General features: G+C 40.3%; 1 protein-coding gene and 1 long non-coding RNA gene across 5 annotated transcripts; both read left to right on the top strand.

Annotated features, from left to right (window-relative positions):
• The first annotated feature begins 57,038 nt into the window (after window positions 1-57,038).
• LOC130179910 (leucine-rich repeat and fibronectin type-III domain-containing protein 2) lies at window positions 57,039-210,690 on the top strand. 4 transcript variants are annotated; one of them, XM_056393051.1, is made up of 6 exons: window positions 57,040-57,719; window positions 122,729-122,851; window positions 147,328-147,460; window positions 164,589-164,676; window positions 201,763-203,159; window positions 206,692-210,690. In XM_056393051.1, exons 5-6 carry the CDS (start codon window positions 201,784-201,786, stop codon window positions 207,680-207,682), a joined length of 2,367 nt encoding a protein of 788 aa, XP_056249026.1. In that variant the 5' UTR covers window positions 57,040-57,719; window positions 122,729-122,851; window positions 147,328-147,460; window positions 164,589-164,676; window positions 201,763-201,783; the 3' UTR covers window positions 207,683-210,690. The 4 variants fall into 4 exon arrangements, 3 of the variants coding, with proteins under 3 accessions (XP_056249026.1, XP_056249028.1, XP_056249027.1); XM_056393052.1 differs by lacking the exon at window positions 57,040-57,719 and adding an exon at window positions 71,169-73,381; XR_008829343.1 differs by lacking the exons at window positions 201,763-203,159; window positions 206,692-210,690 and adding an exon at window positions 185,412-186,090 and having other exon boundaries at window positions 57,039-57,719.
• Window positions 210,691-217,298: 6,608 nt separating this feature from the next.
• LOC130180503 (uncharacterized) lies at window positions 217,299-219,201 on the top strand. The gene is made up of 3 exons (XR_008829415.1): window positions 217,299-217,483; window positions 217,740-217,859; window positions 219,151-219,201. It is a non-coding gene; the product is annotated as an uncharacterized LOC130180503 (long non-coding RNA).
• The last annotated feature ends 69,157 nt before the right edge of the window (window positions 219,202-288,358 follow it).

Here is a 288,358-nt window from a genome sequence, read left to right as displayed (position 1 = left end):
GCAGCTTGTCAGGTTCACCTGTGTTAGACAAACCACCCCTGCTGTGACAGACAGAGAGCTTTAAATTGAGGGCAATACCTCACTTTGCACATCCCCAGGAAGCAGGTATGCCATCTTTCATTGTGGAATGTAGCATGTGGATGGCTAGATGCTTGCACGCACACAGATAGTAAATGTGTTGAGGATGTGTTTGAATTATTCCGAGGTGCATGTGCCTGTGTTTTTTTGTTTACGCGTTTGAATGCTAGACACGTACAGAGAATAATACAGGTGATTAGCAGCTTTTTATAAACACATCCTTATCCTGTTCTATCAAAGCAATCAACGCTGAAGGGAAAATAATGAATTTATTCAAAATATAATTTTTATTATTGAAATAATAAATATGTAATAATGGGCCTTGTAATAGAATATAAAATTCAAAACTTAAAAGGATGATTCCGTCATTTGTGATGCAGGTTATTATAGTACCATAATACAGGTTACCATAGTTACGTTTTGTTGTCAGGCAACATCTAGTGGCTGTAGTAAGTATGAAAGTAGCAAAGGGAAAAGTGTGGTGACGTAGGAGGAGGTTTGGGTGGGTGGATGGGTCGACAAAACAGGAATATGACACAGGAGAGCAGTGTTTCCATGTGAAAGTAGCAGTTAATGTTGTTTCTATTATCCATGACCATTCAAATTTATAATTGTAACCATGACAACAAAGACTAGTCTAATTTTGAGGATGAAACCGGATGTTGCCTTTAGCACCACCATCAAGCCAAACCTCCACTTGAACACATAGTAACAAAATGTCCAAATGACCAAAATCACCATAAGATGAACAGTTTCCATTTTGGACACTTTTTACGAGCTGTCCTCCACTGCTATCATTGGGCTGAAATGTCAAATTTCCGAGATCTCATAATCCAAAATTCAGATTGCCATTAAATTTACTGAACACATTTATGCTCCTAAGGGGATAAACCCATGTGTTTTCAATGCAGCCATTGAGACGAAAATAACATTTTTCTAATAAAATCCCCAGGGAAAGCAAAATCACCAGTACCCATGTTAAAAGGATTTTTATACAGCCCCAAGTCATTAGTAGAGCTCTTATTCATATTCACTGACATGTTGGTTTTACCTAATCATGAGTTAATATCAGTAAATTAATTCCTTGAAATAGAGCAAATTTTTCTATGCTGCATATTGGGGTGTCCATGGTCGATTACTTGTGATTGCTTTTGACGTAGTACACTGCCTTTATTTCAGTGCCTTCCAATCTATTCAGTCAAAAAATATTCTTCCCACTTTTATGGCAGACGCATTTATATAGAAGCCAGTGAATGGTTTTGACAGGAGATGGTCATGCCCATCAAGATAAGCAGGGGCTGTCTCGCCTGCTATCATAACTGTCCTTTTTGGTTTTTACATCACCTGTCTTCAACAGCTCCTGCTGAAATTAAGGAGAATTAATATTGCAGAGAAAGTAATTACCTGCACACACCCACATTGTCTTTAATTACTCCATGGAATTTGGATGGAAATTAGTGAATATGAAATTACATAATGTGAAATGATTTTTATTTGAGCCTCATGAATCCATCAGGAGCAGACATAACACTGTAGATTAATAAACACTGCACAGTGTTCTATGTGGTTTGTGGATGAAATGTTTAAACTAAGCCTTTCAATGTGTCAGTGTATGATGGTACAGTAGTTGCTATGGTTGCTATGGGCTCCTAGATAGATTTACATTTTTGCTTTGAGATATGATTAATGCATGAACACTGACACTGGACACCTGAGTTAAAATGTAATGTCTATTTTACACTTAACATGGCAGCCACACAAGCTTTGAGGAAATGGAAAGAAGTACAGTTATTCAGTGGTCATTTGCAAATCAGTCTAACCATAGCAGGAAAAGTAACCCTTGCCTAGTTTGACCCTCATTACCTAATTGGCTCCTCATTACCATAGTCACTGTCATGGTTAGTTAGTTTAGGATTTGTGTCTTTATGGCATCATCAACAGAAGCTTAGTGGTAAATTTAAGTATCGCTATGTCATATTGATAACATTATTACATTGTTATGTGTCCTGGCAACAACCAAGGCTGGAGGCTTTATGCTTTTGGGTTTATGTCCATCCCATTCTTGTAAATGCGGTATCTCAAGGGAAGTTCTGCAAACTTGTCCACAAATGTCCACTTGGAGTCAAGGATTAACTGATTAGATTTTGGTGGGAAAAGGTTCAAGGTCACAGTGATCTTAGGCTTTTGTAAATGCAATATATCAGAAACCCCTGGAGAGAATTTAATTACATCTGGCACAATATTTCAGGAAGGGGAGATTGTGACCATTTTTCCTGCAACTTGGCCGAGGCATGTGGTTCTACTTAAATCCTACATAAGTGCTTTCACCAAAGTCATTAGGATACATCATCTGGGAACCATGAGTGTATGTATACAATTGTCTGCAAAACCGTCTTGATATTTCATAGGAAAAGTGAAAAGTTAGACCAGACAGTGGCACTATAGGAAAAGTCAATCACCAGCACCATTAGGATCCATCATTTGGACACCGTGAACATCTGTACCAAACATCACAGCAATCCATGCAGTATTTCAGTCTGGACCAAAGTGGTGGATCGACCGGCCAACGTTGGTTATGCTCCCCCCTTTAATTGTTGAGATCTGGGAATGAGGTGACATTGCTACAACAAAGTCCAACTGGGCAGATTAAGTAGACTCAATCCTACCAAAGCTACCAAAGCTAACACATTCTGACACTTTACCTGCACATTCTCTCTGAAAAATAAAAGGTCATATTAGAAATGAACTGAAAATTATCATCATAAAGACAAATACCATCATGCCATACCAAACACCAAACTATAATAACTCACAGGTAGGTTCGATAAAACATGAAATGAAAATGTTGTAAAGAAGGCTAAAACACTATAAATTGTTGGGAGGCTTGCAGGGAAGTAAACTATAATTACCACTTGCAAAGATTCATCACAACCTATGACACCTGACTGGAGGACAAATGATTTGCTGTGAACACCTGAACTGCAGTGCTTTGCTGTATTAGTTGGTCACTGTGGTAAATGGCTCACAGCACACTGGCTCTCTCTCCTCATCCAAATTGCATTTTCTGTTTTTTTTTTGTTTGGCTTTTGAAATGTCATGAACATCAGCCATGCTGGTTTGTGTTGCTAACCTTGAAATAGAACCAAGCTTGTACAAACACAGGAAAGCAGTTTGAGGCAAAACATTAAATCATGCCAAAGTTATCTGGGATCCAAGATGTGGACCCAAAGGTCTGTTATGGGGGTCATTTCAATATTGTGTGTCCTCAAAACTTTTAGCAGAGTCCAATTTGGACTTTTTATGTTTATCAGAAACCTGGTTGAAACAAACATCACCACAAGGGGTTTATGTGGTATCAGGGTATAATATTTTGATGAAAAGTAGAAATGAAAAAAAGTTTTATCATCAAATTGACCTTCAGTTTCCGTGCAAGTCAGATCGAGAGTATCTTATAGGAATGATTACCTTTTCCCCACAGATGTCTTTTGTTGTTGTGGGGATTTATTAACCGCCATCTTGTGATGGAAGTGTTTATGATAATTTTAAATGTTAAAGGAACAGAAAGACTTTGGTAAAAGAGGTGATCATTTTAGGGGATTTTAACCTATAGAGCCCATATTTTACACTTTTTTCTTTTCTTTTTTCTGGTCTTTTATTTGAATTGTTGATCCATAAGAAAATATATTTGTGGTTTTAACAACCAAAAACCATCTCAATGTAGTTTTGCATCAACTCTCTCAGGAGCTCTAGTAACAGCACGTCTGTGAGCCAATCAGAAGAGAGGAGGCTCTGAGCTTCTCTTTTAATTGGCTGACTGTTTACTGAGTGATCCAAGAATAACAGATTTCAGGTAAACACATAAAGCAACCAAATCCTGCAGGGATGGACGATGGGTCCAGGGGGGCAGGACTTGGGGCATGGCTGAGAGCTGTGACTGTATAGTTGTGACATCACAAAGTTACAGAAGCAACCTGCCCTGAGGACATAGTGCTGCTCAGAGGGTGTATTATAACCTCTTGTCTTGTCAACACAACGATGGCCGAGGGCTTTTGTCAAGCAAAAAAATCACCACCACCAGCTCCCGGCAAGAAACTGTGTTTGGCAACAGAGAAAACTTACAAATAGCTCCTTCAACTGTTTTTTTGTTTTGACCAGTTGAAGACCTGGCAACATCATTTGGATCAAGAGATGCTGTAACTAAACCATCATATTTGTTGTAGTTGGTGTAGTTGGGTGAAATTTTATAGACAAAATATTTTGGACAATAGCCACTAGCTTGTTGCATGAGTGTAATTAATCCTGACACTGCCCTCATCTTAAACTCTGAACAGTCTCTGGATACTTGAACATTTCAATTGCACCTGAGACACACAATGTTCCCAACACTCCAGCTGCTGGAGTAAATTTTTCAAAACCTGTGTCTTCATGTCTCTTCAAATCAACATGTTCCTCCCTGTCTAACACCTCCATGCATTTCCCAAAGGGCATTTTGGGGATTTATGCTTGAAAATGAAAGCATACAACATTTGAAAGGTTTATGGTGTCAGTCTCTCAGTGAGTGAAACTCCTCTGATTCGGTACAGGCAAGACTGTAAAGACTTCTTTTTCTGTTTTTTTTTTTTTTTTTTTTGAAACAGTTCAAAGTGAGTGCCAGAGTCCCAAAAAAGTTTTCTCATTTTTGCAGTTTTGTAGCTGCGAATAATAGTGTCTACAGAAGAGATAACAAAATGTATACCAAGGTCAAAAGACTGCGGCTTTTAATATTTCGTAATCTTCATGTCATCCTCTACAGTATCTACTAAATTTACTGCAAAGAGCAGTCAGTCTTACAACCAGCACAAACGCTCATGTCATTCTCTCAGGCTTTTCTGCTGCAACTTTGGACATTTGCTAACACAAGAAAAATAGACTTTTATTTGTTGTGGAAAAGTCATGCAATTTTTTTCAACTGCGATAACAGCGTGAGCTTTGTAATGGAAATGAGGCCAAAAAAAACACAGCAAGGCAGTTATTCATCTTCAAAGTTTCTGTTCGTAAGTCAGTGTCCTTGTCCTTTTCTGGAAATAGAGGATTTAAATGCATGGAAAGCTTAGATCTGCAATTACTTTTGTATTCTCTTACCATACCTTTGGGGGCATCATGAGACGCTTCGCAGCAGTGTGAGACACAGTGAACACTGAAATATTTAGAAAATGATTACTTTGCTTTTCTTTAGATTCCACTTTCTGGTTTTCCCATGTGAAAGCAGGATGGGTTTACTAAGACAGGTTTGATCAACAATAAAAATCATTACATGGGTAGAGAGTATGCAAAAAATTCACTTATGCCAAAACTCAGATTTTATGTGTTGACAGTTGACTGCTGACAGATATTAAACTGAAGTCATTAACATCCCTTTATTCCCTGCATTAATTTAGGGATGTGGATGTGGTGGCAGTGATATTCCAGTTTCATATTTGTATGACTCCATCAATAAGTCTTTAATCTGGTACACTACTGGATGCAGTCTCTCACTGAGACCAACTCCAGCAGGTCCGATGGGCAGCTGTGGGTCAGGACGTAGACTGGGTTATCCGATGTTCACAGGGCTGGTGGGTCGATAGGATCCTCTTGTTGACGTGTTGAAGTGATCTTGAGCAAGTTGCTCCTAATGGGGAGATGAGGGCTTTATATGGCAGCTGTGCCACCATTGCTGTGTGAGTGTGTGTGTGTGTGAATGAGAGGGAAAGTGATTTGTCCGCTAAGCTAGAAAAGACCATTAAATCAATATATTATGTCCAAACACTTCCGGCTGTGTTACCCACACGCATAAGTCCTCAGCTGCAGATTTAAAGGACACAACATGTTGTCAGTGATCAGGTAGTGTAGTGTTAGGGAGACCAGTTTGGTTTCAAGAGATGACTTGAATTCAGCAGCAATTTCAGAAAAGATAAAACAATGAAGTTCAATATAACACTTGTATATCAGTGTTAAACTGATAGAGTCTATGAAATAGGAAAATTAAAAAACCATTGGAAATGCAAGGCAGAGTGAAGGTGGTTTCTACTCATATCTTCCAGAATTAGTATCCTATAGAACCTCCCACTCACACCAACATAATCTTAGCTTTTAACCACATCGTTTGGTCTTCGCAGTGAATCATCCTGGCCATGTTGTCATCACATGGCCCAAGTGAGAAATCTCGGTCCATGTGATAATATATTTATTTATGGGGTAGAGATCATAACCTCTGTTTCTCTTCAAGGACAGTCTTGAACCGGGAAACGGTCACAGCATTGATTGGGGTTAAAGTCATAAAGCAGGAAACCAATAGAAAGCCTGTTTGTGCTGAAGGAGTATTAATTCACCTGAGGAAGGAGACCACCTTACGCCTCTGATGCACCAAATCATATGACACGGCAGCCCCATGAACGACAAAACACGGCCTGCAGAAAGAGAAAGGAGACGTTTTAATTTAATGAGGCCTTCAAGCTGTTTAATGTGACACATCTGTCCCTAGCCTCAGATAAAACAGTAAAACATGTGGAGGTAACAAACATAGTGTCACTGCCAATTCATAATTAATCTGGACAAACACACCTGTTGCGGGGCTCCATAAAATATCAATAATGGAGCTGCCGCATCCAGCACTAAATCATGTTTACCAAGCTGAAATTGTTTATATCACCAGCTGTAATGGCTGCTGAATATAAATACCCCATTTCATCCTCACTTGGAATAAATTCTCTAGATTTTATTATGAATATCAAATGAACAGATACTCAGTCCTTCACATTTTTATCATGTCATTATGCTCTCACTCTTATCACAGGTGGCAAACACCCCTTTAAGTTTAGACCTGCAGCTCTCTAATGGCCACCCATGGGAGGGCTTGTGATCTCTCCAGAGAGAGATTACAAACTGTTAGTGCCACATCTTGACTCGTCAGAAAACAGCGAGAAGCTCTGCGATGAAGGGGTCAGCAAAAGGTCTTCTCAGTGATCTGCAATTGTCAACGGAGCCAATTTTGATATCTTTATTTTATATTTATTCAGCTTTATGGAAAAATTGATGGCAAAGCAAGAAATTGCTGTGAGCACAATAATGATGAACGCAATACCAAGTACCATCTTGTTCTGTGTATTTAATAGTTTCTAACCCTACGGCCCATTTACTGACCGACCCACTGTTCACCAAGAAGTAGTTACAGCACATAACTCACCTTAAAGAGTTTGTAGCTTTTGCATTTATCATACATGGATTGAATAAACAAGATACCTGCTTTTATGTGAGCTTCAGAGGGGTGTATTTCTGAACTTTGGAGACAGCCAGGCTAGCTCTTTCCCCTTTTCCAGTCTTTTATGCTAAGCTAGGCTACTTGCCTTCTGGTTGGAGCTCAGCACTATGCTAAATGGAGGAATGCTATGGATGTAGTTTTGGCAAGAAGACAAATGAGAGGAGCAAAATATCCAACAATTTCTGTAACACTAACACTGTGCTAACACCCTTGTTACATCCCTGCACACATCATCGGGGTTGATGTAGAAAATGATTGAGTGACGGTTTGGCCAAAGAGTTCCCTTGGCCCTGGTCTAACAAATGTTTTATGCTAACAAAAGGCTGTTAGACTCCTCATGAGGGTTTTACCCTTTCTAAATGAAAATGAATGAGAGGCAGTGTCTCTGCTCAGCTCGCCACATTTATTCTAGCTGTACCTGTAGCATGCATACATTCATTTTCAAAAACACAAGCAAAATAATTAGAAATGTGGTCAAGCAAACAAAACCGTACAGAGATAATGGAAGACAACTTCCTGTCTGCAGACAGATATGTCTGCGTAGTAACTGTCCGCGTGTGCTCACCTTCTTGTCAGGTGATGTATGCCATTAATGATGTCAATCAATCAATCAAACTTTATTTGCATTAAAATTTGAATTAATTATTTATTTTATTCCTCTTAAAACTACCCTGTATAGGTTTTATATACACCTAATCATTTTAATTGTTTTATCTGTTTTTATTGTCTTTGAACCCTAAGTTATTCATTGTGAGAGCACAGTGAGAGAGAGGCAAGACGGTCAGGGAGAGAGAGAGGGGGAATGACATGCAACGAAGGGCCGCGAGACTCGAACCCATGGCCGCTGCGGTTAGGACTAAGACTGTGGCACACGTCCTACCGCCCCGCCATTGAAACTTTGTCGATTTTATTGCTTCCTTTGTCAATCACTTTGTGACATGGATTTTGAAAATTATTATTATCTTATATTTTATAAGATTATATCTTATATTTGTGAGTTGAGGGAAGAAAGGGAAAGTAATGGGCCAAAAGAGTGATATAATTAAAAGATAAAATAACATTACATGTGTTATGCCTCACAGATAAGATAGATAGAAACCATAGAAATGAAACCATATTTACAATGAGGTTTACTGGTATTTAGCTGATTATAGTCAGGTTGAACTGAACTGTACATCATATCCACAGTGGATATACCTCCTGATCGGTTTCTGCTCTCTTGACATTTGCCTGAATATGACGAGCTTGTGATACAATGTAACACAAAGGCATGGAGACCCTCTCTCCATGCATCAGCACCCAAGAGGATAGTGGCTTCTAACTTTTTTTTTTCTTCCTCGTGTGGTCTGTCACCATCAATGTCTTGTCTCCTCCTGTGCGTGTAATACAATTCAAACTGCAGTTTGTCTGGAAAAAGCCAGCCACCATTACCACCACTAGACACTGTATGCAGTTTTGTTAACATCAAGGGCATGCATACACCCGCAGGCTGTGTCTTGAGCACTGCTGATTTTGCCTGAGGTTCATCAACAGGAAGGGAAAGGCGTTTGTCATGTTATGTGTGCAATTGAAATTCCTCAAATGTTGGAGGGATTTTCTCCGATGCTCCTCTCAGCTCAGTCCTGCAGGAGTCATCTCTCCTGAGACACTGGGCTGATTTCTCCACTTTGATTTAGGAATACATTACCAGTTTGCTGTGGATCATAACTTAAACACAGGGTCACTGATTTCCCAGTCATAGTCACTCCTCGTCACATAAGCCCTTTTTCCACTGGTCAAAACAGCTGTTAAGACCCACTAACGTCAGGCTTTTGTCAGCAACGTGAAAGGCTAAAATTAACATTCACACCTGGGTCAAATGAGTCTGCAGTAGATGCTGATGTAAAAACATGTGGGTGAACAAACTAATTTTGCACCCCTGCTGTGACGTCTTTCAGAGCTCAAACGCTGTTGACATACCTGTCACCTGTCCAGCACGGTGCTGTTACATCAGAAACACCATGGCTACACTGTGCTCGAGGATGGAAGAGTGAGCTGCAGCCCCGAAATAAGTTTTTAAAAACACACAATGACCAATTGAAGCGTCGCACACGGTGGCTGACGACGGTAACACAATGCTCAACGTTGTGGCTGCAGCTCTGTCTCTCTACAAAGGGTTTCCAGGTTGCTGAAATGTTGGATTCCTCTTATTTATTAATTAATTTCAGAATCATTTTTGACAGCAAGTGTCACCGTCTCCACATGCAGCTGCTAGCATGGTTAAAATATAGTATATATATTTTTTTCTGTATCATATTCAGATTCAGCCTACACATAGACAACTATAGTGGAAGGTGTCAGTTTCATGTTATGTTGCTTGTATGATGTCAATATGACTATCAACAGGTCTCTTCTCTGTCTGTTTCTGCAGAGAGAGACGTGCGTTCCATCCGGAAAAACAGGACGAATCTTTAGATCACGCCACGCAGGCGCGACGCGTGAGACACAGCCAGTGTGTGTCCGCTCTAATCTGTAAATCATCATGTCCGCAGCCACCACGCTCACACCACGCACCCAGTGTGTTCCTAGTGACAGCTCACTCTCTCTCTTTTTGTCTGTGTGTGTGTGTGTGTCCTCTGTAACTGCATGTGGTGACATCACTCCTTGCAGTTTGTGTATGTCCTCAGTCTGAACAGGCAAGTGGATAAAGGTGTTAATCATCATTTTTTTAGCAGGTGTAGCCACGTTTAAAAAAACCTTCTACCTGCTAATTTTGGTGTAAAAATACAGACACTTGGTCAGGACCCCTTTGCACTTTTTAACACAGTGGGTTAGTCCCTTTAGTGTCTTTTTTTCAGCATGCAGAGTGCGCTACAGTATCCTGCAAATAACGATTCCATACGACTGAACTGCAACACCAAATACGTTTAGTAAGAAACTGGATCATATTCAGAGGCAACATATTTTTGGAATGAATGAAGTGCTACATTTATGAACAACAGTGCAGGTAGTTGTGGCAGGCGTACACAGCAGAGAGTGGGGGTCACATCCAGACTGTTGTCTGTGGCTAAGACTGTGTTCTGGTTTAATGCAGAAAAAGTTCACTGTGACTTCAGTCATAATGTGGTCTTGCCCCATATACATCAGAGTGAATTTGAAGTCTATCAGACTACCCCGCACATTGAAAAATGACATTAAAGGGGCACCCGGTGCGTTATAAAGTGATGCTAAAGGGCCCTGACCCAGTGTCCCTATGTGACGACTGGGGAGTAAGACTGCCCTCTGATTTCAGGTTGTCTGCAGCCTGCTGTGCTTGGTCAGTGTCATCGACAATGTACATAGTGTGACGGGTCACCGGCTTCTCAGCCTGTCAGAGGGAAAAGAGCGTGGGATAAATATGCTGGCCTCTCCCCAAGTCTCTCACCTGATGAAATGCTCCATCATACAGAGAGAATAGAGTAAATGGACTCCACCAGCTCTGGGACAGGATTTATTACAACAATTTGGGTCAGAGACTTGGACAGCACCAAAAAAAAACTAATGGTGAAGTAGAAATGTGCAGCAGGCAGTGAGGCACTAATAATATTAAAATATTATAAGTGATCCATTGAAAATGTCCCTAATAGCTAACTCATGTTCCGATGCTCTTACACTGCAGCTTTGGCTAATATTTCACCTTCCTTTCACTAATGAGATTATACTACAAAAGCAGGAAGTGGCCAACGGAGGTGAATGCCTTTGATCTGTTGCTTGGACAAAACCTTCAGCGGCTGAAGTGACAGCACTAATGAATTAGACTCCGCCACTTGAACACATGTACAAATCTGTGTGGCTATCTGGTTTCTCTGAGTATATACCTCAGATTTGCTATATTTTTATTCGATCACTCAGATAGTCAGCCAGCCAATCAGTCACCCAATCAGGAGAGAGACTCAGAGCCTCTCCTCTGATTGGCTCACCAAACCTGTTGCTAGAGCTCCAGAGAGAAGCCTGAGAGAGGAGAACTACTAAGTACATCTGTTACAGCTTCATGGACAGTGTTAAGGGTGAAATAGCACAAGCAAACAATGTTGAAGCATGTTGCTCCATAGCAGTCCATGGTCATGCATTTTAATGTGCAATTAAAGATATAATCAGTTAAAGGCCCCCTGTTTTTCACCACTAGCAGTGCTATGGAACATTGATGTTACAAGTGGGTCCCCATTGTGCATGTCTCATACACAAGCACTCAAGTGAAGTGATTCACATATAGTATATTCACATAATATCAGTCAAAAGTTTGGACACACCTTAATGGGAAAGTGTGTCCAGGTGTTTGACATAGCACCAGTTTCAAGCCATTCTGCTAAATGACAGCAGCAGTCTGCGCAGCAATGTCCCAGCAGAGGGGAGGTAGAAGAAGACAGGAGTCAAACATGGATGTAAACAATTTAAATGATAAAAATGGCTTTCAACTTCCAATGAACTGTGTTGATCACATCTATGTTTCTTGTGCATTGGTCTGGCGGAAGAATATGACATTTATTATTGGCTTGCTTGTTTTTCCCACTGATGACCACAACACCAGATACCTGAATCGCTGAAACAAAGATGTAGGTATTAATTCAGTCATTTTGCCTATACAACACAGGAACATGATGTTTCTACTGGAACAATGACAATATATAAAATAACAATAATATTACAAAGTGCCTATACCAACTCTACAATTGAATTTGAACTCTGTGGCTCTGGTCTACTTCCACTTCAGTTAGTAGAGCTGGCAAGCAGTTTGACTGCAGCAGTAGTTGATGAATGGTTCAAATTATCCAACACATCAGAATATTTTCTCTTCTGTTTTTTTTTTTTTTGGACATAGTAATTATAACAAATGAAGTCCAGACAGAGTCAGATTCTTTGCTATTCTTCTGCATATGGAGAACAATTAATTCCTAGTGAAGGGTCCAATTCGAAGACAAACGACTCGACTTTACTTTCCTGTACACATAACGCTAATCTTTGCCAAAGAATTAATGTGATGCAAAGAGCTGCTGACTGCAGGATATTTATCTCTGCAGCACAATGTTGAACATAATTTGATTTTGCTCGCTACTTCATGCTATTGTTTCTAATAAAATGTGATCTTATCTGACAGTAAACAAACAGTGCCATGCTGGCAACATATCCATATCACAGTGATCTAAGCCATTTACTCTTTGTCAGTGTACATCATGAAAATCTGGTTATGTGCAAATAATGTTATCTGTCATGCTATTGCAGAAGTAAACTCCAGTGTAATTAATATTGATCTAAAAATCCACAGACATTATAGGATTATAACATCCAGTTTTATGAGAGGAAGGCAGCGTTGATGAACAACTCAACATGTATAGACCTAATAATATGCTTGTCTACAGTATGTTCCTGTTTTACATGAGTAAACCAGCCATATTACTGACAAATGTTAAAGACAAATGGATTCTGGGAAATCGATCCTGAAGTTTTCACATATGAATCAGTGAGCTAACCATATTAGGCAATATTTGTACCTCATAAAGACACCATAAATACTTCTGGCACTGTAGAAAATGCCCACTGTACATACAGTAGAGTGAAAAAGGACATGTGACCATGCCTTAACCATGCTAGCAATGTGGCTCAGTAATTGCTCAGCCATACTTTAGCATATTGACATTCTTAATAAAGCATTTAGCTCAAATTATGAAAATCGAGCCCGATCTCACAATTCAGAGTCAAGCCTAAGCCTAACATTTCCTTTGTCCAACAAATTTTCCACCTATTTTCTTTTGTTTTTTGTGTGTGAAATGAGAATTACTACAGTGGCCCTGACAGCACAACACACTGCAACTTAAAGGGATGGTTTGACGTGGTGTTGTGTTAGGCACATGAATAGTCGGCACATTACCTGCATTAGATCCTGGGCAGCAGGATCCTAGTTAGATCTGACCGGGGGCAATCTAGCAGAGCATTCATTTCTTCACAGGTGTTTTATTGCTGTGCCGACGTGCTGCAGTAAGTGTTTTGTCTCATTTCCGGTTGCTGGAGTTTCTGTTATTTGTTTGATACATTTGGAAGAGAGGAAACGTCTTGGTTGAGCCTGGTGTAGAAATAATTTGTAGGGAAGATGCTTTGGCATCCCGGCGTAATCAAAACCTGTGGTGCATTTGCATCTGTTGGGGAAAAGGTTCTGTAGTGCTGTTTGCCCCAGAGCCGAGGTGCCATTTAATAGAAGAGTGTACACTCATCCGAAAAAGAAAATTCAGATTTTGTCTTAAGGAAAAATGCTTTTTACTTGATTGTATGCAATCTTAATCTGTCTTATTTTATTTTTTTTTTAATTATCAATTATTATTATTAAATGTATTTCCCTGCATCTATGAAGCCTTGCGCATTGCCTTCTGTCTGATTACATACATGAGCCCTGTCTCAGAACACACATGTGGTATGCTGTCAAAGAATGCATGACAAGCACACAGAGAGGGTTGGTAAAAACTTAATGGCTACTGATGTGGCGACCCACATAGATTTCCCTCGGTACTTCGGATGGCCAGTCTGACTATGGAACAATCTATATTGCCATCGCTCATGCTCCTGTGACAATAGCCTATTTATTTTTATGTTAACAGCACATTGTGCTATTGAATTTTGAGATTATTCTCTATTAAACATTGAAGTTTATAGTGTTTTGGCATTGCTGGCTGAGTGGCGCTATCCATGGTACTGAAAGCGGGATTTGATTCTGGCCTGTTATATTTGCATTTCACGTTTTATTGTGTATGATCGCATCCCCCATGTGTCAGCATGAGAAAAGGACAAGACATTCTGGACTTGTATTATATATCACTTCATCACAGTTTATTAACATGTATATTGAAACACTTGAGGATAAGGGCTACAGAGAATCATACACTTATTACTTGGAGTTATTTTTCTTGTTAACATCCCCAGCCACTTTTGACAGATGATAAATAATTTGTTATGTCTCTAATGAACACTTGTGATTCAGGTGATTGGGAAGGCTTTCTCAGTGCAGTGGAGGAGATCACGATGTCCTTGTTTTTCATCCAGATGTCAGAAGCCTAATGGAACATCCATCAGGACTTCACCTGGTCATTCATACTCTGTCTGTGCTGCTGTTGCTTCTCTCTCTTCTGTCAAGTTCTCTTCCTTTCATAGTTCCTTGTCTTAGATGGACATGTGAGGGCTTCTTTCAAAAACGAGTTGCTTCTTTGAAGAATTTGACACCGCTTAGCTTTTACTTCTTTCATCCTTGCCAGTGATATGAAGTAAAACTCAAAGAATCTTGGGGTTTATTAATGCATTCTGATCTAATTACTGAGATCTGTTGTATAAAATATAAAGTGTCCAGAGTCTCAGCTGGAGTGCTGTGGGACATTACTGTATCACATTCCAGTAGCAGAATGAAAGAAGAAAAATGTTTGAAGGTATCACCTTTTATAATGTATATTATTTTTCTCCTGCTTCTAGATATGTAGTCTACTAAATACATTTTTGTTGTTCAGTGATACATTTCTTACAGGATTTCCTCCTGTAAGAAATCCTGTTGTGTTTAAACAGAAATGATTCAGTTTTTGCCTTGAGTGATGTGCGGTCCATGTTAATTTACCCCAAACAGTGAAAAGAGAGCTGGAGTTCTCACATCACATCCAGGATACTTTCCTTCCCACATGCTTCTGCAATCTCTTATTCATCATTTCTTTCATCGGTCTTTCTGAAAAAATGAGATGGGTCCTGGAGTTTACTTTCCATATTCTAAGAAGAAAGTGAAATCTTGAAACCTTCCCTTGTTAAAGGCCAATAAAAACCAGAAATACTCAAACTAAGTATTAACAATGTAAGATTGTTTTTTCAAAAAACTGCCATATCAAGACATACAAACAGCCACATGCCACACCGTGGTTGTTTTTACTTATTAGTGTTATTGAAAATGGCAAAAGCATTTTGAATTAATCTTTCTTACATCTGAAACAAAGGAACAGAATTTGGGACCAGAGTCACTTTTGTTCTCTATGTATAAGCTACACACGTTACGCTACCATGTTAGCTATAGATGTGCCTTTGTGCAGCTCACCCTCTACCTCCAGTTATTTCCCTCTAGTTCTCGCTCGTACATTTATTAATGAAAATCCAAAAAGCCCAAGGATTATTGTTTGCTCAAGTTTAAACATTTTAAACACACGGACGTATCTTCTCCTCAGTTTGCGCTGTTGACTACAAAGGTTAGCCAGTTTTCTAATGTTTGCCTGCCCAACTAAAAATTTTACAAAACAGTTATACAGCTGTCGACTGTAACATGTAGCTAGTTAGCAAACATAAGTGCCTTCCCAACTCGATACATTGCATTTATAATGGTTTGAAGGGTAACAGGCACAAGGAAAAGCATCCAAAAGAAAGCCAAACGCACATTATCCATTATATGAAACAAAGTATCTCAGTGCATGGCCCACATCCACATCAGTATGAAAGCAGCAGTTATTGTACAGACTGTCCTCCTGTGAAATATGAGCCCATAAGTCATCTCTGCAGCAACTTATTATGACCCACACTTATGTTTTGTTGCTAGGCGACATCTCGTGACCGTAGTAATTATGACAGGAGTGAAGGGAAAAGTGCGGTGACAAAAAGTAAAGAGCGACAAAGTGGGGATTTGTAAGAAGTCGGGGTGTGACACAGGAGAGGAGTGTTCGATTCCCCATGTGAAAGTAGCAGTTAATGTTGTTTCTTTTATCCCCGACTGTTTGACAAACTTAACCACTTTGTTATAATTGTAACCATGACAACAAAGATTGTCTAATCTTTTAGCAAGTGCCTATTTTATCCCAAACTACTACTGCCTGCTGCTGTAGGGACACTATTTCAGGAGACACTCTTATGGGTCTTATCAGAGTTGAGAAAGTGACCCGTTTGATTGTTCAGGCTGCAGGACTCGTCGTTATTCTAGTAGCACAACAGTCAATTTAAAACCAACAACTTGATGAATTGTACTCGCTGGAGAGCTTTACCTTTCACATTACATTTGTCATTATCTGAAGAAACTTGGCTTCATTGGAACTGACAGTTAGGAAAATTAAAATTCTCACTCTACAACCTTACCATATAATTAATTGATATATCAATTGTTTTTTTTTTTTTACTGTATAAAACGTCCAAACAGATGTGCCAGAAGTATCAGCAAAGTGTGTGCCACACAATCTGATGTACTGCTCTAATGATAGTTCATAGATGTGTTTCTAACTGATGCTGCGATTCAGCAGAATGTGATGTCAGAGTGAAGTACGTCCCAGAGCTGTTAATTCATGCTCCATCTTCCCCCAATTCCTCGTCTGTCAGCATCCCTCTCTGATTCCTCACCTACACTTTTAATTGAATGTCAGTCAGAATGAAGAGGAAGTGTTCAGGGGACGTAATGGTGTGGTACAGTGGGGTGGAGGCAGATGTGGGTGTAGGGGGAATCAGGTTTTCACTCCGGCCTTCTAATCAAGGAGTGATTTACACCTGGGAGCCCAGGTGAAAGCAATTAATCTGCCGGTGGGAGAGAGACAAAAACAAAAAAACAGTAGTTTGGATTCAAACGAGTGAAACATTACTGTATGGAATCCACACACTGTGTGATATATAATAACATAATGTACTAACAGCAGTCTTGATGTTTCACAGACCTTTCGCCAAAACATTTTGACAGGTCACAATAGGAAAAGCAAAAGTGTAAATCATAAAAGGAGTGATGGCTGCATTCCACTTAGCTGCTTCAGTTTCAGGGTCCCGGTGCTGTTCATGCTGGCTCACTGTATCACAGTCATGACTTACTTGAAAGCTTGAATAAAACTGAGCAGTCTTTCATTTTATTAATTAGATCTTAGAAAAGATAACATTAAATATTACATCGATTTTGATAGTGACGAATGAGGTGACGGATCCAATCAAATAGGTGCCGGTCCCACTCTGAGAGCTCCCGCATGCTGTTTGGCAGGAGCCGGCACAAATTAAGGTCTGGATAGGGGCAAATTTTGCACTGAAGTTGAAACTATTCCCACTCACACAATTATGTTCATGTAAATTTGCACCCACCTGGGTGAATTTGTGTCTACTCGCACCTTTTTATTGACTCTGAATGCAATCACGCCACCACTGAAACATGCTTCCTGTTCTGTCTGAGCAGTGCAATAGTTAGTGAAGTTACATTGATGGATCAATATGCAAGTAACATTTTAATGTTGGAGGTGGAGCTTCTTTTAAGCACCTGATATACAGTTAGGTGGGTTTATCCGATCTCTGCCTACCTTGGGACACAGTCCTTTCAAAAACCTTGAGCGTTGTGGAATTACTAATGGGTTAGGGAAGAAGAAATTACAAGTTTTTTGGGGGGCTTTTCTCTATTTTTATTTATTTTTGTGAAATAAGGGATTTTTAGCTCTTCAGGCCTTGAACAATTATTAATTATTTATTTAATTATTTTTATGGGATAAGTTTAGAGGAAAAATGCCACTTTGGCTGAATTGCTAACAACTCATAGACAACATGAAATGTGACAAGGAGCCCCAGTTAAACCCTGGTTTTTTGTTTAGTAGTCCGAAGCCTGACAGGTTAGGAACAGCTTTGATCTTTAATAATACATTGTACATACTGTACTACATTATATTTTCTTTTACATTGTTTTTCATGAAACATGTCATTTTCCAAAGTAGGTTCCTTTAGCTGTCAGATGAATGCAGTGAAGCAACACGAACAGGAAGAAAGATTTTTTCCTGTTTAAGAGTATAAAGTAGCAGAAAATAGAAATAGCCTACTCAAAGTTCAAGTAACTCACAATTGCACTTCAGTACAGCACTTGAATAGCCAATGAATTCATTTCTTAAAACAGCATTTTGCTGTGTGGGAGTTAAAAAAGATTTTCAAATCCTTGTGAAAGTATTGGTGTCATGATTTTATTAGAGAAATGTCCACATCAAATGTCCTGAAAAATGTGTTGTGCTGTTTGAAGACTAAATAAAACCAAACATTGTAGCATTTACCATCTATTTTTGTCTTCACAAATGAACTCTTAATTCTGACTCATAAATATAAATAATGCGTGTAGATGGAAATTAACTTTGTTGTCCAGATACAGCAAATTAATGTACGCACTAAACTCTTAGGGCAGCATTTATCTTTGTTTCAAGAACCATTAAAAAGCATTCGAGCATTTTCATACAGTGCTTCTTATCTGTGGAATGAATTCTGCTCTGTGGTTAATAAGACCAGCCCTAGTGAGACATTTAAATCCAGTCTTAAAACACTTTTTCTTACTCACAGTTGATCTGTTTAATGCAAATGTTTGCAACTGCCAAAAGCACAGTAGCCAAATAAACACAAACTGTATGCATCAATCAGAGTTGAAGCTAAAACATAGGTTCCCTTGACTTTTATTAGGTGTCGCCTTGACAACCACTTACTGCGCCAAGGACCTGGAACATTTTTCCCTCAGTATTGTTTACTGTTTCCTCATCCCCACATCCTGGCTCATCAGGGATCTTATAGGCAGTCCTGGAGTTGTCTCATCACCACACATGGCACTTGGCAGAGGAGCCAAGCGCTCTTGGAATAAATTGGTCTCTTTTCTGACTGGGATGCTGGTTGGTGATTTAAGTGTGCTCTCCAACTCTAGTGCCTCAGTCATTTAACTTTTCGGCCCGTGTGCAAGCACCAAGTCACCTCCCCATGCAGAAGTCTATCTGACACGGTGAACCAGTGTAATGACTCAAGGTTAAGAGGAGTGCTTGAGGAACCCCTCAAAGACACACTAATGTGGCTTGGTGACGTTGCTTCCAGTGATCATGTTTTGTGATTTTCCATGAGACCATCAACTGCTGTCTGCTAACTCTCCTACCTGTTGCTGCTTCTTAGTCAGCCTCTTACTCTTAGCACTAGCATAGCCTCATCAGTAGGTGGTGCGGGGTTTATTCATGTTCGCTGGTGTGGTAAGGCTTGTACGTGTAAGCAACCGGGTGTGTGGCCTATTGGTAGTCCGGTTAGCCTGCGTGGTAGAGCAGGCTGTCCACTGATCGCAGGCTTGGCAGTTCAACACACCTAAACACTGAACCCCAAGTTGCTCTGAATGGCAGTGCAAAGCGCCTTCCATGGCGCCTCCACCGCCATTGGTGTGTGTGAGAATGGATGAATGAGTCGCAAAAAATTGTAAAGCAATTTGTAAACTGTTAGGGTAAAAAGGTGCTTTTTAAAACGATTTACACTAGTAATAGCGTGGTCTCTACATCACTTGCAATGTTAGATTAGCATTGGCAGCTACCTAGAGACCCCAGTGATGCTATTTTATCCAGAAATATAGATGGGGTTTAAGTTAGGTTTGACAATAGGGTCTCGCCCATGATGTGATTCTCCAGCATAATGTGGATATGATTGACTAATGTCAAACATGGCTTAAAAAAAACATTTCTTTTTAACATTAAATGAAGCGTCCCCACCTGAGTATACCAATGCCCATGTTGCTTGGCCTACTAATCAAGTTGTCTTAATCCCCAAGTCTATTTTCAATTTAATCTTCAAACTCGACATTACTTTCAACTCTTGTGGGGCTTTTGTATTAAAACCATCTCTGTCAGATAGAAATTGTTTTGTATTATACACATATGTACAATAGAATCCGACCATTCCCCCTTGTGGTACTCTGCAGACTAACTGGCCCTTATTCACAAGTTGTAGAAGAATTTAGAGGATTTATCTCAGATCTTGTTTTTCATTCTGATGAGATTCTAATTACAGGTGACTTCAATATTGACTTAATTAAAGCCTCTGATCATTTAAATAAGGCCTTTCTGGCACTTATTGACACTTTTGGTTTCACCCAGTTTGTCTATGGGATAGTGTTTTCTGATCTGACTGTCTCCACATTACATCTATTATGAACATGGGTGTAGGAAGCATTGGAAATGTGGGTTTTTAACAACGTAAATGTAATTTCCTCAATTCTGGTGCCTTTTAACATGTGGTTTAATACTTGTATCTGACTATACTATCATAAGGAAAATTATGGGTACATTTTGAGGAAGTCATTGGCCCCGGATCACACATTAGAAGATATTAAAAAAGCTAAAAGTAAAGTCATTTACTTGATGACTGATTCAGAGCCATCTTTATCCACTCATTGTTTATTTAAACTTGAGGATCTTTTTATTCTTGCATGCAGTTGCAATTTGGGTTAAATTAATTTCTTTAATCTTATCAAATTAATGAGTAAAGCAGAGAGGACAACTGTAGTCAAAGTGCCCCCAAGGATTCTCCAATAAACTACATTCATCTTCCAATCATTTTTACTATAATGAAGAATCTCCAGGACCTGAGGCCTGTGTCTCAGAGCTGGAGTGTTATCAGAGCTGTGTAATGGATGTAGTGACATCAGAGTTGTGTTATTAGACCGATACAGATAGTATCATATAGGGGTTTTGGTTTACATAAAGGTTACCGAGTGGAACATGTGGTCCTGAGCTCTCACTTCTACACTCCACTCCATCCTAACGTAACAAAAAATAGATTATGCTGTTATGAATCTTGGTGGCTTTGTTTACACACATTTTTACACACACAACACGGCTACCAGGATGCATTCCACATAAATATTCAGGGCAACATGTCATGACAAAAGGCGTGAATATAATAACCATCTGCCATGAGAAGCAACAGTCTCGAATTCATAAGTGGCAAAGGTTTGAGGAATGTGTGAGAGCAAATCCATCAAGGTAGCTGGATAACATCGTAATAGCTTTGTGGAACAGGATCCTGATGTATACTTTTTGGCTAAAATATAAAATACATATTTGCTGACATTTCAAATAGCAAATAAGGACATATTATGGCTATTTTTAGTGTTCATCATTTTATTATTGGTGTCTACTAAAATAGATTTACATGCTTCATAGATTTAGATCATATCTGCTACTGTGTGCTTCATGCTGGACTCTGCTAAGCTCCCTAAGCATTTCAAGTTGACTCTGATAGCATCTTTGCTGTTGTGTACTTGATGCTGGACTCTGAGTGGTTGCTAACATCTCTGCTACTGTGTGCTTCATGCTGGACTGTGAGTACCTGCTAACATCTCTGCTACTGTGCGCTTCATGCTGGACTGTGAGTAGTTGCTAGTAGTTGCGGGCGTCACATCTCAGAGGAGCCCGATGCAGCCATTTCCTCCAGACTAAGCAATCAAAATCACAGAACATTTTTGCAGCTCCATTGCAGGTCAGCCCTCAAAGACAAGACAAAATCAAGATCAACTGTAGATTCTTTCCTGTTGTTGAAGATGTCTCATGTAGACCTATAAAGTCTTCATGAAGGACAAGATCATGACCCACGTAACAGTCTCTTGCTCAACTCCCGACACATCCTGGGTCCCATCAATAGCAATGCTGAACCTCAGTGTGGGCAGCCCATGTAGAGTATTTGCAATTATCCTAATGATGGAGTTGGACATGATATTCAAAATATCATTCTGAATTTCAGTGCTTGTGTAATTGTTTGAGGGCTTAAGCCATCTCTTCAGCACATCATCATCTTCTGATCTGAGCTGCAGAAGCTGCCTCAGATTGTCTTCATCACTGTCATGGCCATGCAGAGCTTGACCCTGGTGAACCGATCAACTTATTTTGAGCAGGCATGACCTTGCGTCTCTTTGCTGCCGCTTCCTGGCTGTGGATAGCCGTGTTTTAATACTTCTTTGTTGGTGTATGCGTGTTGGCGTTTGTGTGTTTGACTCAGCTGGTGGGTGGAAAATTGCTCTTTTCCAGTTTCTAGAACCAGTTGACACACAGGCTTGATCCATATTTTTTTGCAACCGTGCCACTCTGTCTTTTGAAGGCTTCTATGCAATAAAAAACAAACGCGCCATTTGCACTGGGAGAATAAAGAAGCTATGGATAGTATCTGAACGTCTTTTCCTGAAATCTTTGTTTTACTTGGAGGTTGCTGGTATGGAAGGACTCTTGCGTCAGGCTGATTTGGCTTGTTATATATCTCAGCCTGGCTCTCCCTCTCTTCAATGTCTAATCTTGCCTCTGCTTCCCAGATACAGAGGTGGCAAATTGAATATGCCTGTCATTCTTTATATATTAAAGATCCCCATCTGTAAGATTTTTTGGCACTTTTTAAAACATAAAATCATCACAATGTATCATGTGCTGACACTGTGTTTGAGAGCACCGGTTACTTGACACTCTCTTGTTTATCTCAGCCTATTTCTTCTTTGTTGCTCTCGTGCCCTCTGTACAAGCTAGGAAGCAGGTTCATGATGACATGTTGATTAAAGAAATTCAGTGATTAGTAACTAGGAAAAAAAATGCAAAGGTGTTGTCCGTGATTTGAGGGTGCATTGTGGATTTATAGTTGGAAAGTGGTTCACCTAGGAACGGTCTGACATCGAGTTATGAAATTTCCAAATAAATGATGCTCTCCTGTCTATGTTGGTCAGGTGGTGCACCTTGACTGAAGTGTTTCCTATTCAACATCCCAGCTGATTTCCATAAAATTCAGAGAAGACAGTCTGCACAGTTTATTCTAAACTGTCAAATCACTTTCATCACTCACCTCAGTAAGTGGAGCTCTCTGCACTGTCCCTGCTCTCTGCCCCTGCCTCACTCTCAAGCGGCTAGATGTGAAGGGAGGTGGAGGAGTGATAATTATTTATTGAGCAGTGTATGCTCTTTATAATCATAAAAAGAAGGTAAAAACAGTGAAGAAGTAAGCACGGAATATAGCTGTAACACTACATAGCAATAATTGATAAAAGATAGGGTTTGTGTTCATTTAGTATCACAATACTCCAGAATTGACGAGTGTCTACTAGGACAGGACGATTACTAATTTCATTCAGACGCCATTCACTTCTTATTATGCACAAGTGAACCTATGCATGTGAGCTGAGCTGTCATTTCGGAATTAATTATCTCGAGTGACAGAAATCAGCACTGCCTTCATGGCAACTGCAAACTATTTTGTGACCTAGTTTATACATGGGCCAGCAGCAAGGCTTTTACTTGTCAAAACTGGGGAAACCCCTGGCCATTACAAGGTACTCGGCTGAAGTTTACCGATTACTACCAGTGATGACTAACTTATGCTCATTTGGACTGGGCAAACATATTAAACCAAGAGGCCGTCATCCAAAAATAGACCATCTTTTCACTATTTTGCTAATGGTAATCTTAACATTAGCATTAGTATGTTTGTCTCGCCCTGTCTGTAACAATAAATGCAATCCTAGATTCCCTGCTCATGATTTTTTTATGACTTTTTCTGCAATAAAATAGATTAGATACAAAATTCTCCCGCTTTTTCTGCAGAACCATTTGTTGTTGACTTTAAAACTGACAATTTCCCTGCTAGACCCTCTACCAACAAGACTTTCCAAACATCTGTGGCCAGTTTTGGAAGCTACAATCCACATCTGGCATTATCCCAATTAGCTTTAAAAGCCCTATGGTGAAACCTTTACTTGAGAAACTACTCCATAATCCAAGTTCTCTTCATAATTACTGAACAGTTTTCCAACCTTCCACTCTTTTCCAAAGTACCAGACAGAGAGTTGTGCATCAGCAGTTTTCAGCCCACATACGTATCAAACAGTTATCTTTGTGAATCTTTTCTATCTTCAGGGCCTGTCAATGCACTGAAACTGCATCTGCTACACTGGTAAATGATCTTCTGCTCTCTATGGATTCCACCTCCGTGCTTCTCTTACTTGATCTCAGTGCAGCCTTTGATATCATAGATCATTGCGTACTCCTAGACGGACTGGATAACCAATATGGTGTCTCTGGCCTGGTCCTCATGTGGTTAAAATCTTACCAACCTGAAAGAACACAGTTTGTTTCCTACAATAATACTCAATACTACTCAGTATTTTCTGATGTATAATGTGGAGTATCTTAGGGTTGTGTCTTCCTGTCAAAGCTGAGGACCCTTCCTAAATTGTACCCTGATTCTCTGCTGTGAAAAGCCGAATATCAATGAATTTTCTTGCTTCTAAATTCTGATAAAACTGAGGTGCTGGCCAACATAGACACCAGTTTGAACAAAGTCTGACAGCCAAAAACCTTAGTTTTACATTTGATCCTACCCTCTCTTTTGATCAGCACATTAAAAACATCATCAAGAGCCTTTTTAAACTCATGTAACAGCTCAAATTTGGTCTAATCCATACCTTTGTGTCATCCAGACTTGATTACTAGTGATGTGATGATTAGTAGCTGCAGCTAGAATTTTAACTACATCAAGGAAATCTTACCACATGACACCAACTTTAGCTTCCCTCCATTGGCCACTCCCTGTCCATGTCAGACATACAACCATAATGACATGCAAAATCATAAATGGTCAGACTCCTTACCATGTGTGTTCTCTTTAAACCTTATATTCCGTCCCGAGCTCTCCACTCTCAGAGTGCAGGGCTCCTGTCGGTCCTCAGAAGTCAGCAGGCTGCAGGCCTTTTTCCCATCATGCTCTCTTCCTCTGAAACAACCTGCTGACATCAGACTGTCTTACTCTGTTGAGAGCTTCAAATCCAAACTTAAAACTCATCTCTATGCCTTTACTTTCAGTTAGGGGCTTATTCTTTGATCACCTCAGGCCTGGTACCGTTACCATTCTCCCGCTGACAGGACGTACGGTGTAGTCCATGTTGTACTGCTGACAAGATTACTGTAAACTTTCTGATAACCGCTGTTTGTTTATTCCCTCGAGCACATGAGCATCCTGACTGTGCGCCTCTCCCTCTGTATTTCTGTTGCCTCCTAGATGTGTGAATGAGGCGTCTGGGCTGCCTCTTATTTGTTTGTGTAGTCTGTCCTCATTCCCGGTCTTCTCGTCGGAGAGGAGCTCCTGTGGCTTAGGTTATATCTGTTGGAAGCACCTGCTTGAATTCCTCCCCAGATCAGATTCTTCATTTATGTTTAGGGTCTATAATTTTCATGTTCATACTGTAAATCTACTTTATTGCTGTATTCCAGAGGTCACTAATAAGCGGACCGCGGTCTGGATCCCTGACCCTGATGCTGTCATATCCTGAAAGTAGGGATGCGCCAATTGATCGGCTGATTTTCATAAAAAAACACATGATGCTCCTAGTCACCGATCACTTGTTGTTAATACTTTGGTGTCTGCGCCCGAGTGAAGCACTCTGTCCTGTATAGTCCCGCCTCCCACCTTGGTCGATGCGTCGGTGCGAGGCAGGCCACCGAGACAAAACAACAATGCCTGCTGTGTGGAACTTATACAAAGTGTTTGAGACTGATATAACATGCGTCATCTGCAATACCTGCCCAAAAATGATCTATCGGCCGTAGATTGGCCCATCCCACTCACAGCTGATCGGTCTCAGCGGCAGCCTTTACGGCACTGGTCACATGACGCTACGCAGCTAATAATTGCGACTTCAGCCAGTCAGTGACACACGTGACACAAACACTCTTGAGACGAGACAAGAAAGAGTGGGAGAGATGAGTGAAAAAAGTCGGGGAGTGGGATATACGAGGGAAAGAAAGAAAAACTGAGGTGGAAGCTGTTCAGTTGTTAAAATGTGTTGAGATTGTTTAATTATAAAAATGAGACTGTTAAGATGTGAAATGCAGTTAACGAAAGAGAAGAAAAAGGTAAATTCAAGCTACATTCTTTAGGCCTGTTTCATTTCGTTTGTAAAATTTGGTATTTTATTTCAAAAGGTCCTTTGCTTGAGGTAATGTTACCCAATTAGACCTCTTTGAATTTTAATTGAGTTCCCCTGCTGTATCTAACATCTATTGCTTGTCTGTCTGTCCTGGAAGAGGGATCCCTCCTCCATCCCTCCTTTGCTCTTCCTGAGGTTTCTCCCATTTTCTTTTGTTGCGTTTTCCTCGTACACGTCAAGGGTCAAAGGACCGAGGGGGTGTCATAATGCTGTAGAGATCATTGGGATATATAAATAAAATTTGACTTGACTTGGGTGAGATGATGGGTCAAAGCTTCAGATATCAGGTTGGAGCATTAAATGAAGGGGGGGTGCATCCCGGAGTTTTTTATATTTCAAGTGCAATTCAAAATGTAGGATGAGCTTTTGATGAAGCTTCAAATGGGCTAAAAGGGGCAAAGCAAGAATTTCTACAGTGTTTATAATGTAGTGAACCTGCATGATTCCGCAAAGGAACTGATCAGGCACAGATGAGTAAAAGCCATTTTCATATGAATCTCGGAAAAGCGGCAAATAATTTACATTGTCAGGTCAAAACATTAGCGCGGCCACATGCTGCTGGTTGAGTGCAAAATGAATCTGTCAGTTCATATATGCATGAGGAAGGGAACAGGACTGTGAAAAGAATCTTACACATCAAAACAAAGTTAATGGAAAACGTTCATGCAAACAGAGATGGTACATCTCATTCAGGACTCCTGGCCCCTTCTTTACGCTGTGATGTCAGTTTGTGCAGAGTCTCTGACTCATGGCCAAACGACCCTGAAGCTCTGAATTTAGAGCACGGTCACAGAGGAGAACCCTGAGCAAAATGTATTACAAAATGTACAAATGTGTTAAGTTATCCTGACGCCACTGTGAACTTTTACTTTTTTTTTTTTTAATACCTTCGAGGCCAGTTCACATGAGAGTGCTGTGAACGCTCCACGAGATGTACGTTGTAATGACCCTGCTTATGACTACACTCCTGCACTTGGAGTAGCAAATCACAGCCGCACCTGATGTAGAGATAATATGCAGAGTACCGTGTCTGTTGATGTTTGTGCCTTGAGCCGCGATCACTTTGCATTCTTGGTCTTGACTGCAAATTTTCAACAACCTTTCCTTATTGTTGTTACTTGACAGTTAGTCTACCATGCCTCTCATCCAGTCGTGAGCGGTACAACAGTCTGCACAGTCGGTTATTTTTAGAACATCAGTAGCGCACAGGTAACCTTTAAATCTACAGAGCAGCCGGAGTGTATCTGAACACAGAGGAGACTGTTAGTGTTGGTGCTGATTCATATTTTCTCACTTCATTAGCTTTTTATTTTAAATTAAATTTTTCTAACAGCATACATTAGTGTGTTAATGAATTTGAAACTCTGGCCACAGCAGAGGTGCTTTTTCGCAGCCTGTATTCCTATTTCAGTTTTTTCTTTATGTTCGGTGTTACTGGAAACAGAAACATAGAGAGTGAATTCAGAACATTTAGTCGTTGCCATATCACCTGAATTCAACTACAACTTACCCAGAATTTAAAAGTAAATAGTTTTAAAATCAGGTTTTCTCAGCAGCCTTACTGTGAGGCCCTGCCCACTTATAGTTTTTGTCATTTTAGTTGTGATTGAAATGTATCACCGACTACTGGACTGATGAGAGAAATTAACATTCCCCATGGCTGTAATGGTATGGCTATAATTAGGCAACTATAATAAGTGGTTTGGAATTGCAGTTGTTGTTATAAACAAAATAAAAACAATATATTAGAGTAAATATGGGATGTTGGTTGGGACAGTGTTGTTTTGTAAGACCACTGGTACTTGACAGTGGTTGTGTGCTTGGGTCACCGTTTTGCCATCTGCTGCTCGTGCCTGAATATTGTGCCCTTTAATCTTGCAATGTAAAAATTCAATTTGCCAATTGGAGTCTGGTATGAGAATTTGAAGGACTTCTTCTTGTGCCAGACCAATGAATTCACAGGCAGGTTTCGAGCAAAAGTTCCCATTTCAAATTTCATTAAGAAATGTGAAAAAAAATCATCATCTGAGGAGATGCTGGCCCGGACTACAGATTTCATGTGGATAAAATTATATTAGCAATGAAGTGTATATTTATCTGGCTGTTGCTCAGGTCTGTTCGCCGGCCTAATGCACCAAACACTAATCTGTGTTTTTAATTTCTTCGTACACACAGCACTTGACACCTTTTGCAAAAGTTACTTTCCGTTTAATAGTGTGACACATTAATCAGCCACACTGTATGAATATTCATTTCCTCTAAATGCGTTAAAATAAGATCCGATGATTGCTTGTTGATAAGCCCTCGCTCATTACAGGTTCTGAGGGTATACCAACACTCAAAGCAATTTGTCACTCACCAAAACTAAACTGAGCGAGAGAACACTTGACAATGCTTCAGTTTGACTTCTGTCGACATGCAAACTCTTTTATTTTCAATGACTCAGAACCTGTTCCAGCAGATGTGCGCCTTCACTGTCTCCCTGACTGTGACACGTTGAATGCTGACACACTTTTATGCACAATAATGAACTTTTCTCCTCCGCAGTGACCACAAATAGCGCAGTGCCTTGGCGGAAAAGCTGAATGACACGTTAGATTAAAGCAGATTCAGCGGCTGCATCCATCCTCCCTGCAATAACTTTAAGTTACTGAGACGAGAGACTTGTGTTCACTCACGACGGGAAAAGTTTCGAACGACAACGATACGCGGCTCTCACTCATGGCTGTTCTATTGTTTTGCATCTTTGTCCTTTTGTTTGTGTTGCTACTTTCAACCTCTATCTTTTCTGTTTCCAATGTTCAAGAATAGACCCCCTATATGTGGCTTCCAAGTTTAGCTCTGCCAGACTCATTTGAAAGTCAAATGTTCGCCTTCACTTTTCCCACTACATTTCAAGCGTGGCACAGTGGCTGAAAACACTTAATCAAGCCTCTGCCACAGTGCAGCAATCAGAGATAACAGGGCAGGAATATGGGTCATCCCATGCTCTGCACTGAGTTTACCAAGCGCCGGCAGATGCACACTAATGAGGGAGACCCCACCTTCCCTGTTGTTGTCGACACTATATTTCTGCCAGTCGTCTCGGCTGGGGTCATCACAGCACATCATTGAAAGAATGAGGAGGAGAGTCTGTTGCAGGAAAAGATAGAATATTTCATGTTTGGTTTCTTCATGTCAGAAGATTACATCATTGGACAACATTTATAGAGAATCTTCTTTTACATACACATCATGCCAAAGCAGACAAGGAATTGTATTTTGTATAATATTAGACTTGTTGTGGTTTGGGTTTTTCTGTGTTTAGTTTTTGCCCCTGTTTGACTTCTCTCTATCCCCTTCCTGCAGTGAGTGCCAAGAGGCGGGGCGATCTCCGGGAGCGCTCTTCCACCGGCACACCTGCAGCTCGTTCGGCCCAATCAGCACCCTACATAAAACACACTCCCCTTGTCCCCAGTGCCGGATTATTCCCCTTGCTTATGCTTGGCCCTCGCGCTCCCGTTGAGCTCCTGCCACGCGAAGTCCTTTTGGTGAATTCTTTCTAGTTCTAGTGAGTTTTTGGTGCATTATAATGATGATGTAGGATTTTAGTCATTGCAGGTCTGGATCTTCAGTTATCAGAGGCAATATTAGGCAGATCAGCTCCCATCCAATCTGCGATGTCCCGTGTCTGCGAATAACTTTTTAAAGTTAAACTGCTTTATTTGGTGTTTCTACTGGTTTTAATCTGCTGGTACATTTGTTTCGGAGAGGAAGACACCTCTGTGAATAATTTGGCTGTTGGTTAAAACCTCCTGAACATCTGGTTCAGAAGTTATCAGACAATCGAAATAAAGGTTAGCAGGCTCAGCTCCCGACCCTTACCTGACGAAACCACTGGCTCTGTATGTTTTAGAGAGGAGACCTCTGTGGATCGGATCATTCGAAATGTTTAAATTTTTGGCCTCTAAGTGGGAGTGGGAGCAATCTTCGGTGTCCACCGACTTCTGAGGGAAATATCTGTCTCTTCAGTGGCTAAATGTTCCACTTCTAATGTTGTAATTTAGTTTTTTACCTGGGAAGCAGGTGCCTGCTGCAGCTGGAGATGACTTTGATGAGAGTGGTGAGAGTGAACCAAAACAGTAAACTTGTGGGTCACAGGAAAAAAAAAAAAAGTAAGGATGATGAAAGGCTCCATAAATCTGGGGGGAAATGCAGAGTCGGATAATCCTCTGTGGGTTCTTCACACATACACTAACCCTATTTAACTTTTTTAATACAAAAAAAAAAAAAAAAGACCCTTGAGTGTTGAAGGCTTCGATTTGGCAAAACTCTTTAGAGAAGTTACTGTCACAAATTCAGCATTAATGTCAGACACAAACCCTTTTCATTCCTTTAAAATGACACAGTGTGACAATACAGCATTAGCTTGGAAATAAACCCAGTGCTTTGTGGCAAATGGACTCCTGACCAGGGCTTTGCTTTGTCGTATCTCCTGCCTGGATCATACAGGGTCAGAACCATAGAGCCTTGTTATTTTTGATAGACTAGGGCTGATTGTACCAGGCCAATATATAGACCTGAGTTGATATTATGTACATTAAAGCACAAATACTTTATAAACCAAATTTAAGCTGAATTCATATATTTGCTTTCTTCTTTCTCAAATCTGAACCCAAGTAGAGTGATCAGTGATGTCATCAGTGATATGATCAATTTGCTTGGAGCATGGGGAAGTTTTTCACAGTTACAGACTGGAGGTGGGACTTTTTGAAAGACTAGGACACTAGGACGCAGAGAGGGTCTGATGATAACATGTTATTGGTTGCATTGTGGGAAATGTAGGATCCAGTGTTCTTGGAGCTTGACCCATAGTGATATTTGAATTTGACCCTTTTTTTGTGTTTTGCAAGTCACTTTTGTGGCAATGCAATACTAAAACACTGCAGTATCCCTTAAATGTTGAATAGTGAACATGATTATTGTTTAAACTGGAGTTGGAAAGTCTTAAAACTTCTGGAAACTGGACGAATTATACTGAATGGACTTTTACAGATTCAGAAAGGGGTCTTTAGCTCTACCAAGAACAATGGACTCCAACACAAACCGCTGCCACCCAGTGCATCCTGTGAGTTTTCGAGAGCTGCTCTAGGAAGACTGCGTCTCTGTTGAAGCACACCTTCCCTCCGAGCTTCTCTCCGTGCTTGTTAAACACCATGGGATATCCATTAGGATGTGTAGGCCTGTAGAGATGCTTTGAATCCACATTCAAAGTCTACATGAGCAAAAATATCTGCCTCAGGAAAAGCGACGGGCTCTGTCCCCTGCTTTGTCTTTGAGGGCATGTCCCAGGGGGCGGCTGTGCTCCAAGGGAAGCAGACAAGTAATGGACAAAAAAGCAGTTTGCTACATCTGCTCCATTGTGAATGTGAAAAGCCCTGACGTGTGTCATCTTTGACAGCGGTTGGGTTCTTTATTTTCTTATCACTTGACATTTTCCTGATCCAATTTCTCCGATTTTTTTTTTTTTTTTTTTTTTTGTCATATAACACATGATCCAATCATCCAAAGGCTTTGGGAAATGTAAGAACATACTTTCAACTAAAAACAAAACACATTCCCTTTCTCATTTGTGTCGCTAGAACATAAGAAGTCACGTGTAAAGTTCTTGAGAAACACATTAGTGTTGTGGGTGTTTAATTGCAGCCTTTGGAGCAAAAAGGTGAACCATTTCTATATTTATCTGTGCTGTTATGCAGTATGGTCATTGCAATCATGTGCTTTCTTCTGCAATTTTCCTTCCTGGTGGAGAGAGATTAAGTATTATTCTATACAATCATTTACATATTCATTTACATTTACAAACCAAATCCTGAATGCAACAGAAAATGAGTAAATTCAATGAAAGGACAATCAACATAAAAATAGTCAATAAAAACACTGAAAGTGAAGTGGAGTAGGAAAAAAAAAACTGTTAGAGCCATATCTACGACTGGCAAGAGTGTTAAGTGTGACAGAAGCACAATAAAGTACAAATACCCATGAAAGGTGGATGGTGAGTTGGGGAAAGAGGGGAAGGGAAACAGGATTACCTGGGGCCAGGGCTTTACTTGAGTTTCCAGCTAAGTATCTGTAGGGATTAGACAATTATTTGCAGATGTTTGCACTAAATGTTCAAATACCTCTTTTGCTGGTTCGGAAGTCCAGTAGATGGTTGGTTACTGAATCCCATTCCAGCATGAAATAAAGAGTTTAAAAGTTTTTTTGGGCATTGTTGTTCCTGCAGACGTTGGATCAGAATGTGCACAATTCATATGTGGAAAATCGATCAGGTCATTGGGGAAAGAAGACCTTGCTTTTGTCTGCTTTCTTACTGTTTAAGGGAGTTTTTTGGTATTTCCTGGTATTGTTGAACTCCACTGACAAGACCAAGATCTTTGCATCATGATATGATCCTGGTTCCACGTCACTAAATCACTGCCCACATTTCTGTTTTGTTCAGTGATTCAAATAGATCTGGAGTTGAATCCATTGATTACATTTTCATTTAAATCAATGTTGCTGGTCAAGCCAAAAAAGTTTTCTAGCTTCCAGGTTTTCTTCCAGATTGTGCGGCTCATTTAACAAATTCATTGGTGATTCTTCCACTGGCCCTCCTTGTGTGGTCCCACCCAGTCTGTAGACTTTACATTGGGATGATGTCACACACATAAAAATAGCTTTTCTAGGCTCTGGGAAAATGTTTTTTTATAATGGGGGTGTATGGGAGAAATTATTTTTAGACCACAGGAAATTGCTGTTGCAGTACTGCAGCTAGCCACTGGGATAAATTGGCTGTGTCCCAATTTAGGGGCTGCATCCTTCAGAGGCTGCATTTGAAGGCCGGTTATGTCACAACGGTGAACCTAGGCCCCCTATTTCGAAGGCTCCTCTAAATTCACCTGGGAAATGCAGTCTCCTTTTCCTGGGCAACGAAGTCTCCAACGGGTGCATCCTTTGTGGCCCATCCTATCCCAAGATTCATTGCGTGCCAATTATGAAAATAATACGCAAACAACTGACACCAGAGAGCCCAAGGATTATACCTTCAAAAGTAAGTATTGGGGTACAGCTCAGTTCAACAGCTAACGGCACAGCTGTTAAAACCAAGGACCTAAAAAAAAAAAATAATGTTCAAGGTTGCTAGGCGACAGGAGCTTCGCGATGTAACAGTGAGGATGGGCACAGCTGGTGACGCGAAATGAAAATCTTGAATAGGCCAGACTGTTTCATTTCAGTTCGGCCTTCGCGGTGTACCACGGCTATGAATGGCCATACCTTCATGGACCGCATCATTGGGGCACAGCTCTAAAGTTGCACTGCATCATGAAAATGTATTAGTAATATTTTATATTTATTTCAGTCAGTGACATTATTTCTTTGAATAGGACTTGGTACAGCTGTAACATCAATATGAGGCCTGGAGGATGCTTGTGTTATTGGTCAGTTAGACCATTCAGTTGACCCACTCATCATAGTGTGTGTCCCATTATTATTATTTTCTTTCCATTCAGTGATAAAAGTTAAGTGCAGCAGCTCACAAGAGCGCAGCTGTCCACAGGCCAAACCTGGCTCCACCATCACACTCTGATTGAGATGAACAGAGGGAAAACCTCCAGTGGTGCAGCCAGTGGATAATTTACCTGTTGAAGGTAAGTTGGCTGATTTGTGTTGCACCTGTTTTGGCTGTGTGGGAATTGCCACAATTGTTGGCGGACCTGTGCTGCAGGGTTGCAGAAACTGGTGCTTGGTGACATCATGGTAGTTTCAGTATTAAATACAAAAGGAGGAACTGTATAGCTTAAAACTAGATAGGTATATCTAATTACTTGGCAGCACAGTGTATTAAGCCATTTAGTATCAAAAACACTGCAGCTTATTGGTCTTTATGTTTTAAAATTTTATTGGAGGGGGTTCCTACCTAGCTCCAGACAGCTCTGGATATGTAGAGCAGTGGTTCTCAAACTTTTCAGGCTCAGGGCACCCTATACATCATTTTTTCATCCACAGCACCCCTAAATTACATTCTTACCTTTTACTCTCAGCACCTTATATTTATGCCATCTGTTACTACTTCAACGTTTAGCTAGTACATAAAACTATTTTTATCATTATAATTGTTATTACTATAATAATTGTTACTAAGGTTATTGTTATTATAAGATGATGGTGACCACAACATTCAAATGAATTTTGATTGTTTTTTAATTCAGTAAATCAGATACATTTACTTTAATTCAAGAAATTCCATATTTCATATAACATATTTTTGTATTTCATCAAATCTAAACATACTTCATGGGCAAATTTTAAACACGACTTTTGGAAGACTATGTAGGCCTGCGATATGAACCAAAAATAACAAGTATAGGCCTTCAACAAAACGTGTTACAAAGAACTTTTTACAATGACTGGTGTCCGCACAGCCAGCTGGTTAATTTAATGGGACACATGCCTGCCTCTGACTACAAAGTGTCTTAATACGAGGGGGGGTTGTGGACAGTGCAACGCGGAGGTCCTGTTGTACTGACAGCCTTTGCCTCAGCTTATTCTTGATGTACGTGAGAGAGGAGAAAGCCAGTTTGCAGAAGTAAGGGGGTGGGGAATTGAGTGTGTGGCTTTTCAGCTTTGGCAACTAACTCAGCCACTAAAAAACGAGCCTCTTGTGCTTTGTCAGACACACGCACAGTTGAAAGCATACGTTCACTCTCTGTCTCATTTTGTGATTTCAATCTCTTAAAATATTCAGTGTCTTTGGACTTGTGTCCCGGATGCTTTGTTTCAAAGTGCCTTGCTAATTTGCTTGGTACCATCGCTGCATTAGCCAACTTCTCCCTGCAGATCAGGCATACCGGTGTGGGGCACATAGCAGCACCACTGCAGTTGAAACCATACTTGCGGTAGCAATCGTTGCAAACCCTCAGTTTTGGCCGTTTCGCTGCTCCTGACATGTCGGGCACGGCCTCCGATGTCAGTTGCTGAATGGGTGTAACGTTATTTGAAACCTATCCATATTACCCTCTCATCTGGCTAGCCTCCGACATCTGCTGACAGGTAACGTTAGGAAGAGCGCGTTTGCTGTTAACGTAAGCCTACGTTACCCCTCGACCGAAACGCGGTAGTTCCCATCAATTTTTGTCCGATATATGCAAGGAAAACTTGAGCGAATATCTGTTGCGGTTAGAACTGATTGAAAATAATATTTTACTTGGCGGTTAAACTGATGTAAAATCTTTTTGTAAGTGACACTGGTAAATTCCTAAGTATTCCATGGCACCCCTGGAATGGCGTCAGAGCACCCTAGGTGCGAAGGCACCCACTTTGATAGACCCTGATGTAGAGGTATGATGTATCCATACTAAGTCATAGATTGTTAAATAATTTTTGAAAGGTTATTTAGTGATTTTCTCATCAGCATGGGTTGAAAATGGGAAAGGTTGACACAGTTGAGATGGCCTCGTGAGAAACTCTCCCAAACAGGCAAGCACATTACCGTGTACATCATTACATGTAATGCAGACAGTATTTGTGAGAAAAGGGGTTTTATTTTTGCCTCTTGTCTGTAAAAGGTTGAGATTTGCATATAAATTGACCATTTTATTTCTCCCACTGCAGCCCTTGCAGCTTTTATTTAATTTGTGGTCATGTTAATGAGTTCCTCTAGTGTGCCACAATGTGGGACTACTTATACAGTGTATTTGAATGCATATTGTCTATTTAGGCAATGGCCTCATTACTGCTACTGTCTTACCCAAACTTACGTAAAACCTGGAGGTTTTGTATGTTGTCTGATTTTTGTATGAGGAGATTTGAACAGTACAATTTATGTTCTCCAAACAGCTGGCCATAAACAATTGCTCCAAATGGATTTGCTTGTTGATGTTTTATGTAAATCAAAGTAGATGTTTGTTCAGTGCAGGGTGCAAAGAATGCAGCTATCACAAAAGCAACAATTTTACTGAACTGCTTTATTCTGTAATAATGCAAACATCAGATCTGTGCAATGTCCTGATGTGTAGAGGACTGAAACTGCCAAAAGTAAATAAATAAATGATTTAATTATGCCATGAAATGCACTAAAAAGAACATTAAATAAAATTAAAATGTGACATAAACTGATGTCTGTTTTAATTAGCTTCTGTATCTATTTACCTTTGTATTAATTCCCGTATTTATTATATTTCCCATTTAAATTTCCATTTTATTTATTTATTAGTTTATCTGTCCATTTATTATTTTCCATCTGCATCCCCCCATCTATTTATTTCCTGCAAATGTATTTATTTCTGTATTTTTACATTTCTTTACACATACCTGCTTCATTATGCAAATGACTGGGCTCTTAGTCTAAGTCTGTCACTGGGTCAACTGTTCACCTATTGGTTGATGGATGTCAACTGTGGCTAGGCTCACAACAGACTGTGGCACTTTATCTGAAAATAATACTGTCAATCAGGACGACCTCTGCTTGTACTCAGTAATTTGGACCCTAGTCTGTCTGGGCCAGGGTCTTTCTGCTTTTGAAAAGACAGCGCCCTTCTTTATGAACAGAGCAGACCTAGGATGCCAATATAGCACCGATGTGGTTTGTCAAGGGTGAATTAAAAGTTCAGAACTACTGTAAACCTGCTCGTTATCACACTTCACTGAGGTACCTGTGGCCGTGTAGCAAGCTGTGTTGAGCTAAACAGCTATGGTAATTTCTGATGCTATTTCAAGTTTAGTGTCTTGTACTAATGTTAATTTAAAAATCTGAAAATCTTACATGACCATAAACTCATCCTTTCTCCCCATAGCCAAAGTGCAACCATGGTGAACCATCTCCATCTGTCTTTCCCCTCATTTCTGTAATCCCCCTACTGTTGACTGACATTAAATTAAAAAAAAAAGACTTCCCCCAGATGTGGTTCTTTTGGCTTCATCAGGTCCTGATCGTCAGCACAGTGTGGCGGTTGAGTGTGAAGCAATGGAGATGAGAGTAAGCACCCCTAAATCTAAGGCCAGAAAAAGGTGAACTACTTCACTTGTAATGTGTGAGCGAGTCACTTCCCCAAGAGATGGAGTTCAAGTGTCTTGGGGGTCTCATTAACGAGTGATGACAAGATGGATTGTGAGAACAAATTGATTAATTAGGGGAGTAAGGGCGCAATCAACCAAATTGTTTGTTGGATGGTCAAACATCAGAATTGGGGGTTGGGCTGAAACTGGCAATCTGACTTTCACACCTATTTCATACAGGGATTCATCAGATGTGTGAAGGGGAGAAAAGTAACAGGTCTGAACCTCTCATTAAAACTCTCCTTTTGGCATCCTTTTCACAGCTAGTATGGTTTCTGCTGCTTCATGTGTGCACAAACGAATGCAAGGTCATGGATGTCTGAAAAGTTTGAGTCGTTATGCTCATATTTGAGCGATTCGTCGCCTCTGGAACCTATCCGATGGCTGGGTTTTCAATCCAACATTTTTGGCTCCCAACATGGTTAGACAGCAGGTTACACAAACTTGTTATTTTTGAGCATATTCCTGCTTTGATGCGGTCACTGTACTAGACTGTTGCGGTGAAGAGGAAGCCAAGTTGAAAATTTGGTGCTCTTGGTTTACTGGTTAGTCTAAGTTCTAACCCTCACCTGTGTTTAAAGGCTTTTAGTAGAGCCCGGAAGCACGACATTACAGATAAAAGCATCTGGAATGAGTTTTCCTTCACAGGATAGAAAGCCTTAAAGACAGGATTAGGGGCTGAAACTCTTGAAGTAGAACCACCGCTCATTTGCATCGAAAGGAGCCATTTGAGGTCATTCAAGCATCTCATTAAGATGCCTTCCAGGCGCCTACCTGTGGAAGTATTCCTGCTATTCCCAATTTGGCGGAGACCCCTGGGCAGACCCAGGACACAGTCGAGAGATTACATACCTCATCTGACATGGTTGTGCCTAAAGTGTTGAGGAAGGCATCTGGGTTACCTCAACCCTGAGCCAGACCACTGGTGGAACATGCAATGTATATAGTAAGCAAAGCTAAATTAACTCAAACTAAAGAAGGAAAAGCTGTTGTCCTAGGAAACAGTGCTCTGTAATACTGTGTTATTTTTCTGTGTTATCTTTATACCAGTTACTGTCGGAGAGAAAGAATCTTATTTGTTCAAACCCAACACAGAGACAGACATCACAGGCTGATGAGCGTAGACAAAAGATGGCACTATCCAACAGAGACATAGAGATGATTTTTCTGCCAATCCTCTCATGAAACACTGGATGTGGTGACTAATGGAACAGAACTCAATGCAGCCTTGTAAACCTTTGATCCCAGTCTGAGAATCTACAATCAAAGGACAAATGAGGCTGTGCTCTCCCACACTGGACACTTCTATCAAATCCTCTGACCTGATTCACTGCATTATAGAAAGAAAAAACAAAACAAAACAAAAAAAAAAAAAAACACCCTGAAGTGTCTTTGCATTCAAGGCACGCCTCTTTGTTTTCTATGGTCACACTAAGAGCAGGGGCATAACAGAATGAGTTGTTTCTGCTCTTGGAAGTCCTCTCAAAGCAATTATGTAGCTTACAATGTTTGAATAATGAGCAATCCATAATTTACTCTCGATATAAACACTCACAACCTTGAATGAAAGTAAAGGCCCCTGAGAAAATGGAACAAACTGAGCCAGTGCATTGACAGTGGTTTGGCAAGAATTTCCTGTTGGGGCTTGTGCAATTAATTTTTTGGTTTGCTGTCACGGTCTTCCTCTCAGCTTAGTGAAAAGTAAAAGACCCTCTCTGATAAGTATAATTACACTGTATCTGTATTTATTCATGCTGTTGACATTAATCATGAAGCACTCAGGATCAGAAGCAGTACACTGGTCAAACGCAAAGGCAGGTTTTGGATCCTGAAGAAAAGTGGCCAGTACACATCATTAATCAGGTCATAAAACACTGAGAGGGAGGTCATCATGGTCGTCATCAGTTCAAATGTTCTTACAGAAAAGCAAATATTTTACAAAATTTACTCAAAACTCTAGCGTAATTCATTTCTAAAGGAAACCAAGTATGATAGAAAGAAAAGTTACTGATTCAAAAATAGTTAGTGCATTAACTCACAACATCAGCCCTCCTTATCTACCCACTTCTTTCTCTTGAGCTACCTCTCTTGATTATTAGAAGCCCTAGAAAGAGTTTCAAAGAGTTGAAGTGGCGGCCCGACCCAGAGTATCAACAGGTGGCTCAGGCTTTTATCAACTTTTATCGACATATCAACAATTTATCTGGATTGAGGGTCTAAATCAAGGGAGTTGTCTGCTGTATGAATGGTAAAGGCCCCTGAGGAAACTTTGCAATTTGTGATATGGGGGCATATAAAAAAAAAACTATTCCTCTTTAGACATGTTTTAAGTGATGTAAAATGTATCTTCTATGATTAAAATTTGTTTAACATGATTTTCCCACATAGAAAGTGAAAAAAAAGAAAATTTAGGCTGAAGCTCATCTACTCTTACTTCCTCATTGAGAATTGTTGATCAGGCGGGGCCACCACCTGCTTGCTCCAGGTGAGACATGTTTGAGCCTCGGTCAGACCCAGACTCAGATGAGGAGTCTGTTGAGACCAGAATCAGAGACTAGCAGTTTATTTATCTGTAGAAACAGTGAGCATAGTTAGCATTCTGTATTTGTTCATGTTGTTTGTTAGCTTGTAACTGGCAGTGGCTGACACAGTGTTAGTGGTTGTACTAATGTAACCTCTCACTCTCTGTGCTGACAAGGTTTCAGGTTTATTTAGCCCTGCCCCCCATCCCTACAAGTTGACAGGATTGGTTCCTTAGGTTTGTGACATATAAAACCCTGGCTGTCTGAATCTGCTTTTATGAGACTGTCATTGGTTCACTGCAGTTCCAGGTGGAAATACTCAGTCATGGCTTTGACTGTGTATTTCGCTCATGATATATCTTATATTATATAAAAACACCAAATTGATGTTAACAAGGTTAAAAACTTGATTTTCACCAGAGGGCGTCTTTAAATAATCAAAAACATCACCTTTCTGGTGTGTAGGTGTAAGTGTGTTGACCTGCCTTGTTTTAATTCCATTAACTAATCATTTTTCCATTTAGCTAAGACAAAGATTGTGTATAAATGATGAGTTTGTAGTGGATGTGAAGTCAGTATAGTCATATACATGAAGTATTCACAGGGTCTCTCTGTGTCTTCCCAGCGAAACAATGCAGAACACAATGCGGAGAATATACAGCTAAAAACAAAGAGCATTCCCAGGAAAGTGCAGAAATATTTACAATATTATTTATTATATATATGTTATAATATTAACAGCACTTGAAAGAATGGTAAAATAAGAAATATATCACAAAAAATAGTTCACATGGTCCCTTCAAAATAAAAGTCTATGTTTAATTCACATAGGAGATGTATATTGTCTTGTTCATGACAGCACAACATACACACTACTACACGTGCAAAAAAACCATACAGCTCAATTTTTTATTATTTTATATCCACTAGAAGCGTTATATCTTTCATAGTAAAACACTTTTTGCATGTTTTTTTTTCCATGTTTCACTGTGAAAGTGGGAACATTAAGCAATTTGGATGTGTTTGTATTATGTTTAGGAACTGATGGTGCTCTGGTCATGATTGCTCCTGAGAAGAAGAGATTCTCAAAGCTTCAAAGAACCACTAAAGAAAGACAGAAATCGAAATGAAATATATTTGCAAGTGCAGCCATTAAAATGAATAAAATAACCCCACAGACAGTGAAAAATACAAATACTACATAGCACTAAAACTGGTGTTAATTTAACTCCCAGGGGATCTTGGAAATCCTTGAAACTTTGTGGAAACAAACACAATGTTGCTGTTGCGGTTTGTGGAAATGGTTGGATGACTTTGCTTAAATTTCTTTCATCAAAAAATAAGACCCAAATCTTTCTGTCTACCTCAGCTTTCTAATTCTTTGTGTCTGTGGTTATTACAATTTTGTAGTGTGTTATTATATATTTTAGTATGTTAATTTACACACTATTTGCACACAAGAAATGTACATTAAAAAACTTTTACTCAAAATTTGTTTTTACTTTTAATAAAGCGATGACATGTGTTTTAGACCAGCCTAAAGCTCTCTACAGATATCCTACTGCATACTGTAGTAATGCCATGTACATATTTCTACGTGTGTTCTATGTGATACAACTAATCTACTAACAATGTGTATATTCTAAGGTTGTGGAAATCCAGTCAAACAGATTCAAATTGAAAGCAACCATAGGCTGCAAACTTAAAACATTAAATTCTTTAACATTGAAGTCTAAATGACAAACTGAAGATTTTTTCATCCACTCTTGGCAGCACCCTGCAGCTCAGACTTCTGCTTTCAGCAATATAATATAACAGAAAGGGCTTTATACCTGTTGACAACAAATGGAGGCACATGTATAGGGTATATTTATTAACATATTGATGTGAATATGTTTTTCTCAAGAATATTTCCTTTTTTTACACACACTATACATCTGTGTCTTTTGGTAGATAATACTGGGGGAAAAAAAGATCAGAGAAAACACCAGAGTGATGACCAGAAATGATAAAATAAACAAAAACATATCTGCAGAATTCACTTCCTTGGCAGTCTCAGAATCAGCACCTTGGACAGCGATCATGAACTAGAAAACAGACTTGGTGTAGACGTTATAGTCTATATCAGGGTTTACAGTCATTGGAATTTAAAATCCATATGTTTTTTTGAGCTGTCATAGGCCAAACAGAGCCAAATTTATCCATACCAAATGTAATGGTGATGCCAGTTGTGATTGGGATTCTTGTACCCAGTATCTAGTGGGGTAAAAATGAAATATAGCATATTGTAAATGGGCCTATATAGAAGAAGGTGACTGACCAATCAGTGCCATTTCTTAGTTGCTCATACAGTTAACAAAATAAAAAACTAATCAGCCACGCTAATACATCCATAGTTCAGTGTCAGTTTGGATTAAAATGGTGCACTGACCGTTGATGTTACCATCCATGGACAATGCATGCTAAAAATAAAAGTCATGCATTATCTGAGAGAAATGGTTAATGCAGATGTAAAAGTAAACAATGCTCAAGTTTGCAAACTCATTTGTGCCGTAATATATATTTTTTTAACAGAATTCGGGATAAGGAGATAAGATATCTCTCAGTGGAACAGCTTGAATAGAGACATCTAAGTGAAAAGTGACAGAAGCAGATGGAGCTCAAAGAAACATCTCTGAAGTGTCCGGCCTTGCAGCAGATAAGCAAATGGATGTTTCATGTCAAAGCCGTATGTGTCAAAAGAGTTGTCAGAAGAATTTGGGGGTCACAGATTTTTGATTTAATGGTACTGAGGATCAGGGTTATTTGTCTCACACTTGACAAAGCTCATACAGAGAAACAGAAAGCACTGTACAACTCTTTCTCCAGGAGTTCTTCTCATGATGATTAATCTGTTCTTGATGTGTGGCGTGTTTACTTAGCACATCGTTAGCTAACCAACCAGGCAAACACAGAATCTTTTTTAGTCATAGTCATCATGAGGATGGCAAACGATCACACCACAAAGTGACATTCGGTCAACTGTGCGAAATAGAGGCACAGGGCTACTGTGGAAGGGCTACTGTGGAAGTGCTGTACTGGCGAGTTAACTGACTCGCTAACCAGCCGGGATTAATGCTAGTCAGTCACAGTCAATTATTAGTGAACTGTGCAAATTCACGTGTGAAAGTTTCCTGAAGTTGAACCCTCTGCACATTTGTGCAGATTAATTTTGCCTCCTGATCATTGTGATTCCATTGGAATAAATGGATTTTCCTGCAAAGTTTATATTTTGTAAATACTTTTTCTTTTTGACAAATTTAGTTTTGCCTAATCATGTAGTCTATTCTGAAATAATGCATCAGCACGTTGCATAGCCTATATGTATTGTGTATTCTCTATTGAAGTTGTGCTGGTTTCAGGGAGCAGCAGGAATCTGCCTGTAGGAACAAAGCCTGTTTGTGTGTGTATGATGATCACACAACATTGGCTTTGTAGCATTATGTTACAGGTTATTCTGTGTTCCAGTGATTATAAGATTCAGCTGTGTAGCTATCGGGCTAGATTCCTCATTAATTCACTTCCCTGATCCCCGATCCTCTTCTGCTGGGAATGTTTTGACAAGATACAAATCTCCGAGGTAAAGACAAAGGCTGTGAGGTATTGATTCCAGGAATGATTGACATGCAGTAATTATGGTAATTATTGTGGTCGTAAAGAATAAAACCGACGTATTCAATTGATTCAGCTGATGCACCATAAACATCTGTGTCACTGCAGCACAAGCAGAACTTTGTGTGTTGTGCATTTCATGTTTTTAAAAAATGACAACCAACATTACTGCAGTGATTATTCACACTAATTTAAACAATATTTAATTCCTACTGTACATATGTAGCAGATTTTAAAATCAGATCAATAACAAATGCAGCAGAAATGACAGCTGCCTCTGGGTGTACTCTCTGCCCCAGCTATAAGAGTAAAAAAGCCTGAGTTTGTCTATTACACAACATATGTGTAACCTCTTCTCAAATGTATTTTCTTCAAATACAATGTTGTTTTATTCTCTCTGTTGTTTCTACCTGTCAGGCTGTGTGCACTCGATACATCTTAGCCACATCATTCAGTCATCCGTCTGATGTTTGTCTGTTGGATACTGTCTTTCAGCGCTCTTGTGACCAGTGAAAAGGCAGAAGTTGTGATGCTTGAAGGTGAACCGTTTGACAGGGTTGTGCATGACATGAAGATTGCAGCAGAATCGATGCGTTTAATCATTTAATAATGATGAAAATATTCAGGGGAACACCAGCAATTTCACATTTCAAATTTAGTTTAATAGTAATGGAGAGAAATAATTATTCTGTAGAAAAACTGTTGCATTGAGTTTTCACAGGCTTCATGTAATGAAAATGACCCCTGATACAGACAGTAAGGACCTGAAGCTGAATGAAAAATAATACAATCTAATTCAAAGATGAGATCGTTCATCGTTGTGGCTCCAGCATGAACTTGTTGAGTATGTGTTGGTCAAGGTAGACAACTCCCCACCCTGCTGTTTCTTTTCTTTTTCCTCTCCGCTGTCGCCAAGTGCTGCTCATTGTGGGAACTGTCGGGTTTTTCTACATAATATTGTAAAGTTGAATAGAAATTGAATTGAATTGAAAATACAACAAAATGATATCTCAGGTGAGATTTGAAATCACGTTCACCCTAGACATGTCGGCAGTCTATCACAGACGAACAGCCGTACACACTCACATTCACACCTCTGGGACATTTAGAGTCGTCAATGAACCTGTGTGCACAACGTGTGCGTATGAATGAGAATTGCGAGATAGAGAACAAGTGCTCATATTAGTTTGGTCTTCTGACAAAAAAAAAAGTCCATTGATAAAACCAAACCCACGGCCTTGGCTTGGAGATAGGTGCTGTCTGTAAGACGACATACTTATTCTGAGCAGGTTTTAAATGGAAAAGTCCGAAAATGAGGTATGCTCATCCGTTAATGTGGAGGGCTTTTTGCTCCTGATTATGTCATCAGGATTGTTTCTGCTTTAACTTGGAGACGTGACATATTTTGAGTAAGGCATTTTGGTTGATCAGGTGGAGTTAGAAATGTATTGATAGTATGAGTATGTGCTGTAAATGAAATACATCTGAATGATGGACTAGTCCCTCTCATGTCCCCACCCGCAATAATGTGATCATCATTGACTTCAAATGTTCCTCTCCAGTCACTACACATTAAGCAAGCTTATTTGTTGCTTTTTTTTTTCTTCTGTAAAGCAGCTTATCCACAGTGTGAATGGGTAATTAAATTTGTGGTAATTATCTATTGATCGGCAGCTTAAATGTTATCGTATATGGGGGGTTCAATCACTAGGGTTTGTCAGTCACTCTCACTGTTTAAGAGGAGGAGGAAAAGGTGAGGAGGGGGGGAGGAAATGGGAAAAAAAACAAGTAACTGCTGCAATTATTTGTATACATATTTATACTATATATACAGTATAAACATATAGTGGAGAATTTAAAAAGCCAAATGTTTTTCGACAGGAGTTGTTTGAGCACAAGACAATGTAAAAATAAAGCATTCAATTCTTTTATGAAAGCTTTTCTGTATTTTGTTCATATTAACAATGGATCAAATGACTACTGTATATGTAATGTGAAAGGGGTCACTGACACTGATGAACCCACAAAGACTCTGCAGCTGCCTTCAGCTCTGTGGAGCGTTTTTTTTTTTTCTTTTTCCACAGCTCATTATTTTGGTTTTATGAGCCACAACTTTACTGTTTTCATTCAGTCTCATCGCTCTTATCAACTCTGTTTTCCAGCTTGAGCAGCCAGCTGTTTTTAAGCGGCTCTGACAATCCCACCAAACCTTATCTACCCAGCACCAAAAAAAAAAAAAAAAAAAACAGACAGACAGAGTCAACAAACAGCTCCTGACAAGATATTTTTCTCAGGAGTTGGAAGAGACCAAAACGGAGCTAAAAGTAGAGTGTATATTGGACCGGTGGCCAGAAAATTGACTTTAAGTGAGTGCTGCTGTTTCTCTGTGTGTGCTTGGTTTTTGCCAACTTAATAATGTGACTATATGTCGGTGTTATCGCTGTGATAATCTTGCTACCAGTAATAATATGTCAGTGTTGTGTTAACAGCTTGTTCCGTTGTTCGCAAGCAGCTTAACTCATGACCTTTTTCTAGCTTTAAACATTTTGTCCCTATACCCAGTCTCCCCCACCCTTAACCAGGTAGCATATGTCCTGGGCAAAAACGCTGTTATCTTCCACTCTTTCATACCAATTCATACCCATATCATTTAAAAGTGACTGCGTTCTTTCCCTAAAACCGAACCACACCTAACCCAGTTTTACATCTCTGAATCACAAATCAACAATGAAGTCTGAATAAACAGCATTTCAGTTTGATCATCTAACTAAACTAAGCCTTAGCCATAATAAATGCAGGTAAGCAACAGTTTCATTCATATGGAACACTTTGGCAGGCAATGATAAACAGCACCTGTCTTCCAATTCAGAGGCTGCATTTGAAGGCCGATTGCATCACAGCGGCGCAACCAGGCTGTCCCATTTGGGTAGATCCCTTACTGGACACAGGTCATATAAATAATATGGCAGCAAACAACGGCTACAGAGAGCGTGAGGACTAGACTTTAAACTGTGTTGGGTTTCAGCTCAGTTGAACAGCTAACAGTACAACTGTTAAAACCCCCGAGGTGCGGCGCTTTGTGACGCAACGATAAGGGCGGGCACAGCTGGTGAGGCAAAGCGTACATTTTGGTTTGGCGTTCACCCTCTATGGCGGCGACAAAGGCCACGCCTTCGTTGACCACGTACTCCAAAGCTCCTGAATTGGGACACGGCTTTTGTGTTGTGTCATTTAGTTTTTAGGAGCAGTTGGCTGACAGCCAGGTGATGTGACATGTAGCATAATTGGCAGGTGTTAAAAGAGACCCACATATTACCTTATCTGTGGAACACATGTGTGTTGATGAAGCGCTTCGCTGGGTTTCCAAATTACATCAGCATTACAATAATGAGCTTCCTCTCTCCTGCACCACAGCTGTTTATCTGCCATTACATTTCCCACATGCCCCTATACCATATTTCATATACAAGGATGTACAGTATTAGCCACTCACAGCACAGCCATTGCACAATGCCCTGTCAGCATTCAGACCTGAGGAGGTAATTGCCAACCGTAAGAAGCAAATGAAATTTGCCCAAAAGATGCTGAAAACATTCTATTGTACTTCCCTGCAAATCAGGAGTGCTATTGAAAATCTGCTTATGTCGACAAATGTCTAAGTGATAATCTGACAGCAGCTTGAAAAGTAGCTTTCACGGAGGCTGCAGAAAAAAGGAATATAATTGTAGAAACTTTTCTTTCACATAATCTCTCCGAGCTATGCCTTAAGGAGTACAGTTAACTCTGGTGCTCTGTCTCAACATTCTTACACCCAATGATCCACTATGAAACATATTCATAAAGCGATATTCCTTTATATTCAAGCTAGGTAATATGTTTATGCTGAACATTCAAAAACCCATTCGCGAGCAAAGCATAATGCTCGGTTTAGATTATATAAGCTTGTGTGGTTGGGGAACGGGTCGAGGTCAAACTGTAGCGTTTCTTTCTGCAACACTGACATGTACGCCACAAGAAGAAAATAAAATACTCATTAAAAAAAAAATGCATCGTCTTCAGCAACAGAGATAATTACACTGAACTCTTTTTCTGCAGCCTCCAGGAATTATGAAGCATTTTGAAGATCAAACATACTGTATTGTGCCGTTAGGTCAGGAGCAATGTTTGTGTCTAAAGCCACGGCGCACTTGATCAGAAGAGCTATATACATTACATGTACCGGTAGACAGTGTTTCTGAGGAAACAAAAGGTAGAAACCACACCAGAATGACTGAGTGCTAATGAGAAAATCAAGGGAGGCCTGTGCCAACTTTCAGCTTCTTTTGTTGTTTTATGTGCTTGTAGCAGTTCATTACCAAGTGAAGCCAGATGCAAACAGTGTATATAGCTCCTGTACATTTGGCTGAATCAAGTGTTAATATTGGATGACTGCCAGGAGTGGCAAATTTGCATTCATTTTGCGACCATGTTAATTATCTGTGGTTCCTTTGTGAGATATTGTGAGTGTCAGAAATCCCTGATATGTCTTCTGTGTGTTTAACCTGTGCTACATCCACACGCCTCATTTTGTCATTGAAAGAGCTAGCATTGTGTTTTATTATGTTAGCTTTAGCACTGCTACTAGCTGCCATTTCTTACTGGAAATCTGTGTGATGTCTGTCAACGTCTGACATCTATTGGAAATGGTTTCAGGTGTGAGGAGGAGTGTTACATAAAAATAAGTTATTTCATTCGTTTACAGCAAAGAGCTTTATTTAGCTTTATGTGAAAGACTCAAAATGTATTTACTGATAAATTTATCAGTTGCATTCATTGTTGAAGAACTTGCAGTGAAATGTAAAATCTGGTTGCTCCTGATAGTGAGTAGCAAAAGTGGTGACTCCAGGTAAAAACAACTACCCTGTAGTGATTTCCCTTATTAAATGATACCAATCACAAAGGAGAACATTTAGAAATAAATAGAGAGACGAACAGAGATGATATCAGGATCTCAGGACTTCAGAATAACCAAACTCAAACTGAAAACCCCTGGATATACTTCAGCGACCTTTATTGTTTCTTCACAGTCTAATCTGCATGCCACACTGGGTCTCTGGCTGTTGCTTCAAAGCACTTGAACACATTTTCCCCTGGGGATGAAGTGGTCACTGATCAGTAAATAAATCAACTGTCATGAGAAGACGGATGTCTCTCTGTCTCCCCAGGGTGGCATGTGGACTGATTGACTGATTTAGGCACCGACTGTCATCTGGTCGGTTAATTCATCATTTTGAGACAATGACACTGACTGCATTGCTTCAATAATTGCTCATATGGCTGAAAGAGAATGTGTGAGACGTTTATCGGCAGCATGAGATAATAAAACTGGTAATTTGAGTTCAGTCTTTTAGAGAGAAAATGGAGTGGATCTTGCCTTGACCTGAAAGTGGGAATAGTCTAGACGTGTAGGTGCAAAACTGACGTATTATTACACATGGATTATTCGATTACAGGGTGTCATCCAAGAAACTGGTTAGTGGAGGTGGTAAGAGCGTCAAAGCCAGTGTGACAGGTTACAATTTGATTCAGCTGAAATTAGGTTATTTCTTATCTTTTTTTTTCTTTTCTTTTTTTTTTTTGGTTTCATGTGAACTATCTGGACAAATGCTTGATGAATTGCCATGAAGTCTGGTTCACGTTCAAGTTAAAGTTAGGTTTATGAGCAAATACCTGTTAAACTAATGACATTCCCATCAGCCTCAGCAGAGCTAAAACGCAAATGTTAACATGCTCACATGCTATACTGCAATGGAGACAAAAACAAGCTTTATACTTGCTAAACATCAGCTTTAGGCTATCATTGTGATTGTGTTAGCATACTGATGTTAGCATTTAGCTCAAAGCTCCACTGTGCCAAAGTACTGTAATTAGGCTCCATTTTTTTGTTATTTTGGCTTATAAGCCATTCTGAATTCTCAAAAAATCTTTGCATCCCCATTTGGGGTGGGGGGGGTGTTCCTTATTTCTTCACATAGAAGGTGGCAACCCTACTTACAATATACCAATAATACATACAGTGTGTATGTTTAATGTAACATTTACCTAACAGTTCACTTCAGTCAAAGAAGTTAATACTTCTTGCACTAACTGCTGATCACTGAAAAGAGAATGTATTGTGATTGATCAGTCAACCACCACCTCAACTATCAGACACATCCTGATGCATCTCATTTCATTATCAGTGTAGTGATCTTAGCTGATGGTAGTTCAAACAGCTCTAACTCACTCGTTAAATATGTGACCATTGCTGTGTGATGTAGTACCACTGCTCATTTTCCCTCAAGCTTATCATTAATAGCCTAAAATTACATTTCATAAAAGTTTAATAATTTCTTTAGATGTTAGTGTGGAGGTATAAAACTCTGCGGGGAATTAGAAAGTGTATTTTTACTTTAATTCTCTCAATTTGAAAAGAGAATCACTTCAAATCATCTATTTGTAGTTTATTTGATGTCAGTTTAAGAGCAAAATCATTAAAGGAAAGAAATGCCTTTGTTCTGTACATGAGGAGACATCAGAGGGTCAGTGGATGAAATGACAGTACATGCGAACAAACGTGTGATGTACAAAGTGTAATGTTTTACATCTCTAATGCTACATTTTTACAAATAGATAACAATTACATAATCTTCCTGTCACTCATGGCCTCGTGATCATGGTTAAAGTGAACAACGTCAATCAACCGATTTTACACGCTTCATGAAAGCTCATCTGACTGATTGTGCGAATAACACGATTAGCTGTGGTGACCAGAAAATTAGTCATGACTTTAATTCATTTATTTATTTATTTTTCTATTTCTATAACCATATTTTTAAGTGGTGTATTCAGTTACACCGTCCCCACAGAGGCCAGTATGTCAGCAGGTCACAGACAGTGATACCCTGACAGCCAATTGACTCCGTGCTTCAAGACATGAGATCAATAGTAACGGAGTGACAAACTAAACTCTATCCACTTCACCTCTGATGGATTGCAACAGAGTAACGAAGAGGTCAGGGCCGCGCACCTTCACCATAATGTTGTCAGGATGCCGTTAAAACATGGAGGACAAAGACTGTGAAGGGAATGCTCCGTTTTTCTACTGACAAGCTGTTGGAACTGAGATACGACTTGTCAAGTGTTTTGCCGTGGCGACTGACAACATGAGGAATACCTCAAATGTTTTCCTGTAGAGGTTAGAAGAAAGCTGCAGATGAGGTTTTATATGTTTCCATATACAGTATATATATATATATATATATATATATATATATATATATATATATATGTGTGTGTGTGTGTGTGTGTGTCATCTAATTGGACTTAACATTGCACATTGCTGTCCACCTTCACTTTTCCACGATTTATTGGTTATTCGTGTCACCTCTAATTTTCGTATACTTCATACACTTCATTTCCTTTTCCATAGCATAGTCCGTATTTTATTTCAAAATGCCATATACCATTTCACAACTATCATAATTGTGTGTAAATAGATTTTGCTCTATTTTTATTCCTATTTTTCTATGTTGCAAAAGTCAGCACACATTCGTTGTATGCTTGCATACTTGGCTAATAAAAACAGATTCTCTGGAATTCTGTTCCGTTTGAACTGTCTATTAAAGTGACTTGTACTAAGTGATGTAAAAAGTTACAATGCAGGCACTTTGCTGTTCTTATCCACTGCAAAACCCCAAAAGTTCAAGGGTGGGAAAGGTCAGTGTCTGTGAATCCCCTACTTATGTGTACCTGAACTGAATGTGCATGGGAAATTAATTCACTATGAGAAAGGGGATATAGAGAGGTAATAAAGGGAATGACTAAGTCTTATAGCAAAGTGCACATTTTCAATAGATCTAAAACAGAACAGTTCAAGTAGTTGTGGTTGTAGCCTGTCAGTGAATACTGAAAGATATTTTATGATTTAAAAGACAAAGCCAGTTATAACACACTACATATTATAACCATCAAATATAAAATGAATAAATTCTTATAAATGGTTCAAATCTACAGAATTTTGCAAATGAAGCCACTGAACCTTACCATCACCCTCTGTTACTCTATACTTTCCTCACCATGAACCACTCCCATGAGAACACCATCAACAATGGATAAGTTTATCTCTTTATACTTTGTGACTTTCCTACCCTGTCTGTGGCACTCAGCCCCAAGCCCATTAGTTCCTACTGATGACATGAATCTTTAAAAATGGGTCACAAATATCTATGAGCATGACGTACATTTTCTGACCGCCACTTCCATCAATACAACAACATAACCATGTCACACTCTCCGTTCTGTTTCCCTGTACTAATGATTTTCAGTTGGTTCCATGTTGCAGTTCTGTTGTTCGGCTTTGAGCTATTTCTTACACTTCCTGCTCGTGCAGGTTTTCTCTGAGTCGCTGGAAGTCTTTTCTTGTGAAACAGCTGTGCAGAAAAACAATAGGTAGACATACGATAAACAAAACATGTTTGGTTGCCATTGTGACAATGCACAGTTACAGTGTGGTAAGCCCCATGGGTCCATTCTCATGTCGTAAAGTTCTCTGGCACCGTGCCTCTCTCTCTCTCTCTCTCTCTCTCTCTCTCTTTGTAGAGAGAGAGAGAGAGATGTATACAGCCATGAGGAACCCTATATTTTGTATGACTCAAATAGACCTACTTTATTAATAAATACCTTTGTTTACACTTTGTGTACACTCAGTGAAATGTCAGCTCAGTAATGCACGTGACCACGCTACCTCGAAAAAGCACTGCAATGAATAGGCTATTCATTTTGTTTTCATATCATTGTTGCAATCTTTTGGACTAATTTGGTAATTGCTTGACAGCAGTAGGCCTTTTATGCCGCGTACGCTGTTTGGAAAAGTTTGAAAGATAGGCGTATTGGATGGGCTATTCAGCTTTGAAAGTTGTGTTTGGACTTGAATACAATTAGTTTCCGACTGAGGGGTGGGTGAGTAAATACTGCATTTTTCTTCCATTTGGATCTTTCAAGTTAACATGAGAATTCACATTTAGAAACGATTAGATTTGGTGTTCTTGTCTTTCTGAAACGGGTCGGGATATGCGCCACAGCCGTCACCCATCTGGCTTGTAGCCTACAGCTAACCCCCGAACACATTTCAGGCAAAGAAGTTTCCCTTGCTTTAAGCCCTGCATTTTGGGACACTATTATTCCTTATATAGATCAGTGATTTACCATGTGTCCAACATAGTTTCTCCAATAATGTTTGGAGATAACACATTTTAAATGTTGTGGTTGCAAGCCTCACACAGTTATCCAATAGGATTCTTGGTGGAGGAGTGCACTCCCTGAAGAAATTCTAACTGGATCATTTTCTCTCTCTGATCATAAAAGAAACTCAAACCATGATCACAGTTACCATGTAGCATGTATTTGTAACACAGGGAACTTTTAATTTCCTAAAACAACAATGTATTATAGTTTTGTTTTGTTTTTGTTTTTTTTCCCCAAATATTACTCAAACAGGTGCATTTTTGGGGACTATTTTCAGCGGTGGATTAATCCATATTTGAACCATTTGGGGGACTTTATAGCACCAAGAGAGTGTAGGTATGTGAGATTTGGTCACAATCAATTGCAGTGACTGTTTATCATAATGAAGGAACATGTTACCCAGTGCGACAGTGTGGCTCACTAATGTGTTCTTGGATAACTATGGTGCACAGGAATAAGACATATTAGGCTGCACACACAATACTTATTAGTTGGGCAATTTCATTGTTGGTTTTATTCTTTTCATGATATTAAATCAAATCAAATCAAGTTTATTTATAAAGCACATTTACAGCAACCAGGGTTGACCAAAGTGCTGTACAATAAAACTCAACAACAAACACACAACAAATAAATAGCTCAAATGTGATGCGTTAACTATCTCATGGTCTGAGACAGACATGGAACAGTTTGAATTAAAAACACAAGGGATAAAAGTGAAAGATAAAAACCTTAGCGACACTCAAAAGCCAACGAAAACATGTGGGTTTTTAAGATTAGACTTAAAGATGTCCTCAGAGGCGGAACACTTAATTAAAAGAGCTAAACTGTTCCAAAGTTTTGGGTGCAGCTACCGCAAAAGCCCGCTCACCCTTTCCACTTAGCCTATTGGTTGACAATATGGAAAATAAAAATAATCCAGTCTTAAACTTCTAAAGTAGTGGTGTACATGTAGCATGGTTGCTTATTCTGAAGTCCATCACAATAGTGTTCCAATCTGGTGCACACAGAGGCCGAGCTCTCGGGACAACTAGTGCTTTAAAGAGTGTATGGAAGTGTCTCAGTGTCTCTGAAGGACTTCCATCTGAGCTGTTGGACTTTTCCATCTCGCCTCCATTCATATCCCACTCAACCTACAGAAAACTGTAATCACTGCTGTCAGTGCTGCCCACTTACTGATACTGCATCTCGTTATCCCTTATTCTTATTTTCAAGCATTTGTTGCCATGGCTTTGTCATGTTTGCTGTTGAGTACTTACAGTATGAGAAAAATTATTATCTATTATCTGTTGTATCTTGTTCCTCTGTCCTTTAACATTTTTCTCCAGGATGTGATTATGTTTATTTTAATCATCTGTCTGCCTGTGCAATAGTATTATAATAGTAATATAAATAGTATTTTGACACTTTGGTCATTAAACGTGCTTTAACTAAATGAAGCAGCCCCTTGCTGTCACTTCCATCTACACAGGGGCACTTAGAGCCTGCTTACAGCACTTTTACTGTAATTTAAAATTGACTAAAAGCCTTGATTGGAATCATAAATACAATGATATCTTCACAGCTCAAATGCCATGCCATTAAAAGTGCCAACAGTACAGCAACAACACCTTTGTGTCAAAGTGAAATAATAGTGGTTTATTAGCCTTTTCACCAGTCTCATGAAGCATCATTAAATAAGCGCAAAATTGTGTTCCTACAAACAGCTGTAGTGTTTACACATCACATAACACGTCGGTAATATTCCCCTCAGAGATATTTGAACTAATTGAAATGAGATATTTCAGCCCCCTGAATGCTGCTTTAAGGGGATTTGAAAAGAAGATCCAAACACGGATCACTGGCACAGTGGGCAAGAGATGCACATCATTCATGTCTCCCACTGTCTGCATCGATAACAAACAGAGGAAAAGAAAAGAAAAGGAAGAAGAGGGGAAGGGAGGGACTTTCAGCTGAGAGCCAAACCTCAGCTTTGGAGGTGCTGACTCTCATGCCGGCCGCTTCACACCCAGCTGCAGGCCGCCCCAGTGGGTGCTGAAGATCACGATCTGATGAAGCCAACACAACTCCATTGTCTGCAAATAGCAGAAAGGCGATTTTCTCAGGTCCCTAATTTGGCTGCGCAACAATCTTGTCCCCTGGAAATTATGTTTCTATTTTAGTTATTGATTCTGATGATTGTGTTTTGAATTTTAATAGAAACATAATTTGTCAGACACAGGTTTTTCAAAGTAAAAGTAATGCTACGTTTTTGTGCCACACCCAAGTGACAGAGAGGAGGTCAATCATAAAGAGCAGAACTCCTCACATGTAGCCTGTTGGTTGTGGAAAATATAAAAATGTAGTTCCTAGAGGAAGGGGTTAAATGCCGGGCAAGTATCAGCAAAGTTACAGTAAAGAAAAAATAGTTTGACAAAGTCTAGGTCCGTCCAATATAATTTTCCAAAGCTTTCTAATGACCTGTACAGTCCTCCTCAACAGACTGCTTTTCTGCAGTCAACAGTAAAACTTAAACTTAATTTAGAATATTTTATCAAAGGATGAACTTTCAAACAGTTTTATGAGAGGAGAATATGTGAAAAGACCACACATCACAACACATTAGTCATACTCATAATACTGTTGGGTTACCGGAAAACTAGTTACTAGTCTTCCAGGCAAAAAGTAACAACTGAATATTTAAATTAATGTTCTGCTGTTACAAATCCAAATTATATGTCTGTGCTTGATAACCTCATGCCATTCAAAGTTAACCTGACCGTGACTATGACAGTGCAGTTCTTTATTTGCTTGTGAGAAGCAGCAGCTGATCTTTGTTTGCTTAATCAAGAATATTTAGCTTAAAGGCACAAAAAAGTCAAACATAAGTTTCCGTTTGAGTTTCTGTCCCTTTCCCCACTGGTTTGCAGTGGATGTGCTCCACTGGTAAAAAGGTGATTTCATTTACAACATTTGAATCAAAATGTGATGATGCATGGGCTTGTTGAATCCACTTGTAAAAATGAACCACTGGAATAATTCACGTGTAGCTGTTTGAAATAAAGTTCTTTAACATGATCATTTGAGAATGACAGACAACATCACTTTGGTGACTATAGCTGTGTTCGCTACTAATATGTCTGTATCACTGCATGTGGTCTGAATATGATGATTAACTAACTAATGTGGAAATAATAATGAGGTAATGATGCATCTCAGGGTGGTAACACCTCAGCGTGCTGCACAACTTTAATTGAGAGGAAATAAAAATAAATAAAACTGAGCTCTTTAAAGGCTCAGTCAGAGTCAACCATGAGAACAGTTCATTGAGAATGTGCAGCCAGAACGTCTGTAATTAATTCATTCCTTTTAGGTGGTGAGGTAATGCATCCTCCAAACATCCTCCATGTTTTTCTTCACATTTTATGCGTTCATTTTAACTATGAAATTATATTTTCGGTCAATTTTATCTTCCCACATGATTGTCTTAATATTTTCAAAGCTCTCTCCTCAGGGCCAGATTATGATTCTCGTGCAGCAAATTAAAAATTTGATTTAAATAAACGTAAAGAAGAAGCAGCAGCTTTACCCCTATTAGCAACAAAATGTACTCAGTGAGTCAAAACTAAAGGTAGCCTACTCAAATATCATTATATTATATCATATATTTTACTAACTAATCTCGTTTTCTGCAGTGTCTAAACTCTTACTCTGAAAATGAACTAGTATAGCTGATGAATAAATCCAGTGAAACAGGAAGTACATCACCCTCTGAATGTAATTAAGTATAAAGTACCATAAAACGGTACTTACAACAGTAAAACACTGTTTAACAGTCTGTACTTAAGTCACTTCATGACTTACATACTCCTCAATTCAATCACTAAGGAACTACTTAACTGTTCATTAATCATCAGTTACTTCCTGATTTGTTCTTTCTTCACTGGCTTTGCAGGAGCTGTGTCCCTCCCCGTTAAATGTTACAAACATGGAAGTGAACTCTGGTGATTTCTGAAGGTCGAACACGATGCAAGCAGCAGTTTGAGCACTGAACAAAACAACAACAACAACAACAACAACAACAACAACATCAACAACAACAACAACAACAACAACAGCTTCTGCTCAGCCTGCTGCGGGAAACAACGCACTACAATTTCAAAGGACTGACAAACAATAAAATAGCGAGATTGCCCACAGCCCTGATAGGCTACTTTGTTGCTGTGAACGCTTAACACCCCTAAGCACACACTAATCCGTGGTCGGTCCTTAAGCTCCTGCAGACAACATTGCGCGCGCGCGCACGCACACACACACATAAACACACACGCACATACGGACCGTGCCAAAGTGGCTTTTTTTGCGCATAATCATCGCTACAATCTCGCTCGTGTGTCCGTTCGCGTAAAAGTTGCTGTGGTTGTGGCTGACCTGGCGGCATCTGCCCCCCCCCCCCCCCTCCCTTCTGCCTCTCCTCCCGGTGGGCTGCGTGATACTCCACGGAGTTTGTGCCATCTAGGGTTATCCGCCGCTCCATTGCAGTCAGTCTAGCGCAGAGACTTCGCACCGAGTGTCTCCATCTGCGTACTCCTGGACAAACAAATAACTAATTATTGGAAACAGCAAAAAACTTTCTTTCGGATTTACTATTTCACCTTTTTTTTTTTTTTTTTTTGCATACTTCTTCGATGAGCGATTAGGAGCCAAAGGGATGAAAACCACTACAAGGACATATTGTGTTTTCACTGACAAGTAACTATAGGCTTTACTGCACCGCGGGAAGAACATAGAAAAGCGCCTGTTCCACTCTCTAAAAAACCCGCCTGGAAATATATAGAGGAGCCCACACGCCAGCGAGCTAGTTATTTTTACTTGAAGAGGGGAAGCTACAGATATGCTGTAAAGCTCATCGTTGCAGCTTGGCTCCCGGCAAAAAAAAAGAGCAGGTTTCCAGAGCATCTGCTGGTGGGGGGAAAAAAAATTGTCCAGAAGAAAGAAGTGCGGGAGGAGAAGCGATATGCGGCTGGGTAGGCAGCTGGTTTTGCAGTTCGTCCCCTGGAATTAGTGGATGAATGGGAAGGGAGCGGCTGTAGCCTTGAACCAGGGAACAGAATATACTGTATCGAGCCTGTGGTGGCACACAATGGATACTCGTCCGTCTCTGAAGGTAAGAAATAACCTCAATTGTCTGATGCATGCAGGAGTTGTGACTGCCACGCAGTTAGTAGTTTATTATGTTGCTTTTTCATGCATAACCTATGTGTAGGTTGTGTGGGTTACAGTTCACCTTCTATTTGGGTTTGCAGCAAATTCTAATGCACCGATTTTCGATTTTAATGCCAAATATTGTCTCTGAGGTTTAACACTAAAGCTCTGGATCTGAATCACCTATAATAGAAGGCAGTGTGTTAATGGGCTGAGGGGTGGCTCGCACTCCTGGACAATTACAGGTGCAGAAAGTAACCTGTGTAGTGGACCTTGTCACTTGCGACTGTTTATTTGATTCACTTCTATTTTCTTTTTTTTTTTTTTTTTTACTGTTATATATGCGGGAAAGATCCTGCATGCGTTGCGCGGACATCCAGAAAGCTGAAAGGGTGGATAGTTGTGTCCAACGCATACTAATCCTGGGTGTGTATAAACGTGCGCGTTTTTGTTGGTCTGCCAATGTGTGCGTGGTTTTCTGTGTGTGAGAGTGTGAAAGACACAGAGAGAGATTGGAGAGGAGAGGAGGGGAGGGAGGAGAGATTAGCCTACTCTTTCCAAAATGTTCCCTTGTGATTACAGTTCGGATAAGACGTTTATTAAACTCCCTTTAAGTTGCACGGGTGGACTGCTGTGTGTGCGCGCGTGTGTTTGTGTGAGAGAGAGAGAGAGAATTATATCGCATGTCCCCTATGTGCTGATTGTTTCATCACGTCCTGAGAAAATATAGACTAGGTTTGTGTGTGTTTGTGTGTGTGCGTGTGTGTGCGTGTGTATGTGCGCGTGTTTGGTTAAGGAATCGATGGCCGCCATGAGGCACCATGGGCAGCCGTGTAACGCCACCACCCACTGTAATCATCACCCTCTTGTGGATTACAAGTGGTATCATGGCACTTGCGGGATCTTAATAAGAAACCGGAGCGTGGAGGTAGGAAGTAGCGCTCAGTCAGTGAAGACAGTTCAGCACCAGGGACAGCGCGCGCAAGTATTAAACTGCAGTAGGAGGGAACATTTTCACTCCCACAGTGGAGCTTTAATCGGCATTTGCATGGCTGTTATTCTAAAAATCACACTGTGAAGGATTTGGCTCTAGAATACAGAGAGTAGAGCAAAAGCCCTGTAGTTTACTAAAGAGATTCAACAGTGTTTTTTTTCTATGGGAACAAAATCATACTGACGCAAAAGGATTCACTCTACAGTAAATCCAAGCCTTATGTTGCTGTAGCCACTGCCATTTATTTCAGTCGGCCTCACTGTCCAGCTCTACAATGACAGGGTCTGGACACACCACAAATAGCTAATTTTATTTCCCATTAGTTTTCATTATTTGAATGATTTGCTTCCAAAACAACAAGAATACACAGACTTTCTAATTATTTGAAATCTATACTTTCTTAAAGCTGCTCAGTGTGTGAAAGGGTTCATTGGAGTAATCACCTGAATGTGCAGCTCCCCTCAGCTTTAAACAGCTTCATTGCATGTTTCTGCCCATTGTTTAACTTCTGATCCAGCTGGCAGCTGCTTCCAGTTAAAAACTTCTAAAAGCCACTGTACACGTCCTGTTCAGCAGCAATCAGCAGACAGACAGTTAGAGAGGAGCTGGTGAAACAGGAGTTGGTTGAGACCAAAAACAGATTTAAAAGAGTGAATATTGGACTTGACTATGTCAGTGATGTGTTCATAAGTTGTTAGTACTGCCCCCAAGTGGCCAACAAACAAACAAGCAAACAAACAAACAAACAAACAAAAAAACAGCTATCGCAGCTTTAAAGACTCTGAAAACTTGGCTTTTAAATTTTTCTGTGTAATATTAAAGATAGTGTCAGGGGGCGTACAGTGACACGTGATCCCTCTCTCTTTATCTCTGCCCTTGTTTCCTGTCTCCCTTTAGTCTGTCAACCATCAAATAAAGGCAATAAATAAAAAAATACTTTAAGAAAATGACTCGATACACAACAACAAAGTTAAAAACATATAATGAGTTCAACAGTTAAATCTCAGCTAATCTGCTTCAACAGTGTGGGTATGGTTTGATCAGATTTGATTAACAGTGACCAAACAACCCAGCAATTGTCCTCGGATTCTGATTTAAATCTCGCTAAATCCTGATTGGTGCATAGAAGCATGTGACATCACTTTTTTTTTAACAGAACCCCACCTACTTTAAAGGAGTGAGAGGAGCACAGAGAAAGACACAAATACAATTTCACAGTTAAACAGGATTTAAAGGGTCACTGTGATTTTACAAGTTAAGTCCAGGTTACTCAGTTTACATGAGGAGTGCTACTCAGACTGTGCAAACAGTGGTAAATGTTGTCTGTAGGTCTGGAAGGAGCTTTCTAAGTCCCAGAAAATAACTCTGATCATGTCATCAGGGGCATGATGATGTCATTAGGGTAAGGTTAGCTTGGACTGGAAGACTTCAACCTGTAAATAACAGGTCTGTTTTACAAAGGATTGCTTTGAGTTTAAAAGATTTACCCTGCAGGGAAGGTCTAATGAAAAATGCTGCATTATGGGAAACCTAGTATCTTTCTGTCCCTTTCAATGAGACAATCATGCTATTCCAGCCAAGAGAACAACATGAGCAGGAACTGTTCAAATCACTTAAATTCCATTTGTATTCATTGTCATTCAGGTCTTTAGTTTCTCATTGCTAACAGTCACAGCAGAGTTGTCAATAGCTCTCATCAGATGTTGATATCACAAGCAGTTATTGTCCATCAATGCGTGATGCCAAAATAACATTGGAGGGTTAATGCCGTCTGTCGAGACTGCTCAGTGAAATTGATAGACCTGCTTTGACAGATGAGATAACCTGCAATCGCAGGCAAACGCAATTTACGGGTTTGGCAGATGGATGCTGAGGATGCACTCAGAAGTAGGCCAGTTTTACCTCGGGGAGAAGCTCGACGTGCACAGAAGGCTCCCAGGGAATTTTCGAAAGTTCTTGTTTTGCGAGGGAAATTATGTGAGAGAGGTGGGAGGAATGGGAGGACTGTTTTATTCAACTCCACACAGAAATAATAGAAAAGGGATCAATTCCTGTTCAGTTCTGCCTCACATAGAAATAGCTCAGATGGAAGGCAATTGTAGTTCAAAAATTAACTGGAAAATAACTTGGGATTTAGCCGCAACCTCTCTGTGGTGCCTCTGCGAAACTCTCATCTCCAAGTATGCTGCGTGACGTGAAAAAAAAACCACTAGCGGTTGGTTGCGTTCCAGAAAAATCTCCCTTATGACTTCATTCACTCACCTTCAGCATCAGAACGAGCCGGGCACACTGAAACACACAGCAGATAAACAAGTGAATTCAAAACAGAAGCAAGGAGGAGCCAACATGTCAGATGCGTTTGATCTGTTGTAACGCGGTATAACACTTCTTGTGAATGGAGCGCAGCTGCAGGGAATTTTCATGTGCTTCTTCACCTCCAATTGCCGTGCATTGGAGGGAGGCATTTCCCTAATGAATTTAATCATTGCTCCCTGTTGTCATTGAGTTGGTCTTTTGTTTGCATTCATGCACGGTGACTACGGCCCAGCTGCTGGAGTACAGCAAATGTGCAGAGCGAGTCTGACACTCGAGGCTGCATGCATTTCGAGATATCAGCTGCTAGGGTGGAGCTCCAAGCTTTGGATGAATGGACGTCATGTTAAGGACGGTTTTGTTAAGTCATAGAGAACTGTAGCTCAAAGGAAATCTGTTTTTTCTTTGGCTTTTTCTTTAAATCAGTGCAGAAAAATAGAACATATACCCCTAGAGCAATTCCCACCCTGTGAATAGATGTCCTTTGAGGATTTGAAGCTCAAAAAAGAGGATGATACATTTAGTAATGACAAACATCTCCATGTTTTTTCACGGTGCACAATATATGAAAACAATTCAACAAATCTCTTTTTTGCTTCTTTAGCCCATATTCTACACAGTTGTTACTCATGTTCTATTTGTCTTTAGATCGTACTTATCTATCTCCGGACTTTGATTTTTACTTATTAATATATGGCACTGCAGGTGGTGCATTCATGTGGAAGTTGTGATATCTGAGAGTACTTCTGATGTAGCATTTCTTTTCACATGTGTTTTCCCTATTAGTATGTATTTTGGTACGTGGTGCTGGACATACTGATGTTATGGATTTATTTGATTCCTGGATTGTTAGACTGCGTTTAAGCGGGAGAGGAACCATGGGAGGATGAAGCCTCAATGACTTTGGGGATCACCACTACAGATAATTAAGCAAATGTTAGCAAAACTAAAATTGTGAACAAGGAAAGCATTATATATGCTAAACATCAGCATGGATTATTTTTACAACAGGACATGAAGTTGACCACAATTACCAAAAACACAAAAAAAACATGCTCATAATTATATAACTTTCCATTGACCTGCGTGGCGCTGCCTTGCTTGGGCATTGTCAGTAGCTTTATACCACAAGAGTGGCTCAACTTGTGTCCCTTTAAGACATTTCTATTCTCCATGCACCTTGAAAGTAGGTTAGGTTGTGCCAGAAATCTCTCCTCTGGAACAGTGGGTGGTAAAAAGTTAGAAACACAGCACTGTAGAGTGATAATAAACCAACTTATTACAGCAATTACCTTAAAATATTGACATTCTGATGAGTTTTTGAACTGTACTTCATTCATATTTAATTCAGCTACCATGAGCGCTCGTCATTTGAAAATAACTACCCAAAGTTATATATACTCTCTCTGGTCTTTTGCCTTTGGGTTGCAGCTTAACGTTTTTCAAAGAAGCATTTTGGCTGGTGTTCGTTAACCTGCCTCCGCTGTCTCCTGCTTCAGATGGTAGTCCTAGCAGGGAGCACTTGACTCCAGGGTATGTCAAAGTGAGCGGCAGACTGCGAGGGCAGGGCCATTGTGGAGCTCTAGAGAGCGCCTTGGGGGAGTTTACATTGGCGACAGCTCCTTTCCTTTTTGAAACACTAGTCGGAACATTAAGATGTCACTGCTGACTGACCAATATGAGCGTGGAGGCGCAGACAGGAGCAGCTACACATGTGAAACTCGAAACCAGCTGGTGCAATAATTAGCCTGTATGGCCGACAGTGTGTCTGAATCATGACTCAAACTCTTGCTACTGCCACAAAGTACTTTAAGTACATTAGGAAAAATTATACTCTGAGTTAGATTACAAAGGCTAAATTCACCTTATTCCCCCCTTTATGCTTCATGTTCTCTCCTTTGTTTGATTTCGGAATTCAATAGGCCTTTGAGCGCTGAGAGCTGGCGTTCTAATTTCACTATGACCCTGCTCTCCTCTCCCACACGAATTCATTGTTGTTGTTTTTGCTGCACTTTTGAAAACAGTGGCATTTAATGGCGAGATCATTCATCATAGTCAGCAGTTCCAGCCCACTCAGCCCTACTGTATTTCAACAAACTTTTACAATTTAAAAGCCTCAGAGTCTGAGGCTCTCTCTGCTCACAGAGCATTCAGTACAGCTGAGAGACTGAGGGGAAAAGGGCAGTGATTTTAAGAGTTTTATGCTGGACAAAAATATACCGTATGACAAATATCACTGAAAATCCCTGAGATGACTGTTCTATTCACAAAGATGGCACCGCCTGTCTGAATATGTTCCTGAAATGGATAAATAAAATTTCTTAAAGACATTATACTCTGATGCTGTGAGTCCTGGCCTCTTGCATAGTGCAGTGCTCTCCGGATCACACACCCTAGTTGGCTTTGACCTGGCCTTCTGACAACAGACTCATGGTGTGATGTACCCTCGCCTGCTACAGTAATTTACAGCTCACAGCCTCTGAGGAGAAAGGTGACATATCTTCATGTCTGCCAACATGCTAACTAGCAGCCACTAGCTCAGATACAGGACACAGTTTTGACTAATTAGTGTAGTGATTGTGTTGTTGGTTTTCTCACATGGCTAACTTTAAAACAGTTCCACAGCTTGATAAAATAATCCCTCCTCAAGTTCTGCTGAGGCTCAGTAGCTGCTATGATCCCACCCACCATCAGGGCTTCTCGTCCATGTTGGCTTCATTACAAACTAAAGAATAACTCAACACGAAAGCAGTGTTTCACGTCAGCGTCACTGATGGGCGTGGTCAGGAATGTGCACTGTTGTAACTGTGACCGCACCCACCAGTGATGTCATCGTATACGGACACACCCTGGAGCACACTTGTGCATCACTGTAGCAAAGTGAGAAGTTAAAACACTGGATTTCGAACAGGCTTTCAGTCATGAAAGTGATCTTCATCAGACACACGAGGGCCGGTGTTTCTCTACACAGTATCACCTTTTAAGTTGATATGTCCAACGTGTTAGCAAACAGCTGCTTATCTTTGTATCCAGCAGTAACATGATCATTCATTTAGAGTCGTGTTTGTGTATAAATTAGTATAGTATGGTATAAATCAAATATCCACTCTGTTCTCGCTCTCTTTTTGGGTTTTCTCTAACTCCTTACACCAGCTAGTCTCTAACTGAGTCATAGTGTGCGGTGCCGAGCAGGTAGCGTACTGTTGCTGCAAAGTTTAAACCAAGGGGAGCTGCAGATTCAGGTGATAATTATCTTTAGCTTCCCACTGTCACATTGTTTTCACACTGAAATATGGCACACTGTCATTATAAAGATATTAATTATATCTTTAGTTTAATATAGAATACTTTATTAATCCCAGAGGGAAATGTCAGTGTTAGAGCAGCCTGTTCACATAAAACACTAAAGCAAATTGTACAAAATATGATAAAAAGCCCCAAATAATGAAATGAAAATAGTATAATAAGCATGGGGAGAATAGTGCCTATTTACCTTTAACTCTAATATGTACTGAGTATACAATACAATGATAGTGAAAAGGAAAATGGTATCATGTACATACCCACTGCTGCACAGACACAGAGCTACTGTAGATGACATTGAACTGTCTCCAGGTGCCTTTGGGTTGCAACTACATGAAGTGGGAACGCTTCATATAGTTAAAGTTAGGGGTGGGTGAGCTGATGTATTTATGAGTTATATGTTATATGTAAATGTTTTGATTAGAAAGTTAAGTCACCGCCGACCAACTGTTCCCTGGCTCATCCTGCCTCGTGTTTCCGTGCCAGCAGGCGGGTCTCTCGTCCTGCGGCCAGGCTGTAATCCACTGTGTTGGACTGCAGCTGGTGATGGTGGCTCTTGTTCTGTTCAGGTGAAGAACTTGTACATGTGCCACTACGCCAAGCTCACTGAGGCTGCAGAGCAGAACAGGGATTGCCGTCACCAGCTGCAGTTAGCAAACTAGCTGTTACATTAACAGTTAACAATGGGCTGGTTAGCAGCAATTGAACTTTTAAAATTAAATATCTACATATAGCACGTTCTAATGACGTGAACTATGAACGTAAGATTGTCGACAATATGAAATCGTCAGCTCGCCCACCCCTAGTTCCATTACTTCATATACTGCAGCCATTTATCCAACAAATTCACACAGTTACTTAAACATCCACATTTACACTATTTTCATGCCTTGCATTAATATGACAACAATACAGCAAACACATACTAACACAAATTGTTTCCCATTACCAACCCGCACTTTTTTTTTTGCGCAACTGTGATGTAAGAAAACAAAGCCATCGCTTAAGTTATCACTGAGAGCACTGACAGCAGCTCTGTTAGAGCGGCTCCTCGTACTCGCTGATGTGCGGCGGGTCCCAAGGTTAGCAACAAAAACTGTTTAGCTCCAGAGATCTAAAACGGAGAGCTCCTTGTGCCACTGTGGAATGATAACATTCAGGCTCTGCTGGGGATGTCGCAACTGTGAAGCAGCTGTAATTTAGAGAGGGCTGGAAAAGCTTATCTTCCTAAGCCCCTGAGCCAAATAAAAAGTAGTAGGGGGGAAAAAAAAAACAAAAAACACAAGACAGAAGCAATGAGTCACTGTCGTCGGCAAACAGGGGTAAAACTGTCTAGATGAAGGTTCTGTGGTCAAAAAGAGATCAGCCCCCACTTATTATTCATGAAATTTTATGTTAAGACAGTGAGATTCACCCAAACTGGATCCAAAAGGTCAATTGCCACTACACATAGGTGACTGTCTGTTCTGCTGCAGGGGTTGCTGCAGCGGGAAATGAAAAAGGTGGACAAGAAATGAGATATTCCGCTTGTCTTGCTGTGACAAAGCTGTTTGGCTCACTGGATGTTAAGTCAAGTCAAACCCCCGGCTGGTGTTCTGGAAAGCAGCATAGATAGCATGTCTATGGCATACGCAAGGAGACATTTTGGTGCAGGATCGGCATCACTATCAACAGGTAAAATTCGCACTGGTACAACTTTAAATGTTCATTATAATTGGCCCTCAGGATTTCAGTCTCAGAGTTGTACATGCTCTGTTATAAATTACAGTCATTAGGAAGAAAATGTCCCAATTCTGCTTTAAAGTTGAAGTTCCCTCTCAGCGGCATCTCTGATAAATTGATAGCAGGTCTTTTAATCTCACTGTGCTCCTTTCGGGTCCTCCCTGATGATTGCTCTGTTGATGGGTTCTTTGCAAAGCACTGTCCTTGTCTCAAAGCAGCCAGTTTACATCTCTCATTCAGCATGCCCACAGTATGCACACAGTACTCCCTTGATGCTGCTTTTGAACATCAACCTTTCCTTTTGCTTGTTTATTACATATTCAAGTGAGGAAATTATACAGTGAAATGTTTTCAACAGTATGAATCTCAGTAGTTGTTAAAACACAAATAGGCTACCAAAACCCTCATGTGTTCCAGAAAATTTGATGTTTATACTTAGACAAACTAGCAGCAGGGGTCTATGGCAGTGCTGATATTTTGCAACATCACTTCACTCAAGAGAAACTACAGAAGCGCAGTGACTACGGCAGTGCCCTTCTGGCTGGCCTCCCTTACCGGACACTGAAACCCTTACAGATGGTCCAGAATGCGGCAGGCTCTTCGATCAGCCATCAGCGGCACATGACACTCCGCTGCTCATCGACCTCCACTGGCCCATGGCCGCCTGAATCAAAATCAAGTCACTAACGCTTTCCTTCAGAGTGACTTCTGTGTCTGCACCCATCTACTCCTTCTCAGCTGCTGCGTTATTCCTAGGAATGTCGTCTGGTATTGCCGTCCCTGCACACGAGTCAACCTCAGTCCAGACTGTTCTCGTCTGCGCTACCAAAGCTACCAAATGCTACCAGAGAGCAGGGGCATCCCTCTCTATCTTCAAGAATCTCTTGAAGATTCATCTTTTCAGAGCACCTCCTCTCCTCACACATCTAACACCCCAACATGCCTCACTAGCACTTACTACGCACTTTCTGTGCACTTCCTTATCTGACCTCCTTGCACTTATTGAATGGATGTAGTCCTCAGTACTTACAACAAGGTCTCCTACTGCACTGAAGCTTTAGTATTGCCCCTAATGTAAATTGACAAAAGTTAGGTGGATTGACATTCCTGGATTGATTTATTGCAACTGTAAAAGAAATTGTAACTTTTTCTTATTCCCAGAGGTTAAACTGTAGCTTTCACACAAAAATAAACTGCCATACAAATATTCATGCTCACAACGAGGTCAACCCTCAAACACATTTGCTGGACACCACTCTGGCCCATTCCTACATTTACTTCACGTCAAAAGCAAAGGCTACTTTGGACCCTTGACCTTGAATTTTCATCTAAAAATGTAGTTTTCTGTTCAGCTGGTTTTAGAGTCTCGCTGAACCGATAGTGTGGCTGTAGAATAATTGAGCTCTATTGTTGTGATTCCACCATCAGCTGAGTTAGCACTCGTTTTCGTGACCTTCAATTTGCTGCCCGTGTCTGGCTGGTAATTTCATATCCAACACGTAGCAGTGGGAGTCTTTTGGCAGTGGCAGGTTTTTTAGTAAGCAGCGTGTTCACACTACAAAAATGACAGAATAAAGTATACTCAGAATGCTAAGTAGGGTTGATGTTTGAGTGTGCTGAGCTGCTGATGGACACCGTTCTCCTATAGTAAAATAAAAATAAATTGCGGCTAGTGGTGAAAGTTGCAGTCTAGAAATGACCACTTGACTGCTAAAAATGGACATGTATGTCGGTACTTTTGTATACTAAGTACTTAAACAGCTACTATGATGAATATATACGTTGTAGAAACTAGTTTGTAGTTTGGATTTGGGACACAGCTACTGTCTGGATCTTAGAAACTGTACCAGGGAAAGACGTCGCCGAAGCAATTTTCCATCAATTATAATATCATGACACCATTTATTAGGGGAGATACAGCAGAATTAAGACTGAAATAGAGTTTGGATTGATGCTGTGCTCTTATTATTTATTTTGTATTGTCATTAATTAACTGAAAAAAACACCATCTGTCTTTGGCTGCAGACTTGTGGTGCTGTGTGTGTACATGACAACAATACAATTTCCTGGAGAAGCTCTCTTTCTGTTTCTAGCTATTGTTGTCATGCTTCACTGTGATCGGCTCAGCTGTTTCGCAGCAATGAGACCAGTGATGTGATTAGTATTTATTAATCACTACACCCTGTGAGCCATATCTCACAGCGTGCGTCTGTATATACTGAAAGGTATATATATATATATATATATATATATATATGCAGGTGCCAAAGATGTACCTTTTTGCTCTGGTTGTTGTCCTTGTACCATTAAAGTTATTTGGTATGGGATATCTGAGGCATAGTTATGAATCGTTTAAGTGGTGTTGTGATGAAAAACTACAAAATCTATGCAGATGACTATTTCACCCTTGTCCCTTTAGTATGGGGCAGACACAATAAAGGTCCCATATTTTCTAAGTGAGATTTCCATGTGTTATTAGGTCTAGGTTCTATAGTAATACTGTGAAAGTATCAAAGCGCTCAGTCCACAGAGAATCGCATGCAGCCTGTATTCAAAACTCAGCCCTAAAACAAGCCATAGGGAATTCTGTAACTTTGTGATGTCACTGCCCTCTGCCATGCCCCGAGCCCCTCCCACCTGGACCTACCATCCAACCTTGCAGGATTTGGTTTCTCTGAGTGTTCAGCTGAAATCTGCTATATTTTTATTCGATCACTCAGGAAACAGCTAATCAGAGGAGAGACTCAGAGCCTCCTCTCCTCTGATTGGCTCATGACCTGTTTTTACTAGAGCTCCAGAGAGAAGCCTGAGAGAGGAGATGTAAAACATTATTTAAAACCTGGTGCTTAAAACCACAAATAAATCTTCTTATGGATCAGCACTTCAAATTTCAAATTTTTATTTAGGAAGGTCACAACAACAAAAATCTGAACAGCAGGGGAAGGAATAGGAGCCTGTTCAGCATTGGTGTGCTTTCAAAATAAGACACCTAGCATAGTAGTTTCTAACTGATAAATGACCCAAGGAATTACCACAGTACATTCTCTCCAAAAGACTCAGTAAAGTGTGGAAATGAATGTGCTGAGCCTTTGGGTTGTGGAATATGTGAATTATTGTTTTGCCCTGGTAAATTGTGTTTCATTTAGTCCTGTTTCCAAACAGCTATAATACAAAATTTGTGTTGACAAAAGTCTAAGACTGAACAGATCCCAGTCCGACATTAGTCCATATTGTTGTTGTAGCATAAATACAGTCATTTAGTTGGCACCCTTCTTTTTAGAAGTAACGAAGATGTGTTGCACTGCATGGCTCGTATTCTGCGTGATTACATGAGGTGGTGTAATTGTGCTGTAATTAGTAATTTGTAATAAGCTCCTGGCAAGCACATCCTGGTATGCAGGGGAAAACTGCCAAAAGTGGGAAAATTAGGTGAGAGTTTAAAAATGTAGCACTGTGGGCCTCTGATGATCATTTTGTGCATCTGCAAATTCGAACACAGAACAGCAGGTTTCGCAGACCCTGTAAAAAAATTCAACTCGCAGCAGAAATCATTCAGTGCCAGAGCTGAATATGTGATAGCGAGTGCCTACTGTGTCCCTGCTAATCCCATCTGATGAAGCGGCAGTTGTGATCTGTCTCAGCCACTATGCACAGTACGCAGTGATCACTGTTTTGAGATGTTGAGTTTTGCTCCCAACAGAACATGTGTGCCAGGAAAAAAAAAAAAAAAAAACAATATCTTAGTATTATGTTTTTTTCATTTTTGCTGGTGAAGTGAACACAAAAAAAAAGACGCACAGCCTCAGGCATTGAGCCCGTATAATCCCGCAGCAGGCTATCCTTTTGATGTCAACAGTGGCAACAAAGCCTCAATTTGTAGCTTGTATGAAGTGGGTGCAAAGAAATAAATAGAGACTCTGACACACACACACTGATGGAGAAGATAATGCAAACGAGTGGTTTTAACAAATACTCGTCTTATGAATATTTCACGATGACGAGTTTGAACGCTTCTTTTTATGCAACAAATTAAGTTCTCAGCAGCACGTTGAAGCACTGACATGTTGTGGTAACACAGAGGCCGTATCTGCTCTTCTGAGAGTCTGCAAACTCTCTGGTGCTAAGTGCTCTTCAGTGTTGTGTAGTGCACGTCTTAAAGGTGAGTAAGAAAGTTAGGGAAGTTTATATGGTACTTTCTAAAACACACAGTGACAGACCAAACTAAACCAGACCAAAACATAAGACAGGGATGAGGGTCTGTAAAAAGGCTTGCTTATAATGATGGGTTTTTAAAGTGAGTTCAGCAAATCTGATGGGAGGGAAAACAGCGGGCACGATCACCTTTTGTTTTGCAGTTAGAGCAGGGGGATGGATAAAAGGCCGAGATCTGAGGATTAGAGTGGTGTAGTGTTGAACGCGCGGATCAGAGGTGTAACTGGAGGCGGGATTACACAGAGCCTCATATATAATCAACAGGATGTTGTAGTTTACTCTAAATTTTACAGGAAGCTGATGGAGGGATGCAAGAACAGAGGTAATGTGGGACAGAAGGCTTTTGAGCAGCGTTACGTGCCACTCTTTGACATGAATATAGAAAACAACCAGGACAAAACAATGGCAAAACAAAAAGCTCAGCCTGAGAGGCAGCAAGACGAGCAATCCCCAATGTAGAAGCCTCTCCCTTCTGATGCTGCCATCAGAGCTTTTAAGCACTTCATTTTCAGACCAGGGCTGCGGTCGAAAGGTCAAAAAAAAGTATCCCCTTTCCTAACCACTTTTCCTTGACTTTGATGGAAAACATCTTGAGGTCAAGGAAAGATTGAAGGAGAATTCATAAGGATTGAAATGTTGAAATAATATAACATGAAAGGAAAATACAAGTAGATAATATTTAAATAAAAGTAAGGAAGGGGTCAGACTCAATTATGTTCAGACATTTACAGTCTGACAGTTTAAGTATATAGTGTCTCCTGGCAGAAGCGCCTTTGACCTTTTATTTCTAACTATTAACTATAACTATTTCAATAGTCACAAGCATAAAATAGTTGCACTGTTGTTTCTACATTTATGTCTGTCAGGGTTAATCTACAACTGTGTGTCGCTTTAAACAAGGAATTGTGACATTATCGCCTTTCCTTTATCAAAGGACGGTCCAGTGTATCCTATGCTAAAGGAGATAAAATAGGAAGGAATCAAAGCTCTTTTCCTCAGCTCTTATCATGGCTGCCACAGATACTTCTGGGTCATTTCACTCGATTAGGAACCTTTCTAAGCAAAAAAAAGACTTTTTAACCACAGCCCAGGTGAACCTCATGGAGAAGCACCTGGGCGAAGCTGCAGGGAAGACAGGAGAGGAAAAGGGACTAACAAAACACCAGGAACACAAATAGCCACAGCAAGAGCTTGACTGAGGCATGTGTAGAAGGAACCACAATAATCTAGAGGGGAGAAATTGTAAATTAAGAGTTAGAGATCCGCTGAAAACAGTACTGAATGACCTTAGTTACATGATGGTCGAAAGTCATATAGTGATCAAAGGTAATGCTGAGATTCCTAGCGGTAGATTTGATATTTCAGTGTAATGGTCCAATAAACGAATCAACTGCAGCGGCAAAGTTATCAGGTCCAATTAAAAGGATATCTGTTTAGTCAAGGTTTAAATGAAGGAAATGAAGAGACATCTAATCTGCGCTAAGCAATCATGGAGGTGTATCATCTGTGTATCATTGGTATAACAGTGAAGTGTCTTAAAGGCGGTTCAGCAAATGACACATATCATGAGAAGTGGACCGGTTCAAGGACCGATCCCTGAGGGACTCCACACAGCAGGGGGACACATGATTGTTGATACAAATATTAAAATATCCATAAGTCAAATAAAAATGAAACCAGCTTAAAGCTAGAGATGCATCAATCACTGACAGTCGATTGGAAAAGGCCGGTTTTCAGCGTGATCAGCCATGAGATAGCAGTTTATAATAGAGGGCTGGGAACTAAGATAGGAACGAGGAATTTTCAGAATTTTGGGGGAACTGTATCACAGGGACTGGAGGAGGGACACATGTGCTTCTGTGCTTAAATGGATCCAGAGCAAGAGAGGAGCAAATTCAGACAGTAAAATAGGACAGCTGAGTGGGGCGGACAGTAAAACAGTCAGGGGAAAATTGGATCTCAGACCATCAATCATGCCAAAAAAAAAAAAAAAAGTTTTCACAGTCATTAGAAGATGAGACAGTAACAGCAGGAAGACAGCTCTCGCATAGTTGGTTTGATAGTCTGGTTCAGTTTAAACAACAGCTCCTTCATATCGAGGTGGTGAACTTCAAGTTTACATTTCTTTTTTCCATCTATGTTCGGCCTTCACATACACCCTTTCTTTATTGTCTGATGTTGCTATTGATCCAAGGGGTTGCATTGATATCTGACGCAATCCTAGAAGTGTATAGAGCGGGGGATGATATTTGATGATGATATTTCTGTGTTATTCTAGTAGGTTGTAAGGGTGCATTAAAGGTTTATCATCTTTGTTGCACCCTTACAACCTACTAATATTTAGTAGTAGTAGTATATAGTAGCAGTAGTAGTACTTTAGCATTTGGCACTTAGCATCTCTCTCCTATGACATTGTCAATTGAACCAAAACCAGAGATATCATCTTTTTTATACCACATGTTTTTCTTCCTGTCTAAACATGGCACTTACATTATACACACAATGCAACTTCACTGCCAACAGTTGAGCTGGAGATTTTGGGGGTAGAATGCTATTAGTGGTTAATGTAGCTTTGTAGCTATGTAGCCTTAACCAGAGATTAGGAGCGGGCTGCAGAACTCTGGTAAACTTACTTCTTTCTAGCACAACATCCATAGATTCTTTTACTTTTCAGACTTGCAATCTTCAGCCCCAACCCACGCTGACTCAAGTGACATCTCTTGAGCACATTTTTTCAAACTTCACACAGATCTATCTGGAGACACTAAAGGTTTCATACAACTTTTTTCACATATGCAATAACACTCCCCAACGCCTGGTAACAGGCTTTGATGTGTAAGATTTACATACTTTTCCCAGAACACCAGAAAACGTACAATGATCTGTATCTATGTATGTTCTCACTGTGGCTCCTGTTTGCATGGTGGAGATTAGCAGAGAACTGTAAACCACATATTTATTTATAGGATTATGTTTTTCAGATTTGCCTTCACCTCCCTGGTTCACACACCCAGGAAAGATTATATCAGCTCACAGCAGCAGTGGGACGCTCTTACCAAACGTGCAGAGAAAGATCTCTCGTGAGTTTTACACAGAATTATACTATAACTCTTATAATATTTTCTGAAAAGGTTGAATAACATTGTGTCAAACTTACACTCTGGCCATTACTGGTGAAATCATCTTGCACTTGGTATTACAGTCCCTCAACTCTCCAATTCAGCTAATTTCAAATGCAAAGGAAAAAAAAAACCTGGTAACCCTTTAATTTACAGGCCGTTAATTTTGTAGTAATTATGTGGTAATGTGAAGGAAGTGCCAAGAAATAAGTCAGGTAAAATCAGTATAATGACAAGTTGTAGTAGAATAATTACAAGGAATTACTGTAAAATATGGGTTATTACTGAGTAAAATTGAAGCAGAATAAAGAAGGTTGGTCTGTAATTATTCGGGTATTAATTGCTATAGTAATTAGTATAGCCCACATACAAGGTAAGACAGAAGGGTCGTTTCTGTATAGGCTACCATTAACATTGATATCCTGACATCACATGCTGACGATTAAAATATGACATATGTCTTGACAATGCAATAAGGAATATTAAGGAATAGGGAAATTAAAGGTCCCCTATTTTACCCTTTTTCTGTGTTTTATTTGAAGTGTTGATCCATGAGAAGATATATTTGTGGTTTTAAGAACCAAAAACCTTCTCAATGTAGTTTTACATCTCCTCTCTCAGGCTTCTCTCTGGAGCTCTAGTAACAACAGGTCAGTGACCAGTGACCAAATAAAATTATAGCAGATTTCAGGTAAACACTCAGACAAAACCAAATCCTGCAAGGTTGGATGGTGGGTCCAGGTGGGCGGGGCTTGTGGCATGGCTGAGGGCGCTGACTGCTTTGTCGTGACATCACAAAGTTACAGAAGTCCTGATGGCTGGTTTTAAGGCTCAGTGTCTGAATATAGGCTGTGTTCATTTCTCTGCGAACTGAGCGTGTTGTTACTTTCAGAGTATTAATATAGAGCCTAGACCTGCTTTATTATCAAACAACACATGGAAAACTACCTCTACAATATAGGACCTTTAATGGGTTACCAAAAACACTCTGTATGTAATGAAAGGTCTTTTTCCTTGTACTCTCTCACTCTGTCATTTTCCTTTGAGGAATTAAAAACAACCACTGAGGTACCATTTAGCTGCATTTAAATTTGGGAAATGAGAATGACACAGTAAAAATAAAAATTTTGACACTCATACAAAGGATTCATTGTTTGAGAATGATTGTAAGTACGCTGACTCAGCTTCTACACACACACACACACCCGAACAAGAAGGGAGAGAATGTCAGATTTAGAATAAGAGAAGCGACAAAGTGGTCATTATTTGTAAGTTAATGGTTTGTGTGGTTGAGAGCATCCATCATACAGCTCATTTAGAATAACTGTTTCATCATACTTCCATTTGATATGATTTTTCCAAATGGCCTAGAGCACCACATTTCATTGAGCTCTCCTCCATCAAATAACCCTGTGAACTTACCAGGATCTAATCAGTGAACAATACCAGCCGGACCCGTGCTGAGATCTGCTTTGTCCACATGATTCAGCATCAGTGAAAGGCAAATTATCCTAGAAATTGTTGCTCCATTCTTCCGCTTGAATAAATTGTTCGTTCTCTTGCTAGCAACAATATCTGTCTCGCTGACAGAGGCTGCAGCACACTGGCAAAACAAAAAAAAATGTGTCACTCAATGTTCCTCTCCCATCTATCATGCAGCTCATTTCAGGGGAACAATTTTTCGCCTGCATGCTCTGTTCTGCATGGTGCTGCATATGGTGCGGCCCCGTGGCGTCGACTGCTCCTTGCAAACAAGGCACCCGCTGATCTCAGTCAAGCGCCAGTCCCAGTCTGTGTAGTCAGGCTGTCATCCACCAGTGACATTGAAGAGTGTGCACAACTGATAGTGGGAGCATAAGCAAAAAAAAAAAGAAAAGAAAATAAGAATATTGGGTAATCAATTATAGCTCCTCTGTAGTCCCCCCAGCAGCATTTCTTTTGTTGGTTTGTACATTGTCAAATAGAAACAATAAGACAGTAAGAGTTTTACTGAGAAAAGCGAAAGGAACAGACCTTATTCCTGTCACCTGAAGTAGGCACAGCCATTAGCAACAGCTGTGCACCTAATAGAGGTAAATCAGAACTTAAAGGGCAGCGCCAAAGATTTTAGTAGCTGCATGGTTAGTACTACTCAGCCTTTAAAAACAGTATCAGTGTATAATGTTTTCTTATCTCTGGAGGAGCCTTTTTCAAGTCTGAGAAAATACCGATAATGATGTCATCAGGGTTATTTATCTCAGCCTAGGGCTCTGAGACTTCACAAGAGTAATCAGCAGTCACAGCAGATGAAAAGCAGCATCTCTTTGTTTGAAGGTTTCAACTTTGTTGTGGTCAGAGGTGTGCTCTGTTGTGCTCATTGATGTCACTGTGTACCGACACACCTTGGAGTACACTGCTGCATCACTGGGGAAGTGAGAACCCCAGGAGGTGAGCACAGTGAGATTATTAGATGGTATTAACATATTCTGCAACAGAACGTTTGCATTGCCAAATGGGCGTGTGAAGTTTGAAAGACATCGGCAGGAAGGATCTGACACGGAGTTTGACCCAAGGTTGTAAACATGAGGATATATCACCTTCTGCTGCTTCAACCTTGACTATTATTTAAGAGGGTTATCTCTTAGAACCTCAACTTTATTAAAGTTCGACATTTAATCACTTCGCCGTCCAATTAAATCCCCTGAAATTTTCCTCTTTTGATTCTCATTGTAGCAATGTAGTCTTACATGAATACAAAACATTTCTGACAAACCTAGAGCAGTTTCAGTTTCTTCAACTGACAGTCTTCTGTCTGTGCTCTTCTCACTGCTTTGAAGTGGATATGGGTCAGATTGAATTAGGTGATGTCACCTGCCCGGGTGCACCAATCAGAGTTTAGCTTCACTGGAATCAGGATCTGACAGCTGCTGGCTTGGTTGCTTATGTTGCCTTCTGTCAAATCAGAACAACTCACATCCACACAGCCTTGATAAAAGAGTTTTTGAGTGATAAGTTCTTAAGTGTTTTTTTAACATTCGGTGACTCTTTGAAAATTCTTGGTTTTATGGCAGATTATCGGGAAAACACTTTCTACTAGTTTGCATTCATGAGGAATGTATTACTACTGTGGCAGCAAAATATGCAACAGTCATCATCCCTGAAGATGTGTTTGGATTATTCCTTGGAACTCACACTTTACATATCAAATGTGCAGTAGAGGATATCTAAAAATCACTTATAGTCTTCAACCATTACCTGACAATGACACACTCCAGTAATAATGCAGAATCCTGTACTTACCTGTGTCAGTGTTGTTAATCTTGACTTGGGTCTTGAGGAGTAGCAGTTATTTACTGATAAACAGCCCTTTTTCTGTCCAATACTTACCCTATTCAAATGTTGCTCGTAATATGTTTTATGATGACCTTGATGAAGGTCACAAGCCGAAACGCGTCGGTCTAACAACAAAGTTGTTCTGTAAAGAGTTTTGGCCTCAAATAGCCTGAAGTGCACATGTATTGCATCGCTATGTTCACGGATATAGTGATAACTTCTCACTCTCTCTCTCCGTCTCTCTTTGTCTCCCTCTCTCTCTCTCTCTCTCGGTCACTACGCACACAACCTTAGTTTCTGCTGCGATTAGTGGCTGTAATTAATGACGTTGACACTGAAAATGCATCAACATCAATATGCAGGGCTGCACACACACACACACACACACACACACACACACACACAGAGAGTGAACAGCAGATTAGAGAGCCTGTGGTGGGCACAAAACCAGGTGAAGTAAAGATAAAAAGTAAAAGGCCAGTAAGTACTTTATCAAACCACCTATTCAGCAAGCATTTAGAAAATCGATATTTTTAACTGTTTCGTCCGCTGTCTTCCAGCATGCCTTACACAACCACAGCACGCCGGTTAAGCGGATAAGACAGTAACAAAGGACAGTAACAGCGGATTGTTACGAGTAAGCTAAAACGAAAGCTGCATGAGGTCTAAGTGATTCTCTTAGTTTGGCACGAATCTTAAAATGTGGAAAATTGCTGTAAACTCTTGTAATTTAATCATCTTGATAATAAAATGATGAATAATAAATGGGCCTAATGAATAATAATAATAAAAAAAACTATTCTTTATTAATAATAGATGACCAGTAATAGTATGAGCTGGACCAATAAGGATATGGATAAGGTAAAGATAAAATCCTAACGACACCCATCCCTACAGCCGGTTTTGGGAGGATGAGCACATCGCAGTTCAAATCCCTTCGCCATGAGTCTTGTTTAACCAGTGTTATTTTGTGCTTATTATGTTTTATGGCGACAGTGTGATCAGTCGCAACCGTGAAGAATTACTTCATGTGTAAGTGTTGTCTGTTCATTAGTAGACGGAGCTTTTTAATATCTGTTGTCCTTGTAGCTGATAATAAATACTCCACAAAGCCATAAAGTCATCTGCTGCTGCCTGAGAACATCCACTGAATAAGTGTTTGAGAAAATGTTTAGACTAGAATCTGGGCTTAATCTTCATTGAAGGAAGGTGCCAATGTGTCAATTTGATTTTTTTGGAGGAAAGTTAATTGATTGATTAAAAAATAGTCTCTAGCGGCAGCTCTACACAACCTACATACTGAGCTCTTCCTGGAAGGAGCTGTGCTGCTTGTGTAACAGCTGTCTCAAACTTGCTCGGAGATGATAAATCACAGTGTAATTTGCTTGTTTACTTGCTGGCTCTTAACACTCAGGAAGAGAACGGTAGAATCTATGCAGCTAGTCTTCCATCAGAGATCCCAGGATTATCCTCAATGCACGAGTGCAAAATCAAAAAAAAAAAAATGCTGCTCCCCTCTCTGCTTGACCAGCTCCAGCCTTTGTCAACAGGACACGGTCACGCCCGCGACAATGACAGAAACAATAGTTACAACGGCTGATAGTCAGGCTAGCCTTCAGAGACAATACCCTTCTGCTGCAAAAGGCCAGTAAATTACGTGATGAATGCAGGAACAGGCATCAGATCCTTTATGGGACAGAAAACTGCTCTGAGATCAGATATAAGGAGAGATATCACTTCCACTTCGGTAATGTTCTAATTGATGTCTATTTTTAGCTTTAACTGGGTAAGCACTGCTTCCCTTGCATGTCCTGACGGCACGCCACTGATGTGTCTTGAACTACAAAGCAAGCAAAGAATGACTTATCACAGAAATTGCAACCACAGAAACTATGAGGACAGTGTAACGATAAAACATGAAATACAAAGTAAAACAAACACATAAAAAATAAGATGTAAATTAAAAATGTAAAATTTGAATTCTCAAACACTTGCTGATGAAGTTGGAGAAGTGAGCTTGTGACCATAAAGTTGCAGATTAACCACAGCTGTTCAGTGGCCAGCAGGTCAGACTGTAGTTATACTGTGCAGCTTCCAGATCTGAATGTATGTAATGTCTGTGTGAACTTGATCACTGTGGTTGCCCCTCAGTGAAACAAGCTTGAATAAATAAAGGTTAAAAAAAAAACTCTAACCAGAGCTTTCTGAAACATAGAGAGAGAAAATAAAATGGTAATACACAAGTAAAGTACATGCACTTATATAAATGTACTGACTGTTCACCGCTGCCTGAATCATATTTCCAGGCGAAGTCGTTGCTGGAGAAAATTACAGCCTATATCACTTTTACGGAACGCTTCAGTGGGGTGATAAAATCATTATAAGAGCTTTTCTCAAAGGCCGGTGTTTTACAGAAGCCACAACAAAGCCACAAGGCCACATGTCTCAGACTCAGAGAGTATCACGGATGACAGTGACATGTTTGAAGATTTCTCGCAGTAAAGCTGTAGACGTTGCTTTCATGGCCGTGGCCACCGCCACCGCTTCGTCCTCCGTGTCTCCGGGCCTGGACGAGATCGCATAGAGAGAGCTGTTATTGACTAACAAACATTACAGAGTGCCAGCTCTGCCCGGACTCTGGCCACAAACACACACAGCATCTTTGTGCCCGGACCTGAATTGATAGCTGTGGTAGTTTGGTTTCTGACAAGGCTGATGTCCAGCGATCTCAATGGTCCCCTTCTTTCACCGACTCTCCCCCAGCGGCTGCTCTGACACCCTTTAACGTGCTTAATGCCCCTGGCATTTATGAATGGTTAGAATGACCTTTTAGATGGCGTCGCAAGTGTTTCATTATGTTTATTCAGTAGCTGAAAATGTTTTGTTGGGGGGGGGGGGGTGTATAAAAGGCAATTTAAAGGTTACAGTTCCATTCTAAACAAATATGAGCTTCACTGTTGAAGTGATATTTTTTACAGCTGTTGAAGGGGCAAGAGACACCTTATATTTGAATGAAGAATTACCACCCTAGTGCTGGATGTGAAACTTTATTATCATTTATTACTGTGAACATTATACAGCATCAGCCGACAGATGTTACATCACCAGGCAGACATATTTCCTCTCAATGAGTCTGAGGTGTTTTGTGCAAACATCGTCTTGCGGTGTCAACTTAGAGATAAGAAATCAGGCCTTGCACAGTCTTTATAATGGCTCCGATGATCGCTGTTTTTTCTCATGTTCAAGCGAACAGGTCCAGCTGTGCCGGAGAAACAAAGAGACGCCACAGATCTCCTGCAATCTCAAATGAGTAGTCAGATTGTGATTAGAAGTCAAATGAGTTTTCACGGGGGCAGAATTAGCTCAATTACCTGCATTAATGGAACTTACTGGCGATGGTGGAGATGGAGAGGAGATGGATTAAAGATGGCCTTTGGCAGAAGCACAGCAAATTATCACTTTCAAGGGTAGAGCCCAAAGCGTGGATCACTTTGTCCTGTTTGGATAGATGGGGAGAGGAAAAAAAAGTGTTTGCATTAGATTGAGTGTGCAAAAGCTTCTACCAATAATAATATAATAATAAAAGGCTGCATCTCTGATTTTTTATGGCTGGTGATGGGAACCTTCAATAAAGCAGCAGGAGAATGATCACAGTGTTCTTGGAGGTATATATGGTAGTTAATCCGGGCGATAGCCATGTAGCTTGGTCCTAGCCCATTAAGGCCTTTGTATATAAGGAAGAGGACCTTCAAATCTATTCTAAATGTAACAAGAAATCAGTGCAGAGCAGCTAAAACTTGACTAATGTACTTTCTCTTCTAGGTTCTGGCAGAATTTTGAATGAACTGAAGTGGGTTTTTTAGGAGGCCAGTAATAAGTGCATCACTGTAATCGAGTCTTCTTGAAATGAAGGCATCTTTTTGATTTATAAATGGTCGTGCGTTAGATACTTTTCTAAAGTGTAAAAATGTTTTTGTCACATTGTTGATGTTGGTATGGAAGCTTTAAGATCTGAGTCAGCAAGACTTCAGACCTCAGATTAGTTCATTTGCCCAGGTTATGAACAGTACTTTCAGGATTTCATTTTTTTCCCCGTTTAACTTAAAGAAATTATTGTTCATCCGTTTATTTATTGCTGGTAAACAAGTGGTAATGGAGTTTATAGTTGCAGCATTGTTAGGTGCAGGATAGATGACCAGTTGGGTGTCATCAGCGTAACTATGGAGACATAGATTGTGCTCTCTGATGATGTCACCAAGTGGCAGATGCCATGATCTCCAAGACTGACATAAAACTTTCATGCTTTGATGTTTTGAAACAGTTTAACACAGAGTCAGAGAGACTGAACATCTTTTCAACATGACTGATGAGGACGTTGTGGTGAATCGTATCAAATACTGTGCTTAGGTCTAAGGGGACAAGAATTGAGACCTTATTTTCATCATAGATTAGTCTGAGGTCACTGATTATTTTAGTCAGAGCAGTTTCAGTGCTGCAGTCTGTTCTGAAATGTGGTTTTCTTCAAGAAAGGAGTTCTTTTCACTGAAACTATCTCTTCAAGTATCTGAACGGTTTGTTTCGGCCTATAGCTGGTCAGAGCATTACGGTCACGGTTGGGTTTCTTTAATGAGGGTTTTAAAACAGCGGTTTTTGAAAACTCGAGAAGAGGCCAGTTTGAAAAGATATATTTATAAAGTTTATAAAGTTCAGGACTTGACTTGAAACACTGTCGAACACTTAAAAAATGCTGAAGCTATAGGGTCAATACATGAGGTGTAGGAGCTACACTCAGTGACCAAGTCCTGCCTTAGTTCAGTTTTATAAAACAACATGCACATGACAAATTTGTTCAAAACCAACAGTTTGTCTGTATTAATAACCTTCTTAACCATCAATGAATATGTCAGTTTTGGCTGTCACAATTATATGTGAGGTTCTTTGAGTAATATTAAGTATACCACAGATGTAACACCCTCATACATGTGAGATAAATTAGTCAGATGTTCAGCTGAAACTAGTGGAACGTTAAATGAAATAAAATTTAAACTCACTGCCTCTGCTTTACCTCAACAACATGCAACAGCATTGTTTTATCTGATTCTGCTCAAGTATTATTCATTATATATTTGATTAAAACTATGTAGACTACAAATTAAGGCCTGGAGTTTATCTCTTTTAGAAAATATTACAATTGAATAGTTATATTAGTAAAAAAATCACAATTATATTTACCTTCAATAGTTCAGCTCCACTGTCAGGCTCCATTCATTAACGTTAGCCAGCACACACAAAACTGATCTGTTTTTTTTCCTCCTGTTCATTCTCTACTGTGACATGTCAGAATGTGCCCATTGAAAAAAGACCTCTTTGGGTTAGTGTGGCATGAGTAGTTTGATTGTAACCCACCAAACCCACTTATGTTTAAGGATCACTCTGTGGTCATTTGGACTTTTCTGCTGCTTTAGAAGATTTCAGCAAAAAAAAAAAAAAAGATTCAGGCAGCTGGACAATAGCTGTGAAACATGTCAGTGGTTCTAGAAATTTGTATTGTCAGAGCTCTTGGTAAAGCTGTTGTCAGGGAACCTGGGGTTTACAGGGGCATCCAAGTTCAGCGTATACCTTATAATCAACACCGTTTCCTGACATTTATGTTAGAAGAAGTGAAACAACACTTTCTGAGACTTGGTCAAAATCTGAAATGAATCTGTGTGAATATTATGTGGATGTTCCCTTAAACTGAAATCACTACCAAATTCAATAAACTCTTAGTTTTTGGAGTGATTATCACATCTTTCACTTGTTTTTTTTGTTTCATGCCAAGAATTCATTTCTTTGAATGGACTGACAAAATGTCTCCTACTCGTTGGATGTTGGTGCGTTGGAATGGAGAGAGATCAAAACCGTACAAGGCCAAATCTCTTCAAAAAGCTTTTGTCAAATTAAATCCTTTTAAATGTAGTAGAACTGTAATTTCAGTAAAAATACATTTTTCACAAGGATAAATTCCCTTTACCCAGAAACTCGTGTCAGATCTGTTAATTGGTGGAGGCAGGGCAAACCTGTATCAGTTTCTATGTCAAGCTGGAGACAGAGAGATGAACTGACCCACCACAAAACCTAATGCGACCTCATGTGTATGATGAAGTGGTTAATTATAAAATGTGGGAAGTTAGAGGAAATGGAGAAGATTCATAACTCTGTAATGGCAGTTATGCAGCAATATCTCTCTGAAGTTCAACTCCAGCCACCATGAACCAGACCAAATAAGGCTGTAGCAGAAAAACCCCTGAGTGTACTGAACTGAATCAGGGTTTGTTTTGTTGCTTATGAGGATAATATTTCATTAGTAAGAGGAAAGAGTCACATAGTCTGGATTTAAATAACACAGACCAGATCAATACGACTGGATAATGAAAATATTTCTTTGGCTAATGTCTGTAAAAATTAGAAGTTAAAGGATAAAGACCGCAGTTGAAAACAGATAATCATAACTCACCCACTTCTACTAGATTGTATTAATTTAGTTTAAAAATAGGGCAATGCCTGACCATATTAGCAACTTTCTGTTTGTTGTCTATGCAATTTTCACCAGCATTTCTCAGCCAAGATAATATAAAAATAGCTGCATCGACCCAACTCTAACTTTCCTAATGCCGTGTCTACTACCGCAGCAGCTCTGTCACAGATGAAGTTTCACGCATCAACAGTTTCAATTAAAAGACTCCAGAGATTGTGTCTCTACACTGTGCACCAGATGCACCAAACTTTCTTATCCAATCAAATCTGAATGATGAATCCCACCTGATTGTAAATTGGAGGCACATGGCTCATTGTTTGTTATTAGAATAGGCAGGACCCCCTAAACACTAGGAGGGGAGGTGATGTGCCGTGTGAAAATACTCTGACACGTTGCCAAGAATTGGTTAGATGCCACCAAAGAAAGGTAGTAAGGAGAAGAATTTCAGCTGTAATGAAATCGAAATACTGATTTTCCAGAGTGTCAGTACAGCCGTCACAGGAAATACAAAAACCCACGGATGCATGGTAACTGAAATTAAAAGAAAATGGTTTGACATCAAAATGGAACATGGTTGTCATTGCCCAGGCAATGACAACATGACGAGCGATGACAACTGCAGGGGGACCGGAGGAGGTGACGGTCTCACAGGTAGACCAAAGAATTCAAGAAATAATTGGAGCTGCGGAACTGACAGGTGTCCGTTTAGACTCTCCGCTTGACGGCGATGCTGTGTCACGAGCATCAGATTCTGAAGCCCCCCGACGCAGCGATGCACTGCCGGGCACCTCAGGGACCCCACCCCGCATCAGTGATGCACTGACACACAAACCGGTTGTTGGAGGCACATTTTTGGATGTTCATGATGATCCAACAAGGGTTTTTCAGTCTTAATTGGAAACAATAGACCAACAGTATTCCTTTAGCCCACAAGTTTAATAATCCAATCATTATAATTACTCTAACCTATAATAATAATAATAATATAAATAAGAGGACATTTGATTGTGTATTGCTTCCTGTATGAAGCCAATTATCAGAACACTGTGTCCAATATGCACCATGTGTCAGGAGAACAAGGCTGGAGTTCTGCCAGGTCACTCCAAGAACCATGGTGACCCCGCCCGTATCGGTATGTTAGATACTGATTCCACTGCTATTTATAACCGACTGCTACTTTATGGATTCATTTTATTGCACTACAAGCAGACATTATTTGCTCTGCTCATCATACAATCACTGCTGAATTAAAGGTAAGTAGCGTTAGGGTAAATGAACCCCATCTAAACAGTGGTCATTTTCATCCAGTCCTTACATACCATTTATTCAAGAGAATACTAAGTGGTGAAGAAAAACCTATATCAAAAAAACAAAAAAAAAAATAGCTTTATAGTGAGTTCTAAGATCACACACAGATTGACACACATAGTTGTACCTGGTCTAGTTCACAGCAGAAACTGTCATACTAAGACCTGCTTATGGATACAAGTGAATACCCGACGTGAAATACTGTATGTTCAAACTGCAGCGCAGAGGTGGAGGACCTGACTCAAGTCAGACTTAAGTCACAAATTTGGGGACTTGACACTTGGTTGACCAACACTGATAAAAGACGTGACTTGACTGAGACTTGGTATTCATGACTCAAGGACTAGACTTTTATTTATTACACGTGTGCATCTTTCTAGATATTTCTTTAGATAAGTTACATTTTTGTCTTTGTCCCATGGTTGGATGATTTCTAGTGCAATGCCCGCAAACTAGCTATCATGGTGAGGGGCAGAGTCCAAAAATACTAAAATTTGGATTGCAGGAGGAAAGCAAAGCAGAGCACAATGTAGGTTCCACATAGTGCCATTCTAGTTATTACTATTACACTATATCTCTCAATAGAGCACAGACATAGACCGAGGTCAAACAATCCTACCCATTAAAGAAAGTGAAAAAAAAATTCAGTCTTCAATCTTCAATTTGCACCAAAAGTACTTTTTGCTGACAAATAAACAAACACAGGTGAAAACATAACCTCCCTGACCAGGGCGATAATAATAAGACTGCAGTTACAGATCTGGACTCTTCCACAAAATGTCAAATATCAGTAAGATTCAGGTGTAAGCAGTTGCAGCAGTTTTTTTCATTAAAGTTTAAAGTAAAATGAAACTTTTCACGACTCTGTCTCTGTGACTTGCTCGATTCTCACCACAGTAACTTGGGACTTGGGTTGTGAAAGGCACATGTGTGACTCACCCCCCCCCCCCAACCCCCCCCCCCCCCCCCCCCCCGCTGCAGTAGTAGTAGCGAAAATGCATTCAAAGTAATCTGTGCCACTTCTGATTAACAGTCAAAGTAAACACATCCCCTGCAAACCACCCCTCTTTAAATGTCAGTCAGCCTGGCCCCACTGCTTCTGAGAGTGCTGCTGTGTGTGAATGCTGTGCAGAGCAGCATGGGAGAACATTGATTTTTCTTTTCTTTTTTTTTTTTTTTCCCTTGGATAACAAGGCTTGACCGACTTGGGTGCTTGCCTGAGTTCGATTGCTTCCTCTCTCTGCTGGTTGTCTGCGCAGATCTCAGATCCTTGCTTCAAAATCCCAAACGTCTTCATGCAGCTGTGGATGTCTTCAGGGAGAGAGAGACGCCCGAACAGGCTTTTTGACTGACGTCGTCCAGTGCAACTCTTCAGACATTTCGATTTAATAACAAAGTGTCTGATGTTCAATCAGGCAGACTGGATGAAAGAGTCAAAAACCCAGAGACACATTTCTGATGTAATCAGCAGGAGCTTTGATTGGTTAAATTCAGCCTTTTTACAACCAAACTGGGTTTTGGATGTTTTTGACAGGAAAGTAGCGGCAGCAGGAGCAGGGAATATTTAATTCCAGCATCATCTCAAAAGAGGAAATGACATGCAGTTATGCTGGAGCTGGATCATACATTCATTGGATTTTCTACTCTGAAACAAAAATTAGAAAATGGAAATTACATTTTCATTCAATTTTGTTAACGAAATTGAATTTTGCGTTGTTTTTTTTTTTTTTTTTTATACATTCGGGTCAGTTTACTTGTCATGAAGACGATTACTCAGCCTGTGGAGACTGTTGCACGTCGTCTTTTGTGGCTCCACGAGGGGAAAATATCCCTGATGATGGCATTTTGACTGAAAACTAGAGAATAGAAAATATCACATGCCATCTGGCACTCATCAGTTGAGACTGACAAAAGGAAAAACAAATTGCACTACTTACCTCAGGTTCTGTTCATTCATTATGATTAATACCGTTGCTTGACTTTTTTCCGTTCCTGAGGCAAAGGATGAAAAATGAATATTGCTGTTGGGTCTGAGCTCTATTAGTAACTGGAAATCATTAGTACTCGGCCTCACACGGGCGGCACCATTATGTTAACAGTACTCTACCTCATGAGCTGGACACCAAATGTGTTAGATTTCGGTTGTTTATCAATTTATTGGCTATCACAAATTAAGGAAATATTAATATTAAAAATATTAATATTAAATAATATCTTTAAAATGAATTAAAGTTCACGGGGCACCAGCCTAAACTAATAGGCAAAATAGCCAATATGGTTTTAGTCTCAATTTATTACCATTAATCTGGAACTCTGATTAACCATTAGCTTACTAACTATAACCAAATTACCAAATCAATAGTAAGTTACAGTTGAAGGATTGGAATTCTACCGAGTAGAGGTTGGCAATATTCACGCTTGTGCAACATTAAACACACCAGTAGTTATACTTAAAAAGGCATTTATTTACAATGGAGCAGAGTAAAGTACAATGTCTAATCTAGCATATACAGGTGTGTGTGTGTGTGTGTGTGTGTGTGTGTGTGTGTGTGTGTGTGTGTGTGTGTGTGTGTGTGTGTGTGTATGTGTGTGTGTGTCTGTGGGGACACAGACAAAGGCAAGATGGCCGACTCAAAGTGGTCACTGTGACCACATGACCTGAACAAAGAAGACTACAAAGATGGCGGTAAACAAAGAAACTACTAAAATGGCCGCTGAGACCACCTAGTGTGTGTGAGAGGGGAGGTGTGAGTTTCTTTGTTAGCCTAGCTCATGTAATCTAAAGGTACCAGGTTAGAGGGGGAAGGTTAGCTTCATGCAGGTTCTAGGACTGAGACGTACTGCTATGTGTGTGACATACGAGTACTCGATTAACTGTATGACTGACCACAACCTAAGCAAACATTACAACCACAAGACATCAATCAACAAGTACATTAACAAGTTAAGACTTCTGCTGATTAGCTATGCGGTGCTATGCTGTGCTGGGAGAGGTAAGGCCCAGTCCGTTAACGTTACCCGATCCTTGGAACAAGCAAAGAGGTCCTTTCCAGTGGTTTGTAAAATCCAGTGAGTTTGGGGGGTTTCCTGGTGGAATAAAGTCCTGTCTGGCTGTGTTGCTTGCTGGTATCTCCTTTGTTCTCCTCACAGAGTTAGCTGTTCCATGCTAACTCTGCTACGACTCCTGTTGCTTGGAAAATCAGCTGGCCTTGTGTTGTAGCCGCTGATTCTGAAGAGGATTTGGTTCACTCACAGTTAATCCGAAGCAGGTCGCTGTTGTGGAGGAGAAGAGTGTTTGCAGGCTGCTGGTTGCAGGCCGGCGAGAGAGAGCTAGTTTCTCAGGTAGCAGAGCTGACCTGGGCTGGGGCCTTGTTGCCCTTTGAAGAACCGAGAGGAGAGGGCTGGAGCTGCTCTCCAGAGCAAGCCAAGAAGGGAAGAGAGCGAGAAGGGGTCTAGAAGACTGGTTTTGTTTGTGACACCTTAGGGGGTCACATGTCACACGCTGGCCCACACTGGCTGGCCAGTGGGGTCCGTGGGGGGGAAGGGTCATCCCCAGGTGTGAACCGTGAGGAACTGTGGGGTGTGAATTCCTTTGTCCAGTGGAGCAAAGAAACATTTGGTCTATTGAATGACTGAGTCCCAACAGTCCCCCCTTTGTTGTCAGGATGCCACCTGACGTGTCATCCTGAGAGCATAATGTATAGTCCATTTGTCAGTTCATTCAACGGGTAACATCCGGGCATTTGTCAGCACTATCTATCTTGGCTAAGCAAGAACAATCAGGTTACAAAGCAGAGTTCAGATAATAACCACAATGATCGAATAGTGTAAAACAACTAACATGTTTCCTAGTTACTCATGGTGTTAGTGAGGACAGGAAAGTCAGTGATGTTAGTTTGTTAAGGTGAGATATAGAGGGTGGCACCTAGAATGACAAGATTTGGAGTGTCTGGGTGAGTGTGCCATGTATATGCAGTGTCCTAAACTTGTATCTGATTTGATTCAGAATTTAGTTTGCTGCTGCTGCTGCTGACAAACCCATTGTGTCCATCTGGAAGAGTGTAGGGTACCCTGAGCCTACTTACTGTCAGTACTCAGTGCGGCGAACTCTGGAGCGCCGGAGCTTTAAGTTTTCCTTAACTTGTGGCACAAAGCTGTAGCACTTTGAGTAGCTGAAGGAAGAACATTCAGAGGCATTGTCACTGTCTGAGTTAACGTGGTCAGAGATGACGTGGTCATTGTCTGATCCATGTGTTGACTGGTCCTGTGTCTGAGCCAGAATTTCTGCGTAAGGCCGTCTCCTGCTCCTATTGTGGGAGTGCCTATCTCTACGCACTTGGTGGGCGTGGCGGTTACGCTCAGCACCCATATGTGGCCTTTTATCACCCCCCTTCGATCTGTTCTGAGGGTGATCTTTTGAGGTTACATGTCTGTGTGACGCTAAGGTGTTTGAGTTGCTAGGCTCAGTTGTTTTCCCCCTTGCCTTGGAATTGACCATGGTTTCCCAAGCCATTTTTGTCATTTTCTTTATTTCCTGCATGGTGGGCTTACCTTGATGCGTCATCAGTGTAACATGAGTGCGTACACAGGGATGGAGGTTTCGTAGGAACAAAGACTTGAAGGTGGAGTTCTCCTCTAAGCCTGGTGTGTTCCTACCCTGAAAATATGCATGCCTCAAACGTTGGTAAAAGTCATTGGGATGTTCATGGCGGGAGTGTTTGATTTGAGAAGCTGCAACCAAAGATTCTATCTCATCTGCAGCAGGAGAGAATTCTTCTGTCAGTGCTTGACAGAGCTCTTTGTAGTCATCTCTGACACTGGGAGGCAGTGATTGCATAAACTTGTGGACTGCTTTTGAGCTGGTCTTCCACACAAGTTTAGTTTTCTCCCTTTGGGTTGCATGGGGCAAATCAATTAAGTTTTGATCTAACTCCCTAAAGTAGTTTTCAATATGTTGATCAGAGTTGTCTGGATCAAAATGTTCAATGTCCTTTGCTATGAACTCAAGCACTTCGAGGCGGGGGCACTGTGAGGTTCCTACTGATGAAGGCGAGACTAAGCTAGCTGGACTAGAGGAAGGAGCTGAACAGCGGTCATCACTCTCATGGAGGTGCAGAGAGGAGGCTGAACAGTCCGGAAAAGTTTTGGTCCTTCTGTTGGAGGGGTGAGCACAGGTGAAACTGTTATGCATCAGTGGCTGATGGGAACATGAATATCCTCTACCGGATAAACTACCTGTCTCTTCATTGTCAGTTTCAGGAAGATGGGAAGTCAGGTGGGTGTAACCTCTGTCTCTCAGTGGAGGTTGAGGAGCTGACTTCATTTCCCAGGACTTAGGGTCAGTTGGGAATTTGTCCCATCCTCTGAGTGGAGGCGGAGTTAACCTGTCATTAAGGGAAGAGTGTGAAGCAGAGAAACCAGAATCACAAGCACTGACCGATCGTGGTGGAGCAAAGCATTCTGATTTAACCCTTAACAATTCTTCCTTGTGTGAACAGAGGTCTACCTCTGCTGCATGCAGGTCTCCTAAGTAGCGCATGGCTTTCTTGTTAGCTTCCTTAACTTCCTGGAGGAGAAAAGCATTTTGAGCTCTAAGCGATTTTACCTCCTCCTCTAGGGCTGCTTGGCTCTGAAGTGAAATGCTGGTTTGCCTGTGGAAGTTCAACAGTACACATCTTAACAATGGGCCTTTGGATGCAGTCTGAGCATCACCTTTGTCACTGAGTAGCAAGTCTATTTCTTTACTGCACTCACTGGAATTTAACTTGCTGATAAATTCTAGGTAGCCCGGCTTCAGGCTCTGTGCTAGGGAAGAAATAAACTGCTCTACACAGGAGTTCTCCATTGTTGTGTCTGGGAAAGAGGGAGGTTAAACAAGTTTTTCACAAAACAAGAAGGCAATATAGTTGGCTGCGGTGTTGCGCTGGCAGACACCTTGTAGTGTAGTTTGGTAGTACACTAGCCTAACTAAACAATGCAGTGGCCTACACTATGGGGGGTAGCTTCCTGCGGAGGAGGGGCAGCTACACTAGTGGGCATAAAGATTAAGGACAGTAAAGGCAAGTGCAGGTTTACTGTCTGCTTAAGAAATGTTTCAAAAAGCAATGACTGAGATGCAAGGCAGTAACAGTCCAAAGATTATCTCTTCAAGTTGACTCAGGCTGTAATGCAAGGCAGTAACAGCTAGGTGCAGAACTTGGGTTTCACAGGGCTGGTAGCACGCTGTGGCTCTATCTCAGGCTCTATTTCTTACTCAGGCTGAAATGCTTGGCAGTAACAGCCAGGTATAAGCTCTCTGTGTTACACAGGGCTGTCGGCACACAGTGTTTAATGTTAAAGGGAGCAGCAATTCTGACAGCTTTACTAGATAGCATTGAACACGTGGTATTCAAATGCTGAACTGAGGTTCTTACATTTCCTACAGAATAAACTCAACTGGAATTGTTAGCAACAATAGCAGGCTCTTGATACTAAGGCTTATGTGTTAGCTATTAATAACTGGAGGACGTCTAATATTACTTCAGGTAAAATTAGTAAACCAATTCTCACCACAGTGCACTTGTTTGTAAGTACACCTGGACGTTTACTCCTGTGGTGGACTAAAAAAAATTTTCCAACCTTTGCGGTTTTGGCCAAATTATGAATTTAATATTGCACAATTATGAATATTTGCCAGCAGTACTCGGCCTCACACGGGCGCACCATTATGTTGGGTCTGAGCTCTATTAGTAACTGGAAATCATTAGTACTCGGCCTCACACGGGCGGCACCATTATGTTAACAGTACTCTACCTCATGAGCTGGACACCAAATGTGTTAGATTTCGGTTGTTTATCAATTTATTGGCTATCACAAATTAAGGAAATATTAATATTAAAAATATTAATATTAAATAATATCTTTAAAATGAATTAAAGTTCACGGGGCACCAGCCTAAACTAATAGGCAAAATAGCCAATATGGTTTTAGTCTCAATTTATTACCATTAATCTGGAACTCTGATTAACCATTAGCTTACTAACTATAACCAAATTACCAAATCAATAGTAAGTTACAGTTGAAGGATTGGAATTCTACCGAGTAGAGGTTGGCAATATTCACGCTTGTGCAACATTAAACACACCAGTAGTTATACTTAAAAAGGCATTTATTTACAATGGAGCAGAGTAAAGTACAATGTCTAATCTAGCATATACAGGTGTGTGTGTGTGTGTGTGTGTGTGTGTGTGTGTGTGTGTGTGTGTGTGTGTGTGTGTGTGTGTGTGTGTGTGTGTGTATGTGTGTGTGTGTCTGTGGGGACACAGACAAAGGCAAGATGGCCGACTCAAAGTGGTCACTGTGACCACATGACCTGAACAAAGAAGACTACAAAGATGGCGGTAAACAAAGAAACTACTAAAATGGCCGCTGAGACCACCTAGTGTGTGTGAGAGGGGAGGTGTGAGTTTCTTTGTTAGCCTAGCTCATGTAATCTAAAGGTACCAGGTTAGAGGGGGAAGGTTAGCTTCATGCAGGTTCTAGGACTGAGACGTACTGCTATGTGTGTGACATACGAGTACTCGATTAACTGTATGACTGACCACAACCTAAGCAAACATTACAACCACAAGACATCAATCAACAAGTACATTAACAAGTTAAGACTTCTGCTGATTAGCTATGCGGTGCTATGCTGTGCTGGGAGAGGTAAGGCCCAGTCCGTTAACGTTACCCGATCCTTGGAACAAGCAAAGAGGTCCTTTCCAGTGGTTTGTAAAATCCAGTGAGTTTGGGGGGTTTCCTGGTGGAATAAAGTCCTGTCTGGCTGTGTTGCTTGCTGGTATCTCCTTTGTTCTCCTCACAGAGTTAGCTGTTCCATGCTAACTCTGCTACGACTCCTGTTGCTTGGAAAATCAGCTGGCCTTGTGTTGTAGCCGCTGATTCTGAAGAGGATTTGGTTCACTCACAGTTAATCCGAAGCAGGTCGCTGTTGTGGAGGAGAAGAGTGTTTGCAGGCTGCTGGTTGCAGGCCGGCGAGAGAGAGCTAGTTTCTCAGGTAGCAGAGCTGACCTGGGCTGGGGCCTTGTTGCCCTTTGAAGAACCGAGAGGAGAGGGCTGGAGCTGCTCTCCAGAGCAAGCCAAGAAGGGAAGAGAGCGAGAAGGGGTCTAGAAGACTGGTTTTGTTTGTGACACCTTAGGGGGTCACATGTCACACGCTGGCCCACACTGGCTGGCCAGTGGGGTCCGTGGGGGGGAAGGGTCATCCCCAGGTGTGAACCGTGAGGAACTGTGGGGTGTGAATTCCTTTGTCCAGTGGAGCAAAGAAACATTTGGTCTATTGAATGACTGAGTCCCAACATTGCAAATACGAATACAGAAAGTCATGGCAGGCAGTACAAAAACACATCCGGTATTGTTTTCACCTTGTGCATGTGGTGTGTGTGTGAGAGAGAGAGACAGAGAGAGAGAGAGACAGACACAGACAGAGAGAGAGACAGAGAGAGACAGAGAGAGACAGAGAGAGATCATGGCAAAATGAGGTTCTGGAGACACCTACTGCAGCAGAAACCAGAGATGTTACTCAAAAGAACATTTACTTAACAGACAAAGGGAGGGGTATATGTTGTATTGTGATAATAATAACATGTAATTAAACTATTAAAGAACAATCTTAAGGCTATCAGGTGCATATGCAGGTGTATCAGCATTGGTTTTCACTGCATACAAACCGTTCCCAGGTGAGAAGTGCACAGAAAGCAATCAATAAATTCCAGTCAGGCACTTTGCAGCCTGTGCATACAGCAGATAATTACAACACCACAGCAGGTGTCCATAGACTTTATGTAGCGACATTAAGCTACATAAATCAAACAGCTGCTACTTCTTATAGAATAAAGCAGCAGAAAAGGTGGAGATGTTTAAACAACATAAACTGCAGCCGACCAACACAAAATGCTACGTTGCTAGGCAATGCAGCAGTTGTAGATGCTTTTGTTTTCACTCTGTAATGATTTCAACTTTAAATGTAGCCAAGTAAAATACTTGACTTAAAAAATACTTTTTAAATTTTTAAAAATACAAACCAAGTCAGAGGACTTTGTTATAGTAATGAGAGAAAATGTGCTTCATCACTGTGGATAGATGTTACTACGATGGTGTCGCAACCGTGCAAGATGCCGTCATGAAACTCTACAGGTGAGCAGTTGAGATCAAAATGAAGCCTGAGTTCAAACATGAGTGTGGTCCGACCCATGAGTACTGATGTAATACTGTAGTAATAACCACTGTGTACTCATTCATCAGAAAGTCAACATGTTGACCATCCAGTGTGATCTTATCACAAAATGTTCTCTAGGTTTTTTTTCAATTTTAGTTTCAGAATAGGAAATAAAATGTACCAAAGGTATGTGGCCCTGGAGTTTCATATTTGGTGAGCTGGAGGCTGAGAGATGAATGTGTACACTTGAGATATATTTGTGCAACCCTCTTTAGCTGTGCGGTTTTCTTCCTTCTAAGCTTTTTACAGGCAGCAGGTGTTTATTTTGTGTCCAGATTTATTGGTTTGGATCGACCTCAGTTTGAGAAATACAGTAGATAAAAACAAGCGTGATCAAGGTTTCCTGCTAAACAGATCCCCCCTGCACAGGAATGAGAAGAACAGACAGATGCAAACAAAGGAAACAGCTGCACGCTATAAAGTATCTCATATTTAACATTAAAGGCCTGCCTGTCTTATATTCTGTAGAAAAGCTTTCGAAAACTCTGACATTCAGCTTTTTGATCTACACTTTCTGCATGAAATCACAAAACACTTTCATACAGAAGTGGTGAAATAACGTAAGAGTCTTCAATCTCATGTCAGAGCTGTATCTTAGATGTGAGGAAGGAGCCAAGCTCACGGTGATCGTCACGCTGAAGCCTGATACACACAAACACATCATACCTAAAGATAGTGTATGAACCAGACTGCTGACTGGTTCTCAGCACTCATCCTCCCCCAGAAGAGAGACCAAGCATGTCAACAGTGTACTGTACAGTGGATTGCTTGACAACAGCAGAGTGGTGTCATCTGTCTGTTTCCCAGCATGCCCAGCACTCAAATCCACTGCCAGTTTCTGCAGCCTGGATGTGGGCTGTTATAAATAATAGAAAGCCCTGTGGATTGGGAATACATGTACCAAACAACAATGGAGGAGCCACACTGTTTTGGCTGCGCCAAGTTAACATCACGTCATTACACATTAATGAGGAGCAGGGCTCATAACCTGCTCTTATTCTTTGAAAGCTATTTTATTTTTTCATGAGCGTTTTTGACACTTGCTGTCTGCGAGGAGGTTTTTTACTGAGGTTCTGAATTGAGTGGCAGCTTTTGTCACAAAGTGCTTGATATCACAATAAAAGGGTCAGCTTACAGCCATGCAACTTTTATGGCTGAGTCCCGGGTGTGAATAGAAAAGATATAGTTTAGAGAGCACTTGGAAGTTAAGAGAGAGAGGATGAGCTTTTCATTCATTTCGGGTTGTAATTACTGTCATAATATTATAAAGTATAGTAAAATCTGACTAGTGGAGGATTTATATGATTGTCACAGAGGTTATCATCTCCCAGTTTAATTAGGTGACCTTAAAGTACCTCTCTGTAAGAGCTCAACTTTTCAGTTATTGTAGGATTATTAAGAAACATTTTCTATTGTTCCCCAACAAGCTAGTAAAAATTTTAGCACTCTTTGCATCATGTTAATTTCTGTTTGTCCAAGGAGAAGCTGTTAAAGAAATAGCTGTTCGGTGACTTCAGGAACACAGCTGATGCATCATGAATTAGCCACCTCTGCTTCGCCCCCGTCATTACACACTAATAAGTCTAACTGTCCAGTGTTTAATGTTGACGAGGTTGTCTCACCTCTGACTGCATAGCTACAAATACAGGCCTTTTTTAGTAGATGCTGAAGGGCACAGCAGGTAAAATATGCAAAACAATATTAAGTAAGCAAAAATAATGCATAATACAAGTGTTATTACTGGTGGTAATAAAGAAACCACAGATACGTGGTGATATAGTGGCGAGAAAAAGTGAGTGAACCCTTTGAAACGGTCTGCATTGATGCATAAATGTGTTTTCATATATGATTATATATTCATCTATGTCACAATAATGACCAATGCCATCTATTTTAACTAATGAAACAAATCATTGTATTGCTCTTGTCCAGACACTGAATGCATCGTTCAAACATTCACAGTTCAAATGTTAAGGTATGTGATCTCCTCAGCTAATGACATCCACAGAAGCTAATTGGAGTCAGGAGTTAGCAAACCTGGAGTCCAATCAATGAAACAAGATTGGAGGCGTGGGTTAGAGCTACTTTGACACTTAAACATTTTGAGTTTGCAGTTCACAATAAGTGTCTGCTGATGTGAACCTGGCCTCATAAAAAAGAGATTTCAGAGGACTAATGATTAAAAATGGTTTTCTTTGTAGAATCTTTGAATCTTACATTTTAAAGTTCCGTCACTACACCAGCCTGTGTGTCTGCCCTTGGGTCCTCCCAGCCTCTACAAAAGGGGCACTAGACTTCATATACATTGCTATTTGTAAGTTTTGCTATTGCAACATAGCTAGCATCATCATCATCATCATCATCATCTAGAAGAAACGCATCAAACTTCGTTGGAAGTTGGAAAGCAACACCAATGTTAACTCTTGTCTATATCGCATCTTCTCTTCTATGGAAGTTAGCACGATAACTAGCTAGCCCTAGCCCGTCCTGTCAGTTTCTGACTCACTTTAGCCTCCAATCTGCCCTTGAGACGTAGTGCTGCTCAGAGGGGGTATTATAACCGCTTGTCTTGTAAACGCAATGATGGCCGAAGGTCTTGTCAAGCGATAATCACCACCACCTGCAACTGGCAAGAATCCACATTCAGCAGAGAAAACTTAAAAATATTACATTTTCAGGAAATCTTTAAATGATTAGATTAAGGACAGGCAGAACAGCAGGTAACTATAAACAGGTAGTAGGAATTAGTCCACAGCATGAGAAACACAGAGGGAAACACACAGAGACATTAGCAAACAATTCTGCAATTGAGTGGGGAAACAGGACTGGTATAAACAGTAATATTAACACTGGGTCAGAACAAGCAATTGTCTTTGGTTTGATTGGTTGATTTGTGTGCACAAAGTAAATCAACTAATAAATCAGGACAGAAGTGGTAAACAAAAGATTAAATTAATCAGGCAGACCAGGTGGTTATTTTTTCAGCTGCATCAATAAATGCATCTAGAATGTAGGCATTTATTTCTTCAGGGTCTTACTAAACATAATATAACTATAATACAAAACGATCCATTAAACCGTCAAATGAATCCATGAAATATTAATCATATAAAGGTTGAAAGGGAAACGCTGGCAGGCATAGAGGGAGGTGTTTATGTAACTCCCTAGGAGTGTCTCATAGTCCTTGTGGAAGTCTTTGCATACAGTTAGGTGTGGTGGAGTTTTGTAATTTAATACTTACCCTCATGTATCCCCCTTTATGTAACTATAGAATAAAAGGAAGGACACCAAAAGGAAACAGACATGTAGGATGTCTATTAAAGCTATAGATGGATTGTATAACATGATGATGAGGATAAATAAGAAGGACAAGCATCGCTAAGCAAAAGTCGACCTTCTAGCTGGAAAGGTGCTGTAACTATAACTTGTTTTCTGGTGTTGAATGCCTTCATTCTCCTCTGAAATCCTGCCTGAGGATTGACAGGCATGCACTCTGTAGCTGCAACCTCTTTCCACCTTAAATCTGCCTATTAGGGTGACATGGGTTAATTACACAGATGCAAAAGTGTGACGTTAAAATATAAGCTGGCAATTCTGCCGACCTGGTGAACAAAAGAATGACCTGTTCTTGTTGTTCTCTTTATTTCCTTTGAGGGGGCAGGGGGAACTACTGGAGCATCCCGTGAGGAATGACAAAATGGGAGCGTGACAATAGACAGCTTTTAAATATGAGAGGAAAAATGAAAGTCTTTGCTGAAGACTACGGTCTCTTATGAGCGTTGCCAGAGCTCTCTTGATGTCACAGCCTGTGATAATGGACTGCCATTGCCTAAAGACTGTCTGTTCACCTGAACAGGATATGAATGGATGAAGCATGAAGCATATCCAAAAGCATTACACATAATGAATAAATGTAATCTTGGCTAAATAAGAGAGAACACCCATTGTCCTGCATGTCGTATCTTTTGTCCCATAATACCAAAGAGTTTTGCTCTCTAGTTTACAGATAAGTCAGGCATTTTTTACAGCAAGGTGTACCCGAATACATGGAGTACATCTTGTGATGGGATTTCTTTCTGTTCTTTTATGTCACTGTGAATGAATTGACCAGATCAACAATCCCCATCAATTTACTGTATTGTAGATCCACACTTCATCCTTGTGGGTTTGGTGGTCTTGTCCCAGTACTGCACCTTCTCTCGAGTTCTGCAGTGGATTCAATTAAAGTCCCATATTTTACACTTTTTCTGTGATTTATTTGAAGTGTTGAACCATAAGAACCAAAAAACATCTCAGTGTAGTTCTACATCTCCTCTCTCAGGCTTCTCTCTGGAGCTCTAGAAACAACAGGTCAGTGAGCCAATCAGAAAAGAGGAGGCTCTGAGCCTCTCTTCTGATTGGCTGATAATATAGCAGATTGCTGGTAAATACCACATCCTGCAAGGTTGGATGGTGGGTCTGGGTGGGATGGGCTTGGGGCATGGCTGAGAGCGGTGACTGCTTTGTTGTGACATCACAAAGTTACAGAGGTCCTGACGGCTCATTTTACAATGTGGGACCTTTAATGTGTCTGCCCTATATTAAGGACAAGAGTGAAATAGTCATATGCAGAAATTTTGTAGTTTTTCAACACAACATCACTTAAACTGAGTTTCATATAGTCAAACACTATGCCTCAGATCTCCCATACCCAGTAAGTGTGGTTCACCTTGTACGCTCGATTCAGCTAAATATTACCTTGAAGAGAATCGTCATCACTTCCACAACTTTTGTCTCTGAATGAATCAGGCCTCGGTATCAGACAGACTTGCTATTACTCCTCTGGCTCTGTGTTGTGGTGTTTGCTGTGAATCATGGTCAACAGAGCTCAGACATTAGTGTGCTGTGACAAAGCCTCAATCGTTTCTTTTTATTTCAGAAATTATTCAGCAATGTATGATGGTTGCAGAATCAAAAATATTTGCTGCAGTGCCTCTGTTCTTTTTTATCTTCTGGTGGCAGCAGCCATTAATGACCAGGCCAATTATTAGCTCCACAATTTCATTTCTGTATCTTCCATTGTAAGATTTACATAAAATGTATTTCAATTAATCACACAGGCAAGACTGAGCATAAATAGGTTATAACTAGAAGACCAAATCTTCACAATGATACCATTATAAGTTTTGATGGGGGCCGGTAATTTGTTCTGTGTGAGGAAAGCTCAGTCCAAGCAATCACCCCATCCATATTACAGCTAAACTATGTTAAAGGCCGAACATGTAAATGTCATTCCCATAGTAGCTGCCATGACTCATCCCTTTAGATGAAAACAAGACAAAGTGTTGGCAAATACATAAGAATTTGTAGTTTATTGAGGGATCATATCAGCACGTATTAAACAAAATAATTATGTTTATTTCACAATATGTGTGCAATGTTTTCAATAATCACTATAATCTGCATTCCTATAAAACTACAGTCTATTTCTATTTCTCTAACTAACAGCTATCACATTTATTTTTTGGCTGTAAAGTACACATTAATAAATGCACACTGGCTCTGGTTAATGTTCATATCCTTAGGTGATAAATTCATAATCCATTTTATGGGCTCCGAGGGAAAGTGCATTGAAACCAGTTGGTCAGTTATGTGATGTACCTCCTTCCAGAAAGTCCTTACCAACCTGCAATGAATGACTCAAAGGACATTCCTTTGGATAATTAACAACTTTTGGAGAGCATTTATTGAAGATCTCTGTCCTCATCTCTTCTTCCAAACATCTATTAATAAGTCTCTGTGTAGAGTTCTGCCTGCGCTTCAGCCAAAAAATAAAACCTTCCCCCTAACATTTGGGATCAGTTGTTTTGGTCAGTCCACCACTTTTGACCAGACAGAAATATCTAACCAACTATGATTAAATTATCATGAAATTTGGTAGAGACATTCATGGTCCTGAGAGGATGTATCAAAAATGACTTTGGTGATCTCTTAGCCTTTCCTGAGGTTTCTGAAACTACGAACCTCACTATTAAATGGAGTTCCATGAAACTTGGTAGGCATGATAGCATGCTGATGTCAATTCAGAGTCCTGTTTTACTATCATTTCTAAAAAGTGAAAGAATGGTAAATTATATCCAAAACCAGTTTTCATACCATTGTCTCTATGCATGTATGAAACATTGTACAAGTGCTTGGCTACACCAAAATTAACTTTAGAAATTGGTCTTTTGCTATTCAGGATGGCTGAATTAAGCAGTTTTCTAAGAGAGACCAAACACTTGCAGACTGAGAATAAAATCTCATAAAATTAATGCACACAATAGAAAGCAAGCATGGTCTCATAGATCAATCTTCTCACAGAATTGTGCCTATTCAAAATGAATATTTTCTACCATCTGCTGCTTTTGGCTTAGCAATTCCATCAAAAGAATCGGAAAATTGGTTTTAATATTAAAGTGAAAGAAAGAAGCTCTGAAAAATATTCTCAGAGATTCTTTTTTTTTTTTTTGTCCAGAGGAGGAGTTCTTGCTCCATTTCTGGTCATCTTTTTTTTTCAGTTGATCATTTTAACTTTCAAAGATAATGGTACAAAAGAGCCAAAGTCCAAAGGTGTTCAAGGTACTATAGACGTTTAGCATGGAGGTTAAGGAGGATGAATAGGAGCTGAGACAAAGGGACTGAATTGGAGCTCAGTCAGAGCCTGAACAGCTGCAACAGTTCGCATTTAGAGGCAACCGCAATTTTAAAGAAAGTTCGGTTTAGTTATTGCTTGACTACAGAGAGGCAGTAAGATAGAGGGTGTTCAGGTTAAATTGCTCACATACAATAGAGAGTAAAAATAGTCTCTGTCTAGACTGTTCTTGAAAAGACTACGTAGCCACATAGCCTCTACAGACAGTTAAGAACACCAGCAATGTGCAGCTTTTTAATTTTCATTGTTCCGTAGTGAATGGGAGATCTCAAGGGCAGATACACTGTGCATTTCATTCAACTATTGCAGACAATCTGGCTCATTTAGAGTCGTTTATGTGCTCTCTTATAGTCAGCAGATGTCTAATTGAGGTTAATGGAATTATGAATGAATAAACTAAGCCTTGAGGGAAAACACACATCTCTGGACTGGGATTTGTCTGCTAGGTGTAGCCTAGCCTCTCAGCAAGCGCTCACTGGTGTATGTTTAATTCAAGAGTGATCACGTGTGCTTGTGGACTGCAAGTGAGGAGTGAAAGGAAAGCTTAAAGCTTTGTGCCACCAGTTTATTCCACTGTGGAGGTCAAGTCAAGGATGCAGGAGTTCGACAGTAGTGCTGTGCACGATTAGAGATGCGTTTGATTTTCCAACAAAGGCGTGGCCTCGCTAGCTAACACTAAGTTATTGTGTAACATGTGAGTCAGACTTGCTTGCAAATTAAATGTACCCTTGTGAGTGTTGATTGTTTAGCTTCAATTATTATAAAAAAATACTTCTCTGCATCCTTTCAAACATTGTTACTTTATAAAAATATTTTCCAAAGCTTTTCTCATTGAATGAGTTTTAAAACCTGACTCTTTTATATAAGTTCAACCTCCACTTCCAAGCTGTTGCCATGCAGACCACCATTTCACACTCAGTAAAACTGTGTATCACCCCCGTGCTCCTGAAGCGCACATCATGGTGCGTATGCTTTGCCATATGTGTGCTGGAGGAACATATGACAGAAACAAAAAGGGGACCCTCTAATCAAAACGCTGCCTAATCAGCTACAAGTGTACAAAATGTACTGAAATTTCACTTGATCTCTCCTATTGTGTAAGAAAATATAAACTATAATTATGCTGAAACTATGGTGCTAAGTTTTTCAAAAGAGGATAAAACTGTTTTGAGTGACATCTGTGAGCCAGCCTTGATATCAGCACCTGTGGTGCACTGTGCTGACTGGAGCACATCATGCTGTGTAGCCTAAGAATGTTGTTACAAGGTGTTTTCACCTTTTATAACCAGGCCCTTCAGCGATAAGACAGATGGAAGAGCACATCATGCCGTTTAGTTTGTACTCCACCTAGAAAATGGACACAAAGAAGCTAGGCTAACCGCCGTGTAAAAGTTAGTTAACCCTAGTTTGCTTTGCTAAAGTTGGCATTCCCAATAGAGATTTGCTCATGTTATTTCAAAAACCTCATTGGCAGCTCCTGCTCACTAATTGTTATGTATATCCTCCATAATGCAAAGGATTGGGCCTAGCTAGCATTAGCTGTGTCTTCATGGCTTCAGCTGTCATAGTCCTTCATCTCCAGCACTAAGCGATGTAGGAAGTTCTCATGTCACAGGTGGAACTAAACACAGACTAACAGTGTTTTCCCCTCAGCTGGTTAACTGCCTGAATGGCCATTTAAACTGAAGTGAACACCAAGCATATAGACCAAGTGGCAACATCTGGAGAGGAAAAATGAAGCCAACACGGAACTGCCAAAAACTGCAGTTCCTCGAATGCCTCGCTTTTAGCTTTAACTTGTTAACTAGCTAATTAGCCAGCAAATGAATTAGCCTTGGGTTAGCCTTCGAGCAAGAAGCCCAGCTGTTGTATCTGATGATGGAAACAGGAGTGTATGCTTGCCACAGTTGTTAAATTGGTATGCACCAGAGTCTCAGCTCCACACACGCCCCACCTCTTTGCCCACTTTTGAATAAGCCAGAAGGTAGGCGGAGTCAGGCACTGCCAAGATGGTGATGGCAGACCTGCCACACTCAACCACTCTTCAGAAACCTATGGGTGACGTCACAGAGCCTACGTCCATCTTTATTTACAGTCTATGATACAGATGGGAGAAAGATTAAAGGAAAAACCGTGAATTATGTATTAGGGATCTTAATCCACTGACCAATGCGAGATTTCGGACTGATCAATTAGACAGCACCCTCACATCATCAAATGAGGGAATATTTTTCGGAAAAATGGTGTTCAGGAGCACTGAAGATGTTCTGGCGGCACAAGGTGACTCAACAATTTGTCACCTGTCTGTATTGCCACATTTCTTAGTAAGATAAATTTAATGCCATTAACAATATTATAGATGATTCTGCTAATAGTAAATGTGTAGTTTTTTTTACATTTTCTCTTATTTTGCACAACACAGGTGACTGAGACACCTAAAACGGAAACTGAGACTCTGATGTTTGAATAGCCACATTGCGACAATAAGCTGGCTGCCCTTACACGTCCTCACACCCTCTGTTTCAGACAGTAACACAAAGCCACGGTATGTGAAGGAAGCTTAGCTAATGAGATATCTGACATTTAATAATGGATGAATTAAGAATGGTAAATGGTAAATGGGCTGCATTTATATAGCGCTTTTCTAGTCTTGACAACCACTTAAAGCGCTTTACGCTACGAGTCACATTCACCCATTCACACACACATGCATATAGCACTCAAATATGTATAACACATCTATATCACACATACACTCATACTCCAGTGACACAGCAGGGGCAATTTGGGGCTCAGTATCTCGTCCAAGGACACTTTGACATGCGGACTGGAGGAGCCAGGGATCAAACCTCCTGAGCTATGCCCAAGCAGAAGCAGGAGTTCATTAGAGTGAGGGGATGACACTGAAACTAAGGATCTTCACACATAGATGAAAAAGTTAGTTTGTGAATTTAAATGGTCACTTCACCAATTTTAGACATGAAGACGGTTGTATTTTATCTTGTAGTTTTGGAGGAGGTATGTCAAGTCAAAGAAAATAACCATGACAATAGTGATGTCATCAGCGTTATCTTTACGGGAGCTTGAATGGGTGTTTACCAGGGAGGGAAGATCTAAAGAAAGATGTTATCATGTTGCATTATGGGAAGTGTAGGATCCAGCATTGCTGGAGTTTGAACCAAACTAGGGACTAAAAGTCTCTTCGTGTCCCCCAAATTCATAGAAGTGTAGAACTAAAAAATCAGTGGAGCACCACTTTTAGACACAAAGAATTAGGTCCATTCATCCAGCCACCAACTTACCTGCAAATTTTCACTAAGAGGATCAGGCTAACATGTCGGTATCTGGCCAAGCAAGTAATGAGAGGTTCAGATCTGAAGCAGATGACAGGTGATGGTGCTGAACACTAATGACCTCTCATGCAGCAGCTCCGCTCTCTCTGTAAAAGGTCACAGTCCAAAACGTCCTAACAGACAGGGCACTGGACCATTTCTCATCTTCATGTTTAAAATATGAAAGGAGGAATGTGATAATATTTTGATATTATTCACAGTCACAATTGTTTATGTAATTATTTGTTCTTTTCTACAGCGCTGTAGGTGTAGGGCCCAGGGGGCAGATGCGTTCTGACATTTCATTTATATTTGTGCTGAAAATATGTGGCAGTTTAAAAGTTTCTCAGTGCTGTACCATGTTGGAAAGATATAAATCATATCTGATGCAATGTAAAAAGTCTTTAACAACATAAGTAAAAAAAATAAATACAAATATATTTGGGGGTGGTAGAGTGGCCTGGAGCCTTTGAGTTAGTGTGTGTTCTGTGTGCCTCTTTCCTTTTCCCGCAGACATGCAGGTTAGGTTAGGACTCTACTCTACATTGCCTAAATTTGGGTTTGAAATGATACCTGTCTTCATATGTTAACCCTGTGATAATATGTTGACCTGTCTTTTGTGTAACCCACCTCTCGCCCAGTGTGAGCTGGGGTAGGCTCCAGCCCTCTGTGACCCTGCTGAGCATAAGTGGATTTAGATAATGGATGGATGTTTTCAGGAGTCATTAAAAAAAAAGGGTGAGTGTAGAAACTGCCTTATCTCCTCAGGCATTGTGCTCCACTGATACATTGAAACCTAATCAGTCTTCATTGTCAGGCTCAATTTACAAACTGCACCCTGCCTGAGGATCCTCAGGCTGTAATTTGGCTCATAAAGGAGAAAAGGTCAAACATAAAGCTTGATGATATTCCAGCACAAGCCTCGTGGTGGACCAGGAAAATCACTTTTAAAAGTTAGGCTACACAAACTATTGTAGAAAAGCTTTTTACAGTAAGTGTATAAAGGTTTACCCATGTTGCTTTGGGACATCCAACACCTGTTGTCAGTAAGACTATTTTATCTGAGCATGGTTTGTGCGATTGCTTTTCATTGTCTGTGAATGTGCATATGTACTGTTTATACACATATGTCAGCAATGCATGAACCAAAAGACATAGACCACAGGAGCAGTTTCAGTTCTGTTGGGAATGAAGATTTTCTCAAAGTTGCTTGTAGTACATAGTCCACCTGCTGGTTTTGAAAAACTTATGGTATAAAATTGAGACTGGGGTTGTGTCTGAATCTCCCATGATTTATTCTAATGCATATGAAACTTAAGCACATTAGATTTTGTACACTTAATGATTTATAAGGGCACATGAGAGTGAAGGCCAACTTTCCTCAAATTTAATCCCAGACAAATGTCAAGGCTAGAACTACCAGCCAGCAGGGCTGGAAAATATCCAGGAGCAGAATGAGCAGAATGAAAAATATGTCTGCATTTCGAATGCATCAGAGTTGAACATAACAGTTTGTTATATTTATGGAGACAAATGGTAAATGGAGGGCAACGCTCTTTTTTTCCATCATTTTTCATCATGTACCGTATCACACTGGTGCTCAGCAAATTGCATCCTCTCGTCTTGTTTGCAACTAATATAGAAGGATACATGTGTGATATTCGTAGGAGATTTGCTACACATGTACTTGAGATATAGGGATAGTGGAAGTAATAGCTGCATCAATTAATCTTTTGGGCACATGGTTGATGATCAGTAAGCTATTACGCCCTATAACGCAGCCCTGACATACGATGTTATCACCTGATATTCATTTGGAGTTGTGTTTCTGTCCACCTGGCCAATGGAAACCCGATATTCACTCTCCATTTAACTCTTATTTTGTCCCCTAGCTGCTAGCTGCTAACTTTGTTTGCTTCTTGTTGACCATGTCTGTCAGGGCCTTTTCTTAGACTAATGGTGGGACTGAATCAAAACAGTAAAGCTATGACCCAAATTAATGAGCTGAAAGATGCTAAAATGTGTCGAAGAGCTGAAGAAAATTGCTGCTTTGAGGTGATAATTCTCTGTGTGTTTGTCACAACAATCATCTTTCTTGTTATACATAGGAATTTGATCCATTGTCGATATAAAAATATTGATCAGTGCAGCTTTAACTTAGATTGAGCCAAATTAAAGCTGCACATTTTGATGCTGTTCACAATACTGTGCTATATTTATATGCGATGACGACTTTAATCTGTGAATAACTATTGAAACGGTTTGATTTTATGGCTTGCTGGAGATATTAAGGGGACACAAAAGATTAATTTGAAGCTTTCAGACTATGATTGTGGATAATTGATGTCTAACATCTAGACAGACACCAAGACAGTGCTACTGCACAGGCTCGCCATGCAGGCTTGAGGACAGTATGACAGATTAATATCAGAAAGATTAATATCAGAACAATAATAGAGGATAAAATGCGTAAATTAGTTCCTTGTAGAAAAAAGGATTTTATATTAGACCATCAAATATCTCTTGAGCTGATATTGAGGCCTTTTATAGCTCTTTCCTTAGGATGAAAAAAAATAATCAATAATTGATTAACCACTTACTTTAAGTGAATCCAAGAACAATATAGATTAAATTAAATTCCCCTGGTCCCAGGATGTCTGGTGAGGCTCAACAGTGTGACTGTGGGAAATGTAGCAACAGATGCTGTTCATGTGGGTGGTGTACTTACGGTTTGCCAAATAATCTTACACTTCACTGGGTGAGAAGTGAGAGGAAGCATCGTGTCAAGTGGCTTTTAAAAGCAACTGTAAGTGGGGAGTTTCTGTTTAAATAAAAGATGTAGTGTGTAATTAAATATATTGGAAGTCAGTATATCTGGTGCTCATATTTCTCAGTACGTTGAAAGCTTTAGGAAACGTTGGATGCTGATGGAGCTCAACTGCCCTGCTCATAATTTGACTGTTTGGAGAAATATTTGCTTTGAGTCTGTTTTCTCTGAAGCAGCAGAATTTGTATTCTCTGCTTCAAATGATGCATCAAGCTATGAAATAAAGTAAATAGTAAAGCCTCTAAGAAATAAGACCAAAGAAACATCAGCCTACGTAGCAGATGTGCATCAATTTCCTCAACTACGAGGCCCCATACCATCGCTCTGGGAAACAAGTGAGGAAGAGTGAAGTGTCCAGCCGGCCACACACGTACATAAGCAATGGCATCAGCGCTGACCAAAGGTCAGAAGATACAAGGATGTAGTCTACAGAAGGAGTAGTGAGGTGAAGGGCACTCACTGCCAGATTCAGTTGGCTTTGGCTACCATTCAAAGAAAACTGTCAAAGACAAAAAACAACACACTACAGCTACAGGCAAAGAGCAGCTGGGCAGAAAGGGTAAAGTCATTACTTGTTCATGAATGTTTTTAATTGTGTTTTCAGGCATTCTTTCCATCATCATCAGGGAGAAAGAAAAACATGAAGCATTAATGAATGCCTTTCTTCTTTTACTATATTCAAGCCCTTTGTTTTATTTGCCAGGAGGTAAAAGACACAATGACACACAATAATCTTATCTACAGTACCCTAGCACACATCCATCCTTTCATGAACTCAGCTGAGTATCCAGCCAACTAGGGTTTTATTATTAATATTTAGTCATAAATCTACGGAAGCCCTGAAAGACAGAAAGAAAGAAAATATAGAACAATAACTTTTTTTCCCGCAAAAAATAATTAATTAATTTATGTACAGGCATTAATTTTTTTCAAATTTATTTACATTTGTTTTTTCTTCCTTTTCATATTTTTTTCAAATTCTTATTTTTGTCCTTAGAAAAATAAAATAATTTGACCTGATGATTAGCAACATGAACATTATATGCTGTGAGGGGCACATATTTCTGTGCCAAATTTCATGCAATTCCAAACAATTGTTACAACAGAACAAGTCAGAGGAACAATCAAAGTCAACATCCTCTGGGGACCATGAATGTCTGTACATAATTTCATGGCAATCCAGTAGTATTTAAGATAGATGAGTCTGAACCAAAGTGGTGGACTGACAGACCAACCTTGTCACCCCTCACTGCCTGCATGGCTAAAAAAGGTTGAGATATCCTGACTTTCACTTATGGCACATAAACAATTTCTGAGTCACTTCCCTCTGTTATGTGAAGGTGCTATCATAATATAGCAGCTTTGTTTTATGTGTTCAGTCACAGAGGTAAAACATTTTCACCTTGTCAACATATGCAGCTGATCAGCAAGGTTTCCTGCGCAGATAGTTATTCAGGACGTGCCAGCACTGTATGTAAAGAAATATCCATGGTTGCAGAGACAAAATGTTCTGGATATGTTGTATTTGTGGCAGATGCTGGTGTATTATCCTCTCTCTTCCTGTTTGCATGAGAAGGTGGATGCTAAAAGAGCTCTGAGTAATTGTACAGCAGTGAATAGTGAGATACAGAAGGCAGCAGGATTGTGGTTAAGTGCCTGCTGTTGTTCTTCAATTAAGCATCATGTGTTAAGTCTGCTCTTAACACACCACACATGTACTAACTGGAATGGAAATCATAGTGTGGGTTTATAGTCAGCAGAGGAAAGAGGCCACTATCCTTGGAAACATGCCACCACACCTACCCTCCTTACTGTAAACGGGTTAGGGCGGTAGTGAAATGCACTTGAGCAGCTTAGTGTGTGTGGTAGTGAATTAGCTGATTAGCTTCATGCATGCTACTGGAAGAGGCTGACATGCATTGTGTGCATACAAAGAAGGCGAAAAGAGCGTGGGACTTCGGTTAGGTTTTATCTCCAGAGGTTGGAAGAATTTAAAATCTAGCTCATGAAGAAGGGAAGACACACGGCAGAGGCCACAAACTGATGTAGGATCATATATGGAATGCATTAGTCTCCATTGAAGGTTCATTAATTTCAAATGAGAGAATCCATTATTCCCCTATCGTATCACTGCAGATGCACTAAATCAGGGCGACAGTGTTGCACGCATGCAGTAAAGCCAGCACTGTTTGATTTATACTCATAGAAATGTAGAGATGGGTGACGAATCAAAGGAAAAACCTAAAAAATAAGTGAAGAAACAGGTTGATAGTCTCTCCATCCTTAGGGCCCAAGTGATATGTTTGTGGTGTTTGCACCTTTTGGAGGATTTTCATGCAAATACTGGACAAATAATCAGGCTTGTTGTACAGTTAATTGACTAGCAGAGGAAGTCTGTGCTTCCGAATTTTGAGGTGGTTGAAATTCTAGTATTATTTTATTTATATGTTAGCAATAATTAGCAGGTATCAGTGTCTGCACTCACCATACCTGGCTTGTTAGCTTCACTTCTCAAGTAGCTAATTAGCCAGCAGATGAATTAGCTTTAGCCTTTGAGCAAGACGCCCATCTGTGCTTACGATGCTAACGGGAGCATGTGCTTGCCACAGTTACTAAATCGGCATGCACCAAGGTCTCGGCTCCACACACGCCCCTAATCTTTGCCCAATTTTGGATTAGCTGGGAGTTGATGGTGGGGCACGTCACTCTGAGCTTCAGAATCGCTCTTCAGAAGCCTATGGGTGATGTCACAGATACAGACAGGAGACAAATTAAAAGTAAAACCTGAAAAATGAGTGGAGAAACAGGATGACAATACCCCCATCCATGGGGTACAAGGGGTCACTGAATGGTTTGATAAGTATGAAAATTATGTAAATCATATCCCAGATAGCAAAATAAATCTGGCCCATACTTGGTCCAGAATGCTTGTTTTCTTCTGGCCCAGTATACGCCTGGTTCTAAGGCCTGAATCTGGCCCATATACAGCATGATTATCAGATGGTACTTCCACATCTGGAGTAATTCTGGCTCACACACAGAATATCTTCCAGCCGTCAGTCAATACTGGAGGACAACAGTCAGACTCTGCCCAAGTATGTGGGCTAAACTCAGGCGCATGGCTTATGTTGGGCCAGAAGTTAAAATTTTCTGGCATCTTGGATGCCGTGGCCTTCGCAGTCACCAGATCTGAACCCTGTTGAACACCTATGGGAGATTTAGGACCGATGTGTTAGACGGCGCTCTCCACCACCATCATCATCATCAAAACACCAAATGAGGGAGTATCTTTTGGAAGAATGGGGTTCATCCCTTCAGCAGATTTCCAGAGACTTGTAGCACATTTGAGTTGCATGGCTTTACACAGAATCTACATAAAACTTAAATGCGGGTGGTTAGCAGCACAGATCCATTATAGATCAAATGCGATCCGGGCAAAATGTTGTAGGTACATGATGCAGTATGTGCCTTTGCCCTCTGAGATACCACTCTGCCTCAGGCTTTGTGGAAGCATATTTCTGTTTTTGATAAGCAAACTGTAGGAAACACCAACAACTGCCTGAGGACACACCAGAGCTATGCTAGCAATAGCAGCTTTACAGCCTCCACAGATGCTAACGGCTCCGCCTTAAGGGAAAGGCCAAGCAGTTGACAGCAGTACAATGTAGAGGGAAGCTAGGTACTGCCAACCTTCAGCAGCTTGTCTTATGACGTGCTGCCTTTGGAAAAACGTACGCTTGCATGTGCAGGGGTTGAGTGTGTGTGTGTGTCGGTGTGTGTTTGTGTCTGTGTGTGTGTGTGTGTGTTTGTGTTTGGTGTCTGTGAGAGTATGTGAGAGCAGAACAGTGTATGTACAAGAAAATTAATGAGCTCCTTCACACACAAGAAACCTGATAACGACCATGAAAATACATGGAGCTAAACATCGATATGTGAAACAACAAAGCTCACTTAGCTCATGCTGCAGCTTCATAATTGTCAGTGTTCGCCTCTGCTATGCAGCAGGAAGAACACAGTGTCACATATGATGGCAAAAACAAGGTCTTGACCCATACAACTCCAGCTAGAGTGGCTTTGAAACACTCTCCATCCCATCCACGGAAAGAAATATCAGATTGCAAGTGACCCCAGCCCCGCTGCTCGAAATCCCAGCGCCGCCATAAGAGGCTTTACTACAGACTAGAGGCGGGTGAATAGGGATAATTTAATGAAACATTAGACGAGAGCACTCCACAGTCCTTTAACAAATTGCTTCTCTGAATGCCAAGCTCGACTCAGTTTGGGTTTCCTGAAGGAAGAGTTAAGTGAACACACGAGAAAAAAGAAAAGGGAAGTCATTCAGCTGTAGCGTTCGGGGAGAGGGAGGTTGGCTGTGATAATGCCCCCCCCCCACCAAAAAAGCACAATTGAAATATAGAAGATGAGGCTGCCCTGTGATGGCTAAGCCTTGCCGAGAAAGTCTACCTGTGAATTCATGAGAACTTTCCGCGGGACGGATTAAGTGTGTCGGGAGGCTGTTGACTTCTGTCCAAGGAGAGCAGAAGGCATACTTCCTTTTATCCACAGACACCTATGGGCATAAACAGGTGGCTGCTGTGTATTGGCAATGCTAGGTGAGTAAAGGCTGGCCTTATTAAGTCATTGGCAGCACCCAGAGAAGCATTTTTGTGGCATCACAAAGTAGGTTCACCCCTCATTACCTCTTTGTGCTACATAGTGTTCTTTAGCTAGGGATTTAAAGCTGGCCACTGAGTAAAGCCTTGAATTAGCTTAATGAGAAGAGCCAGGCACGTGGCTTAAACCTCACATGGGGAGAAAGTCACAAACAGACACTTAGAGCCAATATGATTATTGTCTGTGTGCTGCATTCACAGGTGTGGGTTGGTTCGCATTTGTGTGTGAGGTTAGGAGAGTGGTGGCTAACATGCAATAGAGTATATTATGTCCATGTTTGTGTGCCCCGTGTGCTTCTGCTAATGTGACCCGAGCATATGGATTCTTGATGCCTCTGCAGTGAGGGCAGAGAAAAGCCCACAACCATGAAATTAAAAACAGTTCTTGTGGGTGTAAAGTGAGATGTCGCATTTGTTCAGTAATCATTGAAAAGACCGGTCCACATACATTTATGTGAAGACAAGCAGAACCGAGAAAATGCATTCTTTTGACAACTACGACTGCCTCTAATAGCAAACATTAAGGTTAAGATAGCAGGATCTATTTCACCTGCATTGTATGTAATATTGCAATACATTCTTTCCTCATCGCAACCGATGAATGACACAGGATGTGCAAGTTTGTCCCCACAATATCATAAGAAATCAATGGGAAATAAATCGGTGGCAGTCTGCGTTTCATTGTTATAGATAAAGAGTGTCAACATGTGATGTTAAGGTTTTATTTACACTCTAAATGTGCTTCCTGATCACATAAATAAATGATTTATCCATTAGGGCTGAACAATTAATTGGAATATTAGCACAATATGGCCATGGGCAATATCAAAATCACAGTAGCTACAATTGTTTGATAAAAAGTAAAATGTGTCACAACATTCAATAAATGAGGCAGTGTGATGCAAATCATTGTCATGCTTTGCTTTGACAGGACTATTAATGTTGACTCTGTGTTTTGTTTGGACATTTGTTAATTTCCTGATTTATTTTGTAATCACTTCCCTTGTGTGTCTCATGTTAGTTTTACTTCCTGTCTTTGTCCTTTTTTTCCCTTCAATGTGATTGCCTGCCCCGCCCTAATGTGTTTCACCCGTGTTCAATCACCCTTGCCTCCCTTGTGGGGGAAGTTTTCTTTCCTGCCCTGTTTCCCTCGTGTTTTTCGGCATTTAGATTTTGTGCTTGTAGCTGATCCTGTTCCTGTTAGTCATATCTCCTGTGTTTGGATACTGACGGCCTTCTTGTGAGTTCTGTTTGTACTTTAGCACTTGTATTGCACCTTCCTGCCTGGTTTGTTGCCTGCGTTTGGGTCCTGACATCCTAACACAATCATGTTCTTCAGACGTGCTTGTTAAGAACAAGCTCGAACAAAATTCACATCCTCATTTTTATGTTCTTTCAGTGAAAATGCAAAAATATCCATTCCAACTGAAATCGTGACTCAAAATGATGCATTGTTTTTTGTTTTGTTTTTTTGCATACTGTTCAGCCCTAGTATTCATTATTGTGTGCTATACAAAATACTGAATGTAGAGGAGATACATTGCATTGTCACTTAATCATTGCTAGGATGACAATTTCAGACAAACACTGGGACAGAGTTTTGCTGTAGCAATCTCCAACAGCTGTCAGACAAAGGCTGCTAATGATTAGCAGCCAGCAGCAGAAGCAGTGAGTTGCACTGTATGTGTGTATCTGGTGGTTCTGTGTCTGCAGGAGTGTCTGTTCATCGGCGCACTCTGCAGCGAAGCCATTTAAATGAATTCTTTGACCTCGGCTCTTGATCAAACAGAAGGACCTGTTTTCTCTCCTTCCCTCCTCATTATTCTCCTGCTGTTTCCTCCTTGCATTGTCTCGCAGTGCGCTGGGACACCGGGACACCACAGAGAGGTTAGAGTTCCTTGTGGCTTGACAGTTCATTGCAGGTTGTGAGCAATTGCTAGAGCATATATATATATATATATATATATATATATATATATATATATATTTTGTCACCCGGTGTTTTTCATCCTGCTGACAGAAATTTCATTTCGTGACGTGAGCTGAGTGACATTCCAGTGAGCACATAGGAAGAAAAACAAGCCAGTCGGAGTGTGTTCAACCATTACAAGATGCTCATACTGTAGACTGAGTTAAAGAGTGAGAGATGGATGAGCAGAGGCGAGGTCCTTGACTGTGATAAGAATTTGAGCCGTGACCTGAGAGGGCATATGTGGAGTCAGTGGTTGTAGTGGTTCTCAAGTACTTCTTAACGCCACCCGTGGCTTAATACACAGCTTCACTGTAGATCTGCGAGCAAATCTTCGGCTATTGGCTCAAGAGTTGTAAATCAAATTCACCATGGCGTCTACCTTTTGCACATGAGCTACCAAAACACTTCAGCTTCAGTGAACGCCCTCAGCCCTGTGGTTTGTCTGCACATGCACGTTTCATAGATCAGTAGTATGCATGATCTAAATGAGTCCACAGGCTTTTTGTCAGGTAATGCTGACAAGCAGAACATGGAAATCACATTAAGCCCCGCATGTGTCATCATCAATGTGCATGGCTGGCTGTGTAGACAAGTATTAAAACCTCTCAAAGGCAGTAGTCTGGAAAGCGTACCTTTGATCAAGAAATGTCCAGGAGCGCAGTAAATCCACGAGCAGGTGAATCCATTTCAGCCAGGAGATTGAAGGAGCAGGTTTGGACAAGCATGGACCTAGTGCTTTCATGCATAAGACGTACTCTATGTAGGACTCATGTTGAATAATCTGAAGGGCTAGTAGACCTACTTTGGTGCCCCTCTTTTATTCTTTAACCCTTGTGTGATGTTCATATTTTTGTTACTCAGCCAGTGTTGGCGGGTCTGGTGGACCCGCTGCATTTGTTGGGGTTTAATTCAACACAATCAAACAATTTTCTATTAAAATACTTAACAGATGTTTACTTCATCTCAATTACAAGCAATATACAGTAAACAGCATTTACTTTTATGGTTAATATTTGCCCTTTACCTTTCTTAGATCACACTTACAAATTAAAGTGCTACTCGATTTTGTTTTGTTTTTTTGCATACTGTTCAGCCCTAGTATTCATTATTGTGTGCTATACAAAATACTGAATGTAGAGGAGATACATTGCATTGTCACTTAATCATTGCTAGGATGACAATTTCAGACAAACACTGGGACAGAGTTTTGCTGTAGCAATCTCCAACAGCTGTCAGACAAAGGCTGCTAATGATTAGCAGCCAGCAGCAGAAGCAGTGAGTTGCACTGTATGTGTGTATCTGGTGGTTCTGTGTCTGCAGGAGTGTCTGTTCATCGGCGCACTCTGCAGCGAAGCCATTTAAATGAATTCTTTGACCTCGGCTCTTGATCAAACAGAAGGACCTGTTTTCTCTCCTTCCCTCCTCATTATTCTCCTGCTGTTTCCTCCTTGCATTGTCTCGCAGTGCGCTGGGACACCGGGACACCACAGAGAGGTTAGAGTTCCTTGTGGCTTGACAGTTCATTGCAGGTTGTGAGCAATTGCTAGAGCATATATATATATATATATATATATATATATATATATATATATATATATTTTGTCACCCGGTGTTTTTCATCCTGCTGACAGAAATTTCATTTCGTGACGTGAGCTGAGTGACATTCCAGTGAGCACATAGGAAGAAAAACAAGCCAGTCGGAGTGTGTTCAACCATTACAAGATGCTCATACTGTAGACTGAGTTAAAGAGTGAGAGATGGATGAGCAGAGGCGAGGTCCTTGACTGTGATAAGAATTTGAGCCGTGACCTGAGAGGGCATATGTGGAGTCAGTGGTTGTAGTGGTTCTCAAGTACTTCTTAACGCCACCCGTGGCTTAATACACAGCTTCACTGTAGATCTGCGAGCAAATCTTCGGCTATTGGCTCAAGAGTTGTAAATCAAATTCACCATGGCGTCTACCTTTTGCACATGAGCTACCAAAACACTTCAGCTTCAGTGAACGCCCTCAGCCCTGTGGTTTGTCTGCACATGCACGTTTCATAGATCAGTAGTATGCATGATCTAAATGAGTCCACAGGCTTTTTGTCAGGTAATGCTGACAAGCAGAACATGGAAATCACATTAAGCCCCGCATGTGTCATCATCAATGTGCATGGCTGGCTGTGTAGACAAGTATTAAAACCTCTCAAAGGCAGTAGTCTGGAAAGCGTACCTTTGATCAAGAAATGTCCAGGAGCGCAGTAAATCCACGAGCAGGTGAATCCATTTCAGCCAGGAGATTGAAGGAGCAGGTTTGGACAAGCATGGACCTAGTGCTTTCATGCATAAGACGTACTCTATGTAGGACTCATGTTGAATAATCTGAAGGGCTAGTAGACCTACTTTGGTGCCCCTCTTTTATTCTTTAACCCTTGTGTGATGTTCATATTTTTGTTACTCAGCCAGTGTTGGCGGGTCTGGTGGACCCGCTGCATTTGTTGGGGTTTAATTCAACACAATCAAACAATTTTCTATTAAAATACTTAACAGATGTTTACTTCATCTCAATTACAAGCAATATACAGTAAACAGCATTTACTTTTATGGTTAATATTTGCCCTTTACCTTTCTTAGATCACACTTACAAATTAAAGTGCTACTCGATTTTGTTTGTTTTTTAATAAAATGTAATAAAAAAAGAAAATCAATAACAATCAAGATATGATTGGAAAAAATTCAACAAATTTACAAATGAAGCAAGGTTTTTTGTAACTATTGATTTTCATTTATTTGAACACCATTTGAAATTTAACCTCCTAGGACCTGGCGTCCACATATGTGGACCTCACATTTTGGGTTCTCTAGACCACAATACTAACTTTTTCTCAACAAAGGCCTGGTGACCACATATGAGGATATTATACTGCCACTCAGTAATCGAAATTTAAAACTAATGTCCTCATATGTGGACATCATTTTTCTCAGGTCCCAATCAGCCTATATAGCAAAGTATAGAGCTCGGGTCTTAGGAGGTTAACAAATTCAGGTCAGTTTACACAACACAAGCTGAACACATATAGTAACCATGTCAGTTTAGACAACACATCAGCCCCATTGAACACATTGCCTTTTCATACCAGCCTATACAACACACGAGGGTCCATCAGGTTTCCCTGTGTAGACTTGTAAGTTCCAAGCATATGAGGAAGTGGCATCACAGGCAGCCCAGATCTTTATACCATATTTTGCAGGTGTAGATGGTATATACTGCCTAAAGGGGCAGTGGCCCCTAAATGGCATCTTTGTTTTGGAGCTAGCTGATGCTCAATCTCATACGCTTCTTCTAAGTCACTGTCAGACTCTGAATTTTCAGTAATGTGATCCTCACATTCTGAAACCTCTTCCTCCAGGCCTACATCATCATCAAAAGCTTCACTCTCTTCAAAAACCAATTGCAAGGCCCTCTGAACAGAGAATCTTTTGGCCATCTTGATCAGTTGTGATTAGGAACCACACTGGCAAAGCTATATTTATAGTGTCCCGCCCCCAATTTGCAGCTGGATAGACTATGAGAAAATAAAGATTGGTTCCCGCAATACAGAGGGTAAGATGTACGGGAATGTGAGAGCAGACAGGTGTTGGTACTTGAATTTTGCAACAATGTTGCAACCTTGTGTGGGAATGGCAGTGGCAGAAACACAAAACTCACATTCACACACTCTCACTCACTCACACACACACACACCACACACACACACAACACACACACACACACACACACACACACACAACACACACACACAACACACACACACACACACACACACACACAGACACACACACACTAACAGCTGGCCCAGACTGGTGGAGGACAGAGTGAAGGTACAACAATTTCCATACTTTTATTAGCCCCGGGTCCAGTGGACCCGAACATCTTGTATGTAATAGAAATGTGTAGGGGGGGTGTACAATGTGTGGTCATTGAAAATGTGTTCTGATAAATATTCTTCACAGAAAATGAGCCAAGGCCAATGAGTCTGGGTTTGAAAAAATACTTAATCATATAATTTTTCTTTTGATAAAAAATGAAAACGGGTCCCACAGACCCGAACACCACACAAGGGTTAAAGTAACTGCCAAGTTTATAAAATACTGACCCATTCATAGCTGCAGCTCACTGTAGCAGCCTAGTTTGCTGCAGCTCATTCACAGATCTGTTTTGACACGAGTAGATGGAGGGAGAACGCAGTGAGTGGGACTGACATGCGTGTCGTTACACCTTAGGGCTGTTGCATCAGTGTGGCCTGTTAGATTGTGTTGGATTCTGTTGCTAACACTACTGTGGGGAGAATGAGACAATGTAATGTATGAGAATCTTCTTTTAAGATCCCTGATTGCCACAAAGAACATGTGTTTCTCACCTAATAACGTGCACCTGTATTACCAGTGTAATAAAATATCATTCGGTGGATACATGCAACGGAAGTGTTTCCCCTTTGCTTCCCAGCTGCTCAGAATTGGCCATTACCACATTATTGTAGCAATGCATGCAATGTCTATTATACTGGCATGTTTGTCAGGTAATAAGAAGTGCAGGCAGATGTGTAAGGAGCTCAACAGTCACTGGCTATCCTGGCTCGTCTGAGGGTTTGCTGTTGAGAACTTTGTGCACAGTGTATGTAGGCCTACTGTAAGTGCTGCTGTATGCATTTCAGCTAGCTTTACCCCAAGCTTAAACAATTGCAGTCTAATACAACAATAGTGAAACAAGCGCTCTCTGCATGAAGGTTGTAATGTTCAAGTTTTGTTGCGTCAAAGAGGCATTGCTTCGACTGTATGGTCTGTTTGGGAGAATGCCGTCTGTGCCGCTGTTGAACTGGATCGCGTTATCTTGACAGGTGTTCCTATTATTTTGTCCACCCCGTTAAAATCAATGAGGTTGGGCTAAAAAACAGAAACATGAGGAGCAGCAGGCAGAGAGACAGTGAAACGTATAAAGTTGTAATGTCTGTGTTGTGCGTGTGCATGAATGTTACTGGTAGTACAGCTTTGAAAGAGCTGTTGTGAAGCGGCTGATGCCAATTAGCTGATACAAGCATCACTTCAGTGCGCTGCCTGAAGTCAGACTCTGCTTCATTTGTCCAGTTGTGCCCAAAAGACAGGTGCTATGTCTCAATTTGCAGACTTGCTATTTAGAGTGCATTCACATGGACAAGTAAGGCAACATACAATGCACTGCAAGTACCTGGAGGGTGCACTCAATACGGTGAAAACATTTAGTGTAAAATACTTCAGCCTCAGCAGTTGCCGTCTTGGCTATCTAGCAGAAGGGGACGGGCCACCAACATATTTTCAGTTGTGGCCTAATTTCCATGTTACATGACGCGGGGGGGGGGGGGGGGGCATGCACAGAGAAGTTTTTACTTGTACTGCCTGAAGTATCTGATTTGAGACACAGCAACGATCTAGTGCATCATGCCAACATTTAGCATGCACAAGTAGGACGGGGGCGTGTCTATATTCCCACAGCCCTAATCCTAACCCTAACCCTAATTTTCAAAAATTTCTGTGAAAAAAAAGTTCTAAGAAATGTGGGAACATAGGGCTGACCCCAGTAGGACAGCCCTGAGAGAGGTCAGGGAGGCAGGCAGACGTTGGCTGTGATTGCAGGTTCGTCTCTCCACCTTTTGACTGTTGCCAAACCAAAAGACCTCTGCTGTGGTTGGATGACACGTCACACAACTCAACCTTTTTTTTAATTGACTTATTGCAGAAGTGACAAAACGAAACCTTTGTAGAGGGTCAAAAGCTACATGGTGAGTGTGTATGTGTATATATAAAATATAAAGCAACTTTGTGTACGTTTTGTTGCGTGTGTTCTGCAGTTGATGAGTCATACAAACACTCTATAATTTCAGTTTGGTTCTGAAGCAGAAGGTTTGACAAGTGAAATTTAATGTATTTGACTAAAAAGTTTTAACTTAAAAAAAAAAAAAAAAAACCTCAGTAGGGGAGGAAAAAAGAGAATTATGGCAATACCTGTGGGAGTAACCATTAAGTAGAAAGTTCCTGAGAGTTGGTGCGCTCCTGCAGATTTCTCAGTGAAACTTTTTTGCTAATGGATTTGCCGAAGTCCCCCCCAAAGAGGAGGAAAGAGGCTCAAATGAGGCAGTAGAATGACAAGGCAATAGACTAGAAAATATGAGGGTGGGGGGGGTAGACTCAAGCTGATGCGTTTGTGTTGCTATGGTTGCCCAGCAGAAATCTTGGTGGGTGAGTGCATTTTAACTCCCCCAATTCATAAAAAAGTAGACGCAGCCTGTCTCCTACCATTAAACACCTCTCTGGATCAAACACACTTCCTTAGATGTGTGTTTTAGTGTTGCTCCGTTCATACAGGGCCCAGGAATGTTTTGAAATTAAAACCTATTCAGTCACAAAGCAGTTAACTGGTTTTTCCCCTACTTTTAAAGGAAGTCGTTGTTACATCTGATATCCATCTGTACAAACAGATGAATTCTGAGCCATCACATTTTTCATCAGTCATTGTGACAGATATTGTGGAGTAAATGGACCGGGGTTTGACAGGTGGGATGACTGTGAGTGTGTTATCAACGACTGAGGTAATAACTGAAGACAGGCAAGAAAAAGCACAAAGATAACTTTAACACAGACTGTCCTCCTGTAAATAAACCAAGACAATAGGTCGTCTGTGCAGCAGGTTATGACCCATAGTTATGTTTTGTTGCTAGGCAACGTCTAGTGGCCGTAGTAATTAACAACAGGAGCAAAGAGAAAAGTGCGAATATAGAGCGACATGGTCTGCGTCAGGAGGAAGTTAGCCGTTTGATTCCTGTGTGAAACGAGCAGTTTATGTTGTTTCTATTATTCATGACCATTTGGAATAGTTAACCACGTAGTTATTATTGTAACCATGACAACAAAGCCCGTCTAACCATCTGTACCACAAAACTCACCACTTATTGCCATTAGTTACAGCTTGACATTCTAGTTTTGTGTGAATAATACAACACAATCAAGTCTTAATTTATCAGTGGAATAATCACACAAGATCATCCACCGAGCCAGCATCATTATCTTTTGCCCAAAATCTTTAAATACTGGAAGGATGTTAAATGCCACTCACTGTTTTTCTGAAGCAACATTTAAAAACTACCACTGAGGCATCTCTATTAAAAGCTACAGGACAGAGATAATGTATAGCATATTTAAAAACCATCCACTCTACAAAGCCTGACAAGATGATTCATTACATTACAGATAATTGCTGACTCATATGTTAATGATGCATTGAAACATGTAACATTCCTTATTAACCTTTCCTCCTCTGCGAGTTCACAAAGCTGTTAGCAACCCGGAGGCTTAATGACACATTCTGTACATTTTTTTATTTTTTTTTTTAATTAGCATCAGCTAAATGGAGTTTAGCACATTGAAGGTTGAAAAGTCAAGCTAATGTAAATTTTAAGGTTGAAAAGTCAATATGAGAATAGGGAGATTTATGTTTAAAGAAGACTAAAATAAAATCACGATAATAAGTGTTAGGGTAAATGGTAGGATTAATAATTTGCAGTTTTTAATATGACCACATTCTACAAATACATGTGAAGTGTATACACATCACTTGAAACACACATTGTGTTTATTTGGTCTAAGTCTAAAGCATGGGAGCAGCTGGTGGAACAAGGTTTTGCTATTTCTGCTGTATATTTTGGGGGGAGGGGAGGGGGGGGATACATCGAGGCCAAAATAAAGAGGATGATAGAGGGACTGTCAGTCTACAACCAGATATATGGTTTCAAACATCTCTGCACTAACTCCAACACCCCAAAGCATTTACTCTCAGCCAGAGGTTTGCGGCTGCCATTTTGAGAGAGGAATAGCTGGTGTTGCTCCGGCTCACAGGATGTCTCCTCTGCTGGATGATGATACATTATAGAGACTATAGAAGGGCACTTGAAGAAATGAGACTTCAAAGGAGCAACTGAGATAGAAGCTGCCCAATCAGATCTCACTTTAGCAGGATAATAGTATTCAGATCCCTAGAGGCAGAAACGAGGATGTGTCATAAATTATGAATTTCCATGAGAACAGATATGGATGACGGTGTCATGCAATAATTGGCGCAGCGCTTAGCTCCAAGTGAAGCTGGCTGCTGGCTGAGTGATGTATGCTGCAGGCACCTGGCTGGAAAACACGCCGAGGTGATTCGCAAAGTCGGTGTGACACAAAGAGGCGCCCCCAATTATCATGTTGACCCAAGGCTCTATGATGGGACAGCCTCATTTCATGACCTGCAGGGCAGCAACATTTGGGGAGCGGCAGGGGGTTCAAGGTTAAGAGATCCTTCTTATTGGAGCTGAATCCAAATGTTTGAATGATAAAAATTGCAGCCGTGTTATCAGGATAACCTGAAGTGGCGGTGCAACACTGAAAACTGGCTCATCCCTATCAATATATACATCATAGATTTTATCCATTTGAAATATCTAGATGGTCGATTTAAAACGAAATTCAGGCACAAGCACAGTGCATGAGTGATGTCAGGATAAACAGTTTTCTGCTTTTAATTTAAAAGAAAAAGGGAGGGGGGGGGGCTTATCCTGGATGGTGGGTCCAGGCTTGGGGCATGGCTGAAGTCAGTGACTGCTTTGTTGTGACGTCACAAGGTTACGGAAGTCCTTACGGCTGGTTTTAAGTCTGTTTCTGAGTACAGGCTGTCTGCAGAACCTAGACCTGCTTTATAATCAAAAAAGACACGGAAATCTACATTTATGCAATTTGGGACCTTTGTAAGTGTGGAACTGAAGGAGGGAGGTGATTAGCCCAGCTTAGCATAAAGAGTAATAGTAGAGGGAAACGGCTAGCCTGACTCTCAGAAATTTTAAAAATACACAACCCTTCTAAATCTCACCATTTTAACATATTGCATCTCATTTGTTAATGTATACAAGCAGATATGTTGCAGCCAGTGAAACTACAGCTTGTGGTTTTACACTGCTGAATATGGAAACAAACAAGATTCCTTCAACATGAATTCAGCCAGTCACTGTGTTATATGCAAGAGCTTGCAGTGTTTGGATTTAATTCATTCAATATTTGGAAGATTTTGGAAAATCATTACTCAAATTAAATACAAGCTGTAATTTTTAGTAATTGCTGCACCATCCCACATTTGGCAACACGATTCAGAACAAGCTCTTTCATGCCCTGATAAATCCCACCTGCAATCATAACAAATATGTCAGGTCAATTTCTTTTTTCATGCATCTAAACAATTCTTCCAAAAATAACAGTAACCCTAACAGAATGAATCCAAGCCTGGACCTCAGCCAGGTTTGGACATGAAAGCATTAGAGGCCGCACAAACGTCTAAAATCGTTGCCATTTCTCATCCTCTCCTGCTCTCTGCCTCTGCTCATTGTTTTCCTGCAGGTGAAAGAGTGAACGGATGAGGTGGAGGACTTCTTCCTCTCTGCACACATAGACGTCACCTTGCAACGCTCAGCCGTGGGAGGAGGAGAAAGGATTGTTTGTTGCCCGCAGGAGGAATTCAAGGTCACTACACAGTGCGCTCTCACATCAACACACACACACACACACACACACACACACACACACACACACACACACACACACACACACACACACACACACAGAGGGAGGCCTGAGAACAAGTAAAGTAGATGGAGAGAGGGAGTCAACTGACTGGGTATGATTTTAAGCATGATCTCCATCACCATTGTGAACAAATAATCGGAGAATAAAAGAAGCTGATAAATATCTAATGGAGAATAATAGAAGTAAAAAAATAAATCAAAATCATGGTTCAGATGAAAGAACAGTTGCTTGTCTCCTCCTTTCTTTCCTTTTCTTCCTTTTCTTTTTCCTGACTTTGCTTCCTCCGTCTTTCCTTGTGTCATTTATCCCCTTTTTTTTTTTTTTTTTTTTTTACAAAAACAAAAACAACAAAATCCTCATATATCCAAAGAAAATCACTAATAAACACTTCCAAACAAACGTGGGGCTGTCCAAGGTTTCTTTTTCCCTGTGAAGTCCACACACTGTGAAGAATTTGGATTTTAATTGCTTCCCCACAGATTGCTGCCTCACTGAGAAACTGGGTTAATTGCATAAGAAGAGAGAGCCACTTGTGACCTTCATTGAAAGCTGCCAATTACAGTTACTGCAGTTTGCACACTGCAGTGTTGCAGGTTGTTTATCCACAGATATATGTGGGGTCGGGGGGGGGGGGCGGGGTGATAGCTTGATTAGATTTATTGAAGTTGCTTTAATGTGAAGAATGAATGGAATTCAAGAAATGTAAAATGTCCAAGATGATAAGAGCATCGATATTTCTGTGCGTACTATTCTACTCGTTCCTTCTCTCCTTCCCTCTTTCCTTATTTCAAGAGCAGTTGGCCAGGTGCTGGTAGACAGGAGAGATTCAGCTCAGACGCATCAGAAAAGACTCACTCCAGCCATCCTCTCCTTTCTCTCATCTTTTATTCTTTTCTTGTTTCCTCTGTCATTTCCTCCCTTATATCTTCCCATCTTTTTGTTCCTTCTTTCCTTCCTCTCATTGCCCCATCCTTCCTTCCTTCTCTCCTTCCTACTGTCCAAACCATATTTTCTTCCCTCCTGTTTTTGTTCCTTCCTTCCTTCCTTCCTTCCTCCCTTCCTTTGAGTCTTTTGTTTCTCACACCTTCCCTCCATTTTTTGTTCTTTCCTCTCTGCTATTCTTCTCTCTTGTCTTTTGTTCCTTCCTTCCTTTTCTTCCCTCCATCATCCCTTTCTTCCTTTACCATCCTTCCTTCCGTCCTCCCACCTGTCTTGTTTGTTGCTTCATCCCATTCTCCCTTCCTTCTGGTCGACCGATTTCCTCATGATTTTCCTCATTTCACTTCCTGGTGAATGTGAACGCCTCACAGAGAGCCAATGATAGCTGGAGATGAGGTTAGGGCTGTGACATTCCCCTCAGGACAGATCCCTGGCACAGAGTCCTTGTAGAATATGCCACCAAATTATGTCACTAGTTAAGGATGATAATAATACCTGTTTTATAGGTTGAGAATCCCTGGGCACTGTGAAGGACAATCAGGGTCAGCTGACGATACAGACAGACTGTAAATTTCTTCTTTTTTTTTTTTTTTATTCATTCAAATATTTTGAGTGCAATGACTCAGAGGATTTGATATGATTTTATAATGCTTACTCATCTTCCTGCACAGCCCCAATAGTTTACAGGCGATATATTGAAATAAATAATTCAACCTTAAGGAAAATCATCCAGAATGGTGTAAATTTTAAAACGACTGCAAAAACTAGCAGCCCCAGCAAATTCAGCCCAAAAGCAGATAATATGATGCAAAACCAGGAACCCCCACAATTTAATCACAGAATCTGAATGCGTGTACAATCAGGAAGTGATTGCACAAATTTGACCTGCATGATTGGCATGCCAGGAAAAAGTCCTGGCTGACCAAAAAGAACATTAGAGCAAGACAGTTTGCAAATGAACATACAGGCAAAGAATCAGGCCGCCTGGTAGAATGTGCTCTGGACAGACGAATCAGAGTTCTTGGGCTAAAGTAACAGCAGACATGTTGAGAAGAACCTCATGCCAACTGTGAAGCATGGTGGTTTGGGGCTGCTTCACTGCCTTAGGGACTGGGCAGCTTGAAGTCATTGATTCAACCATGAATTCTGCCTCTTATCAAAGAGTGCTTGAAGATAATGTGAGGCCATCTGTCCCAAAGTTGGAAGTTAAACCGGGAATGGACCTTTTCAACAGGATAATGATCCTAAGCACACCAGCAAATTTGCCAAGGATTGGCTCAAAAAGAAGAAATGGTGGGTTATGGAAGGGCTTAGTCAAAGCCCAGATCTGAATCCCATTGAAATGTAGTGGAGGGGATGGAAACAGGGAGTGCATGCAAGAATACACTCAAACATCTTGCAACTGGAGGAATTCTGCAAATCAGAGACTGGTGGACAGTTATAGAAAGTGATTTCAGCCTCACCGCCTACAATGCAATCATAGAGAAAGTAAGAACAGATTAGACAAAATTACTTGTAGTATTAAAAACACTGTACTTTCTCAGGAAGAGAAGTACAAATGCTGGTCTGCAAGAAGGCATCAAAAGTTTGTTTCAATGACTGTTGATGAGTCTGAGGTGGTGGGATGAATTCTTTCTAAAAATCAATGACCATATCTTACATACTGTAAATAAAAAAAGGGCTTGACACTTCAGCTAGTTCTTCATTGCTCTAACTGGCTTGTTTTTTAAGTTTTTACTGGCCTGTCATTTTCTTCTTTACGCCTCGTGCTACATTCATATTGTTGCTGCTTAAATTTTCCTCTAGCTTGTTTTCATATTATAACTTGGCCCTGTTCCTTTCTGATCTGACCTCTTCTCTTTTTTCTGCCACATTACCTTTTTAAGAAAGGCTCTGTTTCTTCTTTCCAGCACATTTGGTAACCCATGGCTTGTTGTTAGGGCACACTTTATCATGCTTCTTAAGAATTACAGTGTCCTTGCAAAATGTGATACAGCTGCACTGTCAGAAAGTTCATCAGTATCTGAGTCCTTAAAACACAGACCCAGCCAAAGCATCCCTGTAAAGTCATAGTAACATATTTTGTGTTGTAGCTACTCAAAGCTATTTTACCAGTCTGGAAGAAAAGTTGCAAGTTCAGCATCAAACTTCATTCCAACATCTTGCTCAGGGCCGTCTTTTCACTTTCCGATAGTGACACATCAAATTTGCCCTGAAAACGTAGCACTGCTCAGAGGACGCATTATAAGCCCTTGTCTAGTAAACGCAACAATGGCCGAAGCTTTTTGTCGAGCAACAATCACCACCACCACCTCCTCCCAGCAAGAAACCACATTTGGCGGTAGAGAAAATTTACAAAGGGCCCCTCTTGCCAGTATAATATTTTTGGACTGTACAATAGCATATCTGCCTGAGTTTTACTGAGTCTGCTGCCTTTCTCTGTGCGTCCTCTCCAGAGAGTCTCCAAATAACAGTGAGATTTATTCTCCATTTGGCGGTCAAACGTGTGCTTGTAATGCACCAGATTTGTGCTAGGGATAAATTATTATTCTTAAATAAAGACAAACTGAGTTTAGCAAAACTTTTGAGGAATTACTGAATATCAGTAATATCGCTTAGTCCTTGAGGTAATATCTAATTCTCCCGCTGTTTTCTGTCTGTCCAGAATCAGGCTCCTCGCCTAAAGGAGGACAATATTACATCCATCACATTAAACACAGACTAATTGATATGCCGTATAAAGTTCCTCCTACACTGCCCCCCCTCACTCCATCCTCCATAATATGAATTTTAATAATAGCCAATGGAATATTGATGTGATCTCAATATGTCACTCCTCAACATATTGAGTAAGTGAAATGTGGCTCTCGGTGCACTGATTGCATTACATTGTAATGAGCCTGGGCTATTTGATTAGCTGGTTGTTTCAACTTTTTAACTCAACTTCAAATTTCCACTTTTGACTTTGTAGAATACGGATTGGCGAAGACTGCGTTTTTGACATTTGTTAGACTATTCAACATGAGAGAAATCTGCTTGGCATCTGATCATATCACTGTGCTGTGAGAAAGAAGTGAGTGCAGTTGATTTCCAGTTAAGAGGAAGCATTTTTCAGGGAGTACATTTTTAATGCAATTTAGTGGGTTTTAGAATGAGCTCAGATGTTGCATGAGGGTAGCTGTATTACAGTGGATTAAAGCTCTGACGACACAGCCTCTCATTTGCTTTGCTTCTGAAATACAAAAGTACAAAACCAACATTTAATTCAACTTCCGTATACGATACCTGTGCATGGCAACTTAGTTAAGTGCTGTTAAGGTGGGGAATGATCATGGTTATGGCAAATAAAAAGCCTACAAGCTAGGCTAGACGGTCAACTCCGGAACTTTAACATCCTATAAAATCCACACTGAATACAGATTCTCTCTGCAACAGCATCTACTCCAGAGTCTATGTTCTCCTAGGGGGGAAAGTTGTCATTGTGACTCCCTGTTGAGCTGAGCTGTGTGGGGAGCGATAAAGCCAAAGTGTAGATGCCAAATATAAATGTTGTACATATATTCACATAATACATATGAGTTGACTGACTGGGCTTTGTCTAAGGTGTTCTTTAGATATGCACACTACTTCCTGCAATGGCACTGAATGTTAGCACTGTCTAATGTCTCTTCTCTCTCTGCATCAACTGACTAGCTCACTACCTAGCGCATAAATTAGTTGCTGTACATATACAGAGGTGGAGGAAGTACACAACTCCATTGCTTGAGTTAAAGTATATGTACTCCTGTTCAAATATTACTCCAATATAAGTGAAATGTGTTCAGTCAAATTTCTACTTGAGTTAAAGTACTGGAGCACTTTTTGTCAATGCATTGTTGTATTGTTCCACAGTGCATTTAAAGAACATGATGACTCTGAAACAACCTATGCGCTGACTGAATAAAAAGCTTGGAGATTACGCTACACAGCCTCTAGAAATGGCCATAAAAATACAGCTGAATCAACAAAAACTACTGAGGGCTGTCTGTTGGAAAGATTATCTGGGATTAAATAAACGTTACCCTGGACATCCTCGGTGTTGGACGGAAAATTTTTCTAGGCAGTGATGAAGTTCGGTCGCGGTGAACAGAGCAACATTTGAAATGAAAGGAATCTCGCTTGATTCCCAAAAATTGGAAACATGGACTTAAGATAAGGTCATGGTGCTCTGAAGAATCTCCTGCCTCATCTTTTTGTCTAACGTAGCCATCGTTCAAAGTGAGCTGTTCAAAAATGCAGCAGCACAACATGACTGGCAGTAGAAGAGTTGGCTGTGATTGGTTTTTCTCCTGTGACAAACACAGTGAATGGTCTATCACAGAGGTCCTCAACCCCCACACCCTGGACCGATATTGGGCCTCACTTTTTTCTTTTTCTTTTTTTTTTTTTCTCCAATCGGTGACATACAACATTAGGACTGCCACGATTGGTTGCCATGTGGCCAGTCACTAATAACTTTATTTTCTATCTATCATTTATGTTTGCACTGCTTCTCTGTCCTCTGCTGTCTGGGTGAGGCAGGGCCACACACACGCAAGCACGCACGCACGCACGCACAAAAAACCGAGTGAAGTAAAGATAAGGGAAGATTACTGGAGTTGTCTGCTATCTCCTGGTATGTTTTACACAACAACATTGCACCGGTGAAGGTAATAGCGAATTGTTATGGCGTGATAATGAGCAAATTATTACCCCTTCTGAAACCCGTCGGAAAACGGAAAATTAATTCCACCGACTAAAAGCTCTGCTTCGTAGTAACGAGAACTTCATACAAATGTAGGGGAGTCAAAAGTACAATATTTGTCTTTTAAGCAGGGTAAAGTTTCTTAAAAAAAATAAAATACTCAAGTACAAATAGTGGGAAAGTATCACGTAAATGTACTTTGCTACTGTCCACCCCTGGGCATACATAGTGTGGAATGCTTGCATCCACTGTATAACCGTATATTGTCAAGAGGCAGAAGTCGTAGTTTCTGTGACAGGAAGAAAATAATACTGTTGGGCACATGACCCGCTGCAATGAAAGTGATGTGGCATCAGTTTTTCGAATAAGGCAGAGATGTGTTGTTTCCGCTGCAGATATCCTTTGAGTGTGGGTGGTGCACTGAAGCCTTTTCTAAGAGATCTATAAAAGGAATATGGGGAAATATATGATGTGCTCTAAACATTACCCAAACAAATTGAGTTCAAAGAACTAAACCAAACTTGACAGTCAAACAATGTCTGCTACATCCCACAGTCATGCAGATTATGTTAAAACTGGCTGATGAAACTGTAGGAGAGAACCTTCAGTGCAGCAAAAATGTTTTTTTTTGTTTTTTGTTGCCTCCCTTCGCTGAGCTTTGATCAGAAAATGTCTGGATGGCGAGATCCCTGAATAGCTCAGCCTCCTACAGCAGCTGTTTATGAACTCGTCCCAAAACTGTCACCCTGGTTGACGAACAGTAGCGCAACCTCCAGGGATGAAGGTTTGGGAGCGGGATGACATCAGCCCCCCTTCATCAATAATCTTTCAATGGCCCGAGTTGCTGCTCTGTATCAGCTGTTCGCTACCCGGAGCTGCCTGGTTTGTTTATCCGCTTCACCTGCTTCACATGTGCGGATGAAACTGTAAGTCAGCCATGTAATCAGGGATGTTTCTCATGCTTGCGTCATTACAGTTGAGACAATGAAGTGCTGGAGGTAAGACATTGTCTGTTTTGTTCAGTTTTTTTTTTTTTTACCATATGCCGGTACTCAGAAGTACTTTCATTTCTGTTTCAGTTGGCTGTGATTTATTGAAGAAATACAGGGATTTTCTTTGTTTGAGAGATGCAGATATGCACTGTGGATGAGGTGAGAAAGAAGTGTGTGATGTGGTGATGTCTCAGGTGAACTGCAAAACCATGTGTCATTTTTAAGGCACCCACAGACTGAGATTTCAGAAGTTTATTACAAGACAGACTGTGACATGGATGTACTAAACTTGGGTACAGCATCAGGTTTGATGTACATGTACAGGAAGTACTCCAACACGGAAGTTCTAAAAACTGCAGTGCTTCGAATGACCACTAGAGTCTGCCTCCAAAAGTGAGTCAATCCCCAACGACTCATATTAAAATGTCCAACTTTACAGCAGAAATAAACATGTTTACAGCCTGGTACACAAAACAGTTTTAGTCTCTGAAGCTAATTTCCTCCTCCATGACAACTGTACAGGGGTGAATGTTTATATAACTCACCTGTTTGAATTTTATTAAGGCTTTAAGTTATGCTTAATTAAGGGCGTGCCGCTCTGAGCGACAGGTGGCTGAGTGCACGCCCCACCTCTTTGCCCACGTTTGGATTAGCCAGGAGTAAGGAAGAGTCAGACACTGCCAAGATGGCGATGGTGGAGCAGCTCACTCTGAGCTTCAAAACTGCTCCTCAGAAACCTATGGGTGATATCATGTAGACTACGTCCGTCTTTATATACACTCTGAGTGGTCGCCCACTAATCAGAATGTCATGGTTCGATTCCCAGCTCGTCCAGTCTGCAATTTGAAGTTTCCTTGGGCAAGACTGAGCACCAAATTGCCCCCAGTGTATCACCAGTGTGGATGTGCGTGCATGGTAGAAAAGCGCTGTACGAATGTGTATGAATGGGTGAATGTGGCTTCCATCGTAAAGCGCTTTGAGTGGTCAAGACTGAAAAAGCACGATATAACTGCAGTTAATTTTACATACACTGTACAATGATAACACCTACTGAATCACAGGGTACAATGCAAGTCAAAATACTGGACTATAATGTCATCAGTGTGCGTCATCCATCTGCATCGCTATAGTAGCAAACATTGAAGCTAAGCAAGAATCAAGCCCTTGTAATAGTGGTATTGACAGTATGTGTATGTTAGAGAAATGTGGACCTGGTCATGGCATGAGGCATGCATGTGTGTTGTATTGGCTGGTTAGTAAACGTAGGTTGTAGCAGCAGTCATGTTGTGAGCAGTCATGTTGTGAGATGGTCATCCTAAATTTCTGATATTGAATTTTCACCCAGGCTGTCTTTGGTAGCAACAGCCATCTTTAAACCTCTCTCGCTGTGCAACATGGAACCGCGACCAAAATATTGCTTCATTTCTTTCACGTTCGGCGCAGAATCGCCCAGTGTATACTCACATTCAGACTAATGCAGATCTTGGCTTCTTCGACATCTTGTTCCCCAGACTATTGATATTCATTTTCATGCCTCCAGAGGGGGAAAAAAAATAAATTACTGAGAGGAGAGATGAGAAGCAAAGTGATGATGAACAAGAGTAATAGAAACAATTACACAGACATAATTACACATCAAACTTACGAACAACAATTATCATCAAACATTTGTTTTGTCATTTCATCAACCTTTGCCAGTCCAGGAGGCAGGCAGTGGAAAACGTTTTGTGCTGATGCATTTCAAACTTTCAGAGAAGTGCCAAGTCATTTCACAGTGATGCACCGAAAATGTCCATGACAACGCTCTGAGTCGTCGTCAGTGCTCTCATATAAAAGCTTTAGACATCATGTTGTCATGGAGAAGTAGTATTGAATTTAACTTTAATACAGGTAATACCTTTTTGGAAGGGTTTTCTTTTTTTTTTGGTTGTTTTTTTAATCAATAATCTATATAGGCAGTTTTGATACAATTTCTAGCTGTAAAAATTGAACATAACCACCAGAAAAGATGTGTGTGATGGTATAAAACACACCAGTCAGATAAGGTAACAGTCTCTCTGACATGCAAGATGGATACCACTGACTCATGACGCATCTCAGCACACAGCTCACAATCGCTCCTGAGCCATCATCCCATCAAAGACTCTGACAGAATGTCAAATTAGATCTTGAATTCCTCTGCATTAACTACTCTTCGAGAAGGAAAAGTTTTATCTGTACACAGTCGTCGTCAAAAGAGATGACAGGCGCCTGGGAGAAAAAAAAAAAAACCCACCTTGATTAAAAAGTATTGATTTGAGAATAAAAAAAAAAAAAAGCAGCCGGTCTATTTTCTGTAAGGCATGGATTAAAAAGAGCCCAGCTATGTCCCGCTAACTCTCACATTTCTATTATTTTATGACCTGTAGTTTCTGTCTCACCCTATACTGGAAAGCTCAAGGCCTCTGTGGTAGACTTTGTTTTGCTGACAGCCTTTGGAAAATAGTCATCAGTTATTTTCACTGTGAAGCCACTTGAATGGAAAGTTGTTGAACGCCAGCATTTGTATCTAGTACACTTTGATTGTTCAACCAGTGGGGGGATTTTTTTTTTTTTCTTCTCATCTGTGGCGCAAGAAAAAAACACAATAAGATGAGTCATCACTATAACATCACTATACAGTGGATGGGTCCTCACAAGAGGAATGGACGCAGACGGTACACGCTGCTGCCCACACGGCCTCTTGACTTGAGGTTTGAGTAACAGTTACTGTGGAGTTGGAGTTGACAGTAATTGCTGAACAGCTCATATGACTCACACCTATCCTGTCCCTGTCTATCCGATGTGTTAAATACTGCTGATGTGTCGGGGCTGATGTGTGCTATCGTCTTGCATCTACAGCTAACCCGGAATCCTAATGTATGGATGTATGGACCTGACATTGATAAATCCCTAATAATCTTGTGCAGTTTCAACAGTTAAACGTTAATTTTGATATTCAGATATACAGCTTTTATACCCTTCTATAAACCCCTTTACGAAAGGATACATTTTAATTTGAGCACTTAATCTGCTTTAATCTGGTTTTATTCAACTCTATATTGCCATCAGGGACGCTGCGAACAGTATCTTAAATGTTTAAATTAATCTTTGTAGATGCAGCGAGGAGAAGTGCAATCAATATTAAATGGGGGGCGTATACTGGCATTGCATGCTGTCTTGGGAACATTTCAGCAAAATACCTTCATGGGAGTTTATGTTACACTAACAACTGTAATGAGAATAACATAACTTATTTTGTTTCTCCCTTAATCTCCCTCTCAGACTCCCATTTGGGTTAATTGCACTGTATGTACAGATTATGTTATAATCAGACTGAATCGCAGACTGATACAGAGCAGTATTATCTGAAATCACTTAATCACGCACAATAGTTCTCAACAGCAAAAGATCATTTTGTAAACACTGACGAACGCAGCAGGTGGCTGTTTAGATTGCGCGCTGTTGATTAACAAACGGTATTGTAGCTGGAGATGTGAGTTTGTGAGATTTGAGAGAGGGTGACGTGTGTGGATACAAGGATTCACAGGAAACCGTTGTGGGAGAGACACAACACTGACATTTTACAATACATGATTAATTAGGCTCTCGCAGAGCTGTATCATTGAGAGGCAAAAATGATTACAGCGCTTGAAACCATCTTGCAGAGGCTGTGGGGTTAGAAAAATGTGTAATAATTAATACCAATTAATGACATAAAAATACAAGGCACTTAGCCATCCTTCAGGCGAAATTAAAAACAATAGTGATCTGAGCAGAAGTATGGAGAAAAATCAACATTCTTCCCATGCAGTTCAAATACTGTGTGTATATATATATATATATATGTATGTATGTATGTATATATATATATATATATATATATATATATATATATATATATATATATATATATATATAATATATATATATATTTGTGTTAACCCTAACCCTTTGACAAAGCGACTGACAGAGCGATTGCTGACAAAGCTTTTCATGTTTTATTGATCAAAGCAGCTATTGATAGACAGATGTGTCGTTCTCCATCTAATTAACTGATGACATACATTGTGCTGCGATACAACAGGAGACCCACGTCATGCAAATGTGGAGCAACTTTCCATTTGCCTCATCAGAGCAGCTCACTCGGCGGAGGAGGCTAAATATAGAGCCAGTCGGCTCCGTTTCTTCATTCGCCGTCTCTCTGGGGCGTTTCTGGGTATTTTTGCACTTCAGCATCTTGTTATTGCCATCAGCAGCTGGTTTGCAGGGGCTCTGCAAACAGAATGCAGCGTGTTATCAACAAACACGAGCATTTCATCAAAGAGACGCGACTGCAATCCAGTCGTATTTCACTGACTGACAGCATTGTGAATGTTTAATTGAATATTTTATGTGTGTTTTTCGAGAAGGTAATCTGATGCGGCATAGACGGAGCGGCACCTCTGCGTGTCACTTGCAGGACGGTTTGTTACAGACGCTGATAAGGGATTTATTTCAGTGAACTTTGTTTAACATGATGTAATTTGCAATTCAGCCCATAAATGAGGTGATAAAATATTTGACCAGCTACAAAATGACTGACAGCAGTTTGGGTCCAGCGTCTGTTATCAGACTCTTGAGTCATTTGTGTGCAGTTTTATACATTTATGCTTCGGTTTGCATATTTGTATAATAGCTAATTAATTCATTATCGATTTGTCAGTTACATAATATCAATAGATCTCCTAGAAAAGTGGTTCCTAACCCCTACAGGGTTATAAGGGGTCATGAGATGATTACAGGGGTAGGAAATCAAAAATGAATTAATCAATTCAGACTCGTCTCTACTCTAATTTGTTTTTATTTGTGAAACAAAGTATGGATTTACATTAAAATGTCTCCAAAGATCATCACAACAAAACAATCTGCAGTCCAATCTAGACAGGATAAACTTTATAGTCAAGCTGGGGGATGAAATATTTTAACCAGTGTAAAATAACAGGCTAGTGATAGACATGAACATTCAGCAGGGAAACACCTCCCTGAGAGGGCGGGGCAGAGTTGAAGGTGAGGCAAAGATACTCTGTGAGTTGAGTTTGAGTCAAAAATCGTTTTCCTGACTCATGACAAGTCAAACCCCCAGACATGAAACACATATTAATATCATTCAGGGTATTTGATGATAGTGGCGAGGAAGCATGAAGTGACTTTTGCTATGATAACTTAGCAGAGATGTGAAATCCTGTGTCAGAGTGATATCAACAGCTGTGCAGACTTGAATTTGGGTGTCAGACCAGCCTTCCTGAATCATATCTTCTTCCCCTTGATTTTTTTTTCCTCATCTGTGACTGTCAGGGCCGGAGGTCAACATCACGGTGACTTCACAAAACGCGGTTGTGACCTCTTGAACGTGATATCTCAGGGCCGCTTTGAGGAAATGTGTTTAGATTTGGCACAAACATTCACTTGGACTCAAAGATGAGCTGGTTAGAATTTGGTAGTCAAAGGTCAAAGTTCAAGGTCACAGTGACCTCACAGAATATGTTTTTGGCCATAACTAGCAAATTCGTACACTATGACACAATTGAACTCATGTGGCTTTAAGGATAAAATGAAGTGTTGGCATTTTATATCCAAAAGGTCAAAGGTCAACTTCACTGTGACATCATAATGTAACAGAGAGATTGTGACCATATTTCCTGCATTTTGGCTAGCTGGCAGAGGTATTCAACGTTTTTGGTCTTAACAGCTGATCTTACTGTACAAACCATAGGACTTGGTTCAAGTTCATTTCAGTTAACACTTTGACAATACATGAATAGTCACAATGAAGGCATTTCCACAGGTGTATGGGAAGCTTTTAGAGTATTACAGGTTTATTGTGAGCTCGGTGATGTACTGAAAAATGTCCAGAACAATACAAGTTGGCAGCCAGGAACCCTGTCTGGTGTTTGCTGGCAAAAATGAAAAAAAAAAAAGCTCAGCAAAGACAACATAATTACCAGGTACTACAATCAGAGATGCTGCCATTACAGCTAACAGACTGAAACTTTTAATTGTTTCTCCTCAATTGCGTAACAGCCGTACTGTACTGCATGCAGTCTGCTTGGCTCTGGAGACGACAGCTGTGTTTCAAGTGCAGAGCTCCGGGGGAGAAAGGGCAAAGAATTCCCTTGTCTGACGTCCATTTTTCTCCTTGAACAATCTACATTCAAAAAAATAAAAGTGTATTGTCATCACATAGATTCAGACAGATGGTTTTCTGTTCAGGTGAGCAACAACTCAATTTTCTATCTGAATTTCAACCTCCCTAAAATGGTTAAGTTACTGAAACTGCAAAGTTTAAAATTACCTGCAAAAAAAAAAAAATCTATTCAAACCACATAAATTCTGACACATGACTTTCAATCACAGTCACAATCATAAATTCAGGGGTATTTAAATTCCAACATTAGAGCGTTCAGTACTAGTTTAAGTTCATACATACTTGGTTGCATATAAAATTAGAATATAGACTTTCTTTACTACAGAACTGAAAAATTGTGAGCACCTGCTTTTCTCTAAGCTTTAAAACTTCTCTTCAAAAACCTATGGATGACATAACAGACTACATCCATCTTCACTTACAGTCTATCGAAAAAACTGTAATCCCTGTAGGTTGGCAAACCCAAGAGTTCCAGCAGATGTTGACCTGGTCTTGAAAGATTTTCAGTCAACGATTAGAAAAAATAAAACATACAGAAGGTACGAGAATGGAGGATAGGGGATACTTCATGCTGTGTTGAATTGGGCATTTTTAGCATTTTCAGATGTCGGCATCAAAATGTGACAACTTCCCTCATCATCTGTGATTAACCCTGACAGGAAGCAGAGTCAGGAGGCTGGCTGTCACACTGAGGCACTTTGCATCTGAGATCAGTCCACAGGCGTTGGCAGCTTTACTTACAATTTAGAACCATGACTACAGACCAACTGACAGTGAATCCGTCCATTACTCAACTTACACTTAATCCATAAATGTGACAGGACTTAACCTTAATTATACACTGTGTTTTTATTAATGAATAACAAATGGCCTTTGAGTTAATAAGCTGTAGATGTTAATAAAAATGTCTCGGCGTGAATTAAAATCCGTCTTGATGACAAATGCAGAGTCTCTCTATGTGAAGGGCGATCAAACAGTGTCTGATTTGAACTTACCCTGTGTTTAGACATTTGTCAGGGGATGCTTTCAGGCAGCCAGCATCATGTAGACGCATAACTCACTGAATATCTCTTAAAGGTCCCAAATAGTACAAAGTGAGATTCCCATGTCTTTTTTGATTATAAAGCAGGTCTAGGTTCTATATCAATACTGTGAAAGTCCACAGTCAATCAGTCCACAGAGGAGCACACAGCCTGTATTCAGAAACTGAGCCTTAAAAACAGCCGTCAGGACTTCCTGTAACTTTGTGATGTCCCAACAAAGCAGTCACCACTCTCAGGAATGCCTCAAGCCCCGCCCACTGGGACCCACCATCCAACCTTGCAGGATTTAGTTTCTCTGAGTGTTTACCTGATATCTGCTATGTTTTTATTGGATCACTCAGAAAACAGAAGAGAGGCTCAGAGCCTCCTTTCTTCTGATTGGCTCACCGACCTGTTGTTACTAGAGCTACAGAGAGAAGCCTAGGAGATGTAGAACCAAATTCATTCCGAGAAGGTTTACCAGTTAAGTGCATCATCATCCTCATCATCCCAAAATCAGTTGACGTTTAGATTATCACATTGTAGAAACAGTATGACAGACTTGTAATAGTATCTAACAGATGTCTCCAAAGTCCAAACCACAAATATATCTTCTTATGGATCAACACTTCAAATCAAACACTGGAAAAGTGTAAAATATGGAGTACTTTAGAAAAGTTATCTTAATGTGCAGTGTAAATAAACACTGACAATGTGGTTGTTTATTAATTTTCATATTATTTAACTGGCTGTTTGCCAGGAGGAAACAGAACAAAACAGACGGTGCCATCAGGAGAGGCTGGAAAAAAAGAAGGCTTACCGTGTATTCATACAGTCCGGGCTGACCTTTTAAAATGCCACCCATTTTCATCAAGGACTGACCCTCCACCAGTGGAGAACAGTGTCACCACTGCAGCACCACGTGTATGCATGAATTGTGTATCTGCTGAAGTAAATGTACCTGGTGGAAAAGGTGGAAATGTTGTTCAATAAATGTTGGACAAACGGTGCAAAACTAATCCACAGTCTGCCGGTCTTTTGCATGCGAATGAATATCACTTTGTGTAAACAGGGAGGATAATGCACATCTGCTTTGCATGGCTGTATGATGGGAGATAAAACTGTGTATTATTAAGCTTTTTTGCTTTCTTTTTTTTTTTCCCAAAGTCTCCTTTGGATGTAATCCAGTTTACCATTTACATCCTGCATACAGAAGCGAGTACATTACAACCTGACAGGAGACAAACACAAGCTTCAGGCTCCAGCTCTTTATGTAAGCCTCATCTCAATATTCTCCCAAAACAGATTTTACAACAACAAAGAATTTTGGAATTTAAAATGTGTCATTACCCTTGCATACATAATGCAGCCCCCATTGTGTACTTGTCATGAGCTAAAATATTTCATCTTGTGTGCGACACTGGAGGGTTCAACTTACACAGTCAATTACTGTATGCAGCTTCATCATATATCTTGCATGCAAATGAGACTATAAATACACCTACTCATCTCTTAGATGCATCACCCTGGCGGGGTGTTGAGCACTGTAGGTCTCTCACTGTCTTGGAGCGCGTCTCAGTCTCATTCTCTGAGAGGTGCAAACTTAGTTCTCTGTCATGCAGCGTCAGACATTCCAGCAGCAGTAACTACACAAGTTTTAAAGTTGAGATAAAGAGGGCTTGACATTTCCACGCTGGTCAGCAAACTGTGTAACAGACAGAAAGGTAATATTTTAGGTCGAACCTGAATATTACATAACAAGTGCAGATTCTGCAACTTGCCTTTGCATGATCTCTAAGGAATGTATGGAGGAAAAACCACAGGATCAAAAGTAGGGATCTGAAATCTTCTGTTTTTCTATGTTTGGCATTTTTTAATTACAACATGAAAAAATTTATTATATTAAATGTGATTTTTAAAAGGTAACTTACCAATACCAAACTTTTGTGAATTCCACTAGATTTTCAGATTCCATTCAAAAGCAGAGATGGTAGCACTAATACTCAGCTGAATTCCTGATAGTTTGGCGGTTTTTCTTTTTCTTAACAAATTATGTGGCCTCTGCTAACATTCTAGTCGCACAAGAGCACAGCTTGAATTAACTAATTTTGTAGTGTTGTATTGAATGTATTTGTGTTGGTTTGTTACCAAGTGATACAGTGTACGTTTCCTTTCAAGATCACTGAATCAATTGTTTCATGTTCATATTGGAGGTAAATCAGTTATGATGGATTTGTAGTCATATTGATAGTTATTTTAGCTAAGTAGGAGATATTGTATGTACTTATGAAGGTATAGCTGTAGCAAACGCATACACACACACACACACTTATTATATATGCTACAACAGACATCGAAATTCAGACACTGGTTTGAATTCAACTTTGATCAAGTATGTAATGGGTTAGGGTTAGATCAGATGACAATCGTTTGATCAATGGTTAGCAGTGATTGAACTTTTGAAATTAAATATCTAAATATAGCACGCGATATGTATGATTCATCTGCAAAGTCATCCACCATATAAGATTGTCATTTCTCCCACCTCTAATGTAGTGTACTGCCTTTTTTGCTTTGTAAACTGTAATGTACACAGAGTAGTAATCACACATACTTGTCCTCCCAGCAGACCTTAGCATTTTCAGATTCCTGGACATTCATCACATACTGCCGCTGCTCTGTGTAAATATCAAATATATGCTTTCACATAACTAATATTAAATATCCATGACTGCTCGGCATCCCAGCACCCCACTCGACTGTTTTACAGCACAACCCTCCATCCCTCATCAACCCCACTCTTTTCTCGTGGGAGGTCGTGCAGTGAGACTGGTTGCAACTGTTAAGCGCCATGATAATGATTAAATGACTGGTGGTTTGAGCCGGGGTAACATTAATTCCTTTCAAGCTGATTTTTGCTCAAACACAGATGAATAATGTAGCAAAGCTCTACACACAAGCTGTGTCAACCATGCAGCGGAGCTAAAGATAGAGCCAACAACAGGTCAGGTTCACCTCCCCTGCACTGAGTCTACACAGTGTTGTAGAAAACACAGCAGGTTCAATGCAGAGGAGGTTCAAAAAGCCACAGCAGCATGTTTAATGGCTTGCCAGGCTGTCAGCCCTGTCACAAAACATAGATTATGCATATTTCGCTGTAACACTGAAAGAATGTATGAAGCAGTGAAAGAGGTCATCTATATTATTAAATAAAGAAGAGCAGTTTAAATGGGGGAGACAATGTTTTAACTTGTGCGCTGGTGTGTCAAGAGAGGAACAAAAGGAATCTGAGCTCGGTGTCACCGACTGTTTGATCAGTAACTTTTCTAAAGTTTGCTTTAACACACATTTCTACCTCCTTCTAAACTCATTCTCTTCTATTCTCATCCAACTGTACACCTCGCATGTTTGCGCCACCGGGCTGAACTGGATGTTCGTGAGAATGCTTTCCTATTGTGCAAAACGTTATTCTTGCACAGGGCCAGCACTTTGATGTCATGTGAAGTTGTCTTTTACATCAGGCCCAATAGTGTAAGGTGACTTTAGCGAGCGATGCCTCTTTGAAGACATCGTTCATTAGCATTCAAAGGGACAAGCCCGGTCCACCCGCCCAGCGCTTGGATCAAAACACTGCCAACAGCAGGGCAGAGCGACGTGCTAAGCATTCTCTCTGACCTCCAGTCTTTGAGACACCTCATATGCAGCTTAGGTGTCAAGTGCAAATCCCTCCAGATAGATAACGTCATGCTATACTAAGCGTCATGTCATGTTGTTATGACAGGTCTATTGGCACAGAGAGATTGGATGTGATTTAGAAGGACAGTACACTTTGATGGTTCAGATCTAGGTTGTAATAATGGTAAAAAAAAAAGTGTGTAGGGAGGCTGAGCAGAAACCTGTGAAAGACAAGACAAAGAGAATGGAAACTCTCAGGACTTATGAATTTCCTCACTGCTAAAATATCCGCTTCTGCAAGTCTATCACTGACTACTAAGGGCTGTATGACTCACTATGTGAACTTTTCTCTCTTGCATTAAAGTTGAAGAGGCACTCAATTCAGTCAGTTCAGCACTCATGGTTGGTACTACTCAGTCTGGGAAAACAGTTGTACCATATCCTTGCTTCTGGACAAGCTTTGTCAAGTCTGAAAAATTTACTCAAGTTTCATCACTCAGGTATTTAGGCTTGTAGACAGACTTTGAACAGGAAGTCTGCATTATAGATGTGGGTGTTGGCCAGGCCAGCTAATAGAAGGCACCACTCAATTGCATTATGGCAAGTGTAGATCCAATGTTTTCAGAACTTGAACCACTATCAGATGGGTTGCTGTGAAATTTGTAACAGATATTTATCCCCCCCCCCTTAATTGTAACATCGTAACTTTTAAATTTGTTATAACTTTTTGAAACCAGTTAACTTTTCAACTGGCTCCATCATCAGCTCAAAATATCATGGTGTCCAATACTTTGGTTCATGATCGAGTACTTTCAAAGGTAATGACATTCTGACTTTATAGCTGTGTCTGAATTCAGGGGCCGCTCCATTCGAAGGCTGCATTTCAAGACCAATTGCGTCCATTCCGACGGCTCTTTCAAATGCGGCCAATAAATTCCTTCTTTGTTTCCTTAATTTCTAACCTTTCCCAAGATTCATTGTGCGCCAGTGATGACTAACTTTTCAAAAAGAGATAAGTCACAAATAAAACAGCGGCCAAAGGATAAAAAGGAAATCCTACATATACCAAAACCGTCTCATTTCGCTTCAGCCTTCTTGGTCTATGCGATCTTAAGAGGCCACGGCTTCGAGCTGGGACACACTGTTAGCAAATGTTAGCATTCCAACACACTAAACTAAGATTGTGATACTGTAATCATTACATCTAATAAACATCAGCATGCATTGTCATTGTGAGCATAGTGGCACGTAGACGGTAGCATTTAGCTTAAAGCACCTCTGTGGCTAAGGCCGGATTCACGTCACATCATTTAAATTGTAATGGTGTGCAGCTGAGTGGAAAAACCAATCACGTCTGCCTCCAACTTGTAATTTTGAGTCAGAGATATTAGGAATTTCTAACACTGACTCCCTCTGACATTTTTCTTGTTCTTCCTGGTCTGCCGACGTTGTGTGAATGCAGCATAAGAGCAGCCTCACAGAGCCGCACGTATGGGTAAGGGCGTCTTCTAGACTTTGAATAACACATTAGTGAGAAGCTACATCGTGAAGAAAGAAGAGGACAGAGGCTTTACATTGCAGACATATAGGGAACTTTTTAATAATAAAAATAGGCAGCACTGCTGTTTGGAGTATGTTACAGTTAGAAAAGCAGGATCTTTTTTTTTTTTTCCAGCAGATCAAACTAGTATGCAATGTAATCATCATCCATGAAAACAGTCTTTCAATTTGTTAGATGGGAGAATTCCAGCATACTGAAAATCCAACCCTCTAATTATTTATTTCTTTTTCGATACATGTTTTGGCTATGATGTCTTATGATAATTTTGTACTGCTTAGCAGACTTTATGGACACCAACATATGTTCATTTAATTGCTATGTACAGTCTGCTAGATCATTGAGCCTTTTTGTGTGTGTTTGTGCAAGTAAGAGGCCAACATGTTGTGCACATAAACTATCTGGCTGGAGATATTCCCAGAACATCAGGAGTAACATATGTTTGAAATATGTAAAGGCTTTTTTTAAAAAAAAAAAAAAAAAAAAACTTAATTTCCCCTGAAAGTAAAGAAGGTTTATATGTGGATCTGGAACGGTCCCTCGCTTCTTTTAAATGCATGTTTCTCTCAGTAACTAATATGCAAGAAGACTAAATGAAATCTAACGCCAGGGGAACCCAGCAGTCTGCTCACTATTTGTAGAAGTCCAGTTGTTGCTTTGGTTTGGGATCAGATGTGTTTTCTGTGGCTCAGATCAGATGACTAACAACACTGAAATTGACCATATGGAGCGACGGTGTGTGGGTTTGCTGTATGGGTGATGGTCTCTGATGATCTCATTTAGCAATCTAATGAATGTACTATAGACAGCTGTGTGCGTACACATCTGTGTTTGGTATTTTCCGGCATGTACAAGTGTCTCTGCGACTCTCATACCGCTGTATTCTTGTGAATGAATCCTTAATGCTCAGGGCTGTTGGTTGTGCGATCCAGCTCATCAGTAACTCTGGACGCACAGAGTTTAAACACTCATTTAAACGATTTCTTGGCATCATCCACCCACCTATTTGATCCCTTAAAGAGTACATAAATGACAGGAAGGCCTTCTTGATTGATTGCTTCGATGCAACGTTCGAATAAAGTAACAACACGGCTCAATTTATTTGTGTTTAGGCGCTAAGGAGCTCAAGTCTTTGAGTTATCTGACATTGTGAGCACACACACTCTTCATTTTACATCAAGAAACAGCCAGGGCCTCAGGTATCATATGGAACCCCAAGGTGTTCAGGATGACATAAATTGTGTAAAATATATAAATGAGTCAATAATTTGTGAAATCATTTGATAATGTCATAGTGGCAGTTTCATGCCACTGATTTTCAGGTCTGATGACTTGAGTTGGTCTTGAGCACTGATGACTTAGAATGCAGTCAATGCTCGAGTTTGAGTCTGGCTCGGAAATTAAATTAGAATTGAAGATTTCGACTTTTTTTGTTAGTAGTGCATTTAATTGGCTATTGTGACAGGCAGTAAATAAACTCCCTTTGAGCTGCGTCATTTGTGTTTAATGTCTGCGTACGACAGCTCTTTGACTGTGCCGGACTAATGGTGATTCGATTCAGACTCGACTTGGACTCTTCTTTTGTGACTCGGACTTGGATCCAGACTCGAACACTGGGGACTTGAGACTCGACTTGAGGTTCTAGTGACTCGACTTCAACACTGCCGGAGTCCTATCGTATCATTTAAACCGTAATAACAAGCAGCTAAGTGGAAAGAACCGTTATCCAACTTGGCAATAAGAAGTACGCAAGTGCCGGCAAATCCAGTGTAGGTAACTCGATTTTGAAATTTTATTGGTATATCGTTTTGAACAAGCCCAGTATTTTTAACCCTCACACGTACAACTCTGCCGTAAAACAATCATCACTCAAAGTTATTACATGTCAAATGAAACCCCTCTAAAGTAGCCATTAATTAACATTATTTTTCTTTAGTCAAAAATTTGCTTGTAGTAGTATGACATTTTTTTGAAGAAATGCAGCTAATGCTTGTTTCATTCTATTTTATTTTGATAGTGGATATTGATTATGACATGGAATCTCCAGTAATGAATGAAAAGCAGTAGCACAAGAAGACTGACCGACACTAACAAGCCATGAACATATAGGAATCTTCCCTCCCACATTATCGGAACACAGCTTTAGTCACTGTGTCTCTGGAATTTATTTACAGCAGAAATCAGGATTACTTTGGTGTCGTTGGTGTCTTAGCAAACAGGAGTTAAGTGGTTGGATCTGGTAGCAGTTGTTGAGCCTGTTAAGGTGACAACACCACATGAAAATCTGAGAATGAAATAAAACATGACATTATGGAAAAAAAAAAGACATTAAATAAAAAAAACTTATGAAAAATGTAATAACAGTTGAATTATTTTACAACTAATTGTTTCATTTATGTATTTTCTGCTAATTTTATGTTTAATTTAATGTGCTTATTTCATAATTAATAATTTTATCATATTTACCACAGTATTGTGGTGTTTGGGGTGTATAATGAGAAGAGCCACAGGGCACAGTGTAAGTTTGTGCGTTACAACCTTAGGGTGGACATGTCAAGATTTACATATTCATCACCTTCCAAGGCTTCTCATCTCCATGTGTAACATCACGTTGGTCTGCATTAAAAAACATCTTGAACACAACCAGGAGGAGCTGAAAATTGAACCAGGAACACAGAGTCCACACACACTTTGAGAAAGCCTTTTTGATGTAACAACCTTACGGTTGTTACATCAACCGTAATGTAGAGCGACAGCAGTTGATGACCTACGCGACACATATGCCAACAGCAGCGTCTCAATTATACAGCGTGAAATTGTAACTGTCTGAATTCTGGTTGAACTTTTGCAGCTTCATGCCTGTTTGCACTCGAACAATGTTAAGCTCACCACGAGGAAGTGTGGGCTACTCGGGCCGCTGTAGGTGTGTTACAGGGAGGGATGGAGAACGCTGCCTCGCAGGCTGTGGAATCTCATTAAGCGTATTCTGTTGCCAGAATCAAAGCAGAGGTGGACTTGGCAAACAGCTAGCCGCTACAACCAGGGAAGTCAGGAAATCTGTGTCGCTTAGTAACACCCCGCATTCCAGAAAGAGCTCGTCAATGGGATTCTGGGAGGATTTCCTGCAGAGGCAGGAATCACATGCCATGATGACAGGAAATCATGTCTTGAAAAGTGTTTTTTTTTTTTTTTTTTTTAAACCAATTCATCTCATTCTAATGTATAAACTCCAAGTCCAAGTAATGGCTTTGGGGGACGGTGTGTACTCAGCCGTCTTAAAGGGTCAGTTCAACCTTTGCAAAACAAACAAGCAAAAATAATCTACGATGGGAAGAAAGAGACAATTTTATTTATATTTTGCTATTTAATTATTTTTTTGCTTGTTTTGCAAAGGCTGACGTGACCTTTTAAGACAGCTGAGTGCACACTGTCCCCCTTAGCAATACATCACTTGGAATTGGAGTTTTTAAATTAGAATTTAATGAAGATGTTTAAAAAGACAAGGAATTTGCTTCTGTCACAATGAGAAGCTTAATGCGATGGATATATTTGTCATTACTGATTGGTTTTGGGAAAATAACAACTATGACCAAAGAGAAAACTAAAACCAACACGAATGAATCATGAAGTGGAAACCCACTCATTGTCAGGCTCGTGGTTATGTGGCCATGCAGATAGCTTTGCCTTTCTTTTGAATCTCAGTGATTTCCATCTCGGCCACAAATAAACAGATGTGTGGCACCTCCCTTGTTTGTGGCGCTCCAAGCGATGAACAGTGATAAACTCAATAGCGATGTGGAACGATGTCCCAGTCTGTCTGCATGAACCATGACTTCGCTGTGAAGAGTTTTAATTGGCAAGGATGGGGACCCATCTTAAATGGAGAGCAGGTAGCGTTATGAAACAGCAGGTATGACACTGAATTATTATCAGCAGGTAATTAAACAGCAGCCGGTTACTGGAGATGCTGCGGTAATGGTGAGCGTTCATTTAATCTTTTTTTTTTTTTTTTTTTTTTTTTAAGGAGACAGTCCAGGCGCCTCATTTACAAAACAGTGTGTAGGATCCATAGTATAAGAGTATGTGTCGCACCAAAACCAAAATGTCTCCTCAACTGTCAGGAACGTGGAAGATTTGAGTCTTATATCTCCTACAATTGGGAAGTGCTTATAGAGTAGTTATGGCTCACTAGCACAATCACAAATAACACTGCTGGATTGAATGTTATAAAGTGGATCTTTAAGTCGTGATATTAAGTTTTTTTTTAATAAATCCTAACTTGTGCGTGGGGAAGTGGCGTCTGCTTTTTTATTATTATGCTAGACCGCTGATGTGTGCTTATTATGCAGTATCACACAGACACCATTTAATTTGCCATCTCTTGTCCATCGCCATGAGACCGCAGCTTCTTCTCTTTGAGCCAGTGAGATTTTGTGTCATTTAGTGTTCTACCCCGACCGTGTGATTTGGCAAAGACAGACGTCTAGCAGATGCAGAGCTTAAGAAGAAAGATATATTGTTCTGTAAAGAGAGCACTAATTGCATTGAGACTTCCAAATTGCTTCTGTTTATTCACCTCGGTCGCCACAGCCTGTAGCTAGAACACACCGTTTTTCTGTTTTTTTTTTACCAAAATAAACATTATGAAACCTTGTTGTGTCTACCTTTCTCTCCGTGTGTGCTTTTATCTTCTCCCACAAGGATGAGAAGCAGCAGTGAGTTCTGGGAGGACATGTGCTCTGACATGGTTGCAGAATTTTAATGAGGAGATGTATTAATGCAGCATTATTAGACACCAGCTATTCCCTTCTAACTTAAAACTGAAAAAAAACAAAAACAAAAAACAGATTCTGCCACAGAACGACTTTGAAAACTCGTCTGAAAACATCATGGATTTGAATCTGTCTCTGTCTGACTCCGATTGTCCTTATCTGTAGCTTTCCCTCCAAATACACTCACTCATCCCCTAATTCAACAGACTGAAATCAAAGACTGAGAGGGGTGTCATTCTGAACTGAGAGCCAAAACTGTGTTTTTTCTAAACTATAGTTTAAATGTTTAATGTTTTAATTCCACTGTGGTCATGGCCGACCATGTGCTTGTACCAGATACAACTCAGGACAAGCCAAATCAAAAAACTGATTTTAAATGTCACATCTTTCTGTATTTAATTACAAAGACAGAAAATAAACACAACACTCATGATAGAAATGATAGAACTTTCCAATTAAGTTTTGTTAATTTTCTTTCATTAACTTCACTCCTCTGCCCCCCACCCCACCCCACCCCCCTTCTTTAGGTGACCTGAGAGACCCAACAGAGACAAATGTGACTATACTACCAAGAGCAGGTGTCGTACGAATCAGACCTTCTTGCCATGAATCGATATGTTTTTGGGTACCTGACCTGACCGAGCAGCTGATCCTATTACTGTGAGTACCATATGTCTGAAAAGAGAATAGATGCCATATTCACGCTGACATCCATTCATGTGCATCCTCATGTAATGATCCCCCGACATCGTGCACCGTATGTGCTTTTCTAAATCATCCTCCTGGTGACAAAATGGTATCGAGGTACAGATGCCATCGTCCGAACCACGTTTTCCCATCTGACTGGCACCTTCCTGTTACTGTTGTGTCATTTACACTTGTTTCAGAATGTTTACTTGTAACTGTTTGTTTCATTTGTGAATGAAACACATTGTATTTTTCATCACATCTTGTTTTTAAAAGCTTAAAACAGAGGGAGAACACAGGGATTTTGTTAGCTTATCGATTAGCATTATGATGACAGAACGCTGATCCAACAGGCAGTTTATATGCACTTAAAGGGACAGTTTGGGGGTTGTTTTTATGTGGGGTTGTGTGAGGTACTTATGCGTAGTTGGTACATTACCTGCATTAGATCTTGAGCAGCGCGCTCCCATTTTGGAGGTCTGAGCGGGAGCACCCTGCAGAGTAGCAGAGCGATGTGTTGCTGTGCACGGGGCGCTTTCAACCGCTGAACTTCCGTATTCCTACATCCAAGTGCACCTACACAGCGCACTGTATTTCACGCTGCTTTCTGATTTACTCGGCTGACCTGCGGCTGCGGCGTAATACAAAGGAAAGTGCTGTTTTCACGGGAAGATAAACCGCTGAAAATCTTCTATTTGAAATGTACATTTAAACGGACATGGAATTGTTTCGATGTGTGTTTTTTAAAAGTGTCTGAAACACGTTTTTCTTCTGGTGGCCCTGAGCGCAGCAACACTTAGCTCTGCTAGTCTGGTCGTATCTCCTGCCTGGGAACGCACTGCTCAGGACTATGCATGACAACCCCACGGCAAAAAACCTAAACTGTCTCTTTAAAGTGATGTATTAGAAGACAATGTATTAGATATAATATGCACATGGATATACACTGATCAGCCACATCAATAAAGCCCAGGCCCCCAACCCAGCCAGCCCTCAGGCTTCCATTGCACCCCGACCAATGTCTGTCCCAGGCAGCTGGTGGCCCCACAGGGAGGTGGCTCCATTTAATTTCTTCAGCCCCATGAGCTACGACCCGTTACCCTTATTCTTGCCGGTGAGCTCCCCTTCCAGATCTGGCTCCAGGGGGGGTGCGCCGGTTTCCCCCGAAAAGCGCCTTTCGTCATGTGGGTTTTGAATCACTCTTAGCCTGGCCTCTCCCCTGGAACCAATTTGCCATGGGAGACTCCATCAGTGGCTAATGCCACCGACAACACAGCTCCCAGGATCACTGAGACACAGGAACCCCTCCAACACGCTACGGTGGCGATTCATTGCGGGCACCTTCCATTGGATCTCTTCCAGGCACGAACAACTGGTAGGTGGCCCTCGGGGTAGAGCCAGAACACGCTGGAGAGATTATACATGTCATCTGGCCTGGGAGCATTTCAGGATCCCCCAGGAGGAGCCGGAGAGGGACGTCTGGAATACTTTTGCTTGACCCCATCCTCGGATAAGCATTAAAAAAAAAAAAAAAAAAAAAAACTGATGAATGGTTTTAATGTTGTGGCTGATTGATGTGTTTCTCTGACTTGGAAAATAATTGACTACAATATAGTTTTTAAATCACACCACTGACAGTTCAGAATCAACTCTTTCAAAACAGACTACGGATATACACCGATCAGACCTTAACAGCGATGTTAAAACCTGTTACCTGTTTTATTTGTTAATATATTTCTGATGTACAGGTATTTATGGAAATTTCGGGAAAGTCAGACCGTCTATTTTTGGTTGGCTAAGAAAATTGCATCGACGCATCTCTAGTATGGATGAATTTTGTCTTCATACTTTGCAATAAGAGAAAAGCTTTTTATCCCGCTGAGACAAAACATGTCAAACTCTCTTTTCTCAAAAATGTGACATTCCTCACCTAATCCTCTAAAAACCACAGCATCACATATCTTCTGCGAGCATGTGTGCTGCTTACCCCGCAATGATTGGATGATATAAATGACTTCAGCGGGAAAAACACTCAGCAAAACCTAGAGCGTTCCGATTTACAGAGTTGGATTAGAGTCTTAAGCCATCTCCCCAAACTCTCTGCCTCTCTCGTTCTATCACTCTCTCTCTCTCTCTCTCTCTCTCTCTCTCTCCCTCTCTCTCTCTGTGTGAGAAAATTGGCATCATTTACTGCTGCCACCGCAGAGCTCATTGTCCCCCATTATCCCAGGGACAAAGCTGCCATGACATTGAGTTAATCCGTGCTTGTTTCAATTTTGCTTTTGGGGGAAGAAAACAGATAAGGAGTTCAGGTAAAGCGATGGCGAGGAGGCACCATACTGGAGGCAACACGGGCCACGATGATTGGGACGGTTGAGAGAGAGATCAAATGCAATCTGCCAGACAAATTGGGTTGATTTCCTCAGAGAGGTCATGGATGTGTTGCGTGTGCCTGTGAGGCTCTTGTCTCTCTGGGGCGGGTGGAACGCTTTACTAAAAAATTAGAAATTTGCTTCCAAAAAAATTTCAGACACACGTTCTGTACGAAGAAAACTCTGCTTTGACTAAAAGTGAACGTTGGATAAATCTAGGGCAAGGAAACTGGTGTATGCAGAGACTTTCTCCCTCATCAACAACACCTTCATATTCATCACCACCACGAGCTCGAGAGAAAAACACGTTCCTGGAAGGAGAACTGTCTGTAAACAATTCGTCCTCTCTTGTCCTGTTCTCCGACTGAAAAGTGAAATGTCATCTGTAAAGCCCACTGTCTTAGATAAAGCTCTTTCCAGGAGTCTAATTATAGAAAGTCCAAGTCCTACACTGCATTGTGGACCTAGGCTAAGCTTACTTAATTACATCCACAGAGTATAGCTAAGAGAACAGAATTAGCTGGAAGAGATGGAGAGACAGAAAGTTGATCCAAATATGTCTGCCAAGTAATGCCACTTTTCCAGTCTTCCAATAAGATGGTGTACCGTGTGCAGTTCAGGTTTTGGTGTTTAAAAGGTCGTGGTTACTTGCTGGTTTTTCTTAAACTTTGCAACATAGTGTTATTTTCTCTGTTATTTTTCATCTGGTAGAAAGAATGTGTATGTGTCCTGAGGTTCTGGAGGAGCTCTATCAAGTCTGACAAAATTACTCAAGTGACATCACAGATGTCTTCAGATGTATTGTGGGAAATGTAGGATTTTGGAGCTTAATCCATACTTGGGACTAAAGGTTAAGAAATACTGGCCCCTGGAATATCTCTCTCATAACTTTACAAACGTGGAAACCTGTTCATTTCATATGACATAAGACAAAAAGACATCGGGATGAAAGTGTATAATCTCAGTGTCCACTTTGTGCAGTCTAATACGATACAATACAGCTGTTGGGACTGGATTATATACAGAGGTGTTCCTAATATTCTGCCCCCTAATGTACAGTATGTAAGAAATAGAAACACCTCTCAATATGATACGGTGCATTTCAACATTACCTTCAACTATGACGTAACTAATAAACATATAATTGAATCTACACTTTTTCCACAGTGTAAACAGAACCTGACCATTATGAGCTTCATAAAGAGAGATGGGCCCATTGTATTGGCTTCAATTACATTGTACAGGTGCGGCTAAGTGAAGTGGCCATTGAGTGTATGCCATCACTAGAATTTAAGCATGTCCAATCAACAATCTTTTTACATTCAGATTGCTGGGGAGTGAATACGCTCCTCAACTCCATTAAAAAATTTTAAAAAAAAAATCACTGAGGACAGCTACCAATGAAACACTGGCTTTAAGGCCCAGCACTAAAACTGAAACATGTTGTGGTGATCAGTTCATTTCAGTGTTGTGGCTGCTGCTGGAGCCACTGAAATCCATACTAACCTTTTAATGGTAAGCATTGGTCCCATTATCATGACTCATCTACATGTATTATAGACACAGCAAGTACACAACAGTAAGAACTCATTGAACTCATTCATTTCACATCAGAAAGACTTCAAGTCAGGTCTGATGTTCTGATGTGGTCTGAAAATAAAAGCTAGTACACTTATCCTCTATATTAGCGGTTCTCAAACTTTTTCACGTTAAGAACCCTTAAACTGACACAAATTAGACCACGGACCCCCATTTGATTAGATTTTGTCCCAGGGTCCCTCATCTAATAAGATTTTTGCATTTAGATGTTTTATTACAGAAAGTGTTTGAAACCCATGCATAAAACAGTCATACATTCTGTCATTGTGTTGCTAATGGATGGAATTATGGTGAAAATAAATAATTTCCCTTGTTGGTGGGAAACCCCAAGGAACCTCCTCAAGGACCCCTGGACTCCACATTGAGAACCAATGCTCTATATAGTGCCCTCAACAAGTCCACGATAGGGTGAAAAACATATTTAGTGTCTGAAATCTCAGTCTTCTAATAACTACTAAACTATGGGGTGTCCATTAATTGAGAGCACAAAGGAGTGATGACTGTGACTTGACTAGCACTAGTATGTTCCAGGTTAGCTGGTAGCACGCCAGCAACAGCAGCTCACCCACTAAGCCTTTACTGAGAGAGAACGTATGACCTTCGCTGTGCTACTTTCCGCTGTGACCTGGAACCATTTATAAGATATATTGGCAGAAATGTAGCACTTGATGTCAGGACCTTGGCCGGCCTCAAATTTGATTCAGAGATTGGCAGCTGTGAAAGATCAGTATCACCACTGCATGGAGGAGAATTCACGACATGATGCAGAGATGGCACTCAAAGCAATTAACAAGACCTAACAAACAAGACAAATATATCACCATTATTGGTCCTTAATACAGAAGTCTGTCTCAAAAAAAAATATATATCTGTACCCATCTGTCCCTTCTGCTATTATGGGAACAGTGAAGTAGTAAAATGCCTCTTGATAGTATATTATTGGCAAATTAAGCAATTAACTAGAAATAGATTCATGAAGCGCTCTAAGGTCACATAATGTTTGTGCTGAAAAATGAATCTGGAACGTTTGCAGTGTGGAGAGGACGTTTCCCATTTGTTGAAGCCGGGAATTGCTTCCCTCCCCCCGTCCCATCTCAGCGGGATATCAAAAAGATGATAGCGAGTTAATATCAGCGTGCGATCTATTGATTGCACTTGTCAGCGTTTACAATCTGGGCTCATCTATTGGTCTGCAGTCCCTCTCTCTCATTAGAGTTTTCCTGGAAGCCGAGGTGAGCCCGTCCTCTGCCTGACAAACCGCTTCGCCCTCATCCATCCAGCTCCTCGCCGTTACCAGCCTCACCAACCCCTCTTACAGCTGCGCACAAGAGCACTATCATGGTTCACTAATGCTCCTCATTAAGCCGGGCCCCCAAGGCTCTCGTTACTGTACATCTATTCCCACATGCCTTGTACCAGACTCATGGCTTTCATCTTTGGCGGCATGTGCAGATGTCATGAATTTGCCATGTGCAATATAGTATGTGTGTCAGGATTTTGATGTCTCTGTCAGCTGCAGGACCAGATAACATGGGAGAAGGCAGCTGCTCTCGCTCCAGCTTGGTGGAGTGGAAATATCACAAATTGCACTCGTGCTGCTTGTTATAGACTCTCCTCTATCAGTGTTACCTTTTTTTTTTTTGTGTGTGTGTGTAAAGCTGACCGTTATCACATTTCCCCTACACTGGGGATGGCATGTTTTTCTTTTGGACTCGCGTTAATATCTTTGTTAGCTTTTCAGGATCAATATGAGTTGCAGAAATAGTTATGACATGATTTATGCGTGCTGTGTTTGACACTCCAGGTTGAGCCTCGTGGTCACATCCATCTCTGCATTTATTGCTGTTATTCTTTATGTTTTGTCTTATTGCAGTGTTCCTATACCAAACTCTCTCTGAGAGCGGAAAGACAAATATGCTTTTAACAGCCTGAAAAAGTGAGTTTTCTTCACAGCGGATAATTCTGTCCACTCCTCAGCTTGTGTAAAGGTTGTGGCAGAGCGGCAAATGCTCAGGGGATCTATATTAACTCCGCTTTGAAGTTATTCATGCAGCCCGTGAGCTCTTTGGATTTCCTTATTAAAAGCCTCTCTGATTCATCTTGGAAACAACTGAGACCAATTGGAAGGTGCGTCGTCTGGGGCTAACCTGCAACTGAAAATCTCACAGACGCAGGCACGCCCATCCAGGCGGATAACCTCCCCTGACAAATGGTGCTAAAGCTCCGCTGACAGGGAGCGTGAGATTGGTTTGAAGGATACAAATCATCTGCTGTGAGACTGAATCACAAAGTTGAGCAGCTTTGGCTCTCTATCAGAAATATGCTCTGAGTGATGGGATGTTCTATTTATATGTGACTTGAGGTTAGGATGGGAGTTTTATTTTCCAAGAGGGGGAGGGAAATGGGTGTGTAATACTGTACCAGCGAGAGGGGTTTAATGTGTCTGACAACATATTAAAGTGAAGAACCATGGGTGGCCTAGGTGATAACAGCTACACATTACTCATAAAATCTCATCTTTGTTGTATGGAAACCTTGTAACTCCAACTTTAGTTTTTAATGCCTCCTTGCCGGCGACAGCCAGAGCCGGAGGCTCATTGTTTTCGGGTTGTCCGTCCATCTGTACGTACATCCGTCTCATTCTCGTGGACGCAATATCTCAGTAACGCCTTGATGGAGCATCTCCAAATCTGGCACAAACATTCACAACGACTCAAGGATGAACTGATTAGATGTTGGTGGTCAAAGGTCAGAGGTTAAGGTCTCTGTGACCACACAAAACACGGTTTTGTGAATGTAATATCCCAGTAACACCTTGAGGTATATTCCTCAAATTTGGTATAAACGTTCACTTTAACTCAAAGTTCAAGGTCAATCAATCTCATGTTCTTGTGAATGCAATATATCAGGATCGCACAAAGGGGTATTTCATTACAAATGTCACACTGTGACCTCACAAAGCACATTCTCCGGCATAACTCACAAATTAATTCAGTAATTATGGCACAATTTAACTCAAATGTTTATAAGGATAAAATTAAGTGATAATATTTTATATCCGAAAGGTCAAAGGTCAACTTCACTTTGACATCATAATGTTCTGCAAAAACACTTCTGGCCTTTATTCAAATGCTGTAGCTTATAGCTGGTTGACGAAGGCAGACAACCACGAGGAGGTGATTCCAGTTTTAAAACATGTTCCTATACCAACCTATCATCCAGCCTGAGAGAGAAATTGTACCCCTAATATTTTTGTCCGTGCCTGCAGTATAGTCATAGCCTGAGGGCAAGATGATGTGGGTGCTAGTGTTGCGGATGCATCCCATAATGCAATGTGCTGCATGTTATGAATGCAATTACAGTTGTGTGACTCAACAGCTGTTGATTATTACCCAAAATGTGGATGATCAGTAAGTGTCTGAAACCTCAGTTTACTGCTCACAGTTGGACTACAGAGTGTCCATTATGTAGAAAGTAGTGAATGATTGAACGAGGCAGTGATTTCAGACACAGCCTAATGTTGCCATCAGGCTGAAATTCACTTCCCGTTCATTTCTGTGTGGAATGGGGCGAGACGCATTCGCTTGTGGTCGTGATTTGGCTCGCCTCCTTCGCTTTGTGCAGTTCAATATAATTGAACTTTGACACAGAAAATCATGAGGTTTTCCAGCCATTGTTGAGAATAGGTGGGGCCGACGTCTCATTCAGGAAATATTGTTTGTTCATATTCTTGTTTTATAACTGCATGGCAAAATAATACGTCTGGCTGTATTGTATTTAATTTGAAGTCCTCCATATTGTAAGAACCTGAGCTGAAATCAAATATGCCCGTCAGTACCAGCTGACGTCACTCAGCTGGTAATGAGTGTTTGTAGCGCAAACTGTTGCATCACAATCCTCTGACATTTTAACCACACCTTTTCTCCTTTTGTACTAATCCTTGAATGTGACAAGAAATAAAAACATATACTGACAAAGTGACATGCATGTCCTCTGGTGCTGGCAAGGTTTCCATTATCACTGCCCTATAAATGTCATATCTTGAGCTGTTTTTGATGAAAGAAAATTTTTCTTATTATTTTGCCCAAACAGTGTTTGACAGCATAACCCCAAATATCTTAGGTCTTCAGGTTCCTAATGAATCTGAATTGTTTTGATCTCACCTCACTCTTTTTTATGATTTATATATGGGAGGATTTGTACTATAACTTAAGACATAACAATATTAGATAATCCTGTGCTTCATTGACCTTGTATTCCACTGACATGTTACCCAGTCAGATTTACTACATTAAATACGGTTCACTTTTGACAGCCCCTAACAGAGAAGGAAAGGACCATATTCAGCAGGACTTGGCTGTACAACACTTTAACCTATAACCTGTATGACTGAATTAAAAGCAAAACGAGGCAATGTTACGTTTATAAAATATTTTACAGCCAAACTCCCTGTGCTTTCAATAATGACATGCACAGTAGAATCTTGAAGTTGATGGCAATAGGAGACAGATGTGCTCCCTCAGAAACGCTCCATTCAGAAATTAAGACATTAAATATTCATGCTGCTTATTTTTAAGCTTAATTCATTTAGTCATTTTCCCAGCGTGTACCCACTACAAAACACCGTTAGTATGAAGTGCCCAGTTGTCAGTAAGAATAGATCTCGCAATGCCTCCATAATGAAAAGTAAAGACAGTAATTCTAAAAAATAAATCAAATAAAAACTTAAAGATCTCATTAGTTTAGTTACAATCACAGAATAATACAATAATTGTCTCTAAGCATCTAACTGTCCTTGTGTAGATGCTGAAATTTCCCTTGTGGTTGTTTTTACATTGCACACGTTAAATGGCAGCTGAAAAAGACTACGACACAAATATCTGAACCAATGCTCTCACATATTCACGGAATAAACATGTGGGCACACTACGGTGTAATTATGGTGACAGAATCTGCTCAAAGCGACAAAAGCATGAGTGACAGGCTAAAGACTTTGTTGTGAAAGGGATTTTTGTTTTTGCCATACAGTTTACTTTAAAAGCAACTACACTTCCTGTTGTCCTTTAAGAAATCCTTCTTGTATTTCTTTCCTTCTGTCTTCTTTCCTTTTTGTACCTTTTAGCTGGCCTCGTCATTCATATAGCAGATGAATCATGACATTTTGAAAAAGCAAGAGGATATAATTGTTATTGATGTTCCATGTTCAGTGTGTGCCCTCTTTCAGGCACGTCACACCTGTAGCCTGTTGTCTTGATTGCACCTCTTCCTCTGTGGGCGTGGCAGATGTGTGACCCAGTCACTCATTGCTGCTCTGTCTTGATTCTTGTAATGGTAGATTTTTTTTTTTTCCACAGCGCTACAAGTTGCAATCTATTTTACCAGATGTCTGTGCTTGTGCGTAATTAGTAGACCAGTGCACTGCACTGCTGGATGACGTTGGACTGCGCTGTTGCCAGAGTTGAGTCAGGTTCCACTGCAGCTGAATCAACGCAGTGGTGCCTGTGAATGAGAACCGTGTGTTCATTGTACATAGAGTCATTGTTAGTCTCAATGTCGCCTCATTGGTTTATTATAGTCACACCACACTTCTAAAGTTATGCCTTGGATAATATGGTGTATAGATTTAAAAAAATATATATATATTTCTGATATTAAGAGCATTTGTCCTTTACTTAATGTCTTGTCTAACATTTTTTATTATATTATTTATGATAAATTTGCCCTTATTTACTTTATTTTCTATTTTTTAACCTTAATAAATATATATATATATATATATATATATTATAATATTAAAAAGGGTTTGTTGCTGCATCATATTCTAATCTCATAAATAAATATTCCAGCAGTAAGGGGGAATTTGTTCGCCTGTCTAAACTGCTATACAGCAGGACTCTTTACATCCTCTCTTCAAGCTCTCATGGTTGGTGATCCTTTATTGGAGAGGGCACTTGTCAGTACAAATCTAAATGCATATACAGTTGATGGTTTTTTTTTCTAGAGCTCTGGATCCTTGTTGGCTTATCTTTCAACAGGAGGGGGATAAATGTAAGAGGCACTTGAAGACAGGGGAACAGAGTACTTAGATGCAGTGATGACAATATGCAGTTGTATATTGATCTTAGGAGAAACATTACACTGACAGTAGCTGCTGTTCTCCCAAATGAATAAATCAGTTTGTGGCATAGGCCACTTCTGCCTCAGGGGTGTTTTTCCCCCTTCAAATTCTCAGTCCTACCTTGTGTTCTATCTCTTTTTTTTTTTTAGTTTAAGGTTTATATTACATTTCATTTTCACATCAAGACATTTTTATTGTTTATTACTATTTACTCAGTGTCTGAAAGCTACTGTGTACAAAAGTAACATTACCTGAGGGTAGAAACATAGGCAAGGGATGAACAGTAGCCACAACCACCATCGGACATTATTTAAACTTTGCCTGGTTCACCACTGGCCCACACATCCACCAGATGGCCGGTCCGCCTGGTGTCATCCAAACTGGAGTAAACATACTTTTGCACTCCTCCATACTTAGATGGCAGCAGTGACATAGTTTGTAATTCTAAGCAGTTCCAATGGACTTCTTAGCCCTTTTCTAAAGCTGTAATAGGTGGAGGATGGAGGCTGTAGATTTAACACCCAACATAAGGGAGTCCTTCTGAAAAATTAACATTGTTACGTCTATAATTTGTCACCCAATCCATTTAATCCACTGAGAGGCTTTTGTTTTTCCCCTTGCAGCTACAAATTTTGTTTAAAAGAAGCAACTCAAGCTTTATCAGCTAAAGAACAGCTTAACATCCCATTGTAGCTTGATTTAAACCGGGGTTTTGTGGAATGGTAGCTTGCAATTTTGACATCTTTGTCTGGCAATAAGGATTTTTAATTTTTTTAAATTATTATTAGCAATTTTCTTTTATCAGCGCACACATTTATCTCAGTTTAGTCATCATTGCCGCCTCTGTAAACAGTTGTACAATGTGGCTCTCAAGGGAGTTTTTCAGAGTCAGACAAAATGACCCTGGTGATGTCATCAGGGTTATTTCAGCTTGGACTTGAAGACTATAAACGTGTATTCTTAATGAAAAGCCTGTATTACAAACTGAAGGTCTAGAGTTGGAAAGATTATGGTTGTTTACCAGACAGTGGGGTTTGACAAAAGACACTGAGTTGCATTATGGGAAGTTTAGGATCCAGTGTCTTTGGAGCTTGAGCCCTACTAGATGGATAGATAGATCATTTCTCAGCCTCTGCTTCCTTGAATTCATTGTTTCTCATATATGCAAGTAGCATGGCTCTAGGGATTGAAATGTTGGTCAGTCAGTCCATTGACTGAAGTCCACAGACTGAAATATCTGAATAACTATCGTATGGATTGCCATGGAAACTTCTACATACTCATGATCCTCGGGGGATGAATCCTACTGATTTTAGTGATCTCATGAATTTTTATCTAGTGCAACCAGCAGGCCAACATTTTTACTTGTCCTGTAAAATATCTCAACATCTGCTAAATATCTTTAAAAAAACTTTCATAGATATTCATGGTCCCACAGGATTTATCATGTATTTTTATTCTTTATATTTATAAGATAAGGTTGTGCATGTGAATTTAGCTGTGTATACCAGGGACAATAAAGAAGTTGTGACTGAAATACCACTTTTGGAAGCCTAAATGACAACAGGTATAAAACCATATGACAAGTAAAATTGATGAAATGTTTTGAAACTGTATTATGGAGTAGGTAAAATCATTATACACTACATCATGATACATCAGTGAGTGAGAGTAGCGAAACAGAATAAAATATGTCAGATTATTGCTTCAAGGATTCACTACATCCACTTCTGTTTAAAAAAGACGGCCAAATGCAATGCAGTACACATCCCCAATCTACCTTGTAATTTCCTTCTGTGTGTTATCTATAGCTCCCAGCATAACAACAACAACAACAACCGTGTGTGTGTGTGTGTGTGTGTGTGTCCTAGCCTTCGAGCTCTTTAAACTGCACTGGCAGGATATAAGTGGCCTCAGATACAGAGGGAAACCACACGGACTGCGTAATGACAATGTCTGTGAATTCGATAAACCCTTTTCTCACGGGCTCTCGAACCACCCTTGCGGAAAATGTGATTACACTTCTCTACAGGAGGTGCAATGTGGGACGTTGTTGCAACTTGGCTTGTCATTGAGACCCCAGTTTGTCTGTTGCCTCATGCCCACTAACAACTTTGACACGCATGTAATGTCCGAGGAGGCCTGTGGAGGAGGCGTTTGTGTGCAGTTCCTCCTTCTGCTTTTGAAGCCGAGCGTGAGCCAGTTGCTAATGACTTGATGATGCATAATATGGGTGACAGCATGTATTGTAGCTTCTTTGCTGTAAACTGACTATTAAGTTGAAGGGAATTGAAATACCGAGTGAATAAAACACAGACATAGTGCGGTCACGACGTGGACGGGTTTCAGTTTGAGCCAGAATGCAAAATGCCTGCCAGCTGCCAGAGGCTGTTGTTTACAGCCTCATGACTGATACATATTTTACTGAAACAGAAAAACAACTGAATTACTCTCTTACAATGCACCACAGCAGTGGTATAAGTGATCAGGCCAGTGGAGAAGGCTGCGCAGCCCGCTGTGGTTCAGTATGGCAGTCATCTCCCTCACATACACACACAAAAAAAAAAAAAAAAAACTGGCTGAAAGCTGCGAGAAAAGCAGGAAAAATGCTTCAAATAGTCACGCATCTAGCAGCAGTAACACCTCTTCCTAACGTACAGCGAGTGAGCGAGCTGTAGCAGATGGAGCAAGAAAATTTGTGCAAATATACTACGAATAATGTAGTGCAATGAGGGGATGCGAGAGGAGCAAATGAGATGGTTGATTTTGTGCTGTGATTTCTTCTCTGAAAATGAGTAAGATTTGATCATTTTCTCAGCTAGAATGATTATTTTTTGTGATTTGTGCACTGTTATACTTTATATAGGTGATGATGTGATGATCTTAAATCGTGGACGAGCTTACTTTGGCGTGTGATCTACTTTTCAGATGAATCGTACGGATCAAACATGCAATATTTAGATATTTAATTTTCAAAGTTCAGTCGCTGCTAACCAGCCCACTGTTAAACCGTTAAGCAGTTAACCCGCTAACTGCAGCTGGCGACAGCACCCATTGTGGTGCGCTGCAGCCTCGGCGAGCTTGGCGTAGTGGCGCATGTACAAGTTCTCCACCTGAGCAGAGCAAGAACCACCGTCACCAGCTGTAGTCCCAAGACAGTGGACTTGCAGTCCGCGGGATGAGCGATCTGCTGCTGGCAGGGAAATCCAAAGCAGGGGGAAAAAATAGCAGCGAGCAGACAACCATAAGAAAGACACGTCAAAGCGTCTAGACAATAGGAATCACAACTTCCAGCCTGACGGGCTTTGTGTCCAGGCAACCATCGCACAGCTGGTCCTGTGATCACGAGTTCAACTAAATCTGATGAATTTGTGAACTCGTGATTCTGCTCAAAAAGATTGTCATATGATCTTTTGTCCAGATCGCCCACCCCTAACTGCAATAAAGACTGATATTGATTAATAACTGTTACTGTCAGAATAGTGGCGTTGTCTTTCAATCTGGCAAAACATATTTGTTTTCATACCAAAATAGACATGACTTCCTCTCACTTCCATCACATTTGCTTAAAACCTAGGGTCAATGTTAAAAATGTCAAAATATAGTTTTTGCTGTTAAATTATATTCACCGAACAGGCTTTTCTAAAAAGGTTGATCCCTGCAACAGCAGTGTCCTTGAACATGACGGTTGATCCCTGCCGTCTCGTACGCTGTACACCGTGTCAAATTAAAACCAAACAGGAAGTATGACACAGGAAACAATACCCCAAACTGATCTCAGTTAACCCAGAAAACTTTGCTGTTTTTTTGCCTGAGCTAGCAGGCTATTAATTCTGACTATTCTGACTAAGCTTGATCAGAGTATGTTGTACAGAAACCAGATCGTAGAATGGTTAGCAATGGTCTGACAATCACAAACAGTCAGAAGCAGTTTCCACAGTGTAAGTCTGTGGACTAACTGGATTTGATCTGATCTGCAACAACTGGATGTCCCCCGGAAAAGATCCCAGTTGTTTTAAGTCATTTACCCACATGAACATTGAAACAGCTTCCTCCTATTCATTCTGGCCATTTAAAGATCATTTCCTAATGTAAGTTATGGGGGCCGAAATCTAAAGTCCTCATTTTGTGTAGAATTAATTTGAAAGTTTATCTGAACTAAACTGAGTTTTCTGCAGCCTGGACTTGTCCTATCAAGTGCTTATCTTGCAAAGTGACAGGAATTTTATTATAAAACTCCTACTTTTTGTTACTGTGCCTCCACCGCAGCTCAACACTGTCCAGGGACTCACAAAGAGGGAAAATTTACATATTTAAAAGACTGTAACTCTAGAAGAAAAATCCACTTGCTCTGTCTAAAAAAAAGAATCAGACTGTTAAAGAATCAAATGAACTGCGGATAAACTTGGAATACATTTTTGCACAGAGTGACGACTGTGGATTTCATCCATCACTTACACTGCGAGCACAATAATGGCCAGAACAGGAGGAATTATTACAGCAAGCAAAACCTGTTCCAATGTTCATATACTGTAGGTGCCTGAATGTTGATTCAAGAAAGCTGTAATCCTTAAAGTTCCGCTCCACACATGTTTTAAACTATGTAAAAATAATCTGCTATGATTCATATTTTGTTTAACATGCCAATCCCACATAAAAAAAGTGGGGGGAAAAAAAAATAGTGAACTGGGGCTGGAGACTCGGACGAAGAGTCCGTTGAGACCAGAATCAGAGACTGGCGGATGTTTCAGAACGGTTAGTGCAGTTAGAATCTTTTATTTTTTTTTTGTTAGCTTGTAACTGGCAGTGGGTAACACAGTGTTAGTGGATGTGCCAATGTAAACTCTTGCTCTCTGTTCTTACAAGATTTTGGGTTTATTTAGCCCCGCCCCCCCTTCGAGACTGTCATTGGTTTACTGCAGTTCAAGGTGGAAATACTCAGTCATGGCATTGACTGCTTATTTCGCTCATGATTCGTCTTGTATTATATAAAAAACACCATATGGACCCGAACTTGATTTTCATCAGAGGGGGTCTTTAACTCTCTCACCTCATCCTGAACAGGCTGGTTCTGAGCTGCTATACAGACTTACACCACTTTTTTATTATCAAGCAGCTGATTTCACGTTAAGAGTAAGTTCATATTTGTAAATGACCCACATGGTAATCAGAGTGACGCTGCATGTCACAAAGAAAGAACAACAAAGAAATCTCAGACACATTTTAATATTATTAATAGGCTTGTTGTGTTGTTATAATGAGACGGCGCTCTCTTGGTATCTTTTTAAAGTCTCAATTCCCTTTCTCATTTTGTTTGCTTGGATATGAACCACAGCAGGTTATTGCTGGAAGCAGTGTCTTTAAATGGAATTTGAATGAAGACAAGCTAATGACAGTGGATCCATTATTTGTATTCTCAAGCTGTTGTGCCTTTAAAAACTAATATAATATATAATGAGTTCATGAATTGGCAAATCTCAAGTGATCAGTATCAACCCACCATGCACCTTCATCAGATAATTTCAGCGTAAATATTCCAAATCCGTTTTCTTAAGTGAGCATCCTGGAAGGCCGCTGTTAACGATGCGATTGACAGGGTAAGCCCAGCTGGGGACCTGCTAAAAACTGAGGCTACATTGTTCTTTTGTAGGGTCCCCTGGTTGACAGAAAAGTCATAATGAGAAAGATCTGCCCCAGAAATCAAAGCACCGCTGGGAACGCACTCGCAAGTTTTCCAATCATCAGAATGACATCCTCTGTAAGAGCACAGAGGGGAGGGGGGGGGCGACTGGAGAGGGACGGCGAGCAGGGAGACACAGCAGTGATTCCAAACCGAGAGAATAAGGTGTGTCATGACTGCCCGGGGAGAGGCCGTAATGTGAGTCAGTCTACGGCGGCGGTGGCGAGAAGGGCTGGATGATGTCGTTCTTGTGTGGGCGAGGGCAAGTGCACGGGAGAAGCTGCGCACAAACACCTCAAAGAATGAGCACTGAGTGGAATATAAAGATTTTTGCTTTCAATGGAGGGTGAAAAGAGGGGCACCCTGTCATTCACTCAACACTGAATACAACAAGGCCGCATTTTCAGACTAACATACATCCTCAGCCTCTTTTATCGCTCTGAGAGGACGTGTGTTTCTTTTCCTTTTCGAGCAGACAATGGAGTTTTTCCATGTAATGAAAAAAAAAACACCATTTGTACATGTTTGACCTTGTAATTTAAGCATATTTTTCCAGTTGCTTATACATGTAGCTGAGCACAAACACATCCAGACGACTACACATGCACACCCATACTCCCACTGTCACACACACACACACACACACACACTGGCAAGGCCAACAAATAATACAGCTCTCAGACTGTGTGTTTAGACAGGCAAACAGCTTGTGGTGATGACTGGCCACAAGAATGAGAGAAAGGAGAAGGAATAATGTGCATTCAGTCATTGCTGAGATTATAATGTGACTTGGGAGCTGTGACCCTGCACAAACACCCTGCTGCGCTGTGTTTCAGTCATTTTCCATAAACCCAATCTAATCTCCCCCTCCCTCCTACACTGTTCTTTAAGGAGATTTTTTTTTTCTTCTTTTTTTTATAGGCTTTTGTCTGAGAAACAGATAATTCTTTATAAATCAAATAAATAGCACTGGCTGAATTGTGCGAGGTTTCCTGATTGGCTCACTGCAAATATGTCTGTAATATCACCTGGGTTATTGTTAAGGATGTGTGTCGGATGGCCTTGTTTCGCAGTGCAGAGGTTAACGTGTTATTCATGTTGTCACAGAGGTCAAATCTGTACAAACGTAGTGCGGTTCTTCATGTCGGTCGTTTTAATGCATGCTGTATTATTCAATGCAATATTCATCCGAAGACCTCATGTGACCTCATATGACCTCCTCTTTGAATTGTCTGCACTTTATATGATAATGAGAGCTACATCCAAAGAAAAGAAAATAATAATTTAAAAATGTGCTTTTAACTGTTTTTCTCTTTTATTTTCTTCCCATAGGCTGATTGATCATCTTGCTCTCTGAGTGTGAATGTGTGGGCTTGAGGTGTTTTTGAGGGACCATATGGCACAATACCACACGTTATAGGTAAGATCCTTTTTTTTTTTTGGTTTTACTGTTTAACATTGAAATAGTTTGAGGCCTGAAATTACCCCCAGAAAAATCCTTGACCTTTCTTATCCAAGCAACCTGAGGACTTGGCAGGATATTCACTGCTCAGACGACTTTTAACATGATAAGTGGAACAGAAACCTCAGGGGGGGAGGTGATAAATTTGAGCCTTTAACACCAGATTTGTGGATTTGGTTGGTGAATTCTTCTCATATTCTCTTTATCCTCCACCCAGGAGTGATGCTTAGTATCTGGAATTAATCACTCAGGTCACCTAATAATGAAAGTCCTGCCTGTAATTCTTCATTTAAATTCCTTACCGCAGTGGAGAACACAAACAAATCAGATAGGCTAGTAGCACCTCCTGCTTGTATTACATGCAGCCTATTCCTGTCAGTTCAGATTGGTATGCATGCAAATGCTAGCTGGAAAATAAACAGTACATTTCTGTTTTTTATGGTGACTGTTGTTGTGGTCTCTAGGCTGAGAGGTTTGGTAACAGCCTCCAGGATGAAAATAATTTTCACTTTCAGTACACCTTTTAACTTCAAGTAAGTTAAAGGGACCCTCAATTAATTTTGCACACAAAGGTCATTTTACTCATCATTAGTACTACTCAACATGTCAAAACAGTTTCATAATAACAGGTCCATGGTTTTGAAGGGAGCTTTGATGTGATGATTACATCAGGGTTACCGTGAAGGGAGTTTGAATTCATGGGGAGTAACCAGGCAGGCAGGGTCAAAGGAAATGATGGATCAGGAGAAATATAATCCATTTATTTTGCATGTCGCTCAGTTTATTAGGGAATTTATAACACTTGAAAACAACTGTATAATGTTTCCTCAGACTCAAGTTACTCTAGTACTCACTTAAACAGTGAAAGATGCTGTTGATAGTATGCTTATTGTGACTGTTGTCTTTTTCTGTGCAGCTGATCCAAGCACTTCTAGCTGACGATCCTGAACTTTTCAGAATGGCGCAGGTGTCGTTGCTGTAGTACATATATGTGCAGATAAAATCCTTTCAAGCTAATTTCAGGCTGTATAAATAAAATTGACCTGACATGATTCGACTTAATAGAAACAAGTCCTCCAATCTAAGTGACCATGGAGGTCACTTGTCCATACGCTTGGATATGACACATGAGTGTACCCGCAGCAGGCATCCTGCACCTTCACGGTATCAATGATGCAACTCTTAAAAGTGCACTAGCAGCAGGACAAGGATAGTGTTGTGGAAAAGGCACAATTTAGTTAAGTTTAAAAAAAGATTGTGGCTTGGGTTAAAATAAGCACTTCCTTCAGGTTCTAGGACCTATGTCATCATGGCTACAATAATAAATATGTGGTTAAGGTTGTGGAACGGTCATGGATAAAAAAAAAACTATGTTGATTTTTGCCTTCACATGGAATCAAACAATCCATCCACCCCAACCTTCTTCTTACGCTAACTTTGTATTTATCTCTATCTCTTGAAGATTTCTTCTTCTGTGCCTGTCATTATAATCACGGTGACCAATGGCTGCCTAAAATGTAACTAAGATTACTACTAAGGTTAAGAGTTTGACCTTGACCTTGAAAAGAGTTTGATCATGATGTTTCATTTCAGTAACAATGTTTAAAAAAACAACTCCTCTGTGAATGATATGATATTTAACACTAAATGAATGAGATCTCACAAGCAAGTGCAGCAGCTTGTGAGGACAATGATGATGACGATGTTTTGATGCTGTGATCATAGCAGACATCTCAGCTGTTAACTGCTTCAAAATGAGGCCTCAGCTGTTGCTGATGATGATGTCACTAATTCAGACCCAGTGGAGGCCATCCTACATTCTTGACACACTCCTTGAATCTCCTGCATCAGACGGGTTTAATGTGATCAAAAGAGCTTTCATGCTTTTGATGCTTGATGCATGTTCACTCAGGAGGTTTTTGAAGGTCATACAAATGTGAAACTAGAAAATATGCTCGGTAGAGCGCATACCTCCACCTAGGCCAATGTCAAACAACACACACCAGACTTCAGAGAAAGAAGAAATTCCAATTCATAGTAAATGATCCGGATCTGCCCTGAAATTTAATGGGTTCTTCCCTGGCCTATGCTGGGGGCGTGGGAGCTTAGGTATAGCACAGTAGTTTAGTGCTTTTTGCATAGTCATGCTGACAAATAAACTAACAAACAAATCGACATGAGTGAAAAGATAACCTGAAAACAACACACTTGTACCTTTTTTTGTTTGCTACTTTCACTTGCTTGAACTCTGACTGTGTGTTTTATGTATGTGTAACTTAACTGTGGGATCAGCCTGGGGGGGGGGCGTCGTCCATGCCGAGTAGTGCCATTAGTTTAAGTACCGGAGCCCAGCTATTACACACATGGTTAAGTTGTGGGTCAGTTGTGTAAACACTGTTCCTAAGGTGGATGTTTACAGACATTGATAAAGAATAAATGATCACATAATAAAATACTGATCTGACTTTCTGAATAGTTGCATCATGTTTGAGAATATCACAAGCAAACTTTCATTTCCAGCGGCACTGCGGATGTTTTAAGTTTAATAGACTGACCTTGTAATGTTTCTTTGCAAATGCATGGCAAATAAAGAAACCATCGGGAGAGTAAATGATGAATGAAAGGATGTTTGCTGCCTTTTCATCTTTAGTAGTTGATAATAGCTGGGTAGAAGTAAATCACTTAAAACAGTCTGTTGCTCAAAAGCTACCAGCAACTTTTAAAGTGGAATGTTTTCTTGCATATTACTCAATGCATGAGTTGATGTGGTGGATCAATCAATACACTTTATATAATAATTATGACAACTTTGACCAGTCCTTTTGTTTTTATCAACTCTCTTGTATGACATCGTTTAGTGATGATTGGATCTTCAAGTGCTTAAAAAAGTGTGTATGAATTTCAACGGATTATGCAAACTGTGAATATCCTAATTCCTCACTAGGAGAAAAAAAAAATGGAGTCGTTCCAGCAGTATTTCATTTATGTTGGTGAAGTGAGGCCAGTCCTGGCATACGCACACTCTCATGCGCACCCTGAATTACATGCACACAGAGACATTGAGAGACTGACAAAATAGGGCCAGCACAAACTTAATGGATGTTTTGAAAGTCCAGCAGCCCACCTATGTGGCGACTCACTGGGATTTGTCCCAGCATGCCCAATGGCCAATCCAACTACGAAGAGTTTTGTTACACCTGGGTGGTGCACGAGCATAGCACACTTGTGGTCGGGGTGAAGATCAATAGATAATAAAAAATCTATCCAACTTAATGATAGCTGTCAAATCTACTGTCTCTTTCTTTTGTGGTAATTTCCACTCCATGACATTGCAGTGGTGGCAATAACTTAAATTTATATAAGGGAAACTGCTCAGAGTGTACAGTACGTAAAGAGTGTGAAGCAGTATCTGGCTATTTTTGGCTCTCACAGAAAAATGAAGAATATGAGACAGGTAATAAATGAATGAATCCACTGTGTCTCCGAGATGATTCACAAAAGCATCTTTTATAAGGTGGAGGAGGTATGTCACATATTTTCATTAACATTTGATGTTGTTGAAAGGATGAACCCGAGGGTGAGAAAATAAAACAGAGCTAGATGAAGATATATTTTTAGACCACAATGAGTGAAAGCTTGTGAAATCATTTTTGACCTGCAGTAAGAAGATCCGACAAGCTCAGACTCAATAAAGAAGTTGCTTTCCTCTTAGCGGTATCTCAGGAAATCAATCATGCATTCTTTCAATTAGTTACCCCTTCATCCCATGATTCTTCAAGTCTGATATCTTAATGAAAACATTATGCGCATACAATGTAGATGTAGACCTTAATATTACTGGTCGTGCTTTGTGTGACAGGACTCTTTGTTCTCTTTTTATATTTTGTCTTCAGTTTGATTGTTTTTTTTATATCTCAGGTATTTAAGATTCACACTGCACAATTAGAAGAAAACTAAGGCCTGTACATCTTCGTGTACCTTATAAATGTATGTGTTTTAGTGATCTGACAGACTAATGTTGGAACAGGGTTCTGAGGAATTTCACCTCATTTGGACTCTGTGAATCAATGGTATGGGTGCTGTTAAGGGGGTGACCAATGATTCAGAGGACCCTGACTTGGACTTGTGTCAAACTTAAAGCTGCTGTAATCAATGTTTTTATATTATCAATGGATCAAATGACTATGTGTAACATGTTGCTCATGCTGACAAACCCATAGAGCATCATTACGCAACTCTTCAGTTCCCTTCAGCTCTAGAAAGCGTTTTAGCATTATTCAGTCCATTGTTTTGGTTTTACAACTGGCAACTGGTGAAAAAGTCTGGAACATTGGTAGAGCATTCACTTGCTAAAGCGCCTGATATTTCAGGAGTTGGTGGAGATGATACATAGAGCTAAAGGGAGATTATTGAGTTAGGCAAGTGAGCATGACTCCAAATGAATGCTCATGTTGCTGTCAATTAGCAACTGCATGCTACCACGTTGATGATGTGGCTTGATGATATGTGATAATTTGTCAATGTTGTGTTCACAGTGCAAGTTTGTGAAAAAGCATATTGTTGAATATAATCTTGAATAGATTTCTGTAAAATCACATCTTTTCCATTTGTGTCTGCAGTTGCAGTTAAATTACATTCTGTCTCTTGACAAATCAAATCACAGTTTGCAATGAAGATCCAAAAGTTAACTGTAAACTACCTTATTTGGGGTAACACCTCTTTGAATGCCATTTCTAGAAAGACCCAACGAACAGGAGGTAAACAGTCTAGAGTTTGAACAAACCCTCCTGTAACACTCTTGGTGTGAACACACCTTCAGCTTTTGTGTTTCACAGCGGGGGTGCCGCCCCGTGTATGAGCAGGAAGAGAGAGGCAGGTGTGATGAAAGCAGGGGCGGCTTCTGGTGGTGGTGGGGGTGGGAGGTGGGTTCGGTGGGGGCTGATCAGGAAATGGTGTAGGGAAATCTAATTTATTTTTCATACGCTGCTGAGATGGAATGTCATATATCATGCTATGCAGCAATTTTGTGCCGCTCTCAGGCCCACAAAAGATGAAAGAATAGTGATCAAAGATACAGAGGGAGAAGTCAGCTGCTGGAGTTGCTAAAGGATCCACCTCCACTGAGAACAATATAAACTGTGTTGAAATAGTCATCCAGTATACTGTCACTGCTGGTTTTCAGTGTAGGACAACTCACTTCAAACATCTAAGACATGAGGTAACAGAAATGAACTGTAGCCCTTTTTTTCTCTTTTTTTTTATCTTTCTGGTCATGAACGCACAGTGGAAGTGACAGACTTTGGGCTGAGTGGATACGGCTTGAATCCCTGGACTGACTGCAAATTTACACAAAGATAGAATATCTTGTGTCCCTAAAATGCAACTTAACCAAGCCAACTTTTTTTAAAATTGCATATACCCAATGAATGTGGATTTCAGGAAGCCATCGTGTAGGTTAAAAGACAGAACACCGCCCACTGTCCAAGTTGTACTATTAGGAATATTAAGAGGTAGAGACAGATATTGCTTCTGATTTCTTGAATTGATTCCATTCCGATTCATAAGGTCCCAATTCAATGCGATTTCCGATTCAATGTTCATTCAGTTGGAGATATTTCAGTTACAAAACCAATTTTGATTAGATATGAATGAGATTCCCTGAGAACTAATGCTGTAAATTCTATTTCTAACGTGGTTTTCAGGGTTTTAGCTTCAGACATTCACAGGAAAAGGCCATAGACTGTAAAAGGTATATAATAAAAGATCAATTTCATGAATCAATGTCAGATTATTCAAATGAAGATCGATTTAAATTATTAAATACATTTTTTGAGATTAAGAGGTCGTCCTGCGGTTGAGACTAGTTGTGACAGTTGGACAGTGTGTGAGAGTCTTTCTTTTGTCATAACTACTACTACTACTCTTAACAATTCAGCTAGCTTGCTAAAGTCCCAATCATTAAATGTGACTCGAGTCCACTTTTTGCAAAAGACCATAACACAGTTCACATATAGTTGCAGGGACTTGCTTATTTGAGAGACTTTGCAAAAACAACCACATACCATCATGACAACCAGCTGATCTCTTCGTCTAGGGCTATACGTATCTCTGGTTCTAATGGTTTCCCTGTATTGCATGTTGGCCAATGCTTGGAACTAAACTGTTCTCCAAGAGCTGAAACCACCACCACCATAAAGTGGTGAAAACCCCAGTGCAATTAAAACATTATTACTCTGTGTATGTAAGTTGCAAATGAAGAAACATAATTGTATATCTGCAAACATCAATAAACGGGGCTGAGCACATGCAGAAACTGTCTGGGGAATTGTGTGAGAAATAGCTTCATTTATTTAGAAGTCAACTGCTGTACTTCTGCAGGTATAAGATGTAGATACTCTACACATCTGAGAAGTGAGAAAGAGTAGAAAGTAGCATTTGCAATACAAACAAAAATATGAAATTTGAATTTTTAAGAGCCATTTAACAGTTCTAAACTTTTGCCTTTATATCACATCTCATCCTGGGTTAAAATAGTCACACAGCAACCATTCAGCTATTTACACCCACGCAACATAAACACTGCATTAAAGGCACGGGTACAAGTCATTTCATGACGTAAGTCCATGGATACTTTCTTAATGAATGAAGGCACCAAAGTGGGGTGCAAATGTAAAAGGTAGGATACATTAAACACTTAATTAATGCTATGTTTTCACTTTATAATTGAAAGATGAAAATGATCCAATGTCCAGACTTGCTCTGTGGTGAGCGATTACAGCTAGTAGCACAGCTCCTTTTAGGAATAGTTCAAAATGTAGGTTCTTAGTGGGTTGATAGCCGAGAGTGTGTAGACTTAGTAGAAGTTAGCAGTATAACATGACAGCGCCATGTATGTGCAGTAAAACTCCTTAAGACCCAAGTTCCCACTTCTAAACTACAGTCTGGACGATGAGCCAGTAAAGATTAACAACATGGAGGCAGGAAAATACAGAATTCTGCATTGTCACTGGCATGTGAAGATTGAAGATTACAATAGAAGGGATTCTGAGTTGTATTTCCTCTAACCTATACTCACGCACATCCGATATGTTAAGTGTTAAGGAAAGATCCTCTTCAGCCAGGAAGGAGTTCAGAAAGGTGAAGACGTCCAATGCAGAGTGCAGCAAGATGCAGGAGAGAGACTTTCAGCACAGGAAAGACAGGCAGCACGAAGTCATGAGACAGGCCAGACCCTGAGTTTAAGAGAGGTTTGGTACTGCTACTACTGTCGTGAAAAGGTATGTTTCGGTGTGGTCCATATTTTTCTCGTTGGCTGAATCGCACACTGAGATAGTGTGTGTGTGTGTGTGTGTGTGTGTGTGTGGGGGGGGGGGGGGGGGGGGTGATGGTCATTTAGTAGGAGGACTCAACATCTGACCAGGTTAACTGCTTAGATTAGGTTTAAAATGCAGCCATGTGTTAAGTTGAAGCTGAGACACAGCTCAGCCCGAAGTCCAATAAGGTCTATCATTATATGGAAATTTATTACCTTTAACCTCAGATGTGATGACCTCTTGTAGCATTTATGTAATTTTCTACAGGACAAAGCAGCTGGACTAAGACTAGACCACAGATAAAGACCACAGATGAAGTTTAAACAGCAGTTTCTGAGAGCACAGCAATGGGGTTTTAGAGACCATGAAACTAGTTTTAAACCTTAAACGGCAGCTAAGCTACTGGCTGAAAATAGCCACAGTGGGTTTATAGTGTTTAGTCCGGAAATTAGGTTGGAAATGCTGGAATTTAGAGCTGTAAGTATAAAGCTAAAACTCAAAATGTTTTTAGAATACCAAATAGTAAAATTCATTATTAGACTTTTAACATAAACATGAATATATTTTCTTTTACTTTTGCCCACATCAGTGGATCTGTCTCTACCAAGCTATTAACTGAGACAATGTGGTGACAGTGATTAAAACAGAGAGAAAAAAAAAATCATTTTCTGCTTCATTTATGTTCCATCAAGCACACACATTGTCTGTATCATAAACTATCTCTTAGATAAAATGTGTTGTTGTTTTTGCATCATTCATTAAACCGTGACTGCTTTTGAGATCCACCAGAAGCTTTCAGAGCTATACAGATTTTATGGAGTTGGCTGTGAATGTTCATAGACAAACACATCATAGTTTTTGTCCCTACTCAGTGTTTCATCTGTCCTGCCAGTTTGTTTGTTTGTTTGTTTTTCTACTTTCAGCTCCTATAAAAACACTCTGTTAAAGGATTGTATCCATTACAGTTTTACCACTATTGAGTCCTCAACTTTACACTTCCTAGAGCATGTACTTATGTATGATTAGAAAAGCATAAATCATGCATATTAAAATGCGTAAGTCAGAGAATTCCCTTATTCCCTTTCAATTACTATTTGATTTATTTCTCCATTCAGCCAGCCTGTCACTGATTGGCTACACCAACATGGCAGTTGTCCTTTTTTTTTTTGCTTTAAGATGTGTAAATTTCCACCATCTTGTTACACATCAGAGATCAACCAATTACAGTGTCTATATCAGGCTTAGAAGCTGTTTCTACTTCACCGGTGCCATAGAAAAGTGTTCTGATCTGTACCATTTTGCACTTTATATTATTTCCAGAGGAGATATCGAGCAACATAAGCAGCATATTCATTGCAGAAATATCTTTTTTTTTTTTATGGCCATTTGTTCTCCAAAATATTGTTACTTTTTCTTTTATATAATTTGCTGGTGGGTGTGTGTCCTTATCTTCAAACAAGAGATGTTGATTTGCATTGAGAACAAGCAAAATCTTATCCCACTGACAGATACGATATATCACTGAAGATTTTAATACTCAGCACTAGATTAATTGACTAGCTTGGATTTTTTTTGCAGTGCACCATACAATTATAGATCTAATTATCAAGATACAACACTCAGCAAACCCACACAGCACTTGTCTTTTGCTTTATGAAGATGAATACATACTAAATTGGTGAGGACAGTGGGTGGATGTAATGCTTGTTTTTGCCTTCTCAGTCATTACTACATTAATTTTGAGCTACTTCATAGAGTTGAACATTACCCACGTCTGAGTGCTACACAATCAAAACCCCTGAGTCTCTTTGAGCAAGGGTGGGGGGGCTCTATTTAACAATCTAAGCACATGATCTAAAGTGCATGGAGCCCATGCGCTTAGGGCGTGTTCAAATCCACAGGTGCATAGTTCAAATGGGTTGTAGTTAATCTCTTAGTTAATATGGCTATGTTTTGGGCGTAACAATAAACCAATCAGAGTGCCAGGTAGTTAAAAAAAGACCGCCCCCACCTATGTAGGTACATTTTCCTATCTTGAATATGTGCCCTTAAATTAACAGTGAAATACTGCGCGATTGACTTAAGATCATTGTCCGCTGCTTTAAGATAGCAATGTGCCAACAATGCACCTGACCACGCCTTGTTTTAAGACCAACATGCCAATTGCCGCTCCGTTGGGCACAAGTACATTTACACTGGATAGGAAAATGACAACTGCATCGGTCTGAAAGGAGAAAAGACACTCATGTTCACTTGGCACTACTTTGCACCTGGTGTAAAATGGGGCCCGCGGTGTGCTTCACATCAGTTTGGATAAAGTTGAGATTGGTGATTCAAAATAATATCTTGACATGAATACCAATAAACATAAACTACTGGGATTGATTCAAGATTACTTAAGGTGCCTTTTCTGCTTTGTTCCATGGTCAATTATTTTAAAAAAATGTGTGGAAAAAACAAGAGGGAAATGGCATGCAGCAAAGATCGTATTTGTAGTATCCACCAATTTTACATGTCGAAGTCAATTTATCAGTCCCAGACAGGACCACTTAACACCTTCTGTCACGTCTGTGAACTCACGTAAGGTTAGAGAACACACAGCGATCAAAAAAGTGTGCGTTACACACTGAGGGCAAGAAGTTTCTAATACATACACCTAAAAGGAAGGAAATATCTAAGAAAAGACACTGTTGAGTTATAAGATCCAATGTTTTTGGAGTTTGAACCATTCTAAAGACAAAAAGTCAATATACTTCAGCCTCTGCTGCATCAGTGTTGACCATTCACTTTTCAGTCTGGCTCTTGCAAGTTTCAACTTAATAAAAGTGCAATACCGTTAGATACATACAATACATTAGGCATTTGATACTATAAGCAACAATCAGATAAACAAAGCAAAAATAAAATCTTATTTCAAACATGTTGTCAAAAACCATAATCAGTGGGCTTTAATATTTAATGAAGTGCTAAAAGTAAATGTAAATCCAGTAATTTATACGAGATGTGTGTTGTATTTCCACTAAAAGGGCTTTTTCTTGAATCTTTATTTGAAGTTTGACATTTGAAAATGGGACTTTATAGTTCAAACTGTCAGATTAGAGAGGCTGAAGGAACGAGAGCTCATGATCAATGTTGCTAAAATTAGTATCATTTGCTGACAGATAAAAGACATTCTGTGCATTGCACTAATGTTCATGTAGCGTTTTGAGCTCTCGATAAAAAGAAAAGCTAATTTGCTGCTGCCATTGATATGTAAACAACCCCAGGTTCCAGGTGTCTACTTTTAACAGCATTGAAATATTTATGACAAACCGCCCATAACTTAGTAAGACTTCACATAAGTGTGGGAGGACTCATAAAATTAAAGATCCATTAAAGAGATTTAAACTAACTTGTATGCTATAAATGATGTGGGCCAAAAAAACAAAACAATGAGCTGAAAATGTAGTTTTACATCTCCTCTCTCAGGCTTCCCTCTGGAGCTCTAGTAACAACAGGTCAGTGAGCCAGTCAGAAGAGAGGAGGCTCTGAGCCTTTCCTCTGATTGGCTGACTGTTTTCTGATCAAATAAAATATAGCAGTTTTCAGGTAAACACTTAGAGAAACCAAATCCTGCAAGGTTGGAAGGTGAGTCCAGGTGGGCGGGGTTTGGGGCATTGCTGAGAGCGGTGACCGCTTCGCTGTGATATCACAAAGTGGCAGAAGTCCTGGCGGCTCATTCTAAAGCTCAATTTCTGAATGTGCATTTCTTGGTGGACTGAGCGCTTTGATACATTCACAGTATTAACACAGAACCCAGACCTGCTTTAAAAAAACATGGACATCTCACTTTATACAATATGGGACTTTTAAAGCCAAGGGAAACTGCTTCGTTGGTTGATAACTTTCTTTGGGTTTTTCACTTTGAGTGACCCCTTTTACATTACACATAACCAAGGGCAACTGTTGATGTGCAAATATTGATTAGTGCAGCCTTAAGTGGTGCCTTTAAAAATGCAGAGCCACAGTTGTGAACCCAACATCAGGTCTCATGTGTAACAGCGTGTGTAATTATCATAATTACAAAGCAGTAATTAAGCAAAATTGTATCTATAATGACCTGACTGTAGTTTAGCTCCAGCCTGGAGGAGCCAGCGAGGTGTTTCAACCGAGCCTGTGTTGCAATCATGCCCACACATCTTAAAATCAGTGAGTCTGCGGAGGTGCTGAGAACATGATGCAGGTATTTTGTAAACACTCCCACACAATGGTTCTATGTGTTATGACATTTTTATGTTGCATGCTGACATTAACTGTACGCACCAGGCGGTGTGATATATCTGCGCGTTATGTAAGTGCGAATCGAAAATCTCCCACATTGATTTTTTTTATTTTATTTTTATTTTGAGCCCAGCGGGGATCCCTCAGCCCGGTGATGGAGAAACCACGACCCCGGTCTTAAATTCATTAGATCAGAAACATCAGATAATCTCAATGAAACACTGATAGGTTGTTTCCATCGCTGCCGTTGAACATTTTCATTGTAGCATTCCACTAGAACAACAACAAATATATGTCTTTATTCGCCTGCTTTAATTGCCTATTAGCTTGGGATTACTTTGTGTTTCTGCTGAGTGATTTCACATGATAATTAATCAGTTTCAGAGCACAAATGGAACTCCTCTCCAGCAGAGCCCATCAGCTAAACAAGCTTATATGAAGCATCGCAAACTAGGCCACATCTGATGCATGTTGCGCACAATGCACAGTTCCTTAGAAAGGAGGAGCATTGATCTGCGCTAAGGTTTCCTATCCCCAACCAATCTGATGTGACCGACCCACTGGAGCTGAACTAAAGCTGTAAAAAAAAAAGTGGCACCAGCTTCCATGTTGCTTTTGTCTATTGTGTTTTCCTTTTTTTCTTTGCTGAAACTATGGAGGTAAGAGACATAGTGAACACAGAGCTGAGTCAAAAATCTGAGAAGCTCAACCTTGCCAAGAAAGATCTCGTTGATCTCTTTTGTGATGCTTTTTTTTTTTTTGAAATCCCACTTGTAGAAGCAAATCCATTTTCCTCCTCCATCTGTTTGCTTTATCATGTCGTGACCTTTACCTCTTTTTTTTCCTTCACCTGTCTGCCCTCTGTTATTAGCTGTTTCACTTTTATTACAGCATCAAGGGTAAAGCTTTTGTGGAAGTATGAGGATAGAAGTACATTGCCTCTCATTGCATCATGACATCAGCATTATTTTCAGGCCTTGGAAATGTTTTCAGAGGGATTCATCAGTGCAAGGTCCTCTGTTATTCCCCAGAATGCATTTTTTTTTAAACAAGTATGCAGCGGGGAAACACGAGCACTTAGAAAAAGCCTGTGATTGAAGTGATCGATGGAGTAAAAGGAAAAGGTAGAACTGTTTTTTTTTATTTTTGAAAAAACCTGGCTTCGATTTGAAGCTTAGTGGCAAACCACTTCTTCGTGTATGAAGGCATTCTTCTGTCTGTCAAACTGTATGATTATGAGATTTGCTTTCTTGATCCAGCTAGACAGGTGCGATTACTAGTTACTGCGCATTATCCCACAGCTGCTGTAGACATGCAACATGAATGTTTTTGGAGCAGGATGCAGCCATTAGCATTGTCATTGCTGGCTGTGTGCAGGCTGAAATGTGTCGGTACAGTGATTCACTTTACAATAGAGCATAAGAAGAGTATGTCCATTTGGTGCTGGTCAGGCCATGTCCACCTTATGATTTTATATTTGAACCTGTTTACACCCAGGATTAACACACTAGTCTGTGTCTGGATGACTCATCTGGTTAAAGAAAAACACATTATTGCAAAGTGTAAACACAAACAGAATGAATGCACTCTGTGTAGCGGGACGGCATAAGAGAAAAACCCATGCAGCAAGTTGAAAGGTCAGCTTAACCCTGCAATAGCACAGGTGCATCCACTTCCATAATAATTGACATTTGTAAAAAAAATGCATGTTTTTTATATCTTTGTGTGTACACAGATTTTTTTGTCGTAAATCACCGGCTCCTGGTCAGAATTTCTTCTGGAAAAAAAAAACAATTATCCCTTCCAGACATAAGGTAAAGAAACCGCTTTGTATTTACTGCCACTCTTCATTGACCTTTCAGCATCTGCTTCATGTCCATTGCTATGGGAGATAACTTAGAGAAAGAAGGACACTATGACACACTCTATGAACCACTGCCATGGCAAAAATCTGTAAGGGCTACATGAGTCTTATTTTCTCAGAAAAAAATAGTCACATGTGATCGGCATCATTGTATCGTAAGAACATGTGGGGTAAAATCAAATCATGTCAGAGTGAATGGGGATGCAATATTGAAAAAAACAGTTCTATGCCAACCATTAATATACATCTTAACATGGCATGCATTATGATTACATTCTTAAAGGTGCTATATGTACGTTTTTCCTATCACTACATAGCCTGCCCTTAAACAGACATGAAAAAGTTTGTGTTTTCATCTTAAACCAGAAAACGAAAAAAAAACATGGTATTTCTGTTTCTTTTGTTTTAAACTGTTTTTGTTGCCAGAATTAAAAAAACAAAAACAAGGACATCTAATTGGAAGAAACAGTCCAATTTTAGTGTTTGCTCATTTCTTTTTTTTCATTTTTCCTTGTTGAATTGAGGAATGAAGAAAGGTAGTCAGGTGACACAGAGGTACACTTCCATTTCCATTTACTACATTTGGCAGACGCTTTTATCCAAAGCAACTTACAAGTGAAGGTCAGTAAGCTTCAGTGCAGCGGGAACCTTAGTGTTAACATCAAGTACTACATCTATTTTATAATTGCAAGGAGATCGTATTAAGGAAAATGCATCGAAAGTGCATAGTAAGCGCAAAGAGACATGTAAGGGTTTTAGGAAAGGAGGTGTTCTCCGAAGAGATGAGTTTTCAAGAGAGATTCTTGAATATAGGGAGGGATGCCCTGCGGTAGTTCGTTCCACCATCGAGGAACCACAGATGAGAGCAGTCCGGACCGTGGCTGCCTCGTGTGCCGGGGCGGCAGCACCAAATAACATTCCTTGGAGGAACGCAGAAGCCAAGAAGGAGCATAAGGCTGTATGATTGAATTCAAGTAGATGAGTGCACACCCAGAAGTCACTCTGAAGGCAAGTAAAAGTAAGTATTTCAAAATAAATGCCAAGAGGAAAGAAAGGCCATTCTATCAAAGTGTAACACTATACAAGCACAGATAGAATTGGACCTTTTATTCCAGTTGGATGTTCTTGTTTTTTAATTGTTCCATCAAAAACAGAAACACGGCTCTGTTTCTTTCATTTCTGGTTTCAAACAAAAAAAATGAAAATACGATGTTTGTTTGTTTTTTTTTTGTCTTTTGATTTAAAACCAAAAAAAACCAAACTGCCTGAATATACACTAATTCTATACGGGGTAATTTATCACAACAATGGCTGAAGCTTTTCGCAAGCAGCCAATGTTTGCTGGCAGAGAAAACTTACATATCGCACCTTTAAAGAAATGGACCTCTCCCTCAAAGAGTAAAATTTGAAATTACAGGAGACACAGAGAAGAGAGGCTGTTATAGTTCCTCCTATGGTGGACTGAGCGTAAGATGTACATAACTTTTGAAGCAAAATGCGTCACCGATGTTCTGAGGATCTCACCTTGTCAGAGAAAAGCAGTGAGCAGCCAGTGATGATCGATAAATGGATTTCAGGAGCCTGCGGAGACACAGGGCTGAGTTTGACCGTACTCACATTCCTTTCTCTCACACTCCTCTTGACTGTTATGTTTCAATCAATGGACTCCACAGACAGGACTTCTCTGGTCAGTGCAGCCGTCCCAGTGACCTCATACCAAGATCAAGTTGCTGTGAGCAGTATGAATTCTGCAGCTAGGATCCCTAAGCAGAATTTTCATGTACATTGAAAATACCCAGTACCACTGTGCATGACATTGAATGATTGATATTTGGGCATGGGTCAACATTCCCTATATTGTCGGTCAGCAATATGTGGATCTATAGCACCGACATGCACAATCAATGAGCTTACTGTGCAGTTTGCATTCATTTTTCTATCATATTCAGCTTGAAAATATTTTTTTATAATGCATAATATGAAAAGGGTCGCTCATTACTCACTCAAAGAGTATAATCATCCAACTCTGCAGTTTCCCTTCAATGCTACAGAGCCATTTAGCATCGTTGTGTTCATTGTTTTGGTTTTACAGTAGCAGCCTACAAACGACCAGCAGACGCGCTGTTGACAGTGAATCGTGGAGCATTTAGCAGCTAAAGGTCCAGATATTTTTGCCAGGAATTGTTGGAGAGTTCCATCAACAGAGCAAAAAAAAAACGGATGTAAGTTCATCAGATTGAACACAGCTCCAACTGAATTCAAATGTGTCTGCTGGATGTGTTGATAGGCAACCATTCACTAAAATATTCACTATTGTAAGGCTTGTTGTGCTGCTCCCAGGTAACCAAAAAGTAAGCGAATTCAGCTTTAAACGTCTTCCTCGACATTTGAATGCTTCATTCTGTCTAAACTTAAAAAACCATCAGTCATGTGGTTACAACTAGACAAGTGACAAATGGGACATTTCAGGAAGGTTTGAAGCAGAGCAACAGTGCAGTAACCAGAGCTATAGTCAAGACCAGCCACAGAAAGTTGAGTTCAGGAGTTAAAGGTGATTGGAGCGTTCTTGTAAACCAAGTTTCTGTGTACATTGCATTACTCTCCAAAATTATAAATTTTTTTAAATAAATGTTTTCTTCTTTTTTTAAACAGAATTGTGTACATCCATATTTACTTATCAGCCATCTTCTTTTCTCCTGCCTTTGCTGGCATTGACCAGCCCGCTTGTGTGCACGCAAAGAAAGGTCTTATAGTGGTCAAAAACTTTGACTATGAAACAGCGTGACCCACTGTGGACAGCCCGTTGGATCGATGATGAGTAAATGACATGAGGAGTCGTCGTCTATCCTAGTGGTACTGTTGCTTTACATGACCAGATTTTTCTGGTGATCTGATCAGCTTGGCCACGCAGCAGCCGACTACACCTCCAGAGATTATACAGCTATTTCTAAACATGACTGGAGGCAGGGGTTTAAAAGTGAGCTCCTCATCTCCTCTGATTGTTTTGTCTACTGCAACATTGGGAGAACCGAGGGCAGACAGGGCTGGATTTTAATGAGTGACGAGACAGAGACAAGTCTGACACTGGTGTTCATCTTTTTTAAAGTTTTTTTTTTTTTGGGGGGGGCTTTTGTGCCTTTATTGGACAGGATAGTAGAGAGAGACAGGAAATGGGGAGGCAGCGAGAGGGGGAATGACATGCATCTTTAACTGGTTTTCGGGGCCCATTCCTAACCCCACAGGGGTTAGGAATGCTGTTTCCAGTGTCACCAATGGGTGAAGGAAACCGGGAGAGGTCGAAAGGAAAGGACTCTAGCACTGAGCTTTAGTGAACAGCTTCAGTGGCCTCAGCGTGCACTGAAGAGCTTCACTAAGCTCTATAAATTACCAGCTGCCTTTGTTGTACAAGCCTCTGCTGATGGGAGATTTTTTTTTTTTTTTTCTCAACTTTGGGCGAGTCGAACGACAGCATCTGCTCTGTGACAGCGATGGTTACTGTACAGAACATGCAGCAAAGTGCATCTCACATCAAAGGGAGCATTCAGTATCTCCAAATCACTGCCTGCTTTAATCATGCATCACTGTGAGTACTTTTATTATCAGAATTTCTGAAACTAATTAAAAGGCGCCCTTATCAGGCTTTGAAAGCAAATCACGTATTGAGCAGGAAACAAAAGTTAATCCTATTATTGTAACCGGAATATTGGCTGACTGAATCACATGCAGATTATTTTTTGATTTGATTTGAATCTTCTCTATCGGCTCATCTTCAGACAAATTTGAAACACAGTGCTTTCGGTCCACAAGGGAAGCCTCACATCACACATGTTCCTGTTCGACAAAAAGGTGGCTGACAGTCGGCTGATTGGTTTTCTGCCCTTCACATTCCCTTCCCGGTGTGTATCCCCGTACTGGGCATATTTCTCCTGAATGACTCTTTCCTGTCAGCCATTTTGTGAACATGCCGGCACACTGTATACGAGGCCACTATTTCAAAGCTGCTTGTCTCTCATTCAGGAAGCATAAGCTCTTTAACACCTGCAATATGAATTATATAACAGTCCTCCATATGGACGCTCTCCTGCATAAACACACACACATCTTGCTGGCGTTCGCACACTGCAAATGGAGACTAATCACTCAGTATCATATCTGACCCCCCCGGTAGCTGTATCTCAGGCTGTGGACAGACTCGGGTTCAATTTATATTTGCCAACACTTGCCTGTGTTTGTTTTATTCTTCTTGGAGTGGCAGATGGGTGGAGTGCTTTCTTTACATGCGTCAGATCACACGTCGCAAGAGCTAGCCCCCGAGTTCAGTTCACAAAGATTCAAATGAACTAGTGCGCGTTCATTGAGTTGCTGTATGCTACTATAGAGTGCAGAAATGACGTATTTTTGAAAGCCAACACAGATGTTAGTGTCACATTGTTTTTTTGGATTATTGTAAAAAAAAAAAAAAATAATAAGTTTACAATATACGTGCAGGTTTTGTTCAGCACGATAATCTTCACTAATGAACACAGCTTTTATGAATTTTGAAGTCCAAATACTAATGTTTGGCAGTAAACGGAGTACACCACCGTCCCATGACTTCAGTGTCACCATCACTAAATTTACAACTACTAGCTTACCAACAGTTCGCTAAGGTGTGAGTATAATCAGAACAACGCTGTAAAGGTGGACTGGTGAGGAGATCGGTGTTCGTGTTTGACACAATGGCGTTTTACGTCCCCAACAACCTCTGTAGTCTCATTTAGCCATGAGCTAACTTTTTACTAGAGATTCCATGACAAAAAACAGTTTTATGTGTTCATGCTTTGCGGCTGTTGGCTTATGGTCTCACCCTTTCTTAATGATTTATTGTGATCATCATTCAACTCTGGTCGGATGCTTCAATTCCATGTGTCGTTTTAAATTTGTTACTGTTATGGCTGTTTTATTCAAAATTAAAATATGACAGTATTTTTCCTTTGGAATACGTACTGATTTATTCAATTAAATATTAAATATATCAAATATTCAACAGTCATTCAAACGTTTGTTCGAACTGGCTTCAGCAGAACCAGTAGCTGAGCTGTTTCTACTGTCAGCGACACCTACTACTGTCGACACCGCACCAAACACACACACCGGGTGCTGCTGTAAAACAAGAACGCAATTCTTAATCTTCCAATGTTCCTTTAGCGGTTTGCAAACAGCTTTTTGGTTCACTACCGCCATCTTCCTGTGTGCGAGTGACGTTAGCTCTCGCCAGACACTCGCATTCAAGTTAGTTAGTTGCAAACAGATTCAGAGTTCATCGTTCACCAAAAAATTTGTGATTGATTTTATGAATTTATTTTTATTTTTTTGGTTGAATTAAAAACTTGTGCAGTTGCATCTTTGCCTCATTTTGCAGCACTGTCACAAACCGGGCCGCACGGCCATGACAAAAAGAGGGAGATGCACGCAATGAAACAAATTAACAAATATAAAAGAAGAACCGAAACTAAGAATGGCATGTGTAATCTGTAGGATCAGCAGTGTAAGTGAATGCATGAGTGAAGAAGTGTGTGAATGCAATGTTGTACTTTGCAACAACAGAAACAACACAAACCAAATGCAGACCAAACCAAACATGGTTTTAAAAGCACCAGCACACAAGGCCCAGGTGTGTCAGGTCTGCTGACGAGCCCAGGTACTGACAACCCTTGGCCACACCCACCTCTAATACCTGTAAAAGGAAGCAGCCACACACAGGAAGCAACAGGTACACAGGTGGAGAGGGTTGTCACATCACCTACAATTGTATACAACACAATATGTAGTCACAGCACCTCTCTAATAGTCTCTTTGCATATTTTAGCTAATGAATTGCTAATGAAGTGAAACCTGCAGATGAGTTCAGGCTTTCACTTTAATGGCATTCTCTTCTCACATCCAATCCAGTGCTCCTTTTTTTACATTATGGCAGTGCACTAACACAGTCAGTGCTTTGCTCACTTATTTGCTGCCACACCAGTCCCATGCTGTCCCCCGCTGGTTCCCCTACTCCACACGGTGGGGAGTGTTGCGTCCGAACCTTGACGTAAATCACAAACACTTTAAAGATCTACGTTCACATAAACGATCTATTGAGTTCGTTCTGAGCAAGTGTTTAGGTTTAATGTCATTTCACTGATGGCTAATGTAGTGCTCATACGGTGAGATGCTTAATACATTAGTCAGCTGACAGAAAATGAATCATCGATGATTAAATCATTCATGTGAAGTGTGAATGCAAAAAGCTCATGTACCAGGGTCTTTGCTGATTTCTCTCTTGTATATCATTGTAAATTTAATATGTTGGAGTTTGGAGTGTCGGCCTGAGAAAAAGGCTATTTGAACATGTCACTTTTACCTCTTACAAACTAATTATCATTAATCAGCCCTGGATTGATGGTTCTACCAGTTCAATTTCTTTTCGCTCTCTCCCCTTCAAACAACCACATTAAGCTCTCTCTCTCCGTTTCCTTGCTTTTCTATTTGAAAATTATGTTTTCATATGAGGCTCAGTGCTTTTCATGATGGTTTCTTGTCCGTCCTTGTCCTCTCTCTGTTTTTCTCTAAAGCTCAAACGTTATGCTGCTCACTCCCTCCGCCCGCTCTCCGCTGTTTGTTTGGAGGAAGACTGCTGCTGGTAATCAGCTTTCACTGGCAGCCCCCCCCCCCCCCCCCAAAAAAAACAAGTTAAAGCAGTGAGCAGCTGCCAGCCGTCGTGTGTGTTTAAGTGCGCCCGTCTCAATGTCATCACGGATAGTTGTCTTCACGCAGAGCACGTGAGAAAGGGAAACAAAACAGTCTGAACCTGATCACCGATGGCTCGATCGGACAGTGCATCTCACTCTGGTGAAAGTGCTTCTGCTTTCCACATGTAAAATTTAGCTTCCACCCACAGCGATAGACAGCCTGTGGGCTTTTGCATACAATGTGTGCATGAGTGGCTTCGCTGCCGGGCCTTTGCTCTACATTGAAGCTGTAACAAGGGTGATGGATGGAGATTGTTACTCACAAGTGATTTGCATCATCTTTACTGCTGCCGCAAAGCTGCCGTGGGAACCATCATAAAGCACATTTTTTTTTCCTCCTTTCTCTTTGTAACAGATCACACTCTGTCAGAGCCCATCTAAAGTTGTTTCTCCTTTCTTTCCTCTTTAGCCTCTCAGGCACGGTGGGGAAAATAGAGATTGGCCTTCGAGGCTACCGATCCACTTTTCTTTTTTTCTTTTTTTCAGGCCTCCCTCCGCTCCAATTGACCCTCCTCCGCATAGTGATCCACTTTTCCTTTCTGAATGTTCCCAGGCTATACGTCTCTTTTTCCCTTTTCCTCCCTCTTTACTGTATCTCACTCTCTCTCCCTCGCTCTCCCTCCCCAATGCAATGTCTTCGTGTTGCGATGCGCCTTCAGGCTGTATGTGGGTTGGTGTTGTGGGCTGGCATCTGGCAGCCTCTGATAAGAGAGCGAATGAGCTGCTATTCCTTTTGAGATGTTTTTAATTTTTTTTTTCTTTTTGGTTGTCCACTGGGGACCATTGGCCAAGGTTTTTCCCTGTGTCTGAAAGACCTTGAAGAAAAAATATTATATAATGGACACAGACCACAAAGCTAACACAATGACCATCTGTGGCCCCCAGTAAGAAATGTCTACATATGGGACTGTCATTACTTGCTCTTTTCTCATTTGCTGCAACAAATTTTAAAGCTGCATTAACTGATTTTCTGCAGATGCAGAACACGTTGAAAACACAGCTTATGACATACGACCATATAAACTGTAACAAGCTAGCAAACAACTGACGATTGAAATAAAGCAATGTTAGCATTCATCTGGAGATGTGTTTCTTTCTGAATTTAAGCCCAATATTCACTGTCTTTATAGCTCTGTTTTAATCTCTACTCTCTAATTAGATTTCATATCTGGCACTTGGGGCACTCATTCAGCAGCATCATTATGTGTGGTGACTGTGTAGTATGATTGTTTTATATGAGCTTTTCTTCTAATAACATCTGTCTGCTGAGGTTGTTTAAAGCAGGATTTAAGGGCTGGAAAACCAAAATATTGATCTAAAAGAGACTAAAGTTTGGTAGAGCTAAGGGGAATTGCACAGTTAATAATTATCTGTGGGTTAGTCATTATGAGTCAATAATATTACACATCATTTGGTCCATTGTTTAAAGTTCCTCCCCAGACATGTTTTAAAAACCATCTGCTATGATTAATATTTTGTTTACTTTGGTTTTTCCACATAAAAAGTGAAAATAAATCAAAAACTGGGGCCGGACGCTCGTCTACTCTTACTTCCTCATTGAGACATTCTTGATCAGGACATGTGCCCCGCCCACCACCACTGCTTGCGCTAGGTTGACAGGGTGACGAGAAGACTCTTGTCTGAATCTGTTTTTGGTTCATTAGAGTTCAAGGTGAAAATACTCAGTCATCATGTTGACAGATTAATTTGCTCATGATATATCTTGTATTATATGGATGTTAACGAGGTTAAAAACTTGATTTTCATTGGAGGGGGTCTTAAATATTAATATATTAATTAGTGCAGAGGTTGAAAAAATAAATGGCTAAACTTTAATTGATTTTAGTTTTTAGCCACTCATCAACACTGACATATTACCACCACATAAAGTTTCTATGGAGAACATGATAGTAACTAGTATTTCTTTACACATACGAAGCAGCACTAGCAGTTATTTGAAGTCTTATTTCTGGCTAAATCCAATACTCCCCACTTTAGCTCTTTGTGTCTCCACCGACTCCTGATGGAAACATTTGTCTATTTAGCTGCTAAGTGCTAAATTCCAGGAAATGTATTGCTTCACCATAGCTTAATTATGTGTTTGACCTGGGGGTGTGGGAGCAGAATATATAGGACTAACATTATTTCACACTGTGCAATTAATTCCAAATGTGACTCTGGGGAAAGAGCCAGACACACCTAAATGCTATAATCCTCCTCCCAATTCATAAAACCCTATAGCATTTTCTAAGCTCGTCACCAGTGGAGTCTGTGGTTGGTGGTTTTGGTCGCGCTCAATTTAATCACTCAAAACAGTTGTTCAAGTATTCACCCATGCACCTTCACAACATTACTGTCTGGGTTCCAATGGCTGTATTTATTAGTGACATCATATCTTTCTATAATCAAGCAGTTATAGGGGAATGTGTCTATAGGTGCCTGGTCATATATCTCAATTCTGCATCCTGCAACGCACCTGCAGCTCTGTAAGGGCATGTCACGGATGACTTCAGGTGAAAGGACATCAAGCGATGAGGTCATCAAGAGATGAGTGCCTTGGCAGCCAGGTCATTTTATTTATAGCTAAATTATTAATAATTGTTAAATGTTCCAATTGACAAGGCCCATGAGCAGGCCTTTAAAAAAAAAGAAAGAGTAATGATAAAGAAAAGAAAAGAAAACATAAAATACGCCTTGACAAAAGGTCCCGCTCTGCATTTAAGTCGGAATATGTGACTTTAAACTATCTTTCTGTGCTCCGCATGAACTTAAACCCTGACTTTTAATGGAGTTACTCTGTGAATAAATGCTTTTCTTGTTTTGTTTTAAAAGTAAATTGGTATGTTACTGCATTTTTCCAGAGGTGACCCCCCCACACACAGGCCACCACTTACCTCATTATGGAAGTTGCGCAATAAATACAGTATATAGGCTGCAGCTTAATTTCGGTCTGATGTTTCATTTACCATTTAAACCTTTGGGCTTCCAATTCATTCTTAGTCGAACCACCATAAAAGGCATTATCACTTCGCGCATACACTTGCAGGATCTTTACCCATCTCTCATCCTCAGGGCTCCTCTGTTTCTCCAGTTAGACATGAGATCAAGCACTTCATGGAGCACAAAAACACACCATCACACACACACACACAAACACACACATAGTCCTGGCCCTGCGTATCTCACCCTTTGCTCCATCTCACGCTTGAAAGGTTCAGAGGCTCTGGCCGGAAAGTTCAGCAGTCATGAGCGATACAGTGTGCCGGGGCGGCAGCCAACCAAATATTAAATGAATAAGAAACACAAGTGAGATGCTTTGACTGGGTAAAGGGAGCAAAGGCGTGAGGCGTAGGCAATGACTTGTCTGTTGCCCATTTATGTCTGATGTAGCACAGAACCTGTGACTTGCCTAAGGGGGTGTGAGCGGTACCATGTGATGGATCCACCGCTGGAACTATACGTGCTCATCTTTAAACTCCTTTTGAGTGGGAGCTGTCTGAAACTGTACAGGAAGTGAGTCATCCCCACATTTTTCCTCTTGTCTTATACTGTGTGCTGGTTACATATCAGAGCATGTACAGCCCTTACTGAGCAGTTATAAGTTAAGTTATTCAAGTAGCCATTTTCCTTATACACTAGGAACCTTTTTCTTAGGCACCCAGAAACCTTATTCACATTTTGGAGGAACTGGAGCGAATCAGGAAAAATGTAGTTCCTGGCTCCTTAAAATACAAAATACACCTGCTCCGGTTGCAGTGGTTGAAAACAAGCCACAAGGTTGCTACAACTCGTGGCCAAAAAAAAAAAAAAAATCATTGCTTCTTTGGAGATTGACTTTTTTTTGTCAATTTCATGCGCGTTACCACTGCTTCTTTTTCCAAATCTGAACCGCTCTTCAAACATTTGGAAATGATTAAATATTCATTCTTCAGTGATTCAACTTTTTCAGCGTTTGCAGTGCATGCTGTGCTAACTCCGGCCTCACCGCTATAGATAGAGAAAGTTGAGCATGCGTGGAGTCACTTGTTGTCTTATACTGGTAGGTAGGAAATGTATGTTTGTTTTCACCTTCTGTTTGAAACCTGAGTCCTGACCAGAGTTGAATCGACCAATCAATCATGATGTGCATTTTTGTTCATCAAGAACTTGGCTGAACTAACCTGTGAGGCCGTCCTGGTGCTTTCCCCCCTTTACTTCATTCCTAAAGTATCCTACACATTGTAGCATTAAATATCCAGCAACACGTGGGGTCACTGAGTGGTTGCGTTCACCACAACCTTAGAAATTTAAGTGTCATTTCCGACCAGTCTCTGTTCATTGATAATCATGTAAACCATCCCCTGCGTTCATTTTTTCCCCATTTGAGGAACATCGCCAAACTAAGATCGGTGGTAACTACGGCTGAGTTGGAGATGATTAGTCATGCTTTTATTTCTGCTCGCTTAGACTATTGTAGTGCTCTGTTTCCCTGTCTGAATCAAACCTCTTTGACTCGTCTCCAAACCATCCAGAATTCATCTGCCCGGCTTTTAGCCCCGAAAAAACAGGAGACCACTCATCAAACCAATTTATCCTCCTTCCACTGGCTCCCAATCAAATTTCATTTTAAAATACTGATGCTCACCTTTAGAGCCTTGCATGGTCAAACACCTCAATATATCGCTGATCTCCTCCTCCCTTACACAACAAATCCGGCTCTCAGGTCTTCCCACCCAATTTTTATTCAGACAGGATTTTGGTTAGTCTATTTGAATACCTCCCCCTTTTTATTGTGCTGCTCTTTATTTACTTTACTGCTTTTATTGTCATATTTCTTCAACTTGTGTATGTTTTATGATGGAAAGCACTTTGTGATCTGTGAAAGGTGCTACATAAATACATTTTTACTAACTAACTTTAGTTTTCTCACTTACACACAACAGCCTCATTATTTGCTCAGAGTTGCATGAAATAACCGGCACTCCTTGGTCAAACACAGCTTGAGCAAAAATGTGAGCGCAAAATAAAATGAAGTATTAAAGGTGTTTAGGAGAACAGAGAATTGAGATGCGAGGCACAGTCAACAGACTTTATCACCTCCGGATAGTGCTGCTCAGGGATGAAGGGGTGGGGGGAGGGGAGGGTTTTCCTACTCAGCTTCTTCTTTCTTTGTTTTTTTTGCGTGTGTGTGGGTGTGTGCATAAACGCGTTCATATTGCTGTGGTTGTTTTTCTTTGTTGTCGGCGTTGCTATTTGTTTATGGGTCAAATGAAGCACTTTGCCTGTTCGATGATCTGTGCATGATAAGTGTGCTCATGCTTCACTATGAAAATATTTGAAACAGCGAACAATGCAGGGCCTGCCTCACTCGGTCGGTACATTTATGGCGCAAAGTCTCGGACAAATTGGCAATTAATCGAATTATGAAACAGCAGTTAACACTGATTGACCGAGGCTTTGCACCTGTTTGACACAATGAGCCGTGTGTATTCAACAGTCGCAGCGGGCCGGAGTGAGTGGGTGCACCTCGCAGGATTGTGCAAACAATGGGAGAGGACATTTTAACAGAGGATGATTATGCATTCGGCCGCATTTACTGGGGTCGTGCTCTTTGCCACCGTGGTGGTGGAAATGAATTTGCATTAAGCACAAGCTTATAGCAAAGCGTGATGATTAGAAACAAAAGTGAAGCCATAGGGCAACACATCATTAATGAGCACTTAAGATATTTTAAGTGCAGGTTTGGCTGCGTTTACCTCAGTGTTAACATCCATATCAACACCATCTCCACCTCCACCTGCTCTGATCTGCTGGACCTGCTCCATCTGCCTCTCTCTCCTCTGGTTTCACTGCTGCGTGTAATGTGCATAATTTTCTGTGTCTTTTTTCTTTTTTCTTTTTTTTCCTCCTTCTGTTGGCTTGTTCTCTGCCTGCTATCAGTTACAAGTGTTGACAGCCAGTTTGTTGCAACGGCAAAGCAACACACATGCTGTAATGTGATGTCAGCGGACAGCCTGCTAATAGTCAAACTGTTAGCATTCAGCGAAATGATCTGATTAGTTAAAACAAGCAAAATCCTTTTTAGAAAATGTCAGTGACCAACAATTGACTCGAATCCCAGCAACAGCCATTCACACCACCGGGGCGAGTTCCGTCAACGTGCGACAAACTCCAGATGGTTCGAGCAACCTGCATCATTATTGGTGGTTGAAGAGAAAATAAAACCCCGTCAAAGCCTGATTCTCCATCTGCAGGATCCACATCTTAATCACGCTCCTGGCATCTTTATTGCAGAATATCCCTGACAATTCAGTGCAACCTGCTCTGCTCAGATGACTCAGGTTACCTCCACTGGCACATTTGCTGCTGAATATGAATTAAGCTCAAGTCCCAGACATCCCAGACTACCAGTCCACATTGTAATATCATCACAATGAAACTTCCTCTTTCTTTGCTATTAACCTTAAATTTTGCCAACTCATGTATCTTAATTTCTCTTATGAATTATTAACCTCCTTTTAATTTTTTTTTTTGCGTCTTTATTTTTCATCTGAAGGCCACGAGTATCCCCAGATAACTCCTCTGACCTTAACATCTCCATCCTAAATAGCTTTAGAAATCATTATAGTGTAATTTCAGCAGGAAATTGATAAGAAGCATCGGATGAATGTAAGGAATGAGGTGCATTCAGGGACATAACAGCCACAGCAAGCTAAATATTATGCCAGGCGAAACAAGAAAGATAAATAGACACAGTCTAATGCGATAAAGGTTAATCAGGTCGGCATTGGTTTAATAAAAAACAAAAAAAACAACAACAATGAAAAAACAAAAGAGAGAGAGAGAGAACATTGTAATTTCTTAACTCTTGGCCTCAAGCAGCATCAATTAATTTGATCCTGTTCCGGGCTACATTATTATGCAAGGCAGGCTTTTCTCAAATACCAAGCAGGGTTTTTGAAGTGACGTTCGGTTAATCAGCGAATGTGACAGTGTGTGTTTGCAGTCGGATGTCAGAGGCATGTAAGTAATTAGCACGAGACAAAGGTAAACGAGAATGAAGAGGGTACACAATCTTAATATGTCTGACCTTTCCCTCCATGACGGCTTGTGAAAAGAACAGCTGTCTCGTTTCATTAATGGAAACATCACAGATGAACAATGAAACAAAGTGTTAATTATTAGTTCATCCATAATTCGTACATATTCCATCTCACACCATGCAAATGATTTATCATGAACATGCCCGTGCACACACACACACACAGATTTGGTTCACAGTTTTAGATTCAGTGATTTATGAGTAAATGTCCTTCAACCTGCTTAGAAACAGGAGGATGAAAAACACCCTATGAATGATCACATTTTTAAGCTTTTTTCAGTATCAAATAAATCCACTCAAAGTTGTCTGTTCATCCCTTTGGTACATTGCAAACAGGAGTTGCTAATAGCTTATTCAGTATAATTTTAATTGTGGCAAATGCGGCTCAAGTTGTAGCCCACAGCTAAACCACTAAAACGGAGCTCTCTGGTGTTATGAAGGATATCTGATGTCAAAAGTTCAGCTCCTTTCCCGAAAAGCTACTTTACTCCACAAAGAGTATAACCGTGGCCTCGGTTTCATCAAGTTCTCTTGTTAAAAAAAAAAAAAAAAAGGAGACAACGTTACAGCTGCACGTTGCTCAGCACCACTCATCCATTTCAAGACTGTGCAACCCGGGGCCGCCGAGGCTATAAGACTGTCAAAGACAAAATGTATTTACCAGTGAACTCAAGGCTGATTGTAGAGTTTTCAAATGTCTCGTGGAAAAAAACAAACTCTGCTGTTGTGGGTTTTTTCTTTGATAGCCGAACATTTTTGTCTCTTTCAGTGATATTACATAACAGAGAGACTATGGATTCTTCTGAATAAAATCTGACTGTGACAGAGAAAGACAAAGAAAATGTGCTGCTGCAGGTTGAGAGTTTGCAACCTCCAACCCGCCTACAGTCGGTAATAATGTCTGAAAGCCGAATCGGTGGCAGCCTGAACTGGGCAACAAAAACATCAAACTGTGGACTTTTGGCGAATGCAGTGGATTTGTCGGGGAGACCAGGGGTGCTTGTAACAAAGGGATGGTTGTAATTAATTCTGTGATATAGTTGGATAAATTGGAACCATTGCTAATTGTAGCAGATAAACAAAGGTATTTCTTGTCCAAATTTGAGAGCTCTATCACAAAGATTCTGTGAGTTATAGCCGCTGAGACAAAAAGTGTTACAACCGTCCCCGGTGTCCCCTACTCAAGACTCAACTGGGAGACTTCACATTGTCTATATGTGGAAAATGAATTGTCATTTACTCCTGCAACTGTGGGCGCCTGTAATAACTGCAGCCCATGCTGCTGAACCTTGGTGAACAGCACCTTTGTTGCACAGGAGTGAGAGGCTAGAACATAGACTAGTGTTAAAGTTTTGATAATGACCTGCCTGTGTACTACCCAGAAACCACCGGGCCGTGATGAAACCTCAAATGCAGTAACATCAGTTTATGTGAGCAGCCCTCAGAATTCTAGATTTCTCTCTCTATATAAACACCAGTGCAAACTCCAATGCCTGTAGACAGCCTGTCCTTTGTAGTAACAGAGTAAGGCTGAGTTATCCTCTGAGCTTCAAACTGATAAAAGTCTGCATCAGTTTCAGAGCTTCTGAGAAGCTTGTCAGGAAAGGTAGCAAAGAGACAAAGAGACAAGCTCACAGCTGGTTGATGTTCTAGAAAGGCAGAGCCATTCAGGTCTTTTCTGATCCAGCAGAAGAGAGGCAGCATTGTGCAGTGTGTGTGTGTGTGTGTGTGTGTGATTGAACAGAAAGATTACTTTGGTTATTATCCAGGGAAGCGTCAGGTTTCCACCACAATGTGCTGCCTCCATTTCCCACTCTGATAATCTCCATCTTTTGTGGAGATTTTCCATGTTGGCAAGATCCATCTTCTAAATCCTGCGAGCGATTTCCCACGTACACTTACTTAAAGATGCCAGATTGTAGGTGAATCATATGAAAGGAGAAGAACTGTCTTTGTCAGTTTAAAGCTGCATGAGGCAACTTTATGCGCGCCGCCTCCTCCAAATAGCAGTGAGAGGTAACTGTTGTTACCACTTTGAGCGTCAGCGCCTGCGTATGATGCAACGTGACATCAGTGGATTGCACACAGCACACTTACGGTCACCAGGCTGTCATCCTGTGACACGTTTTTATCAAAGCCTAGCAGAAGAAAAGACAAAGATGTGACGTCGGTGAGTCCAGCTCTCTGTGCTCGGTGCCGGCTCCGTGTTGTTTAGCAGACAGCTGTAGAGTATTTCATTGTGTGTGTGTGTGTGTGTGTGTGTGTGTTGGATATACGCCCCTCACTTCTGGGATTTTGGACACTGGAAAGATCCAAACAATTCACTGGAGTCTGGGCGACATGACATTTTCACATTAATGCCTGAGACTGATAAAAAGAAGCTACTGCTTTGTTGGTGCCACAGAAAGAAGAAGCCGTCGCTCTGACTGTCCTCTCCCTCAGGGCCCACACTACATGTAGTACACTTTTTTTGTCGAACAGATGGCAACACAGCTGTGCAGGCATGTTCATGTGAAGGTTATCCTTGTACAACAGACTCCCAATCATAAAACACACCTTATTTTTTGACATTATCTCACTGTCTCTCTGCTGCGACCGTCTGCCTGTCTTTCTGTTTCTCTTTCTCTTTTTCACTCATGGTGTGTTACAGGAAGTTCTCTCAGCTAAACACCAAACCACTTGTTTGTCGTCACCTTCCAAAATGTTATGTTTTCTGATCTGCCAGGCAAGTGAAAGTTAAGGTTTGGCCTTTGCTTCTCAGATCAACCCTGACCCTCACATATAACATTTCTATAGTACTAATTTGCAACAACAAATACGTAATGGCACCAGGATTATTATTAATGTTGGGGCAGTTGTTGCTCACTAATCAGATGGTTGGTGGTTTGATTCCCGGCTCTTCCTGTCTCTGTGCCAAAGGGTTGTTGGGCAAGATAATGAAGCCCAAATTGCCCCAATGTAACATCAGTGTTTGAATGTGTGTGTGAATGTGGCTTGTAGTGTAAGAAGCTTATGAGATCAATAAGGCTATATAAGTGAATCCATTTACCTATTATCATTATTATTATTATTATTACGGACATTTTATTAAAGGTCCATATTTGACACTTTTCCAGTGTTTTATTTGAAGTGTTGATCCATAAGAAGGTATATATGTGGTTTTAAGAAACAAAAACCGTCTCAATTTAGTTTAACATCTCCTCTCTCAGGCTTCTCTCTGGAGCTCTAGTAACAACAGGTCAGTGAGCCAATCAGAAGAGAGGAGGCTCTGAGTCTCTCTTCTTATTGGCCGACTGTTTTCTGAGTGATCAAATAAAAATATGGCAAATTTTTGCTAAACACTAGAAACTAAATCCTGCAAGGTTGGATGGTGGGTCCGGGTGGGCGGGGCTTGGGGCATGGCTGAAAGCTGTGACTGCTTCTTTGCGACATCACAAATTCACAGAAGTCCCGACGGCTGGTTTTAAGGCTCAGGGTCTGAATACAGGCTGTGTGCATTTCTCTGTGGACTGAGCGCTTTGATACTTTCACTGTATTGATATAGAACCTAGACCTGCTTTATAATCAAAATAAGATAAGACATGGAAATCTCACTTACACTTACACTTACATTATGAAACCTTTAATTAATGTTGATACTTTACACGGCTGTTGGACACTTATAGCAGGTTGATAAGGTTAGGGAAAACTTGTAGTCCTGGTTAAATATTCATAAAACCAACACTGACTTGAAGCATGAGACACATCATCACACACAGCATCATTTTATTAACATCCAACTAGCACCACAATCCTTTACTAACTTTACCCACAATGCTTCTGTTGGCTACATAGAACTACGTGTGGATCTCAGGATGTGAACCCTGGTCTTTAGGGTTAAAGTCCTGCACTTTGTACGCCCACCATCCATATACTCACCACTTCCCTACAACTTGCGTGCTGTACATAAATATAGTGCTTCCTACACTATCAAAAAATGTTGCCAGGAGACATAAACCAGGCAAAAATTACATTTCCTTACAAAACACAGTTGTAACTCTTTATGAGATTGCCCAGACAGTACAGTCATATTCACATTGCCTCAATCTGGGCACTTAAACAAATGACCAATGCTGTCTTTTTACTGGAGAGGGCAATCTCATATGTGAAATAACATGGAGGTCTCAGATCCCTTAATTAATACTGAGGAACTAAAAACCTTGAAATATAAAATATAAATGTATAGTACTGTTATGGGCTCTATTACAGAGTTGACAGTGGCAGAGGACAGGAAATGAGAGAGATGGGGGATGACATGGATCAGAGGTATCTGTCTGGACTGAAGCCCCAGATATAGACCAATTAATATGTTAAACATTTTAGAAATCCCCCTTCAAGCTTTTAAAGTGCAATAAATAAAAAAACAGTCTCTATGCAATATAATGCACAAAGTCCTAAAGCAGTTCTACTATCACAGACAAAAACAATATAAATAATAAAAGAAACAGAAAATATAATAAAAATGTGACTGTGCTTGGCCCACACATCATTTCAGAAAAGATCCTCACATTTCAAATCTCTTGTTTTTGAATGTTTTTAGTAATCTTTCTCATTCTCTTTTTCATGTCATATAGTTTGGTTTTTACTACTAACTACTCTGTTTTGGAATTACTGCCCAGAGCTCCCAGCTGTCACATGCTATCCTGCCCACTGGTTTAGACTCGTTGGAAGTCCACACAGACTCAGCAGAGCAGTCAATCTGACAAACCACACTGGTCCACTCACACCAGTTGACCAATCAATGTCCATCAACAGTCAACAGTCAATAAGATATGTCTGCTCCGCTCCTACTGACAGGAAATCTGTTCCATAAATACATGTTCCCTTTCAGGAAATGGAGAAAGAAAAATTGATCACTGTATTCTAGAGTTTCTCCATGCTCCTGTGTGTAATATGTGTTTAATATACATTAATAAAATCTGCAAAAACTCATGTGAAGATTGATCTGTGAGCCTAAAGTCAGGAACTCCAACAATCCCTAAAATGTTAAGTGGCACTGGTGTGATATCAGTCTATATCATAAAGCTTTAAAGAAACGAACAGCTTTTATTACTCCAGACTTTTTTTTTTCTGCTGCTGCTATTGGCTGCGGAACCTAGAAAGAAAAGATGTCAGCTGGTCTTCCAAAGAATCAAAGTGTTCCTGAATAATATCTGTATTTGGAAAAGACAATAAAAAGCTTTGCTGGAGAGTATTATGATGATAATCCATAGATGTGGAATATAAACAAATGTCTGTTTACTCTTTTTTATATTGCCAGTTGATTGATGCCAAACAAGTGGTTGAAACAACGGCCAATTCTTGAAAAGCTTTTCTATTTGCTTTTCCAAACACTGAGATATTTTTTCTCTCTGTTTTTCTGAGAAAAGTGATGTGCTTTTACTTTGCACTGAAGGAACAACAATACTTTTTTATTTTGTTTAGACTGAGAAAGCAGAATGAAGGTAACACTGGGTGCACTGAATGCCTATTATTCTTTTTGGGACCGTCTCTATAAGCAGTCAAGTAAAAAAAGAAAACACAAAAGCAATGAAAGTTGCTGTCAAAATCAAGAAAAAGAGTTCTGCCCTTTTGTTCGTTTGCATTTATTTCATGGTTTGCTGTGTTGTAAAATCTGCTCTGATCAGCTCTATTATTCAAGAGCATGCAGGGTTTTAGAAATACAGAGGGCCAAAAAATGAGCTTGGTAGGGGGGTTCAAGGACATGCTGCCCGAAAAATGTCGATTTCCCTGATCTACATATTCACATTTTAAGACATTTGGATATCAATAGCTTGTTATTATAAAAATGTGAATCAAACATTACACATCAACAGTATGTGTTTTATATAATAAAATATGTATACGAAAATACTATGTTATAACACTATAATCATGCTTAGGTTTGTGTTGTTAAACCGAGCCTTTAGCTTCCACTGCAATTACCAAAGTACTGCGGTAATTAAGACTACATCGTTTGAATGTGATCAGGTCCATCAGTTTTTGTTTGTGTTGAACAGCAAAGGGACATAATGCTAATGCTATTGCTATCCTGGCCACTGCAAAACCGCAACTTTCAAAAACAAGAAAAAATGTAATACAGTAGAGGAAATATTTCTTAGTTTGCTTCAAAAGTCTGTCTGACTCATTTGTAAAATGTAACTGTTCAATATGCACATGGTGGATATTTTGTTAAAAGGCTGAGCCTGAAGTTACAGCTCACCAGCTGGCGATCCATATAGAAGATTATTACAGTGGAATAAGGAAAGTGTAACTTCTCTAATGTCGTTTCTGTTATAGATCAAATTTGCTGTAACATGATCCCCATGTGAATGCTCAGCTTATGAAAGTAAAACATACTTAGACAAGCAACAGTGGTCAGATTTATGATTTAATGTTCATCGCATTTACAGTTTGAAAAATGTTCCATTATTTGGGTGAAAGAGTTGCAAATTTTAGCTTAAACTCTCATATTTCCAGGACTGGCCCCCATGCAAATGACCAGGATATCAAAACTCCACTCCTGAACGTATCTTGTAACCACACAAAATAATCTAGGCTAATGTTAGCTGATGATGTGCTCCTCTGCCTTTTTGATCATTACACTGCATTTGCATTTCGTTAGTTTCAATGCTCACAATTGCAGCTAATGTTCAGTGTAGCATAGAGAGCAGACAAGCACACTATTTAATGAATGAATGAATAAAAACAGAGACACCAAACGCTTTAGATATTGAGTATCGCTCTAACTACAGCCCGATGCACACTGCTTCAGCATGTGGAAAAATCCAAAGCTTGTCAGGCCTGCTGTGCCTGGTAACAGAGCTATTATTGGACATCGCTGTTAGAGAAGGGGTTTAACTTATGATCAATTGCTATCATATGATGATAACACAACAAGTGATATATATAAAGCTAAATCTTCTGAAATTCAGTATACACTGCATTTTATAAATAACTTACGTAAGCATGTACTTAAAAATGCTATGAAAAAAATAAAAAGCTCAGTAACCTTGCTGTTTTTCCACAGATGAGATTAAGGCAAGCACAGTAATCACTTAAGAAGCCACAGGGTCACATCCATTCAGATGAGTTAAAAATGAATTTCACAGTTCTGTATATCACCACCACTAATGCACTGTGGAAGTGTATAGAATGAGTCCCTGTCAGTAATTCAGCTACATCTCCTGACGTTGAATGGTGCTGTAGATGGTGTTGTGGGCTTGGTAAAGGCCACGAGTAAATAGATGTGGACCTTGAACATCATCCCTGGTTCTCATCTCTTTGGGACTTAACCTCTTCTGTCCCTCAAAGGTCACCTCAGCCTCTCCTCAGCTGGGTTTTCTCTGCCCACTAACCACAACACTCCCCACAAATAACATTTGATTTAATAGGAAACTGCTGCGAAATTGGAAACTATACTGAACTTTTCAACTGAACCCAGCCAGCACTATGCATTTCTGCAAATGTTCTATGTTCTCTATATTTTTTGGAAATACCCCACCCTCAATTGTCCCTTTTCAAAGGAAAAGAAGATCAAAAGAAAATTTTAAAAAGGCTGCTTACTCTGGGTTTGCGGGGCTTTTCGTTTGGTGTTTTGTCAATGCTGTCCATTAACAGGAGTCCATGAGAGAGACTGTCTGTCATCACTGACAGCTCTCACCATGAGGCCTTGTGGGGATTTGGTCCAGAGTGCTGAGAGGGTCAGAACTGTATGCATCAAGTCTGTGATTATTTGACTAAAATAAACCTTTCACAGTTTCCTGCAGTGCTGATTCAATTTTAATAGAAAGGGCTGCTCAGAAACGCGTCACAGCTGAGAGGGAAGGGCTATCTGTGAATGTACATGGAATGTCGGTGCTGAAATGCTGAGTTTTCTGGTCTGGTCATTTGTCACCACCACAATTAGTGAAGAAGAGAATTCAATTCAATACAGCTACAACCTGCTCTAGTATTTATGGTTTCCAGTGTTAGCTAATGACAGTAAACCTTGCATCGATATTGCTGTGTAAGGGACATTACTGAGTCAGTTTGCCTACTTTCTCACTGCTCTCTACCTGTGCTACTGTTACACTCTGCTGGAGCTTATCTTGAAATTACCACTGTTGAGCAAAAGTTATATAGTTGTGCTTTAAAGTTGAAAATATAAGAGCTAAGTTCAGCCAAATAACTTTTTGTGCCTTCAAGTACTTGTCGTATGACTTACATATTTGTAATGCTCCTTCTCTTCTTTTTAGATGGCTTTCATTTCAGTTTTGCATTTTGGCCTTTGGCTCTTTTTTTATTTATGATACTTTGTATTGCATTTCTATGGTATTAAAAAGCTAAACGGTAGCACAATAAACTGAAACTGCAAACAGCATTTGGTCCCATCATAAATTTGGCTCATTTTATGGACATGATGTTTGTGAAAATGTCAATTTCTTCACTTTTTTATATTAATTTCCACAGTTTTAAGTCTCTATGAATCACTACTTTTCCCGCCTGCCATTTCATTGTAATTATCTCAGTGTAACACACAGTCTAGTTGCAGAGGCACTTCATGATATAATTGCAAACTGGTATTGAAGGAAGAAGAGGGGTTACTTATACATATTGCTTCTTCCAATTATGAGTTATTGAAAAGCAGGGTCTACACATGAAGGGGTTTTACATGCAAGTCGGAGATAAGAAGTCCTCATGCCACAACCAGCATCTCACACACTTATGAATAATAATGAATGATAGCACAAACATATGGTCAACATTGAAACATTACAACTGTGCCTCCCTATGGCACCAGTGAGAACCACCCAGACCAGAAGGCAGAGCTTTCCATTAATAAATGTTGCTGGTGTAAAAGAAAAAAAAAAAAGAAAAAGAAAACGATGATTGAAATTGATTTTTAGGTTTTTAGTTTATTAGGAATTAATGATACAAATGTCTGGGGGAATTAAAAGCTCGTTGGATGAAGCCAAGTGTGGCCATCCATTCAGAGGAGTCAGCCAGGTGTGAGGGCTGTTAAGACGTTCACAGAGGCGTGCTGATTTTGTCAGCCAAGTCTGATCAGTCTAACACCTGCGGCTCCTGGAATATTTTTTCCAAATTGCATTATCCTTTGCCAAAACGGTGCAGAGACAATGGAGAGACATGCACAGAGATACAGAAAGAGGAAGACAGTGTAAAAGACCACGAGCAGTAATTTTAATCCTGCAAGTCTCGTTCAAATGAAGAACTCCGCATTACACATGCATGTGCCGTGCACTTGAACTAGTTTCCACTGCATGCATGTTAGTGTATCAGTAATGACCAGCTTATAAGCGTGCGTCATTAAAAATAGCTTCTTAGCACTGTTTAATTCAGAGCTTCATTCAGACAATCCTCATGTGATTTCTCACCTGTTCTTTGCATTGCAAAATAAATGCATAATGAATATTATAATAGGGAATATTAATGTGAAAAATTCTCATGGAGGATAATCAGACCACCTCAGCAAGTGAGCAATTTTTGCCTACATGGTCTGAGGACCATAGTGGAGTTTTATCTGACCTGTGTTAATGGGAAGCTTCCACACACTATTTTCTTGCGAAAAATGGATGACTAAGTAGAAATTTCTCTGAATGTGAGGATCATCTTATTTTAATGTAAGAATGGACAGAGGCACTGGATCTGAAATCATCATGCAGCCAAAAATATTTAAAGTGGTCAAATCTTAAATCATTAAATTTAAATTAATCATGTTTTCTTTTGTTTTTGCAGGTCCCCTTTCTATGAATTAACATGGACAAAGTGGTCATCAGTCTCCTGCTTCTGGGAACCACAGTTACGATGGTCCATGCATGTCCAAAATACTGTGTCTGCCAGAACCTCTCAGAGTCTCTAGGGACTCTGTGCCCCTCAAAAGGCCTGCTCTTCGTTCCACCGGACATCGACCGGCGAACTGTGGAGCTCCGGCTGGGCGGCAACTTCATCCTCAAGATCTCCACTCTGGACTTTGCCAACATGTCAGGCCTGGTGGATCTAACCTTGTCCCGCAACACCATCAGCACCATCCAGCCTTTCTCTTTCATTGACCTGGAAACCCTGAGATCCCTGCACCTGGACAGTAACCGGTTGACCGAGCTGGGACCGGATGACCTTCGAGGGCTGATCAACCTGCAGCACCTGATCCTCAACAACAATCAGCTAAGTCGGATCTCCAAAGCAGCCTTTGATGACTTGTTACTGACACTGGAGGATTTGGATTTGTCATATAATAACTTGCGCAGTGTGCCTTGGGAAGCCATCCGCAAGATGGTCAACCTCCATCAGATGAGTCTGGATCATAATCTCATCTCCTTCATTTCTGAGGGGACTTTTACAGATCTGGATAAACTGGCCCGTTTGGACCTCACCTCCAACCGTCTGCAGAAGCTCCCTCCGGACCCCATCTTTGCGCGCTCCCAGAGCAGTGTTGTGATGAGCACTCCTTACGCACCTCCGCTTTCTCTAAGCTTTGGTGGAAACCCATTGCACTGCAACTGTGAGGTGCTTTGGCTTCGAAGGCTGGAACGTGAGGATGACATGGAAACCTGCGCTTCTCCCGCCAGTCTAAAGGGGCGCTACTTTTGGTCTGTTCGTGAGGAGGAGTTTGTTTGTGAGCCACCTTTGATCACACAACATACGCACAAGTTGCTTGTTCTGGAAGGCCAAACGGCTAGCTTGCGCTGCAAAGCTGTTGGCGACCCAATGCCAACTGTTCATTGGGTTGCTCCTGACGACCGTTTGATCAGCAACTCCTCTCGAGCGACAGTATATGAAAATGGCACCCTGGACATAACAATCACCACATCCAAGGATTACGGTACCTTTACTTGCATAGCTGCTAATGCTGCTGGGGAATCTACAGCCTCCATCGAGCTATCAATCATTCAACTCCCCCATTTGAGTAACGGTACAAATCGTACCACGCAGCCCAAGTCTGGGCTATCTGACATAACTAGCTCTACCAAGATCAGTAAAGGGGAGCCTAAACCTCCACCAGAGAAGGTGGTGTCTGTATCAGAAGTGACCGCCGCCTCTGCTCTGGTCAAGTGGACTGTTAGCAAATCAACTCCAAAAGTAAAAATGTTTCAGCTTCAGTACAATTGTTCAGAGGATGAAGTCCTCATTTACAGGTAAGAAGGAGTGATATAATTCAATTACATCCAAGTAGGAGCTGAGACCTTTCTGGTCAAAGTGGTAAATTAAGCCTGAGGTAGTCTATAATATATAACTTCACAACATTCACTGCTCAGCTTCTTGAGTCGATTGCTAATTGTTTGCTGAGTGAGTACTTGAGACAGTCATTTTCTTTGAAGTGTTACTCGGAGATCAACATTCATTTTTCTAATCCTTGATTTATTTTTTTTCTTCTTTCCTTAAATTGACAACTGGTGAGCATGCTGCTTTCACATTTTTAAGAAAACCCAAAGTGAAATCCTCACCCTGAACCATTAATTAGAAATCCAAGAAGAAAAAGGATTATAGACCCTCATTTTAAAGTATCCTTCTTAAGCTGCTCAAGTCCATGAAGTGTAAGCTTGGAGACTGCAGCTGGAGATCTCCAGGCTCTGTGTAATCAATTTCCTATGTCAAATGAGACAGTGAGTTTGGAGACATTAGAAAGGACCAAATGTACTGAGCTTGTGTTGTAAGAGCAAACAAATAGATCGACCTTTCATGCATCCTATATGTGATTCTTTATGATACATTTTATCTGACATCATATCACACATATCATTTTGGAATTCAGTATCCCCTTCGGGTTCCACACATTAATGCATCCGTCCAGAGAATTACTTCCTCAGTTATGCTAAAGGAGATATTCAATGCATCAGAAAAGTTGCCCGTCGTGGATAGAAGTAACAGTAGTTTTATATTTGTGCCTTTGTGCAGCACCTCATCATGAAAGTTAATTTATTCAGTGCAACAGTCCTGCACAGTTTACCTGTACTGTATGTTTCCAGCAGGAGCCATTTACTAAAAGGTAATTGACAGAATATGGGAGGGCAAAATATCTGGTTATTAGCTGTGAATAGATTAGAACTGTACACTGTAATGACGAAAGATATTACTTTGTTCAAACACTGTGAATCCAACACACCATCTCTGCAAATTCAATAACAAGTTGTTTATCTGATTTCCTTGCCTGCACACTCTGTGTCAGTTTGTCATGCCAGAGAAAAGACAACAATAGGAATTTTTAATACCCTTTTTTTTTCTTTCCAGTGACAGAAACATTGGATGACTCATCCATGTTTCTAGTAAATGCCTTATGAATTTTCTCTATTGCATACAAAAGTGCAAACATAACACTAATGTGGACTTTGTAAACAGCATTTATTTTCTGTGTTCATTGATTTGCAGCATTTACGTAATTTCCAGAAAAAATTATTATTGTTAATTCACAGAATCATTACTAACATCAATCTTCGCTGTTTTAAATGCTACTTTGAGACATTTAAGTGATACATACTTTACACCCCTTTAAGTTTGTTGTTTTCTCATTTGGTTCACTTTCCTGCACAACTGCTAACTATTATGTTAAAAATGCTAACGCTGAAGTTGTCTTTGTCATGTGTATTTGATGCTTGTAAAGCATCTCTACTTCATACTCATGGAACATGGAGTGTAGTGTATCTACAACAGGAAAATGACCTAAAGCAATAGATCTGAGTGCTTATAGATTAATGCCCGTGTGGTTCTTTTGCATGCCAGAAGACAAATTAGGAGCAGGGAGGAAAAGATAATGTGCATAGGGAGGCCAACTACTGTTTTTGAATTAATATTGATATGACTTCATTGCCTGCACATGCACACCTACTGTGCTCTAGTTGGCTGACACAGTTTCCCAGGGTACTGTCTGCACTCAAGCAATAGCATGATTAAAAATCAATCAGAGCCATGTGGGGGAGGAGAGAGATTGCATGAGTTCTCCTGAACACGTGAGGTAGAACAGCTTCTTCCTGGTTATGGAAAAAGGCAATTAAGGATGAATAATGGACTGCAGCCATGCTGGTGTCTGGGCTCTGTGGTGGAGGCGCTTCAGATGGATCAAAGCTTTGGATGCTTGTACTATCGGAGAACGGCAAGCCAGCAATGGATGGATAGATGGAATCTATTCATAGATAACTACCAATATGGCTATCAAGGGCCATTGTATACCCATATGGTTTAAATTTATTTTTCTCTATTGAACACTATTAATTATATAAAAGAGGCCATTGTTACTTTTGATTCAAGACATAATATTCCTGGAACCATTGATGCTTAGGCTGGGCCTCTTTTTTTCTGTAGGTTTGGTCACATTTGCACTCCTGCCTTTTACCACTAGCAGAGGCAGAGTCTCAACATTTCAACCATGTATTCATGCATTACATTTAGCTTTCTATTTCAACTTATCCACTTCAACTGCAGAAGTTCAAATACCCCTGGTTGGGAAGCACTGATATACAGCATAGTGCAACTAAGACACGTGATTAAGGTGTGGATATGGTTTGCATTTGGTAATTAAAACTGGTGAAGTGGTTAAAGTTGAATCTATAGTTGATGAAAAGGCTTGATAGGACTGTAGATATAGCATAATTTTTTAGCTCAGCATCAAATTTTCACACATTTACATCCTCACTGCATCAGTAGAGGCTTTATCTTACATTCAAATTCATCCAATATGGGCATTATCCCTTGCAATATTCTGGTCTGCAAATGGCCCACTTTAGTTTGACATCTCAATGATGCTCCATTCCATCTTGAAATGGTCAGTATAGTTAACTGCAGTTAAGAGAGAGCATACAGCCACAGCATTGATCTAACTCCTTCAAAACACAGCTTCTACCAATCAGCTTGTGTAATGTTAACAGTGTAATTGCAGAATGTTTGACAGGTCAGGCACCACAAGAAACCGCACATCAAGACAAACGGCATTAACTATGATCCGTTGCCAAGTCAAGACGAGGTGCTAAAACACTTGTGTTGGTAATGACAGGCGGAGGAATAAATCTCTTTATGTCTTTTACATATAGCTTTTTATTGAAAGGGCTTTCATATAAGGAAACAAAGGTTTAAATACTGTAAGGTGTATTTAAAGCTCTATGATAGCATAATGTGACAACTCTAGTATTTAATTAGATGTCTTTGTGCGATGAAAATTCTATAGACAGAGGTGTTTGATGGATAAAAGCTTCTGTTACTTCTTGTTTACACAACAAAAACAGAGGTTCTCACGGCATTTTATTGATTGCCAATACATCTTGAACAATTAACATACTGCAGCATTGGCTTTCAGCATCAGTCAAAAGCAGCGAGGCGTAGCATAATGAAAGAGTTCAAAACAACTTAATCAGTGTTAAATGGAATCTACAAGAAATGATGTTTAGTCAAAACAATACACAAAACGTGGCCATTCAATTCTTATCTCATTCCTCTTGCTTCATGCATATCAAATGGAATAACACTGGGACCAATGAAGTCATCTTTCTGAATTACTCTGTGCATATAAATAGCTACTTAGCATGCTTCATTTTGGCTATTTCTTTGATCTACCCGGGCATAACAAACAAAGACAGTGTTGCTTTTAACACCACTGTTCTCTGGCCTTGTGTTGAACTCCCATAGTAAGAAGTCTGCATTGTTAACGCTCGGTCTCTCTCTCTCTTTGTCTTCTTGTAGGATGATTCCTATGACTAACAGAGCCTTTGTAGTCACAAATCTTGTCCCAGGGATGCAGTATGACCTGTGCGTCTTGGCCATCTGGGATGACACTGCCACCACCCTCACTGCCACCAACATTGTCGGCTGCGTCCAGTTCATCACCACGGAGGACTACCCGCAGTGCCAGTCTCTTCACAGTGGATTCCTGGGGGGCACCATGATCCTGGTGATTGGCGGCATCATTGTGGCCACGCTGCTGGTGTTTATCATCATCCTCATGGTGCGCTATAAGGTGACCAGTGGTATCCAGGCTAATAAATTACCGACTGTTAGCAACACGTACTCGCAGACCAATGGGGGATTGAACAGGTTCAACGGCGCCCCGCCACAGGTCAAGTCTACGGTGGTGGTCATGCGTGAGGAAATGGTAGAGTTCAAATGTGGCTCCCTCCAGAGCAGCCTCTCCTCATCCTCCTCCTCTTCTAACTCATTAGACAGCCAAACAGTTCGAGGGGCTGGCGACCGCTACAGCATGCAGGGCAGTGAATGCAGCACCCTTCCCAGCAGCAAATTCAGGAGGCACGGGCACAGCGCCAAAGCACGGCCAAACCTGGACCACCTTTTAGGGGCCTTCACCTCGCTGGAGCTGCGAGGGGTAGCGAGGGACCACCAAGGGACTTCTGGCCCCTCCACCGCTTCCAACGCCATGATGACAGTGGCTATGGCTCCCCCTTCTGATAAAGAACCCCTGCTGGGAAGGGCCGAGTCCACCACCATGCTGGGACGTCTCCTAGGGCTGCCCCAGGAGGGTAAGCCCAAGAGAAGCCACTCCTTTGACATGGGTCACGTGGGGGCCGCACAGTGCCGCAGCAACTACCCTCGAAGGATCAGTAACATCTGGACTAAGCGCAGTCTGTCTGTGAACGGCATGCTACTGCAGTATGATGACAGTGAGGACGAGAAGCCCACTTTTGAGAGCTCGGAGTGGGTGATGGAGAGCACAGTTTGAGTGCAGCCGGTGTAACTGTGAGGTCCATGGCCAAACTATAAATCTATACTAGGAACTACAGGAAGATGAGTGCAGAGGGAGGGACGCTCCAGCAGTAATCCACCTTTGGGTATTGCATGAAGTTCATCCATGTGAATACTGTCCAAGTAATTATGTGCAAAAAGACACTTGAATCGATAGATTCCTGGCCATGACCTCAACTCTCTGACAGTCTCTAACTGTATTTGAAAAAAAAAACTGTTCCCATTTGAAACAGCACAGCGTCGAGGATTGTGCCGATATATGGCCCAAATGGAATAATTCCCGATCCACAGGGTATGTGAGAGTATCTCCAAGGAAAAAGGAGGGGAAAGCAAGATGAGAAATTCAAAGTGGATTTGCTACGTCTGTATCAAAAGAACACCAAGAGGATTTGCCTCGACTGTGGTGAACTGAATGCGCATCACAGTGTCGTGGATCCTCAGCATGAAATGGGACTACTGCAACAGTAGGACCAGAGGAGCGAATAGAAAAATTAAAACAAAGTCATTTTTATTTTCATCTGGTTTTTTCTATCATTTTTACTATTTATTATTATTTGAGGTGAATCATCAGCAGGCAGAGCTCTGTAATGAGGTTGTAGTTGTCAGTGATTAAACATACACACACACACACACACACACACACACACACACAGTGTCCCTTCACACACACACACACACACACACACACAGCAATTTCCCATCTTTAGACAGCACTCCGAGTCAAATTTCAATCAGCCACAAACCGACAACATGACATATTTTCAAATAGCAAATCCTATTCTCTAGAACCATTCTTCCCGTTCATTCTCTGAACCACAACAAGCCAGTCTTGTATTTCTACCTCAGGTTATGTATCGTATGAGGTTATTATTCTATGACAGTGAATGGAAATACAAAAAAAATCCAAAAGTACCAGATGAGTCACAAACACAAAAACAGCTTCAAAGAATGATTTTGTCTCCAGCCAACCAGATTCAGTAATGTTTCCAGCTCAGGTTGAAATCCTGCCTCTCTGAACGCTTTGATACCCCCCCCCCCCCCCCCAACTGGGTAGCACTGGCGACAGCGGTCCCTGTAGGCGAAGAGGCCATTGATGTAAACAGAGTGTTCTCTCAGGGTTTGGTTTCAGATGCTATCAGTACATATTACAGTAGTCAGACATGAATGGTCTTTGAAATCCATCAGGCCTCCTTTTAATCGTTCGCTTAAACGCACAGCGGGACGTATTATTCAGCTAATTCTCTTTAGGCAACACAAACAAGAGAGTACGACAATTACTCATTTAGCCAGGTTAAATAGCAGAGTCCAAATTGATGTTTATTAGCCTGATAAAGGTCATTATGCTGCTTCAGGGAGGACATTAAGTGGAGAAAAAGGGGGAGGAAGATAACTTATTAAGGGCCAAACGGCTGAAAACTCGATTTGGTAACACATACATAACCGTGGTTGGTTTATGTATCGTTTGAATTGATTCATCAGCACAATCATTTATCTTTCATCCTCTGTCATACCGGGCTGTAAAATACTATAAATTAGTGGCTGTTCAGATTAGTGATCAACCAAGACGTCCGCACACATTTTGATGCCTTTCTTAATACCCTGTTGGTCTCTGCTGCATTTGAAGATGTGGGGTGTTCATCATGTTTTGTTTTGGTTTTTTTTATTATTATTATTATTATTATTATTGTTTTCTTCCCTAGGTGTACTGTTATGTATATTGGCATTTTTTTTGTACAATAACTGGGTGAGAATGTAAAAGCGGGAAAAATCGTACAGTAGTACTTTTATTTTCATGTGAAGCAAACCGTGAGAAGGTGCTTTTCTGTGGTGTACCAACTTGGCCATTGTTAGTTGGCTCACTGGGAGGGTATTTTACATGTTACAGCAGGTAGAAGGAAGCGGATGACTTGTTGTTTTTAAAGGGTCAATTCACCCAAATTGAAAAAAAAAAAAAAGCAGATTGTCCTTCTTACCTCTAGTTGTACCCACCATGTAGATGATCTTGGTTTTCTTTGCTCTGGTTTTAAGATGTCTGTCTATGAGATTTCTACCTTTTCCTTCAATATAGAGGGGTTAGGGTGTCCAAAATCATAATCCATCCATCCATCCTTCCATCCATTATCTATACTGCTTATCCTTGTAAGGTTGCGGGGGTGGGGTGCGGGGCTAAAGCCAGTCCCAGCTCACATTAGGCAGGGGTGGGGTACACCCTGAACAGGTTGCCAGTTACATACAGAGACAAACAATCATACATGCTCACATTCACACCTATGGGAACTTTAGAATCGCCAATTAACCGCAATATGATAATACGATATGACAATATTTTGTCATAATGTTTATATCATAGTAGCTGTCCCTTTAATATATCTGGCTGTATTAGGTCCTGGGCAATTTTGCAAATCACCAAGGCAATATTGGATATTCATATGATGTCTGCATTAATGCAGGTAAACACATTAAAAGATAAGGACGGCAATATTATATTCATATTATATATTTTTCGAATTGTCAACAAATCCCATGTAAAGACCAATGATTTGATCTGAGTACCAAATACTGTGTATCCAGTCAAAACTCTCCACAACTTTGGGTAATGGGATATTTTTCAATGCATCCATCCACCTCCATTATGCTGGGGTGGAGGCGACAGTCTCAAAGACAGATATCTCAAAACCTGACCAAATGAAACGAAAACGATCGTGATGTTAGATTCCACCAGAGGTAAATGAAAAAGATCTGTTATTTTTTTGTAATTCGGGTGAACGGACCCTTTAACCTGTTGTTCTGCTCGTGGCATCATGTAAAGAACCTTTCTAGTCTGCTAACTGAGAATGCCATTTAAGTGTGTACTTGACTCGACATAGTCATGATTCTCACCTGAGGTTCTAGGAGAAAACAAAAAAAATAAATAAAAACTGTTTCTGTGTGAAAAGATTTTGCTACAAAAGAATATAAAATATTAATTAATTCCTATGAACCAAACTGGCTCTTCTGTGTTTTCTCTTCCTGCGACATCTCACAGACACACAAATGATCTCATGTGCTTTGGATTTCATTACTAATTACGTCTATCCGAGCTGCGACCGCTGCTTTAGAGTGTCCTTGCTCCCTTATTGTCTTTGTTTACCGCGGATGAGCCAAGGGTTTTCCTCCTGAGGTCCAGCTGCTGTAATCAGGCCAGTTGCTGCTGACTCACCTCAGCACTGCCCTTGTTACAAATCATCGGTACATGCAGCTCCTGGCCAGAGCCCATAATAACGTCTTAATTCATATAATCTGTTAGGCAAGGTGCTTACGGCAGCACAGAGTAAATATAATCTGCACAAGGGCCAAGCGTTACATGATAAGACAGCGATACGCACCTGCTGTCGGCTCAGGAGGAACATGACCGCTGGATGCTGAATGTAGGAGGGTTGTTATTATTGGGCTTTGTGCTGTTATGATAAAGAACATATTCAGATCATTCAAAAGACAAAATAAAGGTGTGGATTGAGAAGTGATCTGACAGCAACATCAAAAACAAAAAAAGCAGTGGCTGAATTATCCTCTTAGATTTGTGTGTGTGTGAGCAGGTGATAATATCAGTTTAAACCAAAGGTCTATTTACTAAGCCGGTCCCCAATTACCACCAAGGTCACAGAATTTCGTTTCAGTTTAGCGTGTTACTAACCAAGACTAAAGATGAACATGAGCCCAGCTGACTAAAGTGCTGCTAAATAAGACCTGATGCTGGTCTCATGTACGTCTTTAGAGCAATGGAGCACAAAAGGAAAAGTGTTTTCTGCTGCTGAACCTGGAGGACTGGTTGAAGAGGAAATGTTAGATAAAGAGTCTGATGTTGTAAGCCTCACAAAAAGATCAGTGGTTTAATGACGCATGAAAAAAAATCAGTGAGGGAAATTTATGGATAAACCTTTTAAACTCTTCTGGTTTGTTCAGTGTTTTTGAAACAAAAAGGCAAAGTGGTGCTGAGTGGAGAGCCGCGGTGGAACAGCATCATTTTAGTTAAACTTTATCCGACTTTAGCCTCTCTTTCCATTTGCGTCTGATAAAACAGTGCAGCGAATTTTTACACCTGCTTTTCTCTGACATTAAATTTCGGAGTCAGTTTCCTGTGCTGGAGGGGTCAGTCTGATGATAAACCAGGTGCAGCAGCAGCTATTTGCATTTCCTCCACCAAGATGCTCTGGCTCCGAACAGGAACGTCTTGAAATACATGAGACTGAACACGATATAACATTTTACCTGCACAAACATTGGTGCTGTCCTTTAAGTGCAATTTAACAGTTTAGTTAAGGACAACAAATCAATAGTGCTTATCTCCGAATGTGTCCACAGCCATATCAGTGGCTCTGTTATGTCAAGCTGTACAGTGGTGCATTGGGCTAAATGCTGAGGTTTAGCGGGTATAAAGTTTAGCATGTCCACCATCTTAGTATAATGAATACCATTTACTAATCAGCACTAAAAAAGAGAGTACAACGGAGGTTGTCTTGTAGAAAAAGTAGCTGGAAGTAGTATGTGAACACTTTTTGAATGACCTGGTTTGAGACGTGATCTGACAAACACAATGTGCCTTTTTCACGTCTTTATTGAACATAGCTATTAAACATTCAGAGTGCTGGTGGAAAAAGTAAGTGAACCCTTGGATTTAACAACTAATCGAACCTCATTTGGCACAATAACCTCAAACCAGCTCTTCCAGTATCTGCTGATCAGACCAAGAAGAAGTTTGGAGCATTTTTCCTACAGAACTGCTCCAGCTCCAGATCCTCAGGATGCCTGATGAGAGCGGCTCTCTACAGGTCAGTCCACAGCATCGCTACTACATTAACTCTGACTGGACCTGACTGGAGATGGATTTTTTTCTTCCTCTTAAGTAATTCTCTTATAGATATAAGTTGATGTTCAGGGTTATTGTCCTGCTGCATCACTCAGCTTCCACTGAGCTTCAGCAGCTGGACAGACACCTTGACCTTAAGAGGTAGGAGACCTTCACAAACTTGGGAATTCATTTTCTCCTCAATGATGTTGAACTGTCCAGGTCCAGAGGCAGCAAAGCCTGAAATCATGATGCTCCCTCCACCATACTTTACACCATACATAGCGCATCATGTTCTACCCAAACAATTCAACCTTAGTTTCAGGGCGCTCTGGTAGCAAATATATTAACCCTGAGTCCTGACTGCAGTGGCCTGGGCTTAACTCCAGCCTGGGCCCTTTGCTGCATGTCATCCCCTCCCTTTCTCTCTACCCTGCCTTTCCTGTCTCTGCACTGTCTCTGTCAAATAATAATAATAAAAGCGAAAAGAGAAAAAAAATATCCTTGGTTTCACCGGTCCACAAAACAATTTTCCATGGCGTCCTGCCATGGACAACATGCACCATGCCTGCATTATGATTTGCATGTGGTGGTAGACTCATGAACAGAGATAACCAGAGTTAACCAGCTCCAGTAATTCCTTTAAGCCTTTAGTTGTTACCCTGTTTTAATTTTTTTTTTTTACCTCACTGAGCATCTGTGCCTTTGGAGTCGTCTTAACTGGGCGCCTACTTACTGGGAGAGTAGCCACAGAACTAAATCACTTCTGTTTGTCTGACTGTGGACTGATGAATATCTTAACTCTTTGAGATTACTCAGAAACCCTTTCCAGCTTTGTGCAAATCAGCAATTCTTCATCCTAAGCCTTCTGAGATCTTTTTTTTTTGTGAGCCATGGTTCACATCAGCAGATGTTTCTTGTGAATAACAAACTCAAAATAGTTTTTTTTTTAAGTCAAAGAAGCTCTAACCCACTGCTCCAATCTGGACTCCAGGTTGGATAACTCATGACTCAAGTTAGCTTTTGTTAATGTGATTAGCTTACCAACCTATACTGTTAATGTTTGAATTATGTTTTCAATATGGACAAGAACAATACAATGATTTGTGTGTTATTAGTTCAAATAGATTTTTTTTGTTCATAATTTTAACTGAAATTAATTTCACTTCACTTCATTTTTCTTACCACTGTACTTGAGTCATAACTCAAAGTATTGGACAAAGTTTTGTTTTTTATTTTTTGTTTTTTTTTTCATCTTCATCTCATGGAGATTAAAATCTTTTTTAAAAGGGAGATCTGAGAACAGGAAGCAATCACAAAGACAACACAACTACACAAGAAACAAAGCATTAAGGAAAAGTCAAATAATAAATCTTTAAAATCACTGAGAGAAATGTGAGACTCTAGTCTGAGGACAGTTTGCAGTTCATTCCATTTAAATGGTGCATAGTACCTGAAACCAGTTCTGCCAATGGGGATATCGAAGGTTAAGTAATTTCTGGATCATGTTCTGTGGATACTAGATTTAAATCAGAAAAGAGATGAGAGGTAGTGCCTAAGCTTTAACAGCAGAGCTTTATAAATGAATAATATGTCTGTTTCTTCTTGACTGTAAGGAGGTCCGACCCACGGTGTGATACAGAGAACAATGATGAGTTTGGTATTTGCTATTTGTGATAAAGCGTAATGCACTATGACACACAGGGTTAAACTGCTGGAGTGTTGATGGAGCAGCATGAAAATACAGACTATCTTCATAGTCAAGGACAGACATGAAGGCTGACTGCACAATAGTTTTACAGCTAGAAGAAGACAGACCTCCTTGAATTTGATTGTTAATTTTTGAATGAATATGAGCCTTGAATGCCAAATTTCTCAGTATTTGTATGAATCAGTAAGAGCAATATGAATGCCATTTAACGTTTTAATGACAGGACGGTCAGAGTCACTGCTGGAGGTGGAGCAAACCATGTGCTTGGTTTTTTCCTCATTTAAGACTAGTCTGTGATAAAGGAGAGACAGTTGGAATTAATCAAAAGCAGACTGAAGACGATTCAGGGCCAGGGCTGGGGTGGAGCCTGGGGGATAAAATTGCATCATCAGCAAAAAACTAAACATTTAAATATTGATTAAGAGCAATTGTATCATTTATGTATAATGTAAACAACAATGGACCAAGGATAGACCCCAGTGGCATCCCAATCATAATGGTGACATGGCCTGACTGGATACCATCAGCAACAACACTGAGTTCTTTCTGTAAGGTAAGAGCGGAACCACTTCAGGATGGCTTCAGATTGATGGCTTCATGAGGATTATTGGAGTTCAGCAGAGGGACTTGGGTGCCCGTTGGGTGAAACAGATTCCTGAGAAAGCAAAAAAAAATTATCAGCCAACCAGACCACATTCTCTTGACTGAAAGGAGATATTGAGATAGCCTATTTCATAGGATAAGTGAAAACTTTGGCCTGCTGTCACTAGATGAAAGGATAAGAGTCAACAAAGTCATGTATGAATTCATTATCTGTACCACATTTCATGGCAATCTATTTTACAGTTAGCGTCGGCTGAAACCATGACAACTGATGCCATTTTCAATTCATCTAATTTAAACACCACGTACAAGAGACAACAGTCTCATTTGGCATGAGGCAACTGATTTGGCAGGTCTTCTGCACACAAACAGATTCAGTGTCATCACTTGAGTGAAATCATCAGCTTGTTATCCTGCCTGCTCGGACAAATCATAATAAATACTTCACTGTTAACAGCAGCTGTTTGATGGATACAGAAAAAAGAACAGTAGAGTTGTTGACTAGTGTTGGTGATTTGACTGCGTTGCCTACTGGGAACGTTCATACTAATTATCTTGTTCTATCTCTTATCTCTGACCCTCAATGTCTTTGTTTTATTACAAGAACTATGAGAAAGTTATGTTTTGCAGGGCACTAACCCCTTTTAGGTTTTGTGAAGTCCTTTTTTCTTTCACTTTTAAGCAGCTTTTGCAGAGCAGCAACCCGGCAGTGCATCTATCCATCAATTTTATGCCTGATCACGGCCTGCAGCAGTGTATTTTGTCTTTTTATAGAGGCAAAGCAGACAATATTGGAGGTCATGACAGGAGGTTTGCATAGAGGGTGGGGGTTGTTCTATTCCTCATAAAAGTGGATGTCCATTACAGAGAGCTCTGGGAAAGCAAACCTTATCTACCGTCTGCTTCTGCAGCCTCATCGCCACATTCATGGGGATTATTTAGTCCTAGAGTCCTATATTAATAACCTCATTATTAGTAAAGCCTGAGGGGAAGGCTGACTTGGTGTGGGGGTTTGTTTATGTCTAAGACAAAGTTGTCTGGGTGGAAAAAAAAACCTACAGCTGGATTGAGTGAAATTTGAGCCTGCCAGTTAATTTTGTCTTCTTTCAGAGTTCGTATTCCCTCACTCAGTCTTACTAAGTATCTCATTTACTGTCACTCCTCTTCTCTCCCTGTAACAAGCAATTAAGTGATACCTGCTGGATAGTGTAATAATTTGTCAGACGGGAATAAAATGCTCCTCTGAATGGCTAGAAAAGGCAATCACATCCCCACATTATTTTTTGATAGGGGAGTCACATTTAACTGCTAATGTAATTCAATCCAGTTGTACTCACGTCTTGCATTATGAATAAAGAATATTGGAGTTTTTAGTTATTTGAGTGACTATGTACTAATGTGGGAATTAAGACATTCCTTCATACTAAAATGTAAAAACTCTGATGAAAGTTAAGCATTCAAAATTTTTATTGAAACTGCACTAATAAATATTCATATTAATAACAGATCAAATAACTATGTATAAAATGAAATAGGTCTCTTGTATAGTGACAGTAAGGATGGAAAAATATAACCCATCTTCCCTTAGCTTCCTTCACTTCTCCCAAGGATTTTGGCATCTTTCAGCTCATTGCTTTGGTTTTACTGCCACCAACTGTAATCATCGAAAGAACTCTTTTGAACAACCTGTACACCAGTTAGCAAGTAGCTGGTGAATGTAGTGGAGCATATTAGCAGCTAAACAGCCAAATGTTTTTCCTAGAAAATGTTGGATACTGAGAAAACATTGAACTTTCATTCATCTGGTGGCCAGAAACACAACTTCAAATAAATGCAAATGTTGCTCCTTGTCTTTTGGATTAGTCAATAGACAACTGTTTGCTAGTGGCAGCCATGACAACTTGATAAGGTATATATTGAGGTCACAGGACTCCTGCAATATTTTGGGTTTGACCCTTAGCTCACCTTATACGTGATGAGAGATTAAGCACTAAAATCACCTCTCTGTGCTGTCAATACCACTATCCAGAGTAGGAAACCTCTGAGCAGAGACAATAAAGTCACATCTGAGGCATTAAGCTTTCCAGATGACCAGTGTTAACATTTAAAGACGGATCATCACTTCTTGAAGAAAGCAGAAGATCAAATTAAGAGACAACTGCTAATGGCCCTGGAGAGCCACATCAGAGATATCACAGGCCCCTCTGACAGTGGGGGGCCTGCTGCTGTGCCACGACCGCTGTTTAACCTCGAGAACTACATACAGAAGAATGGAATATTTTCCAGGATGGAATATATATATATATGCTGTATTTATCCCCTATGGGAAATTCAGGTAAATTAGTTTTCTTTGTCGCAGGGGGCAGGTGGTGGTGATTATCACAAGACTAGAGCTCCGGCCATTCTTGTGTTTGCCAAACAAGAAATTCTAATATGTCGTCGGAGCAGCGCTGCGTCTTCAGCACAGATTGGAGGCTACAGAGAGTTCCTATCAGAAAGTGGTGAGACGGGCTGGGGCTAGCTGGTTAGCGTGTTAACAAAAGTTAGCATGGATGTTGCTGTCCACCTCTGGACACAGCTGTTGGTGAAGGAAAGGAATGAAGTTTGTATGTTGTACTCACAACATTTATTCTAGACTGGTAAGTAAAGAGCTGTTACTGCTAATGCTGGCTATGTAGCAATAGTAAAACTTACAAATAGCTCCTTTGAGAGATAAACATATGTGGTTTAGTCTCCTTAAAATAACCTAAACACCAGGATGCCAGATTTGTAGTCATTTTGTTTTGAAACAAGTTAAAAGTTCATAACTTTTAAGTAACTTGTAACTGCAGATTTCCTTTGTACTGGGTTTCATATTTTGTCTCCACGTTGCTCCACTTCTCTCATTTTCATCAGAAAGTTCACCTCCACACCTCCGCTGCTGCTTCAGCATCAACTTCTCACTCACCCCGGACACCACCATGCTGAATCAGTCCAGACACGCAAGTAGCATATACCTTCTCTTCTGCAAACCGGGTGAATTCAGAAATTACAATTGACTTCCGTATTCGAACGTGATTCTAAATTTACCACCTCTTTTACCAGCTGCATCCCAGTAAAGGCCACGTATTGCTTTATTCCCCTTTTAAACTCCAGTATAACTTCATCTCTTACTTCACAATAGCATCATTGTTCGTGCAGTTAGTTTTTGTTGTGTTGTTGTTACAGTAGTTGTTATTAGTAGCGTGTAGTAATATATGTTTTTAAGTATAAAGTCGTTGCCTTTGTTTTCTGTAACTTACTTCCAGTCACTTCACATACCTGATTCCTGAACCTAAGTTCAGGTTAATTTGTGAGTTACAGGCATTCGTGACCAACCAAGACATTATATCACTCAAATAATAATTAAACTAGTTCCACATCATAATTCTGATTAATGCCATATTTCCCCAAAATTGAGCTACATTTTCTCTGCACCAGTGAGCATGTCAACAGGACCCACTAATCATCACGACAGGCAACTTGCAAAACTCCATGAAACTGAAGCATAAATCTCCTGTCAAATATCCTTATCAACAAACACACATTGCAACAAGTTAAAGTCTGTTTGTGTATAAGGTTTTAGAATTGTATCTTTTCCATGGTACAGTTATGCACCTGCCAACACAACCTATAAATATTTAATTTCTTACCTGATACATCTTTCACTTGACAGCTGATCATAGCAATCTGACTAAAAAGTGTTTACCGAATGTACCCAGGGGGAGGATGAAATACATATAAAAAAAAAAAGAAAAAAAATTTAATTCTCCACATGTGAAGTTGAAAAGCTTCTGGAAGAAAAACTGAAACATTGGACTGTGTTGAAAACCCTTTTGAGTCAGAGTGAAACAGCATTTGGACAGCATCTTGCTTTCTGAATGTTTTGTTTTTTCCCTCTGAAACACAGAAATAATGCAGGGAGGCATTATTCCACAGCTCACATCAGTGGGATGCCAGTTTTGTTTGAGAGAAGCAGAGAAAAAAGGATTGTTTAAAAATCTTTCAGTGTTACTTGATTTAGATTAAAATGTATACAGGCACCAATAATACTTTTTTACTTAAAGATTAAAGATTTTTATACCAATTATGAATCAAATGGGTATGCATAATATTATATAAGGGGTCGCTTATTGTGATGATCTCACAGAGAATTATCACCCAATTTTACCAAATGGCTTTTTAATTTATTCAGAAAGACATAACAATGAAATGCTAGAAGAAAATCCATCATGTTGGGAGAGGATTACACTAACAGGCTATTGATTTTCTGATTTTTTTTTTACAGATTTTTAACAGTGTGAACGCATCCTGTTTAAGCGCCCAATGACGAGCCCATAGAACGAGACACACCTGCCAAATCGCAAGTTGAACATAAAAAATAAATAAATAAAAAATATTACCTGAGGTTTTATTTGAAAGGAAAACGTAATGTTATGTATTGATTCACATCTGAGCTGTATCTCAAACAGTGAGCACAGAATAATGGGGCTCAGTATGACATCAGGAGCGCGGCGTGATGCCTCTCAGCAGCTCACCTCAGCACACCTCTTAGTAGAACATTGTGTAAATGTCACTCAGTAAATAGAGCAGAGGAAGTGTGTGTAACCTTGAACCTTTTCTCTCGGTGGCTCCCGTCCCCGACGCAACGGCGTACACCTCCATGTCATCCAACTGGTTGGGATGATGAATGGGACTAAATTATTGCATCCAACTGTAGCAGGTATATGTGGTAAACTTGTTTGCAAATCTCATGCATAAAAATTGCCTCTGTAATTGAGGAGAGAGATTTTCTTTCGCAACAACAAACATTATGAATATTTTATGGCACACTTTCAAGTTGTAAATGGTACAGGAAATAAGCTCCATCCACAAATTGTATTAACCGAAATCATATTTTCTCAGACCTATCTGCCAGGTAAACAGTCATCCTCTGGTTATATCTATTTTGTTTGCTTTTGCCAGTGTGGAAATTGGACTGAGACCAGCAACTCTTCCGATTTATTCTGGTGTTTTCACATATTCTCCAAAGAGGAAAATGAGCAGGAAAATGAATTTGAAACAGTGTGTTTGATGTACTCAGGTGAGATGAGCCACATTTATAACGTGTATTCTCTGCTCTCTGTTTTGCCTGTGATTTTCCTCTCTTGACTATTTTTCATCATATTGATACCACATATAGTATATATTTGATCAATCGAGTTAAGGCCAGAATCTGACTTGACATCTGGATTTACCATGACAAATGTGACAACAGCATGCAGTGACAGACCTAAAACCATGCCGTTGGACCTGCTGCACCCTCTGACACAAAGAAACAGCCAACTAAACTGTTGGCTGTGGCTCGGGAGGTAGAGCGGGTCATTCACTAATCAGAGGGTCTGTTGTTCGATCCCTGGCTCCTTCAGTCCGCACATCGAAGTGTCCTTGGGCACTCTGTGTAGAAAGAAAGCGCTGTATGGATGTGTGTGTAAATGGGTAAATGTGGCTTTTAGTGTAAAGCACTTTGACTGGTTGATAAGATGAGAACAAAGCTATATACTGTAAGAGCTGCTAAGATATCCACAGTTTGACCCTATAGTTAAAGTTAGTTTACTTTTACTTACTTCTTTCATCCCTAGTTTTATCTTTAAATAAGAAATGTTCATTTTGATAAATCATCCATCCACCCATCCATCCAATTTTTTTATCCGAGATCCGGTTCTCGGTGGCAGCAGGTCAGGCAAAGTAGTCCGATATTCCTCTCTCCAACATTTTTTCTAGTTCCTCCTGGGGGATGTTGAGGCGTCACCCAGGCCAGATGAGATAAATAAACTCTTCAGCGTGTTCTGGGTCTACCCCAAGGCCTCCTACCAGTTGAACATGCCTTGAAGACCTCCACTAGAAGGCGCCCAGAAAGTTTCCTAACCTAATGCCCGAACCACCTCAACTGGCTCCTCTACTCTGAGCGCCCTCCAGATGTCAAAGTTCCTTATGCTATCTCAAAGACTGAGCTCATCCACCCTGCAGGGGAAAACTCATTTCAGCCGCTTGTATCTGCAACCTCATTGTCTCAGTCACTACCCAAAGCTTATAGTTGAGGGTCGGAACGAAAACCGACTGGTAAATCAAGTGCTTTGCATTCCAGCTCAACTCCATTTTCACCACAGCAGTCTGGTATAATTTGCACTGTACTGCAGACACACCTGGCAATCTCTCACTCCTTCCTACCCTCACTCGTCAATAAGACCCAGAGGTACTTAAACTCCTTCACCTTGGTTAATCAGCATCTTAATTATTCAGTTTGTCATCCAACATAACTAAATGAGGCAAATCTTGTCATGATGAAGAAAAAACTGCTTCACTAGTTACTGCTACAAGGTACTAGCTTAGCTTAGTAGAGAAGTAAGAACTGTCTCAGCTTTTTACTCTGATGGATTTAACAGGTTTTTGTGTGTTTAAGTTACCTTTGAATGGTAAATGGACTTGCACTTATACAGCGCATTTCTAGTCTTACTGACCACTCAAAGCGCTTTACAATACTTGCCACATTCACTCACATTCATTCATTCATCAGGGGCAATGTGAGGTTCGGTATCTTGCCCAGAGATACTTGGACATGCGGCCTGGAGGAGCTGGGAATCAAACCACAGACCTTCTAATTAGTGGACGACCTGCTCTTCCTCCTGAGCCACAGCCAACCAACCTTAAACCCTAAAGCACATTAAAATGTACATTTACATTCATTAGACGCTTTTATCCAACACGACTTAAAAGTGAGGGGACAACGCTGAAGCTTTATTGCAGTGGGAGACCTCAGAAGAGGTGAGGTAGAGAGGGACACCCCTGCTCTGATAGTATTTGGTGGCTCGTTCCACCATCGGGGAACCACAGATGAGAACAGTAATTGCCTTCTGTGCATGGATGGCAACGCCAGATGACATTCCTTGGAGGAACGCAGTGGCCGAGGAGGAGCATAAGCCTGTATGATTGAGTTGAAGTGGATGGGCGCAGAACATAGATTGTATATAAAGATGGATGTAGCTTCCATGACGTCACCCACAGGTTTCTGAAGAGCGGTTTTAAAGCTCAGACTGGGCTGCTCTGCCGCCGCCATCTTGACAGTGCCTAACTCCTGGCTAATAGCAAAATGGGCAAAGAGGAGGGGCGTGTGTTGAGCAGAGACTTTGGTGCACGCCAGTTTGTGGCAAGCATACGCTCACCCACCTGACACACAGTGGCCATGCCCTTATGCTGAGCTTTAAGCATTACTAAAATTTAAATGGGTGAGTTATATAAAAATTCACGTACAGTTGCCACAAAGTTAAGTCTTTGAGACTTCAAATTAGACACGTTTAGATCTAACTAATGTTAAAGCTTGTACGTAATGTGTCTACATTTCTCGAAGATCTATCTTTTGGGCAAACTCTGCTGAGAGATAATTATTAAAACACAAACAATAACTAATGATCCATTTCTGTGTGCAGCAACATGAGCAGTAATGAAGAAAAAATAAAAGATGCAATAATACAGTTTGTCTCAGTGTGTCAAGAAATAAAGACATAAGGGTATTAACACATACACTACAACGCCATATGGCCGTTGTTTAGTGCTGTTGTTTGCATCATTAACCTGCAGCAGTTAGCTACAGCAGGCATTTATACAGTACATATAGGTAATTAGTGCTTTGATATTTTTGTATTTCAAGTCAGATAGTGAATCAGATGCTGTCTTCTTCAGCTTTGTGTGGTGAGTGAATATACAGCTGCATGCACAGGCAGTATTTTTAGAAAAGCACATCAGAAAACTACCCCCGTCTTTTACTCTCAGCTGAGGAAGTCTTGGTGCACGCAGTAATAAGCATATCAGTGGGGCGTACATGAATAATCAATCCAAAAATAGAGCATTCAGCATACAAAATGGTGTGATTTTCCAGAACAATCATAGGGCGAATTTCCAGGAGCTAAAAATGTCTCCTGCAAGACCTACAAATTGTTGCATAACAGAAACTGATGGAAATAACTTTTAACAAAAAACAAAAAATCTGCAGCAAATAAATAAATCAAAAGAAAGAAAGAAAGAAACTCTTTAACTGCCTAGCCAGTGCATATCCAGTATCAACCCACCAGCAGCAGTCAGATGTACCAGTCCCCTGAGACAGTAACAGAGGTTAGGAGAGTGTCTCTCAGACAGATATGTAGCTCGGGTCAGAGTAAAGCCGCCTGTACTTCCTGTGTCCTGCAAGCGTACCCTCTGGCCATGTCTTAAATCCCTCTGGACTACCTGTGGAATTTGCTGACAAACACAGAGGATAAGTCAGAGAAACCGGATATAGGCTGGATGGGAAAGGCAGAATTATAAGGCTTAAATGCCTGCAGAAACTCACTGTGGCAACTGCACTGAATTTTAGATGCGTCCTTATTGACGTCAAGGGCAGGAAGCCCCCTGACCTGCTTATTCATTCATTTTCTATACCTGCTAATTGGTGTTCAGGGTCATCTGAAGCAGGACGTTGTTCAAACAAGAAATTTTCTAGCTCTACCCCCTTTATTTTTTTTAAAGAAACAAAAATCAAGATCTTTTCTGCCTTAAGCTCATAATTCTTTGATGGGGTTAATAAATGTGTTAATTAATATCACTGACTCAAATAACTTTCAGATGCGTGGATGAAAGAGACTGGTGTAAAAGATGCTTGGAGCGGTTTTGTTAGATTTTAGTGCAGCATTTGATATAATTGATTATACATTGCTATAGAATAAGCTGAACTGGCTTTGAACCATCTGCAGCTGCATGAAACAACTAACAGGAGTACATACAGTACATTTTAATGGTGGTTATTCTGTGGTAAGAGTAAAGGGTGATGTGTTATTTAATTAACCTTTTTTCAATTTTTGCTGTTGATTTGCAGATGATTACACAATATTAACATCTGTGGCCACATCTGGAGTCCTAGAAATGGTCTTAAAATGAAGAATTCAACTTAGTAAATGACATTAAGCAAATTAGTTCTTAATCTAAAGAAGATAAAATGTAGTACAAGAACACGAAACAATATCAGTATTGAAGGATTCTGGACGATTCACAGTTGATACCTACATTTTCAAAGATCATTTTTTACTAATGTTCACTGTCTGCTATAGACACTAAGTAAATGTATGGAAAGATTGTAGCTGATAAAAAGTACATTACAAGCACCTAACACATCAAGACTCTCACAATTTCCTGTGTTAAAGTTCAATGAGATAAACAATACCTGTGTAAGTTGTTCAAATGCCAAAATGAACTGTCAACATGTCGACATTTACTTAACAATTGTCACTAGTGGTTGGTGAGTGATGTCTCTTGTCCATCAGGAGAAGATGGCCACTGCAAAAGCCTTTTAGGGAAGAAGTGTCATGGTCTCAGCCTGGAGGCTCCAGGGTTTTGGTTTTTTGGACTTTTTTGGACTTTCTTGATTTAGTTTTCTGTGTTTTGGGTTTCTGTTCTAGGTTTTGGGTATTTCTAGTGTCTAGTTTAGTCTTCCCTGTCTTGTGCTCTGTTTCCGCGTGCACTTCCTGTTCTATTTTGTAATTTGTTTCCTTGTGTGTCTCAGTGTTTTGGTTCCTGTCTTGGTCCTGTTTTCTGTGTGGTGATTGTCCGTCCCGCCCTAATGTGTTTCACCTGTGTTCAATCACCCTTGCCTCCCTTGTCTATATAGTCTTTGTGCTCCCCTTTGTCTGGGTTGGTTTGTCTGTTTATCTCTGGGTTTGTCATCATCTGGTCGCGTTGCCTGTTCATCTCCGGTTTGTCCTTAGTCTGTTCATGTTGCCTGTTGTCATCCCCTGTGCTTCTCGTGTTTTGGCCTGCTGTTCCTTGTGGTTCCCTGTGCTTGTTTTTTAAGTTCTTTTGTTTAATAAATCTGTCTGCACCGTCTCCCAAGTGTTGGCTGCATTTTGGGTTTCCCCCTTACTTACCACAAACCTTGACAAGAAGCCAGAGACATGGGAACAATGTGCAGCCAATAGCAACTCCCTGTAGCGTCCAAACTGCCTTGAGGATGTAGTGCCACTCAGAGGGCGTATTATAACCTCTTGTCTCGCAAATGCAACAATGGCCGAAGCCCCACCATCCACTCCCTGCAAGAATCCACGTTCGGTGGCAGAGAAAACTTACAAATAGCAGCAACAGACTACACAGTCTAGAATTAGCAATGTTAAACATGCCTTAAAGTAGCTATCTCGGTGGTTTTCATTTAAATAAATGTCTATTAAGTCACTACCTGTTGCTAACAAAGTAACATAATGTTGACTGAGCTAGCTCACATATTTGCAGTATTACAAACTGTGTCTGTGGCGACATTCCTGGAAAAAATACTGTATTAGGTTGCTGCTAATACAATCTGAACATTTCCTACTGCTGTAGATTCACATTAGAAGTATTTAAGTGGTGAAACACGAGGGGACTTTTATTATGAGGTAGTCACAGGAAATGCAATGTGTTTGTTAGTTAGTTCAGCAAAATATGAGACACCAATTATTTAATCTTTAATTTTCTGACAGTGGATCAGTTTGAAATATTGCAGGGAGTAATGGAAGAAGAAGGAGCAGCCACAGTGAGCTGTTAGACGACGAGCTGCAGGGACGAGCGGCACACCTCCAACTTCTAAGTGAGGTGACCAACTCCTTTCACTGTGTCCTGCTGTTTGCAGACTCCTGCCGTGTGTAGCATGAAATCAGATCATAGTTTCTCTCAGAATGATGGAAAAAGGCCAATTATTGACTGACTTCTCTATTAAAACATCAATAGTTTATTTTGCTGTCCCCAGAAATCTGTGACCTGTAGTATTAAACTGCATTTTCTCTTAGCGCCAGCAACTACAGCTGTCTCTAAACCAACCAGGACTGAAATCTTTAAGAGTGCCACTTCAAGGACATAAAGACCTTGATGACCTGCAATTTTCTGCTATTAAACTCAGATAAAACTGAAGTTATTGTACTTGGCTTCAAGCACATCAGAAACACATTATCTAATGCTGTCGCTTCTCTATTGCCCTGGCCTCCAGCACCATCACAAGGAATCTCGGAGTTACTTTTGGTCAGGATATGTCTTTCAACTCCCACATAAAACAAATTTCAATAACTTTTTCTCACCTATGTCACGACATCCTGTCTCTAAAAGATGCAGTAAAACTAGTCCATACTTTTGTAACTTCCAGGCTGGATTATTGCATTTCCTTATTATCAGGCTGCCCCAACAAGTCTATAAAGACTCTCCAGTTCCAGATCCAAACTGCTGCAGCAAAGTCCTGACAGTAAATAGGAAACGAAATCATCATTTCTCCAGAGGCGCAGCTTGTCAGCAGGCAAGGCAGGCAACTGCTTGGTACCCCATGGCTGTTAGGGGGCCCCCCCGAGGGCTGACAAACTTTACTCAACACACCACACTCACAACAATGTGTCAAAGTCCAGCTCCTCCCTCTTAACCACCCAATGGACCATTTGTAACATCTCAGAAGCAGTGTCGCCAACTATTTTCAGTAAAGCTGGCACATACATATAAGATTTTTTTTTCAATTTAACTAAACTGACTGTAATTAACTAATTAGCTATTTTTTCAAGCAGCTCCTAAATCTATCACTCTGCCATTAGGTAAACCCATTCACAGCTCATTCATGTCTCTGTCTGCCTAGTGATTGGTGTAGTTGAAATTATAATTATTTATTTAGGTTTTTATTGTTCTTTATATTAATATTTTGATTATTTTTGTGAACATTTGGAATTTCGCACATTTTTGTATTGTCATATTATTTGACATGACAACTGGCAACGTTTTGCCTAGGGCCCCAACAGACTCAAGAATGGCCACTGTATCTCTCCCTTGTGAGTTTCTCTGCATTGGCTCCCTGTAAAATTCAAAATAGAATTTAAAATCCCCCTCACCTACGAAGCTCTTAGTGGTCAGGCACCATTAAATCTTAAAGAGCTCCTATTATTGCCCCACTAGAACACTGTCCTTCCACAGTGCAGGCTTAGTTATGATTCCTAGGGTGTCCACAAGCTGCCAGGCTCCTGTACTGTGGAACCATCTTCCAGTTTGGGTCTGGGAGGCAGAGACCCTCTCCACATGTAAGAGCAGGAGCTTAAAACCTTCTTTTTTGATAAAGCTTATAGGTGAAGCTGGCTCAGACTTGCCCGACCCGTCCTGTACTTATGTTGCCACAGGACTGGATTGCCATGGGATCTCCTCCTCTCTCCTCCTCTCCCTCTCCATCTGTATGCATTCATAGCCCATAAATACATGTTAATAACTTGACTTCTTCGCTCTCTTGTATTTTTGTGCTTTCTCGTCTCTCTCCTCCTGTCACTTTCTGCAGGTATCTCTGTAGATAAATAGATAGATAGATAGATAGATAGATAGATAGATAGATAGATAGATAGATAGATACTTTATTTATCCCCTAGGGGAATTTAATTTGTCGATTAGCTCATTGTTGATAACAATAATAAGAATAATAATAACAGTTATTAAAAAATAAACAATAACAATGAAATGAGTCCACTGTCTTTGGCTGAGTTGTTGTATAGCCTGATGACAGTGGGAATAAAGGATCTCCTGAACCTCTCTGTTCTGCAGCACAGTGAGATGAGACGTTTGCTTCTGTAGCTGCTTCTCTGTCCTGCCAGAATGTTGTGCAGAGGATGGTTGGTATTGTCTAAGATTATTATTAGTTCTTATATTATTACTATAATACATCTCTATGTAGAACTCGGATTATGCTTTGTTTTCTTTCCTCCTGCTCGCTCTCTCTCTCTCTCTCTCTCTCTCTCTCTCTCTTGCTCCCTCTCTCTCTCCCTCTTTCTTTCTCTCTCGTGTCAAGGATAATACAATAAATAAATGAGAGGAGAAAAATAGAATACAGAAATAAAATAAATAGATAAACAGAACAAGAAAATGGCAAAAAACAACAACAAAAAAACACAGTAAACACTGACGTGTTTGGATTGTGGGTCTCTGTAAAGAGAGAAAAGTCCCTGAGATAACTTCTGTTATGATTTGGCGATATATAAATAAAAGTGACTTGATTTTGTATTTGTAATGGTTTATGAGCAAACAGCCCAACGGATGTTGTCATGACGACAGGATCACCGTGCAGTATCAGAAAAACACTGGTGGCAACACCAAAGGCGTCACTTCCTCAGGAGACCTGGTGCTTAAACAGGTTGGTTGAATAGTCTTTTCAAATAAATCAGTTAGTGTTGCCAATTTGTCTTTCAGCTTTCACCACACTGCACGCCTACAAACACCACCACAAACTACTAAAATATTTAATATTTGCAGTGCGCCTACATAAACTTTGAATATGTGAGAAAGAAAAAAAATCCCTTTCAAGCCTGAATTGAATCCTGGAATCCAGCTGTTTATGATTTCTTTTTTTTTTTGTTTCATCTCAAAGTCTTATATTAAATTATTGATTGACAGCACTAATGGCTCACATTAGAATGTGCATCAAACATCTGTCTTTATTCTCTTTTCTCTCAGGAACCAGCAGACACTGGTCCTCAGCAGCTGAGCATTAATGGTGCATGCTGGGAAAACTGTGCAGGACTGAAACCACAGGGGGCCATAAGACACTGAGTGCCTTTATTGTGAAATGTTATCCCACAGCAGCGTGCAGCATATAGCTTGGTTTTGTGGATGTACTTGTGGTGTCTTTGTGTGTGTTACAAAGCAACTTTTCCTTCCACCAGTTTTCAGTGATGCATAAAATAGTGGGGTATTTCAGATCACTGAGTCAACTTTTCTCCAAACTGAAAAGAGCAGGTCATATTCTGGATTTTAAAATCTTGCACAGGCATTATGTTCTCAAGTAAAAGTTCAGCATTTCCTGACAGAACGAGGACAAACAGAGAGGAAAGTACTATTTTGGCATACTGCAAGCAACCCAAGAAACTAACTTATTGCTACAGTGGAGTGTGTGCTATTTACAGGACCCCCCTCCCCCCCAACAAAAAAAAAAAAAGACAAAAGGCCAGGAAGGATCAGTTTAAATCTATATGTTAAATGATGCTACTTAGCTCTGCCAGCTAAGTCATTTATCAAAAGGTCAATCCAGACATTCATCTGAGGGGTGTTTAAAAAAAGATCAATGACAAATTAGCATAAATTTGGGGATGTTGAGGAAAACAATCGATTCTTCAATAAAGCAGTTGGAGTGGTCTCAAAATGGCAAATAAGAAGCACTAATGAGCAATGAATTTAAAAGTCAATGAGCAGGCACTGGCTTAGTCTGTCAGTGTGTGTTTACTAAATTAACCTGTGAGTGAACAGCACTGTGGGACCGCTGTAATGTACAATATGACAGAAATGCACAGATTTAATCTATTGAAACACATTTCTTTTATTCATTTTATCTTCTGTGGCGTCTCTAAGGTTTAATGGGATCATGACAGAAATCATGAGATGTATGTCTCCCTCTAGGCTTTCCAATACGGAAAACACACGAGCAGGAGTGTAAGGACTGGATTAAACCGTACGCTCTAACATAAGCTGCAACATTAGTATGTATTATAATACTTGAGTTGCAATACAGAAGTAATATTAGGTAGTCTGAAATCAAAGACCCACTTTTTGGATCCATTATTTGAAACTGTATATTTGACTTTAACAGGCGTTGCAACATTGTGGTACAGCCAAATTTCAATTTGTTTTGCTTCTTGTCCCAAATAGATGTGAGAGAGATGAAATTTGGTACATGAGAATTCAGTGATCAAGGTGTTTACAAAATTTCACTGGCTCATTGTTGTTGTTGTTTCCTCGTTGAATCGGTGCTAACAGAGTGCATCAAACAAAAGCAGAGGGAAGCGTCACGGCTTCTCTGTTTATGATCCTACAGCGCTGAACACTCAGATCAAGCAGCGTGAGTGGTTTTTCACCCCCCCCACACACAAACACACACACACACACACCCAGTCCTCCACCACTGCTCTCTATGAAATAAGAATAAATTGAACTCCAGGCTAAAGCCCTTTCTAAGCCGTGCCTAGTAATGGTGCGGTGGGGGAAAAAATATTGCTTTTTCCATATACTGAAACTCCCGGGTGTATTACTTAACTTGTTACTGAAAGGTCAAGTCTCACAGGAATGGAGATGCGGGGATGGCAAAGATTGAAGGTTTTCAATGAATGTCAACAAGAAAATGCTTACCAGTGCAAATGTAGAAATGCTCCTGTGGTGTGAGATGCAAGCAGTTTAACCGCATATTCCACATCTGACTGAGACCGTCCCAACCAGTCCTCCAACCAGTCCTCCAACCAGTCCTCCAAGCAGAGCAACCACACAGGTCGTTTTATTCAACCCTCTGATAGCGCCCCTACGGCGGCAGGCATACCGGACCTTGGTTGTCATAGTTGGATAAAACAAACAAGATAAACTGCTGCTTTCCCATGGAAATCAAACATCAGTCTCCTGAGTTTTGATGACCCACCCATCCACCCTAACCTCCTGCTAATGCAGACTGTAGCTGTGTCTCAATCCAAGGGCCGCATCATTCAGAAGACGCAGTCCACAAAGGTGTGGCCCCTTCAAAGCCATCATAGAACCGAAATGAGACGTACTGGTCAATGAACGGTTTCCACTTTGCGTCACCAGCTGTGCCTGTACTTGCCGTTGCATTGCAAAGCGCGGTTCCTGTTGCCTAGCAACCTTGACAACATGTGACTTTTTCTTACAAAACGAGAGGTTTTAAGGCATGTGGTTTTAACAGTTTTACCTTAAACTGTTGAACTGAGCTGAAACCCAGTACTTACATTTAAAAGTGTAATCCTCGGGATCTCTGTCCGTGTTGTTGCTTTCATTACTGACACGCAATGAATCATGGGATAGGTTGGGCCACCAGGAACCACCAGTTGCTAGAGGCTATCAAACTTCAACTCAACATACAAGCGGAGGGACACACTCTTTGACTGACGTGATGTCAAGGAAGTGTCGCGCTGAAACACCAAACCAAATCCAACATGGAAAATCAATGAGTGTATCACTCAGTACGTTTAATTTGATTGGTGTAATATTTCTGTTGTAAGTAATAAACAGTTGCCTTTCTTCAAAGTACCACAACACACACGACAGCATATTGCTTGGTCCCTGAATGCATCGCCAAACTCCACATCCTGCTTCCACCTCAACAGCTCAGTTTATTGCCTTTCTGTGCGAGACATCTCGCACTTATTAAGTCACGCAGAGACACGTGAACTTGGTGAGTTGCAGCTGAGCGCTACAGATTAATCATGCCGGGGGTCGACAGGGAAAAGAGAGCTCGTCCCGCCCCTCCACCTCCCCCACCCCCCACACCCCCTTTTCTTCTCCATCATCTCTTTTCACATCAGCTCACCTTTTTGATCTGACCTGACTCTTATTTCACACCTCATGGGAGTGGAAGCTCCTTTTTTTCCCTCAGATCTCCAGGGATGAGGGAAGTCTTTTTAATCAGAGCATTGTAAGACTCTTGGAGGACTGGAGCCATGTTGAGGATAGCACATCACCAACTACCCTATGATTTTTTCTGAGTCGCGATATCACAGCCTGACCTCTCAAAGCAGCCACTCGGACTGTGAGATATTGTCACAGCGGAAAGACAATGAGCTCAGCTGGTCATTCGGATGGAAATATTCCCTGTATGGTGAGGTTGTGAGCAACTGACATGACAAGAATGCATCCAGCATTTCAAAGTAAAATGTGAATCTCATTTGAGCCCATTTTCTTCCGCCTTCTGTCTTCTTTACACCCCCCACTCAAATCCATTTGTAGCACATGTGTGTAATTGGACTTCTTGACATTCACTCATTTCATCATCTTACAGAATAACTGTTTTACAGTGTCAAAGCTAAACTACTTGCTTCCCCTGCTAACAAAGAGACACCTTAAATATGAAGCCACAGATGTGACAATTCATTCTGTAAATTGACATGTTGTGAGGGATTATTTTCTCACACTTCTACTTCTTTTTTTTTTGGTGTTGTCAGCTGATTGACAGCAAGCAAGTAACATAGTGAAGCACTGATGTAAAAAAAAAAAAACTATGTTGTTGCAACAATTTAACAGAAAGTGACAAACACAAGCTGGTGACAGTTCTGCTGTTTGTACTTATAACCAATATCCATTGAGAGAGAGAGAGATGTTTTAAAAAAAGGAGGAGATGGGTTTAAACACATTTTCATTTCATTTTTATGTTGCTAGTCGTTTTGTTTCCTGCAGAGAGACGTTGCTGGTGACCATGGTTCATAGTAAAAAGCTGCTTTTGTAGTGAACACGGCTCAGACAATGCTTCTAGTGATAGAAACTATAGAGAGAATGTGGGGGAATGTGCCGAAAACATTAAACGGTCAAACTAAACAGCTTTGTGTTGGTTTTTAAAGCTGAATTTTACCCAGATTTGAACTTAACCTTAGAATAAATGCTGTTTTTTTTTCTTCTTTTTTTCAAACAGCTTCTGTAAAGATTTCTGCACCAGCGCTGAATGTGTGTAAACATCAAGAGGAGGAATTTAAAGCAGAGTTCCCACCTAGAGACAGTGTGGCAAAAAACCTAAAACAAACACCTGTACAAACACCTTAATGCTGCAGTGAATGTTTTCTGAAGTTGGGGAAGGTGACAAATACATTACAGAGCTGCAGCATCTGTACCAGTTTTAATTTGTTATGCCTATCACACACTAGAAGACTTTTTCTTTTTTTGCACTCACTATTTGCAAGTCTAGATTCCTTTGATTCCCATCATGCCCCTGGTGGAAATTTAAAGGAAGACCAGACTTTTCTGCTCTTTGAAATTTGACATTGTTGTTGTTATTATTATTATTATTATTATTATTATTATTATTATCATTATTAGTCTTATCATTATAGTAACTCAACAATCTAAAATGATTCACTCCTAAAGTGACTGTGTTCAGACTTTGTGTTTATGATTTCCTGTTTTATTCTGAAATGACTTCACAGTTTGCTATTACCCTTCCCTCCCTTATGTATTTAATGCCAACCTTACACCAAATGACTCACATTCTCGCGCCTCCTTGGAGTCACTTCCATGCTCAAACCAATGTTTGATTTTTAATGGAAAGTCAGTACGAAAAAAAAGTCAAGACTTAAAACTTCTCGGAGGATCACCTTACACCTAACAAGCAAGATGGTGCTGCAGCTCTGGCAAAACTCTCATGATTTTATTCCGGCATTGGGAATTTGACTGTGACAGTGAAATCGGAAATGTATCTTCAGGGTTTGATTTTCAGAGAAAATAGTCTGATGTAGAGCTGCATAGGGCTGACCTCTGCAATGCTGAGATCTCACTGCTATCATATCTATCATATCATATCTGTGAGTTTACAAGATCATCACTCAGTCAAACAGTGTGGGCCTACTGGACAATCCATAGTCTTGGTCATTAGTTTAAATGCAGAAAACAGTTTTCCTGGCCAGGGCCTCTTGTGGCCGTGTGAGTCCTGTCTGCAGCAGCATGACTCCTTCACCTGACCTCACCTGCTGTATACTGTAATATTCTCTCATCTAATCTCCTCTCATCTTATATGGACATTTTAGCGGGGTTTGAGTATGCTGATGATGACGTATACTCACAGCTGAACAGGTGACATGTCAGGCTGAAACTCACAGAGAAAAAAAGTCAGTAAAATGTAAAATGTTCTTGCATGAAGCTCACTCTCTGTGACATAACACAATTTTATCATAGCACAGAAAGTTTGGCACTGGCTTCAGCCTTCTGTTAGCTGGCACAGTGGCTATCAGTGACCATGCTAACTGCTCAACTGCCTCTGCGTTTATCCCGAATTAAAAAAAAAAAAAAAAAAACACTTCCTATGTGGCAGGAAAAGAGCAAAATGTAAAACTTAAATGATGAACCGCTTTAAGCTCTGTGCATCGCCGGTGATGGTTTAATTAATGAGGGAGATATGTAGATGGACATGTGATAATTTTCTGACTTAATAATACCAGTAGACAGAGAAACACTGACATTGCCAACGTATTATTTTTAGAATGCACTGTTTTGCACTTTCTGTACATTTCTCTGCTCTGGTTCGTAGGTGCCTGCCTCCTTTCTGCTTCTCCCACGATCATAACTGAAAACAGCAGCATGCTTCCCCCTCAAGCACCTTCATCTCACTGATGTCTGTGAATTCCAAAAGCATCAAAACAGCCTCCCTCTCCCTCCCTGTTTTTTTTTTCCCTTTTCTCTCTCGTCTCTCTCTTCATATCCCTCGCCGTGCCTCTCTCTCACTCACTTTTCCTCCCCATCCTCGCTGCCTCACCCCTGATCCCTCCCCCACCCTGCACCGCACACCCCTCGCCGCCTCATAGTCAGAGACAGGTAATCAATATCCGTGGCTTGGCGTCCCAAGTCTTATTGACTTTATTTTCCAGGAAGACTCCATAAAGAGTCATTGGGGAGACTCTGTCACTGCCTGTTCTATCTCGTGGCATTAAAAACTCCTTCATCGCTGCCAGAGACAAGAAGTTGCGGACGAGCTCTAGATGCCCACATGACCACTGGAATACTGGGAGAAAAAAAAAACTGTGAATGGAGACAGCAGTGCCACTTTCCACCTACAAGACAGACAAGGATCAACACCAAGAACAGCACCCTGGGTCCTCCTGAGGAAACTGAGGAAACACTCCTGTGGTATAGCTACAAGATATTTTGATGATTTCACATAATCAGCTGCAGGGTGGATCATGTATTAAAAGGACAATAGATACAGGTTTCCCTGCCCTTGAGCAGCAAATAACAATAAAATGAAATACCTGCAGGGCTTGATGGTGTTGTTGATCAATACCAATGATGCAGCAAATTACTGCTGCTTAGGTTTCTGTCTTTCAAGGTGTGCCAGCAGGTCTAGCAGAGTTGTTTCAGTTCTTTCAGGCAGGAGATAGAGGTCAGTAAAGGCAACAGAGAAGGAAATGCATGTCTTTAAAAAGTTGCAATATTCTATCGTCAACAAATTCCATTCAAGGATTGAATGAATTGATCCTATTAACAACATCCAAAGTCTTATATCTTAATCTTCTGTGCCGTAGACATCCATTGTTGTCCAAAAATGAAATAAAATGCATGTTGATCCGCACCAGAAAAGAGTCCCCAACAAACGCCCTATTTATTGTAGTTTGAGAACTATTTGCTAAAATCTATACAGTTAACAAAATTATTGAGCTCTTAAAACAAAAATACATATTTGTGACATGTTTTTAAAGATACATCTTCGGTAGGAACTAATCCAGACTGTCCTCCTGTAAAAAACCATCCCATAGGCCCTCGGTCGGCGCAGCAGGTTATTATGACCCATAGTAATATTTTGTTGCTAGGTAACCTCTAGTGGCCATGGTAATTATGACAAGAGCAAATATAAGTATAAAGAGCGATGAAGACGACGTTGTGGTGGATGGATGGTTCAACAAAACATGTAAAAAGTAGCAGTTTATGTTGTTACTGTTATCCATGACAGTTTAACAAAGTCATTATTATATCCATGAAAACAAAGATCGTCTAATATTAAGGAAGTATTAACCCAAACCACAATCTCCTAAACCTTACCAAGTAGTTTCTTTGCCTAAACTTAAGCAAGCCATGACCGTGTATTATAGTAACCATGGCGATGAAGGTCCAGTACACTGCTGTCCGTACATGTTTATTATTGAAACCATGACAACCAAAGTCCTGTGCACCTGCCGCCCTAGGGGGCTCTGTCTCAGCAGATATTCCTATGAGTGGTATCAGAAGGTTGATTCAGGTGGAGCAGTTGTTGAACCAATGGGTTGGGGCTGAGGAAAAGACACGGGGTAAGGGAGCCACTGAGAAATGGATTGTCCCTTTTATGGGATTTGTGGTCAATAAATAATGTAGAATAATGCCACTCATCCTTCAAGATGTTCATTACGATCCATCAAATAAACTATACACATACGCAAACTGTAAATGATCAAATAAATGTAATAATAAATTGTGGCCAACGTTAACAACGAATGCTTAAAACCCTTAATAAAGGTCAAGAAAAAAAACATGCACTATGATACCTTACAGAAACTATGGTATGGTTCATGTTGGGAAAAGACTGTGGCAAATAAACTATGTTTAAGGTATACTTTGGAGCGATTAAAACCCTTATTAAGGTTGTGATCATGGTTATGGTTGCTAAAAGATGATGGGATGAGAGGTCTGAACAGCTACAAACCCCTCCACCACCCTGGCATCTATACTCTTCTTTTTCATGTTGCTGCATATAGCACTCCCTTCAGCGAAGTACTTTCTTCGTGCCTTGGCAATATCGAAATAATTCTTTTGGATACTGGGCTGGTTATGCGGGAAAACAAACTCTCTTTACACTGCGGTTCGTCAGCAAAGGAGGCCGGTGCAGTGATGATGCAGACAGATGTGGTCACAGAGTACACAGACGAGATAATTCCCAGCAGCCTACACATCCCCTATAGTGATCATGTGGGATAATCCCATTAAGGGGAGGCCACAGCTGATAGCTGTCATAATGACAGGGAATAGACCAGGTGACAACGCTTTGAGGATGAGAGGGGATCATGTTAATTTGCTTAAGCACAAGATGCTGTGGATATATAGAAGGCTTTGAAGGATACTCACCTAAAACACAGAACATGCTTCGTTAGCAGGATGTGTAGGTGTGCGCTCATTCAAGTGGTGCATGGGTGGTGTTGGCTGTGTGTGTGCGTGTGTGTGTGATGTGTTTATCTTGTGCACTAATGAAGACCCATGCTGTCAGTCAAACAGCTGGTGGAACGCTGCATGGTGATGTGCACCTCAGGAGATCAGTTTTGACTACATCTATTAATCATTAATCAAACTTTATTTTCCTGTGCTGCCATGTCTTAATTTAAGCCAGAGAGTTCATGCATGATATTTATGCAGACAGAATGAATTTCTTTTGTGAGAAACTGTGCTGCAGTATAGATGTGCATGATGCCGTCTAAGTCTGGAACACAGTATTATTAGATCTGTGTCTGAGGACTGCTCCGCCACGGCAAATTAAAGCCTTACAGTCCAAATATAAATACCAGGTAAAGTTTTGCATTTTTATATTCATACTATTAAACTCTGTTTTGAATAACCTTGTTTTAGCTTGCTGCCTCCATAAAATCAATATCGCTTTTCTACATTACAGTGTGTGAGGACTGGTGAGAATTTGCTTATTGCATTTTGTCTATATTGCTTGAAACCTATGAGGCTCAGTCCAGTTATGAGCTTCCACAACCCCTGATGGCATTAGATTTTAACCTTGTTGGAAAGCAGGAGGAGAATGAGGTTGCGTTATATATTGGAAATATGTATAAAAATAAACAGCATATTGTAATGCTTTAAAATGATTGTGTAAGGATGATCAAAGCTAGACTACTGCAGGACATATGAGAAAATCACTGCTTATTTGGGTTTATCGGGTCCCGGTGATGCATGGTGGGACAGCGATCCATAAAGTAATAACTTTTTATTAATGCCTGTAATAGAAGTCCGTTAATGCTGAATCTTGTTTGACTGATTGTAAAATAATATCAGCTCGATATCAGAAGTTTAGTTGAACTTTATCACGTCGGTCTCTCTGAGGCAGCTGTCAGACTGAAACGGATCTATCAATAGTTTGCTCTTGCAGGAAAAAATCAGTAGTTAATCATTTCGTCTCCAGAGAAACAGACTTGGAAGGAACAAAACACAATCCCATACCATCACTTCCTATTAACCAGGGCCAGATGAGCTCAGTCAGGTGCTTTCAAGACTAAACAGAAACTTCTGAGTTAACACAAGCATCAGCTGTAACACATGAACAAGTCCTTACAGTGTGTTATAATATATTTATATTAGATAGTATATTTACTCACAAGCAAAATCCTAGAGTAATAAAGCATTTACATTAGTTTATACACATCGCGTATAATTAATTTGCAGGTTCAGGTTTAGAATTTTTACCTCCACCAAGGAGGTTATGTTTTCATCTGTCTGCCTGTCTGTCTGTCTGTCTTTCTGCCTGTCTGTCTGTTGTTTGTTTGTTTGTCAGCAGGATTACGCAAAAAGAACTGAACTGATTTGCACCAAACTTGCCAGGGAAGATCCTGTTAAAAGTTTGGTGTGGAGCCAGTTAATGGGGCAGATCCAGACATTATTTTAAGTAAAGGAATGAAGTTTGATGCTGAACGCAATGTTTCTCCTACACTGGTGAGTAAAAAGCCGTTAATGCTAATGTTAGCTATGCAGCAATCACAAAAACTTTACAAAAAGCTCCTTTAAAATGGCTTTTTTTTTTTTTTTACATTTTCGCATTGTTTGGCCTTGGTGGAGTTATTCGCTCTGCTGAGTGCAGCTCTAATTTTATAAATGTGTTCAGAAATCATCAACACTTGTGCTTGAAGGTTCATTCTCGACCTTGGAAATAGTCTGACAAAAAATGTTTGACTGAAGAGCCACTGAGTAAATTTCTTTGGGAGATTTCAGCCGCATTTCATGGTATTCCTTGCAGATGGAGTTTGCTGAGTTTTCACAGAGGATATATTTAGGAATAAATTAATGCTCAGTTAGTAAATACAGTGAATTTAATTTCGAACATAAATGTCACTAATACACATCAAATGTATTGTAATTGTTGATATATATGATAAACAAATGTCATATTTATATTCATTTAAAATATAAGGTCATACTTTATATGATCACAACTGTGTTATATTATCACTCATTCATCACATGTGACGGAGGCTTGACAGCAGAATTAGCTGTGGACAAATGCATTCATACACCTGCTTACAACTACATTTACAATGTGTTACGGTATGTTATCAGTTGTTTATATACTGCTTATTAATACTAAAAACAAGGGGCTAAAGTGTTACCCATATTCTTATCAATATTGTTATGCAAACAAAAAGTTTAAAGTGAAGGGAAATTATTATGGGATCTATTTTATAAAAAGTTCACAGTCTGATTGTTGCACACTTACTGTCCTATAATCCTATAAATGTATGACAATATATATGTAATATTTTCTGCAAATGCTATTTTTGTAAGAAGTTATATGGAGAGAGCTAAGTTGACTTGTGAAAATGTGCACTGATGTGAAATGAGTTAAAGTCGCTCAGTCTTGTGTATCCTCTGTGAGCTAACCTCCCACTGGCTGTTGCCAGGATCACGCACAAACTTCAATTTTGGTGAGTGTTGAACCATTTCGTGCCACACACACTGAGCCAGAGTGGAGTGACCGCATCAAACCCGCTTTAATAAATTTTCTCTGACTGCTTCTGAGTCACGGGCCAAGGCCAAAGTCTCCAGTCTTTTACACGAGGAGGATAATCTGAGTGACCACCAGGCCTGAGTGCTGACTCACCCTGTGGCCAGGGCGCTGCAGCCGGGCACAGCTCCAGAGTTGAAATACCCACTGTGACCTTCCCGTCAGACACATGTCCAAGTTGGAGATTATTCAACAATATGGAGGAGAATCAAATTTCACAAGGCCATAGCTTTGTCTGCAGTTGTCAAGGAACACAATGACAGAGTTACTGTGTTCCTTTTCTTTCAAGGTTTGTCTTTCTCTGAAAGTCTTTCAGTGAAAATATAATGCTAGCTGCCTTTTTGTCCAACTGAGCTTTTGCTGGACTTTAAATAGTGTAAATAATGTATTGTTGTTTACCAGTGACAAAAATAGTTAAATATTCTTAGAAGTAGTTTGTTAGGTGTGACTTAAATGCTATATGTCATTTAAATATGAAAAAATGAAAATGTTAATTTTTCTACCCAATGAGGATTAGAATGGACACATAACTTTTGTGATCAAACATCAAGCTAATCTCTAACGGCTCTTCCTATTTACTGTTAGCATTACTTGGATTGTGGCAGTTTTTTTCACACGTTGCTAATGCCCCCTTGCTCTCTCTGCCTGACTCTTTTCTCTCTCTCACTTTGGCAGAATAAAAGTAAAAAATGCCCTGCCCCAAAAACTTATGGTTTCCAGGTGATGATAATGATACTGACTTTGGTGAATCCTATTTTGATAATACTTGACATGACAGGACAGGAAAGGAAGTGATGCACTTTGATTACGAGCACCCTACTCTCTTCCCTTTGATTTGCAGACCTGCATGGAGTTCCCAGATGTGAGGCTTGCAGTCATTCTGTTGCACTAATCCCCTCATCGGATGCAAATGAGCAAATTCATTTGCTACAAAGATTAGAATTTGTAATTTGCCCTCACAAGGACAAAATATGCTCACTTTATTTTTCCCACATTGCTCACCGTCAACAACACTTGGTGCTCTCCAGGAAAGTCTTCTGAGAGGTTGCGTTTCTTGCTGAAGACTACATTCTCACACGATGCCAAGCAGAGGTCGACTGAATCCTGTGGAGTCAGTCGACAGTAGTATAATACCAGCAACCTTCCCATCGTCTCAGACCTTCCCTGTGATACAGCCAACGACCCTCCCTCCGGCTCCATTATTTTCCCCCTCTGATATAATGGATCAAGAAGCTCCTGCAGAGGGAACAGATGTTCAGAAGTGAGTGACCTAAGGCCCTTCTACCCATGACTACTTCTCTTTTCCTTTTTTGTAATTATGCCTTAGGGGGAACAGCCCAAAGTGGCTTTCCAGCTTACAGATTTTGGCCAGAGTTTCAGCTTTAGCTCCCAACTCTGTCTGAAAAAGAAGGATGTCGTGGCACAGGCTGTTGGGTCAGCGTGACACACAGACAACTTTAGCTGAGCTGTGCGGTTTGAGTAGATTAAATCCCTGAGATGAGCAGAGACAGAAAAATACACTGAACTTGAACTTGAACACGAATTGAAAGTATAACAGGGTGTAGAATATCGTTTTTAGCATGAAAAATATTACATACGCTCCCAGACACTCCCAGTCATGTACTGTAATAGAATTGCTGACAACCAAGAAACAACACGGCAAAGCAGATCTGACCAGAAACTGATACTAGGGGAACTTTTGTTTTTTCTTTTTTTTTTAGTAACGTAGTGTATCACGTAAGCTATAAAGGACCACAGATGATCATCAATGCAAGACAGAGGGAGATTAACGTTAGGGTAAGAAAACGTCTTCATGTTGTTTTTTATGCTGACATCCTAGTAAGCAACCTTTATCTGGCTTAGAAGTAATTAGAGGAGTTATTAAGAACCACCTCAGCAAATCACAAGGAGCACACACACAAGGAAAAATATTGTTGATTGTGTTCCCAGGATAAATTAGGAGAGACCAAACAAAGAGAGCGATCCTTCCAGAAGAAAGAGAGAAATGTAACGAGTGACCTCAAGCGCACGAGGACCTTGCAGGGAACAGAGAGTGAGGAAGGTCTGAATTGGAAAAATGCTATTTGTCCAGGGAAAACCTTTCTCTCTGCGAGGCAATTCACACAAAGCAAGGGTGTGGCCGGGGACCAGTTTGCAATAGAAGTGCAGTGTTTCTAAGGTGTCATCTCTTTATTTTTAAATCTTCTACTTTTCCATCGTAATACAATTTCACGATTCTGCTATGGGGAATGTAATTAGCTGTTTTTCAACTGCTGGACACAGTCGCTTTCAGCAGGTCATTAACAGTACAATCTCATCCCTCGCTGCTATCCGTCCTACTCTGAGCTGTTTACCTAATCTCATACAACAATACAGCAAAGAGAACATGGAGGGCTTTACATTTACAATGACTTCTCTAACTTGCTTTTGTGTACTATCACTGTAGTGAAAAGGCTTTAGAAATAATACAACAGAACTGGACATCCCCTCATACTGAACTCTGGATTCTTCATAATGTTGAACAGAGTTTTAATTAAAGACTCCTTTGAAATGTATTTTCCTGCAAAACATGTTTTATCAGATAGAAACTACACACACAGTGTTGTCATAACTTATATTGTCTGATGAGAACAAATTCATGATTTCTATCTTCATTTTTTTTATCATTATATGCTATTATAAAAGCTCACAATGTGAATTATAGAAATAAATATGAAGAAATATATATGAATTTCAAATGACATGACACGTTTATTCTATACACAAGATTTTATTTGCTTACTTTTAAAGTAGCTATTTGTGAGTTTTGCTATTGGTATACATAGCATATGTTAGCAGTAGCAGCTGTTTACTTACCAGTCTAGAGGAACTGTTCAGCATCAAACTTCATTCCTTTAATCACCAAGAGCTGTCTCCAGAGGTGGAAAGCAACACCAATGTTAAATTTTGTCCCTATCACGTCTTTTCTTCTTCTGAAGTTAGCACGCTAACCAGCTGACCCTGACGCGTCTCGTCACTTTCCGATACCGACTCACTATAGCCTCCAATCTGCCCTGAAGACGTAGCGCTGCTCAGAGGACATGTCATAACCTCTTGCCTTGTAAACGCAATGATGGCTGAAGCTCTTGTCAAGCGACAACCACCACCACCAGCTCCCGGCAAGAAACCACATTCAGCAGCAGAGAAAACTTACAAACAGCGCCTTTAAATTAAAATGAGAATACCTATGAATACTTTTTGCAAAGAAGTAAAAACTCCTCAGTGTTCTACATACGATACCATTACAATGATAAATGTGTGAACCAATTAAATACAAATCTCCCATCATAGCAAAAAAACTACTTTTGTTGGTGTGTATAAGTAAAAAGGACAATGTATGGCTATGTAACTTTTTATTTATTTATTTTTTGATCAAGACAACATATTTGACAAATTTCAGCCAAAATGTAGTCGACAGTATAGAAGCTGTTTTGCCTATAAAGTGTCTAATAACTATAGAAGAGATATTACATTTGAACCTTAAAGCAGATTCAACAGATAAGGCAGGAATTAAACATCTGTCATAAGGTAATTTAACAGGTTAACAAGTAACAGTCAAATAGTTCAGTTCAGATGAGTTAAAAAGTCCGTAGGGGTGGTAAAAACTGGGGCTGACAGGACCTCCTGTAAAAAAGTAGAGTCTAAGACTGAACTCTGGTTGGGGCCTGAATCCAAAATGACTAATGGTGTAATGGGAAGAAGGTGTACATCTGTGACAACTGGATAGGGCAGGTGCAGAATAGCAGGTGTAAAATGAGGGAAACAAAAACTAAACTGAACTGAACATGGATGAAGGAGGACAGATAAACCTGCTGGTACACTGGAAAATAACCTGTTAGCAGGAGATGTTCTGCTATTGTGCTTCCTGTAGACTGAAGCACCATCATTAATACAATTTCTCATTTAACCTTGCGAATCAGATGCACTTGGTTAACAGAACAGTTAGAGCTCTGCATATCTCCCTCAGCTACAGACTTAGCTCTGTCTCCAGTTTACTAACTGGTTATTAATTACTGACTAGTTTCCTCCTCAGCTCAGTCAGTGGGGTTCCTCAGGGCTCGTGCTTTGCTCTTGTACAAACTGTCTGTCATAAACTTTTCCATAAAGCTATATGTTGAAATCAAACTAATTGATAATACAGTTGTTTGCACTGTTTTCTTCTTGAATGGGAAACAAATCCAGACCTTATGCAAATGCAGTCAAAGCCATGGTAATAAATCATAATTATCATTACTATGCAGTGTTAAGGTATTATGGTTGTAAAACTGATACATTTGGCTTCAAATGACATCTACCAATTAAAGACACAAGTTTAATTAAAGTGATCGACAGCAACAACAGTTAGACAGATAATTACAGTGCTTTCTGAAGTGTAGCAGGTATAGTACCTTGAGGTTAAGAAAATGAACACTTAGAGAGATTGTGAGTAATAACATAATTACTCCTCAGCAGTGTGGGAATAAAAAAAAATCCTTTCATATTTCCATTTACATCCTGGATTTATTTTCACTTTGTACCTGTAAACACAAAGTGAGCAAGTAGAAGTAGTTTCCCCCATAAAGAGGTTATACACTGTCAGCGTGAAAAACATTTCCATCAGCAGGAACAGGGAGTGTCCATAGGGAGCTGGAGGGAGAATATGAATCAAATACAAATGGAGGCCAAATGATAAGTGACAGCAAAGCAGAAATCATCTTCCTTGGACTGTTTGAGTGAAGTTTAAACCGGAAAAGCTTGATTCCAATTAGTCTGGGTGTATGTGTGTGTGTGTGTGTGTGCTTTCAGGACGTCGGTGAACCAATTAATCTAGCCCATAATGGACTGTATGCTAGTGGATTATTTTACTGATTGGAAGGTTCAGACACCAGCGGTTAATTAGCTTTCAAGTGTTCGACTGACATACACATCTCTCTTAATTCCCTAATTTAATTTTCATTCCTAATATAATTATCACAAAAGCCCAATTATTGATTGACCGCAGGTACGCTGACATTCAACAGGAGGGCGTCTCCACCCTCCCGCCACTCACTTCAGACTCGTTTTTCTACTGAAGACAGGCAAAAATACTGGCTGCTGCTCTGTGTCCACACTCGAATAAAACAGTAACACAAAAATGGGGTATATATTGTGCGAGCAGAGGAGCAGACAGGATGTCCAACACAGTGATGGGAACTAATTGGATGCAACAGTGGAATATATATATAAAAGCAATATCACACGAGAAGGAGTGATGATGTACTGAATATCAGCACAGCTGTGATTCGGTCACAGGTGCGAGGCTACAGGCCGAGTCAGCAGTTGGTGCTCTTGTAAAACTGCCAGAGCCTCCATGTGAGACGCTTCGATCGTTCACTGTGTGTTTTTAAGACTTATTTCAGGGCTGCAGCTCACTCTTTCATCCCTGAGCACAGTGGAGCTGCAGTGTTTGTGGTTTAACAGTACCGTGCAGGTGACAGGTGAGTTTACAGTGTGTCAGAGCTCTGAAAGACGTCACAGCAGAGAAAGGGGCAAGAATTAGTGTGTTCACCCAGGTGCTGCGTTCACATCTATACTGATGGGAGCTGGAGCTGATAAATACCCGCATCTACTGCAGCTATTTGGCCCAGGTGTGAATGCTGATTGTACCCTTTTCCACTGCCGACAAAACCATGTTAGTGTGTTTTTTGACCAGTGGAAAAAGGGCTCTAGTAAATACTTACAGGTATGCTGAATTTGAATATATGAACAGCTTGTCTAACCGGCTCCTGATTTTTCATCCAGCACCACCAGCAGGCTGTCACTTTTGGTTTGGAATAAGATTTCTACATAAATTTGGAAACGACATTAATGCTTTTACAACGTGAACTTTGATAGTTTGGTAGTTCCTTAATTTCTTTATCTACCTCCATCATCAGGACGAAAGTATAACATTTTCAAGACTTTGCTCATGAAGTACAGCCTCATGAAGCTGTTAATGTGACTGTAGACCATTAGTTTTGTAGTTGTTTTGTTTGTGCTGTGGTTGTGTTTTTGACAGGGAAAGACAGTTTTGTAGAAAGTTCATGTATTGTTGATCAAAAATGACATGGATACCATACAGAAGCGAACAACATTTGCATGATATAATAAACCTGTACAGATGATATTAACCTAAAAAGACAGTTTTATCCCCGTCCAATGAAGAATATGTTTGTGTGATATGGAAGCCAGATATCAAAGTTAAATGTCCGAAGTTGTCGGAAAAATATAAAATAAACAAAATAAATAATATAGTCAATCATTATCTCAGTGTGTCCTACCACATATCTGTCTCGATCAGCCAGCAGGCTGTGCTCTATTGAACTGCATGGTATAAACATATTTACAAACTTTCAAAGCAAGTTGGCGATTGGTGCGAGAGGAAGACGTCACTGTGAATGCAGCGACTAACATGACAGGGCTGGAGGATGAGGAGGAGAGCAGATTGATGCAGCACTCACTCTTTCCTACTGTTCATTAGCGATTTCTGAACCATGGACTCTTAGTTCCTGTTTGGAATAAAAGAGAAACGCATCAATCATTCACAGAAAGTTGGCTTTAACCTGTATTGTGCAATTATTCTTTCTACCACTTGTCTCAATTGTCCTGCTTGCTTGATCAGTTGGAAAAGCCTTTTAGCTCAACCACTGAAGGATTTATGAAGATGATTTATCTTTGTCTATGTAAAAGGAGCTGGAGAGTGTTCCATGACAGCACAGCAGACACTGAATACTTCCTCATTCCTCCCTGCTAATTCAATCTAATTCCATTCCCTTGAGATATATATATAAGAAAACGGCTCCTTAGGGGGAAGTGAAGGGACAAATATACCACTTAGACCAATGTGCTGCGGATGAGACATCACAAACAAAAGCTGCCAACCTGTGACTCAGGCAACCATTGTCCTGTACAGCCAGTCAGAGTGGCTATAGAAGGCTCAAGTGGCGGCCATATATATGTCTCATTTAACAAGAAACAGACTCTGGGGAGCTAATTAAAGAGCAATCAGGTGAAGTCTAGCGATTTCTAATTGTCTCCCTCGGGAATAAGGGCCATGAACTAAATGAGGAGAGTAGGAAATTAGATGGGATTTATATACTGTACGTTATATGTGTAAAGAGAAAAAAGAGATAGGGAAAAAAAAATTTTAAGGTTTGACTGCAAGAGAAAGTCTGAAAGTGAGGATAAGGATATTTAGAGGCAGCTAGGATGAACAAATATGCTATGAATTTAACATGCAATACCCAAAGTACAGCACCTTTGAGTTTTACTGATAAACAATAGCATATATTACTATGAGGCTGGTACAATAAAGAAATCCTCAGTACTGACCAGGGCCGTGCACGGAGCTTTAACATCAGGTGCTCAGAGTTAAAAAAGGGGAACATGGAACAAGATTTTAAAACACCATACACAAACATAGCAACCCATACTCGAGAATATTACAACAAACCACATCACTTATTAAAAATCTATAGCATTAATCTCACCAATAAATGGACGGGTTTGGATGTTCTGTCCCACACACTAACAAAACAACCCGATAATGAGTATTTACCGTTCAGTCAGGACCACTATTTAACTCCGGTTGCGTACTGTATGATTTGAAGCTGTTGTGTAATGCTAATACTCAGTCATGTTGACAAGTGCATCTGAAGAATCTCAGAAAGACAGCTGCACTGGTGGAGTCTGTAGGAGCTTCTCCAGGCACTATCAGCAGTTAGGACTGTATAGGATACTGGTCAAGTTTTTGCCATAACAGTGGGAGGAACTCACTTCCATTCACCGTGGTAGTTCCTCTAATAAAATTCTCCTGCAGTGAAACCCCCTGACTTTGGCCTGCGCATAATCTGTTTCTCATAAACGATGCTCTTCACTGCCGTGTACAGGTCTCTCTTTAGCATGATACTAGCAGGAGATGTCTTGGTGGTTGCATGAGGACTGTTGCTATAGTTTAACAGGAAGCTGTGCATTTTCTAACGTAGAAGTCATTGCACTTGCGATGTATTTAGCGCATGTTTCATGTATGAAGATATGAAGGAACCTTCCCGCCAGACCATTTGTGGATTGATGGTAGGGAGCTGATATAATGTGTTACACTCCATTAGCTTTTAGAAATTCAACAACTTGAGGTTCATTTTCAGAGACGAGCTGTGCAGGAGAACCAAAACAACTAAACATTTCTCTTAGCTTCTCAATTGTCTTTCCTGTGGTAGTTGATCTCACGATGGCCACCTCAGGCCATTTACTGTGTGCATCAACAGCAACAAGGAACATTCAGTCCTCAAATGGTCCTGAGAAATCAATGTGAAACACGATGCCATGTCTCCCTGGCAAAAGCTCCCAGGGGTGAAGAGGAGCTAGTGGCCAGTTGTTTCAAACTTTGTGGCAAGACTAACAGCATTTGGCCATATCTTTAATCACCATGACTGGCCAACAAAAGTGGCTTCTTGCTATTTCCAAATGAAGTTGCTGCAACACATTGGTGCAAAATTAAGTAAAATAGCCACCCGCTTTGTGACAGGAAGTGGCAATCTGAATAAACCATCTGCCTCACAGCGAGAGTCTGAGTTGTGATACTTTATGTCATATGAATGTGCTGACAACAGAAATACCCACCTCTGTAGTCGCAATGCAGCAAAAGACGGTATTCCATTGTGTCGACCGAAAACGATCTTAAGAGGTCAATAGTCGGTTAAGAGCGTAAACTTCCTTTCATACAACTACTGATGGAATTTCTGAACTCCAAAAACGATGCTCAGTGCCTCTGGTCCTAACTGAGCATAATAAGTCTCTGTCTTGTTTGATGTCCTTGATGCAAAAACAATTGGCTTTTCTTTAGCATCTGGCAGTATACATGAGGGATTACCACCCCCACTCCTTAAGGAGAGGTGTCGCACATCTTTTGCCTTTTTGGAAGCCTCCTTGTCACACCGTGGTGCGGTTGTCTTGTCCTGGTTTTGTTTTGTCCTGTCAGTTCCTGTTTTATTTTGAAAAGTAACTCTCCTCTCGTTTCAGGTCACTTGCCCTTCCTCATGTGTCTCAGTCTAATTGCCTTAAGTGTTTCCACCTGTCCCCTATTTCCCTCCATGTGTTTAAATAGTCTGTGTTCCCCTTGTCTTGTGCCAGAGTGTCTTTGTCATTGACCTGCACCCGAGCCTTTGTGTTTTGCTTTTTTCTCTCCTCCTGGAGTGATTTTGTTTTCTCAGACTTCAGAATTTAGTGACTAGTCTTTTTTCATAGATATTTATGTTTCACTCTGTCCGAGGTCACCGGTGATTTCAAATTTCTTATTCTCTGCGTCTGAGTTCTGCCTTGAGTCCCTGCCTGACACTCCTGCTAAGTTTGGGATGAAACAACTATAATAGTTAAACAATCCTCAGAGGGATCACAATTGATTGACATTCTAGGGTGGCGGTGCATCCACAATGGCTGCAATTTTTGATGGTGTGCCTTGGCATCACATCACATGCCCCAGGTATTCCATTGATGGTTGTTTTTGAAGAGTAGCATGGTCCATAGCTCGTTGGAACAGTGCCGGAGCTGACGTGATGTCCATATGGCACTGGTCTGGCTTTCATAAACACAGGCTTGTTATCAGGTTTGACATGCAACTTTACTGTAATATCTTTCATGCTGCCTCTTCGTGTTTTTCAATTACCAGTTGTAGCCCGGCCTGAACTCAACAGAAGTGTAATCAGACGAGGCAACTGTCCTTGGGTGTTGCTTCTTTGCCTTCGACAGATGACTTCTCCTGGCTGTAACTTTATTCTGAAGGCTGAACCCACACTCTGCTGCCAGACCGGAGACTGGAATTAAAAACGCCACTTCAGCCAGAGTTTTAAATATGGGGAACATTTCTGCCAGAGAGGTGATCAGAAGTCGGCACGACTCTCTGCACTCACTTCACCGGGAGGAAAACCTTCAGCGTGTGATACTTCTGTACCATTGGCTGTTACCAGCAGTTGTCACAGACGGGCTCCGAGGCCTGTGGTTTGTAGCTCTTAAACATGCTGTCAGCACACAGAGCGGTCCAAGGAGAATTTAGATACCTCCACGATGTACTCTTGTCAGTTATGCTTGTGTGTAAACTTGCCACTTTCTGAAACAAGCCACGACTGCACATGTGCGCTACAGTGCATAAGAATATAGTGGTATTAAATCCATTTTTTAAGTCAACACTGAATGCAACATGAACTCTATAGAATGAGATAAGAATATTTCTTTTGAATGAACTTTTGGATAAAGATCTTTGACTAAACTTTGGAAAGTCATTCAAATAAAAACCCCAGAGTGTGAGTTATTTCTATTAATTCTGCCAAGGACCTTAAAAATCTTTGGATTTAATGTTAAAGTTTGGATTTTTGTAGATGGCTGTCTTTTTCTTGTGATTCCAAACTGGTCTCTTGCCCATCTATTGGCTTAGAGTGAAATTCAAAGCACATAAAAACATTTCTGGGCAATATGGTGAGAGAAGATTAATATCACTTTCAATCAGTGAGAGTGATTTTAAGTTGCTGTTTCTGCTACTGGAGTGAAAAGGTATGCAGAGGCCACCCTAAGAAGTAAAGTGCTTTGACTGAATTATTGTGGGGAGATTCACTGACTCACAGCCATTTGTATCTGGCTGTGAACAAGATGTAAATGTGAGTGTAAACAGAGGGTAATGTAGATGAGCACACGACTTACTATAAATGTTGAGAGCAGGAATTGACTTCTGTAGGTTTGCATGGAGCACCAGATAAGTTTAATAATCTTTTAGGTCTTACTCAATCATCCTGCCTGCTTCTATGCTTCACATCCAGTCTCCATTTTTCTAAGCTGATTTACATACTGACTGATACACAAATGAACAACTGTTAGAGACTTTATGCTGTTATGTTGGACAGCTTCACTACATCTCCAAAATGAATGAACTGAGGCGTAGCACATTCAACAAACAAAGGGGCAGGAACAGGAGGAACAGGAGAACCAGGGGTAAGAAATCTGATCATTATACCACCACCAGATTCTGAATGCAGACATACACATAAATTGCCTTTTAATTCTTAATAACAGAGGACCATGTTACCTTATCATTAAAGCTTTTAATAGTTTAACAGTGCTGTGGTGTGGGAAATATTTTTAATCCAACAGGTGTGTTTTCATCATGCTAGAGTGTTCTGCTTGTTTTATCAAAGACGCCAGTAAATCATTGTTAATAAAAGAACAGCTTTCTACCTACATTATCGAGAAAGATAGTACATCACTTTCAAGGATATGTGCCATGAGTGATGTTCTGTATTTTTAATAACTACCACTGAGAAAAGGGAGATAACGTTGTGATTCATCCAAGGTGAGAAACTCCAGAAACTTCAGAAACAATGGTGTCTATGTGTAATGATAGGGGGGCACCCATATAGTGCCCACAGCTGGTGGAGTGAGCAAGCTTTTAAAAGCACAAAAGAGACTCACTTCACACCCAGGACTGAACTCGGTTTTGTTGCTGTGTTTTGATTTTTTTTTTTTTTTATATATATCACATTGAACTCAGAAGATTGCTTGTGTTGGTGGAGGTGTGAACCCACCTGGCCCAGGTGAAGGTTTTACCCTCACAGTGAATATGGAGCATTATGGAACTGTGGAGAGATACAGAGCTGTAGAGGGCTGTTGGCCTCCACCTACATCATTAGGTTTTTCACATCCAACCACACACCTCTGGCCTCATGGGTCTAGGTTGTCGACCAGTTGACACTGAAACACCGAAGACAGATTTATACTTTCAATGTTTTTGCTTCTGCAAACGGCTGGCTTGCAATCACAATTATATAGCTCTGGTTTTAATTGCCTAAGTTTAGTATTAGTTTGTGTTTACACGGGTTTGATTTCATTGCTAGTATATTGCTGCTTTAAACAGCCCATAAAGGTGAATGCGTGTGTGTGTGTGTGTGTGTGTGTGTGTGTGTGGGTATGGTGATTGTACTTGTGTTTGTTGCTTTGCATGCATAATGCAGGCCAGTGTAATTTGATGAAACCTCTTCACTCTCATAAAATGAGTAGAAAGCACTACAGAATATTATCAGGAGAACATTCATTATTAGATGCTTTCTGGGAATCTGGGCTTTGGGTATTGACTCAGTTTTTTTCTCAGACAATGCCTCTCAGCCATCCAGCCTCAACATCTTCCTTATCTCCACCTTCTCTTATGGACCCACTGCCACCTTCAATGATGTGAGCTTATTTGTTTTCCTCTACCAGATATTGTTCACTGAGGAGCCAAGATGGTGTTGATATCTTGATCGGTCTATGTCTTAGTCTCCTCACACCTATAAGCAGTGAAAATGGTCGCATTTGCATAATGTATTTCTATAGAGCAGCAGCGATGGTTTTTCCTTATCATCACCTGCTCAGGCAGAGAGAGAATCCTTGAGTTATTCCCTTTCAGTGTATTATTCCAGCTAAGCAGCTATATGACCCCTATACGTCTGTCACAAGAAAGATTTATGATAACAAACACACAAAAAGGATATAAAAGCATGAAACTTATGCAGAGTGTTCAGGTTCTCCAGCAGCAACACTTTGTCACCCACATCGCACTGCATAGGTAGTCAAACCCCTGCTGTTGCCACACCTGAAAAGCTTTACAGCAGCACTTGTACAGTTTACATATACACAATGATAAAGGGTGGAAATTTCCCATAGGAATTGTTTGAAATGGGTCCTTGACTTCAGACAGTTGTCTCTGACAAATGTTATCAGCTAACATTAGCTTAACGCCATGAGTTAGTTGAAATAGTGTCTCCGGCTGACTCATTTAAAACCATTTTAAAATGGAAAGACCGTACTCTTTAGATACCAAATACTAAAGCGCAACATGCACTGATATGGTATGAGGAGAAATCCAAAGCCTGACAGGGGAGGGGATTTAGCAGACGGTCAATTAAAACAATACTCTGTGATACCAACTGATTTATTATTCTAATATGGTGTGATACTGTAATATATGAAATAATATGATTCAATATGACATGTTACAATAAAATATCATTACGATACAAATCAATACAGACAATATCATTATAGAATACAATATAAACCATGACATTATTTGATATACTTGTGAGCCACTCAGTCTGATTGTATTGATCAATATTACCATATCATGAGTCTGAATGTATTCATGATTATTATCATATCATGGTTCACTAGTATCACACAGCAAGGCTGACAGGTGACCATTAAGATTATTCTGGACACCAATATATCTGAGGTCAATCGTTTAATCACTGCTCCGATGATAAACACTGCATTGATAAACTGAGCTGAGCTGAAGATGAATTCGCTCTGCTCGCTCTCACTAGTTTCCACTTATACACAGGTTGTGATGCTGAACAAGGCCGACCAGGGAAGCTGCCCTACCTGCCTCACTGTGTTTTTCCCCTCGCTTACCACACACACACGCGCCCCCTCCACTCTGCTCTGATCCTCCCAGCACAAGCAGAGCCCTCCATCACCAACCTAGCAAGACCTTTTCCCTGCACGGTGTACGGTTTAATAAATAACCCCGCCAAGGGTTCTGTGTGTTTGACAAAAAAAATATGTTCTGAGTGTTTTACTAGTGTGACCCCATGCAACAGCAATACAACATAACACTGTATGTAATATGACATACTACCAGCACCAAATACTAATAAAATATTATACGTAACACTTCAAATATATTGGTGTCCTGAATAATTGGACAACTCTCAGCCATGTTGTGTAATAGTAGTGCACCATGATATGATAATATTGATCATTACACATTATATAATCATACATTACACAAGATAAATGTTTGCATTGAATGCTAGGATACAATGGAATACTATGAGGCACGTAATGTAATAAAAGCATCATTTATGAGGATTCAATTAAATATTTATATTGATCAGATCTATAGAGTAGGTTTAAATCGATTGTGTAGATTTTAAATGATAAGATCCATCAGCTCATATTCACTAGTCCTGGTCTGCAAGTCATGCACTGACAGGAAACATTGCCACTATTTTTAACTGCAACGCCTTCACCACTGCACACACTTCCTCTATTATGTTAGGACTGATCTGTAATGATGTGGATTAAATGTACTGGGTCATTTGTCTTTATACAGGCCTTGTTCCCATGTTGTGTCGTGTGTTCTGATTCAACAAAATAAGAAAAAATGAGATTACACTCCTGTTGTTCACATGTGAGTTAGGTGTGGTGGCAGAATAAACAAAGTAATTTCATACCAATTGGCTGTAAAAGGATTTTCACTGTTTTTGAAGAGCACTTCAGTGTTTTACATGAATGAACAGACTCTGCATTTAGACTATGTAACTCTAGCACTTCACAAAAAGACAGCACACATTCAATCTCAGAAATAGAGTACATACGGGTAGTCTATTGAAAAATATCTTTTGCAAAACTTAAAAGATTAGAAAAAGATGAATTAATGATTACACAAGTACGGTGGTGCAGTGGTTAGCTCTGTCACCTCACAGCAAGAAGGTTCTGTGTTCTTGTGTGGAGTTTGCATGTTCTCCTCGTGCCTGCATGGGTTTCCTCTGGATACTTCCTCCCTCCCAGGTTGAGGTTAATTGGCGATTCTCCAGCGCGTATTGAAACCCTCACGTTTGGTCCAGAATGCAGCAGCTTGTCTGGTCTTCGATCAGCCTCAAAGGGCACATGTCACTCCGCTACACATCGACCTCCACTGGCTACCCTTGGCTGCCTGAATCAAATTGAAGTCACTAATGCTTCCTTCAGAGTGACTTCTCCGTCTGCACCCATCTACTTGAACTCAATCATACAGGCTTATGCTCCTTCTCAGCCGCTGGCATCGTCTGGCATTGCAGTCCCTGCACACGAGTCAACCTCAGTCCAGACTGTTCTCATCTGCGCTACCAAAGCTACCAAAGCTACCAAATGCTATCAGAGCATCTCCAAAAATCTCTTGAGGACTCTTCAGAGTCTTCAGAGAGCACCTCCTCTCCCAACACCACTAACACCCCAACATGCCTAACTAGCACTTACTCTACTTTTGGTGCACTTCTTTGCCTGATGTCCTTGAACTTCTTGAATAAATGTAGCTCTTAGTACTTACTTGTCTCCTACTGAACCGAAGCTTTAGTGATGTCCCTCACTCGTAAGTTGCTTTGGTAAATCTATGCAAAACTACTTTTGGTTCACCTCTATCCACAGTTAATGAGAGTACAGAGTACGGTGGTATAACTAAGCCTGACCTCATTCAATTTAATTTACTTTAATTTCATTTCATTTAATTTCATTTAATTTAAGGAGATGCTTATGCATCTCTTTGCAATGTCCTGAGTGTTGATATCCTCTTTAGATGCAGCGGAACCTCCACAAATCCCTTAAAGCATCGAGCATAAAGGATCAAGCAGCTCCAAGTGGAAGGTTATTAGTAAAATGTCTAAACCTAATGGGCATGAAGATGTAGTCATTACAATGGCTCTTCATGTATGTGAAGCTATTACTATTACCGCAGGCCACTGACTATTAACCTGTCTCCTCTGATTAAATGCAGCTTTGAGAGAAAGACACAAATATCGAGAGGAAGAGGAACAGCGAAGAGGATAAGTGGTTGGGGTGTGACAAGCATTAAAGAAATAATGCGTTGTAGGGGAGTTGTAGAATGTATGCCAGTCAGACTTATTGTATGTGCTCTATTTTAGCTCTCTTGAAATAATTTGAGACCAGACTTAACACTTGTCCTTCTGGAAAAGAGTGGTAAAGCTGCTGTGATGCTTCACTGAAAGGTGCCGTTTTATATTCTCAACACATAATGCCAAGAATCTGTCAGAAGGCTTCGGCTGTGTATTTCAGTTTAAATAACAAACCTTTAACCTTTTGAAGAGGCTTGGTCTCTGTGCCTTTCACTGAAGACATGCAGGAGATTCTTAAGACAGTGGAACAGAGATGTGTGCTTTTGCTTCCTGTTTCTTATCCTCTTCAGCACGCGTCGTGCTCTGCCATACCTGCCGTTCCTCCATCTCTATTTTCTCTACCATCCTGGAAAATCACGCGTAGTGCACTATATCAACTGTCGGCCATTTTATTTGAATGTCTGAATGCAAGGAGGGAGTTGTTTTTTTTTTCTCTAAATAGCATCATTAAAAATGACCAGAACGTTAATTTCACGTCATCACTTTCATACTTGATCTTTGTGGGTGAAGAATCATAATCTTCATAATTAGGATTTTTAATGTTTAATGTTTGGAACTGATCTGGAAAAATCACAGATGTCCCACAAAAGCAATCCAGGCCAGGTTTCAGGATGATCGATCAACATGTAACAGAGTTACATGTACAATATCAATCATATTACATTCAATACCTGACTAGAAAGGCTTCCAAACCGAGTGTGTGTGTAAACTGTGTTTCTGCCTCCTTCACTTCTTCTATGGTTCAGCTTTGCATATTTCTCCTGTGTTTTTTTGCCCATTCATTTTTGTATTTCATCCTGTTATTTCCAGTTGTTTACCATGTACATTTTTGTTCCCGTCAATATTATAATCTCTCTCTACATATACTGTATAGATATATGTATAGATTCCATTGTACTGGCACTTGGAAATGAGTTTTTAACCGTAGGCACTGTTAGTTTAAAGTCATGGCAAACCAAGCTAACTCCCGTTTCCTCTTTGTATTTATCTCATTTGTGTAGGAGCTGCAGCAGGCAGTGATACTTACATGGAGGTTGTGCTTTATTATTTGATTTTGTCAGAATAGATGGAGTTCATCTGCTGGTTAAACACAGAGACGAAACCTCCCGGGGGAGAGCACTCTTGGAAAAAGGTAACGCTCTGAACTCAAAATTACTCCAACCCACCGCGGCAAAAGTGCGTTCAGTCAAAGTCACCACTCTATGAGTCCGTGCAAGTGCTTCAGGAACCAACTTCTTGCCTGCTTCCAGAAAATGCCAGATTCATTTCATGTCATGACAGATCCATCGCATTAAGCAGTACTCAGCAGTACAGAAAATGGATAGGCTCATGACTCGAAGGTCCAACACCCAGACAGTGGTACCTCTGCTGCACAATTTGTGTACCAGTCACACAGGACCAAATTCTTGGCCATGGCTGCAGAGTCTCAGACTCAGTTAACATTGAAGATTACAAACACATCAGCCTAAGCTGACACGGGAGAGACATCCTGTTGAATCCTCCGCAGCAGAAGCCGAGATTCAATCCCTTACAAAAACTCGTCTGGTGCATGGTCACTGCTCAAGCATCCCGAAGTCTGAATTCTTGCCCACTACTGTAAAATTTCTGATTGAGTTCACACTGGAGATGATAGATTAATTGTCCAAGCTGACATTAAGAGCCCCCTGCCTCACTGCACCCAGGCAGTGTTAACTTCTTCTGCACAGTTTGTGTGCAAGTCATGCTAGAACATTCATGCCCACTGCCGCGGACTCCCACATTATTCAACCTCTGACTGAAATACTTCTGGTGCCTCAGGGACAAATATCCAGCTCGCCATCGTTGAATTTAAAGCAAAACCTCATGAAGGCATGATATGTATAACTGCCACAACGTCAACACTCCTGCCCGTCTCTGTGCAAAGAAAAAGCATATGAAGGCTAAAGAACTCGCACAAGGACGACAGTCTCAGTCACTGTCAAATAATCGCGGTTTCAGACAGTCATGCGCAGGTGGTGCACGTACAACATTCCCATCCCTCACTAGATGTTTTTGAGCCCAACTTAGCGAGAAATCGATCGTTTTTTGGGGTAGACTGTGACTCCTTTCTCTTGAGGAGAGTCGCTCATATTTCTCAGGGACAGCACTCTGATGTGGCTGTGTCGCTATCGACTGAACTGACTGTGTGAGTATGTTGTTGGTGGCTGCATTTACAGACTGAAAAGCTCTCTAAATGAAAACGCTGCATAAAGCTGGGGCTCTACTGTGTCTGCATCGGTACTCGTCTGTTAGAAAAAGATATTAAAATGTCATTATTAAGTTTCAAAGGTGCACAGATGAATAAAGAGTTGCTGCAGTTCCTCATTTCCATGCCTCCTTTTCTGTCAATTCTTTAACTTGGTGGATCTTGTTTTAAATGTTAGAGCTGCGAACTCACAATTTCATCCTCTGGTACTCAGGGTTTGGCATTTGAGATGATAAGTCTATCTTCAGTCTCATTATCAAGTAGTTCTGCTCGCTGAATTGGAAGAAAGTTCAGGTTATCTGTAAATGACACAGGTCGGTTTGAGCTTCGGAAAAATCAAAAGGCCACGATACAACTGAATAATGACACGCCGAAGAGGCAGCTAAACTGCTGTTTGTCTGAATTCCATCTCTGGTCTCACTCCAGCCTTCACCGGCACAGTTAAAACGATGTTATGGAAAGGCTCAGGTCTTAACTCTGCAAACAGAAAACCCTCTTTGACAATAGCTTTTTTTTCTCCTTTTTTTTCACCCCTATTGGATTTGACAAAAATATTTGGCAGCAAGCATCACAGAAGTGGCCTGTGCTGAGAAATAAGGTTTTTAAAAAAAGGTCAAAGAAATATCTCTTGCACTAAAATCTGACTTTCATACAAGTTTTTTTCACTCCACACAATTTCAGTTTTTTGCTCTCATGTCACATTTGCTCTACAAGTAATTTGAAACTGAGACAGCACTCATTATTATTGATGACACCATAACCTATGGGTATCACTATTATTATTTTCACTATAACGATCAACAACCAACGGTATATACAGCTGTTCCTGGTCCCTTTTCTCCCTGCTCAACAGCCTCCCACTGTTTTTCCTCTCCACTGTGAAATGTTCTTTTTCTCATAATGCTAGGTCGTGACCTTACCACGTAAAATACCTTTAGATGATGTATATTTTTATTTGGCACTATATAAATAAAATTGAATTGAATTGAGACTTGATTCTTCTTGTAATAAACTGAAGTAAAAATAATATTGGTGTTAAGAATAAATAAAATAAGAATAAAGAATAAGAATAAATAAATCAAATGTGTGGCTTTTAGCTCCTGACCACTTCAGGGTATTAGGTCTTGCAGAGCACAAAATGTTTCACAAGTCTGACAAGTTCTGACAGATTCCCAAATCTATTTGTCTGATGATGACTCATGGAAAGTGTCAACATGGTTAATGAGGAGGGAATGCTGACCTTAATGCATTTTTGAGATGCAAGCATGATAACAAATGATTCTCTGCGGCCTGTCCTCGGAGTCTATGACAGACCATAAAGTGCTGACCTGAGACTGGCCCTCCTGCATGAAAGAAATAATCACCAGGTGTGCAGAGCAATATCTCTTGATTTATTGAAGTATTGATTTTGTTACTCAATTTTAAAATGGGGTCTTGGTCACATATTGGGCTGCAGATGACGGATAAATGTTATAAAAAAACAGACATACCAGCAGAAACCATGATTTACTCGGAGCGTCAGTGTTGTCTGAAGCAAGGGACAGCGTGAGGCGTACAGTGCATGATCCTCAGCCTGCTGAACAGCACTCATTTATCATGCTAATTCTCTGCTGTGCCCACATCCAGTCATGGCATCTCTGGAAAATAAGAAATAGATTAATAGAGTGGCTCATCAGACACACAAATGTAATGATTTCAAGTCCCACTTCAAAGAAGTCACTCAGGATTATTTACTTCACTGTACTGATGAATAATTGATGCACAGGCATAACACAGTTTCCCCTGTCCGTTCTAAGTGTCCAGACTGGAGTAACAAAATATTTATGCTTGTTTACGCTCTGTCCAAATCATGCAGATTGGATCATATTTTTTCATATTACCTTGCTGTTCCTGGTAGCTGGCTTATTCACATTGTGTTCAATACAAATCTATTGGCAAATAAACAGTACACTTAAAAGACTTTCATTGTGATTTACTAAGACCATTAAAATATTCCATTAGTGTACTCCAAGCAAAAAGAGTTTACACAGAGTAATGATTTTATAAACTAGTGAAAGCCTGTATATGATGAAAAATAGACTTTCTATTAATACTAAGCATATTCCACGCATGTGGCAACCTGGCAGCAAACGGTGCTGTAATTGTTTTCCATGCTCAATGAACTACCTGGCACTTTTTTTTTGTTTTTGTTAAAGTGTGCATTATTTGCTTTTGCACTGCAAGCAATTATGTTGTATCTGCTCTGCTCATTCAGAGGTCCACACTGGAGAATCATGCCTCCCTGGAGGATGGAGTTGTAGTGGTAAACTGAGTTTTTTAAAACAATCAAGATAATGGCTTTGGAAGTGGCCACAGCTAAAGTGTTTTTGATTCTATCAACTGTCCACCTCCATCTGAGAAGAGGGGGAAGGATCAATAATCATATATATTTCTTATATCTGATGGAAGATTGGAAATACGGCTGTAGTCAGCGAAACTAACACGTATGCCTGGAGTTTCTTTGTTAAAGTACTTGGTCATTGATGGTCTAAATGCAGAATGTCAGCCAATGAATAGAGGTGCTGCTAAATAATGCCTCATTTTACTGTGTGTAAAATATTATTAATTGCATTCATGGCAATGTGTGTGTGGCTGTGAAGTAGATCACTCTATTCATTCAGTACAAGAGAATTTTGCATTTAGTATTCACTTTGTCATGACCTGTTTATTGTGACTTGTGACTGGATGTTGCCAGGAACAGAACCTACTGGACATGAATACTGTTCTTGAACACAGCCCTTTGCACTCTGTCACTTATCAGTCAGTGTTATAAATATTTAAAGGGGCTATACATTTTCTCTGCCGCCAAACGTGGTTTCTTGCTGACAGCAGGTGGTGATAATTGGCGATTGCACCGTGGGCATCGCTGCGTTTACAAGACAAGAGGTTATAATACGCCCTCTGAGCAGCACTGGCTATAGTGACTCGCTATCGGAAAATTACAAGTTGGCGTGCTAAGTACAAAAAAAGACGTGATGGAGACAAGAGTTAACACTGACAGATCTTGGTGAGTAAAGGAATAAAGTTTGATACTGAACTGCGAACGTTCCTTTTAGACTGGTGCGTAAACAGCGGTTAATGCTAATGTTAGCTATGTAGCAATGGCAAAACTTACAAATGGCTCCTTTAATGACAGCTGCTCTTATCCAGCCCCCTGTGGTACTTTAGTACTTTGAATTGAGCTCTTCAGGTACAGTTTATAGTCTAACGTTCTCACAGTGGCAATAAAACAGCCGACAAATGGATCAATTGTAGCTTCCCAGAGAGTGGTGTCCTTTGAGTCTCTCTGGATTGATACCATTTCCATGTATTGGTGGTATATACTGTAGGTTGATGGACAAACTGATTTGTATTGTAATGTGTTGTATTGTGGCAGGGGGAGAACAACATTAACCACTGCCATGCTCCCATGTAAATCTCCACCTGCTGATGTTTTGCCAAGATTAGTTTGGCTTTATTTTTGTTTCATTCCATTGTTTTGGCTAATTTTATTGGTTGGCGTATGAGACAGGACTCGATGGTTCAAATATTTCTTTTGAATAAGCTGTGAATTTACTGCTCTGATGGGAGATGGAGATGGAAATGGTTGATATAGGCCTATTATTTGTAATATTTTATAAATCCTAGTAGCGTCGCAACTGAATTTATTTCAACCATTATCCTGTATTTTAGTTTTGGTTTTTCTAGTTCTTTTTCTTTAATCTCAAAAATTCTATTTACTTTTCAATCACATCTCTGTCTCTCTGCCCATCAGTGAACATGTCTGTGTGTCTTGTCTAAGAGTGAACTTACAAAATAGAAGATTGGTCTTAGATATTACCCATTTCCCATTTTACCGTCAGTCTCCCATGATATCATATCTAATTTAACTTCTTGCTATACTCAAACATTTATATTGATTTTTGAGGAAAACTGACTAAAAATGTCAATAAACAAACTTTAAGTTGGCCTTTAAGGACCATAAAGCCTCACCTTAACATGACAGGATACTAATAAAAATCTCTCATATTGTATTGTCTGGGAGAGATAGTCTGACCGATGTTAGAGCTTGATTAGGGGTTTAGTCCGGAGGTTTCAATCAATAGACAAGAACAGTGAGGCCAAGCCCAATTAAACACATGGGCCCATTATATAAGAGCTGATTGCATCGACAGCACAGCTCCACACTCAACAAAGAGAGCAGTGATCAATAGGCAACCTCTCAAAATGGACAGGCTTAAGATATTTTGACGCAGGAGTAAGAAGACTGAAATGTTTTAATTAGCTTTGAGTTGCAGTTCTTGGTGTGGCATGGAGATTTATAGCTGTAAATAAGTGTTTAAAAGGAAATGATAAATCACAGTATAAATGACCTGGAGTGTATGACATGGATGACAGTTAAGGCTCTTTGAGCATGAGTAAATATTATTAGTGTCTCATATACATATTGAAATATTTATATGAGGCACTAATAATATTTCACATACATATTTGTCATACAGATCAAATACCATATTAATGTTGAGCAGTAATGTAACACCTGCATCAACAAGCTAATTTCCTGTCATTTGAAGTGTCAAAATTAATGCCCCATATCTTGATTTACTGTTCTATAAAATGGACTAGTGCTACTTTAAAACCTCTCATTTCGACAACAGGCATTTTTAATTTAGTTGTGTGTATTACTGCAATTTCATGCACTGCTGGATTTGTCCTTGGTTGTGACCGCTCAGCCCACTGTTTGGAGCTGATGGATATTCCCTGTTGCAATGTTTTAGCTTTTCTGAAATGCTTTGACAAGATATCCGGGCAAATGGGAGTGATGTTCACATAATGAGGAAGAGTGCGTTAGAGGAGGTGGAGGAGGAGGAGCTGCTGGGTGCTGCTCTCCTCATTAATTGCTAGAACATTGGAACAAGTGTTGCCTCATCAAAATGCATTCTTGTGCATGTAATGTATAAGCAATAAGAAGAATGCAGCCAATTACATACCTTAAATAAACTATTTGCCAATTCAAGCAGTCTAATTGCTTTTGCGTCAACGTAAAGTGGCTCTCTAGAAGCCTTGCAAATATATAATTTGTAGTTGTCCACTGCTCATAATGAAGAGCATTTAAAAATATGAGTATTACATGTTTCAGTTTACATGTTTCTCTTCAAAGACATAATTACAAAAGCAGGCAGATGCATTCCCTTACCAAAAATTACACGGTTAGTGCTTACATTAGTGTTGTATTGTAGACCTAGAATGAGAGTTGCACTACAAGTAAGGGGTACTGTCATCTATACCATGCTACTAAGAATTTAGCAAACCAACATCAGGTATAAATGTGACACAAATGTCTAAGATAATGTCAGGAAATGTACGATGTCCATGTAGGAGGTGGGTCAGTCCTTGAGAATCAGTCAACCAGCCCACATCAGACCTGCAGCAAATACAGTAGCGACAATCACTGTATATGAATTTCATGCCACTCATTCAGGTCCAAGTTGCATTAGTTTGTTAACTACAGGTGTGAAGGCACCCAAGACGTATTGAGGACACATTTGAGATCCACTCGGTCAGATCCCTTCGGAGGTGGCCACATTCTTTTCTTTTTTTTTAAGTAATTTTTTGGGCAGTTTTTGCCTTTATTTGGACAGAGACAGTGAGAGAGGGACAGGAAAGTGGGGGAGAGAGAGGGGGGATAACATGCAGCAAAGGGCCATGGCTCAGACTTGAACCCATGGCTGCCGCGGTGAGGACTAAGCCTACTTGGTATGCGCTCTACCAGGTGAGCCACAGGTGAGCCACAGGGGGACCCTGCATTCATTTGATTAAAAAAATATATATTTTAAAAAATAAATGTTATCATTAGGGATTAGTTATTAAATTCCTTTTTATGTATTAAAAGGTCTTCAAAAGTCAGAAATCTAACTTTGTGTACACTATAGAAACCCTTTAAATTAATGTGCCAGTATCAATGATGAGCCAAATTTAGCTAACTGTTAATACAACCATGACATAAGTTATATGTTGTAGCTAAAACTAGATAACTTTCACGATCTATTTGAAAACCCAACATAAAAGGAATATCAAACTTTTGCTGCATAAGTAAATTAAGAAAACATTGTTGACAAGTTTCCATGGAATAAATAGGATAAAACCCTTCATATTATATGTCCCATGATTGAAACTGATTTCACACAACATAAAACTTGTTGCAGATCATCCCCTATACTCATAGCGTAGAAGGTTCTAAATAAAAATGCTTATATTAATGATATTGATGAGAGAGACATGTCAATCAAATATGTTTGCAGGAAATGGAGCAGATGCTGCACATGATCTGTTTTGCCTCATGATTATTGTCGCTACTTCAGCTTAACTTCATACCTCCAACACTGCTTGAAAACCCTATTCACTCAAGTGTTGTCTGGGGAGAGGGATCAGCCGACTACTCCTGTGCATTGAGACGTTTCATCCTCAGAACTCACCTTAATCATTAAAGTGCCTTCCACTCATGCTTGCTTCAATCACAGCTGGGATACAGTATTTGATGGCTAGAATATAGTTTGACATTCTCAGTGGGACTTTTTATTCAGAATAGGGTGATAGGACTGGGAGAAGAAGATACTGAATGTCTGCTTTAATCCCAGGCTAAAAGTTTAATGAGTGCTCTAGGAGGATACATGATGGTGTTACACGGTGGCATCTTTCACCTTACAAGATATCTTCTCATAATTTATGTGCATGTGACTGAATATGCGAGCAAAATAGCTCATTCACAACGAAAACTAACCTGGCTAGCATTATTTTTTTAATAAAAAAACTGATTTACTTGCGGCTCCTTGTCACTGGAAGGTAAACCAATTTTTTTTGGTGCATTAATTACCTAAAGTAGCTCACAATTAGCAAATCTCAGTCCCTTCTCTTTCTTGCCCTATTCTGCTCTTTCTTAACCTTTCCAGTCCTATCCTTTCCCAGTCTGTGTCCTTTGTCAAATGAAACTAATCAGTCTCTAAAGCCAGCCTTTGCCACCATGAGCCTTCTGTTCTGTCTCTTATTTATACACTCACCTCAGGGGGTAACACTGTTCAGCCCAAAACTCTCCCTGACTCGCTAGTCTCGTCCTTTTCCATCCCTATTTGTCTTCACTATCAGACCGGCTTGTATTGCATTTTTTTTCGCATTGAACTGCATTACTGCAAAGGTTTACAATACACAGTATGGTCCGATTAGAATCCTAGACCTGAGTTCTGTTAAAGTGTTTCTGTACTGTGGTTTATAAGATGAGAAGAGCATTTCACAAACTACTGTGTCAGCATCACCATTATCTCAATGAGAAGAGGTGTTGCCATTGTCATCATCATTTTCAGCACTAATGTCACAGGACAAAGCAGCACCACTTGTACTGCAAACTGCATGTCAGCTGTTGAGAAAACAAGATGTCACCTGTAGGACTGCATCTGTTTTTTTTTTGCTTCCCTTTTTTATGCATCATTCAGACAAATGCCTTTCATTTTTTGTTCTGGAAACTGTTAGGTCTGATGTGGCATTCTACCAGGCGCCACATCAGACTGACTTGAATATTCCCTCACAGCTAGGCAGAGAGGAAGAATTGTCCATTGTTGTCTGTGCTGAGGGAGAATTTTTTGACAGTGAGTGCACACAAATACTGTGAAAGCCAGCTTAGTTTAACTTCTAGTATTTGCAGGGTGATTTTAGTGGGGCGTAAAAGGCATAATATTAATTAATACAACAAACCAATAGGCTACATACAATAAATGAAATGACACAGAATGACGGCTCAGTCTGCAAAGCTCATACACACATATAGTGCATCTTTTTTTTTTGACTCAAAATTGAAAAAAAACCCAGATTTTTCCCATTTAACCTTCATGGAAGCTTTTATTGACTGGACCACAACAGCAGGGCCAGCCCTATAATCGTTAATGACTGACTGACTTAGTGAGTGATAGAGTTGAGTGGTCATAGTTCCACCATTGGTCAGCCAAATGCTACATGACTTAATGGGAGTTTCCCCATTGCCAACTTTGCACATTTGTTGCTAGTTTTAGAGACTTTTCTTTTCAAAAACCACCAAGCAACACCAAGTGACTTTTTGGACAAACTTTGGCAAGAGAGTCACCACTACTGCACTTTCTCTGTGTCTACTCTGAGCAGAAGGGAAGTCTCACCCAGACAAAGGCTGTGAGCTGTCAGACAAACTAAATAAGAAAATATATGAGATTCTGTCACTTTCTTTCTAAGTGATAATTCTGTAACTAACTATAACCATAATCACAGCACAGTCTCTGCCTTTAATATCTGTGTTTGGTGATTTTTTGAGACGATGTTACAATTTTAAAATCAGGATTTTAGCAGCAGCTTGGAAATGGCTTGAAGTCATTTCAATGGGCCGCGTTTCAGCCACTATATCAAATTGTTCTTTTGTCTGACAAGAGAAACAGAAAAACGTGTAAATGAGAACAACTTTAACGGTAATTCAGCTGCATCAAAATACTGTATATGTGAGCACAGAGAGGAGGAGAAAAGCAAAGAGATGAAGGGCTGAAACCAGCTGACATAAGGCAGGATGTAAATAGGATGCGAAGAGTCAGTTGTTTACAGCGGTTCCACAACAGTTTTCAACTATGTCCTCAAGTTCACACCATACGCAGTCCAGCCATCTACTAGGTTTTGAGCTACTCTTATCTCAAAAGAGGTGATGGGTTTCCCGTTTTTCATAATGAATAAGAGAAGAACGGGGTTGTCAGCATGACAAGTGATAATCACTGGACAGAGGATACAGTGCCACTTACAGAATTCTGAATTTCATCAAATGCATTATTTTAATAAGCACTGTGGTTGGGGTGTCTATTTGTATATCTGTCCATTTGGGCCACAGGGTTTGTCCGTGCTGCTGTCATAGGTTTTGTTAAAGCATCCATAAGATTTTGATGCCTACAGGTCACATATTAGCCCCTTGACCAGCTAAATTACTGTTTAAAATATAGTGCTTCTATTTGAAAGTTATAATGAGGACTCTGGGCAGACAGGGTTCATCGCTTCTCTTATCTGTTATGTCAAGTTGCTCTGAGGGCTGGAGTATTTGCAGATGATTATTAGGTTTGACATTCCATCCTGTACAGTATTCTTTACATGAACAGTATGCGATAAAGACCTGTGGTACTATTTGTTGCCTGTCTGATTTATCAGGCATCTCTGTTTCATCTCTGAAACACTATTTCTCTCAGTCTCAAGGTATTACTGCCATATCTCATGCTGTTTTTTTATGTTGTACATTTCTTGCTGACTTGTTCCTGGCTGAGTCCTGAAAGATGTTTTCAGTTAAAGTTTAGAGTTGCATCAGAAATCACCACTTCTCCTGGCGTTTTTCTTCTTTAGGGAGACATTTATTTGACACGCAGGTGTCACCGCAGAGATTTTTCTTACCCTGGAAATAAGACAGAGGTCTATTCGTGTGTAAGTGTACACACATATTTTTCTTGAGACAAAGGGAGAGAAACAGAAAGAAGGAGTACCCTTCCACCTCATCCCTCTCCCCCTCCCACACACCTATCTTCTCTCCTCCCACGCCATCCGTTCCATTACAATGATAATAGGATTTGGAGGGCTGCATTATTGCTACTGTCTGAGCTGGGCCTTGTGATATCCCTGTCCGCACCACTCCTCCCGACTTGCATGTTAGTCTCCTGATTCATACTCCATTCGCAGAGGCCTCCATTAAAGACCAAGGGGAGTCGTTTGGTTCAGGGTCGTAATAGCCGTCTGCTATATGGACTGCTGAGTTTTACTCTTGGCAGACTGACTGCACAAAAAAACTGATCTGAGCTACAGGGGACTCCTGTTTAATGGTTGCTTTGCTGTGGCCCCCAGCGAGGCTTATTTGTTCAGATGGAGGTTATGTTTATGGCCATTCATATGAACAATTTTGAAAAGCCATAATTTCCAGTGCACAGTGCTGACTTTAGAGTTTTATACATCATTTTTAACATCTGAAAAGTGGAGCGGAACTACCAAGGTCAGAACTGAAGGCCAATCCCCACTGAAGTCAATATACACTATGGTAACCAGTGATAACATAATACCAGCAAAGAATAGCCTCACAGTTAGCTGTTGTTAAACAAGACTATGCTGGCAAGCTCTCAGCTAAATGGTGGTATTGGCATGCTATGTACTTGCTCATAATGACAATGCTAATATGCTAACCCATTAAGACTGAGTGTGATGTCTGTGACATGCTTCTTCTACCTTTAGAGCCGGATGAGATGTACCCACATTTTATATGATGTTTTTATTTTTAAGACTCAAATTGGAAAATCGCAGTATGGGAAATATTTTTTTTTCAGACAATGGCTGGCGAGGAGCGATATTGAAGAATACAGCAGTTACTTGGATGGAAACGACCATGATAACGACTCAGATGTACCTGCTAAAGCTGCTAAAATGCTAGCTACGGGTCAGGGTGAGAGACATGTTAGAGGAGGAGGATGTTGGCAAGTAAGAGCCGGCACAGAGCAGCACAGCACCACAAACAGTTCAGCTGTAAATCATCTGCACACAACAATGTCATGGTCCTAGCCAGCACTCCAGGTGTGCTCCTCACCTGCTCCACTCAGCCCCTCCTCCTGACTGCTTCCAGAAGCACACCTGCATCTCATCATCTCATCCGCCCTGCAGCACTTCAACCCTGGTTCCCCAGTAATCGTCATCATTCACTCTACCGGTGCGGAGTCACATCTAAGCCTCTTAGTGAATTCTAGTTTTGCTTCCTTGTGTTTTTGCCTTTAACCTAACCTTTATCTCCGCTCCCTCTGGGTCACACTCCTCATGTCTCCCTGCCAGTTGCACACGTTCCCCTCCTGCCACCCCTCACCGACGGACTCTGCATTCAGCTACTCATCGCCTGCCTTTCCCATTGTCGCCTCGCCAGCCCCGCTTCTCTCATCTTTTTTCTCTGCTCCATCATTTGTCACCTGCCCGTCTCTCAGACCTCTTTCGGCCTTCATCACTCTTTACAATAAATTCAGCTCAACTCGTTCCGTTGAGTCTGTGTTCTGCTCTTGGGTTAGAAGAAAAGCTACTGGTTATAACAAATGCTCTTGTTCATAAACCTCTCTCCTCTCTCCTCAGTCACTGTGTGGTGGCATTTGGCTGATCTTGCTGTGCGCACCAGGCTAATTCCTGTCCACGCCATTGCTGAATCAATCTCTCTGGCCTTACGTTGTGTGCACTAATCAGAGAAACAGCATCTGTGGTTTTTCTGCTGTGTGAGGAATTGCCACAAGCCCTTACTACACGTGAGGGCCTCTTATATATATATTTATATTTTCATAATTAACTCAATAGCAATTTCTTCTCATTTCCTCTTTGCGAGCACGGAGAGGAAAGAAAATATTTCTTTTTATATTGAGGTATTCAGGTATTCATGCCATCCTTGAGGTTTCCGTTCCTTTCTCTCACTCCTCAAGGTAGCAACCGCTTTACACACAGTACACGTGTGGTAGTCAGGTCTATAATATTCTACCAGCAGCATTGTACATCCTCTCTCCTGAAAATGTCTTTGCTGTCTTTATGTCAGATATTAATAAGCAGACTGCAGCTGTATGTATCCTCAACACACTCAGGCAACCTTTGAGCCATATCCAGCTTCACTAACAAAAAAACAAGAAACATAAAAACATGTAGGATTTTTACATATATATATATATATATATACAGTTTATATACATTGTAAATTAAACCTAAATTGTTAACATATGATCACAACATGTTATACCATATAAAAATTCATCACAAAGATATTTTTAATGTATGTACATATACAAATTTTTCATATATGTTATAAACTTATGTCTTCATATATTCAGAGGATGTATATATGTGATAATCAAATATCTCATTATATTTAACATATATGGCAACATCACTTTTGATATATGTTATGTTATATATTACGTTTCTGTATGGGATTGCAGCAGGAGGGGAGACCAGGGCTGGTTGGCACACAGCTATTTTCGGGCCCCGCAGTCTCTTACTCTGATAAAACATCTGAAAGTCACTGGTCACTACTAACCTTTTTTTGCCAGGGTAACATTTCAGTTTAACAGAATCAAAAGTAAAGCAAGTGGCCTGTGGATTAAAGTTATTATAAAACTATGTAATAGTGGGAATGTGGTACTTCTGCCTGATGAAAACAAACAAAGGAATCAGCTACATTTTGATGTAAGTTCTGGAAGTCTGTGATGAGTGATGGCAGCTGGGAAACATCATTCCATCACGAAGTGTGAGCAGGGTTGTTCGGCACATAGATTTAATTTAGTAAATTTGAGCAACAATCTCCAGTTGCCAGCTTTAGCTTTCACATGCACACAAAAACAGCAGTGTGGCAATGTGTGTGTTTGCTTCATATATATTCATAGAACTTTTCATGCGCACACTAACACACACATTGCATTTGTGTGCATTTTAAACCTGAACACACATTGTCACATTACATTGTTCAAACTGTGTTGTAACAAAATTTTGTAACTTTATTTGTTTTCAACAACAAATTCTTTTAAAAGAAAAAAAAACATGTTAACTTGTTTTAACAAGTTTCCTTGTCCATGAACCTGTATATTTTGTTTGTTTTCTTAAGTGTTGTTTGGTTTTTAAAATGAGTAGATATTCTATTAAATGTTTTTCTGGTTCAGATTGTTTCTCTTAGTTGCTTGATATTTTTAACTATTGCATTTTAACTTAACACAAATCAAGACCTTGATGGGGCTGATGGCACAAATGCACAACATGACTTCAATCACAAATCGCATAATTTTCAAGAAAACATTTGTACACAGGAAAACATTTATTTAGAGCGGAGACCTAAAGCTTTCATTTGCTGCTGGTTAGAATATTCCAAAAATAAATTATGCCAGAGAAATACAGCAGTGAGTGAAAAGTGTGCCTAACCTACTTCAACATGATGATATATATTACATGTATACACAGTTTGTGTAAGGTGTAAGGGCGACATGCTTACACTTTTTACACAGTAATTATTGCCTGAATGAAAGTTGTCATTTTCCATTTATTCTGTCACAGCCTCCTGTCATCACGAGACCTTCCAGTTCACACAGGCGCATGGCGATTGGATATGGTGACTGGCTCGTGCAACTCTGTCCTCCAGGCTAACACTGTAGCTCACAGGTCAGACCACATAGTCTGTGGTACAAATCACCCAATATTCTTGTTTTAATCAGTACACCATCCAAAACAGTTGTTTTTTTTCTCTCTTTGGATCTTTTGAGATTTCTTGGAATTTTAATTTCATTTGAAGAATTAGAGAAATTATTGCAAATTTATTTAAAAAAAGAAAAGTTGTGTGTAAACTGAGTGTAGTGTAGTATTCAGACACTTTGCTATGATGCTTGAAATTCAGCTCAGGTGTGTCTCATTTCTCTTGATCACCTTTGAGACGTTTCTGCACGTTGATTGGAGTCCACCTGTGGTAAATTCAGCTGATTGGACACGAGACACACACCTGTCTGTATAAAGCAGAAAACTGGAGCCATGAGGAGGAAGGAGCCGCCCGCAGAGCTCAGAGACAGGATTGTGTCAAGCCACAGATCTGAGCAAGGCTACAAAAAAATTCTGCTGCATTGAAGGCTCCCAAGAGCACAGTGGCGTCCATAATTCTTAGACGGAAGAAGTTTAGAACAGCCAGGACTCTTCCTATAACTGGCCGCCTGCCAGTGGCAGCATTACGCTGAGGGAACAGGAAGACTGGTCAGGGTTGAGGGAAAGCTGAACAGAACAACATACAGAGATATTCTTAATGCAAACCAGGCCCAGAGCACTTATCTCACTGTGACATTTCAGTTTTCTTTTTAATACATTAGCAAAAAGTTCTAAAATTCTGTCTTTACCTTGTCATGTCGGGGAACTGACTGTACATTGATGAGGGAAAATAAATTTAAACTCTTTCAGCATGAGGTTGCAACATAAAATGTGACCAATGTGAAGGGATCTGAATATTTTTCTGAATGCATTGCAATTGATCCGCCTATAGCAGGACTGAGGCCACGTTAAAGGCAAAGCATCATACAATGGGCAGATCGATTAAGGAATAGTATAAAGGCACATATAACAAAGACAGCCATATGTCATACGTTTGGCGTCACGTACCCCATGCTGTGCTTAAGAAAATGTTTATTGCAGCTTCATTGTTTCCCTCATTCGAGAGAAATTCAGATTTGTGTAAGTCAAGGACAACACGTACTTCTTGACCTTACCTTTCACATATTGTGGTTTTTATAAATGTGTTTCTCTTTTTGCCTTTGGCATTTAAAGACTTTAGTCTCCACTCGCTGATGTTACCTGAGCCAATGAAAAAATGTCTGTAGAGGAATATAATGAAGACAGAAAATATCATGACCTCTGAATCACAACCTGAGAAGAAGAACGTGACAGCTGAATGTGTATCTTGCACTTTCTACTTCTACTTCTACTTCGTTTTTCTTATACACAGAATCTATGACTAACATCACATGACACTAATCATAGATGTATAACACTGGTTTAAAACTCACTCCCTGTAATACCTGTATCTTAAAAGTTCTATAGAAGCCACTGTCATGTTTATCTATGGCAGACACCTTTTGTTAGTTTTGTTCGGACTTTCTGCACTTCCTGTTTTATTTTGTAATTGGTTTCCTTGTGTCAGTGTTTTTGCTTCCTGTCTTGGTCCTGTGTCTGTGTGGTGATTGTCTGCCCCGCCCTAATGTGTTTCACCTATGTTCAATCACCCTTGCCTCCCTTGTCTATATAGTCCTTGTGCTCCCCTTTGTCTGTGTTGGTTCGTCTGTTTAGTTCAGGGTTTGTTCACGTCGTCTGTTCATGTCTGTTATTTTGGAATAAACCTGCTTGCACCGTCCCCAATGTGTTGGCTGCATTTGGGTCCTACTTACCTCAACCCTGACAGCCACTAAACACACAGCAGGAAGCACAATTGAATAAAGCTACTGTGAACACAAGAGCCAATAAAAAAAAAAAAACAATCCAGCCACAACCATCAGCTCCACAGTAATACTAGCAGTAAACCTGCTAGCAACATTCGTCGAACACATTCATAACATGGGTACCGGCTGCTATCATGCTTACTGCAGCAACATGAAACATTATGTAGCCATCAAGTTATTTACTCATTGAGGAGAAGAAAAGCCAGCTCTGACAGACCTCCGGCCGACCAGGATTTGAGCTGGTAGTCGCCATGGTCAGTCCGCCCGTGCTCTGGTTTTATCTCTCACTTTGTCGGAGGCCTTTTGAAACGAAAACATGGTTTCCTCAGTGGAGGAAATTCTGGAAGGTCGCTTTCACCTGAATTCATGTGTCATTTTCGTGTGTGGGCGGTCGCCGAGGGATAACGTAGGCATGGCCAACAGTTTAACAGGAGGGACTCACATTGTAACATGCGCTAACATGCACACGTACATGCACTAACATGCAGGCGCTACTGGAAGGGATATCACAACAAAGAACAGAGAGACTCAGATTACAACACACACAGAGAGGGTGTGGCTTCGATCTGCGCTCAGGACGCCATTACAGAACCTTTAACTTGACCATTAATGATGTGTTGTCTGTAACACTGGACGCTTGGCCTCCTTACATGTTCATTGACACCCAACAATTGACAAGAACTCTTTTAATCCACAATTTATTATTAATATTGTATTTGTGTCAACATGAATGAAATAAATAAAGTGTTTTTAACCTAATTTATGAATTCAATTCATCAGCAATACTATATCCTCCTTGATCCGGCGAGCTTCTGTCTGAGAGGTCGGTGAAAGCGTGATGATCCCTCCTCTCATTAGCTCTCTATATTCATTTTGAACTCAACCAATGAATGCATGTGAGGAATGTGGTTAAATAAAACTCCATTCTCCACTCCACCAACTCCTCTCTACCCGCCCATTACCACATCCACAACAATCCGGCAGATGTGCTCCTTCAGTGAAACCTCTGGCTCATTAAGCTGCTTTTATTGATGAACTTGAGGAGTCCACTCAGGGCTCTTCTCAGTCTAATTAGCCAAGTCTCTCCAAGGATGGGATGATTGTAATCACCAGCCTTTTCAACACTTTTAGATTGAAAATGGTTTTGATGAGACGATTTGTTGTCCCTAAGAGGAATAATGATCTCATTGGCCTTCAGTCTTCTGCGAAGACTGCTTTATCATTTCTGGTCTCTGGCTTCTTCTTATATCCTGGCTGCTGTATTTCTTCATCTCTTTAGCAAAGGTGAGTAAATAATTTAATTAAATGGAAGTTCCTCCAGCCACGAAGAGGCAATCATTTGGACCAAATCAAAGGAAATTCCACAGTGTACAATCCTCAATCTAAATCTCACAGATGTCTCTGACTGAGAGGCAACCTCGATTTCCCTGAGACATTTACGGGGTTTTCTCTTGACGTTTAGATCTGAATGCTCTTCCAGATGATTTTCATGACACAAAATAAGAAACCTCACGTATCTCATGGTGATAATTGATTTTAACGTTGTTAAGGTGAACACACACTCTGCTTAGTCCACAATTAAATCCGGTTTTGATTCCCCCGGCTTAGCAGACCGTGAAAATAAGTGACTCCTTCATCACCATGGCAACAACCTGTAGATGGCAATTTACACTGTCTTTATCAATAATTCCCAGAACAGTAAACTGTGCTCTCTTTTCCTGCTTGTTATGGTTGAGAGTTCAGTAAGAATTAGTTTATTTTCTGTTTTAACTGTTTTCTTAGCCGTCATATATCATTTCTTCTTTCTTCTTCTAGAACTGTCACAAAATTTCACCTCATACGGTGTTCTGCATGAACATGATAAATGAGTGGCGTTCATTGAGCCGTTTGCAACTAATGAACGTGAGCGTGTGACACTCAGGCACCAGGTGATGCATCAAAAAGCTGTTCACCAACCGCCAAAACACTTTAGCTGCTGATGCTGCTGCAGCCGGTTCCAATGAACATTTGAAAGCAGATTCTAACAGAAAAAAAAAAAAAAAAGCTCATATTTTTTGCTGATTGCGAAGATCAGAAGGTCAGCCACATCTGCAACAAATTTGAAACGGCTCATTAAGTTGTACCATCCTACCAGTCTTTTGAAGTGTCAGCGAATCAATGATAATCACAAGAAATCACCAAGAAAGGGGAAGACCATGAACCAACAGCTGCAAAGTTCCTCCACCTGAGATAAACTCACAGGAAAAGTAATTTCAGTCTGACTCTATAGCAGTATACAGCAATTCATGTAGTCTGGCTGGTGGTGGATGGGTCAGGGGAGGTTCTATTGAAAAAGATTTTTTTTTAAATGGATCAAATGAACATGAATTAGATTTTGGACTGAACTTTTTTTTTTTCAAAATTGTGAACTATGAACATGAACTAGTTGATTTGAATCTTTGTGAACCTGCTCAACACATTCACTTCATGAATGCCTTGATAATCACTACCATAACTTATGTAACAGGAATGTGCACAAATCAATGATGTGATGAAAAACACCTTTGAGTTTATTTCTAGAAATGCATGAATCACAAGGTTTAATACATATTTGAAGCATTTAGTTGCGACAATTTGCATTTAAGACATTTAATTAAGCACTGATGGGTAAAACATTAATTGACGGCTATAATCAGCAGGGCATCTACCCTTTACACTGAGAGAGGACATATGAAATAAAACTGAGGATGAATCAACTTTGACTTGTGATTTTGACACCCAGTCAATGGTTGGAATTTGAAAACATTGCAGAACATATTTCTGTAAGTAAAGCAGTATATAAAATAATCAGTGTGTCCATGATGTTACAGTCATACTGTAGACTATACATATATAATATATATGAAGAGTTGATTCAAATGCTGTGTTAAGTTAGTCATGTAAGGATAAAAGTGCATTATAAAGCCTTTTCTGTAAGTATTATGACAAACTCAGCCAGCTAGGCCAGTATTTCCTCTGATGATCCAGAGGAAACCAGGTTTAGAGAGCTGCAGTAGAATAAAGAAGTCACCCAATACATACTGGACAGTAAATTAGCTCACTGTATAATGTGTGGAAGAGCTCATACCCCCAGCACAGTAGGCGCCATTAGCAGGTTACCCATTAGATCCTGGTGTATATAAAGATTTAGATAATAATAATAATAATAATAATAATAATAATAACAGTCAGTCAGAGGCACATCAGTTTTTTGTTTCATAAATGTTCTTGTGTTAGGTGAGCTTTGGCCAAAAAGCCACAAAAATATTGTAGTCCAAGTAGATCAAACCTCAGATAAACAATAATGTGTTCGCCTTATGGAGAGCATGTTTGTCTCTTCCATTTGCATGTATCATGAATGATTGAAAAGTTGCAAAGTGTGTTTAAGATGCACACAATCGCACGGACTTAAAGGTCATGGAAACGGACTGGTGAGATGGAGCGAGGTGATTTCAGAGCTGCAAAAAAGTGTAAAATGATCATCTGCGCTTGGAGTTGACACAAGTTGAAAACTGGTCAACTGGAAGTTGAACTCCTGGATAACTGCTCTCCTGGAAAACTTCTGCTGCAAAGCCAGTTGCTGGATAGCAACTAAAGAAAAACACAGAGGAAAACATTTATTGTAAATGTGACCTCTTTGCCGGAAGGAATAGCTTTTAATGGAGGAGCGCCTGCTGGCCAGAGCCATATGAGGAGTCAGTGAGATTTGGTCGAACACTTTGCAAAACAGTTTTGATGGAAACAGACATGCACAGTGTTTTCTCAGTGTAAACTGAATTTTAGATGGTAAGAATTTAGGGATGGTCCGGTGACCAGGTGTGGAATGTTTTAACGATAGTCGAATGAAACAGCAATACTCATTAGAGCATGACTCATCACATGACCCGTCATGTGACATGTTTAGAGAAGAGGTAGCAGAACAACACATTATTTGGTATTACATATAAAGGTGGTAGTAGCACCTTGTGTGTTGGGGACTCTTCCACAGGGCCCTTGTGATACATCTGGTGCACCACAGTATTCACATGTGGGGATGGGAGAGTACATGAAATTTCCATGATTAAATCCAGTGACAGGATCTCCTATTTTAACCAGAAATGCAGAAGGTGAAGTTTCCTTCTTTTGGCCATTGAGGGACAACATGGAACACCCTGATGCTGAAAGACCTGAAGAGAACAGAACCCCCAACAGCAGGAGAGGAGAGGAAAGAGAGGAAGAAGTGAATCATCATGATGATCCCGCTCCTCCACCTCAGCAGTTCCCACCACCAAACTTTGTGATGGATTGGAGACAACAGGGTGCTGCTGTTCATATTCCTGTTTATTATCCTCTTCTCCATGCTGACCCACATGTTATGTTTATCCTTATGCTGAAGAAGACACTGTAGATCCCTCCTGTTCTGGCCTCAGGGAAAATATCAACAAGGAGGAGGCTGCAGCTGGGAGGCTGAGGTGGTCTGAAGAGAGCGACTCAGACTAACTGCATGATGCTCTACAGCGCTGACAAACCACCCCACAGGCATCACACCAGGTTATCTGGCAGGATGGCTGCAGTGACCCTTTCTGGACTCCCATTCCCAACGTAGCCCCTGCATTTAGCAGGGCCAGACACACTGTAGCTAAGATCTTGCACTGATATGCATACTAAACTATACTGCATTTTTTAATATTGGCATGGTCTTTTGATTGAGCCTTTTTCACCCAGAGGTCTATCTTTGCATCGGGCAGAGCTGTCAGAATCCCAGGTAGCGTCTGACACTATTTCTAACACCTCCACTTTGTAGCACAGTCGCTGGATCGACCTGTCTTTCTCCTGAGGTCTGGCCTTTGTGTCTGGCAGGGCTGGAGAAGATGATGGAAGCCTTTGTGCCTGGCAGGGCGGGCACTTTTATCTTGGCCTTGTGTTCAGACGAACACAATCTTCCTCGTCACAGCACCAGTGACTTGCACTGGTCGGCCTGCAGCCTGCACCGTCGGGGGTGGAGGTGACTTGCTTGAATCTGTTGCATGTTGTGCCCTGCCGTTGAAGCTCATCAATAGAAGATGAAAAGGAGAGGATTGCAATACCATGTGCGATGTAGGTTAACACATGGCTGTCTGCAGTCCTCCTCCAGGTCAACACCAGAGTTAGCACAGTGAGTGGGCCGTACTGCAGAGAGAGAGAGAGAGAGAGAGAGAGAGAGAGAGAGAGAGAGAGAGAGAGAGAGAGAGAGAGAGAGAGAGAGAGAGAGAGAGAGAGAGAGAGAGAGAGAGAGAGAGAGAGAGAGAGAGAGAGAGAGAGAGAGAGAGAGAAGAGAGAGAGAGAGAGAGAGAGAGAGAGAGAGAGAGAGAGAGAGAGAGAGAGAGAGAGAGAGAGAGAGAGAGAGAGAGAGGGACAAGCTGCAAAAACAAGAAAGAAACAAATGTCTTCTTTCAGATGGATGCAAAAGATCCCTCCACGCAGATGTGTGCACCTGCTCTGCAGAAGCAGTTTAATTTGAGTTTAATGGAGTTTATGCAAATACAAGACCTGGAGTTCAACCCAGCAACCCATGATTTAACAGAACAACGGCCATTTATTTCATACAGACTAAAAGGGTGAGTGTCTGACATGTAAAGAAAATGATTTACAATAGGCTGTAAATGTATGTATATGTATGTATATATACTCTATGTATATTATTATGTAGAAATATTTATCCATATAATACAATATCATTTCGTCAATAATTTAAAAAACGGCTTGACTTACTAATCATGTTTTGTCCTCTGACCCCTGGACTCAAAAGGTACAAGCTTCGACAAAAATACTTTGATTATGTTATTAAAAAAAAGAGAGTAATGTATTTCATTGTGTATATTAGTTACATAATGTGTGACCCACCTTTTGATTCTTATATTTACTTAGTAATATCGCTTAGTTATTTAAAAGGAATTTATCCGGTGGGGTGCGTCAGGGTGGGGCCAGTCAAGCGAAAGGGGAGCAGCATTTTTTGGGGTGTTGGAGGACATACGCACTTTTCCGAGGGGCTAACTATAGCCACTCGTAGTGTGCTTATTGAGCTGTGTGGAGACTAAAGTTGCGCATTAGAAAGTTGCTGTGTGGTGCATTTGTTTTGCTTTTGATTTCAAATATCAGGAGTCTTTCTTCAGAATCACAGTAAATTGAAGTAAAGAGCAATATACAAACAAGGCAACTATGGCATGTAGTGATGGTGAAAGGTATGATAAATATTACAAATAAATAAATAAATCAAGATTTTTAATGGGAAATGTTGCCATAACAAGATTTAAATGAATGAGAAAATGAAATAAAGGCAAAGTAATATCTTACAAGAAACATTATATTTATAACTGTGAAGGTCCTTATGTCCTTAATTAATGAGTGAATCTGCAGGTCCAAAATAAGGAAGGAACAGGTTCAGGTTGCAGTTCACAGACAGAATACATCATATAAGTGTCGCCTTTTCAAGTATTACAGGATAAAACTAATTAATCAAAAGAAATGGAAAATGTCATGAGATTAAGGAAAGATGTGAAGGAGAGTTCATAAGGACTGAGAGAATCCAGCTGAATTTACAGTTGGCTTGTTTTTAAACTAATTTTATTTATAACACATGGAAGATAAATACAGTGACAAACTGAATGCTTTAGGCCTATAATTCAACTCAAGTAAGCTTTCCTGTCCAAAACAGAATCAATGAAGGATGGCCCAGTGATTGCTATGCTAAAGAAAATAAGATAGGAAGCACTGAAGCTCCTTTCCACAGCATCTAAAGAATTCGACCAGCTCTTATCATTCCTGCCACTTAGATAATTCTGGATTATTTCACTCAGTTAGGAAGCTTCCTAGGCAACTATTAAACTGCAACCCAGAAATACACAGATGGACCGTGATTGGCTGCAGATCAGGAGGAGGAACTAGAGCTGAGGTCCACAGAGCCTAAAGACCAGCACAACCACATCTTATCAGTTAAAAGTTCACCTATGGGGAGTGTGACAGTGGAAATTAGAAAATCTAAAAGGGAGTTCACCAACATTGTAATTGCACAGTGTGATATATTGTAGACTACCTAACAGTGTGACAAACAATACAAGTCCGAGTTTACTGTTTCTTAAACATGTAAGATCCACGATCAATGTTTAAATTGCTGTCTTATGGATTTCAATTGCAGATTTGCTCTTGCATTTAGTTTTTCCATAAGAATTAGTGTGTATATTATCACTAGACCAACTACAAACCATCTACAAGACTGAGCACAACGCACTTTAAAAAAAAAAAGGTATAAAATAAACTCACTCATCTGTTTTGATTATGAAAAAGAAAAAAAAACTTCAATTTAAATTTTTGTACTTTCAAATTAAAATCAAATAACCACTTGTTTAATGTTTTTTAATACCCATGTCTGACACAAAAATCAAATGAATCAGATCCTTAAACTCTGATTCATATCATATTAGTAATTTAAGATTATGTTTTAGTTTTTAACCGACCTTCAGTATTTGGATCAAGGAGCATATGAAAAATAAAGTCTGCCAAATTTACTGTTCTGCATTTGTATTTCCATCTGCCAGATTGTCAGATATATATATTTAATCAACATTGCATGTCCTCTGCTGCTATGTAAATAAAAGCATCGGATTGGACTCAGTATCAATAAAATATTAAAGCACTCTCATTGGGATTTGGGCCAAAAAAAACTTGGACATCCATATTAATTAGATTGCAGTGACTAATCCCTGTAACACTCTGTAAGACAGAAAACAAGTCAACCCCCAAATTATTAGAGTTTGTTGGAGGCTTGAAATCAGTTTGGTTTTATTTACAACATTTATACATTAAAAAAATATTTGGCTCAGTTATTCTTATAGTCTTGCTGTGGACTGCTGAAAAATGAGGTGCTGACAAATGTTCTCTTCTTTATCATTCCCTGACTGCCTGTTTCCTCACCAGATGACTTGTCTGCATTATTTACACTGTTCTAATCCATCATACCTGATGACACGAGGCCAGGCAAAGAAAACTAATAAAAAGCTGTGCTTTCGTCCCACGCTTACAGATGCCTGTCTGGCACCTGTGCATCCATTCATTTCTGCCGCTCCCTTTGACTCCAACCACCTGCAGCTGCTGCACCGCAAACAGGTCATCAAGCCTTAGGTATTTATTTTACCTTTTTTACTGAGCTCACACTCTGCACTCGCAGACACTTGGGGAAACTGACAGAAAAAGAGTGATAGCTGCACATGTGAAAGAGTGCAGATTTCTCCAGCTGAATGTGAGAAAATATGAGGTAGAGAATGTGAGAAATAGACTTATTTTTCTTCCAGACCATCCTCGGTTATTTACTACAGTAGTAGCAGAGTAAATTGGGGGACTGAGCTCATAGTTCCCCTCCAGTGACTTTTTTAGGTGACGAACCCCCAGGGCAGAGGAGGTGTTAGTTAATCCCAGTGTGTGTGTAGCGAGGAAGCAGGGTGGTTCAGAGGCAGGTAAGCAGCAATATAGAAACAGTAATGCTATGCTGTGTGTGTGTGTGGGGGGGGTTCTTTTACTATATCCATGGAGTCCACTATACTTGTGCAGTCGGACAGCAAGTTCAACTGGCTGTTTGAGGGTTAAGACCTGGTTTTAGAATTAGGTCTAGGACAGGATTAGAGTTAGGGATTACAGTTTGGCATTTAGTTGTGATGGTTAAAGGAGTTATTTGTAAGTTTTGCTATTGCTGCATAGCTAACGTCAATATTAACAGCTGTTTACTTACCAGTCTAGAAGAAACGCTACAAGTTCAGCATCAAACTTCATACCTTCACTTGCCATGAGCTGCCTCCAGTGGTAGAAAGCATCACCAATGTTAACTCTCATTTTGCTTATTTCTATCACTTCTATTCTTCTACTTAAGTGAACACGCTAACCAGCTAGCCCTGCTCCAGCCAGACCATCTTGTCACTTTCCGATACTGAGTCACTGTAGCATCCAGTCTGCCCTGAAGTAGTATATTATCACCTCTTTTATTGAAAATGCAACAATGACTGATGTTTCTGCCAAGACTGGTAAGTAAACCGTTTTTATTGCTAACGCTGGCTAGGTAGCGATAGCAAAACCTACAGGTAGCTCCTTTAAGGTTAGGGTAAGGGCCTAGGGAATGCATTATGTCAATGATTGGTCTCCAAAAATGTAGTAAAACAAGGTTGCCTGTGTCTGTTCTGGGTAGAGTCTGAGTCTATATGGAATAACTTCTATTTGTATTCCATACCATGCTACCATAGACTCACACAGCAGGACACACACAGGGACAAAAGTAATCATCCTCCCAGTTATATAAACACACACACACATACCCACACACACCTTTTCAGGCCATGAGCCAGTATTTTGAGTGGCTGAATTCCCTATAGGGCCAAAAGCAACATATTGATGTATACTTCCTCCTCTTCACCCAGCAAGCCGGGAAAACAACACATCCTTCTGAGGCAAAGGGTTAAACACCTTGTTGTCCTCTCACACATCATCCCGTATCACCCACAAACCCTTGCCCCAACTCAGCAATCTATCAGCACACTAATGGTGGAGGATTGGTGTGTCGCCCCATTGGCTTGCCTTCATGACCAAAGCTCTCCCATTCCCCACAACCTGAGGGGCTTGTTGCATCGCAAGTGAATCTGTCATGAATGTGCTGCAGTGAGGCTTAAGAGTTATGAAGAGCACCATCCAAAATCTGAGAATGTACATAATTCAACACTTTTGTAGTGGGATTTCTTAATCTTGTCATAGTGGTGATTCAGTCCCAGAGCCTTGAAATCCCCCCAGTGCTTTTGTTAAAACTTTCTGTCATGAGGAAGCACTTCAGCAGAAAGCAAGATAACCTTGTCTGTATATCACATACACATGTAGCTGTTGCTTCAATACAGTTTTCAGCTATAGGACCTCATTGTAGCATAAGAAAATTTGTAGCAATCATCCTCATTAAAACTGTCAGATTCAGTGGAATTCCTGAGATTTCCCACTGACTATACGATGTATCTGGCTCATGTTTATCTAGGAAACCAGTCCCAATTGGCCAATAATTTTGTGAAACAGTTACACGAGAGCAAGTTTTGTTCCCTCAAAAAAGACCTGAGGTCTTTTGAGTCTGGGGGGACGATATAAGAGATACATGTCAATATTGCGTGTATCAGGACTGACCTGGACGTGTGCAGGGTGTTTTTATGTATCATGATGAACAAATCCTCCAAATGACCATACAGGTCGTTTGTTCCTCCACCCCGATGATAGGACTGTTTGCTTAATTACTGATCAGGAGATATGCTAAAGATGAACTGTTAAAAATCACTTGAAAAATAAATAATATACTTTGGTATAATGTCTTAATGCTATTGTAAAGATTTGGTCAAGAGAGAGACAAGTAACAACTTTAGGCAAGGATCATGGTTTTAAAATCTTTTAAAATTGAAGATATCCTTGGGGCACCCCCCTAATGAGGAAAAGGACAGCCAATATTTATACAGTCAGTGTTGTGCCAGTTCACACTTAAAAAGAACTAGTTCAAAGTTCAGTTCATACAGATGAAAACGAACTAGTTCATGTTCATTTGTTCTGTTTTGTTTTTCTAAATAAATAAAGGCCAATGTTCTTTTTCAACCTCCTTCTACCATCCATCACCAAACCCAAGTCATTGCCACTCCCAAACTAAATTAATTATTGTACACCACTAAAGAATCACAGGCATGAGTTAAATTTAAAATCTGTTCATTGAACACGTTCATGCACAACACTGGATACAGTCTCAAAGTAAACGGTTGAAGGTAAGAGTAAAAGTTGAAGGATCAGGGGTTCTGCAGAGTAGATGTTGGCAACATCCCTAAGACTACAAACAAGATGGTGGCACACGTACAAAAGATGGCAGACTCAAAGATGGTCACAAGGACTGCATGCCATGTGGGGTAGAGACATTACCTAATCTTTACAACAACAAGTTTGACATTGTCACTGCACTACGTTTGTAAAACAATGTTTTAAAAAAATGTAGGCTGAAGGGTGCCAGGTTAAGCATGGGGTAAGCTACATGTAAGTCCTAATACTGAATGTGCTACAGGTGTGTGTGTGTGTTGAACATATAATATCATCTCACAACAACAAAGCTTGGCAGATACTTAATAATCAAATATCCAAATCAGTAGGCTACATGTACATTGACAAAGGCTTAACAGTCCCATGTTTAGCTGCACTGTGCTATTCTATTCTAGGTTAAGCCCAGTCAACATTAATCAGTCCATGGGAAAAGAGAGATCCTTTCTGGTGTGCTACTTTGTAAAATCCAGTGAACTGCAGGCTTGTGTTGCTTCCTGGTAAATGAGTAAAGTCCTGTCTGGCTGTGTGGCTTCTGTTAGCTGCTCAACGCTAACATGGCTCCTGTTACTTGTGAAATTCAGCTGGCAGACTTTGTGGTAATGTCATGGTTCCAGTAATGAACACAGAGAAAACAGACTGTTAGTGTGAAACCTTGAGACAAGAGCAGTCTCCCATGGTAAAGTCCAATGTTTTTGTCAACCCATCCATCCTAACACTAACACCTGACTTCCTCCTGCTTCCCGTCATAATTACTACAGCCACTCCAGGGCTTTGTCACTTGACATGTTTTGCTGAAACAACTGATGTTGACTCACACAACAGCTACACGTTGTTGTAAAACTATGGGTCATAATAAGCTGCTTGCACAAAAAACCTTTGGGGGTCATAATTATTTTGTGTGGCTTCAGTGCCAGATGGGTATTTGTCAATGACTGATCTGTGCAGTGTTGGTTACTAGACTGCTCCTCCTGACAGCACATTCATTACAGCAGCCTCTCTTTCATCACATCTGCCGTGCATTAAAGCTGAGAATTGGCTCTATTAGCATGCAGTGAAGACTTCACGGCCTTCCCCAAACGCATACACCTTTGTGAAGCAGCTTACTCCTTGATGTCAGCCACAAAAACAAGATTTTGGACATGAATGAATGCAGCAGCGGCAATAGCCGAGTAAAGCCTCTCTTTCCCTCCCCTCCGGTGTAATTCCAACACCAGCTAAAGAAGATTGCGTTCAGGCAGCAATATGTGCACACGTTCAATGAGAGGACATACATTCATTGTCGACAATTAGCTGAACTAAAACTATTTTTCCTTAAAATAACATTTATTTTATGAATAGGATGGATTAATTTCTATATTTATTCATTAATTCATTAACTTGTGTGTTTATTTGACATTACTGATAATGGATCTATATCTAAGATTTATAGACATATTCCCATTTACCATCACTGGGTGACAACGACTATGAAGGCACACAATTTAACTGAGGTGTAATTGAAAGGTGTGTTGGACAGCGGGAGTAAAGATGAATTGCATGTTTTTTTAGAGAGGTGCCAACAGAATTGTTTGTAGCAAAGATCAATATCTATGCTTTGTATTACACATGGCAACATATTTTTGCATATATAACAAATATGCAGTGTTGGGGAAGCTACTTTGAAAGCATAGCTACCAATTACTTCACACTGGAAGAGGTTGAACCAAAGCTGTCCTAGGGAGAGATCTAGTTTAGTTACTTTGTTAAAACGATCAAATTGATAATATACATGTGATACAAAATTATAAAACTCACATGCAGGTTCATTACAAAAAGAGTCTTTTTGTTCACAGTTCACACATAAAACAAAAATATACCCCACTATTGGGGCAATGCAGCTTTGGTTTGGTAAACGATAGCTGCTTAAGTTGTGACCACTGAACACTAGTCCTTGGCTTTTGCACTTGCAGGTGGTGGTGTAGCCCTGTAAACCTCCTAGCAGAGAATCAGTGGTAAAACAATATTTTTCTTTTAAAAATCATTCCCTTCCTTTTATGACCCAAAATTGCTTGTAGTTTCAGTCGTTAACTACACCCAAAAAATGGCAGAATGTCATGTAGAACTACCTGCAAGTTACTGCAAAATGTAGTTAAATTGCATGTAGTTCACTACTCCCCAACACCGCCTACATGACTCAGTCAGACTCGCACAGAAAGCCTTCATCTAAATGCTATTTTCAACATTTCAAATTTTTACCACTCGTCAAAATTTCTGTCAGAAAACGACAATAATCGTCTTAGTCTCTGCATTGACTGTCATAAAGCATCACATCTCTCCTAAAAGCAGTCGTTTTCCTCGCTGACAGTAAGTGTAGGAAGCTTTCAGTGCGATCCGTAGGAGTGACTCTGAGACGCTTGATTATTACAAGATCTGTATTAAAGTTAAAAGCATTAGTCTTAACAGTATTCATGTTATTTTGTTACTTTGTCTCTTAATTTACACTGTCAAAAGGAAAAGTGAAGAAAATGAAAGCTTTCTCAAATCAAATTCCTTGCAAAAGTGAAGCTATTCCCAAACAAACAAGAGACAACTTGCAAAGAGATGTGATTTTTCATCTCTGGGAAGCGAGCAATCAAAAACAAATCATGAGTATGTTATTTTGTTTGGGAGCAAACCTAATTTATGTCTTGTCTGAGTGAAAATAGATCATATAAAATCCAAAAATAAACAAAATAATGAATGTGCTGTGCAGTGGGAAAGCAGTAATCCTCTCTGACAGACCATGTCTGAGTGTAAAACTGTGTGTCTTGGCGTAACCGTTGAAATTAGTGGAGTTACTTCTTGGTCCTCTACACCTGTTAGCCTTCCACTTTCCTTCCCCAATCCCCTCGCTAATAACCCGACTTGACTGTCTACCTTCATGCCATCACCACAGGGCATAACATTTGGTCTCTGTCTTTTCTCCCTCTCCTCCTTCTGTTCTCCTAGACCTTTCCATCTGCCCATACCTGCCCCGGGAGTCTGACGCTTTGTGAACTGAACTCACAGAGTTGAAAACAGTTGAGAGAACGTGGCAGGAGCCCAAGCTCGTCGATTCACCTCTCTCTCTCTTTCAGTTTCCCCCGTTGTTCTCTCCTGCTATCAGTCTTTTCCTACGCTATCTTCTGTATTTAACTCTTTCCTCACTATTGCGAGAGGCTGCGTTGGTGTTTGTTGCTACAGGTTAGAGGATGAAATATAATCCCTGAAGTCTGAAATTAGTTTGAGTACATGTTATATTCATGTATATGTATACAGCTGTATAGTAATTTACTAAAAGTTTTTTTCTACAGTGTTTACACAGTTAATTATTTACATATCTATACTCACACAGTTACCTATTTACATATTTATGTTTACACAATTATTATTTACAAGTTTAAATATATACATCTGCATCCATATAGGTATAATAACCTCCTGAATCCGTCTCTGTAGTTTTCCTATTACTTACGTCATGATCCAGACCACCGCATATCGGACCCTCACCTTACAATACCATTTTACTACGATGGAAAGTTTTACATGGTATAAATGATAGAAATATGGTGAGAAAGTAATTTACCTTGACTGTGCAGTTACACTTGTGTGTGAATGACCAACATGTATTGTTGGATGTTTCCGCATTAATTGTTCATAAAATGTGATTTGATCTTAATCTTCCTTTGATCTTGAAGTGTAAGATACCAGCTAATAAAACACAAACTAGACGGACGACATGAAAGCAAATTATTCCAAAGGGTTCATTTACTTTTTCTTGCCACTGTATTGCTGTGTCTCAATATGTGCACTTCTACGCTCACACTTGCTATTTTGAGTGTGTTCACGTTGACAAAAACGGCCACATGCAGTGCACTACAAATACCCGGATGGTGCACTCATAACGGTGAAAAAGTTGAGTGTAAAACGCTGGACACTTCTCACTCTCGACGGTCGCCATCTTGGCTACACAGGAGAAGAAGGAGAGACCACCAAGGTAAGGTGTGAAAATGGCAACAGAGGAAGGAGGACCGTCGGAATTGCCGCACTACACACCCGAGAGTACACCGTGTACACACGATGTATTACATGTGAGTGTACTGACTCAAGTGTCCGATTTGAGACACAGCACATATCAGTGTTGTGTTTACAGTGGACTCTGCTGCCTTCTAGTGACAGAAACAATTAATCCAGGTTTAAGGATTCAGCAGCTGCACATTCCCCTTTCTTTCCCGTGCTTACACCACCTAACTCCCATCATCGCCTACGCCTTAAGCCCGAGAAGGAACCATCTTCCCATCTTCAGGTCAGCCACTCCACCTCTGTAGAAATCAACATACAATCAATTTTCAACCTACTCATCTACTCATCATATCATTCTTGTATCCTTTCTCTCCAAAACAAGCTCCCTTCAATCAGCTCTGACAATATCACAGCAGCTTCCGCATCAGCTCATGCGTCAAACTGCTCCGCTGTGTTGTACTCGATGCTGTCACTGTCTCTTTTGAGTGCCAGAAATCACTGCTGAGCTTATAGTGGAGGTGTCACAGGTCTAATTCAATAAAACATCTATGACATACCCGCACTCACACACTCAACCTTGTAACATTTATATTAGGTGACTGGTGAATGGTGCTGCCTGTTTAACTGTCCCACAGATTGATGATGGTATATACTGATGCTCTCTGTTGTCACAACCGCAGGTTACTAAATTAATCTATTGACGTGTGACACAGGCTTCTCTGTCAGTCGTCACTAAGGACATGAAAACATAAGGTAAATGGCTCCACATGTGTTTCACTAGATTCCCTCCAGGCTAAACCCCCTGCTAACTTTTGTTACACTGAATCCTGCATCTGCACTATTTATCCACATCTGATGTGATACCCATTTTTTTATAGCAACAATGCTTAAACACTGCTTAAAGTGCAGCCAAAATCTAGCCATCACACACTTAACCCATGGACTGTAAATAAAGATAGATGTTGCCTTCGAGACTTCACCCACACATTTCTGAACAGCGGTTTTGAAGCTCAGAGCGAGCTGCCCCGCCCTTGCCATCTTGGCAGTGCCTGACTCCAGCTAACTCCCAGCTAATCCAAAAATAAGCAAAGAGGTGGGGCGTCTGTGGAGCCAGCTTTGGTGCATGCCCATTTTTTGGCAAGCATATGCTCACCCACCTGTCACTCAAAGTGGCCACTCCCTCAATTATACATAAATTTAAACCTTAACGAAATTGAAAGGGGTGAAGGAGGAAATGAGCTATAGAGACCGAAAATGTTGTTTAAGTTGGTCATTTTAACACAAGAGTCTATGGGGATTCTATGGAGTAAGTGGAGATTGTCTCAGTTTTCGAGCCAGACTTTAGTGGCCATTCAAGGAACAGCAGTTTTTGGCTTCATTTTTCAGCATCGGGGATTGCAGCTTGA

Source organism: Seriola aureovittata, chromosome 13 (genome assembly GCF_021018895.1).
Source record: "Seriola aureovittata isolate HTS-2021-v1 ecotype China chromosome 13, ASM2101889v1, whole genome shotgun sequence".
NCBI lineage: Eukaryota > Metazoa > Chordata > Actinopteri > Carangiformes > Carangidae > Seriola > Seriola aureovittata.
This window is presented reverse-complemented; position numbering and strand designations above follow the sequence as displayed.

Bases quoted from the DNA above. Each gene is read 5' to 3' on its own strand.
- LOC130179910 (XM_056393053.1), top strand. From the start codon at position 201,784: ATGGACAAAGTGGTCATCAGTCTCCTGCTTCTGGGAACCACAGTTACG. The intron at 203,160-206,691 runs GTAAGAAGGAGT...GTCTTCTTGTAG, and splicing joins GATGAAGTCCTCATTTACAG to GATGATTCCTATGACTAACA.